General features: G+C 38.9%; 1 protein-coding gene across 1 annotated transcript; it reads right to left on the reverse strand.

Moving 5' to 3' along the window:
- Nucleotides 1-116532: 116532 nt before the first annotated feature.
- On the reverse strand, nt 116533-235760 carry LOC127646853 (chemokine-like protein TAFA-2). The gene is made up of 5 exons (XM_052130762.1): nt 235348-235760; nt 157843-157955; nt 123407-123556; nt 119820-119944; nt 116533-117426 (listed from the first exon to the last, which is right to left on the reverse strand). The coding sequence occupies exons 2-5, from the start codon at nt 157952-157954 to the stop codon at nt 117415-117417; spliced, it is 399 nt and encodes a 132-aa protein (XP_051986722.1). The 5' UTR covers nt 157955; nt 235348-235760; the 3' UTR covers nt 116533-117414.
- Nucleotides 235761-243793: the final 8033 nt, after the last annotated feature.

The raw sequence follows: 243793 nt of genomic DNA on the forward strand, positions 1-243793 counted from the left end.
GCTCATATGAGAGCAGCTCGACTGTATTTGACAATGCCAGAAGTGAGATGGAGTACCTGGGCTCAATGAGAAAGGGCACGAAGGAAGACATCCTAGGATTTTGGAAAACCAATGCTGGATCCCTCCCTCAACTGGCTAGGGTCACCCACAAATCTTCAGCATCAGCAGTGGTTCTTCCAGTGCTGAGCGTGTTCTCCGCTGCTGGATTACTGTCCCAGTCACACCGCATGAGCCTGAAGCCTGAGACTTTGCCCGAGATAATATTTCTAAAAGTAAATTCTAAAGTGCTGTAAAGATTGAGACATATTTCAATTGACCGCATTTCCCCACAGTTTTGGTCTATTTTAATTTTAGAAAGTGTGTTTCTTTTATTATCGCCAGTAAATAATCCAGGTCTGTTTTATTCCGAAAATTCAAAATATTGTTATACCACATTATTCTCATGGATTTTTAAATAATCCCATGCAAGGGGATCATCATATTTGGGGGTACTTTGTATTAAAGTAATCAACAAAATGCAACAAATGCTTTCCATTGAGATCAACTCATACTGAACCTTAAACATTCCTTTAATACATTTGAAAGTTATTAATTCCACATAGACAAACTGAAACTCAGTAGCATTCAAGTATATTCTGTGGCTCACTCATACTTACATCTTTGTCTTCTCATGACTTCTCCACACTTTTTGCCAACTTCAGTTGACTGATATGTACGGTAACCTGCCAAAGATCTTTATGGCTGTTTTCATCAGTGCTTACTATTGTTCGTACTGAAGGGAAGAGTCAACAGTTGACATTTAAGTGTTTGGCGCTTTACTGTTGCCCCAGGGAACATCTTCACACTAAACATTTCAGCCGGACTCAGCCCAGCTCAAGTTCTGACACATTGCCATCCCTCAAACACGGCTGGCAGCATCTTATTAGACAGAGTCTCACACTTCTCTGCCTGACAGGGTGGAAGGACAGAGCTCATCTCTCACCTTACTCGTAGTGATTCATCGTGTTGGCAGAAAATACAGACTGAATCACAGATGTGCATTCATTCATCCAGAGACAAACACACACAGGCATGCTCAACTCTACCTATGTACAGCTTTTCAAATATGTCACTTTTGAGGTCCCATCTTAGTTAAAGGAATATTCCAGGATCAATTCAAGTTAAGTTCAATCGACAGCATTTACAGCACAATGTTGATTACCACAAAAATGTATTCAAAAATGTAGATTTATCCCTCATTTTCTCTCTTAAAAAAAAAAAAAGTACAATGGAAGAGTATGAACCAAAAAATACTAAAATACTTAATGCTTCAAAAGTATATCCACAAGATATAAACAGTTTGTGTGTTAACATGATTTATGTGATAACATTTATTTTTTGTGGTAATCAAAATTATGCCACAAATGCTGTCGACTGAGCTTAACTTGTACTGAACCCAGAATATTCCTTTAAGATCCCACCTTCTGCCTATGTACAGAAGGCAGATAGGCAACTCACTAGGTTTTGGAACAGACTCATTGACAGCGATTACGTTGAACTCTAATCAACTTTGTTGTATTGCAAACATTAGAATTTGCAAATAGTAAATTCTAATTGAAAAGGAATGATTTCTGGTTACTGCAAACTGGTATCAGTGTGAACACCCCTTGAATATTATGAAGTGTACACTTTTATTGAGATTATATGACCTGCACATATAAATTGGATTTACACAGCAGGACTCTTAATGGCAGTCGCTTTTTGTGGGTATTACTGTAGCTTTCTCCAGGGATTATAAACCTCCTTGGTTTGACTAGCGCTGCGCAGACCACAAAACATGAGCGACTTAAGAAGTGTAGCATGTGAAGTACATTTATGGGTGTTTTTTTTTTTCATTTTTTTTCAAGTTTAGGCTATTTCATGTCCCAGGGTTTGATTTTCATCCAAACAAGCAGATTTAAAAAAAAATAATAATAATAATTTATTTTTTATTTATACTTTTTACTTTTTTATATGAGGTTCTCATTAAAACTGACTTTTCCCAATTTTTTCATCATTTTGTTTTTGGTACTTTTTAAATGCCTTATATTTATAGATTTTACTAAAATATGAATTACAATATATTCTAAACAAAAGGTGAAATAAAAATAAACCATTTCTATATTTATTGTGTGATATATATTTCAATCCATTGTTAAAAAAAAATCACAACTGTCCCACAAGTTGCATCATTCCCAGCACACAAAACAATTTAGCACCTAATAACTTATGAAATAAAGTATTTTATTAGACTTATTTTATAAGTGATGTTTAAAGAAAACAAAGAAAAATCAAGGTAAATGTCACTTGTGAGTGTTTTGGGTGACTTTTCCAAATAAGTTGTAATTTTACCAACTTGAACAAAAATACCATTAGCTTTGAAATTAGCATTAGCAAAAAAGGAGGTGAAAAAATTTAATTTCAATCGCCGTCATTTCCACAACAGAATTATTATTAAACACAGGCAAGAATTTGAGATGTGGTGGACATGACACTGGTGTGCATTTTCATGAATTTCAGAAAAAAAGAAAAGAAAAAAAAGACAAATGTCCTGTGATGCATGTACATACAATTTTAGCCACTGTTAGATGACAAATTAAAACAATTATTGAGAGGGTGACATTTTTTTAACAAGACTGTACCTTCAAAAAGTGCCCGACATTTTTCTACTTGTATGATATTTCTATATATTTGTATAATATTTGTATATATTCCTATAAATACATTTCAGAAACTAACAAGAATGTAATGTAATGCATGCGAAAACATGTAGTGCCCACCACTGGGTGGGCAAAGTGTCACCATGTCCCTTATGTGGCTTCACCCCTGATGCACATTGCACACACACCTAAATGCAAAACTGCGCCGAAAGGCAGAGGGAGTGAAGAATTACAAGGCCTCCTGAACACAATTCAAGAGATGACATCTTAAAAGAACATCTCTTACACATCCTCCTTCCCCTAAAACAGAACCTCCCATCACATTCATCTCCCCCATGCTGTCAGCATGGAGTTAGCCTATCCTTTCATGCGGCGCCCTTGGGATTATCATATCAGTGTACGTGACCTGATTAACTGACTGGTGCTTCACAGCTGAAGAGCTGGATCAAGCGATACCGATGCCCTTCTCCATTTCTCTTTTCTCATTAACCTCGCCGTCATGTTTCTCTTCCTCACACATTTCCACCCACGTCAAATCCATCGCAAAACTTATTTCAGATGTCTGCGCTCAACTTTGAAGAAGTCAGTAACTTTCTGCAGCATTATGCTATTGAAATTGCATCATGTCGTACTCCTTCATGTATTTGCTCATAATGTCCGCAGAACGGACAGGCCTATTAATGTACAAGTCCTGCATCCTGTCTTGTCAATTATGGTCATTTCCATAATCTGAATATTAAAATGATTTAAGAAAAGATGGATGCCTACTCGTATCCGAGACAAATCACAAACATAAAGATATCTGTATTATCTTGACAATGAGTTTAATTGGAGAGCAAATGGAGACCTTTAAGATGAAGGGCTCTATTTTCGTAAGTGTGCAATGCGCTACGACCGTGCACTACGCGTTTCAACCGTACTCTACAGCCGTGCACAGTGTCTTATCCCATTTTCATGAGAGTGCTAATTCTATCCGCAATATTCATGCCAGCACAAGGTGCAAGTGGGTGTCAGTGTTTGCACTACCATTGAAGTCAGAAGTTTATATATACCTAGGTTGAAGTCATTAAAACTAATTTTTTACCACTCCACAGATTTAATATTAGAAAACTATAGTATTAGTAAGTTGTTTAGGACATCTAATTTGCATGACACAAGTCATTTTTCCAAAAATTGTTTACAGACCGATTGTTTCACTTTTAATTGATTATATCACAATTCCAGTGGGTCAGAAGTTTACATAAATAAGTTAACTGTGCCTTTAAGCACCTTGGAAAATTCCAGAAAATTATATCAAGCCTACACACACAATTAGCCAATTATCTTCTGATAGGAGGTGTACTGAATTGGAAGTGTGCCTGTGGATGTATATTAAGGCCTACCTTCAAACTCAGTGCCTCTTTGCGTGACATCATGGGAAAATCAAAAGAAATCAGCCAAGACCTCAGAAAACAAATTGTGGACCTCCACATGTCTGGTTCATTCTTGGGAGCAATTCAAATGCATGAAGGTACCACGTTCATCTGTACAAATAAAAGTATGGAAGAATAAACACCATGGGACCACGCAGCCATCATACCACTCAGGAAGGAGATGCATTCTGTCTCCTAGAGATGAACGTGGTTTGGTGCGAAAAGTGCAAATCAATTAAAGGACAACAGCAAAAGTAGTTTGTCAACATAACCTGAAAGGTTACTCAGCAAGGAAGAAGCCTCTGCTCCAAAACCACCATAGTTTGCAAGTGCACATGTGGACAAAGATCTTAATATTTGGAGAAATTTTCTCTGGTCAGTTGAAACAAAAATTGAACTTTTTGGCCATAATGACTATCATTATGTTTGGAGGAAAAAGGGTGAGGCTTGCAAGCCAAACAACACCATCCTAACTGTGAAGCATGGGGTGGCAGCATCATGTTGTGGGGGTGTTTTGCTGCAGGAGGGACTGGTACACTTCACAAAATAGATGGCATCATGAGGAAAGGAAAATTATGTGGATATGTGACCGATCACGGAAAGTAGGGACACAAGTCGGTTTTGGGGCATTTTGAGTTATTCACAGATTCTGAAAGTGTAGTCTCCAAGCTTTCCAACGATTTGTAACACATGGAAATCTGACAATATTTGGAGAAGTTGTGGCCATTTGAAGGTAGGCACTCAAAAAAGCTAAAAGGGGAGAAAACGGCCTCAAAAGATTGTGCAGTTCTCACCTCTCTCTGCTGCTGGGAGTGACAATAGGGCTCATTTACATCTCATTTAGATAAGCCATACCCCCTGTAAAGCTCCCCCTGTAAACATGGACTAAACATGAGATAACGTGTATGCGTGTTCTTAGAATGAACAAAAAACGACAAACTTTGATGTTTATGGAAACTCACCCCATAAGAAACAGAAAAGTATTCTTGCAGATCTCGTTGCCTCCAATGAAATAAGTCGTTCGGGCACACTTTCTCTTTGTCGGGGTCTTCTTTGTGGATGTAACCATCTCCGAAGTTTGCACTGTGCGTCTGTTTGCCTCTAAATGTCCAATAATTCGCATGACGCCAGTCCGATACATTCTTCCTCGTCTTCATCTTCGCTCAGTTGTAGATTAGGGATATTATTCAGTCTTATCATGCCACTTTCATCGTCGCTCAGATCGTCTTCAGAATCAGTGAACGCTTGTTCATAAGCATCCGGCTTGTCGAAGAAGTACTTCAAAACATTTTCGTTGTAACGGCCACGGTTCAGCTCGTCTGCGACATTCTTTGCGGCGTCCATCTTCATTGAATTTTGATATCAGATAGAGCCGGCTAGAGCGCTGCATAATAAGTAGCCACGCTGTTAGGGGCGGGGGCAAAAGCGCCGGCGGCTATTCAGTACGGAAATACACACAGACAATGACACGCCCCTACTGCATGCTAGAATCTCCGAAAAACAAGCCGATTTCAACCTCAAAATGTACGCTTTTAAATATACCAATACTGTTATCTCAAACATGGAGAGGCTTCTTCATGATCTCAACTAACAGATTCTGCAAAAAAGCGGAAATCACCAATTTTGGAAAAAAACACTTGTTTCTCATTTTGCTCACAAGTTGTGCTGCCGACTTGTGTCACTGGTTTCCGTGACGGGTCACATATATTGAAGCAACATCTCAAGACATCAGCCATTAAGTTGAAGCTTGATGGGTTTTCCAAATGGACAATGACCCCAAGCATACCTCCAAAGTTGTAGCAAAAAGGACAACAAAGTCAAGGTATTGGAGTGGCCATCACAAAGCCCTGACCTCAATCAGTTCAACCGATTGTGGGCAGAACTGAAAAAGTGTATGGGAATGCGAGCAAGGAGGCCTACAGACATGACTCAGTTACACCAGTTCTGTCTGGAGGAATTGGCCATAATTCCAGCAACTTATTGTAAGAAGCTTGAGGAAGGCTACCCAAAACGTTTGACCCAAGTTAAACAATTTAAAGGCAATGCTACCAAATACTAACAAAGTGTATGTAAACTTCTTACCCACTGTTATATACACTATTATTCTGACATTTCTCATTCTTAAAATAAAGTAGTGATCCTAACTGACCTAAGACAAGGAATGTTTTCTACGATTAAATACCAGGAATTGTGAAAAACTGAGTTTAAATGTATTTGTCTAAGGTTTATGTAAACTTCTGACTTCAAATACATCTGTGGGTGTTTGTGTGCAAACTGTATTGTATGTTAATTAAGTGCCACAAAGCACAGATTGCTCTTTTCATGAGAAAAAGGACTTTGCGCTCAGATGTTTCATAAGGACGTTGGTTTTCAGCGCACATACTAAATTCAGTCCCTGCATTTGCAGTTTGGGGATCCCTCCAGCAGGTGGGAATAAAGTTCATGTCCAAACTCTGAAAACAAAGTTGAACATCATACTATGGCCATGACAATCAAGTTTTATGAAACAAATATTTATGAGATTTGTGTACTGAATTCTGTCATTCCCCGTCTGTCGCTCACTTCGACGTTGTGTCGAAGAAGCGACACTAGGGGTCTCTCTTGAGCGCCTTTTGCATCTCTGATCTATGAAAAAAGGCCAATGAGAAATTGGCAGACAGAATTTGCATGTCCCGCCTCCGGACAAAGGGAGGGAAATGCGACCGTTTCATTCAGAAATTTTCTTTGGAGCCGACTGGTTGTGTATGCAGCGAGCTGCGAGTCACACACTGTTCCTCCCATCTCTGAGTGCGATTGCTGTTGGATCTACGTCGCATATCAGCGGCTTTCTCCCTTCTCTGCAGGGCAGTGCAGCTTTGCCCCTAGGCACTTCGAGAGCTCAGTTAAAAGAGTTTATTTCTCTAAGGGGGCTTTCACACTTGGTTCGATTGCCTGTTCCGAAACCGAGTTCGATTGCTCCCCCCTCCCCCCTGCCCCCGATGGACTGTGTTCACATTATATATTTGTATCCGAACCGCGGTACGCTTGCATCATCAAGCTGCAGCTGGTGCGTAATCGTGTCGCTTGATAACCGCGAAATGAAAAGGCGTCAAAATTCAATGAATAGACTTGCTCGGTTCACATTTGTTCTTCTTTTTTTTAACCTTTGGTTTTGTTTTCAACATCAAGATACAGAAACACACTTGCGTCTGTCTGCCGCAAAAATACTGAAATCGTTCAAAAGACAGCGGGCTGTCCGCCGAAGACAATTTTTGCGAAGGCAAGCAGAAATCATCTCTCTGCTTGCAGTGCGTGTGCGTCAATCCCGCTTTTCGTCAAGGTAAGTGTATACACACACACACACGCACACACGCACGCACGCACGAAAGTAAACCCTTTCCGCTCATTTTGAAAGTGACGCGTGAGACTGACGACCACATTATACGTCATCAATAGCGGTTCACTTCCGCGGTTTGGTTCGATTGCATTCATATCAGCAGCGAACCGTACTGGAGTTCACATGAACTGTACCCCAGACCACCTTTTTAAGCAGACCCGAGTACGGTTCACGGGTGCGCACCCGAGTTCAGAAGACAGCGTTCACATCATCCAAACGAACTGAACTCTGACGTCATTTGAACCGGGGTGCGCACCAAAAGTGCTAGTGTGAAAGCCCCCTAAAAGAGTTATTTCCCCCGCGTCGCACCTTCTTCCCACGGGATTGAGGACGACGCAGCTGGCGATAGAGGCGATTTGGGGATGCAGCGGGCTCGGTTTTGCTGGGTATATCCCCGCGAACCACCCGCACCCCGGCATGCTCATGGACTTACGTCTGGGCTCGAGGCAACAGCGGCTCGCCTCACAGACAGCCTATCCTCTTGAGCCCCCCGAGCCAGATGAGCTCGCCGCTGCATCGGAGAGTGGTCCGGCATCTGACGCGGATGACTCAACTGGGCTGCCGCCTTCGGGCCAGCATGCCCAGTCTGACATGCTTGCCCGAGCCACTCAAGAGAGACCCCTTGTGTCGCTTCTTCGACACAACATTACATTCCCTCCATCAGGGAACGTAGGTTACATCCGTAACCTAGACGTTTGTCACTGGGAGTGCAGCAAATCTGGGGCATTGAACAGTACATTTTTAAACAGTTTAGATGATGATAATGATATATTATTTAGGGTATATCATTAACCACCCAATGTCTTATGATATAAATAATATTGGTATTTTTCCACCTGTTGTCCTGGAGTGATTTTTAAGTCAACGCAAAAGGGATCAGTGGAAGATGTTAGAGAGAGTAAAATGTTTGGATTTGGTATTTGAAGTGTAATTAGAATTTATTTTGGTAAAATTTTTTAGTGTTGCAATAAATGAATAACCTTTTTCAAAATCAAAATCAACCGCTAAATGAGAAGTGCGTTCCAGTACAATCGCTGTTAATAGTAGCCATTAATTGTGTGTCAGTAGATGAAAATGATTAATAATAATACTTACTGTAAAACAGTTAAAAGATGGGCAAGGAGGAGGCGAGAACCGGCTTGTCAACATAAATGAATAAATAAATTTAATTAAACTCAAACCAAAAGCATAAACAAACACACATGACGGACATGCCGTAATTCTCTCTCTCTCGAACCATCGTCACCTGCCGCCTTTATCCCTCGCGTGCCTCATCAGGCCGATTGGGGACCGGGCGCGCCTCATCAGGCCGATTGGGGACCGGGCGCGCGATATTCCGTCCCCATCCCTGGGGCGGGGTGTATCTTGCGTCCCGCGTGGTCATCCCCGCCTTCCTCGCCCTGGGAGGAGACAGGAGTGGAAGACAACAACAACAAAACAAAATAGGCGAGGGAAAAGGCCAACACGGTGTGACAGAGAGAGAGAGAGGAGAGAGAGAAAAAGCTCACTTTTCACCGGTTCTCTGATGTACCGTCGCATGGTCCTCGAACACTCCTCCACACTCAGGCGGACAACAGCCGCTCCAACCCCTGGCGAACCGGAGTGAAACATTCAACCCCCAGCGGGCAGAACGCGCCTCCGCTTTTCTGGCAGCAAATGGGGACACTCCTCGTCCCCTGGCAGCGGCTCTACCGTTCCGGGCGGTCGGAGAGTTTCTTCCCTCTTCCCCTCGCGGACGGCGGTCTCCCTCGACCCCTCCGTGTCTCTGGGGACGGCAGGGCACTCCTCCGCCCCCGGCAGCGGCTCCCTCGCTCCAGGCAGTCGGGTTATCCAGTCCCCACTTGCCCCGTGGACGACGGCCGTTCCCCGCATCCAGGCGGTCGGGCTACTCCGTCACCCGGAAGATGGCAGCGGCGCTCCCCAGGGTGGACAGCAGTGTCGAGGACTCTGCGTCGGACATCCCTCCTCCTTCCCGGGTTTCGGTACCAATGTAAAACAGTTAAAGGATGGGCAAGGAGGAGGCGAGAACCGGCTTGTCAACATAAATGATAATTTAATTAAACTCAAACCAAAAGCATAAACAAACACACATGACGGACATGCCCATAATTCTCTCTCTCTCTCGAACCATCGTCACCGGACGCCTTTATCCCTCGCGATATTCCGACCGGCCCCGCCCCCCTCCGCTCCACACTTACATTCTCTATAATTTAATGAAGATTAAATCCAAATCCTGATGAGAACCACATTTTCCATGTGTATAAAAGGAGTGTCATTCAAGGACACAGTTAATGCACAAAAGAACGTTAGTCCACATTTTCATCTTCTAATTAATTGCATACAGTTCATTTACACTACCAACTTCTTATGAATGTGCTGTGTTTGTCATACCATTGGTTAACATCAAGTCCTCTAAATTTTTAAAGAGCAATATCTGAACAACAAAATTTCCCTCAATGTAAGGCTTGTGTTTTTAACAAAGTTAAACAACAAAAAACAACCCTTTAAGTTCATTAGTTCCTCATTAAGTATTATGTTCCAGCATCTGAAAGTAAATGTGTACTAGCTTTGTCTGTAGGGACTGTTGTGATGTTCCACATGTCATGCACTCCGTGCGATATCTTAAACACAGATGGCTATCATCGTTAGGCATTAGTGTGCCCTGTCATTAAGAAGTGGGCAATTAATTCCCCTCCATAACGGCGGCTGATGCTAATGAAGGTTGACTCCATGTGGTGGCCTTCTCCATGGGATTTAAACGAGGACAGAAAGGCAGGCATGTCCTTGTCAGTGGTGTCTCTTTTTCAGAGAAGACCTTTCCTGTCTCTTCTCACCCTCTTAAAATTAGGAGGCATGCCATCAAAGGCCCTGTCAGCGTAAGATAAAGAAAAACATAATTCCCATAAAATGAACCATGTGCTGTTAAAGGCAGGGGTGGAAAGATTACTGAAAAATCATTCTCAATTAGAAGTACCGTTACTTCCCAAAAATATTGTGTGAGTAGAGTAAAAGTAGCTGTCCTAAAAACTACTCAAGTAAGAGTAAAAGAGTAGCTCATTTAAAAGTACTCATGAGTAGTGAGTATTGAGTACTGAGTTGAAAAACATATGCCCCATTATAATGAACACTGTATGCCAACTTTTAAAATACATCACTTATCAACACAACATGAATATGATTCCCAAAATAAAAAGGGAGACATGATAACAGAAATGAAAAGATTATACATTTATTTAAAAAAAAAACACTGAGCACCAAAATGCAGACAGAGCGTGATTGTTGTGCATAAAACCGGTTCAAACAATGCAAGGAATGCAAAACAAAATCCTAAATAAGCAGGATCATTGGCACATCATGTCCTACACAATAGAGGAGGTAGAGCAGGCATGGGAAAAGTGGTTTGGCTACACCACGCTTAAAAAGGAATAATTCACCCAAAAATGAAAACTCTCTCATCATTTACTCACCCTCATGCCATCCTGGATGTGTATGACTTTATTTCTTCTGCAGAACACAAATTAAGATTTTTAGAACAATATCTCAGCTCTTTTGGTCCATACAATGAAAGTGAATCGGTGCTAAAATATTGAATCTCCACAAATCACATAAATCAGCATAAAAGTAGTCTAATCCATGTGCCTCCAGTGGTTTAATCCATGTCTTCAGAAGCGATATGATAGATGTGGTGAGAAAGAGATCAACATTTAATTCCTATTTTACTATTAATTCTCCTCCCTCCTTAGTCAATCTCCACTTTAACTTTCACTTTCTTCTTGTATTTTTGGTGATTCACATTCTTCATGCATATCGCAACCTACTGGGCAGAGAGAAGAATAACTAGCAAAAATGTACTTAAATATTGATCTGTTTCTTGCCCACACCTGTCATATTTATTCTGAAGTCAAGGATTAAACCACTGGAATTGTATGTATTACTTTTATGCTGCTTTTATGTGCTTTTTGGAGTGCAAAATTTTGGCACCCCTTCACTTACATTGAATGGACCTACAGAGCTGAAATAGCCTTCTAAAAATCTAGAAAGTAATAGACAGATAGCATGCGGATGAGTAAATGATAAGATCATTTTAATTTTTGAGTGAATTATTTCTTTAAGTAGCACATGGGTGGTCACATTGTCCTCCTTTTTAGATACAATGTTCAACATTGATTTAGATCTTGTATTTTTTAAGCCAAGAAATAGTTGTGTTCTCATTCTCATGATGCACAATTTTCTGAGGTTTGTGACTGGTGGAAAATTCTGCTCAATTATTGCTCTGCAAATTTTTTTTTTTTTTTTGCATAATTATAAGTTATTTTATCATATCTACTTTCCTGGTAATGTATTATACCACTCTCTCTATATCAAGGATCAGTATTATTAAAAATTGAACAATATTTTCAAAAAATATTATTATTAAAAATGTCACTGTTTTATTCTATTACATTAATACTTTTAAAGCTATTTAGCCAAAAGTAGTGAGTGGCTTTCTCGTTTCCTTGGTATTGTTGTTTGATTAATAGCCTTTATATGACATAGTCTACTAGACAGTGCTCAATTCGGTTATATGTACACTTCATGTCCAATATTTTAATGCAAATATGCTTTTTGTCCCACTGTTTAAATTCACTTTAGACATAAACGACTGCATTTACATTACATACTCACCAAGACTGTCAATCAAACAGCGCACAGCTACAGACGTCAGGAAATAAAAAGTCGTCCTTTTATATTTCATCTAGATCAACCAACCTGTGGTGCGCTTGTTATCGCGATTGATGTAATGAATACCCCTGTTCTAGATGATAACATAGGCTAAATATTGAAAAATGCTTGATCGAGGACACTTTTTTCCAATAAATATCTAGATAATTTTATTGCCCAGCCCTATTGATAACATTGCATTAATCTCTCACAGCAGCCCAATAATCTCAGTGATAGAATAGTTCAATTACAGGCTACTTTATAGACACGCAGAATCTAGTAAGCAGAAATGTGAAATTTTCATCTACATGTTTCTTAAAATTAGAGGAAGTATTAATGCTGATATCTGGCTTGAGCAAGTTAAACTCACATGACATGATCAAAAAATTTGCCTTTTTCACTGAAAAAAGCCCTTCCAGGTGCGGCCGTGATGTTCAGCTGTAAACTATGCTTGAGGCTTCCTCCACAGTTGGCACCAGATCTACAGCTGCTGTTCAAGTTTTGTACGTGTGATTTCATTTGACGGGAGTCACAAGACTCTCTCAAGCCAATCATGTTGATAGATACAAATAAAATCCAGACGGGGAAGTGGTGGAAAAATAGCGCAGTAAAAGTACAGTTACAGCACTTAAAATATACTCAAGTAAAAGTAAAATTATAACATTTTTAAACTACTTAAAATTTTTACATTCTTGGGGAAAAGTAGTTAATTACAATAATGTGAGTATTTGTAATTTGTTACTTTACACCCCTGATTAAAGGTACATTCTAGGTTGCATAAAACTTCAGTGCTATGGACGACATCTGTGGACTACCAGAGAAAATCATTTAAGTTGTCCCTTAGTTCAAAACAAATACAAATATGACTTCATCTATGGAACACAAAAAGAGATGTTATAGACAAAATTAACTTTTTTTTTTCTGTTTTATCCTTCCCTCCAAAACAACTTGTCTTGCATTTATTGCAGCATATGTGACCTATTTGATTCATGGAGGATTGATCAATGATATTCATGGCAGCTTACCCTGTAATCTAAAAAATGTTTCCGTGTAAGAATGGAAGAATTAGCATTTTGATGCTGTCACGTTGCATCCGAGTAAATCTTGTTCCTGATAAGTGTTAATAACTAGTGCCAACACAGAATCTTGTTTTAAACAGAACTTACTGACATTTATATGTGACTTGTTTATGCGCTCCTCATGCTCACTGAAGGCCTCTGGGGGTCTCATTAGTTTATTATGCTCTCATTAGTTTTGAATGTCAAAACCTGTGCTGCAGTTCATTCTGGCTGTTATGGTTGTAGAAGATGTTGACATTGTTCAGCGGTTTTTCTTAAAGGTAAAGTGATTAGGCTAATTTCTGTGCAACTGGCATCACCAAACACAATTGCAAATGTATGCCTGTTTTCAAAATGAACAATCACCCCATCCTTCATTAGATGCCAAACTCACACCAACATTGGTTGAGCCAGTGTTTTTGCATCTGACATGATGGGATGCTCAAACAGACAAAGTAATTGTCTGAAAGTGCCACAGAGACACTTTATTTGCATTTTTGGCAGTCTCTGCATATTAAACTTCTATAGGATAAGTACTTAAGCAGACAATAATCACACACTGAAACAGGTGACATCATATTAACTTGCGTCATTTCCAACAATTGCAAAAACATATTTTTGACAAACATCAAAGCACAAATCTATCATTGAATAAAGAACTCATTACATCATCCATCAAATATAACACTGGATTCACAAGACATTGGGTGGTTAATGGTATACCCTTATAAAAACTGTTTAAAATTGTACTGTTCACTGCCCCAGATTCGCTGCACTCCCAGTGACAAATGACAGAATTCAGCAGCTTATTATGAAACTGTCAAATATAGGTCATCACGGCACAAACTCGAGTGTGCATGTGCTATCCCAAATAATTCTTTATTCATAAACATTTCACCTTTGCGGCAGCGAGGACAAATGGGGGTTTAAATGCCTGTTCACAATACAGTGAGGTATGGATTATGAATAGGGACAGCGATTGATTCGCTGGTGTCGAAGTGGCCAGCGAAGCATGACAAGTCTTGTCGGGCAGAGGGCCCAGGAGGGAACGATTCTGGTTGCTAAATTTGTCAAAGTCATTGTGAGTTTCTGTTTGGTGGAATGGGTGACAAAGAGGTTTGTTGTATATTAAATGGACAGGGGAGAGGAAAAGAGATTTAGGAGTGTAAAAATTATAATACATCATTAAAACAATCTGATGTCATTTTTAATTTAGGTAATTGATCATAGTGATATGAGGCAGGTTAATGCAGCATTGCTGTATAAGGTACAAAACAAGCATTTAACATAAGAATGTCATATCATGAGAAATCTACAAACTTTCACATCCTCCACTTGCAGCAATGATACCTTAGGCACTCTAGCAGTCAGTTTTCTAGATCTTTGGGTAAAGTTTTATCACATGCTTTTCTGTATTATTTCTAAAGATGTAATTGGCTTTTCACTGATGTTCCAACAAAAGCACATAACCCCAATTTTTTTATTCATCCATCCATAATACTAACCTTTAACACTTTATGATCTGAAGGTGTTTTTAAAGATTTTCAGTGGCCTTACGGACCAGGCTCAAGACAAGAATCTCCAGACACCAGTAGCACAGACAGACAGACCAAACACATACACAGGGATAATATCCACAACAAAATGTCACAGGATAGAAACACAGGGAGGTTAAATAGGGAAGGAAATGAGGAGGATAACGAGGGAAGGCAGATGAGGCAAATAGACTGGTAACAAGGGGGGCTGGGTATCCCTCACGAGTGAACATGACAATGAGAAAACACAAAGCCAAGTGCATTCACACAACACATGACAAGACTCAAGAACATATGGCAGTGAATACCAAACAAAGCCATGTGTTCACACAACATAACACAAAACACGAGTGTCAGAATTCAGCCACAAATAGATACAAACAAAACCAACAGAAGTGGCTGAATCCTGACAAGATAGCACATCTGTGCTGTGTGAACACTGTGCTTCTTGTGGATTATCTAATCATCTGTGCATCCGATTACATTCTGTGTGGGCAAATGTTTTATGGGAATCCCCTCCTCTAAATAATTGTATGCTATATTTTATGTTCTGTTTATTTTTCGTGAAGTTATAAGTGAAAATGTAGCTTATAAGCAACACCTGTTTACATGTAACATGTATGTCAAAGACATTGAGTAAAACAGACAGGCTGGTTGTATTCTACTTTTTGAGAGCTGTCCAACAACATATGACACATGGCTATTTGATCAGTTTGATGTTTTTACCGATTACACTAATATGTACAGTGCCACTTTTTTTATAAATTATCAAAACGGAACACTTCTGATTTGTATGCAAATTTCAAAGCACTTGATCAGTTTTGGTCATAATGCCTACATGCATTGTAAAGTACAGCTTCTAATCTTTGCAACGATAGCTATTTTGTGTTGGTCAAGACTGTAGTTATTCATATTTTGATAATTGTTTTTTTCTCAAAAGGCCCAAGCTTAAATGGTTATGCTATTTAGCTTATTCTACCCTTTTCTTCTTATTTGTCAGTTTCAGATGTGGCTTTTTCTTTGAATGCTTGCCATAAATGCCAATATCCCAGAGACTTCTCTTCACTGTTACAGATGAAAATGTGTGGCATGTACTGGCCATTGAAGCTGCCAGTTTAAAACCAGTGAGGGTCTGTTTCTTAAACTAGAGTACTATATTCGATTGTACTTGTCTTCTTGTTGTTGAGCATCTCAGTCATCCACTTTCCTCTCTGCCCTGCTTATATCCATTTTTATTTCTTCTTTCAAGAAAGAAGTGTTTGAAATAGCCTTCATTTCTCAAAAGAACAATAGACTAATTCATTCCTTGAGAGATTTGTTTCTTTTTGGCCATTTCTAAAACCAAAATTTGACTTGCAAGGGTAAAAGTGACAAGTTTACTCAATAGTTTTACAGTTGAAAAAGACACTGTATTGCAATGTTTACACTTCATTAAGTAGCACAACCATGGGTGGCCTGGGTAACTCAGCGAGTACTGACGCAGACTACCACCCATGGAGTCGCGAGTTCGAATCCAGAGTGTGCTGAGTGACTCCATCCAGGTCTCCTAAGCAACCAAATTGGCACGGTTGATAGGAGGGTAGAGTCACATGGGGAAGCCTCCTCGTGATTGCTCAATGGGGTACGTGGTAAGTTGTGCGTGGATCGTGGAGAGTAGTATGAGCCTCCACATGCAGAGTCTCTGCGGTTTCGTGCACAATGAGACACGTGATAAGATGCGCAGATCAGAAGCGGAGGCAACTGAGACTTGTCCTCCACCACCCGGATTGAGGTGAGTAACCGCACAACCACGAGGACCTAGTGGGAATTGGGCATTCCAAATTGGGAGAAAAGGTAACACAACCATTTGGCTGTTCTAACAAAATACATTTTTCTACCCAAACGAGTACCAAATGAGCACATTCAAATGATTTCTTAGTAGACTAGAGTAATGACTGCTGAAAATGGGGATTTGACATCACAGGTAATCATTTAATTGCAAAATAAAAATGTAAAATAGTTATTTTAAACAGTGACACAGCAACATCACTAATGCTTGGTAGTGATTTCAATCAATTGAATGTATCCTTGTTGAAGAGAATCATCAATCACTTTCAAGAACAAAAATTTCTTAGTGATTTCAAAATTTGAAATGGTAGTATATAATATGACCCCTTTAAGAAATGTGTTATAAGGACGACCGCACAAGATACTAACAAAATCCACAATAGAAACACAAACTACAGTACATAGTTATGTTTTTAGCTTAAGCCTGGATGATATAACAGATTCTGAATTTGGTGGACAGGAGGTGTCTAAATCTCAAATGACTAACACTTGCATCAGTCTCTGTGAGTGTACGGGTGGGGCTGTGCTGTAAGTAGCATGTAAGATTTTTGCATCAGACCTACACTGTGTAATGTGCAGCGTTTAATTGACACAGTTAAAGACATCCTCTCTCAAACGTGCAGTAAATATCTGAATTATTCATTGCTAATGGAGAACTGGCCTGATCTTCATGTAAGCCTAATTGATTTGTGGGGGGGTGGCATGGAATAATGAATCTGTGCGTGCTCTTTCTATATTTTCCCCCTCACAGCATCTCTCCAAATTAACCCCCCTCTCCTTCCTCTGTCTCTTTTGCTCTCTATTTTTTGCCTATCTTTCATTACCTATCTGTTCTCTAGATGACACAGTAGTAATAGCTTGGCACAGTACTGGTAAACAGTTTTGACAAATTAAAATCATCCAGCGCTCAAGTGAACAGCTCAGGCGTGTGTGTGTGGTGGGGGGGTAAAATAGAGCTTACAAGGCATATCCCTCAAACAATATGATTAGGTGTTTATTCTAAAGCTTGTTATTAAACTTCTGCAATTAATTCACCCCAAACAACATATAGACTTCATTCAAATTTTGTTTTGTAGATAATTTCAGCCTTAGGTTTGCCATCTATTTCGATTTGTGTAAACTTTATACTTTTTAAGAATGTAATGTATAATGTATAATGTAATGTGAATGCATGAATAATATTGGCATACTGACTTGTAATTTGTCTTGTCTTTTTTGCAGATGATTAAGAATTTATAGCCACTCTTAAAGCTTCAGTATATTTGAGTGCTCTAGCCTTTCAAAGTATACTCTTTTGATCGTAAGACTGTACGGATGTGTTCGCCACATGGGCAATATGACTGCTTTGTGATTCTCTTTATTACAGTCAATGGCATGTGCATGTGCAGATGAAGCGGACAGATGCGGACTGTCCACGTGGCTAGAAAAACTAGGCTACACATTGACAGACCAAGCTGATGAGAAAAACTGGACCAACTTTATATTAGGTGTCTTTAACTTCTATGTACTTAAGCATTTGATACAATGTACTTATTATGTGCATACGTGTTGTTGCATTGTACTTACATTTAAAGTACCTGCATTGAATTACATCTGTAGTTACACTGTTATTCTTACCCATAATCCTAAACCTAACCCTACCCCAACACTTACCCTAAACCTACCCCTACTCCTAAACCTACCTGTACCTTAAAACTACCCTTAATTCAACCTCAGCAGCAGCAAATGTGAATCCTGTGTGAATTTTACAGAACAAATTCACAAATCAAGTAAGAATCAAGCTCTATAAGCTAGATAGACTTGCAATCAAAGTTTAAATTATCCTCAGAAGTAAAAAATATGCATGTTGGCTGACACTGTATCAAGCTCTTTGTCACCCATTATGTCTGATTGGAACACACATTTGGCCTTGTCATCTTACCATTTCAGAAAACATGTTACATAATACAATTACAGTTCATTTAAAGGAGGCGACGTAGACTTCCTCTGCTTGAAGAACCTCTTTTGGACAGGTGTAATTACCCATCAGCCACTGGGGTCAGATTCTGTGCTGCTCGAACAGCAGATACCAAGGGCCTTCTTCCATCAGACCACATTACAAACACTATAACAACAGACTAATCTGACTATCTTAAATCAACACAACCACTATTCAAGCCAAGATGCTAGGCTCATGCAATACTATATTATGTATCTATTATGGAGCTTGGTGGGCTGCTTGGATGAATTATTGTTGATTGACATAAGATGTTTCACAAAAACATTTGTCTTAAGATGGTTATTTATATCTGCTACTTTAGTGAGTCATTACAAAATATAAATTGTATACTCTCAAACATTCCTTTTGCAAATAGAAAAGATTAGAAGAACAGGGAGCCCTGCAACAGATGTCATGACCTCCACATAGCCCCTACTAAACATTGAGTTAGTCTAGTCTAGGGTTACATGAAGAGACAGAAGCAATTGAGCCTCAATAAATAAAAAGAATTGTGGCGAATTCTCCAAGCTTGAAACATCCTATCTGCCAAAAACCAAGAAAAACTGTGTCCAGGTGTAAGTAGGAGAATTGGAGCTGTTTTGTGTACAAAAAAAACTATTTATGTTATAATTGTTTTAAGAAATATACTCAAAAGTGCCTAAAACTTTTGCACAGTACTGTAAGTTTGCGTCACGGCCGTTAAACATCAGGTTTTCATTAATCTCCATTACATTTATGTTCAAGTTAAATATTTTGTTTACTGCATAGAGAGTCTGAGGTTTTTGTCACTTAAACTCTCTTATTTTGTAAGTCTATGTTCCAAGTTTTTCTTGTGCCATGGATTCAGCATCTTGCTGAGATATTGTCGTGACTTTTTATTGCTAGAAAGATGTAACCATACTGCTGTTGCCAGATAGAAAGCTTTTTTACACGTAACTCCAATAATACAAAGTACTTCATACTAAAGGAGTAACATGCGTGTGTATGTGTGTGTGTGTGTGTGCGTGCGTGCGATTATCTGCATCAGTTCGGATCTCGGCAGTCTTTGAATATTTGTGCTATTTGCAGCGACATTTCTTCCGTGTATCTGCATTTCTCAATTACAGGGGAGTGTCGCTATTTTGTATTTTATTCAGTTATAAAACCACCAAACTTTGCAGTTGTGGGGGTGCTTTTAATTCAAAGCTCTGCGCTTAAGTGTTTAAGCGTGTGCTTATGTGTGTACATGGTAGAGAGGAGCCGAGCGTACTTTCTTAATATTGAGATTGAGTCCCTGTCTCTAAATCAGCTCCCTTTATCATTAATCAGTATATCGTGAACATGAATTTGGGCACTGGCATGGGTGTTCATCCACTGAATATTGGGACACTTGTGACTCAGTCACCCACGACACGATTATGAACTTGCACATTAAAACAGCTGGAATTTATCAACATCACTGTATGACACTGTGCATTTTCATTGTAGATATTCAAACTATTGTTATTATGTCATGTGTTATTAAGAAAGATAAATTAAGAAATACAATTATAAAGGTGTGTTCCATTAACAACTAATATTTAAAAGATCAACATCTGTGAAGACATTTTTAACAGATGTCTTGCAGTTGAGCAAACAACCTAAAAAATACGCACATCAAATAGATGTCTGGATGATGTACTGTATGTGTCCTATTAGGGAAACATTACGAAGAGTCAACATTAGAACAATTGCCAACAGAATGCTATCTGGAGCCTTCAACTACTGAAACATAAAAATTATAGATACGGTTTTATAGAAAAGGAACATTTGTAATCATACATTTATAAAGATGAGAAATTGCTGCTTTAATGGGTAATAATCTGTGGTTTTTTCTACTTCTAGTAATGCAGGTTCTATATTACCCCAAACCCATTGCAGAAATGTCACAAGTGGAAGACTGCTGGTTGGTTTTGTCATTCCACCATTTCCCAGAGACCTTCAGATCAGACTCGACAAAAAAGAAGCATGTCAGAAATCCTCCAAGGACAGAAACAACATCATTAGGGTTCTCCATGAAGCCATGATAGTACACACAATGGAAGTCAGTATTGTGCAGAATTGTAGAGCAATTTGTTCACCATTACTTCACCACAAAGCTTCATTGGCATTCATTAAAGATATTTATGGCACATGATCAATTTAACATCTTAGTTTATATATAAGGTCTAGTTGTTTTTTTTTCTGTACTATTGGTATTCATCCACTGCAAATTATGTTGTTAAGAATGTGTTAAAGCACTTATTGTGAAATACCCTTTCCTTAAGGGAATAAAGTGAATGGCTATGTAAGTTACAATGTTTAGTGGACTTTTTAGGTTAACCAAAATTTTACACTCAATATTTATTCTTCTTTATGGGAACCACAAAGGCATATACTTTTAAAAGTGTCACAATTGCTGATTACTGTACAGTAGCAGTACCTTACTTTAAAACTTAGCACTAAACAGGCAAAGTGTTTCATTGGACTTCTGCATCATATTCCAGGTCTACTGATGGCAAATAACCATTTTGTATGAGCAGATGGAAATGTAAGTAGTTTTTGCACATCTTGTGACCAAACATCACCAGTGAGGTTTATTGATTTGTTGGTATATTTGATTTATGGTTGAGGTTGAATGATTTAAATTTTTCAGTAAAAAATAACTTGTAAATTACAAGTGTGCTTATCATACAAAGTAAGTGTGCTTATACAAAGTAATCACATAGATTCTGATTCCACTGATTCTCACTGTAGAAGACTTGGAAAATGATGCACGAGTCACATGGAAGACAATTTGGTGCTTCAATCTGGTATTAATACTGTGTGTAGTGAATATTCGCAAACAAGTATTTAGGTTTAGGTGAATGATGTTAATGATTTTGGATATAAACCACTTATTAGCTACAGCAGAAACAGTTGATTTGTCAAAGTTTATTTCATATTTAAGTTTCCAGGGAGTTATTTTTGAGGAAAATGTAATTTGCTCTGTGCAATGGAAATGTCTAGGTTACTAGTGTAACCTCCATTACCTGTTGGAGGGAACGAGTCGTTGTATCGAAGAAGCGAAACTAGGGCTCTCAAGAGACAGTGTTTCACGTGTGCTGAAATTTTACGTTCTGCACGTGCCCCGCCTTACCTAGACAATCACCTCGTGAACTCAGTTAACATAGAAACAGCCTCACAGACCAGCCAGGCAGAGGGAAGGACACACACGTGGTGCAATTTGTTAGACCCACACCAAAAGACTCATTTTCAGTATTTAAAAAAAAAATAGACAACATGGTTGTTTTTTCCGTTTTTAGCCGTAGCTTCCACATTCTAACGGTTTAATAACCGTGACCATTTTAATCACGGTTAATTGTGAAATCGTGTAATCGCCACATCCCTACATAAGTCAAAGCTAAAGCACATCCATCTAGCTTTGTTAGTAAGTCAAGCATTTGTGAAACATTTGAGAAATCATCTTACAATGGAAATGGATGGAAATGATCTTAAAAAAACTGGAAAGTGAAGGGTTCACTGTAACTGTGGGTGGAACCGAGCAGACAATCCATGCAGCACTAGCAACATTTTCACCAGACAATCTTTTCACACATATAAGGTGGGTTCTCTTACGAGAGGTTCTCTCGTATTGCGTAAGCTAGCTTACGCTACGGGAAAGATTCATCTTTTCTGAGATATTGAAGCCAAAAAATTATCCTTAATTTTGTATCATTTGTCAACGCAGTGCAGCAACTGCAGACCTTGAGCGGGCTAGCTAGCGAGCTCATTGGTTGCTCTGCGGCAACTGCTGCAGCCTATAGATCTAACTTGGCTGAACTCGGCCCAATGAGAGGCATCCGCACGCTTACTGCATCAAAGCCCGCCAAAATGGGCGTGGCTAGAGTGCATATAAGCGTAGTTCGTAGGCTGGAACCCTGATTTTCATCTCTTCAGCGAAGCTCTTCGCATCTCTGAACTGGAAGCCGCGTCGCCGTTCGAGGGGCATCTAGCAAGCCGGCCGTCTCCGCCACCTTCAGCCATCCTGCGAGCTACGCCATCCGGCGACGTATCCTTTTTTAGAGCAAGCTAGTTCTTAACGAACTTCACAAAAGAGTAAGGAGCGTCTTTTTTAAGATGCCTCGCACCACTTGCGCTTCATGCCGCGCCCTCTCAGCCGGAGACCGCCACATCATCTGGCGCCTCTGCCTAGGACTGGGGCATGCAGAGCTCGCCCCGCTGAAGGCGGATGCGACCTCTGCGAGGAGCTTCGGCGTCGACCCCGCGGGCTCGACTCAAGCGCCAGAACCGGCCGCCAGCCGCCTTCCGCTCACAAGACAGGAAAAAGCGCCGCCCCAAAGGCTGCCAGAACCGGTGATAGAAGCGACTGCCTCTCCGAGCCTCTCCTCGAAAGCATCGCTTCACCCTCCCCGCCCCTGGGACGCCGCAGTTGCCGCCCAGCCGCCACACTCGCGCCATCTCGGAGGACGAGGCGGAGGATAAGGGCTGTTTCATCATGGCTTCGACAGCGAGGAGTGGTCAGGCTCCCACGCCTCCTCCTCGCCCAGGAATCCAGCAGGACCCGCGCCGGAGTCGAAGGGGAACTAACACGCCTCCTCACACAGGCCGCCAACCGCCTTGGGCTCGAGTGGTCACCGCCCCTGAGCAGGCTCCCAACAGACTCGACGGCTGCTTTCTTCAGAGCCGCCGCCGCGCAACACGCGGCCCGGCCGCTCCCTTCCTGCCGGAACTCCATACTGAGCTTGCAAAGTCGTGGAACACGCCTTTCTCGGCCAGGATCCGCTCCCACGCCTCCACCCCTCTCGCTCGGTGGACAGCGCCACCGAGAAGGGCTACTCCTCCATCCCCCGGTCGAGGATTCGGTAGCAGCACACCTTTGCCCGCCCTCCGCGAGATGGCGGTCTAAGCCAGTGCTCCCGCCTAAGGCCTGCAGAGTGACTTCCGCCTATGTTGGCCGCGCCTATTCCGCCGCCGCCAAGCCGCATCTGCTCTGCACTCCATGGCCGCCTTACAGATCCTCCAAGCGGACGTTCTTCAGGAGTGGGATGAGAAAGGCAGGCACCCAGAGGCTGTTACAGATCTAAGAAGCGCGACGGACCTCGCCCTTCAGGCCACCAAAGCTGCAGCCCAAGCTCTAGGGAAGTGCATGGCCTCGCTGACTGTGACCGAGAGACACCTGTGGCTAACGCTAGCCGACATGGGAGAAGCAGAGCGCCCACGCTCCTCAACGCACCGCTTCTCCGACCGGTCTCTTCGGCTCCGCGGTGAGTGGCATTGTTGACCGCTTTCAGAAGTCCAGAAAGCCACCCAAGCCATGAACCTCTTCCTGCCGCGTCGCGCTAGCTCCTCTGCAGGCCGCCCACGTGACCAGCCTCCTGCACGAGCCTCTTCACAGCTCCAGCTCAACAAAGTCAGACTTCTCAGCGTCGACAGGGCTGCCGCCTCGATCACGGCTCAGACAGCCGCCGCAGACCGCCGCCTCGCTGGCCTCGGTCTAAGGTTGCGCTGAAACCTGAGCAACCGAAGTCCTCTTAGCCTTGTTGAAAAAACGACGGCTCAGTCCCGCCGCGCCGGATCACCGCCAAAGCTTCACCCCTGTCAGTCCCCTCTCTCAGGCTACTACAGTGGTGGATTCAGCAGCCAACAAGCCGGTGATACTGCCCGCTTGCCTGCACTCAAACGCCGTTTTCACGGCGACCCAAAGAAATCTTGTAAAGAGCAAACATGCCTTATGTGTAGAAAATGTGCCCACAATCCAGTGTTCACAAGCATTAAACTTCCCGTGTTCCTATCAGAGCCCACTCACATAAAGCGGACACAGCCCGCTCAAGTGTTAGAGTCAATAAACGCGCTCACCTAATCCGCAAGTGCGCTCCTTCTCTGGCCGCTCTGTCACACGACCAGCCTTATGTGTAGAAAATGTGCCCACAATCCAGTGTTCACCTCTACACACAAGCATTACACTTCCCGTGTCCCGATCAGAGCCCACTCACATAAAGCGGACACAGCCCGCCGAGTGTTAGAGTCAATAAACGCGCCACGAATACGCGGCAAGCACCCATTCTCTGCCCGCTCTGTCACACGGCCATCAAACACTTCTCTGTATGTAAGTCCCATGCCCGTGACTATGCTCGCAAGCATCACTTAACAGATGTGACTCTTTCCCCATTCACCTCAATCGGAAGTCACTCACAGAACAGCCTGTCCCTGCTGTCTGCGAGCAGTCATGCATAAGCACAGTAAGCGCCACACATTCTGTTCAGCTGCTGTGCAGCAATCAGGGCGATTTGGCCATTCACCCTCTAGCTGCTACGCTCAAAGCGTGGGAAGCTATCCCAGGGATATCCAAATGGGTGTTAAGCACAATAAAACAGGGCTATTTGCTACAGTTCGATCGCCGCCCTCCCCGCTTCAGAGCTGCTCGAAACTATTGTGAACACGGAAGCAGCCTGCATGCTTCGCTCAGAAATAGCAAACCTTCTGTGCAAAAGGGCCATAGAGAAAGTGCCGCCGCTGAGCTGAAGTCGGGTTTTACAGCCGCTATTTTCTTGTTCCCAAGAAAGACGGCGGCCTCAGACCAATATTCGATCTCAAGGGTTTGAACAAGGTGCTTGCAAAAAGACCGCTCAAAATGCTTACAATCAGGAAACTCCTCACGCATACGCGCCAGGGGACTGGTTTATCTCTCTCGATCTGAAAGATGCCTACTTTCAGATTCAGATAAATCCCCGTCACAGGCCATTCTTGAGATTCGCCTCGACGGCCAGGTTTATCAATACACCGCCCTTCCATTCGCCTGTCTTTAGCACCTCGTACTTTCACGGCGCATGGATGCGGCGCCGCACTCCCTGCGGAGTCAGGGCTTGCGAATTCTGAACTATTTGGACGACTGGCTGATTATGGCACAGTCACATACGGAGCTTCTGTCTCACAGAACAGTTCTCCTCAGCCATCTGAACAGTTTGGGTCTTGCAGTCAATTGGACCAAGAGCTCACTACAGCCCAGTCAGGCAATTTCCTTCCTTGAATAGAACTAGACTCGCGGGCAATGACGGCTCGCTTATCTACACAGCGCCAGCCGTGTTCAGCTGACTAGCCGCGTCCTTTCAGATGAACAGCCTCACGCCTCTGAAAAAATTTCAGAGAGTGCTAGGTTACATGGCCTCAGCCGCAGCAGTACTTCAGCTGGGTTTACTGCGCATGTGCCCGCTTCAGCATTGGCTAAACACCCGCGTCTCGCCGGGCTTGGGCCACAGGCCGCCAGCCGATCAAGGTGACTCAGACCTGTATTTCAGCTCTGCAGCCCTGGACAGTGGCCGAATGGTATCAGCGGGAGTGACGATGGGAGCTGTATCTCGCCGAAAGTCATCTCGACAGACGCCAGCCCAACACGGGTTGGGGCCGGTCCGCGAGGGCTCTCCGGTTTTTGGCCTATGGTCAGTTCAGGAAAAGCTCCTTCACATAAATTGTCTGGAAATGATAGCGGTCGAGCACGCCGCAGCGCTTTCTCCCGGTCATTCAGGGTCACCACGTCCTGGTCCGCTCGACAACAGATCTGTGGTATCCTACCTAAACCGCCAGGGCGGTGTCAGATCCAGGAACCTCTTCCATCTGACCTAAACGCATACTGAGTAGGTCCCAGTGCCACCTGCGCCGCTGAGGGCGACGCGACGTGCCAGGCCACCTGAACGACGGCCCAGACAGACTGTCCAGAGACAATATTCCTCCAGGGGAATGGTCCCTGCACGCTCAAACAGTCCAGAAGTTATGGCGCATATTCGGCAGAGCAGAGATAGACCTCTTTAGCGCCAGAAGAGAACTCTCACTGCCCAATATTTTTCTCGAAGCGAGGACGCCGCTGGCCCAGGACTGGCCCAACCGCCGCTTTACGCCTTCCCTCCCGCCTCGCTATTGCCACAGGTAATGCAGAGGATCATGGAAACGGCCACCGGTGCTCCTCATAGCCCCGCTGGGAGAATCAGACATGGTTCCCGAGCTTACGCAGCTGTCACTGACAGTGCCGTGGCCCATCCCAGTGAGAGCAGATCTCCTCTCTCAAGCTCGCGGCACGATCTGGCATCCCCACCCAGAGCGCTGGGCGCTGCACGCTGGGTGATCAACGACTACCCGCCGCTCTGCTAGAAGGGGTAATAAACACCATCATACACGCTAGAGCCCCTTCCACGAGAAGACTCTATGCGTCAAAATGGTCTGTGTTTTCAAAATGGTGCACCGACAGAGACCTGGACCCACGGACATGTGGGGTGTCGTCGCTGCTCGTGTTTTTACAAGAGCTGCTGGATAAGGGCAGATCCCCATCCACGCCAAAGTGTATGTGGCGGCCGTCGCGGCGCTCGCTGAACCCCTGCACGGCCAGTCACTGGGAAAAAATGAGCTGGTCATCCGCTTCCTCAAGGGAGCTAGAAGGATGAACCCCCGCTCCATCGGTTCCTATCTGGGATCTTTCTATAGTTCTCGAAACTATGAAAGCCCCCTTTCGAACCGCTTCAATCCGTGGATTTGAAATACCTTTCACTCAAAACCGCTTTTCTGACTGCCCTGTCATCAGTCAAACGTGTGGGAGACCTTCACGAGCTGTCTGTCAGCGCTGCGTGTCTTGAGTTCGGACCAAGTGACTCCAAGGTCATTTTAAAGCCTAGACACGGCTATGTTCCCAAGGTGATCGGTACTCCTTTCAGAGCACAGGTCATTTCCTATCGGCGCTGCCAGCATCCGATAGCTGAACGCGACGCCAATCTCCTTTGCCCAGTCAGAGCATTGAGATTGTATACTGCGCGCTCCGCCTATTTCAGACGCTCTGAGCAGCTTTTCGCTTGCTCGAGGGCGCACCAAAGGTCTTGCCGCTCGAAACAGACACTGTCTAGATGGATAGTGGACGCTATTGCTGCCGCGATACGCGCACAAAGACCTGCCATGCCCATTGGGCATTAGGGCTCACTCCACTAGAGGCATGGCCTCATCGTGGGCATGGTCCAGCTGGATTTCCATTCACGACATATGTGTGGCAGCGGGCTGGGCTTCCCTCCACCTTTGTCAGATTTTACAATCTGGAAGTGCCCGCCCTGCAGGCAAAACTACTAGCGGTTTAATACGCTACAGCTCCCCTGGTGAGCTGCACTGATGGGACTCATTCCACACAGACCGCACCGCCGCTCTGTCGCTCCCTTCCCACTATGTGCTTATGTATTACACACACACTGGCCCGCACTCTTGCCGGCCAAATATTATTTCCCCACTCACAAGGGCTCCCCGGGTCCCCCCACCCCGGGCTCATGCAGTGGATGCTTGACGCGCACGGCATTGACAATGGGTTCCCGTGAGCGTAGCTAGCTTACGCAATACGAGAGAACCTCTCGTGAAGAGAACGAATCGGTTACCTAACGTAACCTCGTTCTCTCTAGATGAGGGAACGAGTATTGCGTAGCCGGCCGTGCTCGCGCCTACGCAGCTGACTTTCGCTTCATTCAATGAAAACCAGGGTTCCAGCCTACTGAACTACGCTTATATGCACTCTAGCCACGCCCATTTTGGTGGGCTTTGATGCAGTAGCGCATGGACGCCTCTCATTGGACGCGAGTTCGCTCAAGTTCGCTCTATAGGCTGCAGCAGTTGCCGCAGAGCAACCAATGAGCTCGCTAGCTAGCCCGCTCAAGGTCTGCAGTTGCTGCACTGCGTTGACAAATGATACAAAATTAAGGATAATTTTTTGGCTTCAATATCTCAGAAAAGATTAATCTTTCCCGTAGCGTAAGCTAGCTTACGCAATGCTCGTTCCCTCATCTAGAGAGAACCGAGGTTACGTTAGGTAACCGATTCGTTTTCAATGTCATTCAGCTCTGCTAGAGTTTGCCTCTATTTCATGGCAACATACACTGAAATGAAAAGAAAGTTCAGAGAGGATGAATTTGTTTTAAGAAGCCCAGATGTACATCAGTGTCATCTGACATGCATCAAAAACCCTGAGGATAAAATAATGAATAGTAATGAGTAAACAGTCCTTCACCATTAAATGAATTAAAGTATTTTGATATGACGAAGGCATTTCCGCCAGATGTAATGCACGATTTATTAGAGGGAGTTATTCCTCTTACAATTAAACTAGTTCTGATCTGGGCTAACAAAGAAAAACACATTACTATTCAAGAGATAAAAGAAGAACTTGAGAAATTTAAAATTGGTCAAAATGACAAGAGAAACAAACCAATACAGTTGTCAGAGCGACATTTCTGGGATTGCAGAATCAACTTCTAAAAAGTGCTGTCTTTTTAGGATTTTGCCATTTTTAATGGCACACAGAGTTCCACCAAATAGCAAATATTGGAATGTTTTCCTATTGTGCCGTGACATTGTTGACATTATCATTGCCCCTGAGGCAGACCCGGCGCCAGACACAAATTCACGGACGGGCATTACATTTTTTTCAGGGGGGCACAACTGAGATAAACCTAATTCCCTAATTGCATAATAACATTAAATGATATGACTGATTATGAATTGAATATGTATGATACAATGATAATGATTGATAGTAGCCTGTTACATAATGTACTGACGCTATTCAAATTCATAACTGACACTAAAGATTTGTGCTGTTTAGGCTCGCGCAGCCACTCGATGAAACAAATAACTGCAGCTCACACAAAGAAACTCAGTTAGCTTACTGCGGTAAAAAATTCAAAATGTGTAAGTTAGTTTTTATATTTATAACATGAAGCAACACCATACAACCAAGTGCTGAATACCATCACGATTGAAAATGGAACACTGATTTCGACAGTTCAATAAACAAGTAATTCATATTAAGTCACTTACATTTTAGATGCAATATTGACTTTTTGTTCTATTTTAAAACAAAGATCCCAGCAGAAACAGAACGCATCTCACAGTCAACCGTGTTTTCATTACTAAAGGATTCAGTATTTTAAACAAATCGGTTGAGTCAAAGATTCAATGACCCATTCATGAACGACTACTTTATTCTTGATGAATCAGCTGTAGGGCTGCACGATTAATCGAATTTTAATCACGATCACGATTTTGGCTTCCCACGATCAAATTCGCGTGATCGAGCGATATTTAAAATGCGTCACTGCGTTCCGTATCAAAGCTTTTTGTAAGCGAATCTAGGCTCTGTAAACCACTGTCTGATCACGTGATTCCATGCACCGCGCGCAGCTTAGCTGACAATCACAGAGAACAGAGTAACGTATAACAGATAGTCATAAGGCTATAAACAAAGAAAACAAAAAAATTTCTAACGTAGCAGAGGGCGAGGCTGAGGAGCTTGTACCGAGAATCGGATCGTCATCCATTGTGTGGAAGCATTTTGGGTTCAAGGCAAGTGACACAAAACAACAACAGGTTATATGCAAAGAGTGCCGTAAAGTTGTGTTGGCACCATAAAGCAACACAACGAACCTCTTTAACCACTTAAAAAAAACCCATAAAGTTCAATACGATGAATGTATAAGGAACAAGAAATGCATTGCAAAGACTAATCATCCCACGTCAACTCAGACATCCATTGAAGCAAGCCTTTTTAGCGCATCGCCATACCCATCCATCTCCCAAAGACACAGTGAAATAACGAATGCAGTCGCATTTTATTTGGCCAAAGACATGTGCCCAATAAACACGGTGACAAACGAAGGCTTCAAATTCTTGGTCAACACTCTGGATAAACGATACATGATCCCCTCGCGCAATTATTTTTCCAAGGTGGCACTACCTGTGATGTACAAAAAACGCAGAGGGGAAATAGAGAGTGATCTTGCCAATGTACAGTACTTTGCAACTACAACGGATCTTTGGTCAAGCAGGACAATGGAACCGTACATGAGTTTGACAGTTCATTACATCGATGAGGATTTTTCAATGCAGAGTCGATGCTTGCAAACGTCTTTTTTCCCACAAGATCACACAGGAGAGTCAATTGCCCAGGGTCTGAGGGAGGCGATGGCCTCTTGGAGCTTGCAGGAGGAGAGGCTTGTCTGCATTACAACAGACAACGGAGCTAATGTGGTGAAGGCAGCTTCTCTAAATAACTGGACTAGGCTACAGTACTTTGGCCACAGACTACATCTAGCAATAGGTGAGTAAAAGTTATATTAACCCTTAGGGGTCTACAAACGAGCCAGCGCGTTTTGCTGGTTTTTTTTCCCCCCAAATAAATATATTTTATTATTTATATTTATATAAATAAAAAGTAATATTTAAAATATAAATTTAATTTTAAATATAAATTTAAATATTTATTACATTAAATATATAAATTTAAAATATAAATTTATATTTTTTTCCAATATATTCTTAGCAAAATATACTTAAATTACTCCATAATTTATGGTCATACAGAATAAAATAAATATGAAAAAATAATCTGTAAGATGTCTACTTTTGTATGTATCTACTTACAATCAAAACAAAACATTGTGCTTTTGTAAAATTGCAAACATGCATGATCAATATATCGTTATAAACATGTAATTGTCTTCTTTTAAATTCTCTAATTAAAAGTGAAAACAAATATTCTCTGTTTATGTAATCTGTATGAAAAGAGAGATGTCAGTCTAATGTGAATCCCACGGAGAGCGCGCTATTCAAACGTAAATGATCTGAGGTGATCCATCAGATTCATGTACTTTATGCTTTGAGGAATAACAATAGCCTAATAGTAATAATAATCCTGGAGAAGTTTACCTCAGAAGTGTTGGTTTTGGTTTCATTTCGAGGAGCAAAATGAATTAAAATAATTTTATATTAATTAAAAATATATAATTAATTAACCATTTATGCTATATTTGTGATAATTAATTTTAGTTAATCAGTACCTATTATGTTAATGTGTGTGAATATGTTACTGATAATAACAATATAGCCTAATATAACAACTGTTATTTCTGCTAGTGTTGAGAAACCAAACAGTTTTACTCATGTTGTCTGACATAGGATTGAACTAACTTAAATCTTGAATAATATGATTGTGGTTGTTTACCAAATATTTGGTTTAATTTTGCATATTATTTGTTCATGTTCTTTCTTAGAGTATGCAATGAGAGATCCTCGGATTGACCAAGCAGTGGGTCTCTGCAAAAAGCTGGTAAGCAGTTTCTCTTACAGCTGGCGACGTAAAAAGCAGCTAACAAAGGCACAAATAGAACTGAAGCTTCCAGAGCATACACTGAAGACCGAGTGTCCCACAAGGTGGGGATCAAGGCAGGCTATGATTGCACGAGTCCTGGAGCAGTAGAGGGCAATATCTCAGGTCTTGTCCAATGACAGAAAAGCCCGACACCTCATCCCCACTTGGCAGGACATAGAAGTCCTTGAGGCCATCAATAAATCCCTCAGCCCTCTGTCAGAATTTACTGATGCGCTTTCCAGTGAGAATTATGTCAGCGTTTCCTTTGTGAAGCCAGTCCTCCACCTTTTCAGATCCTCCATCTTGAAAGTGAACGATGATGAGACAGACCTAACCTGCACCATCAAGACAAAAATCCTGAGCTATCTGGATGAAAAATACAATGACCCTCTGACACAAGAACTGCTTGATCTGGCTTCTGCGCTTGATCCACGGTTCAAGATGAGCTACGTCAGTGAGGACAATGTTGCACAAATTCATGCCAGACTGACTTCTGAAATGGCGAGGACTGCACCTGCAACCATGGCTGTAAGTAATAATATTGATTTTAGATACACAGAATGTATGATAAATTAATGATTTTTTTTAAGTGGATTAAAATGATATGAAATCCAGTGGTGTAATGTACTCTCTGGACATGAGTGTTGAATAGATTTAGATTATTAGGGCTATTCATTATTCATATCTTATTTACTACACTCTTCAAGGAGATGGGCCCAACTGATCCTCATGGTGAGACTGCTGAGGAGGATGCCAGTGCACCCACAACAAAAAAGAAAAAGACTTTGGGGAGTTTCTTTAAGACTGCTGCTGCTGAGGGAGCCAAACAAAGACTCAGTCCTCTCCAAGAACAACAAGCTATATCTTCTGAGCTTCAGTCGTACCTACAATCAGGTGACCTAGACAGTGAGGAGGACCCGCTTGACTGGTGGAGGGAACATCAGAGACTCTTCCCACGTCTCTCAAAACTGGCGAAGAAGTACTTGGGCATCCCGGCTACAAGCTCTCCCTCTGAGAGGGTGTTCAGCACAGGGGGGAATGTGGTGACCTGCCTTCGCTCATCCCTCAAGCCAGAAAATGTCGATAGGCTAGTGTTTCTTTCCAAAAACCTGTAAACTAGTCTTTTCTTCATAGTTGTGCCGTAAAATGTTCTCATTTGTTTACATTCTGTTATGTTATATTTGTTTTTTATTGACTGTATATTTTGTGTTTTATTCACATCCATTGCAGGTACAATATTATATTTTGCTTCCTTAAATACTGTATATTTACACAATGGAAAATAGTGCCCTGTTGAAGTTTTGTTTTTACATTTTCTTTATGGTTTTATTTTGTTTTTATTTATTCTTTAAGGAGATGCACTGAATTTTGGTAAATAAGAAGACCTATTTTATTTTGATGCACATATTTGTTCAGTAGCAGGAATGTAGCACAAAATGGATGTGAATGCAGTTATAATTAGACAATAAAATTTGTTTTGGTTAATCAACAAATAATCGTGATAATTAATCGTGATCTCAATTTTGATCAAAATAATCGTGATTATCATTTTGGCCATAATCGTGCAGCCCTAATCAGCTGTTTGAACGAATCGTTTGAACAAATGACTCAATGACTCGCTTAACACCACAGCCGCTTATCCCTTACCCACCTGTGGCCATGACGTCCCTTGCTTGAGGCTATGGCTTTTGCAAGTAACGTTAGACCAACTAGTATCGCTGGAATGGCTAGCCTCTGCAGTGTTGGGAGTTGGATCGACCTCTTGTGAACTGCTACACCCTGGGTCTTCTCCCCTTACCTCGCTGCTCTCTTCTGCCAAGTTTGGTGGTCTTTGATTAAAGAAACGTCGTATATCCATGGTAACTGTCACACGAAATAGCTCAGCATAGTTGTTTAAAAAAAAATAACAGCTATCGTTATTAAGTGCTACTATGCTTAGGACACAAACAAACATTCCCGCGCTCACTATCGACAAACCAATCAAATCCATTTAAAAACATTATTTTTTAAATCAGACCAAACACATTTTTATTTTTATTCAGGAGTTTATTCATCATGTATATACAAAACGACAACTTACCAACTTGTAACGAAAGTTACAGTAGCCTATTGATAAAAAAATATAAATAAAAGTGCAAACAAGCAAGGACTGGTGGTTGGTCGACTCCCGCGGGACTACTAACATTCACAACTAGATTTGATGGTCGAGTGCGGGCGCAGGCGGTAATGGGTTGCGGGAGAATAAAACGATTCGTGGGACTCCCTATCTAAATAAAACATCCAAAAACAAATACATTGTTATTCATCTATTGCACAAAAGCAATAAGAACATCTAAACAAAATAACGATTTACAGTCGCAAGCATAAGTAGATGTTCTCATTATAACGTGTTTTTGCAGCGTTGTGCAATGTAGCCAATCACAGACATATGTGTTTTTTCCTAAACGCAATGGCCAATCAGATGCATTTCAGATAAAATCCACTCACCGCTCAAAACGTTGGAGTTTTTGTTCAGTGCTGAATTCTGCATGCTGCACAATAAAAGAGCTTTGTGAGATCGCGATGAAATGAGATGTGAGACGTGACGTAGAGTTGATGAAGGGAGACAGGATCGTCCAGGGTGGGCACTAGTGACTCACAGGGCGGGCCAGGCCCCCCAATGCCCGCCCATGGCGCCGGGACTGCTCTGAGGTGAAAAGAGAGAACCGTAAGATGTTAAATTTGCTTTTTTGTGAGTTTCTTAGACAGCAAACCAATGTTTTTGGGGCTGTAGTCACACCTAAGTGTCATTATTCCATTCACTATTCAAGACTGATATTGATGTATGGACATTGCATTTGCTATGGTGTATGCATTTCGAAGCGAAACACCAGAATTTTAAGATCATTGCAAGTAGCTGCAGAAACTTCATTAATGTAGCCAAAAGTGAGTGCGTGAGTGAGAAGCACCAGATAAGACATTGCTGGGAGTTATCCCCATATAATTCTTGATGAATTTGAGATGGTAGTAGGTAGGACCAACAAAAATAGGATAGGTTTGAGACCATCTAGTGTACTGCAAGTGTACGAGTGTTTGAATTGACAAAATAAACTTTCCACCAATATAGACATCTTAAATTAAGTCTTTCTCTTCCGAAAAATGGACCAAAATTATTGTTGACACATCTTGTGCTAAGGGGTGTGTCCAAAGTTTTGTCCAATTAAATGTTCACTAAAATGAGAATGTCCCTCCCCCTACTACCACCTGCCTTGATTAGCAATAGCAAATTATGGTTCATGGCTGTGACAACAAAGCATATTGGTTATTTTTTTAAAAGGGACAATTTCATTTGTCCAGCCCCAACTTAATGTTTTAATAGGAAATATATAAACACTCGGATGAACAATTGTGATCGTCAATGCATTTCTTGGTGTCTTTAAGAAATACTCCCCTGTGTCGCTAATCCTGTGTCTCTTATTTTTCGCAATATAGTCTGAAGGAATTATGTTCTTCATAATCTCTTAAAGCAATAAACTCATACATAGACACAACATCATAAATAAGCTGACAACAGTGACGGTGCTTGATAGCTTTCTGTTAACTCAGGCTAAAAAGGAGTTTCAGGTCTATTCAGATGCACTGCAGGCTGTAATCACTCTCGCCTATTACTAAAGCAATGTCTTTTAATGTCCTGCACAACAAAATCACTTTCTATCCATCCTTCTATCCATCTTTATTTTCTAAGGTGACACACTGACAGGGGCTTCCATCATGTGTCATTATTGGTGCATGACTCTCCTCGCCGGAACCGTCCAGAATTTGCAGATGGGCATCAAACTGGAAATATCCTTCCCAAAACGACAGCTCTCAGCTCATGTCACAGGAACATTAGGATACGTGTAGAGGGAATCTTGTAGATGAGGAAGTAATTAAGAGTGAACAGCAAATGCATAATTCAGATACTGTAAGTGGATTGACTGCTGTCAGCGATAAGATGTGCCACAGGTGACGATATATCTTTAGCACAGAAATAGACAACGAGTTTCAGATATAGACAGAGAGATTCACATGGATGTAGTCACTGATACGATTTCTTGTTAAAGGGATAGTTCACCCAAAAATTATTTACTTACCCCCATTACGTTCAAAACCATATATTAAGTTTAGTAGTATGTTGACGCTGCTCTTTTAGTGTACTTAAAACACAATAAAAGTATGTTAAAACCAGTCCATACTTCTTGTGTGTGATATTTCAAGGCTTCTGAAGCCATATGACATTTATGGCATTACTCACTGAAAATCTTCCCCTCCACCAAAACTCTATAAAACTCGATAAAAGCGTCTACCAAAAGAATAAATCTAAATGTATAAATGTTTATGCATTTTCAAGCTTGTAACTTCATGTAGCATATTTAAATATACAAGAATGGGAATGGGATTTAAGGCCATATAACATATGACTCATAGGCATGTTAGCTATGTTGAAAATGAAATACACCTTTATCACAATTCCATCCTGGGAACTATCAACAGCATCAGGAAGGTGAACTTTGGTGCAGAGATTCAAGTGTTGCCATTGACATTGAGCAGCATCCCATGGCTATTGCTTATTTAAAGTTAAAATAGGTCTAAAAGCGTTGATCAGAAAGGGAGAGAATGGCGAAAAGACAATAGAGAGTGGCACCGGTCATCTGCCAGATCTGAGATGTGTGACTCACTTTGACTTCAATTAACTCCTGAGGGAGGTTTCCCTCTCAATGTGTGATCTTTATCACAAGGCTGCCTCTTAGATCGCTATCATGGGCCGAACCACAGGGAAATGGAGATGGCTGGCCTGACAAAGTACAGAAATCACTTCTATTTTTGGGGCCGTCCCACCCTCCCTTAACAATGGCGCCTCACAATTGACAGTCATGACCTTGAGCTAGAAGGGATAAGTTTGTGAAGGCTCAAGCTTTGCGCTGATGCAGTAAACGGGGAGTTGAACAACATTGGGACTGTTAAACGGAACGTAAAGGTAATTAAAATATTATAAAAAGACAGTTCACCCAAAAATGTATATTCTGTCACTATTTAACTTCAGTTCGGTTTAAACTCAAATGCTGTTTTTTATGTGGAACTTAAAAGGGGAATTTTTAAAGAATGTTGTTAGTCACAGTCTAAAAGTAAAGTCGTTATTCACTGAAAATATTGCACAATGCAGAAGATTTCAAATGACATTTCCCATTCTGCATAGTTTTCCTTTTTAAAGTTTGACAGACCTGGTCACTATGAACCGTCATACAGAAAAGAGCTGTGTAAAAAATTCTTTAAAAATTCAATTTTTTGTGTTTCTGAGCATATGCATGGCTGTAGGCTTATTTTTTTTTTTTTAGGTGTAAGCACTGGTGCTATTGAGCTAAAAAAAAACAACTCATAAGCACAAATTTATAAGCACAGACAATCGAGGTCAAAATTGTTTTATTGTAATTTTTTTAATAATTTGTAACTATTTTTATTATTTATTTTAACTAGCCCACTACAATTTTTATACAAACTCATATTTTTATTATTTTATATAATTATATATTTTTATTACTATAAATAATAATCACAATGACCTTTATCGCACATGCGAATGAGTTAAAATTTCATGTTCAATAGCATCATTTTGTATCGCAAATGCTAGCAAAACTATCACACTGTATACAGCCCTGATATGGGTTTGGAATTACACGCTGCAAGTAAATAATGACAGAATTATTTATACCATCTATAATTTTTATTTATAATAGTTCATATATTATTTGTTTAAATAAATAAATCAGAATCAGCTTTATTGCCAAGTATGCTTACACATAAAAGGAATTTGTATTGATGACAGGAGCTTCCAGTACACAACAATACAAAAAAACAATACAGAAACAGCAGCAAGACAAAGTATATATATATAATATAATTGTACATATATGTACATATACACAGACACACACCTTCATACATACACACACATACGTAGTGTTTTTTTTTCCTATGTTATGGCAGAAGAGGATATGTTAGATAATATAAATAGACTAAACTGTGTAATGCACATAATTATTGCTCAATGGGGCGGCTTTAACTGTTTATGAGATGGATAGCCTGAGGGAAAAAAGGAAAAGAGCTGCATTAGATTTTCTAAAATTCTCTTTTTCTGCTCAACAGAAAATAACAGCATATACTGGTTTGGAACAACATAAGGGTGAGTAAATAAAGACAGATTTAGTTTTTTTTGGGAAGTGAAGTATTCCTAAATACTGTATATTTAAAAAATACAACTAAAGTATCCTAGTGTTAAATTCTGAAATGTGTATTTTATGCAGCCATCGTTGTGTCAAATTATATTTATGATGTTGCATTGTTAATGGATGAGAGTCAGGCCTGGACTTGACTTGGTAAGAATCAAGTGTATTTTCACACCTGCATTCACACGCCACGATACGCTTGTCAAAAAATATATTTTCAGTATTCTGTTTTATTTAACTTGAGCAGCAGAAACATCCGGACAACCTGACTGCAGTGTACTGTGCTTATCTTGCAGAACATTGAGAGATATATTTCAGCTGTGTAGGACACGCATATCAAACTGACAAGGGGAAAGCACAATTGACAGAGTAAATATACCAATGCAAAATTCGAAGATATTGCAGCTCTATTAGAACAGAAAAGAAGGATAGAGACTAGGGCTATGTTCAGAATAGCATACGAACTTACACAGTATGTATACTGTGCGCAGTATGCAAATTTACTGTATGCATTAAAGAAAATTAAGGCAGTATACTGTACAGTGTGCAGTAAATAGTAAGCTTTTTCTTTCAGAAGAAAGGCAAGGAGATCAAGAGTATATGAAGAACCTGCTCTTTGGGAACTCTCTCTCTCTCTCTCTCTGTCCCACACCCTCCCGGTCGTTTCTCCTCCCATTCTGCCACGACTTCTCTGCCGTGTAATTCCAGGCTTTGATCACTGTTTGTACTGTGTGTATGATATTTAATGTAATTAAAGTGCAGATTTGCAGGCCATGTCCTCCCCTGTAGGTTTGTGATATTGATGTTACGCGGTGGGTGGCATGATTGAGGGTGGGAGGGTAATCGCAGTACGTGTTCCCGGGAAAACCTCCTCACACCTGTGAGCGCGACCTCATTCATTGTGTCTTAGATTCTGATAATGGCAGGCCACGAAGTTAAGGCCAATGCTTGAGCATAGCCCCCTTTAATTGCATATCCAAGAATACACTGTAAAAAAAATCTGGCAGCTGTGGTTGCCAGAATAATTATGTAAAAAATACAGTAAAAATGTAAACCACTTTACAGAACGACCTGTACATTTTACAGTTTAAAATGGTTGTAATTTACACGCTGGCACTTTAAATTTTTTTAATACAAATTCTGTTAAATTTACAGTAAAAAAAATCATAAACATGCCTTTTGAAACTGTAAAAACATGTTTACTTTACAAGGTATTTTGTTAATCACCGTAGTAACTACAGAAGGGCACATGATGACATGAAGTTCATCAATAGTAACTCCTCCACAAGCAATGACCAATAAACAATTTGAGACATTGCTCAATGTCACTCACACAAACACTAAACACCATCATGGTAACACATATGAGATTTAAATAATGCAGTAAACATTAATTAAATTACATCAAATATAACACAGAACACCCCAGTGTATGTAACTGATATTAAAAATATAATGAAACATAACTATTCCCATAAAATATAATGAAATGTAATGGGTCACGCAGGGAATTGTGGGAACGCCCAATTACCGTTTTTTACTGTAATTTTAACAATAATTTACTGTAAAAAAGTACATGTACTCTCTTGTTCTTTTTACGATTAATTATACAGGAAAATCTTACTTTTTTACATTGAAATAATAACATTTTTACATAATTTTAATGTAAAAACTACTGTATTGTCTTTTAAAATATATTAAAACATTTTACTGTACTCAATTAACATTTTATTTCTGTAGCATTTTTACAGTATTTTACTGTTAAATTACTGACATTTTTACAGTGTAGGGTAAAAGCACATTGCAATTGATGGACAAAGAGACATCGGCATCAGTTGGCTGTGAATTACATGAGCTTTGTTTGATAATTATTAAGCAATAAGGTATGAGTGGCTGTACTATAATTTGTAAATACTGTCACTGCTAAATGGTGTTGTAAGTCAAGACGTGCATTAGACCCATTTCACAGACTGCGATGACACGTTCCTTCCATGCGAATGGTACGATTGTGTGTCAAAGTTGCCGTACTGTGGATTACAACTAGAGCAGTACCTGTCTGGAAGGGCACGTACAGCGCTCTTATGTGCACGCCGTCAGCAGATGTTTGCGCCAAATTCCCGCTAAAATATAAACTTTGATAGTGAACACAAGCATTCGGACTTCGAACATGGCAAATGTTCCTGGTCGTAACGGGTTCATATATAAGCAGTATTAATGATTCACAGGGTCATAGAAAAGAGATGCATGCTTTATTTCTGTGGAGTGATAAAACGATTCCTAAGAGGTTTTACTAATCATGAGAAATAAAGGCTTGTAGGTTTAATCAAAGAGCATTAAAATAATGTGTGAAAGAAATAAATACAGAAATATTTTACTATTGCAAAATATAATGTAATATAAAAAGTATTTAGTTTTATTATGAAAAAATATAGCCTATATAGTTTAGTGTTTTGAAAAGATTAAAACAAAGGAATGTTATGATGTAAAATAAAAAAATATATATTTTAAATTCTGCTAGAGTCAATGATGAGATGTAAGCAAGTTTGTGACATACTAGGTTTACTCCTTTGTATGAAAGTTCACATTTCCTTGGTTCCATTGAAGCACACAAGATGCTCTTTGGATAAATTTTAAATCATGCTGGGATAACATGGATCAAGTTTTGCACAAACTTATGGAATCCATGCCAGCTTGAGTACATGCTATCATTGAAGCTAAAAGGAGACAGACTAATTGTAATGGTGTTGCTGAAACAGGCAGAGACGATGATGACAAAGTGAAGATGAACCCAAGTGCAGTTTATTCTTATAACGTGAAACCAGTATCCCTAACTATCAGTGCGAAAGGAAACAAAACAAGAAACCAAGGACCTAACTAATAATGACAAAACTAGGCCAAGGCCAAGGCCAAGGCCAAGGCCAAGGCCAAGGCCAAGGCCAAGGCCAAACAAAACTACAAGGTACATATATACTGACTGGACTAAACTATGGATGAACAACAAGGCTACATGTACAATACCTGACAAATGACAAAGGTAAACATGAGGGTTTAAATACACAAGACATGGGTAACAAAGGCCAATGAACAAACAAAACTCTAAAACAAGATAACAAGACAATGAACTAAAACCAATGACAAACTAGAACTGAATCAAAGTAATCAAACAATGAACCAATGAAAACCAGACACATGAACAAGAAGGGAAAACAGGAAATGACAAGACTAGGAAACAGGAACTTAACAGGAAATTTCAAAATAAAAGTACACAAAAGTCAACTGAGAACATATTACACTAATTATTAAGAAATTCTCAAATTCATGCAAACATTTCAGTTCAACTTCTGTCTTCAATTAAAGATTGTTAGCACTTAAAAATGTTTTGACCCCACTGTACCAAATAACAATCTAGCTATTGGAACTTTAATATTTAAAAAATATTAATCCGATGCGTTGCTTACATCATACATAAATCATTGAGAACAGAATGTTTTTGTGAAAACATCATGAATCACTGTGCTTTTATGGTCTGCCTAATCATGGCTGCAATTATGATGATGTCCCTATATACAAGTTACATTATTTCACTTTGGTGATTCTCTAATGCTTGCATTCATCAGCGTGTCATGCTTTAGACTACAATTTGGCAGAGACATGTGGCAATATCTAATTATTCAGTCTCGGAGTGTGTCAGATACCCTGGAATGCCAAATCAGTCATGCTGATGTCACTCCGGGGACATTTGCAATACTCTGTCTTTATTTTACTCCATTGAAGGTGGTGGATGATGGATTTATGAGCTGTTCTATCTCTCTCTCTTTCTCACTCTCTCACTCTCTTTCTCTCTCTCTCTCACTCTCTCGTTCTCTCTCTCTCTCTCGGCTGAGCAGATTGCCTGGCCGAATTCAAGGTCTCTGTCAGCACTGTTCTCCAAACCTCCTTGTGCAACCTTGATCAACGTTCACAGTCAATCTGTGCATTACTCGTGTAGTGTCTTTTCATAACCTTAGTTGGAATGGTGACCTTACAGACCAAAGATATTAGGGAAATTACATCGTTTATAATTCCTGTTAAGGTGGGAGAGTAAAGGGCTTGCATCTCTATTGTTCCCCTTCTGTCACTCACTCAACGTTGTGTCGAATGAAGTGACACAAGGGGTCTTCCTGGGATGCCAAACGTAACTCTGAACTTGAGAAAAGGCCAATGTCAAGTTGGCAGACAGAATTTGCATGCCCCGCCCAGACATACGGGTATAAAGGGAAGCGGGGCAGCGAGTGTCGGTCAGAATTTTTCTTCAGAGCCGAATGGTTGTGCAACAGCAAGCTGAGTTCACCACTGTTCCATTCACCTCTACTGGCGATAAGCACGGCTGTTGGATCTACGGTGTGTTTCCAGCTGGCGTTCTCTCTCTCTGAACACTGTGCAGTCCACGCCCCTGGGCGCTTCGACAGCGCTTTTATTGCCTGAAAAAAGTTTGTTTCCTCTAAAAGAGTTTGAGTTCCCACTCATAAAAGAGCAATACACAGCTGGCGTTGAAGCGAGGAAGGACCTTCTTTCTCAGGGACGGGGTACCCTCTGGCACCCGCGGCCAGACCTCTGGAACCTCCACGTCTGGCCCCTGGACGGGATGCAGAAGATTTAGTGTACCTACCACCTGCAGTCATAGACACGATCAACTAAGCCAGAGCTCCATCCACCAGGCAACTTTACGACTTAAATTGGCACTTGTTCGCGAATTGGTTTTGTTCCCGAGCTGAAAACCCGCATAGGAGCGCAGTTCGGTCAGTGCTTTCATTCCTGCAGGAGAATAACGATAAAATACGATTGTAATCATAATAAGGAATATTCCTACTGTCAGAGCAATTCAAGCTTAAAGTACCACATGAATTCAGCGGGGGGCAGTAAACGAACTCTAGCTGTATACAGTAGACCAAACCACACTCAGGCGTGCTTGACACGACAGCACAAGATAAGCACGTCTTTCAAACACATTTGGATGGAACGTCATTGCCTCTAAGTCCACTTTATTGTCTTAGCAATGTTTTTAGTCTGCCACAACAATGTAATGCATTTTAATGATCGGAATTATTATATTTATAATATATATGTATTATATTTATAATTATTTAAATAGACTTGTCATTATTTAATTATTTTGCACATTATCAACTAAAATGTTATTTTAGTTGATTAAATGAATGAATATGACTTGATGAAAATGTCCTTAATATTTAGTCAATATTTCATCATAAGACTAAAACTATGTAAAAATGAACACTGCACACAGAGCACACTTGGAACCACCTAGTAAAGCCCTAGCAACCACCTAGTAACATCATAGCATGGGCTAGAGTTTTGCATGGGCAATTAAAATACCACAAAAATCTAGTTCCTGCTATTCTTGGACAATTAATGTGAAGATGCACTTGTATGTAATTTTGGACTACAAAAAATCAAGCTACCTCTATTGTTGTTATGGTAAGCAAACCAAAAACCCATCCTCATCTATTAGCTCCCAGCTTGAACTATTTGTTATATTGCGTTCAGATGAATTTGATGAACACTGGCAGAGACGTAATCAAAGGTCCAAAATGCCTTTGCTTATATTATCTCTGTCTATGTCAGTGAAAAATTATGACAATTATCATGTTTCATCTAAGAGATAAACTGCTGCTTGATCTTGCACAGAGGGCCTTTTTTTCTTTGACAGATATAAGCTATGGTATCTCAAAGAAACAAATAAATAACTTTTGCTAGCACTCCATTTACCACTGTTTACATAAAGTAGTTATCTGTAATCAATCTTCATGATAGCAGGCGTGCACAAATGCTATAAACCTTCACTTGGCAACCACATAAACAAAGATATCTATTTGTTAAAGGTGCTGTAAGCGATTTTAGCTATTCTGGAACTTCCACCAAACTTAGTCCTTGATTAGCCATGCCCCAAAATTCTGCACTTCAAAGACATGTACACACCAACAGACACACTTGTAGATCGTTGTATTAGAGAAGATTATGGGGGGTCCCTCTGAGTGCTTCCCCTTCCAACTATAAGCATTACGCTGGACACTATATCAGCACTTATACTACGAGAATATATGGGTTAGGGCTGGGATAAACAATTATTTTTTAAACGATTAATCTAGCGATTTATTTTTCGATGCATCGATTAATCTAACGATTCATTTTTTCAGTCCGATTCGATTTCGATTCGATTAATCGACTTGTGACAACACCGGTAATACCGGTTTCATCGGCGGTGGGGGTGTATAAAATGTAAAAAAAAAAAACATTTGCCGGGAGTTTGATTGACTGGCGATCTGATCAATCAATCATATTACGCCATTTTTGTCCGACAAAGAAGTCAGGAGAGAGAAGATTAAAGTCGGTGGATTTGAATTTGAATAATGGATTGTAGGCTACTGTACTGACATCTTTCCGCGGTTAAAACAACAGTCCTTCTGATGTAGGCTACATTCATGTTTAGCCTATTTGATGCTATAAATTAACCAAGGAAAAGATGATCGGTTCACGAGCAGCTTTAACTGAGGCAATCTGTCACGACACATAAAAGAGCCACAAAATAGTAGGCCTATTTATGGTTTAATTTTCTTTGAATGACCAAATTTGAAAGTTGAGACTTTATTAAATGTTAGCAGGTAACATTTAATAAAGTCTCAACTTTCAAATTTGGACCTGTCTGTCAGCGCGTTGTCAGTGTCCTCAATGTATTAATAGCTATAAGCGAAAACTTAAGGTGTCGACAACGTATTATAGCCTACTCCAACATCGAGTGCAAAGTGGGGAGTTGAAAAAAAACTTACGGTGCTCTGTCATCTGCAGCTGCAACCGGGTGGCGCCTCTTCAGGTGCTCGTGCATTGCCGTGGTGCTAGAATGGAAGGCCATCTCCATTTTGCAAAGACGACATATCACGGAATTGTTTTCTTTTAAATTAAAGAATTCCCATACTTTAGAGGAACGAGTGCATGCCGCCTTGCACTTCTGATAGTCTGAGGAGCCACTCGTGTTACTACTACTCGCCGGCGCCGCCATCTTTGTTTTGGATCCGACGAATCGACGTGCATATTTTGCGTCGACGTATTTTTTGCGTCGACGTCGTCCCAGCCTTAATATGGGCTGTCCTATAAACATGTGTTGGCTCGCGACACCAGTTATGAAAACACTTGTCTACGTTGTGAAGCATCGTGGAGACAGACACGGGACAACAGGCGGCGGTTTCACTGCGTTTACTGATATACAAAACATACAAGAGCAGCGTCTGAGTAAATCGCCCTTATATTGCTCTCTTCAGTGCATTAACAATGCCAAGAGGAAGAAAATACAGAGAAAACATATCTGATATACAAAACATACAAGAGCAGCATCTGAGTAAATCGCCCTTATATTGCTCTATAAAACAAATGCGATGTACATATAATCAACATGTGTTTTCATCTCCACAAATATAGGCCAAAGTCAAAAATATAACTTAATTAGGGTAAAATGATCAAAATAACCACACAGATAAGTAAAATAGCATAATACACATAACTTGCAGTGAAGATATAGACACAAACGCAACAATTAAAATAAAGATTAATTAAGATTAACAGGAGCCACAAATAACTCACCTCTTCAGTGCATTAACAATGCCAAGAGGAAGAGGAGGAGACAAAACAGGAAATTGTGCAGGCTCATGATGACATCACAGCAATTAAAGGGGAAAAACGCTCATTCTTCAGGCAAGTATACCAGATATATATGAAAATAAACCATTTTGTGTGAATTATAATAAACAATACATATGTTTTAACAGTACACTTTCTGGCCCTGTTACACATGCACAATGACTGATAGACCGGAAATCTTCTGATTGGCTAAACAAACGATCTTTTTTGCCATGGTTTACCGAGCCTAGGGCTGTTACAGAAACTGGTGTGAAATTTCATGGCACCTATTTCAATGATAGTTGACAGGTAATAAGGTAATACGTTTTGCAGTGCAGTTTAGAAGAAGAATTTATGCTTCTCGTGATATTAAATACTTGTGCTTAAATGCTTGAAATTAGCATTTTCAATTGTGCCGACATATGCATTTCTTGACAAATGGATGATTCTGACCAGACAGCAAATGAAAATACTTATATTTATGCTATTTTTTTTACTTTTGGTTCCTTACTATCTTTCTAAAATGAGGAAAATAGTAATGATAAAAGAATAAGTAGGTGTGTCCAAACCTTTGTGTTGTAACATACTTTAGATAAATGTCCCTGATAGCACACGTACATCACCCAGACTTTTATTTGATATGTGTGTTTACGTACATCTGCAAGAGGTTGTTTGCTCATCTGCAATACATCAATGAGACTTTTCCTCTCAGATTTCAATAAGACATTCAGCATATGTCTTTGAGATGGTTATGATTTCCAGATGAAACGGAGATGTACGTTTGCTATCTCAGTTTTGCTAAAAAAGCTAAATTTTAAAAGACTAGATCTTGCATATTTATTGACTGTATTGTGATTTATTTAATTTAAAAAAAGACTCCACCATAAGTGGATGCAAACACACACACTGCAAAGTTACAAATTAAAGTTAGTGGTCATGAAACAACCTAATCTCAGGTTATGCCCTTAGTTTTGTCTTCCTGATTTTGTGGCAGAGCCCTGACACTCTTGTCTTGTTAGTCCCTATCTTGTTTCTGAATTCAGCCACTTCGGTTGGTTTGGTTTTATTTACTTGGTGGCTGAGTCCGGACACTTGTGTTCTGTCTCGTGTGATGTGATTTCATGTTTTTTCTGGTCTGTGTCTTGTGTGGAGAATACATGGCTTGCCTTTTCGTTTTGAATGTGTTCTCTTGTGTTGTTGTTGTTGTTGTTGTTGTTGTTGTTGTTGTTGTCTAGCAAGTGTGCATGTTGCCCTTGTGTCACTTTGGCAGCATGAACTCATGTCTATTGTTTGTGTGAGTGTTAGCATGAGTGCATGTTGCTCTTGTGTCATTCTGGTGGCATGCACTGATGTCTATTGTTTGTGTCTGTCATTTGTATGAGTTTGTGGTTTTGATTTGGGTTCTCATTGCCACGAACTCCTATGTCTTGAGTGATACCCCGCCCCCATGTTTGCCCTGCTATCTTGTTATTAGTTCCACCTGCCTCCATTGTTACCCTCCTTATTTGCTCACTTATTTATTCTACCTTTGTGCTCTGTCTTTTGCCAGTTTGTTGTGGGATGTTGCTTGTGTTTTTGTAAGGTCCCTGTCGGTCATGTTCCCTGTTTCGTGTGGATTCCTGTCGGTTTCTTGCTCCTGCCCAGCCCGTCATTGTTGTGTCGCCCTGGACTGTGTTCTTTTCGCTTTTGGAGGTAGTAATATATATATATTTATATATATATATATATATATATATATATATATTTGGCAGTAATAAAAGCCCATCATGCTACTCTGTGTTTGAGTCCTACCATTTCCTCTACCACTCTTGTCACCTAAAGTTAAAAGACACAGTCCTGTACAGATATATTAGCAGTTAGCATTAGCAGCATGCTAATCTCCTCATAACTCTTTAATAGTAATGCTTCAAATTGATAAAACAAGAGTCAATGGCTGTACATTGTCAGATTATTCAAATGAACAATGCATAATGCACCATAATCAAATAATAAAGTTATTGTCTTGCCATCAGATACAACCACAAACTCAATAAAAGTGAAACTAGCGACTAGCTTTAATATTCTGTGTGTTGCCAAAGGCTGAATTCCATGTAATCATTTCACAGTGCTATATTTAGACACATAAACAGAAAAGAACATTATGAAAAGCAGCAGCAGAAATCATGCTTGAGAGGAACGATCTGTTTCTAGTCCTTTAACTTAGATCTTCAGTTAAAGCTGATGTCGAGTTGCCTAGATGATTCTTGAATATGAATTTAATATCAAACTAATCAAGTTTGCATCCTGGCATGCTCTAAAACTCAGCCTGCAACTGTCCCCACAGATTACTGTGTCATACAACATAACTTAACCAAACATACATGTGGGCTATGTCCTTGATCATTTTAATGCTAACATACTAAATCTACATTGTTTTGGCATTGTTTTATTAAATTGTAGTAAGTGGTTAAAGTAAGGCGGGATCTATTTCTATCGTTTCGTGTGGTTGTTTTTAACATCTGTTAATTGACAGAGCATTATTATTTAAGGAATAGTTGAACCAAAACATTTTGTCAGTTACTTGCCATCATGCCATTCTGACCAGGTCTTAAGCTGGGTGCACACACCACTGCAAAAACACACATTAAATCGAAAATGAAATAGACCATTTTGACGCAACACAAGTAGACCTACATGGAATGCAGTAACTGACTCTTTTTGTCAAACTACTGTAGTCTCATAGAAGGAACATTACTATAAATCCATTCTTGCAAACTTTTACATGCGGCATTTCAACTACATCAGTTATGTTTTATTCAACGGCTGATTGTGACTTTATAAACACTTATTTTTCACACTATTACTCACATACTACTATGTTATGATATTGAAACACTTTTACTCTAAAGCATCATTTGAAAAACGATACATGTTAATGCTTGTATTACAGACCCATCTACATTTACACACTTAATCCAAAGTGATTAGCTTTCAAGATAGCTTACATCATAGAGTGTTGGACTTTGGACATGAAAGACAGCGGTTAGAGAACAGTCAAGCATGCAAGCTGACGCCTGTTTCATATACCAAGCTTAAACAAGACATGAGCATAGCGTTAGCTTAACTACAGCATAACGGCAGCAGCAGACTTAACAGAGCTTTCACTTTGAAAGTGTTTTTATAGTGTCACAGCAGCAGATCTATACAGAACAATACTGTGATTTCTATGTCATTATGTTCTATGTTATAGTGAGTATATATTTTAATAAGACCTTAACTGGTTATCAGGAATGGGTCATTGATAAGTATTACAAACTTGATCGTCGTGAAATCTTATTTACATGAGGAGGAGGACCACATTTGCATTTAAAAGGCAAACAATAGAGCATGTTGTGCTTCTCCACCTCCACAATCAGTCTTGTATCATCCGTTGTTTAACACGAATGAGGTAAGTTCTGAATTTACCAACGTCAGTGTACAGTACAGTATACTGTAGTTTTAAATTATAAACAGTACCGATCTATAATTAAAATATTTTAAATTGGTTTACATTTTTAAATCTGCTGGGCCTGGGTAGCTCAGTGGTAAAGACGCTGGCTACCACCACTGGAGTTTGCAATTTAGAATCCCTGGGCATGTTGGGTGACTCCAGCCAGGTCTCCTAAGCAACCAAATGCAGAGCATTTGGGATTCGTTCTCCACCACCCGGATTGAGGCGAGTCACTACGCAATCACAAGGACTTAAAAGCGCATTGGGAATTGGGCTTTCCAAATTGGTTGAAAAAATTTTAAAACAACATCTCCTGGAATTTCTTTTTTCTTTTAATTTGTTTTTCAGATGTGCTCTAATTCATACAGTTAAAAGACACACTAGAATACTAATATATACTTATTCTGTGCATTGTGTACTTTTTGTGTCAAATCACATTAATTTTATCCATCAATATTGCATGATCACTTTAACTGAAAAAAATACATTCTGCTCACACGCCGATCAAGCTTGCGATGTGAAACGGGCGTTAAATGAGAGTGTCAAAAAAGCAACACGAGGGTAAGGATGCCTGTTTTTATCTACATCTCATTTAATTTAAGATCACTATTGGTTAGGTTTAGGTAAAAATTTTAGGTAAGGGAGATACATTTTACTCATTAAAACCTCAAAAACCATCTAATATTAACCTTAAAAATCTTGTCTGATTATGACACCATTTCACTCGCTTGCGCGAGTTTTTGTTATTTTCGTGAGACCTGGCTGCTTTTCACGATTAGTCAACTGTGGCAGCTGTAATTATAATCTCGACTATTTATTTAATTAATTGTCCAGCCCTGCTTGGAGCTTGACCATATGCAGTACATCAGCATTCATACTACTGTACATTCTGTCCAAGATTTTCTCTTGAGCTTCATGGAAGAAAATAAAACTGAGTAGATTATGACAGAATTTTCAACTAATCATTTAACATAATTACATAGTTAATGGTAATAATTACAGTGCTCTGTAATTACATTGTCCTTTTGAAAAAAGATAAGGGTAGTGTAATGACATGACCTCAACTACACCAATGCAATTATTATTTTCCTATGCTGCAGAAATCCTCATTTATATTATTATGTAATAGAATTACTTTATTCAACAAGCACATTGTAGCACAGATTAATCATATTTTGAGTGTGGACACAACACAGTGCTTAATGCAATCCTAAAACAAATTTGTTGGAAAGACAAAACTTTGAATAGAAAGCCTTAGAGGCTCTTTTCTTTATCTCATTCAAATAAGGCCCAAACTTGTCTCGAGGGACACTGGCGGTCCTGAGGCTTAGAACACAACAACAGCGATATCACAACATCTGTGGAGAGGGGAGACAGGAGCCATGCCATTATCTGAAAGGACACTGTAACCTCTTTAGGGCTTGTTTTGCATTCGGCGCCGCAGTTTTCCTGTAAAATTGAATATGATAAATGTGACTTCTGATTGGACCATGCTGAAGATTTAATGATAAATTCTTGTCTCTGCTCTATAGATACTGTGTTTCATTAAAAGGGATCTTGTCTTTGACGTACTATCTCACATAGCTGATAATAACGCAAAATAACTCAGAGCTCCACAAGTTTGACAGCTGGGTTGCTAGTTTGACTTATGATTTGGAAGGGTTATTGATCTTGAATGAAGATTATACTTGGCTTTTACAGTCCATTATTTGTGTGCATGGGATGAGAAGATCATCATGGAATTAACTGGTGTAAAATGGCATCGATGCATCACAATTTGACAGTGAAAACTCAATGCATCAATTTTCAATCCTCTCATGCATGAATTATTAAAACTGTTTATTTAAAATATATATATGAGACAAATATATGATTTACATGCAAACTTTACAATTTATTTGACTATTTACTTTAACTATAAAATTCTTTTTTTTTAAGTATTGTCATTTTTAAGTATTGTCATGTTTAAAGTAATTAAATAGTAGTAAATATAAAACTCAGAGGCACTTTTCGTATCTTCTCTGTATCACCACTTTCGTCACGCAAGTTGAATTTATGTTGTCTTAAATAAAAAATACAATGGCAGTTTCACCCATGGCGGTTTCGATGTAACTTCGTATCCTGAATAGTTACGAAACAGAATTAAAAGAAACCAAATCAATAATTAAAAAAATTAGATTGAACCGAATCATGACCAAATCTTAAATGAATAAATTCAATGATTACGTTTTTAATAGATTATTGACTTTTATATGAACATAAGAATATGTCTCCTGGAAAAGCGGGAGGGAGACTGATCGCACATAACTTCATTATTTAACAGCTTTCATAATGTTTAAGCCTAAACTTATCAAATTAATTAGTCAAAAAAAAAAAAAACTCACATGAGCAGTTCTTGTCTTTCACAGTGGAGACGGAACGGGTAATCTGGCGCGCGCTACGCTTGTGATTTTGATTCAGACTCGTGATTCGCAAAACGAATCATTCAGACCACACAATGATGCATTCCTTAATTTGATTAAAGAACACAGTCAAATCAAATCATTGTCAGAGGAAATATTTTCAACTATTTATCTCTTCACATAGACAATGCTAGAGAAATCAAGGCATTATTAATTACTGATTATTGCAGTTTACGCGGATAGAATTGACTAAAAATGGAGTGCTTCAACCTAACCATTACTTGGTCTAAGTCATTTCAGTCTAAAAGGTCAATTTAGACTGAAATTAATATAGTTGTACGCTTGTATTTACTTTGTTTCTTGCATTACATAGATTCTATTTTAAATTAGCTTTTCTGTTCTGTGGTCTGGCATGGTTGTGCTATTTGCTCTTCACTGTGTTCTATTGTGATGTATTTTAATGTGTTACCTGTCTGGGGAATACACATTTAAATTAGCTATCAGCATAACTGTAGTGCAACTCCTGAATTGGTCATGGTCCTTATTAAATAAATTGATGTGCAAAAATAAAACATCTAAAGGACATGTATGGTAAACGAACTGTGCGTGGTTGTTTTACATGTCCGTCAGTCTTGTCTAATTGCAGCATGAACACACAGGAAATCGGCATGTTGCTTCCGAAAGTTCATGTAACCTCAAATCACCCGAATTCAGACGAATTACTGACAAGCGCCATCCCCCATCAGACATTTACATTCTTTCATCTGCAGAACACATACAAAGATTTTTAGAAGAATATTTCTGCTCAATAGGTCAATTCAATGCAAGTGAATGGTGGCCAGACATTTCAAGCTACAAAAAACACATTAAGAGAGCATAAAGTTATCCATACTACTACAGTGGTTAAATCCATGTCGTCTGAAGCGATTCAGTTGGTTTTGGGTGAGAACAAACCAAATAGTAACTCATTTTCACTGTATATCTAGGAATGATTATGATTTCAAGCTTGATTTCACTTTCTAGTGCTATGGCGCTTTAGGAAGTGTAATCGTTGCCAAAGAGTCTGCTAATGTCAAGATTTATAGTTGGAAAAGGAGTTATATTGTGGTCTATTCTCCACCAAACCAATTGGATCTGTTCAGAAGACATTGGTGAAACCACTGGGGTCTTATGGATTACACTTATGCTACATTTATGTGTTTGTGTTTGTGTTCTGCAGACATTTTTTTTAAGTCATCCATAAATGTCATCTTAGAGCAAATGAGTGTGAGAAAATTAAATGAACTATCCCTTTAATGGTGCATTCAAGTCATATCAGAATGATTATATTTATGGGTTGAGTGTAAATGAACACCAAAGTCCATAAAAATTGGAACATCGAAGGAGGGAGTTGAGTCATATTAGTCACCAGAACAGAGACTTGTGAGGGTGGGCTTTTTTCATTTGGGCCAATAAGCAACCACCCAGAACACCCTGCCAACTGCATAGCAATGGGCTGAAACACAGTTAAAACAACTTAACAGCACAGCAGCAACCAGACAACCACCGTCCGAGAACACCCTGCCAACTGCAGAGCAATGTGCAAAAAACCCAGAAAACAACTTAGCAACAGCATAGTAACAACCTGGTAACCACATACTGTAACAATGCGCCAAAATACACAGTAGAGATCACCTTGACAACTGCATAGCATGTCCTAGCAACCATCCAGAAAACCTTAGTCGCCACATGCTGTAGCATAAATGTGCTACAAAGCAAATATAACACTTTTGCAACCACCACAAAACTATTTACACCATTCACATCTTTCATGAGCGTTGGTAATTATTCATATACATCATACCTTGTTTAAATGTAAAATGTAAACGCATGTTATTGACTTTTATATGAACATATGAATATGTCTCCTGGAAAGGCGGGAGGGAGACTGATCGCACATAACTTCATTATTTAACAGCTTTCATAATGTTTGAGCCTAAACTTATCAAATTAATTAGTCAAAAAAAAAAAAAACTCACATGAGCAGTTTCTTGTCTTTCACAGTGGAGACGGAACAGGTAATCTGGCACGCTCTTCACTTGTGATTTTGATTCAGATTTGTGATTCGCAAAACGAATCATTCAGACCACTTTTTGAATCTTTTCATTCAGTTTAAAGGAATCGAACTTAAAACATTCGACTCAAATGATTCTTTTAACGAATCACACATCACTACATCTGCATGCATTTTTGCACATACAGCTGCTATTTTTTGCGGTGTTCAGTCGCAAAAGTAACGGAAAGGGTCTGGAGAAATGTAAAAGTATTTTCTCTTCAAAATGTAGTGAAGCAAAAGTAAAAGTCCATAGAAATATTTATATTATAAGTAAAATATAGTACTTCGTTACTATACACCTCTGGGTTCAGGTTCTGAGAGAACCAGGAAGTAATCACGATCACATAAACATTGACGAATGTGATTCGGAGGTTACATTTAGGCTCTAATATAACATTTGTAATTGACTAACAGTTAGGTTTAGGGTTGAGGTTTGGATTAGGAAGTAGAATTAGGAAGTAGAATAATGAAATATACAGTCCTGTTGACTGTATTCTAGCATTTACAGCTAAAAATGCATCTTGTTTTTGACGCTATGTAGACATTTCTCCCAGAAACTTAAGTTCACACATGGTCTTACTTTTAACAGCACTTACTTCTCCAGCCATTTGGGGCAGCGATTCCAATTTTGGTCATCTTCATGACCATTTTCATTTACAATAATAACTTTTGCATAAACCACTAAACCAAGCTAAACATATCAAATAATGTGCCTACGTTCCGTATTCTGTTAATTAGATCAGTAGTAAGTCATGGGGACACAAATGGCTGGGTTTGCTGACATAACCCATCCATAGGCCTACTCATAAGACAACAGTTGTGCAAAAACTGTCCTGGGATCAGATTTTTGACCCAAGTAATGTTAAGCCCACCACTCACTTTGAGACAAGAATTTAGGGAAGATATATTACCGAAATGACACCTGTCATTTATAGACACACTCTACTTCTCTGTCTGTCTTTCACAAACACACAAACACACTGACACTCACTCCCTCATAAAATGAATTATAGATAGGTCCAGAGACAGAGCAATAATGCTTTTGTCACATCTGTATAAAATCTACCACTCTAACGATTTATCTGCTTTTATATACAGCCCTGGCTCAAAGGTTCCTACTTGACATTTATGTAGAGTGTTATGTCTTCTCAGTGCGAAAGGACGTCTCAATAGCAGTGACACTGACTGGAGAGCCAAAGAACCTAGGGCCCCAGGCATGCACATTTGCATTGGACCTTTCCCTGTGTCACTGAGCGAAATCAGTGTGCCTGCAAACTGTGCCAACATCCTCTATGTGTTTGTATAAGTGAGATTTTGGATAAGTCACACTCAATCAGAGTCTGAAATTAAGAGGGGTTCGGAGCAGCAAACATTCCACCCAAAATGAAATTCAAAAAATGCCCTCGTAATTAATTCTTCTGTTTCTTATTTGTAACATCTGATATAGTTCTTTATATTCTAATGTAGTACTAATTATTCAGATTATGGCATAAATATGAGTTGATGTTGATTTAAATCTTAGGGTGAGAGGTAATACATTCTCATTCTTAAGAATTTGTATTAATGATTTGATTAAATTAACATATTTGACATAAACTGATGAGACAATTTATGTTTGAAATAGTTTTTAGGGAAAAATATTCCCTCATAAAAGTAAAAAATGCCCCTGAAAATAAAAAACAATGCTAATTAAATCATGCCTAGTTAAATTTTATTTCTGACACTGCACTTAATATTTATGAATTTCATTCACACTGAAAAAAAAAAAATTGTGGTGCAGTAAAAATAGCAGAACAGATTAAGTAATTTCTACACTGAAAAGTTTAGTTTAAGTGTGAACTTGAAAATATTAAGTAAATTCTACATTTGTACTCAATTCAAACATGTCAAAATGAATGCTCTAGCTTATAAGTAATGCATCATCATTGATCAATCCGTGAGTAGAAAACCTTGCCATATGTACTCGCTTTTTTGAGTAAATCTCACAGGAGAATAAGTACATTTTACTTACATTTTCTAAGCTGGGGTTTCCCATTATGCACCGAGTTTGAATAATTACTGAGCTTGCATGGTTTCACTGTTTGCAAGTTCATTTACACCAATATTATTGTTAATTTTGTTGTTATGTTTGGTAACTTCTTGTTTTATGAAATCTTTAGTGAATTTTCTACTCAATATTATTTGATGATTTAATTATTTACTATTTAATTATCTGTTGATTGTCATCGTCATTGTGCTTGTGCACAAAGTGTTGAGTTCTGCAGCTCTGCATTTTCCTGCCTTTGACAGTAATGCAAGGTGATGTTGTCAAATAGACTAAAGCATGCACTGAACTTCTCTGTGGCAGTTGTTCGTATGTCATGAGGTAAATGATTAAATGAGGAAAGTTCAAAATGTGAAATGTTCTAATAAAATTTTTATTTTAAATACAGGACGAGTTCATTTAAGGACAATATGCATCAGATTTGTATGTAAAATTAAATGTTATATTTAAATTTACTCACTCACTTTAATCAGTATTATTTCTGGTCGTTTTGCAGAAAAAAATTGTGCAAAAATAAAGTACATTTTATTTGATTTTATTTCAGTGCAATTACAAACAAAACTTCAAACCAAGGGGCTGACTTTTTCTCAGAACTACACATTTCTGAGCCATTTTTTGCAATTAAATTTAACCAACTGGTCCCAAGGAGATTTTTAGTGGATATATGAAGTCTAACAATGTTCAACTGTGTATTTACATCCACCGCATGTGATTCATATTTTTTGTCATGATAATTTCCACCACAGTGTCAATTTCACCAAATCTCAAATTCTGTGTCGTGTTTAATAGACTTCTTTGGTGGAAATTATATATAGAATTTTTTTTAAAATAAAATGGCCTTTGTCTTACTGAGTCACATTCAACATTTCCTATAATCCTAATAGCATCCTAATACATACAGTTAAATAATATTGTTTGCACGTGTTCTGTAATTTGGCAAATAAATATAAATAAATATATGACAACAAAATAGCAACAAAAGTGCTACTTACCTTGACTTTATTATTATTATATTATTTATTATTATATTTCACTCTGTGTTTACATTATCTTACTTTTAAACAAGTAATAATTTGTATTTTATAATGTATTTTCATATTGAAAGTCTGGGTCTGTATCTAAAACTGGAAAATCTGTACATAAAATATAAAAATTACTGATAATAAATGACGATAAAAAGGCCTGGTAAAAAGTTTTAATGAGACATTCATATTACAAAAAGGAAAAATTTTATAAATCTGTTTGGTTTGTTAAAAATTAACCCCTAGAACATGAAAGTGACAAAAAGTGAAGAAACACAGGGCTCGGGGCAAAAATGCCCTCAAAATATAAAGGGGCAAAAAAATTCCCTCATTATGAATTCTTTTTCAAATCTGATATTTTCTAAAATTAAATCACAAATTAAAAATCACAAAATATGATTCAATGCTGATATAAATTTACAGTAAACAACCTTAAAATGTATTTGGAAATTCTATTAATAATACGATTAAATGCAAGTACAGTATTTTACAAAAAAAAGGATGACACAGTGTTTTTTTCTCATAAAGGTAAAAAATCCTAAAAAAAGTTCTTTACCCTGATATGCTATCTTTTGAGCTATTTTTATTTAAAACAAATGCCACTTGGTTTGATATTTTGTCATTTAATGCAAAGATATTCATACATTTTAGATGTTAAGTATCCAAACACTTTTTGGGCCACTGTCTCTTTTTAAACCCTAAATTGATTAAGTCCAGTTATTTGGTCATTAAAACTAAGAGCACTTAACAGAATTATACATTTTATGCGCTACATTTGAATTTCGAGCTGGTTGGAATTCCACCAGCAAAATGAATAATTCATAGTATGCACCTGCCTTTTTGTCACTCTATGTCTCTCTTTCTGTCTTCATATCTTTCTCTCTGTGTCTGCATATTTGTTTCTATCATTTCCATGAAAATGTATTACAATGACTTTCAGTCCATAGTAATGGTATGTTTTATTTTGAAGTTGTTCTGTGTTTATGCCAGGTGTAACCACTTGTTGCTGGCTGTTTACATCCACACACACATACAGGTGTTTATTATCATGGTAATAAATGTTTTTGCTTAACATACATACAAATAATCTAGTTACAAAGGGAAACTTTACAATCAGAAAGAATTTGAATAGATAAAAGTGTTGTAAATATATAGTATAGTTCTAGTATACATATTGTTAACACAATTTAATGGTAATTTCACAGACAGAAAATGAAGTGGAATATACAATTCTCCTTGTGGACATAAAGTAATTGAGTTAATACAAGTTTGAGAAAAATAAATAAATACTGGATTGGCCAAAGTTTGCCACTTAACCACTGCTCATGGAGTTGTGTGTTGAATAGGTCTTCATTCAGAGTGAGGTTCTCTGGTTCTGTGTTTGTAGACAGACCCTGGATTCAGTACCCCCTGATTTGGATTCACCTTAGAAGAAGTGATAGTCTATCTCCTGCTGTAGGCTACTGCTCTGGGGTCAGAAAGATCACCTGGGGCCGGTTGCACCAGCTATACGTATGTTGCAACTTAGCCTAGTTGTGGCGTATATGGCACAAAGTCACAATTTACGCACTACTAAATATTTGAGCGTTGCAACATGAAATTTAGGTAGGACATAAACCAACATATAAACTAAATATTTACGGCAGCATCCGACCAGGAGTATCTGATGGAATAAAAAAGCAGACTCATTTAATGACATCAATGAGCTCATGTTTTGCGTGATAGTCATTAATCATTTCAACATATATTATGATGTTGGCATTTACACTTGTTTCCATTTACAAGAGAAAAAAACATACTTTTAAGCAGCTCTTCAGCATGAAACCGATCTAATGGTGCAGTTTTTAGGGTGCATTGCCCCGGTGTCAAGTGTCAACATATACAAAATATATAAGATATTAAGATGACTAAATGTCATGTAACACAAAAAGAAAATGTTAGATATAATATTATTCTCAGTCATCGTATTCTTTCATAGTAGCTTTTTTTCTATACACTGCAAGCGAAAGGTGACTGAGGCTAACCTAACATCTCTTTTTTGTATTCCACAATGGTGAGTAAATGATGACAAAAAAATGTGTGTGAACTATCACTTTAATTTGTTTCAATTTGATTTGTTTCATTCAATTTGAACTCTTATCTTATTCAAAAGTTCAGCTGTCATTTGAGAGTCATTAGATATGTTATACACTTCATTCTGATTGTCATTGGAGTACTTTCTGGCTTTAATAGGCATACCCTCAAGCCTTGACAGAGAGCTGTTTTTCAGTGTAGCTCTAATGAAGCCAGAGGTTCAACCCCTGTTTGGGTGGCAGTCACTTTGGGTATCTGGTCTTGAGATATCATTTTTTTAGTATTTTTGCATGTATGGGTAGCTAGTAAATAACATGACGTAATCTTTTGACAAGATTTAGATTAAAATGAATATAAATATAAGGAGAAAGTGTAGATTTCCACATTTTTCAACAGATTGAAACACAGTTTTAGTATTGCTTTTTACAATCATTTATCATTGAATCACTTTGCTCTATGTTCAATTTAGCTAAATAATTTTTACATGGCTCGTTGTACTTATCAAGGCACTTTCCAGGGGGAAATAAACAATAGAGCCGCTACAACAACAATTACTTTTATAGCCTTTTACACAAATCACAAGTAAAACGGCAGTTTATCAGCTCAAAAACACTAATATTTCACCCTGTTCCTCACGCTATTTTATATAAACAGTTTTACTATAGAGCATGACTTGTAAGAGGATAAATCTTAACATTTGCATTACATAACAAACTGCATTTACAAGCTTGTTTGAGTGTGATCAAATTGCATGTTGGTCATCTGACAGAGCATTGCACTTTCTATGCAAAGGAGAGAGGTATGTGTCCTGAAGAGCATGTGCGCACGCTGCTGAGGTCCCGAGACTCCGCCTTCAGAGCAGGCGATAAGGCAGCCCTAAGAACAGCTAGGGCCAAACTGTCACGGGCAATCAGAGAGGCAAAGCGCGCACAAGCCCAGAGAATCCACAGTCACTTCCAGGACAGCGGTGACACGCGACGCATGTGGCAGGGCATCCAGGCCATCACCAACTACAGGACAACATCAGTTGCCTGTGACAAAGATGCCTCCCTTCCAGATGCGCTGAACGACTTCTACGCTCGGTTTGAAGTGCAGAACGACGTGATGGCGAGGAAGTCCACCCCTCCTCCCAACGACCAGGTGCTCTGTCTTACCACGGCAGATGTGAGGAAAACTCTACGTAGAGTCAACCCACGGAAGGCTGCTGGACCAGACAACATTCCTGGCAGAGTGCTCAGAGGATGTGCAGACCAGCTAGCAGATGTTCTTACCGACATCTTCAACATCTCTCTGAGCAGCGCCGTTGTTCCAACGTGCTTCAAGGCCACCACCATCATCCCCATGCCAAAGAAGTCTTCAGTGTCCTGCCTCAACGACTACCGTCCCGTCGCACTTACACCCATCATCATGAAGTGCTTCGAGAGGCTCGTCATGAGGCAGATTAAGACCCAGCTGCCCCCTCACTAGACCCACTGCAGTTTGTGTATCGTTCAAACCGTTCAACGGACGATGCCATCACCACAACCCTCCATCTGGCCCTCACCCACCTAGACAATAAGGACTCATACGTTCGAATGCTGTTCATAGATTTCAGCTCAGCATTCAACACAATCATTCCCCAGCACCTGATTGGAAAGCTGAACCTGCTGGGCCTGGACACCTCCCTCTGCAACTGGATCCTGGACTTCCTGACTGGGAGACCTCAGTCAGTCCGGATCGGGAACAGCATCTCCACCACTACCACACTGAGCACTGGGGCCCCCCAGGGCTGTGTGCTCAGTCCACTGCTGTTCACTCTGTTGACTCACGACTGTGCAGCAATGCACAGCTCGAATCACATCATCAAGTTCGCAGATGACACGACTGTGGTGGGTCTCATCAGCAAGAACAACGAGTCAGCATACAGAGAGGAGGTGCAGCGGCTGACGAACTGGTGTAGAGCCAACAACCTGTCCCTGAATGTTGACAAAACAAAAGAGATGGTTGTTGACTTTAGGAGAGCACAAGGTGAACACACTCCGCTGAACATCGACGGCTCCTCTGTGGAGATCGTCAAGAGCACCAAATTCCTTGGTGTTCACCTGGCGGAGAACCTCACCTGGTCCCTCAACACCAGCTCTATCACCAAGAAAGCCCAGCAGCGTCTCTACTTTCTTCGAAGGCTGAGGAAAGCACATCTCCCAACCCCCATCCTCACTACATTCTATAGAGGGACTATTGAGAGCATCCTGAGCAGCTGCATCACTGCCTGGTTTGGGACTTGCACCGTTTCGGACCGCAAAGCCCTGCAGAGGATAGTGAGGACAGCTGAGAAGATCATTGGGGTCTCTCTTCCCTCCATCAAAGACATTTACAAAAAACACTGTATCCGCAAAGCAACCAGCATTGTGGACGACCCCACACACCCCTCACACAAACTCTTTACCCTCCTGCCGTCTGGCAAGAGGTACCGAAGCATTCAGGCCCTCACGGCCAGACTGTGTAATAGCTTCTTCCCCCAAGCCATCAGACTTCTCAATACTCAGAGACTGGTTTGACACACATGTGTCCTGAGTTGCACTTTAATTACTGTCACTTTATAACTGTCTGCTACCTCAATAACTGCTATGTGCATAGAACATTATCTTATAGTATGTTATGTTTACATTTTTAGAAACTGCCATCTTTTTGCACTACTGAGTACTGGTCGGCGCTGCACTGTCTATTGTCCTGTTCATTGTCAGTAATTTGTTGTACTGTCCTGTACTTTTTGCACATGTTTGCACGTGCACTTTATATAGGTATATATAGGTAGTTTATATAGGTATTTTATTTCGTTGTGTAGTCTCATGTGGTCCTATGTTGGTCCTTTGTTGTTTTTATGTAGCACCATGGTCCTGGAGGAACGTTGTCTCGTTTTGCTGTGTACTGTACTAACTGTATATGGTTGAAACGACAATAAAAACCACTTGACTTGACTTGACTTGATGTGAGTTGAGACGTGAGTCCAAAGTGTCATAGAAGAACCACAAAATGATGTTGTTGCTTCAGCAATTGCATTTTTCATCTCACATTAGCTTTTATGACACTTTTGTTTAGGTTTAGGGTGGGGAAGTAGGTTTTGTTGATTTGAAACTCGATAAAGCATTAATCTTAAAAACCTCATCTGTTTGGGAAGAAATGTAACTCTCTTTTAGTGCCACACAGTGGGCATTTCACCTTGGATCTGCAAAGTACAAAATTCCTTGTAATCTCTCACAGTAATTAAAATGAGGTAATTGAACTGCATGCATAGTAATTATAAAAGAATTAGCTAAATTGTAGAGTATAGCATGTCACTCTGGCAATGCCACATTAACGCCCTAATGTGGATGTGTACATTTACAATATGTGAGTGTTTCTCTGATTTTGTGTGTATATATATTTACATGTGCACATACCTGGGTCTGAGTGTGTGTGTGTGTGTGTGTGTGTGTGTGTGTGCGTGCGTGCGTGCGTGCGTGTGTGTGTGTGTGCACGCATTCAGGCTTTGAGAGATTTTGAGAGCAAAAACAGGAAAGACAGTTTATTAATGAATCGGAATCCATCGCTGCAGGGGCAAGCATATGTTATGAGAAATAAATTAAATGAAATGAGCTAAATAAATAATGATGATTGGGGAGATGTCCAGAGAGAGAGAGAGAGCTAGAAAGAAAGTTAGCCCATAGGCTGATGAGAGCTTTCTAGTAAGAGAAATCCTCATTTCCCTGAGGGTTGCAGTATTAGCCCCCCTGTGTACTGTCATTAGGAGTGATTAGCCCTCTGTGCAACCCTCCATCAGACAAACCGTGAAAAACAATTCCCAACAGTTTCATAATGTGAGATTTAATTGTGAAGGAAACTTCAAAGGGCTAATGTCTTTCTTTACAGTGAGTGAAACATAAAAGAAAGCTGCAATTTTCCTGTCTAAAAAACTTTCTTTACACCCACAAATAAGCTCTGTTCCAAACCCTATTGTACTGCTTTGCTGTCTGCATAGGCAACAACCTTCAAAGGTGCAGTTCGGACTGAACACATTCTTGTGCTCTTCAGAAGTTGAAGTTCTTTTTCATTTGGCACAGCATCTAAAAAAACATGGGGCTCCTATGTGAGATGCTGAAAAAACAGCAAGATGATACGCAAAAGTGAACAACGTCTGTCTAGCGCATATTTACATAGAAAAACAATTAAAAAAAACAGCGTAGATGGACACCAAAACATGTTCAGTTTGAATGGCTGATAAAACTGCATCCTAACCTAAATGGAACCTAATAAGTGACTGATTTGGAATGCTCTTTGTGGTAAAGACAATATAAGTAGGAAATGTGCTAAAGCTAGCGACAACACATTGCATGAGATTGAAAATTAGATAACAACGAATGCTTCTGTGTAGTAAAAAAAAACCTTCAATTTGAGATTATATTAGTCTTCGAAAATTCATACACTAGGTGTCCGAGTACATCATTTGAGACACAACTTTAGTTGTGGACCACCTCAAATTTAAACTGCTGAAGAGCCAGATACCAACAGTTGATCAGCGCATTAGTATCCTTCATGCGGTGGAGCAACTGCAGAGGAGCGTGATCGGAACAGAGGGTGAAGGCCCACCCCAGCAGGTAGTAATGAGTGTAAGAACAGACAACTTAATCACAAGACACTCCTTCTCGATGGTACTATACTTTGTCTCCCCGAAGGAGAGCTTGTGATTAATAAATAGCTCTGGCCATCCTCCCCTCCCACCTCCTGCGAGAGCACCGCGCACAGCACTCTTTCAGATGCATCAGTCTGCATAAAAGGGGAAGGGGAGAGAGAACTCAGGTGCATACAAACGCAGCCCCCCACACAGTGTGGATTTTACCTTAAGGAATGCCTGTTGGCACAACTCTGTCCAAAGGACTAGATTGTAAGGTCAGTCAGCGGGCTGGTGACATCAGAATAGCTAGGCACAAACCTCCTGTAGTAGTCAGCCAGCCCCAAAAACTGCTTTACCTCCTTTTTGGTCTTGGGCACCAGGCAGGCTGCGATCGCTATGGTTTTGTTAACCTGTGGACACACCTGCCTGTGACCTAAGTGGAACCCCAGACACCTAACTTCCACCCGCCAAATTGCGCACTTCTTCATGTTGGCCGTGAGTCCCGCCTGCCGAAGCACTCTCAGGAAAGCCCTCAGATGTTGCATATGCTGCCGCCAATCATTACTATAAATGATCCAGACATGCGGTGACATATGCCATGTGCGGTCTGAAAACGCACTGAAACGTGGCTGGGGCCATGAACAAACCGAATGGAAACATCACGTATTGGTGTAACCCGAACGGTGTGGAAATTTTTTTTTATTTCTCAGGATATTGGAGTTAAAGGGATCTGCCAATAACCCTTGGGTAAGTCTAGCATCAAGTAAACTTGAACCGTGGCCAACCAATTGAGTAACTCAATTTGCGGCATTGGATAAGCATCAAATTTGGACACTGCGTTCACTTTCCGGTAGTCAACACAGAACTAGACCGAGACGTCGATCTTAGGTACCAGAACTACTGGGCTGGCCCAATCACTGTGCCCAATTCAAACATTGCCTCTAATTCTTCCTGAACAATCTTTTTCTTGTGTTCAGGAAGGCGATAGGGGCGGCTACAAACCAACACTGCTGGGGTGGTCTCAATATGGTGCTCAATAAGATTTGTGTGACCGGGAATGGGTGAAAACACATCTACAAATTCCGCTTGCAACCGGGCATTGTCTGTAAGCTTCGACAGTGAGAGGTGATCTCTGCAAGGGACCGGGAGGAATGAATTTGGTTTGGGAGATATCTCTCGCCTTGCATAGTCCACCAGAACTAGTACAAAGCGATGCCCGTGTGCAGTCCTCTCTAATTGCCGACAAGGTCTATGCCAATTCTTTCGTAGGGGACCTCGATCAATGGCAGAGGGGACAATGGCACTTTTGGGGTGGCTGGCGGATTCACCAACTGGCATTCACGGCACGGGGCACACTATTTGCGTACATCGCCGTGAAAGCCCAGCCAAAACAAACAGGCCATTATGCGGTTCAAAGTTTTTGAGAGCCAACAATTGGGTTATAATAAGCTCTTAGGTACTAATAGCTGAGTTGTATTTTCATTGGTCTGAGTGTCCTGCGTCACTCTTTAATTATAGAGAAGTACGTGTATGATAGCATAACATTAGCCTGGAGCTGTTGACCATCAATTGCTTTCACATGGTCAAAGGCGTGCTTGAGGGATTCGACACGTGACTGCTCCAGATGGAAATCCCCCTCAGGGAAGCCCCTGAAAACAGGGATTCCCCCATCTGTATCATCATGACGCGGAGCAGATGTCGACACCATATTACTGTTTTGCAGGATCCATCCACACTCTACCCTTAATACTTTTTAAAACCAGGCCAATTTGGTTCCCAGAGTTAGAGGCGGGAATTATCTGCAGCCTTGACTCCATGCCTTTTCCCCCTGAATCGTATCTAGATGGTAACCACTGAATACTTGTGAATGTCACCATGCACACATGTCACCCTCTTATTCCTATCTAATGCCATGCCTTGCACCAAGCATTGGTGGATCAAGATTTGAGAACAACCCATATCCACCAAAGCTTAATATGTATCCCCTTTTACTCTTACCGGTCTCCGATACACTTCTGCCCGATCGGTCCCCACCTCCATCACCGGACACCGATCCTGACTGTGTCTGGCTTCCCCACAGCTCCAGCAGACCGGCCCAGGTCTTCCTTCCGCACTCGTGGGGGCAGTCTCACCAATCTGAGGGGGCTAGTTCAGGGAGACAGAGGGAGTAGGAGGGACATACAATGGGAGGGGATGGTGTTTTGGTGGGGCTGCTCCCCACCTCCGAGGAGCTGGAACTGGACAGGACTGTGTGTGGGGGGGGGGTAACATGAGAAACAGGGTTTGGAGAGAGAGCAGAGAGAGAAGAAGGAAAAGAAAAAACGTCTCCAGTACCACCAAGTCGACTACATCTACGACGCCGCTTATTCACTCTGCCAGCAACCATTTCTGACAGGCATACTGGAGCTTCTGAGCAAAAGCAAATGTCCGGCCGTGCTTCCCGAAACTCAGCGAACAAGCTGACGGCTTTGTTTAGGGCTACAACCAACTCGTTGCTGGATGGCCTTCTTTAGATGTTGATAATTGAGGAGGCTGGTAGCGGGAAGTTGTTGTGCCGCCAGCTACGCCTCCCCAGAGAGTAAGGTCCATAGCCAGACCTCCCACTGGTCAGGAGGTATCTTCCAGACATCCAACATCTTCTCAAAGAGGTCCAGAAAGGCCTCCAGGTCGTCGTCCAGCCCCATCTTCATTAGGGCTGTGGATGGGGTGGGTTCCAGGGAAGTTGCAGTGCCAGCCCCCTCTCTGGTGATCAGGCTCCAGTGCACCTGCCAGTCCTCTGCTTGTGCCTGGAGTAGGACTTGGAAATGTTGTTCCTGCTCCAGTTGTAAGTCCATGAGGGCCTGGTGTTGAGTCTGCTGGATGCTAGTGATAATTTTTAAGACTACGCCCAGCGGTGAGGACACCATAATGGCGTACTCCTCCAAAGACGGGTTTTTGTTACCACTGTAACAATATCTTTGGGTTCTAGGCAAAGGAGGAGTCAGGAGACAGCGAACAGTCATGATGTAACAGAACCACAGACTCGAAGATAGTGTTGAACCCGGAGGTATAGTTTATTGTAGGGAAGAGGGAAGTAGGAGAAACTGAGTGCACATTGACGTGCAACGGAGTGAGTATCAGGGGAGGTTGATGAAGGGGCGATGGAGTGATGAGCCTTGACACACCTGATGGTTGGAGAGGAGAACTTGGTAATAAGTCGCTGTGATGAAGGAGCGAGGAGCCTGGAATGGCGATAGCTGGAAGGTAATGTTGAGGTACTTTGAGGAAGGAGCATTGAACACGCCGGAGCGTTGGAGAGGAGATAATCGTCGTATGTTTACTGGAACGAAGGAGCGATGAGCATTAGATGGAAGCCAGGAAACGTCTTGGAGAAGGAGCAGGTAAGTGAGTCTATGTTCACGTGTGAGATCAGACAAAGAGTGAACGGAGAGTGGAGCTTTTATGTTGTGACGCAGATTGATGAGGGAACAGGTTTCAGGTGCGGGTGATTAGTACTCTGGAGAGAGGGAACGTGGAGTGAAAGTGCTGGGAGTGTCAGGATGAACTGTTACACATGATGAGTGTTTTAGTACTCTTACTCAGTCTTTACTTAAACTCAAAACAAAAGGGCTCTTGGTGGCCAAACAGACACACACAGTTTCATGTGGTGGCTCTGGTCTCTCTCTCCACTCTGACGTGCCTTTTCAGGTCTCCCTCCACCATCACTATAATGAGAGACAGGTGTTAGAGGTAATTACGACCCAGGTGACAAGCCTTACCGCTCTCCCTCTCTCGCAGACCAACACATGACCACAGCCCCCTGTCACAAGCTAATTTAAAAATTAAAGAATTCATGTAAGTGCTTTTATAAAATGATAAGTTTCACATTTTCTGCATTTAAACCTTGAAACAATTTTTCCTATTCACTTCCATTGTAAGTGCCTCAGTGTAATCTCGATATTTGCCTTTTTTAAGAAAACGAGGGAGACATTTTTTGTGGAAATGAACATTTTGCCACAAATGCTGTCCATCAAACTTAACTTGTATTGAACCTGGAATATTCCTTTAAGATGCTGTGTACGTAGTTAGGCAGCTCAATATAGGCATAACAAAGCCATAACTGCACACACAAACACTCATAGGGTGCACCTCAGTTGTTCTAAACAACTGTACTGCAAATGGAGTCCAAGTTGCAAAGCACATTTTATCAATATTAGCATATTTGCTGCTCTCTGCCTCCATTGAATAATTGATATCTCGTGCTCTCATTCAAAGGAATAAGACATAGCTGCATTCAAATAACATTTGAGATAAAAGAACAAATTGATTAAAAAAAGATAAGTAAAATTACAAAGGGGAGACAGAAGCCCTAGGGAACACACTTTTCAGATCAAAGTCTATTCATTACTCTTATCTATAATATACATACTGTGTCTCAAATTTTCCCCTTTCTGGTGTTTGGATAAGGTTCATTAAAGTTATGGTTAAAAGTACACACAGAGATGGATAGTTATGTTGGCAAATTAATGTCCGAGGTTCCTTTTTTTTTCGTCAGGAGAGGTGCTATTTTTTTTAATCATTTAGCTTAATTAAAATAGATCTTTTTACCTTAATATATTAGGCCAATCTCAAATGTATCTTCAGGTTTCACCATCAGGATGTCCTTAAAGTAATGTTCTATAAATATTCTGTTAAATGTCTGCTTTTATTTAAACACTCTCATGCCATTCCAAACCCATGTGCTGTAATATTTTACATGGAACACAACAACAGTTCATAGTGACTGTCAAACTCCAAAGAGGACAAATCAGAACCATAAGTATCAAAAAAGCAACCTACAATATAAAGATAAGAAAATAATGCCAGAATCTTCCATTTTAGGGAAACTGACGTTTTTCAAGTTAGCTAAAATACATACAGATGCTTCAAAAACAATACACAAATCACTCTCAATGCAGATTTTGTTTATTTCCTCATCAAGCATACTATTAATAATGTTCACCTTGTTCACACTGGCTATGCTAGTTTATTGTAAGAGCTGAATTGGCACGTCAAGTGATACCAAAAATACAATCCACTGCCAAGGACTTCTGCCAAGACCCCAGCTCTCATCAGCTCGGCTTCAAATTGCAGCACACAACGAAGTACCAAAATTGTATATCATACAAAATTGTTTAGTAAGCAAAATTGGTTTTAGAATCAAACTTTGAAATGTATGAATATATTTACTACTTAAGGGTAATTTACTATGATTATTTGAAAAACTCAGCAAGCTTGTCTTCATAGCTTCAGTGTTTAGTTTCTAAATGTCTCTTGAACCTTGATGGTTTCATGCTCTCAGCAACCAATTATTAATTGCACAAAACACATTGGGGTTGACACAAACCATGTTTATCGTAATTGTAAGTAATGTAGTATGGGTTTTCTTTTACCTTGTATAGTTTTGTTCATGGTTTTCTGAATGACGATATGCCATTATATTGTACACTCACTAAGCACTTTATTAGGAACACCTGTACACCTACTTATTCATGCCAATCATGTGGCAGCAGTGCAATGCATCAAATAATGCCTTTGTGTAACTGCTGATCTCCTGGGATTTTCACACACAACAGTCTCTAGAATGGTGCCACAAACAAAAAGCATCCAGTGAGCGGCAGTTCTTTGGATGGAAATGCCTTGTTGATGAGAGAGGTCAGCAGGGAATTGATCTGACAGAAAGGCTATGGTAACTCAGATAACCACTCTGTACAATTGTAGTGAGCAGAATAGCATCTCAGAATTCACGGCATGTTGAAACTTGTGGCGGATAGGCTACAAAAGTGGAGAGGTGCTCCCGGTCAGCAGTGGTGAGTACCTATCAACAGTGGTCCGAGGGACAAACCACAAATCGGCGACAGGGTGTTGGGTGCCCAAGGTTCATCGATGTGCAAGGGCAATGAAGGCTATCCCATCTGGTCTGAACCGACAGGTCTACTGTGGCACTAGTCACAGAAAATGTTAATGATGGTTATGGAAGGAATGTAAAACAACACACAGTGCATCACACCCTGCTTCGTATCGGGCTACGTAGCAGTCAAAGTGCCTATGATAACCCCTGTCCACCGTCAAAAGCACTTACAATGGGCATGCAAGCATTGGAACTGGACCTTGGATCAGTGGAAGAGGGTCGCCTGGTCTGATGAGTCACATTTTCTTTTGCATCATGTGGACAGCCTTGTACGTGTGTGCAATTTACCTGGGGAAGTGATGGCACCAGGATGCACTGTGGGAAGAGGACAAGCTGGTGGATGGAGTGTGATGCTCTGGGTAATGTTCTGCTGGGAAACCCTGTATCTGGCCATTCATATGGACATCAATTTGATACATGCCACCTACCTAAACATCAATGCAGACCAGGTACACCCCTTCATGGCAATGGCATTCCCTGATGGCACACTAAACACGTTATTAGGGAATGGTATGAGGAACATTATGAGGAGTTCAAGGTGTTGCCCTGGCCTCCAAATTCCCCAGATTTTAATCTGATTGAGCATTTGTGGGATGTGCTCGACCAGCAAGTCAGATCCAAGGTGGCTCCACCTCGCAATTTACAGGACTTTAAGGATCTGCTGCTAATGTCTTGGTGCCAGATACCACAGTAACTTTCAAGAGTCTTGTAGAGTCCATGCCTCGGCGGGTCGGCGCTGTTTTGTCGGCACATGGAGGACCAACAGAATATTAGGCAGGTGTGTCTTTAATATCACAGTCGTTTCTCCAAGATGGCAATACGATTAAATGGAAAGCAAATAGAGAATTCTCCTGCTTCTCAGATGTTTCTTCTGAGAAGAAAATATCCAGTAAACTCCCATGTGTCCACTCAAGAGTATCAGGAGAGATCTCAACAATCTTTCGGTGCTGTGCTCAGATTTGCCAAAATAAAAAAAAAGTCTCAAATCAATTCAGATATCTCTGATATTTCACATAAAATTTAGGTGAAACATCTGAGACAAAATTGTACTTGAATGAAACCTAATTAAGTCTCCTGAGCTATGAAAGAGCAACCTCTTAGCAAAAAAAAAGAAGAAAAAAAAATGTCACTCAAAAGAAAGCATGCTCAAGGGCTTGAGTTCTGGACATCATGCCAGATTTTTTCACACATCTGCTCCCTTTCCTGAACCTGCAGTTTCTTAAACTCTTGAAACTGTTTGTTGAAGAAAGCGAGAAACAAACAACAACAACCAGAGGCTGATGAATGGGTCTTGGCATAGGTGCTGGAATCGAAGCGATTGATCCGTACCCGGCTATCTCAGCGGCGATTTTACCCTCTGTCAAACCCCAGCTAGAGGGAGATGGATTTTGTCAGCCACAGCAGTGGATTAATAGTGGAGAGGTGACAGCTGGAGCCAGCGTTGTGGCCATCCCCTTGGGCAGGGTGTGCATGGGCATGTGTGTGTGATGGATCAGCAATTCTTCACAAGGTAGATTTGTTGACAGCTCAGAGACCTGTAGATTGTGTTGTCTCTTTCCAGGTATTGCAAGTGATGTCCCACGGTGGGACTGTTCTTGTATGGGCAGGTCAGGAGTCCAGTAGATGAATTCTAACTTTATCGGGTTGAGGATATAATTGTTTAAGCAAAAAAACGATCGACACAAGCAGATTTTTGCCCATTACCCGGAGTTTGATCTGCATGTAAGCATATTTACTGGCATTTTTAGCAGCTTATCTGATGTGCACAAGTGTTGTGTTTACTTTTTGATGTTATAAGCAGAGAATATCCCAATGATTTCAAATCTCATGTAAATGTGATTTTGTTGCATTGTCGGATTTTCAGCCTGACCTCATGAAAATGACGTGACTGTGGCAACATTTTTGCAAAATGAAATTATGTGGTTCATTACAAGTATCGCTGCAGATTAAAGGTTAAATATCCACTGATGAGCGCCAAAAGCAAGATAAATGTTCCCCCAAAAATATTGTTTTTATGGTTAATGCTCTATGGAGTTTTAAAAGAACAAAACCTACCTCTCTAACCTAAACCTTTACCGAAACCTAACCAATTCTGTCATCAAAAGCAAATGTGAGTGTGATGAGGAGGAGGGTGGGGCCGTGCCATGAGGACACAGGCCAGGCCCTGAATCGGGCTAATTAGCCAGGAGGGGGGATAAAGACCAGCCGGAGGCACCAGTTTGAGAGAGTGAGAGTTGCATGCGGCCGCAGTGTGTGTGTCTATATGTCTGTGTTTAAACTGATTTGAGTTCATTTATATTATTAAAACTTATGTTGACTGTTCAGCTGGTTCCCGCCTCTTCCTTGCCCACCTTACCCCATTACATTGGTGCCAAACCCGGAAAAGAAGAGGGATGCGCTGTCGTGAAGTCCTCACCGCTGCCATCCTGACAGAGGAGCAGCGCGGCCATCTGCCTGGGAATGGAGGTGTCGCTGCCAGCTGCCGAGAGTTGGATGAAACACTGTTGTCCACCGAGAAAGGAGCGGAGCCGCTCCCACCGCCAGGGGTCGGAGTACTAGCTGCCATCCACTAGGGGAGGAGCGAGCTGTCATCCGCCAGAGTGGCTGAGGAACAGGCAATGCCATGTCCGGGGAACGGCGAGCCAGTTTTCCCTCTTTCTCCTCTCTCTCACTCCGCCTCAATCTTTCCCTCTCCTCTTTCCCTCCTCTCGTCTCTCCCAGGGCTCCAGAAAGGCAGGCTCAGCCAGAAGGGCAACACCCCCCCTCCAGGAATGGAGGGGAGTCCATCATGCCGGGCCTGAGTCGGGCAATGGAGGTGTGTCACGAGGAGGAGGGTGGGGCCAACATCCCTACCCTAAATCCTACATCTAATCCTAAACGATAGTGTCATAAAAGCAAATGTGAGATAAAAACGCAATAGCTGAAGCAACCATTTAATTTCATGGCACTTCTATTACACTTTTGGCTCACATGTTGAGCTGGTGTCGAACCCAGGTCTTCCGCGCTCAAAGTCCAACACTATCAGTTCTGCCACCACACAACTTTGTCAACTTGAATAAGCTTGTAAATGTTGTTACTTACCTAATGCGTATTCAAATGTGTCATCTTAAAAGTCGTTCATTATAGTCAAAGTGTTTCGATATTATAAGATAGTGTTGTGTGAGGAACAGAGCGAAAAATACATGTTTATGAAGTGTTAATCTGCTATTTACTTGTGAAATGAGTGAAAGTGGATAAAACATGTTGTTGTTGTGCCTCTTTATTTTTACTAGAAAACTGCAGCGATACATAGAACGAGGCACATAAAACTCAAATTGCAAAAATTTAGTTATAGTACTGATTCTATAGTGATTCTAAGACCAGGTCACAGATTTTCTTAAGCTGATTTCTGGTAGTTATCAGCATAGTGGTGAGCATGTATCAAAATCAAATCAAATCACTTTATTGTCACACTACCATGTACACAAGTGCAACAGTAGGTGAAATTCTTGTGTGCAGTTCCGAGCAACATAGCAGTCATGACAGTGACGAGACATATACCAATTACAATAAACAACATACTTACACAAAACAATTTACAAATCAAATGTACACATACTTACACAACACAATAATTATATACAATACACACAATATACAATACAATAAGGAGTATATGAAATATATATATATATATATATATATATATATATATATATATATATATATATATATATATATGAAGTAGTATATTGAGGAGAATATGTTGACAGTCCAGTGTGAGATATAAGATGAATGAAGTGCAGTGCTAATTATTGATCGTGATAGATCAAGTGTTCAAAAGTCTGATTGCTTGGGGAAAGAAGCTGTCATGTAGTCGGCTGGTGCGGGTCCTGATGCTGCGATACCGCCTGCCTGATGGTAGCAGTGAGAGCAACCCATGACTCGGGTGGCTGGAGTCTAAACAAACTCAGTGATAGCGTAAGATGGTAATACCATGATACTAAAATTCATGTATCATGATATTTACACAGTAAATGTAGGTCATTTTTACAGTACTTTCAAGAATATCATGGTAATATCATAGAAGATGTCCAAAAAAAACATGGTATTATTATTATTTTGTTTTTGTAAAGTGCATTTACTCACTCTTATGTCTTTTCAAACCCATTCTTTTCTCCTTTTTTCTTTTTTACCCTACTATTGAACACAAAAGTATATATATTGAACTATGTTTACACTTGTTGTTTTCATACAATGACAGTTCATAGTGACATGTCTGTCAAGCTACAAAAAGCAATAAAACACATAAAAGTAATCCAAAGGACACTACATATTCCAAGTCTTCTGAAGTCATAGAAATGTTTTGTTTTTCATATTTAAGTCATTATGTGCTGATTCCCCACAACCAGAACTCACAAATCTCAATCAGCTTGTGTTTATAAAAAAAAAGTCGTATTGCACTGGGTTTGATGTCATTTATGGTTAACACCATACGTTCTTCTTCCATGTCATAGCTGAAGACCATGTGCTAATTAAAACATTTTGAATAGACAATGAGATTTGACAGCTTGACAGCATAATGGTCGTTGTATTGAAAAACGAGAGTGTAAATTCTTCAAATTTGATAATTTTGTGTTGATTGGAAAAATGACAGCATACAGGTTTGGCATGACATGATGGTAAGTACGTAAATAAAGACAGAGCTATTCCTTTCAATTATATGTCCATTTTACGGAGTATTCAATCAAGGTGGGTTCATCAGCCCTGTATTTATGTATACTGTACAGTGTGCATTTTAAAATCATTTTTTTTTAATCATACACTCTATCCATCTTTTTCCATCCTAACTTTTATTCAGACAGTGCAGTACTTTATTTTCATATGTTGGAATTCAAAAGCCCATCTCATGTGAAAAGAACATGACAGAACACTGAAGGTCACAATCTTTAGAGCTCTGGGGCAAACCATTCATTTAAACTCCTTTGCCAGGGTTCCAAAGTGCCGCACACTTCTTTTTTGTTTTGAAACATTTGGTGAGGCGAGCTGTCGTAAGCATTCCACCGCTGCAATTTCTGCAGTGCCACACAAACCATTGTGATCTCACCCGAAATATTCCCTGTCAGCTCATGAAGACAACAGAGTGTGTGCTCTCTCTCTCTCTCTCTCTCTCTCTCTCTCTCTATCTCTAACACACACAGAGTAATGAGGATAAAAATGTAAGCAGACAGCGATGGAATTAACAAAAAAAAACTTTTCTCCCAGTACACTTTCAAAACGCCACCCCCCAGCTTTCCTCCTCTTCCGTCTAGCATATTGTGCCTTCTTTAAACCTAATTAAAACACAAACACTGTACAGTGAGACTCTCACACTCTTTTTCTGTGTGTTCACACATAGCTGGTGATAAAACCAGAGCATTATGTCATACCAAGGCACTACATAAAGTATTGTGTGAGATTGAGTGCCTGTAATAAGAAAGTGGGATATCATTCTTTAGATTCTAAAATGAGTATACTATGCTTACACTTGCCTATTCAAACTAACTAGATTAATTTACCAAGTAGATGTGGGCTGCATCCCAGTTCACATACCATCTGTATGCATCCAAAATCATTGTGTGTTAAATATTGTATGCCAAAGTTTGCAGATGCTACAGTAATATCTGTGATTTTAGAAATATTTGTATTTTGAAAGTTTAAAAGTATAAAGCCTTTGTGCTATGGACCTACGCGTCAAGCAGCAGTTTTTTGAGGTGCTCCATTGGGCCCAGGAGGATGATCGGAGGGTGATGTAGAGCTCAGTACCCCAGGAGGGGGTGGCTGCCATGACCATGGTAGCAGCGAACCCTCATGTGTTGCTCACGAAAAGTTGATCCCAAGATGATCCGGATTCCTACCTTGAGCACTTTGAGCGCACGGCCAAAGCCCTGAGATGGCCACAGGAATAATGGGCAGTGCATCTTCTGCCGCTGCTTAACAGGGAAGCCCAGATCGCAATGCAAAAACTTCTGGTCACCCACCTCCTGAACTACAATATGTTGAATATAAATGTTTAGTTGTATAGAGTGACACAGGACACTCGAACAAAGGAAAATACAACCTAGTTGTTGGTACCAAAGAGCCGTTGGGAAATGTTATTACAGGCGGCTCACCATAATCCAATGGCAGGTCACTTGGGAAAGGGGAAAACACTAAGCCGTCTCATGGCCCATTTGTATTGGCCAGGCATTCACGGGGATGTTCGCCGTTGGTGTGTAACATTCTGTGAATGTCAGGTGGTGAATCCACTGGCTGCTCCAAAAGAGCCATTGCACCTCACCCATTGATTGAGGTCCCCTTCGAACAATTGTCATGGACCTCATTGGGCCATTAGAACGGAGAGCATGCAGGCATCGCTTTGCGTTAGTCCTGGTGGATTATGCAACGCGATATCCAGAAGCAGTGCCTCTGCGCATCATCTCAGCAGGTAGTGTTGTGGAGGCACTCTTCAGAATTATCTCCCGAGTGGGGATTCTGAAAGAAATCCTCACTGATCAGGTCACTGCTATTATGTCACGTACACTATACGAACTATATGTATTATTGGGGGTTCAATCAGTTTGGACAAGAAACCACCTACGATTCGAATGTTCATGCACGAAGATGCTCAGAATTGGGATAAGTGGCTCGAACATCTGTTATTTGCAGTGCGAGAGGTCCCGCTAGCCTCCACGGGTGTGTGTTCATGAAGAAAAATTGGGAGGAAAAATTGGGATTTTTGCTCTGTACCTTCACAGAGCAAAAATGAAATTAAATACATTCTTGACATGAGAGCAAAACTCCACACTATCAAAGGAGAATTTGCTTCAGGTGCAAGAATGTCAGTCCTCACTGTATAACAGGGAAGCTCAGCAACGGGAGTTTGCAGAGGGGGATAAAGTATTCCTATTGATGCCCACATCGAGTTTGAAATTATTTGCAAAGTGGCAAGGGCCCTTTGAGGTCATACTGAGAGTTGGGGAAGTCGACAATGTGGTAGTGTGTATGGATAGGGGCAGAGCACGTAAGATTTACCACCTTAACCTCCTAAAACCATGGAGAGAGGTGATCCTTGTATTCTTGGCGACGAAAGTTTCGGAGAGGGAGGAGCCCGGAACGGAGGTGAATTTAAAAGCCAATCAGTTCACCCCCATGCCTTGTGGAGACCACCTCTCGGACTGAGGTTGCCAGGATGCAAAAGCTTTCTTTCTGATGTGTTCTCACCTCTCCCCGGCCATACTAATCTCATAGAACACCATATCAAGTCAAACCCTTGGAGGTTACCAAAGTGCTTTACACTGTGTCCCAATCACCCATTCACACAGACATTCACACTCACACTCTTACAACAATGGCGTAGTGGTACGTCGTTGTCCCTGCTGCTTACCCGAACACAAGAAACAGGTAGTATGGGAAGAATTAAAGGCCATGATCGATATGAAGGTAATAGAAGAATTGGGTTAGCCTGGTGGTTCTGGTGCCTAAGAGCGATGGCTCAGTCTGGTTGTAAGTGGATAATAGTAAAGTCAAAGTGGTGTTGAAATAAAATGCTTATCCAATGCCTCATATTGAGGAACTGCTCGATCGGTTGGGCTCGGCTCTCTTTATTCAACACTGGATTTAACAAAGGGTTATTGGCAGATCTCCTTAACGCGATGTCCTGTGAAAAAACAGCCTTCTCCACACCTTTTGGTTTACAGCAATTTGTGACTTTTCCGTTCTGTTTGTTTGGGGTACCAACTACATTTCAACATCTTATGGAGAGAGTCCTCAGACCGCACACAGCGTATGCTGCTGCCTATTTGGATGACATCATTATTTACAGTAATGTTTGGCAGTGGCACATGCAGCATCTGGGGGCCGTTCTGATGTCTCTGCGATGAGCAGGGTTCACGGCAATCCCGAAGAAGGGCGCAATTTACCAAATTATTGATGTAACGTGGGTTGCAAATTTCCTGGTGGATATGTTTGGACATTTTTGCACAAGCTTGGATGAAAATGCTAAATTACGATTATAAATCCAAAATGACAATTGGATGACATTTATTGAATGTTGCCTTTCTCGTGTAACAATGCTGTTTCACTTACATTTTTTTTAAATAGTAGGAATTATATACTGTATGTATTCAGTAAGTAGAAAGCTAGTATTCCATTCAGGCCCTTTGACTTTTAAGTGTGTAGTAGTATGCAAATTTGGATGCTGCCATGCATATAAATCAAAGCTAATTTACTCTGATATAGAGCACATCACAATACAGCACCAAATAAAGTTTGCAAGTCTGCAAAGGACAAAAGGTTAAAGACATAAAAAGACAGAAAATGGGCAAATCAAGTTGTTGTCTGAGCAAAGGGGATGGAGGGAATGGGACCGGAGAAAGATTGTTTTCAGTTTTTGGGAGCAGCCTGAGAATTGAGGGAGATTTTTTACCCTGTCCTCAACCGGCCTATTCATCTGTGTCACAGGCCGACGCAGATGTGAGAGGGGAACGAGAAGAGTTAATTTTAAAGCGGATCTCAGCAAAGAAACACTGTGTCTCAGTGCTCATCAATCTAATCTATTATCCAGCTCACTCTGAGCGGGTTATCTGAGAAATACAAACTCCTGATGAAATAAAAAGGTATTTTTTGCACTCTCAACATTTTTCTTTCTGCTCATGTTGGCTGCACTACTGTATGTTCCTTTTATCGCATTCATGTTTTCTCTGTTTTGTTATTGTCTCTCATTGAAGATGTCAAATAATGTATTTATTTATTTTTTGCTTTTAATCATTACAGTCAACATGAGTCGTTGAACTTCTGTAATCCAACATATTTCTGTGTGAAAAAGGATGTAGTGGAGGACTTTTTCCATCAGGAATAGTTTTTTATGGTAGCACAGGGTGGTCATCGAGCCAACAACAACAAGAACAAAAATATGAAGAACAAAATCACAATGGCTTTTGTTGTTTCTGTAAGTACAGCTATGCTGTGAATGACACAAAATCTACACTGTTGCTTCAAATATACAAGGTGGAAACAGTTTATAGTATTTGCTAGTAATAAATTAAAAAACAAATACTGTATAATATATATATATATATATATATATATATATATATATATATATATATATATATATATATATATATATATACACCCTGTAAGGCTAGGCTGTTTAATGCAGGCTTTGATTTGAAGAGGTGTGTATACGTGCATATATAGCTTTAGTTAATGTTCATATTAACCATCAGAATGGGGAGAAAAATTGCGGGTTGGTTTAAGTATTTTTGTAACTGCTGATCTCCAGGTATTTTTATGCACAACAGTCTCTAGAGTTTACTCAGAATGGTGCCAAAAACCAAAAAACATCCACTGGCAGTTCTGTGGATGGAAAGGCCTTGTTGATGAGAGAGGTCAATGGAAAATGGCCAGACTGGTTCATGCTGACAGAAAGGCTACGGTAACTCAGATGTAAAGTTATAGTGAGCACAATAGCATCTCAGAATGCACAACAGCAGAGGCTGTCTGGTGTGAACGGCTCACTTGAGGTCATTCCACAGCATCTCTATTGGGTTATAGTCTGGGCTCTGACTGGGCCACTCCATAAGGGGGGTTTTCTTATTTTGAAGCCATTCTGTTGTGGATTTACTTTGATGTTTAGGGTCATTGTCCTGCTGAATCATCCAACTTCTACTGAGATTCAGCTGGCGCACAGCCACCCTGACATTATCCTGTAGGATATCTTGATCAAATTGGGAATACATTTTCCCTCGATGATGGAAGTGGTCCAGGCCCCAAAGCAGCAAAGTTGCCCCAAATCTTGATGCTTCCTCCACCTTACTTCACCACTGGGATGATGTTTTCATTTTGGTATGCTTGTATGCGGTGCCCTTTTTTATGCCATAAGTATTGCTGTGTGTACATCCCAAAAAGTTCAACCTTAGTTTCATAAGTCCAAATGACATTTTCCCAGTAGCGCTGTGGAGTGTCAAGGTGGTCTTTGGCAAACTTTAGGTGCACAGCAATGTTTTTGTTGGTGAGCAGCAGCTTCTTTCGTAGTGTCCTGCCATGGACATCATGCCTGTTTAATGTTTTCCATACAGCAGACTCACGAAAAGAGATGTTAACCAGTTTCAATTATTCCTTGATGTATTTAGCTGTCACTCTTGGGTTCTTTTCTTACCTCATTGAGCATTCTGTGGTGTGTCCTTTGAGTCATCTAGGTTACTTCTAGGGAGATTAGCCACACTACTAAATCGTATCCATTTATAGACAGTTTGTCTAACTGTGGACAGAATACCTAAGCTCTTCGAGATAACTTTGTAACCCTTTGCAGCTTTATGCAAAGCAAAAATTCTTGATCGTAGGAATGGTCTACGTCAGCAGATGCTTCTGGTGAATAGCAAACTCAAAATGTTTGAGTGATTTTTATAAGTCAAAGTTGCTCTAACCCACACCTCCAATCTCGTTTAATTATTTGGATGCCAGGTTTGCCAACTCCTGAATCAAAATTGTCCTACTTTTCTAACTCTTTGTAAGACATCATTAGCCTGGGGTTCACATACATTTTCCAACCTATACTGTGAATGTTTGATGTATTCAATATGTAAAAGAACAAAACAATAATTTCTGTGTTATCAGTTAAAGCAGATTTTTTTGTTCATTATTGTAACTAAAATCTAGAACAAACCAGATTTTAAGACAAATGTATACATAAATGCACATAGGCTAATTCCGCAGGGTTCACATACTTTTTTTTTTTGCCACCATATATATATATATATATAATTGCAAAAACAAAATCTAAATAATTCCAAAATATGAAAATATTTCGCCTATATACGTATATTATAATTAATAAATGTATTAATATAATTAATAAATTGTATAATTTATTACATAAAAACTAGTGCCTAGATTAAAAAAGTGACAAATTGCCCCAGCCTGAATTTCAAGAAGAAAATATTTGTCTTTAGAACACATTTAAGCTTTTTGGTTAAAAGCTCCCTTTATAATAAAGTTAATTCTTGTCTGAATAGGTCAGTGTGGGGTGATTATGTTAGAAATATGGGTCACACTTTATATTAGGTGTCTTTAACTAATATGTATTAACATTCAAATACTTAAATTACAATGTATTTACTGTGTAAAATTCTCACAAGATTTGCTGCTACTGAGGTTGAGGTACAGGTATGTTTAGGGGTAGGGTTTAAGTAGGCATTAGGGCTTAGAATTAGGTTTTAGTGTAAGGATTAGGTTAGGGTTAGGGTTATAGGTAAGGTTAAAAGTGCAACTACACATGTAATTAAATGCAGGTAATTTAAATGAAAGTGCAATGCAACACCATGCATGTACATAATAAGTACCTTGTATCAAATGCTTAAATACATAGTAGTTAAAGACACCTAATATAAAGTGTGACCGAAATATGATAATAGTGAAAATTTACTTTGGAGGGTAGAATTCACAAAAATTATTTCAATTAAAGTGCTAGAGAAAACACACTTTTTTTCTCCAATTGGTCACAGAACCTTCTATTTAACAGCCTTTTACAGGTTTTTCTGCTAATTTAAACAGTAAAACAATTATGAAGCGTATACAATTTAAATGGTAACATGCAAAAATAATCAATAAATTATACAAATTGTTGTTTTAGTCGATTCATAAATTGCATAACATTATAACATAAACATAACAAATTGTGACAACTTTCCCTGACATTAATAAATAATACCCCTGTCCTGGGAGCATCAACTTTACAGTTCAAATCTACCTTCATGATATGCAGTAGGTGACGTGTCCCAAAATGTATGCCAATGTGATTTAATTGTGTTCACTTGTTTAACCATCAGCTACCACAAAATATTATGATATTGGAATTGTATTTTGGAGTATAGATTCTTGAAAATATATTTTTTAAACCAATATACAAAACCACTGCTAGATAAAACACATTTCTGTAATTGGACTTTTGACAAAAACCTTGTAGTTACTGAGATATAGTCAACTTTCCCACATGACCGCAAGCCCTGGTCTCCCGATGTATGTTGTTAGTATGGGTTTCTAGACAAACTTCAACTACCTTCAAGCCTCTTCTGTGACAGCAACAAATAAAGTGGGATGCTGTCTTCATTTCTGTTATGGTGCAATGCCACACTGTCCATTCACTTTGATATGTGAATAGTCTTGTGTTTACGGATGTGCTTGAGAGAACGCACTTCTGCAAGTCAATCAGGAGAAGTAATTGTGTCTAATATGTGCATCTTGCCATTCAGCCCGAGAGATTTCTCAGCTCTGTGATCGCTGCCAAACCTCTGACGACCTGTCGTCTCTCATGAGTCCTCTGTCACCAAAAATAAATTGCCTGCTCACTGAATGGGTCACAACAACAGGCGATGTCATTACTTTCACAGCAATTGATCACACGTTTGGAGAGAAAAGTCAATAGTCAACATAATTGTTAGTGGTGTTGAGCCTCACTTTGAAGAGGTGTAGTTTGTAATGCATGCAGCTTATCTTGCGACCCTCTGTTCATGTCAAATTGTGTGTATCTTTTGTAGATCAAGGTAAAAAAAAAAATTTGTGGGAGGGATTCTATAGGCCTATATACTTTAAAGTCGGGTTTAAATGCAACATTGCGGCTTTGGCGCATAAGTAAAATGGAGTGGCCAGTTTGGCTGGATTATTTATTTATTTTGGAATCACAACATTATACATATTTTTTATTGTAAAATAACCCTGTGTCCAGGAACATTGCAACAAATGATAAATTCTAGTTGATAAAAAAAAAATAAAGACTTTCACATAAAACATTTATTTTCCTAAGAGCTTGAACTGTTTGCCACTTTGTTTCTATTTCTTTTGCATTGTTTTGTGTAAATCTCATTAGTCTAAAATCCCATAACTGTACAAAAATATCAATTTCTGATCCTTTCACTTTCACTGTTGACAGACAAAGTACATTTCTGGAAACTTGGCATGCCTGTCTCGGACATGGTTTAAGAATTAATCAAAATTTAGCCAAAACCTTGCTGCTGCTGTTGTTGTTTTTTAATTGCTTGAGAAAATTAAATAAAAGCCTAAATCTCAACGACTGAGTGGCTGTTCTGTTGTGCATCTTATAACAGCTTTTACCTCAGTGGAAAATGTAATGTAGAAGTTTAGGTTGTCACAGGTTTTTATTCTTCTCATAACTCAAAACTCTATATGGTGATACATTCTGGGCATCGAGCCAACAACAAAAATATGAAGAACAACATCACAATGGGTTTTGATGTTTTTGTGAGTATAGCTACAGTAACTGATGCTGTGAATGACACAAAGACCCACACTGTTGGTGAAATATACAATGGGGATTTGTTTAAAAGTGATTAATACTGTCATAAAGTAGAAAATATGTTTATTCAACTAATGAGTATTTCTTTTCTCTTCTCGTCTCTGGCTGTCCTCTGTTGGGACTAGCTTGGATTTCCTGTTCCGGTTGCTGCGGGCATGCTGCACGAGTCTGTGTTTGTACCTTCTTAGCATTAATTATTCTTGCTTATTCACATTAATAATTTTATCCTTTGCCATTCTACTGCGTGCTTCTGGTTTTTCCATTTTTTACTGTTTCAACTGTGTGTATTTTACCATGTGCACCCGTTTCTCTCGTTTTTTCTTTTCTTTTTTTATGCTTATCTTCATCTTGCGTCTCGGCTCATAGTATTCTCCACTTTTACACGGATTATTGCATCAATCTAAAACATCTGCTGATTAGGAACCACATTGAACCACATAGCTCTCAAACCCTTGCCTCTCAAGAACAACAACAACGAACAATTGGGATAAGTTATGGCATCCGCTCATGTTATCTCTTCCTGCATTGCATGCCACATGTTTACTATAGCTTCTTCTGTTAGCAGTGAGGGATTTACATGTGATAAATGTATGGAATTAGGCAGGCTGATGGAGAAGGTTAATGAGTTAGAGGCATGCATCCAATCGCTAGTGGAGGTCAGTGAGAAAGTGAAGCCAGTAGATACTGTTTCAGATGCGGGTAGAACAGCGAGCAACACACACACTATGGTTACGGCTGTAGAGCCCCCGCAGCAGTTTGGGGGATGTCTTAGCAGCACACTTGCTCAGCAAAGCTACACCACTCTCCAATTCTTGTTAGGGATTCCAATCAATTATCACGACTCAGTGATGCACCCATTGAGAATCTTGTTGAAAGAGCCTTAATTTGGTGATTCTATTGTAAGGAAAATGGGAACAGAGACTACAGCCACCATTGTTAAATGCATTTCTGGGGCTCGAGCATCTGATATCAGATCAAATTTACAAGTGCTGTCTAATGCTAAACATAGATTTTCTCAAATTATATTCATGTCGGCACTAACGATGTCTGGCTTTTCCAGTCGGAGATCACTAAATATATTGTTAAAGAGGTGTGTGAACTTGCAAAAACGTAATATGCTCTGGCCCCCCTCCCTGCTCATCGTGGTAATGAGGTTTATTGTAGATTACTGTCACTGAATGGCTGGATTCCTGAGTGGTGTTCGGAGAATAGCATAAGATTTATAGACAAATGCAAGCATTTTGGGGGTTGACATGACCTGCTAAAGAGAGACAGACTCCATCCCTCCAGGGAAGGTGCCACTCTCCAGTAATTTGGCTCATAGTTTTAATAGTGATAGTATTTGACTAACTGGGGGCCAGGAAAGGAAGCATGCAAACTGGTTATTCCGAACATCTGCTAGCTGCCTTGAGATGTATCACCTAGATGATATGAGAGACTGTGTCTTTCCCCCAAACTACTCAAACCGCTTATGAAGAAGCCACAGCTTGATCCTGGAGAATTGGCTAATTACAGACCAATTTCAAATCTACCATTTATGTTGAAAATACTAGAAAAGGTAGTATCCTCCCAACTATGTTCATTTCTACAGAAAAATTACACCACTGCCATCAGTCTTAACTGATGACACTAGGCAGGTTGGGTCCATAGATTCATGTTGTCGGCACCAAATTCTGAGACTACCATCTTTGTGCCTCAACAGAAATTGAGGTTAATCAGACCAGGCTATGTTTTTCCAATCTTCAACTGTCCAGTTTTGGTAAGCCTGTGGCCACTGCAGCCTAAGCTTTCTGTTCTTGGCTGACAAAAGTGGAATCCAATGTGGTCTTGTGCTGTTGTAGCCCATACGCCTTAAGGTTCGACTTGTTGTGCATTCTGAGGTGCTATTCTGCTCATTACAGTTGTAGAGTGGTTATTGAGTTACCGTAACCTTTTTGTCAGCTTGATCCAGTCTGGCCATTCTCCGTTGACCACTCTCAACAAGGCATTTCTGTCTGCAAATCTGCCGCTTACTGGATGTTTTTTGTTTTTAGCACCATTCTGAGTAAACTCTAGAGACTGTTGTGCATGAAAATCCAAGGAAATCAGCAGTTATCGAAATACTCATATCAGCCCGTCTGGCACAAACTTTCATGCCACGGTTTAAATTACTGAGATTAAATTTTTCCCCATTCTGATGTGAACATGAATCTCCTGACCCATATCTGCTTGATTTTATGCATTGCTACCACATGATTGGCTGATTAGATAATAGCATGAATAAGTAGGTGCACATGTGTTCCTAATAAAGTACTTAGTGAGTGTATATTATTCATGCTATTATCTAATATCATCAACCCCTGGGAAATTAAATGGCCTGAGTTTGAAGAAACTCCCATATAGCGCATGCATTTTTATAATTTATTATAAAAAGTGGACGCTCTATGTAGTGTTATAGGTACTGTGTTCATGTAACTCAGTGCATACTACTATAGCGATCCCAAGGAACACATATTGATGGATTTACTTTATTTATTGGATGACTGGATTTACTCTAAGACCCTTTGAATAAAAGTGCCTACATATCTGTAAATGTACTTTTCCTTTCCTGTATAGTTTCACAGTTTAACAAGGCATGTTTTAATACAGCATAACTTGATGGGAGGTGTTCCTTAGCATTCTGGTCACCATTGGAACACACACCCACACATACACTACATCTAATAAACAAAATAGGGTTTTCCATATGACCATCTGTTCTGCAGTGAATATTCATACAGTATATATTTCTGTAAACAAGCATTTGGCCTTTTCACACAGTCACAAATGCATCACAGCTAATTAATGAGTAATGTATAGAGCACAAATCGATCTCCACAAAGGGTCTAATGGGAAATAAAAAATGGCTACCGATACAGAATTGTGCCAAAGCAACTGAGTGAGAATGCTGCCATAGCCATTTTGAAGATATCTCAAAGACACACAAAAATACACCCTGCCTCCCCCACAAACACGCTAAAATATACCTCTCTCCTCTCTGTCTCTTTTTTACACTTACACACACAAACACACAAACACACACACACTTTTTTCCTCGGTCTATGTTGTCCCACAGGATGTGATTAGATACAGCAGCAGCCATTCAGCAGTGTGGGATTCCAGTCTGGTCACATAGATTTGAGAATTTGAAAGCACATATATAATATTTCCTCCAGGCCTTTGCAGCCCTGCCTGGCATTCACTCATTATAGAGCTGCTGTCATATGTTTTAGCCTGATAAACCAAATGTCATATGTGTACTGTGAAAATAAAAGTAATTTTAGAAATATAATAGTAATCATCATTTGGATCACGTCGATATTTGACATTATGATCAAATAGCAGATTTAATGAAGGATTGCCATGGGTAAGAGTTGTTCTTAGGTACAACACAAAGCTTTTATGAAATGGAGGGAACAGCAAAATGATTAAAGACACAAATGTTTGTTAGTAGTTACAGCAACTTTGAGTAGTTTCAAGGCTTACTTTGGCAGTACTCAGTGTCAAAAATGTTTTACAAAAGTATTGCAATCTATATATGAAAATGACTAAATTCTTTCTAGAAGATGAATTCTACAAGATGGCAGGCAGGTGTAGGTACTGTAGGTCCCACAGTGTGTTTACCAGCACTATATGACTTTCAGGACATTTAGTCTGCAGAGGAATTCACTAAAAACTGACAGTACAAGGACACTGTCAGAAATGGTAAAAATGAAGTAGCAATCCTCTTCCTCTTCCTCACAAACATAAATTGCACTTTCCACGATATGGATACAAATGGGTAAACTATTATTTAACATAATAACAAATGGCATGAAACTATCTTGTTTTAAACATATGTATCAAACATAAAATCTGTTGAAATGATGTCCTATTCAAATCTTTTGAATTATATTTGAATATTTTGTATTATTCATATTTATGCTTATATTATAACCAATTATTATTTATTTTAATTAAAATAATTTGATTATTGAAGATAAAGTATGTAATTGTTTAACGGAATACATGTAACAGGATTACACATATATTAAAAAAGAACTGTATTTTGATAACTGAAGAGATTATTTAGCATTTTATTGTTATTTGTTTCATTTAATATTTTGCCTATTCAGTTAGAAAACATTTATCCATATAAATGATGCTATCCAAAGAGCGTGTGAAAATTTTTCTTAAGATGTGTAATATTCATACAAGCAGACAGAGAAGTAAGTTTGGAGGAGCAGAAATAGAAATACACCTTGTGTAAATTATCATGTGAACATTTAGCTAAAATGCATTTAGCTTTTTTAACATTTAGCTTTTTTGTAGCTTTTTAACATTTAGCTTTTTTTTTTTGCCATTTTACATGCACCTGTTAACAGGCATGATAATATTTTTTATATAAGAAAATTCACATAAGATTTGATTAAGGTCAAACTTGAAAGAAAAAAGTTGAAGATAAACATCATATAAAGTTAGGGCTACTAAACATTAGATCTCTTTCTGTGGCTTAAACCACATTAATATATTAGCAGTACTGCCGCTTCCTATAAGCAGACTACGCAGTCTGCGTAGGGCACCAACTCCCTAGGGGGGCACCATCTTACCCTAGGAGGGCACCAGAAAGTCCACCAGCTGCCCTTACTCGCACGTTATATGTTATTCAAGGACCCGAAAGCAGTTGCGGAACTCGCAAATCACGCGAATGGTCATTCCCCCCACCCACCTTGAACAACAGAGAACCTAATGACAAAAAATAAATAAACCAGAAGACTCACCGAGGCCGTGACAACAGATTCCTCACATCTCATTTTTACATCCCTTAATGATCATCATGGAAAGTTAAGCCACGCCCTAGCAACTATTTAGATCAACCTAGCAACCAAACCCCATTGACTTCCATTAAACAAGGCTGAGCCTGATATCTTTGGATCAGAATGTCCTAGAGAAATGGCAGTTGGCTTGTTTTACCTGGGTGAGCAGTCAGACTTCAGGTATCATTATAGAAACAACTTAGCCACATCCTAGCAACCATTTAGAGTACTCTAGCAACCAAACACCATTGACTTCCATTAAAAAAATAGCTGAGAGTGATATCTTTGCATCAGAATGTCCTAGAGAAATGGCAGTTGGCTTGTTTTACTTTTGTGAGCAATCATTCTTCAAGTATCTCCATGAAAACTACTTACCCATGCCCTAGCAACCATTTAGAGCAGGGGTGGCAAACCCTGCTCCTGGAGGGCCACTGTCCTGCAGAGTTTAGCTCCAACCCTAATCAAACACACCTGCCCTTAAATTTTTCAAGTAATCAAGACCATGATTAGTTTCCTCAGGTTTGTCTGATTAGGGTTGGAGCTAAACTCTGCAGGACAGTGGCCCTCCAGGAGCAGGGTTCCCCACCCTTGATTTAGAGCATCCTAGCAACCAAACCCTGTTGACTTCCATTCAAAAAGGCGAAGAGAGTCATATCTTTTGATCAGAATGTCCTAGAGAAATTACTGTTGGCTTGTTTTACTAGGGTGAGCAATCATTCTATAAGTATCATCATGGAAACTACTTAGCCATGTCATAGCAACCATTTAGAGCACCCTAGCAACCAAACCCCATTGATTTCCATTCAAAATGCTTAGATGGGGATCTCAGGATCAGAATGTCATAGAGACATCTGGTTTCATTGATTGGACTCACTGTAGCAAGGAGCCTTTCTTTAACCAGATGGGGTTAACCTAGCATCCAAGAAACAAATCACATATCTCTGCACCAGAACATTGCAGAGACTTTTGGTTTCTTTAATTTTACTCAGGGTAGCAATTAGTATCACCCTGGTAACTGCTTAGCAACCAGATGGGGTTGCCTTAGCAACAAAGTAACAAAACATATATCTCTGCACCAGAACATCATAGACTTCCGTTTTTTTTCCATTTGATTTAAGGTAGCAAGGAGCCTTTTCATTATCACCTTGGTAACTGCCTAGCAACTAGGTGGGGTTACCTTAGCAACCATGTAACAAATCACATATCTCTTCACCAGAACACCACAGAGACATCCAGTTTCATTAATTTGATTCAAAGTAGTAAGGAGCCTTTTGAGTATCACCTTAGTAACTGCTTAGCAACCAAATGGGGTTACCCTAGAAACCATGTAACAAATCACATATCTGTGCACCAGAACAAGATAGACAAATCCAGTTTCTTTCATTTGACTCAGGGTAAGAAGGAGCCTTTAGAGTGGCACCTTGGTAACTGAATAGCAACCAGATGGGGTTACCCTAGCAACCAAGTAACAAATCACATATCTCTGCACCAGAACAATGTAGGCACTGCCGATTTCATTTATTTGACTCTGACAAAACAAACAAATCAAACAAAAAACAAATTTTGGGCCATAACTCTTGAATAAATTAGCTTCAAAATATATAGATTCAACCAATGGAGTCATATGGATGAATTTGATGCCTTTTTGTGCTTTTAACAGCTTAAAAATTTTGGTACCCAATTTTCAACAAATTTAGCTTAGGCACGATCTATTCTGTCAATTTGTATTATTTGGCAACCACTAGATCATTTCTGTCCATTCTGATTATTTTGGTTATTTCTTCACTTGTGCTTGGACCCCAATGATTGCCTCTTGTGGCTATATTATTGGCATTTATTCATGTTGTTTAGCCAGAGGGGAACTGGGAATCTTCAGATATAATAGCATGTGTTTAAACGCAATATGTTTTATTATACATACAGATATATTAGTGTAGTACTTATATATTAAAATTTTAAATGAATGGTGTATACAGAAATCTGTTTGAATTTTTTTTTTAGATTCCTTTGGCTGGTGCTATTGGTGAAACAAATTACACACTTCAGCTTTAACCAAAACCCCAGGTCAATCAAATAAAAAATAAGTAATTGAAAAGTAAACAATTTTATTCTAATTTTCCAAATTGTGTTGGCTGCAGTCATCAGGCCCAACTGCATGCAATCCTTTTACCATGTCAGAAAAACAATTGAATTGATTTGTATAATTTATTATTTATGTATTTATTTTTTTATTAATCTTTTTTTTATTTGGTATATTTATATATAATATTTGTTTATAATATATTTTATATTTATTTTATTGCAAAAAAATAAAGAGATCAGACAAATCAGGGTTTTAAACACAATTAAGTTCACCACAACTCCACTCAAAATATGCTAGGGGAAATTCTTCACCACCGGAAGTCAAAATTCACGATTATGTAGATTAGTGTTGAGATGACTGTATTTTCGCTGTCCAAAGGTATGTGTGATCGCGGCTTTAAAAGCTCTTTATTAAACCTAGTTTGAGGAAATGCACATATACTCAAACCTATTTTCCAGGAGTTAAACTACAGTGTAAAATAGCACACAGCTAGAGGCTCAAAATATTACAAAACAAAACATGTCTGCTGGCTTCCTCACGACCTCTGACCTTTATAATATTATCTCAGTCTGACAAGAAGAACATCTGTGTACACATATTAGTCTTCACCGACCGTCTGATGGACAAACACCCAAAATTGTTAAGCATTTTCTCATTATAAAAATATCTAATCTGATTGGCTGGCTTTACGCAAGTTCCAGGATTAAGGACACTATGGGATTTTTTTTTTTGGTGGTGTTGTTGTTATTTTTTATCAATCCAATCGTTTTTGAAGACTGGCATGCCTTTACATTTTTCAATGACTGTGTATTATTGTGGTTCAGTTAGTCAAATCTAAATGGCCAGTCTAATATGGACCAGACCCTTTAGCGCTTACTCAAATGGCTGTCTATGCAAGACCCCATATAACACACAATCTGATGCACACACAATCCAGTTTTTATATTGTTCTCCCCTCCCCCCTCCTTTTTGCTCATTATCTTTTTTTTTGTTAAACACACATTTAATCACTCACATCCTTAAATGAGCTAGTACAACCTTAGCAGAGAGAGAAGTGTTAAGAGTTATTTTGCAGACAGCTCCAAACCAGTTGTGCCTCGTCAGGGCTGTCTACGCCTGTTGTCGTGATGCTAGCTATATATACACCTTTTGCTTTTTTGTTAAATTGGAACTGTGTGCTTTAGCACTCTAGCACTTCCTCTCGCATACAAGATATCTTTGTCAAAACATGACACATTCTGTTGCAGGTTTTAATATTATGGCTGTGGTGGTTGAATACTCAACCAATACTCCATAAATCAAATAGAGCGCAACAGATCTTGCCCACTTTTTAAGCCGTCTAGGTTCTAGAAGTATTTTCCCTAGTCACTCCTTCCATAGACTTTTTATAAAATCTTTCATAAATGAGTTGTAAGCCATGAACCAAACAAACTTTTTTAGGAAAAAAAGTGCTTGAAAATCTGACATAAAAGCAAAGGTACAATGCTGTGTACTTACCGTCTTTCATGAGGGCACAAACTACAATCCCATGAAGCACAGAATCATTGAATTTAAAATTATAGTAATATATAAAACTATTGAACTTAGGTTGTTGTTATAAGTATAGAAAAATCTATATTTTACTTTTAATGTAAAATATTCCAATATGTGAAAAGTAGTTTAAGGGTGAAGGGAGACCGACTTGATTACGTTGTGTGTGCCATGGGAGTAGGCGGTGGCTCCGATGCAAGTTCCGCTAGTTTTGTTGGGTGCGGTTCTCTGATTGGTGGAGCTTTTTCTGCAGTACCATTGATAATGTAGTTGTTTACCATGAATTACACTGTCTATCAAACATGATTTTTAAACAGTGAAGTTGAGATAATTCAGATAGATGGCTTCAACAGAAGTGTGTACTATCAATGAACAAGCTCATAGCTCACAGTAGGTCTTTCTTTAATGGATTATAAGTTATTGTTGAAATCAATTAGTCTATGGGATAAATAAACCAAACTGTTGCGCTCTGTAAAGTGGCTACATCAATAACATCAAACTTCTTTGCATCTCATGACCAAACATCATGACATCATGTTACAATAACCAATCAGGTTTGACATTATTGATTATTTGAGAGTAAATAACGATAAAAATTATTGCTCATTAAGTCACAAAAAGTGGTCAAATAGCTTCAAACATCTTTGAATATAGTACTTGAGTCTTATTGATCACTTTTACTATGGTTTTATAGTGTTTTTTTTGTGTGTGTGTCCTTTTTCGAGCTTAGACCAGAGTCCCTGTTTACTTGCATTATATGGCAAAAAGACCATGTAAAGTAGCCTAATAAAAAATACATAAATAATTAATATGTTTCACAGAAGAAAGGGTTTGAATTGACATGTTCATTTGGGTTTGAAGTGACAATGATAGAATTTTCATTTTTGGGTGAACTACCTTTAACAGTGTGCTGATAACACAAAATGTGCCTAATAAGTTATGGGGTGCCAAATGTCAAATAAAGTGTGTTGCCATAATAGCCCAGTTTTGTAGGATTTAGCCAAACAAAACAAAACAAAAAACAGCCCAATATCTTTTTAGTCCAATATTTAGAAAATGTAAACATGGTATTATGACATAAAAGGGAAAAACAATATGAGCTTAAAGTGATATCATAAGGTATTTAGATTTACTGTATATTTAGCATTTAGATTTGATATATTTTTAATTATTCTTATTAAACAATACATTTATTAAAATGAGGCAAAATGTGGGTGTTTTTCCAGGTTCAATACAAGTTAAGCTACAATGACAGCTTTTGTGGCATAATGTTTATCACCACAAAACAATTATTTCATCTTGCCCCTCATTTATAAAAAAAATAAGTTAAATAATAATTGTGGTACAGAAAGGTACTTACAATGACAAAATAGTATAATATTTATGAAATGGTCTTTTCACTTCCATTGTAACTGCTTTAAATGTTCAAATGAGGGATTGGAAATAATGTGGTGGCATTCAGCATTATGACTCAACTGCTGTTCATTGAGCTTAACTTGTATTGAACCCAGGACATTCCCTTAAGTTGAAGTAAACCAGAAACCATCCTGTTTACTTCAGTCAATTGCAAAGCAATCAGTTGTTGTAAATGATGTTGACTGACTGATAATAATTGATTACAGATCAATTTTGATGACACTTTGTGTTTGTAATATCCTCGATCAATAGAAAATGGGTTTGGATCAATACAAGCCAAGGCAGTTGAAGTTTAAGTCAAGATAGCTGAATTTATACTACTGCAATTTACATTATTTATGGAACATACAGTGCATGCAAAATTCTGTAATGACACTATCCCAATGTCACAACAAGAAAACATGTTGTTAATGAGGAGGAGGAACCCTCAGTATGTTTGCTGCTCTAGGCATAGGAAATCTCATCTGCTAATTACCCATGAATGTTAACAGCCAGCCCATTCTCACCACCAAGGGCCCTGGGCTTAAAGGAGAAACCCAGGCTGCACTTGTTCGGGTAGGCTCGCTACCTCTGCTGGCACTTGTCTAGTCCCACACAGATGGAGGGGAGTGCCCTCCGGTAACCGGAGACAGCATACGAGACATGGATGACCAGGTCTCTCGCAAGAAGGCAGCGATGGGCATTTGGGTACTGCACTACAACACATAATTAGTGAAGAGCATCTGTTCTGGAAGGTTTCTTCAAGCTCAGAGGGCTTCGAGACTTTGAATAAGCCTCTGGCCTTCAGTGGGTGCCGTAGCCTTTATTGCTTCAGATGATGAATTGCGGTGCGTTGCCTTTTGGGGGACTTGACGGTGATTACGGTAACAAACACCGATCAAGCACATTCTGCAGTGTGTCACAACGCCTTGCTTTTGTGGAGTGTAAGTGGGGCAAGAATAGAAATTAATTAGATTTCTTAAGTAATTCTAAGCATAATCAACCAAAAGGTAAAATTCTATTATTATTTACTCAACCTAATTTTTTCTTTTTCACCCACAACTTTCCTCTGAGGGACACAAAATCAGATGTCAAGAACAGAAAAAAGGATGTTTTTTTGTAGTAAAAGACAGAATTATTATTTTTGGGTGAACTATTCCTTTAATACTGTATGTCTAAAGAACTTCTCATTATACAGAATAGAAGAACTTCAAATGTCATAATCAAATGAACCAACCTTGAGAAATTTGTGTGAAAAGGGGGGTTCTACCAAAGAGTAGGCACTTTATTTTTGGCCTATTGTCTCATTCTGTAACAAATATAGTGGAGAATGACAGAAAATAATTGGGAGACCCACATGAGCTAACCACTGCACCATCACTCTGACAGTAGCAAATTATGGCATAAAATATGGATTGTCATGTGGTTACATTTTTAGAAAATAACAACTTCAATTGTGGTCTGTTCCTTGCACAAAACATGCAATCACATGGACTATACATTAGCTTAGAATAAAGCACAAGTCATATGGACTACTTTTAGGTTACAATCATACATTCTCATGTTCCAGCTGAGCTATTTTTAATTGCCGGTCTATATCAGGGGGTTAGGAATTGGCCGGATAGTAGGTCCATGACCCTGATGGTAGATACTGGAACTAAAAACTATTATTTCAAAAAGCCTCTTTCTTCATTGACAGTCAATTAAATGTAGCCATGTTTTTCAGGGAACCTGTCGCTAGCCGAGCAGATGCTATTGAAATGAATGGGAATGATAAAAGATAGCCTACTCCATGTGTTTAAGAGCTCGTTGTCAGATGGACATCTTTGGATGTTGTGTAGCATCTTTGACTTTTTTAAGACAATATATCAGGTTAAAATTAGTTCAGTTTTGACAACACCATTGTATTTTGTTCCATTCTAGCTTTTTTTAAACACAAGAATGTATCCTCTGTATTTGCAATCCTATGGTACTATTGTAATTTTTAGAGTTTTACAGAATAAGTAACTATCCACTTTCACTGACATCTAAACACTTTTTCTATCTTCCATGACTTGTAAGGGGGTGCATGTTTGGATAACACAACCAAATACATTGACAAGCTTGTTCAACTATGATCAAATTGCGCAGTAGACCAACTGATGGATGATTGTACTTGTGATGCAAAGGAGTGTGAGTCCTGAAGAGTGTGAGTCCTGAAGATAATGAAAATTGACACGTGAGCTGAAAGTGTGATAACAGCGCCACAAAATTACATTTTTTCATTTCACATTTTCTTTTTATGGCACTATTAGTTAGGTTTAGGGTAAGGTAGGTTTGGTTGATTTAAAACTCACTTTTAGTTCCACATTCTGGACATTTCTCCTTGGAAATGCTGCAATACATGTAAGGAATAACTTAGTATCATCATGCAAAAGTGTCGTCATAATCACAATTTTGACGATATCAGGTTGAAATTGTGACTTGAATTTTGGTGAACTATCCCTTTAAATGCAAAAATGCAGCAGGATCTCTTCCAGTATTTGTGAGAGGGTCATTCCATTGCTATATCAATGACTAAGCAGTATGTCAAGATATACTATATATATATATATATATATATATATATATATATATATATATATATATATATATATAGTATATCTTGACCAGTAAGATGCAGATGTCATTAATGAGACTGTATACTTGGCATGTTTGACAGTCATCAAAGTCTCATTCGGTGTCCCTCCTTTCCTCGCATGGTACATCAACATCCTCTCTTGAGGGAGACTTATAATGAGCGGCTTGTCAAACGAGAGCACTCACCTTCCCTGCCAACTCATCAGCCTAGCTATCAGTGCTCTGACCCACCTTATGGAAACTTACCATTAGGCAAAACTGGCTCTCTCCCCAAGAAGCTATTTACCACATTAGCAAAAATAAATAAATAAATGTGAAGAAATGGGGCCAAGGAGAAAGAAGCTGTTAGGAAGCCATCAAATAGTAATTCCGTATGTCTCTCACCCTATCTCTCTCTCTCTCTCTCTCTCTCTCTCTCTCTCAGAGAGCAGATCGGTATCAACTCATTCGAGCAGTAGCTCCCATTAACCTGTTCATAGGTTATGAAGAAAGAAGTATTTTTGCTGTCCCTCTCTCCGGCATGCTATCTCCTTTCCTCATTTGCGTTCTCGCTTGCCATCTCTTTTGGTAAGAATCACAAAAAATAATTTCCTTTTCAAATGACTGCAGCCCCCTCACATAACCCCTGGGTATTGAGGCAATGCAGAGAGGGAGCAGAGAATGAGGTATGGAGAATAACTTCCTTAGGCACTGCTGCATGAAGAAAAATCACAAAACACTGCATTCATTACAGGCGGAAATAAGGCTGATAGGGAAGAAACTGAGCAAGAAAAGAATAGTTGTAGGCATGCAAGTGTTTTGTTCATAAACAGAATGTGACAGTTTGTGTGGTGGCCGCACAAATGGGGCATCAATGTACAGCAGATTACAGCCTGACTGCTATTACTTAATCTCAGCTTTATGAAACTACAGTGCAGTTCTGTTCTAATACCTAGAGAGAGCTGCTGTCTACATGTACATTTACACTTATTAAGCAAACGCTTTTATCTAAAGCGACTTACCAATGAGGAATACAGCAAAAGTGATTAATCAAATGTAGGCAGTAACATGAGAAGTGCTGCAATACAAAGTTTCAAATTGCTCAAAGCAGAACAAGTAGGAAGGAAGGTGAGAGACAGTAGTGAAAATAAATGGAGTGAGCATTTACTGTACATAAATCAATATAAAAAACATAGAATACACAAATATTGGGTAAATAGTCATTTTTAATTAGATTGATTTAGTAACTCAAACCCTTCCTCTAAGTAAGTTGATCCACAAGCTCTGTATGCATGAATTGTCCAACAATTCACATAATGTTTTATTTTTTTGGGGCAGTTGAAGTGCATCATCAGGGCATTGGTGCCTGCAGGATTTTATCTGAGGGTACACACAGAAATTTGCCTTTTACAGCCTTAAATCTATGGGGGTCCGGGGGCATGCTTCCTCCCATGGGAGATTTTTTTTTGTTGCATAAACAACACCAAAGCATTCAATTCTGGTGACTTCAAGAGAAGCATTTTTGTACTGAGTATAAGTAGCATTCATGTAACTATTGGCTAAAGCATTTTTTCCATTAACCGTTCAGAACAAACACGTTCTCAATCTAAAAAGCAAAATGCACCTTAATGAATAGAGCAGAACACAGGTGTCTCGAGACAAGTTTTTATTAGTTGTACAATTTATTTTTAAATTGACACGGAATCTAAAAATGCAGCGCTCATGTGAGAGATCCTAAAAACACAGTGAAATGTGATGCAGTTGTCAAAAGACATCCATCTTGCGAATATATGCATGGAAAACGATTGAAATCAGCAAGAGTGGATGCAAAAACACGTTCAATTTGAACAGCCCCTTTTTCACATGACACAGCACTAGCTGAAGTTACCTCTCAAAAAGACAGCCTTTTGTCTCAGTTGACTGAAGGTAAATTTCCACTGTATCCAGTGCTGTTTGTTCTCTGTATTCATAAATATCCCAATACTGTTTTACTGTTTGAGAAACCGCTCCAAATGATTCAATGAGAAATGCTCTGAACGAACTGTTAAAGAAAAGGACAAACAAGCCAAAATGTAGTTTTAGTGGTAAACAACATTATGCCACAAATGCTGTAGATTGAGCTTAACTTGTATTGAACCTGAAATATTCCTTTAAAATACTGCCTAATACTACTAGGTTTTAAAACAAACCTGAACTGCACACATGATGGAAACCAGTGAAACCTCACATATTTTTAAAAACACACCATGTCCCATAAAAAAAAAAAAAGAAAACTGCCTAAAATCTTATTTTGAATTTGATGGAAAAAGTAACTCATATGGGTTTGGAACAACAGAATTTGTATTTTGGTGTGAAATATCTTTTGAGAGAATTTTGGTTTTTATTACAGTCTAAAAAAAAGGATGCTTACAGAAGTAGAGATAAAATATTATACAACCAGGCCAGAAACACATTGACTATGGAAATCAGAGTGGTTAAAAGAAGCTATTCTGATTCAATGATCCTGCATCTGTGTGGAAAGGCCTGAAAAGCAACACCAATTACAAGACTCCCCATCTGTCGATGGATCACCAGCTTTCTGACAGATAGGCAGCAGCTAGTGAGATGTAAACTTACATCGAGGACCCTCATTGTTAGCACTGGTGCTCCTCAGGGATGCATTCTCTCTCCATTGCTCTTCTCCCTGCACATGAATGACTGCACTGCAAAGGATCCTACTGTCTAGCTCCTGAAGTTTGCAGACAACACCACAGTCATCTGCCTCATCTGCGATGGTGACAAGTTTGCATACAGATGGGAGGTTGAACAGCTGGCTGTCTGGTGTGGTCACAACAACCTTGAGCTGAACAAGCTCAAAACAGTGGAGATAATAGTGGACCCCACAGCACTGTGGCAGCAATGGAGTCATTCAGTCTCCTTGGCTCTACCATCTCTCAGGATCTGAAGTGGGACACCCACATAGACTCCATTGTGAAGAAGGTTCAGCAGATGTTGTACTTCCTTCACCAGGTGAGGAAGTTCAACCTGCCATAGGAGCTGCTGACACAGTTCACATATATTCTGTCTCACACTGTAATGTTCTGTGTGCACTTGTTTCTTATATCACCAAAAAACATTCCTTGTGTATGTGTGAGGACTTGTGTACACTTGGCAATAAAGCTCATTCTGATTCTCTGATTCTGAAAACAACCAATATTAGTCAGATCAGCTTTCAACTGCAGACTAAATCTTTAATAAGAAAGTTCTGGCTGAAATGTCTTACTTTTCAGAATCCTGTTTATCTTCAAGTCACAGTAAAGTAACCCTTAAAATAGCCCCCTACAAAATGAACAACACCTAGTCAGAGACATGCAACCAAGCAACACTTAGAAAAGAAATTTGCCCCAAACCAAGTTACAACACAAAATGTAAAGATGAAAACTATCTGGATATTAAAATGAATGTGCAGGGCAATTAAATCAACTTGATGCCAGTGTTCTTGGGCCCAATTTTTTACCCTGTTTGACTCAAGTGTTCTCCATTGCTTTTTTTTATTATTTTATTAAGCTCTGTCAGGTTTCATTAGTAACTGGAAAATCTCATTTTGTTCTGTGTAACTGGCAGTATTTCAAACTAATTCATCTAGTCAAGGTGCAGGCTTGACAAGCCCACCAGATGGTATTTGTGTAAGATTAAACTCTGGTGCTTGCCCACCAGTTTCTTAAAAGGCACCATTACCTACAAAAGCCAGTCCTTGAGACTGCTGTTGTTTCTTAGTATAGTCTTATCTCCATCTTAAATGCCAAAAGAATCACAAATATTAAGTTGTTGGAATGTTTGTGAAGTATCACAGCAAACACTACAGAATACTTTTCTTACTTTCAATTAAATAATTAAAGTTCATTCACTATCTACTCACCCTCATGTTGTTTCTACAACACAAAGAACACAAAAGGAGAAATTTTGAATAATCAGTTCTGTAGCTCTTTTACATTCAATTAAAAGTCATATTGACCATAGCTGTCTAGCTCCAAAAAGGACAAAACAGCACCATAAAAGTAAATGTACACTACATACGTGTTTTCTGAGGCCATGTGATAGCATGTTATAAGGAACAGCCCAAAATAAAGGGGCAGAGATAAGAATTTTTCTGTGTAGTTTGCTCATTTTTATTTCTATCTTAAAGCTACTGTTTCAAAAGAATAGCTTGACAGTAGTTTAGCTACTTTAAATTATGAGTAGCTTGCAATGTAGGGGAAGCTACAGAAGAGAAGATAACTACATAAGCTGCAATCAGATCAGTTCTAATTTCAGAACTTATAATATTGCCTGATACTGTAGATATTTAATTTGGGTGACCTTAAATTGAAATAATACATTTAAACTGAATATAAACTAATATTTTATATAATATATAATGTTTATATTATATTTACATTATATTTTCTAAACTAGAAAACATGATATTTAATATAGTGGAAAAACTGCCAGCATCAAGCACCACTTTGAACTCCACACAAAAAGCACTTGCCAGCAACGTCTCGTTCTGCATTTTTGTGATAGGTAAGACATGACGTGCTTCTGTGGTAATTAAGTTGTGCCTTAAAGAGGTTGAAATGTACTGATTTCTGTTACAAGTCCCACTTGGGCTTGTTTTGTACAACAAATAGCCTTAAGAGGTCCTTTCCCCATCATTTGATCACTGACTCACTGATATTGCAAAGGTTCCTCTCTACTCTGATCAGTGTACAGGTGCATCTCAAAAAATGTGAATATCGTAGAAAAGTAATTTTTTCCGTGATTTAATTCAAAAAGTGGAACTTTCATATATTCTAGATTCATTACACAAAGTGAAATATTTTAAGCCTTTTTTTGTTTTGTTTTAATCTTGATGATTACAGTTTACAGCTCATAGAATTCAAAAATTCAGTATCTCAAAATAAATAAATAATTTATAATACTGAATTTATAATCTATAATACTGAAATCTCGACCTTTTGAAAATTGTTAATTTATAAATAATTATTGCTCATTGGTCCAAAGTCCTCTTTTCAGATGAAAGTAAATTTTGCATTTACTTTGGAAATCAAGGTCCCAGAGTCTGGAGGAAGAGTGGAGAGGCACAGAATCCAAGTTGCTTGAAGTCCAGTGTGAATGATTTGGGGTGCCATGTCATCTGCTGGTGTTGGTCCACTGTTTTCTCAAGTCGAGAGTCAATGCAGCTGTCTACCAGGAGATTTTAGAGCACTTCAAGCTTCCATCTGTTGACAACCTTTATGGAGATGCTGATTTCCTTTTCCAGCAGGACTTGGTACCAGCTAACAGTGCCAAAACTACTAGTCACTGGTTTGCTGACCATGGTATTACTGTGCTTGATAACAGTGCCAGCTAACTCGCCGTCCTGAACCCCATGGAGAATCTATATGGTATTTTCAAGAGTAAAATGAGACACCAGACCCAACAATACAGACGGGCTGAAGGCCGCTATCAAAGCAACCTTTGCTTCCATAACACCTCAGCAGTGGCACAATACACATATTCTGTATTATAAATTCTTTATACTAATATTTTGAGATACTAGATTTTTGATTTCCATGAGCTGTAAACAGTAACTTCTCCACGATATTATTATTTTTTTAGATGCACCTGTATATGCTGGTTTATGCCATATTAACGGCACATGCAGTAATTGCGATTAAGAAAAAATCGTGCGCTAACGTAATCGCATGCGTTAACTAAAAAAAAAAAAAGACTGGCAAAGTCTCTTTAAGGTTGCATGGGGCAGAGCTAAATAAATCAGCGAATAAAGTTTGTGTACTAGTTTATTTAAACTACCCTAATGAACCGACTTTCTAAAATGAAGTTCCCAACACTAAATATAATCCAATTCACTAAAAATTATTTCAATTTCCCAGTGCTACAGATGAGAGAGTCAGAGGATGGTTTATTTGGGAGTATTTGATAACTCCCTCGAATTCATTGCTGCTTTTGCAATACAATGTGACAGATGTGCAGTGTTTTGTAACACTAAAGCACTACTTGTTGTAAAATGTAGATTGTTAAATGCTAGACTGTTGTGAAATCAGCTGAACTTCTGTCACACTACTGATAAATGAAAAAAAGTTTAGTACCTTCGACAGGGCAGTAGCAAGGTTCAAGACTGTATATTGCTCTGGGCCCCCGTCCTATAAAAAAATGCCCCTGTCCTATTAAAAAATGCAGTTTAGAATTTGTTGTGGGGCCCCTAGAATCATTACCAAATTTCAACCCATTAGCTACGGCCCTGACACCCCAGCACTGTTAGCTTGTTGCTTGGCAAGCTACGGTTTCAAAGTAGTTTTCCCAACATTGCTTTCTAGGAAGGCAGCTTGTGATAGCTTTTGGAACAAATGTATAATCGTAATTTCCTTCCAAATACTTTTGAATAGTTTAAAGAAAGTAAAAAAAAAACACACACTTTAAGAATATTAGTACAATATTATAGACATTAAGGTGAATCTCTGAAGGTTTATTTGATCATTAATGGGGTTACAGAGTGCAGAAAGGTTAATTCTGGTATCCAAGCCTAGATTTACATCATTATTTGTAGATTAAAGAGGGCTTTCCAGGGAATGGTCTTCTCATGTTTGCCCTCCGCACCAAGAACTGAATGTGTTGCTGTCTGATTAATCTTAATGAATTATGCAAATGTGCTTTATCTCAAGCGATTTCAGAATGTTTCTGTATTGTTTTATTAATGCACTTCTGGAATACTTCACACAATTATGAAGCTCCCTTCTCTCTGACTGATTTGGAATGTTTCTTATTCAAGCTCATTCCTTTATTAAAACTCACAGCAGTCTCTGGCGAGTTGCATGCACAAATAAGAAATTAGTCATTACTGTAATTTAATGACTTTAAACCAAACAAGACTGCTGTCTAGATTACTAAGCATAAGCCAAACCCTCCTCCCCTGCTTCCCAAGGGTCTGATCTTTGGGGGTATGTCTCCTTAATTTCTACTTAATTAATTATGTTCGTTATCGTGACTACCCTGTGGTGAGAGCACAGTTTCAATTACAACAGCAAAACTGACATAACAATCCCAAAAAGGCCTTGACGAATGGCTTTGTAGAGGCACTGAGCTTCTAGAAGTTTGCTATTGACTAACTACCTTGTTGAAAAGACCAGCATTTTCTGCTCATTAGCATGTTTTGAATCCCTGCAAGGCTTCTTAACTAGCTTAACCAGCGAGACTTGATTGGTCAACAAACTTCACCAGCTAGACCAATGTAAACAGCCTGGATCAGCATGGAAATTCATGCAGCAGGGTAAGCTAAAGCTGTGGTTCTCAATTGGTGTGTTACAACCCAAAAATGGGTCACAGGTCTGTTTTGATAGAGTTACGGACAGTAGGTCCGATTATATGGTACAATCAACCATATAATACTGTACAGAAGGCTTGCAATATAAAAAGGCTCATCAACTTTTAAAAGGGAGGAGAAAACACTTCTTTGGTTGTTGACATAAAAGGCTGTGCATCAGTTCAAACTCTAGGGTATTGGTGCAAATTTGGCTGTCACTTGATAAGAAGCTAGCTAAATTAAGCAGATCAAATTGGGCACTAAAAAAAATCACAAATTTGATATTTAAAGATTTTTAAAAGTTCTTCTCAGATTTTTCTCATGAGAAAAAGACCTCAGTAATCTCTAACATTTCAGAGGCGATCTTAGCAATGTCTCAAACTGTGCTCAGATTTGTTACCTGGTCTCATAGTATCACAATACTGTACCTACATTTTTGCTAAATGATGTATGCTGTACATATTGCTGCTATAACATTCACTTTTGTGCCCTTTCACAAGTTAAAAGACAGATTATCCATTCATAAACTCTTACTTTTCACCCTGTTCCTCACAATATCTTATGACATCTAAACACATTTACTTCAGTGCATGACTTGTAAAAGTGATGCATTTTAACATTTGCATCACTTGTTCAAGTGTGATCAAATTGTGCGGTAGCTCGACTGAGAGCATTGGACTTTCGATGCAAAGAACCAGGGTACAAATCCACAAAATGACATGGGTTCTTCATTAACTGTTCTTCATTTCACATTTGCTTTTCATGAGAATATCTTTTACATCTTGGTTTAATGTTTAAGGTTGGAGGCTTGTTTTGAGGATTTAAAACTCGATTTGCGTATACCAATACTAATGAATGGGGAGAGCCGTAAACTGACATCTACCTGTCACAACACTGCCCTTCTCTAATAAAACAGCAATTTTATCAGTTGTGGTCAGTTGTGCATTTTCTTAATTGAAGATGTAAGTTTTAATATTATATTTATTCTGTTGAGGGCTTGTATTATGATGTTTATAGGCTATATATGATACGTTTGAAAATGGGTAATTATGAAAGCGCTTTCATCTCTCTACACAATTTAGACTAAAAAAATCCCTACAATATGACTGGATCATTTCAATAAACAAGATTTTTCATCTTCTAAAACATTGGAAGCTGGAATATTTTTAGTCTTTGACGTATAAGCTACTACATTTTGCTGACGTATATAAGATTGGCTGTATAACAGACAGAAATGTAAAACCAAGGCAAAAAGTGTTGTATTTTTATATATATATATATGTTGTGATATTTTACAAAGAGCTTAATTTTTATTTTGTGTTCAATTCCGCACTTTTAAAATGTTGATGCGCAACACCAAGGTATATTGCACACACTCTCTCCCCTGCCCTTCAACCACTGTATAAGACCATTCATTGGCAGTGAAACACAAATTATTCCTTTAAGATATTAATACTTAAAAAAACTGGAGAAGTTTTTGAAATATTCAATTCGATATTCAAAAGACCTTTTTGTCGACTCGAGTCAAGTCTGAAGTTATTTTAGGTCAAGTCTGAAGTCTATTAAAATGCGACTTGAGTGCAACATGAGTCCGAGTCTCTAACTCGAGTCCCCATCTCTGATGTAAACATAGGACGTCTTTGACCATTTCGGTGTGTTACCGGTGATGTGCATGACTGTGAACTGTATGTGTATGCGTCATTTCATTGTACTTTGGACTATTATTTTAGGAATGTGACGATATTCATATGCAATGTGTTGGATGTACATGTGTAAATTCTGCAATTTTCTTTTATAATTTTGAGGGGCTTGCACATTCTCTTCCGATTGAGTTTGCTGAATTTGTGGGGCTGCATGATGTTAGACAATCATAACAAAGGGAGGTAACATTGAAGTTTAAAGCAGACGCTGAGGCCCAAACAGAGCATTTCATACAGAGGGCCAAAAACAGGTTAGAAAATGATCATATATTACTAAATTGTGACTGTTTTGGTGAAGAAAAAAAACATATATTTCATCTGTTTCCTTACAAAAGCAGTTTATTCAGCACACTAAAGCATCTCCTCTGTAGACAAAAGCCCTTTTGTGTAAGGAATGTGTCATTTGCAAAATGTCACCACAGTAACATCATTTTCATGAGATCAGGCTGCAGATTTGCCGGCATACAACATTTCCAGTCAAAAGTTATAGATTTTATTATGAACTAATTCCTCTAAAACATTATCAACATTAATTTTATAGCTCTACAATATTACTGTATGTTAACTATTTGTCTCAAGTCCTCTATTTATTTAAATCAAAATAAATTCTAGGAGGAAGTTTTGAGACAAAGTTTATTTAACTGAGCAACATAATGACTTGGTTACGACAGTAACCTCCGTTCCCTGATGGAGGGAAGCATTGTGTACAGCGTTGTGGCAAGACTGACACAATGTCTCATTCCCTCCATCAGGGAACGGAGTTTACGACAGTAACCAAGACGTTCCCCTTCTGTCACTCACTTGACATTGTGTCAATGTAGTGACACTAGGGTTCCTTAAGAAAAACGGCACAACAGCTGATCAGTGTTACGTGAACTGCTGATGCAAGGAAGCTGATGAGTGCGTTATAGCAGGTGCATCAGTCTGCACATAACCTCCCCCAACTGGACTCATTTCGGAACTGGATGGGAGCAAACGAGCGTGCTGGGGAATGGGATGTCCGCGCGGAATTACCCGGCGAAACCGCGCCCATTGAACTCCCCAAATCGCCTCCTTCGCCAGCCGGGCTGGCCTTATACCCGTGGGTAGACACAATGTTGAGTGAGTGACTGAAGGGTAACTGAGAACTCCATTATGTCTCCATAGCTATGAAAGAGCAGCATATAAGCAAGTTTTCCTTTGAGATGACAACATGAAAAGGTTGCTTGACATGTCACCATTATAAACCATAACATACATTTCAATGGCTGATTTAATGGCATTTTGATTACTTTTGTACAATAATCAATTTTGGTGCTACTGATGTTGGGTCGTCATGTCCAATGTAAAATCTGGTTCCGGAAGCAAAACCGGTGGAGAACCATTGAGCTAAAAAATGTATTACTTAGTGAGCTCTTCTGCAGATAAGACTGTTCCAACATGGGCTGTCATAAGAGCTTTGATTTACTGAGCATTACTGAGTCATTCCATTGATAAGAGAAACAATATTGAAGCTATTTCATATAATTGTGAACATTTCTCACTTCAAAGCACCCATTAAAACAAGTAGCTTTCAAGTGACAACATTGCTTATCTCCACAAACATGATATAATGTACAAATGTAAGGTTTATGGGGTGATGGATTTGGATATCAATTACCATGTGGGTAGAAATGCTATAGATGAGGATAGGTTAATTTGCACTGTAAAACTACACAGTGATGACAGCTCCAATAAATTATATTAGCTGCCGCTTCATGTATCCTTCAAATGACAGTTTGTGCATTTCAGTCAGGAAGTCCAAGGATTATGAAACATCCACCATGTAGCATTCATTCTAATGTGTGATTTCATATTCAAAGCATAATGTTGATATGCTTATCAATGCATTGCCAAACTCAAAAGGAAATGCCAACAGACGGCATGAATATTAAAGTCAGATTTCAATACACACATGGCACTGCTGTGTCTCCTTGATCAAATGGCTTTTTTGAGAGCCTCTCTTTGGCCTTTATGTGCCATATGTGTAAAACATTTAGGCAGAGATGACATGCACATTGTTTGCTTTTGATGTACATCTTTTAATCATTGACATCAATGACTTAAGTGACCTTAAAGGAAAAAATTTATAATTCACTGCATGTGCTTTCTGTATTGTTTTAGCACCTGATTTAGTAAAGGAATTATGTAAATCAGGTAAAATTTGCATATTGCAATAATTCATCTAGCAAGTCAGTTCTAAGTGCTAGGTCAAGTTGGACTGCAGGCGGTTAGTGAATAAGACACAGCATTGTGCACTGAATTACTATGCACTAAAGTGCTACAACTGTTCAGTTAATACACCCGTGTTTATAAGCTGGAGTTTGGATGAAAAAACAAAACAATGGTCACCGTATTCAATTTTGCAAAATGTAAAAAAACTTTTTTTAAAGAAACGCTTCCATGTAACATGGTATGGATACATGCTACCCAATCGATGCGCAGTTAGGGCCTAAACCCCATACTTATACCACACAATGCACATGAATGCAATCTCTTCTTGGAATCTCGGAATTGAAGGGAAGGTTTAGATGCTACTTTATAAACATGGAATATGATAATCTTCATTTACATAAATCTCTGTCTCTCCACTATCAAACTCATCCCTCTCATCTCGACTGAAACCATAGAGAGGTCATGAGGAATATACAGGAAGTGTTCTTGTGTCGGACTACATTACTGCCCTTTCCACACCATTCACTGATCATTATGCAAATTTTTGTCTCAATTAGTTGAAATCCTCAGAACTCAACGAGTTGGCAATAATTTAATACCAATCCAAATTATACCTGGAAAATGTGAAACTATCTCATGCAGACACTCTGGCTTTTATTCAATAGAGGTTATTATAGTATAATATGTTTCATGGTTTTTGTTTAAATCTTATTTTGTATTTGTTTTTCAATGTAGTTTTGTTTTAATCAGTTTTCACTCCTTGACTGTTAGTTTTAGCTTTTTTCATTGTTTTCTACAGCCGTGGCCAAAAGTACTGCCAGTGACATAAAATTTGTGTTTTGCAAAGTTTGCTGCTTTTTTATAGATAATTTTTTCACATGTTTCTATGGTATACTGGAAAACAATGATAAGCATTTCATGAGTTTTAAAGGCTTTTAGTGACAAAAACATTCAATATATGCAAAGAGTCAATATTTACAGTGTTGGCCCTTGTTCTTCATAACCTCTGCAATTAGCTCTGGCATACTGGATATCAGCTACTGGGCCAAATCCTGACTGATGGCGATCCATTCTTCCCTTATTAGTGCTCGGAGTTGATCACAATTTCTGGGCTTCTGCTTGCCACTCGCCTTTTGAGGATTGACCACAGGTTCTCTGTGGGATTAAGATCCGGGGAGTTGCCTGGCCATGGATCCAAAATTTCAATGTAATGATCTCCGAGCCACTTCATTATCACTCTTGCCTTGTGACATGGTGCTCCATCATGCTGGAAAATGCACATATTATCACCAAATAGCTCCTGGATCATTAGGAGAATTTGCTCTTGCAGGACGTTTTGATACCATTATTTGTGACCGAGTGACAGAAGACTAGTCCTCTGATTTCCGAACCCAAACTGATGAGGTCGTGGAGGGCACATTTCACTGCCAGAACCCTCTCCAAGCTCCAGTGGTCAATTCCCCGCTGCGGGCAACGACCACGGAGATCACTTCCCCATCACGGCCCATGCCTGCCACGGTTAACGAGCCAGTGCACAAGCCTGCCACGGTTAATGAGCCAGAGCCAACGCCTGAAGCTTCGACCGAGCCAGAGCCAATGCCTGTAGCTTCGATCATCTCAGAGCCAATGGCAGTAGCCTTGACCTTTCCAGTGCCAGCGTTCTCGACAATGAAGGCCGTTCCTGCAACAGCGCTCCCTGTTGTCCGGAAGAGCAGGAGAAGGAAAAGGACTCCTGCTACCAGGTCGATGCTAGCACTCACGACCATGGAGACCATTCCCTGGTTACTGCCTGTGCTCTTGGCCACAGAGGTCAGTTCCCAGTCACTGCAGGCAACGACCATGGAGATTACTTCCCCGTCACAGCCCATGCCTGCCAAGGTTAACGAGCCAGTGCCCATGCCTGACACGATTAATGAGCCAGAGCCAACGCATGTAGCCTCGACCGAGACAGAGCCAACGCCTGTAACTTCGACCGAGCCAGAGCCAATGTGTTAGGAATTCCTTGTCTTGTTTCACTGTTGCCCTCTTTCTGCCATTTTTGTCACCTTTGCATTCCATAGTTTTATGTTAGGAATTCCTTGTCTTGTTTCACTGTTGCCCTCTTCTCCTCCTCCGCCGGAGTGAGACAGTGGAGCTAAACAAGGGACAAAAGTGAAAACTATGGAATGCAAAGGTGACAAAAATGGCAGAAAGAGGGCAACAGTGAAACAAGACAAGGAATTCCTAACACAATGCCTGTAGCTTCGATCGTCTCAGAGACAACGGCAGATAGCCTTGACCGTCCAGTGCCAGCGTCCTCGACAATGAAGGATGTGCCTGCAACAGCGCTCCCTGCTGTCCGGAAGAGCAGGAGAAGGAAAAGGACTACTGCTACCGAGTCGATGCTAGCACTCACGACCATGGAGACCATTCCCTGGTTACTGCCTGTGCTCTTGGCCACAGAGGTCAGTTCCCAGTCGCTGCCAGCTCCCCTCAAGCCTCCCATAGCTCCGCTCCTCCAGCCTCCCACGACTCCACCCTCCATGGCTCCACCTGCTTCTCACAGCTCCGCCTCCCAAGGTTCCTCCCTCACCCCCAGAAGCTCCACCTCCAGCCGTTCTGTCCGCTTCGCCTCCGGGGATTCCATCCTCTCCTGAAACTACCTCCTACAGCTCAGCCAGCTCTGCCACTGTCTCCACCTCCTATATCTCAAATCCATACTCCTGCTGCTCTGCCTCTGGATCTGGATCTCCACCTCCTGCGACCAAATCGTATTTCCTTCCTGGAGCCACCTCCCAGGCCTCCTGACCCAGTCACTGCCCCGTGTTTGCCTCCTGATCGTCCACCAATTCCTCCTTTGCCTCATAATTGTCCCCTGGATCCTTCCTCATCATCTACTTCATCCTGCCCTCCTCATCCATCTTTGGGCACCAGGAGTCGCCCCTTAAGGGGAGGGGGGTTTCTGTCAAAGATTGTTAACTTGCTGTTCATAAGGACTTTTATGTTGACACTGTCTTCTGTTGTAGTTTGCCCCATACCACAATTCCCATGATTCCCTGCCCTCAGCACATCTCAGCACATCCATCTGTTCCCATCTTAGTTCCCAGATGTTCTCTGTTTAGTGCTCATCCCTGTATGTACTTAAGCCTTCATGTGCTGTCCTCCTTTGACTAGTCTTAGTCTGAAATAGCCAGTCACTTAACTTTCCGTGCCTGTGTTTAGATTACCGTCTTCATGTTCGTTGTTGACATTGTTACTTGTTGATCATTTTGTGTCATCTTTAAAATCTGCACTTGGGTTCTTAAACTGCATCTCTCTCTCTCTCTCTCTCTCTCTCTCTCTCTCTCTCTCTCTCTCTCGCTCTTTCTCTCTCTCTCTCGCTCTCTCTCTCTCTCTCTCTCTCTCTCTCTCTCTCTCTCTCTCTCTCTCACAACTTAGTGACCATGTGAGAAAACTCAAATTAATTTGTGGTGATTTTTATTTTACACTGTAGTTATTTTTTTCATGAATATTCATACTTTTTCATGTTTTTATAATTCAGTAAAATAATAATTAAACATTATTTTTTGTTTTTCATGTGTTTTCATTAACGATAATTATTCTTCTTATTAAATTATTATTATTGAATAATGTATTATATTAAATAAATAATTATGATCAATTATGAATAATCCTCAGAATTTAAGGGGTGACAAACATTTTAAATAAATTCTAATAAAATCTGTAAGTTTCCTGCTACCTCTTTCTTGCATTCACTTTGGCATTCCTACAATCCCATCTTTTGTCCCGTCACTGTATTCTTAATATCTCCATTACCATTCGAATATAGGTAGAGGCAATGAAAGCAGTGGTAGGTGATGCGACATGGCAAAAACAGATTCCCACCTGTGTCTTCCCTGCAACCCAAAGAGCATGGACGCCTGTAGACTCAATCCCCCTCACAGCTTCCTTTATAGTTGGCTGAGCGGGCTTCGCATGTAGATAAGGATGCTGTGGATGATAATTCAAGGGTTCACACAAGATCTTCAGGAAATCAGAATTTTGGGGCTGCTGTGTCTGCCCTTAGCCTGGATGGATTAATGGCTGAGAGGCCCAGCATGGGTAGGTCTGGTTAATCCTGGACGCTCTAAGAAGTATCATCTGTGAACCATGTCTGGCATTGTTCATAGGCTGAAACTACACAGCAGATTTCACAGTTGGGTTCATATCGGCGATATGCAAAACTAAATAACTTTATAAATACATAACTATCAGATCACAAAAGTTGTTTTTACAGTCAGCAGTATTTATCTCACACAAAAACAAAGAGAATGTCAACTAGGGTAAAAGCATTATTTTAACAGTGTTGGGGAAGCTACTTTGAAACTAGCTTTACATGCAACAAGCCAATCATAACTTAAAGTAGCAGTCAAGCTACTACATAAAAGTTATTAAAGAAAATATATTTTATACATTTTGAAAATATAAAATCTAGTATATTAATTCTGCTTTAAGAAAATCTCAGTACTGCTGGCATAAAAATAACTGAGTGTGGAAACACTAAATGAAAAATAAATAAAACTTAAATAAGAAAAACTTAACAAATACATTTATAAAGTATTATATAAATTATTTGCTTACAAAACGAACCTTGGCAAGTAAATCAGTGCATAATTTATTTGAACTGGTTCATTTACATGATTCTGATTCACAATTTTTTTTTAACTAAATCTTTTTCAGGACACTGTATTTTAAAGATCATTTTGTAAAAATCCTAATAACTTTACGGATCTTTATTGTAAAGGGTTTAAACTATGTTTTGCATGCTTGTTCAATGAACCAGAAACAATTACTGAACATGGACCTGTGGAACTGTCGTTAAGACACTAACAGCATACAGACGGTAGGCATTTAAGGTCACAGTTATAAAAACGTAGGACACTAAAGAGACCTTTCTACTGACTCTGAAAAACACCAAAAGAAAGATGCCCAGGTACCCTACTCATCTGTGTGAACGTGCCTTAGGCATGCTGCATGGAGGCATGAGGACTGCAGATGTGGCCAGGGCAATAATAGTCCTCGCAGTGGCAGACCACGTGTAACAACACCTGCAAAGGATCGGTACATCCGAATATCACACCTGCGGGACAGGTACAGGATGGCAAAAACAACTGCCCGAGTTACACCAGGAACGCGCAATCCCTCCATCAGTGCTCATACTGTCTGCAATAGGCTGAGAGAGGTTGAACTGAGGGCTTATAGGCCTGTTGTAAGGCAGGTCCTTACCAAACATCACCGGCAACAATGTCGCCTATGGGCACAAACACACCTTTGATGGACCAGACAGGAATGGAAAAAAGTGCTCTTCACTGACGAGTCGAGGTTTTGTCTCACCAGGGATGATGGTCGGAAACGCCTTTTCATCGAAGGAATGAGCGTTACACTGAGGCCTGTACTCTGGAGCGGGATCAATTTGGAGTTGGAGGGTCCGTCATGGTCTGGGGCGGTGTGTCACAGCATCATTGGACTGAGCTTGTTGTCATTGCAGGCAATCTCAATGCTGTGCATTACAGGGAAGACATCCTCCTCCCTCATGTGGTACACTTCCTGCAGACTCATCCTAACATGACCCTCCAGCATGACAATGCCACCAGCCATACTGCTCATTCTGTGCATGATTTCCTGCAAGAGAGGAATGTCAGTGTTCTGCCATGGCCAGCGAAGAGCCCAGATATCAATCCCATTGAGCATGTTTGGGACCATTTGGATCAGAGGGGCCATTCCCCCCAGAAATGTCTGGGAACTTGCAAGTGCCTTGGTGGAAGAGTGGGGTAACATCTCACAGTAAGAATGGGTAAATCTGGTGCAGTCCATGAGGAGGAGATGCACTGAAGTACTTTATGCAGCTGGTTGCCAAACAAGATACTGACTGTTACTTTTGATATTGAACCCCCCCTTTGTTCAGGGACACATTAATCCATTTCTGTTAGTCACATGTCTGTGAAACTTGTTCAGTTTATGTCTTAGTTGTTGAATAATTTTTGTTCATACAAATATTTACACGTTAAGTTTGCTGAAAATAAAAGCAGTTGAAAGTGAGAGGATGTTTCTAATGAATTGACTAAATGCAGCATTCTGTTGGGAAAATTAGCTTGTTACTAGAACAGTTATACTACTGTGAAAATAGCTAAACTACCGTAACACTAAAACGTTTAGTTAAAGTGATAGTTCACCCATTTACCATCCCTGATGTGTATGATTTTCTTTCTTTTCCAGGGCACAATTAAAGTTTCTTAGAAGAATATCTCAGCTCTGTAGGTACATACAATGCAAGTGAATGGTGACCAAAATTTGAAGATTCAGCAAGCACATAAAGGCAGCATAAACGTAATCCATACAACTCCAGTGGTTTAATCCATGTCTTTGGAAGAATTCTAATCAGTTGTGGGTGAGAAAAGACCAAAATGTAACTAATTTTCACTGTACATCTTGCTATTGAAGCCTTTAGGCACGATTATGATGTCAAGCTCGATTACACTTCCTAGTGCTTGACACATGCACAGAGCACCAGATGGAAGTGTAATCGAGCTTGAAATCATGATCGCCAAGGAGACAATAAGATGAAAACATGAACGGCAGAATTTTATAAAATATTTTGCTATGAAAATATAAATAAAATGTAAAATGACGCGCAAGAACTGAACCTGTCTGAATGAACTGATTCACTAAAATGAATCATAGAGAGAGAGAGAGAGAGAGAGAGAGAGAGAGAGAGAGAGAGAGAGAGAGAGAGAGAGAGAGGGACAGTTTAGGAAACCTCATTTAAATTTAGTGTGCAAAACAAAGTGACAAAAGACAGAAATATAGCGTTTTGTTGTGCTACACTGCTACTTGTTGGAAGAAGTAGCTTGTTAATGGAAAAGCTGCACTGTTTTGAAAACAGTTGGCTACTGTCACGCTATTCAAAAATGCAGTTACATTTGTAGCGTAGCTACTTTTATCTTCAGTAGTTACTCCTTAACATGGTTAAGCATAAATCAAGTTAGTGGATGCACCTACTTTGAACCAAGTACATTTTGGGGCTTTGAGCTAACTGAGTACTCTGTTTCTAAAGAGTAAGTAACGACTGACTTTTCGCAATAATGTTACGACCCTAAGCACACCATAAACACAGACAAACCTCTCGAAACCCCCATCTCTTTGCCTAAACACACACACACACACACACACATGCATACAAAACGCTAAATGCTTTTATCTCCCAGTTTTTGCTAATGAAGCATTCTTTTAGATGAAAGCTTGCTCACTGTCTGCAATTAACTAAACACATTACTGTGTCATTATGAACACTCTACTGTCTCAACATTATGTTTGTGACATGTTCGGAGCTAGTCTTTGTGACTTATCCAGTTGCCATCCTTGTTCTGCTGTTGATATTGCTATTGGCAAATTAGCCAGATAAAATCACAGAGAAATGTGTAATTGACGTTATGTCGAAGCAGTGACACTAGAGGTCACTCATTATAACCCCAAACACCTCTTAACTTTGAGAGAAGTCCAACGAGGACATACGGGTATAAAAGGAGCTGGAATGCGGCCACTCATTCATATTTTTTCTATTCACCTCAGGAAGCGTATGCTGTTGGATATATGGCGCATTCCAGCGGCAAATTACACCTCTGGGCACTTCTACAGCGCTACTAAGAGAGTATATATTTCTGCAAAGAGTATATTTTCCTCTATTAGAGCAGCACATTGACATCAACATAATTTTAAAGACGCATCTTTTTAAAGATGCCTTTCCATTTTTGTGTGATTCCTGGGCGCTGCCTCCAATGTCTGGGATCACACTGAGGCAACAATCGTTGATGGTTCGTGTTCTCATTGCAAGAACGTGAGCATGGCAATGTTGCGGTCACGACTTTCCTTCTTCAGGGGGAAAGCCTCTGCAGCCACCCCCCGCGCTGCACCTTCTACCTACGGGTACGAGGCGGGCCCGGCTGGCACTAGAGGCAATTTGGGGAGTTAAATGGGCGCGGTTTCGCCAGGTAATTCCCCATGGACCTCTCATTCCCCAGCACGCTCATCTGCCCCCGTCAAGCTCAGAGATGCTTAAAATCTCTTTAGGGGCTCGCGAGCAGGATGAGTCCTCGATCGTTGCATCGGAGAGCACACTGGCGATGTCAGACGCCAAGGACTTTACCGGGCTGCCACCATCGGGTCTTCCCGCCAAGGCTGATGCAGAGCTGACTGCCATGCTTCCCTGGGCCACTGCGAGTGTCAGGTTGGACTGGAACCCTTCACCCACCCCTTCACCCTTGCGGCTAGATGATTGGTTCCTGGGTTCAGGGCGCCACTCACGGCCAGACCCTGTGCAAGGTCAGGGAGTACGAGTCACCCTCGTGTCCCCATATTGGCCCACCCAGACTTGGTTCTCGGACTTCACCCTCCTCGTGACAGCGCCTCCCTGGAAAATTTCCCTGAGGAGGGACCTCCTCTCTCACCATCTGGCTCCCGTGCCCAGACCTCTGGAACCTACACGTCATGCCCTTGGATTGGACGTGGAAGACCTAAGTGGCCTACCACCGGCAGTGGTAGACATGATCACTCAGGCCAGAGCTCCATCTACGAGGCAGCTTTATGCCCTGAAGTGGGTTTTGTTTGCAAGGTGGTGTTCTTCCCAAGCCGACGGCCCCCAGAGATGAGCAGTCGGGTCAGTACTTTCCTTCCTACAGGAGATGCTGGAGGGGTGGTTGTCCCCCATCACCTTGAAGGTATATGTAAATTTTATCAGTTTATAAATGTATTGGGAAAGATGGATAATAAAAAATGTCTGACAATTATTTATTTTGTTTGTTTATATGGTTTTAAGATTAGCAGCACCTTATTAAAAAAAAGAAAACATTCTAGATCAAATAGTTTTCCTAAATATTGATGTGCTGCACATTGTGGACAGCGGGACTACGTTTTTATTAATGAGATCAGATTTTTTTATTATGTTTCCAGGATTGTTTGTTTATTCGTGTTTTTGAGACGTTACAGACATTACATCTGATTTTCAGTTAAGATGAATAAATAATTCTTCAATGTCCAGCATCATCCAATCACAGCCAACCATTTTAAAATAAAATGTAGCATTATAAAATTCTGAATCTATGTACTGATTACCATTGTCCCATGTCTGCCTATCATATTGAGTGGTCCAAACATCATCTGCAATCTGAAACTGAGCTTTTGGCTTTTTTAGGATTGAATGCACTTAGCTGCATAGAAAGATATAGGATGCTCCCTTGCTCCCTATTTAGTGAATAATTTAACCTCCAATGTGCTGTCTGTCACTGGTCTCAGAACAGTTTGAAATGCACCTTATTTTCACCCTAACTCCATATAAAGCCTCTTAAAGCAAAATTTTCAGCTTTTGGATGAACCCAGGGTTAGAATGGGAAGAGAAATCGGCCCAGGATTTTACATAGCAACTGGCCCAAAAAATGCCCGGTATGCCAAATTACCAGTCAAGCCCTGGATGAACCCATTTATTCTTAGTGTGAAAATGTACAGTAAATATATAGGAATGCATGAACTAATGTTAATGAATAGAATTGTATTGCATAGTGATAACAAAATTAAACATGTAGTACAAGTGTATATTAAAATGAAGCGAAATGACCCACACATGTTTTAGAGTTGAAAGTTATTCAAAAATAACTAACATGCTTTTTGTACTTTTGAGGAAATGCAATGCCAGTTTCACATATGTGTTTGTGGTTGTTGTGCATCTAGCCTTGAAAGTCATCAATAAATCATATTTGCAACCCATTTTACTTCCGTAATCTGATGTATTTCCAAGTGAAACAGGATATTCAACAAGAAAAATGGGCATTACTGTACATACCACAAAGGAGCAAGTTGATTGGAGGGTTGGTGTTGACAAAGTAAGAGGTATTTGTGATGTCACCAGAAAAGAAATGTAATTTCAAAGGTGCAGCTAGTTATTACATTTTGATGAAAAATTACAAAGACAATTTGTTTTTATTAATATTATTATCTGGAATAATGGGCCCCAATAAAATGTAAACAATAACACCATGTTCTAATCTCTTTTATGTAAAATTGAGTTTTTATCTTAACTGTCCACAAGTGATGAGTGACAGGGCATTTTCCATTTCAGTTGCTCACCATGAAACCTCATTGGTTTGAAATTTTGCTCCACATACTGTAACTGTACATTAAGCATCAAATATGTTTTGACTGGCTGTGATTCTGTCATTTTTCACAGCAGTTCTGCATTCAGTTTGGACAGACAAATTGCTTGTCTTTGGAAACTTTCCATTTCACGCCTGGTTAGGACACGGGGACCGTGCAAGACAAGAAAAGTGCATTTAGACAATAAATAGGGTCAATTTTCATTTCACATTGACTTTAAAAGCAGTTTCTCTTTTATGACTGAAAAAGAACCATTCTTCAAAGTTACGATTGGATGAGATTTCCCATAGAGATACTTTTATTGGAGTTAATACTGACACTTTTACTCAATAGCAGCCACCAAGGCTTTTAAAAACAGACAATAAATCTTTTTGCTATCTTAATTTTAACTGGTCCCATAGTAGACCACTTTAACATTTCATCCATTATTAATAACTGTAATTCTTATTTTCTACTTGCCTCTTGTTTGCACAAGTCCATTTTAAAATGGAGCTGAGTGCTCCAAAAGAATACCCAAAAATCATACATCTCACACTGAACAAAAAGTTTGGCCATAAATTACAGAAAAAATGATTGGCATCAAAGGAGAGGGGACAGAATATTAGTGCGTCCAGAACACGTACCATTTAAGTAGCAAGCGAACATTTCAAGACCACTTCTCTTCAAAAAGGAAATGTAATCCATAGTTCTGAAATTGTAGAATTCTCTAAGCGTATCCACAATCTTGATGATTTTATGGAATATTTATTTTACATGGTGCATGAGCTTGTCCAACAGTGTTGTTATGAAACAAAGATAGGAGTTTGGCAGGCCAAACATTCACGGGGGAAAGAAAAAATTATTTTCCATGTGCTCAACTGGTCCATTCCAAGTGATATTAGTATTAAAGGTCTAAAAACTTGATATCCATAGTTGTGAAGTAGTCTTTTTATCTTCATTTCCATTGCTTTGATAAAAAGAAAAAGAAAAAAATGTACAGCTAATCCCAAATGTAATAGATCCCAGACTATCGTGTGACCTGAAAAAGAGGAGTACAAGTTATTATTTCATAAATGTTTGCCTTTTTTTTTTTTTTTTTAAAGTAAGGCAAGCTGGTATGATGTCATACAACATGCAATAGTAGAAACGTATCAGCCAGATGAGATTTTGCTATTCCATTTAGAATAATAATATATTATAATAATTGTAATAAAAAAAATTACTTATTATCTGATCACTCGTAAAATTGTTTTGCGCCCTTTAAACATTTGACAGTATACTACCAGTGTTAGGTAATAGTAATCCACTGCAAATGACAAATTATTTCTCTAAATTGTAATCAGATTACTTTTCTAATTACTTAATTGAAAAGTGAGATTACTCATTTCTTTACTATTACATCACTTTCTAAAACACTTTTCCACTCAACAAATTCAAAATAATGTCCATATTTATTCTTTGTTCATTGTTACACACAAGTCATAAACTCTGTACAATTTGAATCATAGCACCTAGCACTTCTAGTTATCAGCATGTCTAAAATGTTAAATGCAGGGTGTCGACTTTGGACTAAATATTATAACACTTCAATATATTTCATCATAAGGCAACAACAGCAACCACAGAGTTCATGCTAATTATATTTTGAACTTCAAAACATCCTACAATCTAAAAATGAAAAAAAAAAACTAAATCGTCAAAGGCATAAGGTGTTAGTATGGAGATTGACACATGCTCACACAGGCACACTGTATCGTCACCTACATGTGTCATTAACCACACCACCAGTATGAGCTTAGCAGTTGTAGCTTGAAATAGTGAGGCAGCGCACTAAGGGACCAGAGCTGTGAGCTCCACTGAATCTGAGAGGGTTTAGTATGCAAGTCTGGTCCTGTTCCAGATCTGTAGCACAGAAGACGGGCTCAGGGGCCAGGAGTAGGGAAGGTCTCTATGGCTGTAGATGAGGCCAGACGGGCCGACTGCTATGGGAAACCCAGTGTAATCTACACCTTCAGGTCATTGCCAGCAGGCAGCCGGAGGACAAGCTGAGGAAGCGGAAAGGTGTTCTGGACACCTTCTCTTACACTTGACTGGAAATGCGACAGAAATTTTGGGTGGGCGAGTTCAGACCAAGCAAATGAGATTTGTTAAAATTTAGGCTAATATAGAGGAAAGAGGGCAGGAAGTGCCTGAAGATACAGTGAGGTCTAAAAGACCACATAGAAGGTTCAGCGGAGTCCATGCAAGCTGTTTTATTTGCTGTCATTAATAATAACAATATTTAAGGTCACTCCTCAAGTTGCTTTCCATAGGAAAAAACTATATAAATACAAAAGAAAAAGAAAAGAAAATAACAAAATGTACACAATATAAACATGTACGTTTATCAAAAGATTATTACAAAATAAAACAGAATAGAAAATATAAAAGCAATCAAAGCAAATGAGGGACATGAGCATAACAAATATATATATGAATGCTTCTCACTGAATTGAAATGCTATTGGTGATTACATATATTGTATTTTATAGAAACCTGAAAGTCAACCAAAAAATTATAATCTCGAATATATATTTAAGACAAGAAAAAGTATATGAATATGTGGCCTTACGGTGATTACATACTACATACAGATATACGTAACTATTGCATGGCAAAGTCATTTTAAATGTGTCAGTTGTCCATTTTATCTTATAAAACACGATTATCCAATCAAGAGCATTGCTACAAAGTTTAAACTAGCCCTTAATTAATGTTTTGTTTTCTTTAATCTAACCTCTGATGCCATAATCAGATAGATTACAACCATCACATCATGCCCTAGTCTTCTCTGGGATCTCCTTCCTGCAGTTGTCTGTATGTCTGTGTGCACGAACAGGGGCCTGAAGGCTCCCAAAATCAAGTGCAGATTAAGAGAAGCTCCCAAAACCTCAGAGGTCTGCCTGCTGTTGACGTGAGTGCAGTATCATGAATTATTAACCATGCTAAAGTAAAAAGAGGTCTGCCTCACACAGGCCACCTCTGCCCTATGAATAATGGAGGACTCGACTCAAGCGCAGGTATTTGGTGAGTCAAAGCCTCAGCCTGATGGATGGCTACAAGCCCAGTGTGTCAACGGTACATATGCGGGCTCTCACAAACACGCGGCGGCAAACATGAAAACAATAACTTGCATTAACCCGCGGAAGCGCATCACTGCCCCTACATTGACTTTCCAAAATGTAATACCACATTGTGTTGCTTTTGTCTGGGCTTTTTTTTGCACACAAAAAAGGTTGTACAGGGTCCCAGATTGTGTTTTATTTAAGAGGAATGTCAAACAACTGCACAACTAAAACCTGAAAGCTTGACAGTTTATGAAGGCAGAGAGCTGATGGTGTTGATATTATCATGGCTGATATAGAGATATACTGTAATTGGATTGTCTCTCACCTTGGTCGTCTTGACTTTGCTTCCTGTGCTGCAGCTCCAGCCTTTAAGATCAGGCAACACCTTACACTCCTCACCATCCATGCACGGCTGCATCTGACACCACCATTTCTGTGCTACTATAGAAGCTGGATCCAAGAGACAGGAAGAGTGAGAGGAAAAGGAAAAGAGAGAAATTAAGAGAAAGAAAGAAAGAAAGAAAGAAAGAAAGAAAGAAAGAAAGAAAAAGAGAGAATGGAAGAGAGAGAGAAGGAGAGTAGGGAAATGGGAAGAGAGAAGGAACAAAAAGACAGGAAGAGAGAGAGGAAGACAGGAAAAAAGAATGGAAGAGAAATAGAGAGAAAGGAAGAAAAGAGGAAGAGAAATGGAGAGAAAGGAAGTGAAAGAAAAAAATAGGAAGATAGATGAAGAGAGAAGGAATAGAAATACAGGAAGAGAGAAAGGACGAAAGCGAGGAAGAGAGAAATTAAGAGGAAGAGAAAGAGGAAGAGAGAAAGGTAGAGAGAATGGAAGAGAGAGAGAGGAGGAGAGTAAGGAAATAGGAAGAGAGAATCAATAAACGACAGGAAGATAGAGCGGAAGATGGGAAAAGAGAATGGAAGAGAAATAGAAAGAAAGGAAGAAAAGAGGAAGAGAAATGGAGAGAGAGAAAGGAAGAGAAAGAAAAAATTGGAAGAGAGAGGAAGAGAGAAGGAATAGAAAGACAAGAGAGAGAGAGGAAGATGGAAAGAGAGAAAGGGAGAAAGAGAGGAAGAGAGAAAGGTAGAGAGAATGAAAGAGAGAAAGAGGAGGAGAGTAAGGAAATAGAAAGAGAGAATCAATAAAAGACAGGAAGATAGAGTGGAAGATGGGAAAAGAGAATAGAAGGGAAATAGAGAGAAAGGGAGAAAAGAGGAAGAGAAATGGAGAGAGAGAAAGGAAGAGAAAGAAAAATAGGAAGAGAGAAGGAATAGAAAGACAAGAAGAGAGAAATTAAGAGAGAATGGAAGAGAGAGAGGAGGAGAGAGAGGTAACAGGAAGACAGAAGAGAGAAAGCGAAGAAAAGAGACCAGAAGAAGGACAGGAAGAAAGAGAGTGAGAGAGCAAGAAGAAAGAAACAGGGAGAAAAAGGGAAAACAGAAAGGAATAGAGAGAGAGAGGAAGAGTGGAAGAGAGAAAGGAAGAGGAAGAGAAAAGAAAGAGAGAGAGGGAAAGAAAAATAAAGAGGAAGATAAAAGGGAATTAATGAGATGAAGAGTGAAGAAAGAAAAGAAAGAAAAGAAAGAAAGAAAGAAAGAAAGAAAGAAAGAAAGAAAGAAAGAAAGAAAGGGAAAACAGTAGAGAGACCAGAAGAAATACAGGTAGAGAGAAAGGAAGAGGATGAGAGACAGGAAGAGAGGAAGAAATACATTAAGGGACAAAGAGAAAAAGGGAAAGGAAGAGGAAGAAGGGAAGAAAGAGAGGAAGAGAAACAGTAAGAAAGAAAAGGAAATTGAAAATTGAAAAGGAAGAAAGAAAGAAAGAAAGAATGAAAGAAAGAAAGAGGAAGACAGACAGGAAGAGAGAGAAAAAGGAAATTTCAACACTTCATTCACTCTGTGGGAACTGCCAACACGGGAAAGAAACATCCAAAATCACCACCTATCCAGTATTTTGAAGGATGAGGCAATGAAGATTGAGAGGAGCAGAAAACCTGAAAGCATCTCACTCTCATCCACCGTCAAAAGAAATGACCCCCCGCTCTCTCAAAAACATTGACACTGGTGAAGGAAGGAGTCTTTGATTCCAGGCTGACGGTTTGAATCCATCAATCCATTGTTGGCTCAGTGCCTGCTGTATGTCTTTGGGGATAAAGGTCTACCTTCGTGTCAAGATGACATGTCTTGCGGTCAGGAAGATTGGCAGAAAATTGAGGGTTAAGGAGAATAAAGTAGAAGAGGGTAGACACAGTTAGGCTTTAGCCCTCTATTTTTAATTTGGAGCAGAGAGTAAGTTTGAGAGGCTATAAACTTTTAAAGACCCCATGACATCCAAATTAAAGTTTTGTGGCTTTTAATTCATGTCTGTTAACTTTGTGTCCATCTACATCCTAAAAGTTGCACATATCCTACATGCATATACAGGCTAACTTTTAGCAGATATACACGTGTACAGTCATTCTCTTCCAGGCATATGGACAAAAAGTATCCCTACCCCTAATGCCACCTACAACTAGCAATAGCACAATAGGCTTTAAAGGACAAATGCTACATCTGACAGCTTTCAACAAGTGCTTCTTTGCCAATACATTGTGCATGTATAAAAAGCATTAAAATGACTTTCTGATTTAATTTTAGCAGGGTTTTGTCCTCATGTAGCAGATAGAATCATGCATTATTGTCTTGATGTTCAGTAGAGGGTGGCAGGGCCTGTCAGATACATTAGAGGGCAGAAAAGAGGATCAGAATCAATTGGCCTGTCTAGTGAGGGAGGCTGTTGACATGTTATTAGACAAGCAGCCCACACTTCAGTCCAGTTCACAGCAGGATGATGGTGTCACACTCAGACAGACCCTGACTTTGCAGTGACAGCACAGAGAGATGAGATGGAGATAAAGATGGGCGGACACACTTTAAAAATGAACAGGCCACTTTATAGAGATAATCTGATTTAGGCGCATTCATTTTTAGAATTATAAAATGGACCATTTAGGGACAAAAGCAAAGACAAAAACATGCAAAGACCAACCATTGAGAAACTACCATGTTTCTATAGACATATATAATGGCAATACAATTTGTTTACTTGTACCATGGTATTACCTTGTTTCTATAGACATACAGTATACCATGACAATACCATGTTTTTTTTTTGTTTGTTTCTTACCTTGGTATTCACTGAAGAATCTTGGAGTATTATGTAAATACCATGATACATAAATATGGTAATCATTAAGTAACATGGTATATCAAAGTGGAATAAAATGGTATTAACATTTTGTGCCATCACATCAATGTATCACCACAGAACATTTTGTAAAGGATCTCGTCAACAAAATGTATTGGATTCTTTTTAATTAAAAATGTCTTTGGTTGGTATAATAATGTTAATAACTGTTCTGAAAAATACAGGCAGCTCCAACAATAAAATAAAAAAGCGTCTTAAATAAATGTGCAATTGTTGAAGAAAATAATAGATTTAAGTATATATAAAGTATAAATAATTATACTTAAATTTTTAAGTATTAAAAAAAAACAATGTTTTTTAATAATTTACTATTACTATATATTTTATATAACAGTTATATTATAGGCTAATATATATTATTAAAATACTGTATATAGAATTATTATTATTTAATATTGCTACTGTCAAAAAATATTTAGAAGATTTACACATTCAATTTAAAAACACATTTTCATCAAACTTATTTGTTTGATTTTTAAAATAATATTTTAAGATTAATAATTTCATTTCATTTCATGGAAAGTTATGAAATTCAAATATAACATTTTTATTTTTGAGTCTATATATTTTTACACAACTACAATTACAGCATTATAATAGCAGATACACAATAAAACACAAACACACACACACACATAAAAACAAACAAACAAAAACAATCTTACCGTCCACGCAGGATGGAGCTGCTCTTGTTGTCCCAGCAACCTGCCCAGGAAAGCAAGAGCACTTGACAGTTTGGGAACGCTCCTCGATTTTGTTCTTGTTACAGCAGCGGTGGGCTGCAATGACCTCACAGGTCCCTGCTTTGACATGCACTGAGGAAAAACAACAAGGACACAAAGTCTATTAAAATCAACCATCTGTTTCAACTTCCTCTCGCCAACAGAGGAAACAATGAGACACTTACACATAATCAGTTGCTTGCAGTGCTTCCATGAGATAACTGCTTTTGTAAATTAAACAAATGCAAATGCAAGCCCTTTGATTTGAGTTGGGCCACAAATCACACGAAAATAAAATGTGATCACGCGGGATGCCCTTCAAGCATCTAGAAGGGTCCTTCAAGCAATGTTTTCATTCCTTTGTTTGTTTATTTGTTTATCTTTCACCTCTGACTGAACAACAGTGGACATTATTTAGCATATAAAAGTCTGTATTTACATATTGAATTTAGGTGGCACAAAAAAGTATCAAAACATTTTGAAAGTATAAGTGTACCTTTCAAATCATCCTTAATTGCATTGGTAAAGATTTTCAATTTAAGTCTTGGGTTAAAAATTGACTGAAATAGGGGGCCTCCATTTTCCCATTAGCTGGCTAATCTCAAAATCTCATCAACAACATTAAAAACATTTGCCTCCAATCAATAAAGAGCCTTTAACGTGCGCACAAAAGGGTCTGTCGAGCGGCGGGCCGATTGAGGGCTTGGAAAAGAAAACAGAGATTTAGCGATGCAAACGTAGCAGGTGAAGGGCTGAACCTCCTTTTTGTGATTATCTGTCAGCCCGAACACCGCAGGGCCAAAGTTAATTTCAGAAAGTTTAAGCGGATGCAAATTGAATATTCAGTGGTGGAGTTTGTTCCAACAGCTTATAGAAAATGATTGCTTTGACTCACTCAATATGCCTTAGCACATTTGTTTGTGTATCTTCTAACCAAATGACTGGTAAAAATCTATAAGAAAAACAAACTGGGGTGGGCAACTCATCAAGCCGGCATAGCAGAAAACAGGGTTTACTTACAGTTCCTAGAACTTGAATGGTAGAGCTACAGTAGCAACACCAAAGTCATGGGTTTGATATTTCATATATGAACAGATTTAATAAATGGACAGATTTCTTATATGTACAGTATATACATCGATCAGCCACAACATTAAAACATGCTGTGGCAGGGCGGAGGGTGGGGCCGGGTCGTGATCATACACACCCGGTCCCTTATCAGGCAAATTAAACCTCCGAGAGGGATAAAGGCCGATAACAGACGGTGGTGCAAAGAGAAAGAGATAGTTTACGGACATGTCCGTCATGTGTGTGTGTGTTTGTCTTCTGTTTAAGTCTTATATTAAACCATTATTTATATTGAAAAGCCGGTTCTCGCCTCCTCCTTTCCATTGATCCCTTTACACTCTTAATTTGCCTGATAAGGGACCAGGTGTGTATGATCACGACCCGGCCCCGCCCTCCGCCCTGCCACACATGCCTAATATTGTGTAGGTCCCCCTCATGCCGCCAAAACAGCACTGAGATGCTATTCTTTTAACCACAATTGTACAGAGGGATGATCTGAGTTACCTAGACTTTGTCAGTTTGAACCAGTCTGAATATTCTCTGTTGACCTCTCTCATCAACAAGGCATTATCATCTGCAGAACTGCCGCTCACTAGATGTTTTTTGTTTTTGGCACCATTCTGAGTAAATTCTAGAGACTGTTGTGTGTGAAAATCCCAGGAGATCAACAGTTACAGATATACTCAAACCAGAGCGTTTGGCACCAACAATCATTCATGTGATTATCTAATCAGCCAATCGTGTTGCTGCAGTGCAGTGCATAAAATCATTCAGATAGGGGTCAGGAGCTTCAGTTAATGTTCACATCAACCATCAGAAAGGGGAAAAATTTGATCTTAGAGATTTGGACCGTGGCATGCTTGTTGGTCTCAGATGTGCAGGTTTGAATATTTCTGTAACTGCTGATCTCCTGGGATTTTCACGCACAACAGTCTCTAGAATTTACTCTGAATGGTGCCATAAACAAAAAACATCCAGTGAGTGGCAGTTCTGTGGATGGAAATGCCTTTGTAATAGGTTAGAGGAATGAGGAAGTGGTTGAAGACGAATCCAACATGAAGGTAAATGTATTCTTCACACACAAAAATACATTCTCTTGCTGCGTAATGGTAAAGCTTCACAAATACCACGTAAACACTATATATAATGTGACTAGCAGCAGCCAACACACTCGAAGCTTCAGCTGGGCTCTCTCTCCCTCACCCTGAGGTCTGGCCCCTTTTATTTCCCCCATCTCTCTCTGTGAACAAAGAAACAGCAATTACCAGAAATTCATCTCAGGTGAAATCCCTTACCTCTTCCTCTCTCCCCTGACAGACTTTCGACCACACCCTCACCTCCACAGCCTTGTTGATGAGAGAGGTCAACAGAGAATGGCCAGACTGGTTCAAACTGACAAAGTCTACGGTAACTCAGATAACCGCTCTGTAAAATTGTGGTGAGAAGAATAACATCTCGGAATGCTATACTGAGATGCGGGTTGGCGCTGTTTTGACAGCACGAGGAGGTGTTTTAGTTCTTAAAACTTTACGTTCTTTTTAACTTGACACAGTGTCTAAAAACATGCCGCTTATGAGCAAGGCACATCGCAAGGGTCAAAAAATCTGTCTGGCACATGTTCACAATGAAATACAACAGAAGAACAGAGCAGATGGACGCAAAGAACGTGTTTGGTGTGAACGGCCCCTTAGCCTTTTTATGCTCATAATGGATTTGTATCAGAGGGATCTTGGAACGAAAAACCCAAAACCTGCTCCTCGCTCCAGGCAAAACCAACAAAATGCAGGTACAGAGCCCCTTAGAGGACAGGGCAAAAACAAAATCTGAAATTGTTTTGTGTGCCCCCGCAATATGTTTTGCATTTCCTAACAACAGTCTGCGTTCCTTCGCGATACGTTTTAAGCGCCAAATAGATTTTCATTCGCTCACAATAAATTTACCATGGTTTTACTATAGTAGCCATATTTTGTCCTTGATATCTGTAGTAAAGCCATATTAATAATACAGGAAAATGTCAACTATGGTCATGAAAATCATAATTTTGTGGTTATTACAGTTTTACTACAAATCCCATGTATCTGTAATAAAACTATAGTAACCAAAAGAATTATGTTTTTAAAGGTTGAAGTTCTTTTAAACTTAACACAGTATCTAAAAAGTGTGACACTGAAAAAGCGAGACTCAAGGTTAAAGAAGAGCAACGAGCGCATGTTGACATAGAAAAGCATGCTCATAACATAGTGGTATCGGAGCAATCGTGACGCAAAAATCATCAGACAAACATTTCCAAACAAAATAACCCAACTCCGCTTACCAGCTCCACTTCCACACTTCTCCACTTACTCTTGCCATGGGAAATCTTTTCTCTGGATATCTTCATTTATTAAACTGCAGGAACAGGTTGGCAAGGGCTGGAGTAACAGAACGAACTACTGATTAAACCATAACCCTTTCAACCAAGGTTATATACAAGCCAACCAAACCTATAGGCAACATGAGAGTGTAGTACATGAGCAATTGGCTTCTGTAAAGGTTAAATGGACAGTGTTAGCAAGGTGCCCCAGGACCAACAAAGGGAATCAAATAGCTACGTCTTGGCTCTATATACCCTACTGATGTGAAACCATTTCCAAGAAGGTGTTCTGGGCATCTGTGCATTTTCATGGACTTGCAATAGCTGAGATCGAAACGTTTCACTTTAAGTGCTCAGGCTTGTCGTCTTGCAGAATCAGGGAATGTCTACCTCAGCAGCAGGCAGGGGTGCGATACAGGAGCTAACAATAATGGATTCTGACATGTCTCTTAGTTACTGCTTTCAACGCCACAATCACTTGCATTGATCACGGATTGTCAAGTGCCTTCATGGAAGGATGGAATGACGATGAATTCATCTAATGCAGTTAATGTTATTTAAATCTATTTATATTTGATATTATTTGTGAACATGATAATAAATGACAGCCAAAACAACATACACTGCCCCAAAATGCATTCTAACTAGAGTTGTCAAAATTAACAAGTTAACGTTAGTGATTAATTAAAAAAGTGTAACGTGTTAATTTGTCTTAATTGCAATTTACGCATTTACCATTAATAAAGCATGAACTAGTATAAACACTGGTTGGAAGGGCAAAAACTTTGTGATGTGTCCGCCCAGAGTCATGACACTGATGCACATGCCACAAACACACACTGCAGTGATTCATTGTCAGTGATAAAGTGCTGGGGAAAAGAGCTCTTAATGCAATTTGTTGTACAAACAAGCCTAGATGGAACTTGTGGCAGAAGTATTTTTCAGTCTAAGTAAGATGTATTTGAATTAACAAGTCTTAACTATCACCAAAATGCAGAATGAGACATTTTTCATGTGGAGTTCAACGCGGCGCTTGACACTGACATCCTGACATGAATGCAGCTTCATGATTGCTGTAACAAAGCGTATAGCCACAGTCTGCCGGGTAATTAAAATAAGAGATGTAATGCCCATTACAATGAATATGCATCCTATGTGGGGACTAGTTCATTCAATTAGTCAAACTCCCACTTAGACTTTGGGAAACGTTTACTGTTACTTGAATTGGGGCTATTTTAGTGCATTTCTATCTTTATACTGTGGAAGGATTTGTTTGGAAAATGTAATATAGCATTATACTGTTACATGTTGTTATGATTTCTTTCCTTAGAAGGAAATAAGTGCATTTTTACAGGAAAATAAGTATATTTAGAGTCAAATTTCAGTACATTCAAAACCTGCGATTAACTATGTATTATGATGCGATTAACCGTTAATCGAATGACAGCACTAATTTGAACACTTTTGTACACTTACGTCACACTTAAAAGTGTATACAAGTTTAATTGCATTACATAACAAAATAGCAAACCAAATGGCATCTGAAACATAAGATGCTAGACCTTTTCTCAGAACTTCCTTAACTTTTCTGAGCCTTTTTTGCGATTACTTTTGATCAGCTGGTCCAAATGTAAATATTTGTGGATCTATATGAAGTTACTTCTGCTTATGTTTTCACAGATATCCTAGCAGAGAACTGTGGACATATTCTACAAATGTTTGACAACCAGAAAGTGCCCAAATACTTTTCGTCTTATTGTTGAACATTTGTTTTGCTTGAAAAGTATGATTGTGCTGTTTTTCTTCAAAATAAATGCTACTTGTTTAGCTGTTTTGTTATCTTATACAATGAGATGTATACATTTTTATTATAAATAGAGTTGCTTAAGTGTCCAAATATTTTGGGGGCTACCGGTGAGAAAATTATTACAAAAAAAAACAACAGCAAAAACCTTTCCAAACAAATTCAAGCCAAACATATGTATTTTCCAACTGCCCCAAAATTCTGTCAGGCAATGACAAACATATGGTTATTTCACAGGATTTGCAAATGTTGCTGGCACTTGTCAGATGTGGTTAGGATCTAAGAGTCTCCATGCAGTTTCTCATTAATGTGATTTAAAGGGTAAAATCATCCAACATTGCGATGTGTGACATTCTCCACAAGGGTAAAGGCCATTTTAAAAATAAAACAGAACAGATTGCTGCCTCAGATGCAAGTACAAACATTAAGCAGGCGTTGTTTTCCCCTTATGCCTTACATTTTTGCTTTTGCAGTCTGCCATCTTTTTGGAGCTGAGCACTTCTTTTTCTCCAAATAGTCAGCGAACATATTGATGAATAACCAAATATATAGAGAGAAAATATCTAAAATGATCCTGCTAAGCTCCTATTGAATTAGCATAACACAGCTACTCGCTGCTTAGCTGCAACAGAGAGGTGACAGATTTTGTGTTCACAAAATTGTTATTCATAGCTTCTTTTCCACCTTGTAACACAGTGATAGAGAGGTTGAATGAGAATTTAAGAGCATTGTACTTAACCGCTAAAGCAAATGCTGCCTAATATCGCTCAATAATTCAGATAAAATGAAGTAAACAAAATATTGAACCATCACTGGCTGAGGACACATCACAATAGCTATTGGGTTGCCATTCTAAACAAAAGCATAAAGGGATATTCTTAAAGGTATAATCTATATTTGTCAAAAATGGAGGGTCGTTATTTGTCAAGCAACAAATGTCCATAAGCAATAGCAATGCCTCTTCATATCTTATACTGTGTGTTTCAAAAACTAAGCTTATATCCTCAAAGCTAGTAGTGCCTGAAGTGATGGTTTCATTCTTTAATGGAATAATAAATCGATATTGAATGTTTAATTCATCGCGTTGGTAAATATGGTAATATTTACCAATAAAAGTCTCTGTTTTCTAGGTAGATATGTAGCAGCTGAAGTGCAAGTTACGTAAGCTGTGTCTCGTTTTGAAGGCTGCGTGCTAGGAAGGACGCGTCCTTTGAAGGCTGCAGTAAACCGAATGTCCTCCTTTAAACAAGCCTCATTTAAACGAGACAGCCTTCATAGGACAAATGGAAACGGAGTGTAACATGGTTGCTATGACAGCACGCCACTCTTTAACAAGTGTGAGCACTTTGAGTGAGAAGGGAACAAAGATCCTATAGAAGGGAATGTATTAGGTAAATTTTAGGAGCGTTATAATGATGTAGAGAGAAAAGAAAATAGGCTGCTCTCTCTGGCTGTGGCTCAGTTGGTAGAACGGGTTGGCCACTAATCGCAGGGTTGGTGGTTCGAATCCTGGCCACGACTCCACATGCCGAAGTGTCCTTGGGCAAGACACTGAACCACAAGTTGCTCCCAATGGCAGGCTAGCACCTTGCATAGCAGCTCTGCCGCCATTGGTGTATGAATGTGTGTGTGAATGGGTTTAGACGCAGTTTAAAGCGCTTTGAATAACGTTAAGGCTTAAAAAGGCGCTATATAAGTGCAGACCATTTACCATATATTATATACTCTACACCAATCTACTGAGGTACTTCAACTTGGGACTTACTTGCATTTGAACATCATATTTATGGGCAAATTGGCGTCATTTGTTTTAGACATTTCCGTTGAAGAGAAGAACTGTGGACTCTGAGTGCCCACGAAGGATACACCTCATGCATCCTCCGAATTCCCTTGAAAGAAGGTCGCATTCAAAGGCTGCATTCAATGTGTCCTACTCGCTTTTATGAAACGAGACAACCTCGATGACCTATGGGGCTGACAAATGCAACCTCCAGAGGACACAGCCTTCCAAACAAGAAACAGGCATATTTAGCTAATGTTTGCTAGCTAGCCTGATTTGGAACATTAAACAAACAGGCAATGCAACAACAACAAAAAAGCCATTTTGGAGTTAAATTTAAAGGAATGTTCCAGTTTCAGCAAGTTTGACAGTGGTTGTAGCATAATGTTGATTACCACAGAAAATATTAATAAAAAATATTAATGAAAAAAAGCCAAAATCACGGTTACAGTGATGCACTTACAATGGAAGTGAATGGGGCCAATCCATAAGTATTACATACACAATGTTTCAAAAGTACTGTATATCCACAAGACATAAACATTAGGTTAACATGATTTTAGTGAAATAAAATCTCTGTTCTACATGATTTTAGTATAATAAAACTGATTACAGTATTTACGATTACAGCGTTACATCGTCAAGGCAACAAAGTTGTAATATTGTAATATATCTTTACACAGATAAAGTTAGCAAGCGATTTTATCTCACTTAAATGATATTAACAAGAATTATTATTATGTCTTGTGGCTAAACTTTTGAAACAATGTGTATTTTAACATTTATGGACTGGCCCCATTCACTACCAGTGTAAGTGCCTTGATGTTATTGCAATTTTTCAAACATTTTAAATATATATATAACAGCAGTTAATCATTCCATAGATATGCATTATGTAGGAGCAGTGCTCTTCACGTTCAGCTGAGGTGCTTATGTGGGGTTCTCGGGTTCGATTCTGGCCTGTGACACATTCTGATCATGTTTCTCCCACTTTCTCTCCTTAACAATTACACACTCCACTGTGTATCTAATTAAACATGAACATAAATGAACATAAAAGGAGAACACAGTGGGCATATTTCAAATTCTCCAGTTCAAGCAGCAGAGTGAGTTGATTCATTCTGGATTCAGACACACATTCATCGTCAGAGAGTCTTGGTAGTCTGACTCTCCAACCCAGGGGGTTGACAGACAATATCAGCCTCAGCGGTTCAATGGAGCAGTAACGGTGTGTATGTGTGTGTGTGTGTGTGTGTGTGTGTGTGTGTGTGTGTGTGTGTGTGTGTGTGTGTTGCATGATGTACAGGTCTGATACATTCAAGATGGACTGACTCTTCACGGCAGTGGAGAACCATCTGTTCCTTTCATCAATGCTCTATGCTCGATGAAGAAGGAAGGGTAATATTGATTTAGTCATCCGAGAGTTAAATAACATCATGAAGTATTCATTAATGGTGCACTGACCAGAGCACACATGCACATCCTCAGAACACCTTACATAACAATCTAAAAGAAATCTGACAAGAAAACGGAAGTCACACCTTTACCAGGTATAGCTAGAAAGTCTACAGTACAGTCATGCACTAAAAATCAAAAGTACTAGTATATAAATACAGTTTATATAATCCAATCTCTTTATTGAGATCTATCATTTAATTTTCACTAGTTAAAAGGATATTTCTTGACATAAGTAATGGAATAACTACTAGTGAAAATGCTAATTTTGACATCAGTAAAGGTTTTCACTTATACAATTTTCTTATGTCATTTATATCTCTAACTGTATTTTCACTAGCAGAATTTCACGTTGAAGACACAATTACAGATATCTATAATTCATTTCTTAATAGTTCTAAACACACATATCAGCTATGTACTTCAAGTAAAAATGATCATTTGTTATATCAATATGTAATTACATTGTTACTAGTACAAACATCCATTCTTGATATAAACAATTGAAATACATACATTTCAAGACTTTCTAAAATAAGGACATGAAATATTAGCAGTTGCACCAGTTGTACATTGTTGATAACAGGAGTTGGCATTTGCACTAGTAACAATATAATTGTTATCAAAAATAGTAAGAATTGAATTATAGATATTTATAATTAATATCCAGCGCATGATTAAATGATGAAAGGGCTTGCAACAGAATACCACTAACAAAATAGCTACAAAATAACAACTTTTTATCCCAACTTGTCATGTTAAACAAAGAAAGACATATAAATATATATAATTTTATTATTTTAATCCACGTATACACTTTTTAAGCCCAAACTGCAACTGTATTTTAATCTGTGTCTAGATGCTTAAATGTGCATAACCAGAGTTTACAATATAAATTAAAGCTACAAATTTTCACAAGAGGCAAAATACCTGAAGCTACATTTTTAGATGGTGGCAAGATATGGGTGGTGAGTACTGCCAGTAAAGAAAGTGTGCTTTAGCTCACTTCAGTAAAACTATATTGAGCAGCACATTACTAGCACATTCTCCAAGTTGCGCCGCAGGAAATGAGTGCACTCTTTCTCCCCAACTCGATGATCAAGCACACTTTCACTCCGTCTGTCCTAACACTTATTACCCAGTGTGACTGCAGCATACAGAAAAAAGAAACACTTCTCGCTCTTATTTTCATTGACCAGAGAGAGCAAGTTAAGCAGAGTGGCAACCTAATTACCAGTCTTACCGTGGCAATTTACAGCAAGTCACTTATGAAATTGTTATGAGGTGATAGGAGAGCTAGCCACCTGCGGCCCGCCGAAATGGGAGATCAAACATTTTGACTCGACACTGCTTACCTGAATCAGAGGTGTTTGGGTTTGCAGGGAGAGGGACTTGGGTGAGACGGGCTCAAAAATTCTAAATGAATAGTTGTCACATCAAATGTTCTTTACCGGGTAAGCTCTATGACACAAATACAGTACTCTATGTTTTTCTCTGACACAAGTCGCACTCATATAACCAGCGAGGCATGGAAGCTCGAGCTATGACAGCAAATGTTCACCTGTAAGGTATGGTATGGTACAACATATGTGTGTGTGTGTGTGTGTGTGTGTGTGTGGTTTCAGGAAGGGGCGGTCTTGCACAGATGCCATATTCTCTGTCCGTCTGCTACAGCAGAGGTGTAAGGAATTCCAGCAAGACCTACATCTCTGCTTTATTGACCTGGTCAAGGCCTATGATACCATCAGTAGGCCTGGGCTCTGGGTTGTTCTTCGTGCTTTCGGAGTCCCAGACCCGCTGCTCGCAATCATTAAGGACCTTCATGATGGCGAGCGGGCCCGGGTAAAACTACGTGGTCGGGAGTCGGAGCCATTCCCTGTTCACCTTGGAGTGCGACAGGGATGTCCTCTGGCCCCCACATTATTTAATATCTATTTTGACCATGTGGTTCGTGAAGCCTTCGATGGCTGTACTGGAGGAATTTCCATCTGGTACAGATATAATGGGAGGTTGATCGATGCCCGGGTGCGGTCAAGGGATGGCTCCCTATTGGTCAACCGCATTATGTATGCTGATGATCTGGTGATTGCTGCTCACTCAGAGGAGGAGTTGGAGGCGCTGCTGATGAACCTGGAGCTTGCCACTAAGAGATGGGGCCTGACCATCAGCCCAGCCAAAACTAAGCACCTTCCTGGGTATTATGTACCAACGGACACTACACCCCCACAGCTCCCAATTGGTGATGGGGCAGTTGTGGAGAGAGTGGAGTGTTTTCCATACCTGGGAAGTGTGCTTATGACCAGCTCCGGTTTGACAGCAGAGGTCTCACTCCGAATCAGTCGAGCGGCATTATCTTTTCATCGGCTGCGTAATGCTGTGTGGAAGCTACCCGGTTTGTCGCTCCGCACAAAGCTTCAAGTATTCTCGGCCACAGTCATTCCCTACCTTCTCTATGCTTGCGAAACGTGGACCCCCCTAATGGAACATCATCGCCGGCTAGAAACATTTAGGCTGGCCTGCCTAAGATCCATCCTGGGTTTAACCAGGCTGGATTGTGTGAGGAGCTCACAAGTCTTTGAAAGATGTGGACAAAGTCCCATCGGTGAGCTCCTCCGGCAGGCAAGGTTGCGTTGGCTGGGTCATGTAGCCCGCATGCCCGGCCACCGCATGCCTAAACAGTTATTGTTTGGCCGGATAGAGGGGCTAAGCGGGCGTGCACGGGCTGGAGAAGAGATGGAGTGATGTGGTACAGGAGGATCTGGAGCTGAGTGGACTTGCCGACGACTGGTACCAGCAGTGTCAAGATCGGCCTCTTTGGAGGAGGCTTGTGAAGGATGCTGCTGGCCAGTTGGAGGCAGTCGCCCTCCAACAACAACGGAGGGCAGAGGAGCGACGCTCACAACAATGAGCAGAGCGCAGGGTGGCTAAAGCACAGCAATTTGGCACAGTAGGGGGCACAGGTGGTGCTTCAACCAGTCATCTCAGTCATTCGACCCATGTCACCGGTTGGATCTGTCCCGTGACCTCCTGCCAGCGGGCGTTCGACACTTCACGTGGCCTTAACGTGCACATAGCCTGGCACAAGCGTCGTGGTGACGTCACCGCCACTTAGTGGCGAATGGTGGTTGTTTTGTTTTGTTTGTTTGTTTGTGTGTGTGTGTGTGTGTGTGTGTGTGTGTGTGTGTGTGTGTGTGTGTGTGTGTGTGTGTGTGTGTGTGTGTGTGTGTGTATGTGTGAGCGTGTATTTATCACTTTGTGGGGACCAAATGTCCCCATAAGGATAGTAAAACCCGAAATATTTGACCTTGTGGGGACATTTTGTCGGTCCCCATGAGGAAAACAGCTTATAAATCATACTAAATTATGTTTTTTGAAAAGGTAAAAATGCAGAAAGTTTTCTGTGAGGGTTAGGTTTAGGGGTAGAGTTAGGTTTAGGGGATAGAATATAAAGTTTGTACAGTATAAAAACCATTATGTCTATGGAAAGTCCCCATAAAACATGGAAACACAACATGTGTGTGTGTGTGTGTGTGTGTGTGTGTGTGTGTGTGTGTGTGTGTGTGTGTGTGTGTGTGTGTGCGCATGTGCGTGTGCGTGTGCGTGTGTGTGTGTGAACAGTAAAAACCACATGAAATCTAACAGTTTCATTTCGGATCTGGGCAACATTCATATCTTATGAAAAAAATGTTTGATGATGTTTTCATGTTGGTATGCAGTGCCCTTTTTACGCCATGCATAGTGCTATTGTCTAACAGTGGACAGATAAATATATAAACTTTTTGAGATAACTTTGTGACCCTTTCGAGCTTTATGCAAAGCAACAATTCTTAGGTCTTCTTAGGCAACAATTCTGCGATCTCTCTTTTGCGAGACAAGGTCCACATCAGCAGATGCTTCTTGTGAATAGCAACCTCAATACATGTTTTAGTGCTTTTTATAAGTCCAAGTAGCTTTAACCCACACCTCCAAAATCATTTATTGATTTATTTTTATTTATTTATTTGTTTTTATTAAAGTGTGAACAGAAACCATTTTTATTTCAGAAATTTGTTAATATTATTATTTATTTATAGTGGCTCAGTGGTTAGCAATGTCGCCTCACAGCAAGAAGGTCCTGGGTTCAAGTCCCGGCTCAACTAGGACCTTTCTGTGTGGAGTTTGCATGTTCTCCCCATGTTTGCATGGGAGATTGTCCTCTGGGTGCACCAGTTTACCCCACAAGTTCAAAAACATGCAGGTTAAGTGAATTGGAGACTCTAAATTCCCCCGTATGTGTGTGAGTGAGAGTCCCCCTGCCACTGTGGTTTGTGTCAGGAAGGGCATCCGGCGTAAAACTTGTGCCAAATGAAATATATATGTGGACTATCACGAAGCAGACCCTGCATCTATGCAGGACAAATGCTAGGAAAGAGATATGAAATTCTATTATGAAATATGTTCACACTGAACATACTAGTGTATGTTGTTTTAAGCATGTGGGTTAGTTTTGGAGTGTCGCCCATTCAGATCAACTTAACAAAAAAAAAAGAAAAAAATTGATGAAGCAAAGCTTACATTTTTTTTTATTTCAATGGAAGTTGAGGATGAAGCATTGATTGAGCCTCCATTGTTCAAACACACATTCTCAAATATTTTCAGTAATAATGAATCCAAGGTCACAGCTATTTAATTTTTCCAGACAGCCTCCTGCAAATAAGCATTACAACCCTTGGAAAAATTATTAACAAGTGCCTTTTCTTTGCACAAACAATGCCTTTATTACCATTGGCATTACTATCATTAATCACTACTTTCATCTGGTTTCATCTGGCCTCAGTTGATTGTTTTTCAGGGTAAGTATTAGTATGTTTTCCTAATATGCAAGATAATCATTATGCAATAATCAACAAATCTGTATTTACATGAATGCTTAAACAGTTTGAGAAAAATTATATTTGGAATTTGGGTCAACACATTACTATAGTCATTAATGAGGCACGGAGAGTGATTCCTAAATACTCCACAGATCATTGCTTACCATTCTACATCTGTAAATACCATTCATCACATATTTGAAGTATCTCTCTGGTTCCTTTTCCTTCCCTTGCTGTATCCTCTCCCAGACACCAGGGTGCACATTTTGGTCAAGCCAAAGGTTTGGTGACAGATTGCTGGAGCTGACAGATTCAGAACACATGGGCTAAGGGCTCAAATGATCCTCTGTTCTACACCATCCATCTCTACATGTGCTGTTAATGGCTGGCTCTGATCAATGGGCCTCCCTTGAGGAATAACACACCCATCTCAGTCAATGGCCTCTGAATGTTATTACATTTCAGTTGTTGTGAAAAAGAGCAACACCCTGAAACTAATAGTCGCTGTCACAGTTTGGCATGCTCTTGGCAAATGGCGAATGAAAGTAAAGATGAAGAATATTGCTATAACATCATTGCAGAAATGGTATTAAGTTTGAAGAGAGGCAAACTTAGAATGTCTGGTGTGAACAGCCCTCTTGAAGTCATTCCATAGCATCTCTTTTGGGTTAAGGTCTGGGCTCAGACTGGGCCACTCCAAAAGTGGGATTTTCTTATTTTGAAGCCAATCTGTTGCGGATTTATTTCGATGTTTAGGGTTATTGCCCTGCTGCATTACGCAACTTTTACTGAGATTCAGCTGGCACACAGCCACCCTGACATTATCCTGTAGCATATTTCGATATACTTGGGAATACATTTTCCCCTTGATGTTGGCAAGTGGTCCAGACCTGAAGCAGCAAAGCATCCTCAAATCATGATTCTCCCTCCACTGTACCTCACCGTTGGGATGACGTTTCAACAGCCCCATTAGACAGACAGACAGACAGACAGACAGACAGACAGACAGACAGACAGACAGACAGACAGACAGACAGACAGACAGACAGACAGACAGACAGACAGATAGATAGATAGATAGATAGATAGATAGATAGATAGATAGATAGATAGATAGATAGATAGATAGATATTCTTCTCAAGGTTTCCCTTTTATAAACATTAGTGGTAAAATTAGAAACTTCTATTAAGTTGTGCCCTGGTCGTCTTGGAGTTTATATGAGGCTAAAGGGGAAATTCTACCTTCTAACATCTGAGGCTTTTATTACACTTGTCTGTCTGGATGCTTTTGTCTGGGTAAGTTCTTTGAATAGCTTTCAAGATGATAGCTTCAATATTTAGTTCCTTTCCCCATCCATTAGAGGCACATCTAAGGTCATAAGCCATCTTGCATGCCATTCACATCACAACACCTGACTTTCTTTGAAAATCAGGCAATATGGGTGGGGGTGGGGGGGGGGGGTGTATCACAATAAGATGGTCTTTTTCAAAGATCAGAAAGGCAAAAGGTTTTACTCTCATGTTCTACTGAAATTCAGTTTACATTCTTTATGTTTTTTATACCAGTGACTCAGATGAAGTGTACATTAAAAAAAATCCTCTGTCCTAATCAAAACCCAACAGGCACATACTATTGAAGTGACATCCCACTGTTTTACTATAACTGAAAGATACCAGGAAAATCACACAGACAATTGGCTGGATTATACTGCTCAGTCACAATTCAGTTTCTTTACATTTTGAAATGAAAGTGAATGGTGACTGAGGCTAACATTCTACATAACACCTTCTTTTGTGTTTTCAATGGAAATAAGAAAGTCATACAGCTTTGGAACAACATGAAGGTGAGTAAATATTACAGAATTTTCATTTTTGGGTGAACTATCCCTTCAAGTATGAGCTATTAAAAGGGCCTTAAAGGTGGTGTAAGCAATGTTTTCATGTTAAGGAACTCAAAATGTTCCTACTGCCTGAAAGATATTAATGAAATAAGTGTCATGAGATATCTCATCCGTCTCTGTAAACAGCACATAAAAATGTGTCCATGGTCCGCGGACAATGACGTTTTCGACCTGTCAATTATTTAGCGTATTTTCATTATATTTTAGTTGCAGCAAATTATTGAGGCTTACTGGCATTTTTAACCCATGCTGTTCATAATAGTTGTCTGTTGAGGGCGCTATTTTGCTGCTGTTGTTTTAAACAACCGTTTCTGCTCGTGTCTGTCTCAATAAAGGTAAGTTGTTGGGAGAATCTCAATGTGCGTTCTTTTGTGTTCATATGTTCTAGTGGACTCGTTCTACATCATCATCCACTGCCTAATGATTCCAATACTCAAGAAAGCAAGTACTGAGAATGCAGGAAATTACCCGGATGTGTCCTTGAAATCGAGGATGCATCGGATTGTGACTTGTGGGCAAGAACTCGGTACTACAGAGGAAACGAACATTTATTATTTTATTTTTCCTCAAGAGTTTCCCGCTGTAAGCTAGTTAAAGGCTGAAGGCTCGTGAGAGTCGTTATACTCAATCAACATTTATTGTGTTTTTTTGGGCATAATTTTAATACAGTAATAAAAATGGAGAGAACAAATGTTTACTGACTATTCTTTTAAAGTGTCACAAAATATCAGCAAAATCTCACTGGTGTGACGATATTAATGCTGTCACTGGTGTGATAATGGCCTCCTGTTCTTCCATGGATGCTTGGCAAGACCAATCTTAATAAGAACCCAAGTCAGTTCTCCGCGTTCTTTGAATTGAGATTCGCCTATCATCTTTTGTTTTGGAAAGAGGGGGTGTGGATAATTCAATCTCTCAATCTCGTGGAAGTAAAATGGCTGAAATCGCTTACAGCACCTTTAATAGAATATGAAAGTAAATGTTATGCCTTTAACTGTGCATTCTACAGTATGCATTCTGTAGCTATTAAAAGCTACATTATATTTAATTATGAATAAAATTATATTATGTTTTAATGAATATTAAAATCGCTCATACCAGGTGTGTAGCAACGATATTAACATAACAACTTGTCAAAGATTCATGCCTAATTTTTTACAATCAATCATATAAACTCATGTCTGCTACAACACACCAAATTGAGAAAACAGCCAAACGTCTGTGAGCAGTCAGCTGTGTTCATTTTCCCGCTCGTTCTTTCATTCCATATGCATCCTGGCTCTGACTCCTGTCATGTTTGCTCTAAATAGCAAGCTGTCCCCACCCTCAAAGTGTCAGTAGTATTTTATATCTCAAATATGCACACACAAACACACACTCCTCTGAGACAGCAAAATGTGACTGACAGCAGAGATGTCGTCCCACATGCTGTGGTGGTAACAAACAACACCAATCAGCTGCCTGTGCTGCGCTTCAGACTGAGGTGGAAAGGAAACAGCTCATGAAAAGAAATAAACACTAATCTCTCAGATCCAGAATCATAAAAAATATAGTGCATGATCCATGAATGCTAGAATGCTACCTCAGCCGTAGCCCAACCCTAGTCCTGTATTATAATATCATTGTTAAAGGGACCAGACATTTCAAGCTCCACAAATCACATAAAGGATACAAAATGAATCCATATGACACCAGTGGTTAAATCTATGTCTTCTGAAATTATATAATAGTTGTGGGTGGGAAACAGATAAATATTTAAGTATTTTTACTATAAATCTCCACTTTCACTTTCACAGGATTCAAATATTGATCCATTTCTCACACAAAGGGATTGTATCGCTTCAGAAGACATACATTTAACCGCTCGAGTCTTTTGGATTACTTTTATGTGGCCATTATGTGCTTTTTAGATCTTGAACGTTTTGGTTACCATTCAATGGCATTTTCTGAGCAAAAAAATATTCTTCTAAAAATCTTCATTTCACTGAGGTTTGGTAGTTTTCTCAATTTGGTGTGTTGAATCAGACACAAGTTTATAGAAATGATTTGAAAATAATTAGGCATGAATCTTTGACAAGTTATAATGGTAAAATTGTTACTACGCACATGGTATGATTGGTATGACATGATACTGCAATACAATATCAGGAAGATAAGAACTTTCCTCTCTTTCAGTCACTTGTCATAACTAGACTGGACTACTGTAACTCTCTCATTGCAGGCCTTCATGCATGTGCTATTAAACCTCTGCAAATGATCCAGAATGCAGCAGCACGTCTGGTCTTTAATGAACCTAAGAGAGCGCATGTTACACCACTCTTTGTCTCTCTCCACTGGCTGCCAGTTCATGCACGTATTAAATTCAAGGCCCTGATGCTGGCATACAAAACAGTCACTGGGTCTGCTCCAGCATACCTAAAATAATTTATGCAGATCTACACGCCTGCCAGAAGCCTGCGGTCAGCTAAGGAACGTCACCTTGTCGTACCAAAACAAAGAGGCACCAAAACACTTTACCGGACTTTCAGTTTCATCATACCACGTTGGTGGAATGAACTTCCCAACTCAATCTGTGAAGCTGACTCACTCTCTATCTTCAAAAAATGGCTAAAAACACATCTTTTCCAAAAGCACTTAACCAGTCACAAAAAAAAACAAATATATATATATATATATATATATATATATATATATATATATATATATATATATATATATATATTTACAATTCTTGTTGTACTTAAATCTGTTTTGTATACTATTCTGATGATAGTGAAACTTTGTAATATGGCACTTTTCGTACCACTGTCTCCTTAAGATGATTCGCTTATGTTTTCCTCTTTTGTAAGTCGCTTTGGATAAAAGCGTCTGCCAAATGAATAAATGTAAATGTATGATCAACTTTGATCAACATTATTTGGACCTACAGAGCTGAGATATTCTTCTTAAAATCTTTGTTTATGTTCTGCAGAAGAAAGTCATACACTGCTGGATGACATGAACGTGAGTAAATGATGAGTGAACTATCCCTTTAAGTGTTTTTATTCTGATAAATTGAACTGCTAAATTTAACATGTACAAAATTCTAAACTAAACTTTAAATCTCTGTGAGCTATACTTTATGTTAAAGGAAAAGTTCCAGAATCTGCCACTGGGGGAATTGGTTCATATTTCGGTAAGCACATACCGATTTAATCAGCAAAACATTCAACCTACTGTTGCCGAATTCACAGTGTAATCAATTTGAATATAGTCAAGTCAAGTGGTTTTTATTGTCGTTTCAACCATATACAGTTAGTACAGTACACAGCAAAACAAGACAACGTTCCTCCAGGACCATGGTGCTACATAAAAACAACAAAGGACCAACATAGGACCACATGAGACTACACAACGAAATAAAATACCTATATAAACTACCTATATAAAGTGCACGTGCAAACATGTGCAAAAAGTACGGGACAGTACAACAAATTACTGACAATGAACAGGACAATAGACAGTGCAGCGCCGACCAGTACTCAGTAGTGCAAAAAGATGACAGTTTCTAAAATGTAAACATAACATACTATGAGATAATGTTCTATGCACATAGCAGTTATTGAGGTAGCAGACAGTTATAAAGTGACAGTTATTAAAGTGCAACTCAGGACACGTGTGTGTCAAACCAGTCTCTGAGTATTGAGAAGTCTGATGGCTTGGGGAAGAAGCTGTTACACAGTCTGGCCGTGAGGGCCCGAATGCTTCGGTACCTCTTGCCAGACGGGAGGAGGGTAAAGAGTTTGTGTGAGGGGTGTGTGGGGTCGTCCACAATGCTGGTTGCTTTGCGGATACAGTGTTTTTTGTAAATGTCTTTGATGGAGGGAAGAGAGACCCCAGTGATCTTCTCAGCTGTCCTCACTATCCTCTGCAGGGCTTTGCGGTCCGAAACGGTGCAAGTCCCAAACCAGGCAGTGATGCAGCTGCTCAGGATGCTCTCAATAGTCCCTCTATAGAATGTAGTGAGGATGGGGGTTGGGAGATGTGCTTTCCTCAGCCTTCGAAGAAAGTAGAGACGCTGCTGGGCTTTCTTGGTGATAGAGCTGGTGTTGAGGGACCAGGTGAGGTTCTCCGCCAGGTGAACACCAAGAAATTTGGTGCTCTTGACGATCTCCACAGAGGAGCCGTCGATGTTCAGCGGAGTGTGTTCACCTTGTGCTCTCCTAAAGTCAACAACCATCTCTTTTGTTTTGTCGACATTCAGGGACAGGTTGTTGGCTCTACACCAGTTCGTCAGCCGCTGCACCCTGTATAGCACACTGTTATGAACAATTAACGAGGCAGACAAGGAGATGCGGATCCAAACGCAGTTTGAGTTTATTTGAGCAGAAAACAACAAATGAACAACCCACGATGGGGAAAAGAAACATAAACTAAGTAAGCTGACCAGGGTAGACACGAACAGGGCACAAGGAAGAGAAGCACACGCCAGGACAACATCAAACAACGATCGACGAAGACTGAACAAAAACACGGGTATAAATACACAAACATGGGAAAAGGGGCCAATGAAAGAACAGAACTCAAACAAGATAACAAGGTGATTAACAGAAACCAAAGGCAAATTAACAAGGGCAGGTGCAAACAATGAACAGTGAACACAAGACTATGGAGGTACAAGCGTGACAAAAGTGAAAACTAAGGAATACCAAAAGTGACAAAATCACAAACAAAGGGCAACAGAGGGACAAGACAGGGTAACCGTTACATAGCCCCCTTAAGGATCGGATACCAGACGATCCTTGATAACAAACAACAAAAGACAAAACTCCACAAGAACAACATGAGGGCACCAGGGGCAAACAGACAGTACAAGTGGGCACATGGGCAGACAGGCAGACCAGGGGGGTACACTGGGCAGGCAGGAAGTCCGGGGGCACAGAGGGCAAGACAGGCAGGTCCGGGAGGTGCCAGGGGCAGATAGGAAGTCCGGGGGGGGAAATGAGACAGTCCACGAGGGCACGAATCGAGATGAGAGTTAGGGGGCCAGGGAGGTATCGACCGGGCAGGGACAGGTTTGGGGAACCTGGGAGGAGGCCACTGGACGGGGACTGGGTCAGGAGGCCAGGAGAGAGGCCACGGGACAGGGGCTGGATCAGGGGGCCTGGGGAGAGGCCACGGGACTGGGGCTGGGCCAGGAGGTCTGGGGAGAAGCCACAGGACAGGGACTGGGTCAGGGGGCCTGGGAGGAGGCCACAGGACGGGAACAGGGTCAGAAGCCCCGGGAGGAGGCCACAAGACAGGGACCGGGTCAGGAAGCCTGGGAGGTGGTCGTGGGCCAAGGGCCGGTTCAGGGGACCTGGGAGATGACCACAGGACAGAGGCCGGTTTTGGTGGCCTAGGAGATGGAGTGGCCACAGGGGAGGCCGGCGGAGCCGCGTGAGGCGGAGCCAAGGAGGACCTCTGAGGCGGAGCCGAGGGAGGTGATGGCTCAGAAGGCCCAGAAGGCGGAGCTGAGGCAGGCTCAGGAGGTGGAACCGAAGGAGGCTCAGGAGGCGGAGCCGGGGTAGGCGGCGCCGTGGGAGACTCTAGGAGCGGAGACCAGGAAGACTCTGGAGTCTCTGGGGGCTGAGACGTAGGAGGCTCTGAGGGTGGAGCCGTCGAAGGCTTGAGTGGCTTGAGAGGCGGTGCCGGAGGAGGCTCGGGAGGCGGAGCCATAGGAGGCTCGGGAGGCTCTGAGGCCGGAGCCGTCGAAGGCTTGAGTGGCTCGAGCGGCGGAGCCGTAGGAGGCTCGGGAGGCTCGGAGGGCGGTGCCGTCGAAGGCTTGAGTGGCTCGAGAGGCGGAGCCGTGGGAGGCGGAGTCATAGGAGGCTCGGGAGGCTCTGAGGGCGGAGCCGTAGGAGGCTTGAGTGGCTCGAGAGGCGGAGCCGTAGGAGGCTCAAGAGGCTCTGGGGCGGAGCCGTCAAAGGCTTGAGTGGATCGAGAGGCGGAGCAATAGGAGGCTCTGGAGGCGGAGCCGTAGGAGGCTCTGGGGGCGGAGCCACCGGAGGCCCCGTAGGCGGAGCTGCAGGAGGCTCGAGAGGCTCTGGGGGCGGAGCCGTAGGAGGCTCAAGAGGCTCTGGGGCGGAGCCGTAGGAGGCTCTGGGGGCGGAGCCACAGGAGGCCCCGTAGGCGGAGCTGCAGGAGGCTCGAGAGGCTCTGGGGGCGGAGCCGTAGGAGGCTCAAGAGGCTCTGGGGGCGGAGCCGTAGGAGACTCGGGGGGCGGAGTCCTGGAAGGCTCGAGAGGCGGAGCCCTGGAAGGCTCGAGAGGTTCGAGAGGCGGAGCCCTGGCAGGCTCGAGAGGCTTGAGGGGCGGAGCCCTGGCAGGCTCGAGAGGCTTGAGGGGCGGAGCCCTGGCAGGCTCGAGAGGCTTGAGGGGCGGAGCCCTGGAAGGCTTGAGAGGCGAAGCTCTGGGAAGCTCAGAGGGCGGAGCTCTGGAAAGCTCGGGAAACTCGGATGGCGGAGCTCTGGAAAGCTCGGGAAACTCGGAGGGCGGAGCTCTGGAAAGCTCGGGAAACTCGGAGGGCGGAGCTCTGGAAAGCTCGGGAGGAGGAGCCCTGGAAGACTCGAGAGGTGCTGGCTCTTGGACGATCGAGGCTTCTGGTGCTGGCTCTTGGACGGTCATGGCTACTGGCACTGGTTCTTGGACGGTCTTGGCTACTGGCTCTGGCTCTTGGACGGTCATGGCTACTGGCACTGGCTCTTGGACGGTCTTGGCTACTGGCTCTGGCCCATGGATGGTCATGGCTTTAGGCACTGGCTCTTGGACGGTCATGGCAACTGGCTCAGGCTCTGGGATGGTCGAGGCTACAGGCGCTGGCTCTGGGACGGTCGAGGCTACAGGCGCTGGCTCAGGGACGGTCGAGGCTACAGGCGCTGGCTCAGGGACGGTCGAGGCTACAGGCGCTGGCTCAGGGACGGTCGAGGCTACAGGCGCTGGCTCAGGGACGGTCGAGGCTACAGGCGCTGGCTCAGGGACGGTCGAGGCTACAGGCTCTGGCTGGGTTACCGTGGTATGCGCCGGCTTGTGTTCGCCGGGCACTGAGGGCAGAGCCAAAGGGGGTTTAGGGCATGGGGCTGCGGCAGGCGGAGGCTGGAGTGCAGAGAACTCTCCTTTTCTCCTCTTCCTCCGGGCTGATGCGACTAGCGAAGCTGGGATGCTGTTCCTGGTCAGCGTGGCTTCATGCTCACTGGCCGTGGTTGACGAGGGCTCAGGCTCGCTGACCGTGGTTGACGAGGGCTCAGGCTCACTGACGGTAGAGGCCGTAGGCGCTGGTTCGCTCACTGTAACATGCGTGGCCGCTGGCTCGCTCACTGTGACATGCGTGGCCGCTGGCTCGCTCACTGTGACATGCGTGGCCGCTGGCTCGCTCACTGTGACATGCGTGGCCGCTGGCTCGCTCACTGTGACATGCGTGGCCGCTGGCTCGCCGACCGGGGCAGGCGTGGGCCGGGAGGCGGAAGCCTGTCTTCTCCTCCTCCTCCGGGCAGACGAAGAGGGCCGCGCTGGCTCGTTGACAGGCGTGAAAGGATGAACCACGGGCGAATGGAGGGTCAATACTGTGGGAGGCGCTACGGGGTTCTCCTCGATGATGTCCACTGTTAAAGGAGAACCGCAGGCCTGTAGGGTCTCCTCTACAAATGCGTGGAGCGTCAAGTCGCGCGTTGGCGGTGGCAACCGCTCCTTCAGCCCGTCACTCAGGTTGCCTCGGAAGAAGACCACAAGGGAGGAATTAGGGAAGTCTGAAACGTTTGCCAGAACAAGAAAGTCGTGGATGTGGTCTTCTATCGGTCGGTCCCCTTGCTTCAGGCAGAGCAGTTCGTAGTTCGCTCTTTGAACCGCTGGATCCATGTTTTTGGTCGATCGTTCTGTTATGAACAATTAACGAGGCAGACAAGGAGATGCGGATCCAAACGCAGTTTGAGTTTATTTGAGCAGAAAACAACAAATGAACAACCCACGATGGGGAAAAGAAACATAAACTAAGTAAGCTGACCAGGGTAGACACGAACAGGGCGCAAGGAAGAGAAGCACACGCCAGGACAACATCAAACAACGATCGACGAAGACTGAACAAAGACACGGGGTATAAATACACAAACATGGGAAAAGGGGCCAATGAAAGAACAGAACTCAAACAAGATAACAAGGTGATTAACAGAAACCAAAGGCAAATTAACAAGGGCAGGTGCAAACAATGAACAGTGAACACAAGACTATGGAGGTACAAGCGTGACAAAAGTGAAAACTAAGGAATACCAAAAGTGACAAAATCACAAACAAAGGGCAACAGAGGGACAAGACAGGGTAACCGTTACACACACAAGCTGTATGGACTTTTTTATGGTGTTTTTCATTCCCTTTGGAGTTTGAACTGTCATTGTATGGAGTAAATAATGACAGAATTTTCATTTTGGGCTGATTTATTAAGGTTATATATAGATCACAGTCCAGAATAGGTAGCCAACAAAAAACAGCAATGTCATGAATCCCTCCATTACGTGCTATGACTCATTCAACAATGCCATTTTGGGTTAAGATTAAATATATTGCAAGTATTAATTGTTACTCGGCCAAATTACAATGAGTGCTGAGTTAAGCTGCCACCAGACAAAAGTGAAATATTACAATTATGAATTCTTATTAGTCCAAATTATTTTAACTTCTGTCTGTTCAAGAGTCATTAACTTACTGTATGGTATTGTAGCTGCTGGTAATAATTAATTCACATTGGAGGAGAACACTGTGTTGCTCTCTGACACTCTGAACAGTTTGTTCATTGTAATTTTACCAACATTAATTTTCAAGTACTGTCACTGGCCATTCTGGGTCACCTAACAGATATTATACTGAGTATAAGATATGAAAGCTAACTTAGTCAACGCTAAACACTTTTCTTTCCTTTTTTGTTCCAAAGAGATGATGAAAATATATGAGTGCACAAAAATATGAAAGTGAATGGTGAAAATGAATGGTGACTGCCAAACTTCTTTTGCATTTCACAGAAGAAACAAAGTCCAATGGGTTTGAAGCAACACAAGGTTGAGAAATGGATTGGATTTTCATTTTTAGGTAAACCTTTCCTTTAACATTACGTTTCTAAAAAAGTAACCAACAACCATCAGAAAGGCCCAAAATCATTGCAGCATCTCTTTGCGCTCTTCTCTCATCTCGACTCCTATTGCAACCAATGCCTGCTCGTAAATGTCTTCCAGGATTGATATCGTATTATTACTTGCACTTATTGAATGGGATGTTTCAAAGGGACAGCTATTAAAGCAAATATCTTTAATTTACGATCTACGCCCGCCAATCTGTTCAAGTAATAACAGCAAGGAATTACTTATTAGAGTAGAGAGAGAGATATTGAGTTGCCTGACATATCCTCAGCCTGGTGAAAATATAACCGTGCTCAAACCATGAAATGCGACTCTACTGGAGCTGTGCAAACGAACCGTGTGGAAAAAATAGGCTTCATTATCAGAGTGCCACGGATAACAGAGTGAAATGTACAACTATGATTGAATTTTAGCACGCAGGTCCACCATTTTGTGATAGTCTGTGCATGCATGTGCATTTAAATGAGACAATATATGATCATTTAGAAAACTTAGCTTATTGTAAAATGCAGCTTTTATTAAAGGATCAACACTTAGGTCTTCCAGTAGCAATAAAAGACAGGTTACATATTGGATGGTAAATTTTGATTATGTATAATGGAATATATCTGTTATTATTTACTCAACCTAATGTTGTTCCAAATCATATGCTTTTAAGTTTTTTTTTCCATAAAACATACAGTAGATTGCAAAAAACTTTTAGGCATTATAAAAAACAATAATTTGTCAAATTGTAGAATTTTTTTAATTATTTTCCAATATACTGTCAAACTTGACCATGTTGTCACAGTCAAATCAGACTGTGGCACAAAGAAAAGAGTCATTATTTTGTTACCTGTCATTTATTTCAAACATCAAAATTATTGCATTAACTTTGTCACACAGTGGTGTGACTCAGATTTAGACTGTGTTTTATGTTTGGTTTTTTTGTGGCAGATTTGTCTACACTTGTGAGAGCCAAATGTCCTCATTAGTAAAAAAGGAAAAAAGGGTTCCTTAATGGGTCAGATGATGTTGATCTTTAAACCTAGTGATGTTCACATGTTTGAGTGATGTTAGGTTTATGTTTAGGGGTAGAGTTGGATATGAGAAAATATCATTAGTCTGATATTAAATTAATGGAAGCCTATGCCTTGTCACGCATCTCGACCATGTTCAGCCAGAGGTGACGCTCCTGGACCACAAGGGTGGCCATCGCACGCTGTGACCTTTGTGGCTCTGAGAGCGAGGTCGGTGGCAGAGCGCAGTTCCTGCAGCACGTCGGGGTCAGAACTACCCAGGTTCAGATCTTTGAGTGCCTTGGCTTGGTGAACTTGCAGGACAGCCTTGGTATGTAGGGCAGAGGCGGCTTGTCCAGTGGCACTGTAGACTTTCGAGGTCAGTGATGACTTCATTCTACCTCTCTGGAGGGGAGTACCGGGTGGTCCCGCCAGGTGGCGGCATTCTCGGGACACAAGTGGATCGCAACCGCTCTGTCCACCTGGAGGACCTCTGTGTACCCGTGGGCCACCCCGCCATCCAGGGTATTGAGAGCGGACGAGCGGAGGGGTCGGTTCCGGGCAGTAAAAGGTGCCCACCACGACCGTGTCAGCTCGTCATGCACATCCGGGAAGAAAGGAACCAGGGGGGTGTGGCTATGAGTGGCCACACCCCCCTGTGTAGTAAAGAGTAAATAATGACAGAATTTTCTTATTTTGGGTGAACAAACCCTTTCATGCAGGTATCTTTCATGCATTCTCCAATACAGCAATGAAAATAGATGTCATCCCACTTAAATACTTCAGATTTAGGCCAAAAAAAAACACAACCAAAGAATTTTATTCATTTGGAAGCCTCGGTACCATTTCAAAATGAATGCCAAAATCGCTGGCTCCTGGATCACATTAATGTAAGCCTTTTTAAAAAATGCACCAAGTAATAAAAAAAACTCCATTATGGCAATGTTAACACACTGTTCTCAGGGCTGACCACTGGACTGCTGTCGGCACTTCTCTGCTAATTGCCTCTATCAGTTAAAATCGTTATGATCCCCTTTATTTCACCCAAAACAGAAAAAGCCCATGTTGCTTGGAGTCACAGACAGACCGCCAGGAAGTCTCAATGGCTACTAATGAGATGCTTGTAATGACTAATGGCTTGGTGTATGAGCGGGGATCTATCTGAAAGTCAGATGGGTTTTAATGATAAGAAACAAGAGCTGGAGGATCACTATCCCACACACACAGTTCAAATTCACTTACAATGGCCATGACCTTAAACAACAAAAGAGAAAAATTGTCAAATTACTGCTAGATTTGTATTCAGTTCAAAACATACAAATGTGTCAAAATCAGTCACAGGACATGAGAGAACCAAAGTCATTTGACGTCACTGATGTAAAACATGGCACAATGTGTTTTGAAGCACAAACGCAAATGCAATTTGAGAGCTTACTCATTTTCCTCACAGAAAGATATCATATGATATCAAAGATATCATTCATAAGACTATGAATCTGGTGCAATCCTATTTATAAGTGAACTTTAGGGATAATAAATTAAAAGGTAACACTTTATAATAAGGTTGTATTTGTATTATTAGTTTACATGAAGTAACAACAACAATAATACATTTATAGCATTTATTAATCTTGATTGAACCCTTAAACTCTGGTTCATTTTTGGGCTTCTTACTGCAGTTTTTCACACTCATATTAAAAAGCTCAACATTCCTACATACTGTGGACTAACCGCAAAAAAATGGTCTAATTTTTCAGATAAAAATTATCAGATGACCCAAAGATTCAAACTATTCATAAATAATACAGTTAAATATATATAAATGATACAAATATGTGTACAATCTTATGGTAAACAGAATTTTTGTCCAAACTTTGGTCCTGTTCATTGATGGCAGCAGTTATTAGAACAAATATTTTTTCCTCTGTCACCTTCCATCACAATATGCAGATCTGAAATGTAGGTGGCGTTCTTACCCATTTCAGCCATCACAGATGTGCCCGTCCATAGACATTAGCCTAATTTTCAGTTCATTCACGACCCCCATTGTTTCATTGAATATCTCGGCCTCTGAGTGGACTATAAGCTTACTTTAGGTGTCATCAGAAATATGAGATCCTCCCCTTTACGATAATATATATACTTTTATCACCAATAGTCAATAACATATAAGGATTTGTTTAGCATGCTTGTCCTGCTGGACTGCATATTTAGTTCTGGACATCTTAGACATAGCACTATATAATTCACACAAGCAAGCTCACAGACAATTAAAATATGGAAACATTTTTAGAAAACTGCCTAAGGTAAGAGTATATACTTATACATTTTTTAAATTATTAAAACAAACTAACATTAACAAAGATTAATAAATGCAGTACAAATGTATTATTCATAGTTTATGATAACTAATGCCTTTACTAACGTTAACAAACATAACCTTATTGTAAAGTGTTACCAATACAAATTAAATAAAATGCTATAAAAGTGTAGGATGTGGCCTTTATTATACATTATTACTCATGTATCTGTCTATCTAATCTCTTTCCTCCATCTTGTATTCTACCTTCTCTTGAAATATTACACAATGTCTTTTTACCCTACTACGCTGTGAAATAATCTGCCCCTCGTCACAATATGCCCCAGAGGAAAAAGTGACCTGATCGGTCATGGTTCGAATGTTGAAATGTCTTGCTCTCTTATTCTGTAACTCTCTCTCCCTCTTTCTCTGTTACAAGCTACAGCTATGATGTTCTATACAAAGTGCACCAAAGCATACTCTATTTCCTTTTTAAACATATGAGCCCACTCTGGGTTGAAATTCAGAAATCAATGCTGCCAGCATGCAAGTGAATATAGAAATAATCTTAAAGCTGAAAATTGACAGCAAGGATCCTCATTCATAAATGCACAGTGGTCAAAAAAATACAGTATTTGGACATTAGAGCCACAATAAAACTGTATACATACAATTGCATTGCCTAGCAAAATATTAAATGAATGAACTAAATACAAATTATGCCAGACCTTTTCTCAAAACCTTTTAAACTTTTTTTTTCTCCACTTTTCTCCCCAATTTGGAATGCCCAATTCCCAATGTGCTCTAAGTCCTCGTGGTGGCGTAGTGACTCACCTCATTCCGGGTGGCGGAGGATGAATCTCAGTTGCCTCCACGTCTGAGACTGTCAATTCACGTAAAATAAATGTCACTTCATATTTTGCTATTTAATGCAATGCCTTTATACATTTTTAGTTTGGCTCAAGTGTCCAATCTTTTTGGGGTCACAGTAAATGTCATTGTACAATGAAGTTTAAATGTTAGAGTGCAAGTGTGTACTGTAATCTTGTGTATAATTATTTATGATTAACATCAGCAGAACTTTCTTCCATCGCCACACCAGTTACATCTGTAATTATTTGACCTGCGCAGAGTATCACTTCAAGCCTCGTTTCAGAAGAAAAGAGACCAGCTGTCAGATAAGATCTGATAATTAGCTTTTGCGATGTGTTTTTCACGCCTCCTTTATTCCAGCCTGCATTGCAGAATCTCTCCCTGGAGCAAGTGACTTACAAATCAGAAAATGCTTGATTGCTGTGTACTAATATGGATACGCATCTATTTAAGTGGAAGAGTAGAGAAATGTTTATTCTAATCAGAAAGAGATGACCTGTCACTCATATCGAGACATATCGAGAAATGTTAGCATTATATTAGTCGAGAGCAAATTTTCATATATTATTTTCTCTGATTTTCAGAGAAATAAATTCAAGTAATATCACCTGTCTTGACATTACAAACATTTTCCAAGAAACCAAAGCCTGAAATCAAAAGTCAGAGATTTATTCATGAACTCCAAAATTTCTAATTGAATTCTTCCAAATCACGCTATCTACATTAATTGTATTGCTCTATACTTTTACTGTATGTCAACTATTGTTTAAAAAAAAATAATTAAGCATCTGTGGTAAAGCTAATTGGTCACAATTTACCCCAAAATCACCAACCAAAAAAGAAGAACAGGAATAAAAAAAGAGATTACATTTTACATTCTGCATAAAGAAAATGAAACCTGTTTAAGGACCATTATGATGTTTTGCATTGTGACAATATTGATATGAAAATTATGCATATTGGTAATTAAGCATATTGTGCATTCTCTTTAACATTGTTATTACCATAAAGCATCTAAACGTTTTACTTTTATGTTTGTTTGTTTGTTTGTTTATAATTCCCATTACTCTCATTAAATTATCATTACTTCAATACAAGTATTTTTCACTCTATTACACAAATAAATACTATAGTACACTGTTTTATCACATTCAAATCAGCATAAAAGAAAGGCAGTACAACAAACACCATCATGTATAAATACTTCACAATTCAAGTTATACAAAATTATTTTAAGAAAATAATGTAAAAATCCAAAAACTATAATCGTAATTTTGTTACACAACATAAATTCCTTCTATAATATATTATTAATACATTTAAAATATATTTGAAATTCCTATCATTATAATTAAATTGTAATTACTGTAATACAAGTATTTTTACTATATTATGCTTAGAAATATTGTAGTACAATGTTTTATACAATTAAAGTCTGCATATGTTAAAGGCAGTGTAACAAATATCATGCTGTATAAATACTTTTCAATTCAAGTTATAAATCTTTATTTTTATGAAAATTTCACAATGCAAATTTCTTATAAATACAATATAAATTCCTTCTATAATATATTAATAATTTAAAAAATATTACAATTTTTATATTTATATGTATTTAAAAATCCCATTATTCTTATTAAATTCTCATTAATGCAATACACATATTTTTTACAGTATTACTGTAACACGCTGTTTTTAATTAAAATCATCCTATATTAAAGACAAACACACAATGATGTAAAAATACGATTAAAATTATTTAAAAAACATTTTGTGTCAAATGCAAAACAATCTTATTTTTGATATTACTTCTCTAATATATTAATAATGCAATTTCTTATATTTGTCTTTTGATTTTGAGGTTAAATATGATTCAGACATGTTATGGACAGGCTTTGTAAGATTCATTCTTCAAGGCATTTCTGCTCGATGTAGATATTTTTTTGTTGTTGTTGTTTAATGTTGTTCTCCTTGTCAACCTTTCCCTCTCCCTCTCTCTCTCTCTCTCTCTCTCTCTCTCTCTCTCTCCCACCTCTTTCTCTCTCTCATGACTTACTAATATGTGCTGGCAGTGCAGAGGTCCCTGTGGTGTTATTGGCTTGATCTGTGCTCTCTTAAGGGTATGCTGAGAGTTTACCTCTCCAAAGCAGCAAGAGACCCTCTCTTCTCTTAAACAGTGGGGCTAAAGAGGTTTGTTTACTGGGTAACACCTTGGCCTGACCTCCTAGAGCCGCTGGGAGTTACTTTGTGATTAGTTCTGTGCTAGCCGGGAGTTTTGCAACCTGCATCGGGCAGAAAGCCACTCTCTCTACCCCACCACATGGTGAGAGATTGGGGGCCTCTCATTGTAATCAATCACCCTTTCTTCAATGTACACATCCACCGGGAGAAGGATGGGCCCTCCTAACTTGTTGCTATCTTTGTCGCCGTGCCTGAAAAGCTACATGATTTTATTTAGAGCCGGCCTTTTGCTCGATAGCAGGAGATTAATTGTCGCTGTTGCTTTGCTTTGTCCCCATTGGGTCTTTGTGGCTTTCACAAAACAGGGGGAGGATACAAGCTCACTAGGATATATGCAGTTAAAGAAAAAATGACTTTGTGGTGAAGTAAATACAGCAGTGGAGATTTAGTATGTCCTACGTTGATGTTATTTCAGGCAGATTCTACATTTGTACACAATTCAAGTCAATGAATTGAAATACAAGCTGTACCTTAAAAGTCAGCCTGATCTAAAAAAATATATATATAATAATAATTATATATACTTGTTGCTCTCTTATCTGTCGTGGATGCTAATATTCTGATGCTTATAAAACTTTTCGTACCAATGTCTCCTAAAGATGAATCGCTTAAGTTTTCCTCTTTTGTAAGTCGCTTAGGATTGCAAAGCTTGCACTTCACTTTCACTGTTTGTCAGGTTTGTTTACATTGTTGTTTCTGTTGATTTGTTTTCACATTTAAAAACGTATTGTTTTATGACATCTGGAGTTCCTTTTCTACTTAAAATGACCCATTCATGCTCAAAAAACTATCTGAAGATTGTAACTGCTATTGTGTTTTCTGTACCACAACAATTGCTGGTTACACTTTATTTTACAATGTAATTAGACTGTCAATTTGCGCATCTTATCACGTAGCTTGTTGAGTATGTTACCGCGGAGACCTAGCGCGTGTGGAGGCTCCATACTATTCTCTGGGGCTTCCACGCACAACTCACCACATGCCCCACCGAGAGCGGACCACATTATAGCGACCATGAGGAGGTTAACCCATGTGACTCTACCCACCCTAGCAACCCGGCCAATTGGTTGCTTAGAAAGCCTGACTGGAGTCACTCAGCACGCTCTGGATTCAAACTTGCGACTCCAGGATTCAAACTGACAGCTAGAATGACAAGGATCTGCAAATCTGTCATTGCTGCAGGTGGAGGATTTTTGATGAGAACTCAATAAAGTAGATTAAGAAGTTCTGAACATTTTCTTCAAATTGTTATAGTAATTTTTCTCATTATTAATGTCCTGACTATACAATGGGATCAGTTGAATGCCACTTTGGTGAATAAAAGTGCCTATTTCTTTCCATAAGAGCAAAATCTGTACATTACTCCAAAATTTTGGCAGCCAGTGTATAACAAGGACACTGTAAAATTAAGTGTTAATTTTACATTAAGTGTAATTGCTTAATTTACAGTAAAAGGTTGTATGTTAGAATGATGGCTTATTTTACGTCATGGCAACTTAACATTTTAAGATAATTCAAGAGAATAATTAAAGGTGCACTCAGTAATGCGTTTATGTTCGCTGACACCTAGCGGTATAGATCTAGACCATCACACAAGAGCAAGTATTTTTGGTTACCAGTGAGAACAACAGAAAAATTGTTCAATTACAGGGCATTATTGCGATAAAGCGAGGAATATTCACCTGGTCATGTGATCTCAATATGGCAGCACTCGTGAATGTGCATCTGGCACCATATCTAGAATAAAGCAGTTTTTCTCTAAAGGTGTGTACACACTGCCAGCGACTTTGTCGCTGCAGGTCACCAGTGGCTGGCGGTGAAGTCGCTAGTGGGTGTTCCCACTACTGGTTGCCTAGTAACGTTTATAAATGACATTCATGGATGTCATTCCATTGCTGTTGACAGCGAATCTCTTTTCTTGCCACTAAAAACAAACATTTTGGAGGGAAAAGACTAAATATAAATGGAATCAGTACATAAAATGCTTTATATCAAAGATGAATGAGAAACCAGGCATGCTGTTTGCCAGAGCGGCTGTTTATCTGCGGCGAAAATGCAAATGCTGGTCTGTCTGTGTCCATAAAATCCCCGCGATCTCAGATACACCTTTCCACGCAGTATTTTTCTTAAAAATGTCCTTGTACGTGGGAAGAGACATCATAGAGCACTGGAAAATTTCTAACAGCAAGAATTAGCCTTTCATCCATCTTTCCGTTACTGCAGGAGCTGAGAGAGAGAGAGAAGGATCACGTGAGCTCTCCCGTCGTCTCTCCTATTGGCTGTCGCTTCCGTTAGTCGCTCCAAAGTTGAACTTTTCTCAACTTTGTCGAGTCGCTGGACACGGCCACATCTAGCGCCAACGGTCGCGACAGCTCGTGTCGCCGGAAGTCGCTGTGCTCGCATTGAAAATGAATGGTCTTGAGTCGGTATTGAGTCGCTGTCGCTCGCGATGTCGCTGGCAGTGTGTACGCACCTTAAGACTGCATCTTATATGAGTTGCCATCATTTTAAGCATATTTTTCAAAAATATTATACATTTTGTTTTATTTAAAAACTAAGCAATAAGTTAAAAATGGTGTGTGGTGGTGGTGATGTAGTGGTCTAAAGCACATAATTGGTAATCTGGTAATCAGACGGTCGCTGGTTCGACCCCCACCGCCAACACAATTGTGTCCTTGAGCAAGGCACTTAACTCCAGATTGCTCCAGGGGGATTGTCCCTATAATAAGGGCACTGTAAGTCGCTTTGGATAAAAGTGTCTTCCAAATGCATAAATGTAAATGTAAATTACCGTTTAGCAAATGTATTCAATAAACAAAAATAGCCATGCAGACTGTTGATTTCACTGTTTTAAAGTCAATGAACACATGACTTTTTACAGTGTATTTGTTGTTTGAAGTTGCCTTGGGTTCAGTTATTCAAACATTATTTATTTCTCGCTTCAGTTCCTGTTATGCTAAAGTTTGCCAGGCAGTCCCTGTGGACGGGTCTCATTACTGCAATGTGTATTCACATCTTCCGCCTCTCGCCCAGGGTTTATTTCTATTTTACTTTGATGCTTTCTCTTCTCAATGAGATTGCAGTGACAGGCTTGACACCTGCTCCTTTGGCATCCCTGTTGGTCTACAACTGGGGTCCACTGACCTAAACATGCCTTTGCATCAGGACAGAATATATCCTCATAAAACCCCAATGCTATACTCCTTTCATACAGTCTCTAGCTTGTGTAAATGATGCATTTTTATATGAATCTCCATTTTGTATTAATGCCATTTCACTATTACAATCTTACATGTTCTAAGTTCTCTGCCTTGTAAGAAAGTGAGCTTATATCTTCGTGCTTGTTTGGTTTCAAGGTAAAAGCTAATTGGAACGTTCATTCTTCACAAGGTCAGACAGGTCTCTTTGCAAATGAATGACACAAGGTTGTTCAAACCCAGGAACAATTTAAGACAATTGTTGTTCATGGATTCCAAGAAAGAAGGGCTTCAGAACAACAAGTCAGGCACACTTTAAGCTAAATACAGCACTCAATTGAGCAACCTTTCAGTTGATAGTCTGTTTCCTATATTTATGCCATTAAACACTACTGTGTATATGTTTGCATGTGACTCACCAATATGGCTGCGATGTGTTGAGGCCAAACTCAACTGGCCCCAAAGAGACAGCAGACAGATGCCCAACAGCAGCAATCTCCTGCCCACATGCTGCAGTTCCCTCTCCCGCATCCTGCAGACATACAAAAACATATACAGCTATGTTTAATCTGAACAATTAATATAAGACTTAATGACATCAGGTAAAATTTACAGTCAGTATACACCTAATTTATCTTAAATTTCCTGCAAATTTAGAAAATCAGTGTTGTGGCAGTGCCATGGTTTAACTCAAATGATCAGATGGTAATACTGTAGTATTTTGATACTATATTAAAATACTATTCTACTAACTAAGGAACTTCAAATAATACTGTGGCATTACTATAATAACCACACAAGAAAAGACATTACCATTATATTAACAGTATATTTTTGTGGTAATATCATGGAATTTTTAGGAAGGGAATATTCACATTGTATCTAATAATTTTTTTTGATAAATGTAATATTAACTGAAATACTTTTCTTTTAACAAATCGGTAATTATGTCAAATATAAAAAAAAAAACTTGAAATATACATACTATAGTACTGTTTCATTACAATATTTTTATACTATTTTACTTAAACAACACTAAGTATATCATTGCATTACCATAATGGTAGTGCCTAAAAACATGTTTTACATTATAGCACAATTTTCATGGTTTTTGCATGGTTCAGTAATGGTATGAAATGGTCACACCATGGTATTTTAGCATATTTGAATACTGCTGTAACTTACAACAATAATACCATAGTGTAGTGTCCAAAAAAACATGGTATTGCCATGGTTTTTCAATGGTCATTTTTTATGGTTGTCCCCCGATACATAATTTTAAAGTAATGTTCACATTTTATCCAATTGACCAAAAAAATACAAATAAATAGATCGTATCAGGAGGTAATGCCCCGTAATTGTTTGATTACCATATTCAAACTACTCTTCTGAATTCTCTTCCTGTAAATTACTACAAAGAATATAATGGTTTTACCATTGTGTCTGTATTATCATGGTTTTTCCATGGTTCAGTAATGGTATCAAATGGTCATACCATAGTTTTTTAGCTTGGCATACACTATAGTATTGTTTGATTACCATATTTAAATACTACTGTAATTTACAACAAAAATACCACAATGGCAGTGTTCAAAAATCATGGTATTGCCATGGTTTTTCTATGGTAATTTTTTATGGTTGTACCCTGATATATAATTGTAAGGTAATGTTCACATTTTACCCAATTTAACAAAATAGATGGTATCAGATGGTACTACCATGGTATTTTGACATATACTAAAGTATTGTTTGATTACCATATTCAAACTATTCCTCTGCATTCTCTTCCTGCAAAGTACTTCAAAGAATACCATGGTTTTACCATTATTGCAGTGTTTCCATTGGTTTTTCCATGGTATGTTTTTATGAAACAAAAACACTCAAAATCACCCTAATTACCTTAAAAACACCCAAAAATACACAATTTAGACAAATGTTCAATCAAATACCTCAATACAATGATACAGTCAGCTAAACAAATGACAACACGACCCATAAATCCTCAAAAATGTGTGATCGTTTAGAACGCAGCAGACAGGAGTCCAAGCAGCCATTCATTTTCTCAAATATCAGCCATCCTTCAAATGTGTTAGTGAGTGACACAATCTCGCTCTTTGGCGGTGGTCCGCTCTTGTCTGGAAAACACAGTAATCTTGATATACTATCAGAGGCTGCTGGCCAGCAATTCCCTCTCTGTCTTTGTGAGGGGTCCGGAGGGACCACAACACACAAAAGCAATCAGACACTCATCGTGCGCTGCCAAGCTTGTGTTCCACTCGTGGGTGGGTGTTGGGGGGGGGGGGTGCAACAGCAGCATCACAGCCATCATTTCAAGTCTTTTGCCAGCATCTCTACTCAAATTACAGCAAAGACAGGCTTCATATGAGGGCTGTGAGGTTGCTTGTTTGGCAAGGACTCTGAGGCTTTTCTGCATATGTTCAGCAGTTAAATACTGGGGAGACATTGCTGACCTTGATTACACTACACAAAAAGAACATTCTGTTGTGTTTTTGTCTGCAGCAACAGCATTTGAATAACCTAATTTGAGGTTTTGATAGAATCAGTACCTGTATTCAGTCAGTCTTTGTGAGGCAGAATGTGAAACATGTATATTATTGAGATTTTTAAAAAAAAACACACAGATATCATAGTTGAACTAGATTTAAAATTTGTCAAAAGGAAAATGTGAGAGGTGCTTGTCTTGTAATAGTCACTGTCATGATGCTCACTGGTCAACAACACTTCCAGTTTCAGTCACTAGGGGTAGAGGTTCGATTTCAGTAAGATATCACCAAATATTTCTAATTAAGCTCACCTCTAAAGTATTTCATACTTTAGAGGTTTCTGATATTCTGGATATTTTTAGCATTGCAATCATTTTAAAACATCCTTATCCAATAATCACGAAGGCTTAGAACTTTAAAAGCTGCACTATGAAACTTAAAATTGCAAACAATTTGCAGAAGAACACATTACGTCAGCTCTTCTGGCGCATGAATCTTATGATTTGAGCTTACTTGGACGTCGCCTGTGTTATCATGACTGGGAGATCTTCAGAGTCGTAGTCATAACGAGCTGTTTTCATGTCGATATTATGTTATACGATTAAACATTTAAAACTGAAATGTTCCTTGTCTTGATGAAGATAAAAAACACTCTTATTTATATATTTTGAATTAATTAATTTTACACTTATAGCGCTTTTCTGACACAACACTCAAGAGCTTTTACATAGAGAACATTCCTTAATCACTACCAGTATATTTTAATATAAATTTTCATGTGTTTTATCTACTATTAATGTTTGCATTGTCCTAAACTTATCAATTTAAGAGGTGAAACTTGTGATATGGCTGATACGAGTTCAAATTAAGACTTCACCATTTTTATATTATATTGTACAGCCTCAGTTGATAATGCAAGTGAACCATAATACTTCAATAGTATGTATATGCAATGCACACAATAACACCCTAAACTAAAAATATAAAATGAGGATTCAATAATGAAGGGGTTAAAATATACTTTATTAAACATGAAAATGATATGCTTAAATATGCAATATAACAATTACAAGTCAATTTCAGAAGTCATAAATATTAGTAAACATCACAGAAACTTCCCCCTACAATGTAGATACATCGCATCAGTAAACGCACGAGTAATGTTTGATTCATACAAGCGTGACAAGCAATATTAGCTTCAACAACCCTACTAGACAACATATCCAAGCATTAAAGCAGGTAAACAAATTTGCCAAACAGATAACAGATAAACATCTATACAGATTGCTGGATGAATGGTGTGAGCGTGACTGACTGAACTGAACGTAGTTTCCCCAGCCAGAACATGTGACAGCCAGTTCTTCTTTCCTGTTTACGGACATGATGTAATGACGCAAGGATGAATGTCACAAGCAAGCTAGATAGCATCAAATCTTATGTTAAAATATAAATCATTTTAATAATAATTTCTTGGTTGTTTAGACTTACTGAACAAGAATTAAACTAGTACAAGAATATAAACTCTTTTTCTTGCAGTAGTGTATCATTTAAAGGAACAGTTCACCCAAAAAAAGATGATTTTCTAATTATTTACTCACCCTGACGCCATCTAAAACTCATATCGTTTCATACTCCAAAATGGTCATAAAGGCAGCATAGAGGTAATGGCAAGATTTATAGTGAAAAGGGAGGTAAAATTTGGTCGAAACCAATCGTACCACTTTCGAGGACATTGATTAAACCACATGAGTTGTATGGATTACCTTTATTCTGCCTTTATGACCTTTTTGAAGATTGGAAGTGTTGGACCCCATTGAATTGCATTGTATGTATATATTTACATCATATCTCCATCAAAAACAAATGTTTTATGTTCCACAGAAGTATTAAAGATGTGGTCCACCAAGCAAAAACCTTAAGTGTTAGCAAGCACCACTAATAAATGGCAAAATATGCTCTTTATTATCCTCAATTAGAAAATTACACAATAATCCTTGCTCAAGTTCTCAACAAATGGCTGACACAGCTGAGCTTGTACTGTAGTTTCATTCCTTTTTTTCTTTTTATCTCTCTCTCCCTTTCTCGCCCCATAAGCACAATTAGCCTCTCTGGCCGCAATAACCACACAAAGCCAAAGGGGTTCACAAGCTTATGAGGTTGCTGACAAGTCACTGCCATTGAGGTATTGAAAACACACAGTGTAAACAGCTGATGTCGCCCTGCAAGCACCCAAAGGGCTTGCATGTATTGATTAAAAAGTGACATGGGTAAATAGGAGCCAAAGAGGTCAGGTGTTTTTTTTTTTTAACAAACCCAGGCATGTAACAGAGCTTACCTGAGCAGACATGTTTTGGTTTAAGGGCAGAACAAACCTTCAATGTTGTTGTTTTTAGAATGTTAAGAAAAAAAGCATAACCTTTGACAAGTCTTCACACCATCCAAGCAAATTCTCCACTGCAAGACACATGACCTTATCCAGAGTGTAAAATATGCAGCCTAATAAGTTTTTTTTAGAATGGGTGATGTTTACACACTGCACAGCTGGCTACCATTACAGTGAGACAAACCGAAATCTGCTTTTTTGCATTTTAAATCCAATTTTGAGGAAAAATGTGTACACAAAATGGAATTAAAAAGTGCTAAATAACTATTTTAATTTCCAACTGGTTGCCACTCGCATGTGATGAGGTCACAACAATGTATACTATTGTTTGAAACATATATTGTGGAATTATGCCTACTGTTTCTTGTACTGCTTTTAAGAAATAGTGGACAGTATACAGTGTATAAAGTACTGTGTAATATGTACATTTATGCATTTGACAGGCACTTTTATCGCAAGCGACTTACAGTGCACTTATTACAGGGACAATCCCCCTTGGAGTTACGTAAGTGCCTTGCTCAAGGTCACAATGGTGACGGCTGTGGGGATCTAACCGGCAGCCTACTGTTTACCAGTTCTGTGCTTTAGCCCACTACACCACAACTCTATTTGTACAAAGTACACTATTTAGTACAAAATAAACTAGTCTTCCATTCCAAACATGCCTGTGTTTTCCCCCAATAAGACTCGTAGCAACCTTAGAGACAGTATGACTCATTTTCAAATCACATAAACATACCAGAGGGAGGAAAGGACCAACAAGCTTTATTAAGCAGCTTCTCCCAAGACTGATAATCTCTCTGCATTATGTGTAAAACTCTATACACCTCAGGGACGCCGACAACAGCATCTGATTGACGGTGTTTAAGACAAAAGTGAAGGCGTTTCATGAAGCGTTCAAAGAAGAAGGCATTATAAGAGCAAAAGAGCACTTGGCAAACGCAATAAAGTGAGACAGAAAATTAGGAACTCTCTCCACCACCTGTTTTCCCCGAGAAGAGCGAATCACTTTCAAACGAGCAATCCAGCCCACCATGGCTGGCTAATTAGTCCCATTGGAATGCCCCTCGTACAGATGGCAACATGTCTGACATATTTATTTTGGTCCTCGTCAAATCTCTCCTTTCTCTGGGTTCTCACACACCCACTCATTAACGGAGACTGTGATTGGATTTTATCTCGCAGATGTAGAATCAAGCAGGCTCTTCGGGCTTGCTTGACCTTCTTGCGTGGATGTAAATGTGCACAAATGTCTGAGAACAAAACACAAAGGTTCCCAGGCAAAGTTCCTCGTGGGGTTTGAAGGAACCAGGCACACAAGACTCATGTCTGCTAGCGTGCCAACTGCACAAGTGCATCTTGAGATCTAGACATCTGTGGCGAAGTGGGGAATCAAAAAATGGAGAAGGGGAGAGGAGGTTTGAGAGATGGAACGATAAAAAGGGAGTGGTGTGCGGCCTCAGGTACAGTTATGGGACCACAGAGCCGTTGATGGGTCTTGACAAGCAACAGCCAGAAGGAGAAAACAGAAGTTTGTGCGCCAACCATTTTTCCACAGAGACTACAGAGGTTTTCAATAACAAATCATCTTCAAAAACTGGCCCTGAATCCAAATATGCATACTTGCATACGTGTTTTCTTCCCCACCAAATTCAATACATACTTTGTAAGTATGGTAAATCTGTTCGGCGTATGCCCTCCTAACTTTCTTAGGATTTTGGGTATGCCCACCAAAAATAAGTGATGATACATATGGCTGCAAGAACAATGAGTAGGCTTTTGACCCCGAACTTTCAATCTACTAGCGTGATGCTGCAGCACCATTGCGTGTACAGAGCTTGTCTCTAAACGCACACGGAGCTGCGGGAGGCAGAAGCACAAATGATGGCACTGGCAAGACAGACAGTCCAACTAAGCTGATCCATGATATTAGCTAACCAATTATATTTTCCATTTCAGTTAGGGCTGGGACTTTCCAGCATTTACATTTACATTTATTCATTTGGCAGACGCTTTTATCCAAAGCAACTTACAGAGCCCTTATTACAGGGACAATCCCCAGGAGCAACCTGGAGTTAAGTGCCTTGCTCAAGGACAAAATAGTGGTGGCTGTGGGGCTTGAACCAGCATCCTTCTGATTACCAGATTGCCAGTTATGTGCTTAGACCACATAACTTTTGCGCTGTATATTTATTTCCTTGCTAAACATAAACATATACATTTAAATGTAACATATGCTATTAGACTTTGTGAAAATACTGCATGTTTGTGCACAAGTGCTAGTTTTTGATGCTCTTCACAGATGCTGGACAACTGTGTCCCTCAATTATATAAAATTTCTTTTATTTTTTTGCCTTTTACTGCTGTTGGTGGTGCCTTTTTCTCGTGATATCAGATCATTTCATCCTTCATAAATTCACAGTATGCCCACCTCTACAGACTCTACTACACCACTGAGGCAAACAGAAGGCTTTGTTTGTGTGACAGTGTCAAACACATCAAAAACTTCATTGGTTCAATCGCTCTGATAACTTCTGATATCAGCCAATATGGCACTTTAAAAACTCTGAATAATTTCAACAGTTTGATGGTAGTCAGTTGGCGAAATCAATGGCAATATGTTGTAATAGTAGAGTTTTTAAAGCAGATTCTCTCATATTCAAGTTCAGGCTAGTGAGTGAGTACAATGACTTTCAGGGACGATGACTAAAAAGCAGTTCAAAAGAAATTAAAGAATTAAAAGCAATTTCTGTAAGTTATAGTCAATGCACAATCTGTTGTGGTTCATTTTATGGAACCAAAATTGTCTTTGAGTCCCTAGCATTGTTAGTCAAACATCAAAATTACGAAAGTCCTTCAATAGTTTTTAAACAAAATACTCACTTTTTGTGATGTACTTTTCATTACACAGTAAGTACATTTACAATAAAGTGATAAATGATGACAGTCTTTAAATATGTTTTAAACAAAATACTAATGTTTTTGTGAAATACTTTTCATTATAGGTAATACATTGATAAATTATGAGTCTTTAACTAATTTCTGAACAAAATATTATTTTTGTATTAACATATTAACATTTTTGCTATATCATTCTTGCTATAAGTAAATCTACATTAAATTGATTCATTATGACAGTCCTTAAGTTTCAGTGTTGGATGTCATACTGATTTTAACGGAAATTTGCTATCATAACTTTTGTTTGCGAGCATCTATTTAATGCAAACTTTGAATTCATGTATACTTGAAAGTTACATGATATTTCTTGTATGAAATTTTTATCCCATTCGCCAAACCAAAATTCTAAATGCTATATAGCTTATCGACACAATTTGCTGTAAGTTTGGAGAAAAGCTGTGCAAAAGATAAGTGAACACCATATAGACACAAGAAAGTGAATTCTGCATGATTACACCTCTGTATGAGTTGAAGAGTTGCACATCATTTTCTTTCAAGCTTCAAGACAGGTACAAGAAGAAGTTGTTACAATACTGGGGAAGCTAGCCAGGGAAGTCTTGCATATTCTTGTCTGTTGAATAAGTCAAATGCTGCATTGATTCCATGCATCTCACTGAGTCTAGGATACACAGGCTTTTCTTCTCTGTTTTGCTAAGTGATCTTTCCACTTTGTGGCACAGCAGAAACCCTTCACATATACTCCTGTACTCTTCATTTCCAACTGAATGATTCTGCAACAACACTTGCTAAGCCATTGGCAACCCTTTTCTTTTTTAGTCTTTGTGTAAATGTCTGTTGCAACAGCGAATGGAATGAGAGAGTATGTGAGGTGTGAGAGTGATTTTACTGTTGTTGCCATACAGAGGTGAAATTAAAGATATGTTTGCATCTAAAGTAGTTGAGTGTCACTTCATCTACATGAGCCAATATGACTTAGTTTCACCTGTCCAAGAATATTTCATCTGATTACAGAGTATTAAATGCACACACTTACAGTAAGATTCAGAGACATGTGTACATGAATCTGACTCATTCTGTGAGTGTCTGGCTAAATTCGGAATCGCATACTACCATACTACTCTTACTATTTCTATCTGTGTCATTCAAAATTTCACTTGTGTCACTCTGCAGGTCTTTCCTCCTAAGTCTCACTGAGAAACAGAGGTCATAGGTCACCAGTTTGATCAGAGTGCCTTTTATGCTTTGGGTGAAAATACAGTGTGGAAAAAACGTATAATATATATAAAATATAATTATACAATGCATCATATTGTTACAAAATATGTGTTCCTATTGTCCATCTGACCAATGTCTTTGCAAACAGATTTGTCGCTGATCCCCACTATTGCAACTACAGATCCTTACAATGGTAACCATATATTTTAGGATGATTCTGTGAATTTAATTCTTTAAAAATGGATGGATGGATGGATGGATGGATGGATGGATGGATGGATGGATAGATAGATAGATAGATAGATAGATAGATAGATAGATAGATAGATAGATAGATAGATAGATAGATAGATAGATAGATAGATAGATAGATAGATAGATAGATAGAAGCTACCATCTAGTTCATAGGTTCTAGGATACAAGCAAAGCTGATTTTTAAATTGTATTTAAATTGGTAATGCCATCAGTATGAGACCCTGACCCTGACCTGAATCTAAAACTTTGGCAGTGGATTTTTTTTTTAAAGTTTCCCAGTTTTCCTGTTTGCAAACAAGCAGCATTTTTTTCCATCAAAGCTCGACTTCTCTTCTCCAAAGCCCAAGATTTCACTCAAGCAGATGATTGCTAGACGCTAATGCTAAAGCACAAGGGGGAATTCTGACACAAATTGTAAGCATTGCCGGCCAGAGCAGCCCTTAATGCGATCAGAAGCATGCTGAGTGGATCTGCGGGCTTCCCCCTGTGCTTTCAAGCTGACATTGTGTCTTTCTGAGCAGAAAATTATGCATCTGTTTTTGTCAGTTATAAAAAATACTCCTCCTTCTAGCTGTGAGTCCTGGAGTCTGAAAGCTCTAATTCTGATGACATAACCCTCAGATTGGCATAAACTGGAGTTAAGAGTTGAAATAAATACCAGCTTAGAGGCAAATGAACTCTAGATTCAAGGATGGGTTTGTTTATGAAAATTTAAAGCCTTGGTGTATACTGTTTTTGTGTTTGCAGACTAGATGGTTTGATGAACTGCATTCAATAGTTTGCTAGTGTTCAAAGAATAATGCAAGGTTAAATTTAGTTAAAAATCTTGCTTCTTTAATTGATAATTGAAAACCTATATCCTACAAACATATTTGATTTGTTATTAAACATATATGTATTATCACAGTAGATACAGTTAACTTAGTCTTTCTTAACCTATTAAAGATGCTGTATATAATGTTTGGTTGAAATGGCACACTGAAATGTACCTATTACCTGACATATATCACAAAATGAGGTTTTCTGAAATATTACTCTTGTCTCTGTGACTGAAAATGGCAAACAAAAATGAGACCACAGATTCTTTGTTTAGCCAATCAGGTATCAGGGTTTTACTGGCCTAAATTTTACTGAAGGCCACCTCAACACTAATATGCTTTCATTTGAAAATGCATCCTTTTCTCAACGTTTTGGCCTTCCGTTCACATTGAGACAGCATTTTTGACAGCAAAAACGCTCTCCCAAGTGGATCAATATTAAAACGCAATCTTGGCGTTGTAGCATGGACAGGTAAAATGAAGATATCTGAAAACTAGGACGTATTTGTTGTAATCCAATTAACCCAAAACAATCAAGATGGTGACCCTTGTTGTAGTGCCATTGCTTTGCCAGCTATCCACTTTGATATCATTGTTAAAGATAAATGTTACTTTGTACAACCTTCACATTGCATTCCTTCAAAGGCGACGGTAAGTTTACCCAGAATTTCTGTCTGACGACGGAACATGAGAACAATTGCATTACAGAAAGTACATGGAACAGCGATTTTTATGCATGCGGAGTAAGGGGATTTAAGAGTTTTCATACGTTTTAGTGTGGACAAGAAACTTTTGGCAAATGCTTGAAAACAGCTATATGCCTAGAAAGCGGTTTGAAAACAAAAACGCCATTTTCAAATGTATCTGGATTAATGTGGACTTAGACTAATGCAGAGTTTCTTCTGATCCATTTGTTGAAAAGTTAAGCTCAATCGACAGCATTTGTTGCATGATTTCGAAAAAGGCAAACAAAAACTCTAGATAGAGGGGCGCACATAGACCTCTGCTTGTGACTGCTATGACGGTACTAATAGGTCTCTTCACAATACCTACAGAGGAAGAATTCTGATCTAGGAACAGAAATCTTGCTCTCTCAATTAGTCTTAGTCAGCAAGCTGAGCGAAGACGGTATGCCCCTAGAACAGCACTGCCTGGTGAACAGGACCGAAGCTGCCTTGCATTATTCACAGTACCGGCTGACAGGTTTGGCTGCTCCATTTGCTGCCCTGCTGTCAAGACGCAGCGAGCATGCAGACTTACATTATTGACCAATGCAGCTTGCAAAGGGGAAACAGGCGAGGGGAGGCAGAGAAAGAGAGAGCCCATAACAGCATTAGCAGGATAATCAGAGTTTAAAGCAGTGCTTTTTTTGCACCATTCTACCATGGAATAAAAGCACCACATAATGAGCAAGCACAAGGAATAGGAATAAAGTAGCTAAGAAATAAAGAAAAAGAAGAATTACCACGGTGCTGCCTCCACACTGAGATTATTCGATTGCTGGGATCAGCAAGTTATTACACACAATTTAACTTGGAAAGGATTTTCTCTTTGGGTTTTTTTACCCTGAGATGGTTTATGGACTTGTAACAAGGCCATTTTCTCCAAGGAAAAAAGGGAGGCCAGGCCTCCTAAAAAATTGGGATTACAATAGTATAACAATAAAACAAAAGGAATAGTACAAAATATAAGATCTAACAGTATGCAAATAGATAAGTGACAGTGTGCAGAAACAAATAAAAGCTACACAAAATATGCCTTTCATTATTTTCATCTGTTTTATTGTAGTTTTTATTTTTGAAATAATATTAAAAAAAAGTTTAAAAACACATAGGGCCCTATTTTAAGAGTGCTAGTGCTAAACGCAGCACTATGTCACAAGTCATAGGCGCAAAGTCAATGGACATGACAATGACGTTTTTGTATATTCATGCAAGCATACGCTAAGTCTAGGCGCTAGTGGGATTGCCGAAAACTGCGCAATTATATGTGTCTGTTATATAGTCTATTCGCTCAAGTACCAGCGATATAAATAAAGACAGCGCATACATAAGAAGTTGGTAGATTAAATGGACTGTATGCAATGAATAAGAATTATGGAAATATTAACTTGTGTTATTTTGTGCATTCATTTATTGAAACACGAAAAAATCATACCAAGTCCAAACAATTTATTCTCCAATTTGTTCCACCAACCCCTTTTGCAGTGACTTAAAAATCACTAAGACAACAGGTGGAAAAATATTAATACAAATTCGATCATAAATACAATTGTAAATATAAACATAATAAGAAAAATTAAAAAATAAACCATGACCTAAAGATAGTTCAACACAAATTCTATAAATATTTGTTTCATAACACAGCTTTGAGTGTAGGTCAGGGACATTATTTGATGTCCACTATATTTCCTGAGTTTGGACATTTACCTTTATTACCACCTCCTGGTGGAATCTCCAAAATGCAAATGCAGGACCTGAGTTTGGACTTTGCGCTGAGATAAGACGTGCTTTTGAATTTTCTTAGCCCAATGACCTATTTCTCAGGAAAATAGCAAGTTGCGCTTTGAATCACTTCATTTACATGCAATACACCCCCAGTTTACGTGCATACAGCCACAGATAGCGCAAACACTCCCACCAATGCCCACTTGTACGGGCTCGAAAACTGCACTTAGAATTAACGCTCTTACGAAACCTGAATAAGATGTAGCGCTGAGCTTTGCAAAATCACAAAAATAGAGCCCATAAACTTTTACAAATACAAAACGCTGAAGATTTTGATTTTACTTACCGTAATTTCCGGACTATTGAGCGCACCTGAATATAAGCCGCACCCACTAAATTAAAAAAAATATATTATTTTAAACATAAATAAGCCGCACCTGTCTATAAGCCGCGGGTGCCTACCGGTACATTGAAACAAATGAACTTTACACAGGCTTTAACAAAACACGGCTTGTAACAAAAATAAATAGGCTTTAACGAAACATGGTGTGGCAGCGGGGGCGTGGTCAAGCGCCCGTCCGGGAGAGAAAAGCGGTAAGGGCGCTTACGTCAAGTGCTGAAAACTGTCACACTGGTGCCAGTGTGACAGTTTTCCCAAGAAGGACACGTGAAGCAGAGCACTTGACGTTCCAGGTAAGGCTTTTAATGGCCACAGCAAAGTTTAAAATCAATTTTATAAAGTTTCTCAATTCTTGGTCTTCTATGCGCCAACACTAGACTGACGTGTGTCTGTCTGTCACTCACTCACTCTCTCTCTGCTGCCTTATTATGCCGCTCTCCCCACGCTTACTGAAATTAGACACAGGTGCTAGACATTAGCTCAGGTGTAAGCGCCCTTACTGCTTTTCTCTCCCGGACGGGCGCTTGACCACGCCCCCGCTGCCACACACGGTTTGTAACAAAAAATAAAAAATTAGCAGTAAACTGTTGCCTAGCAAGAAAGTCATTGGTCACTATCTTCCTCCTCTTGTGCACATGAAACCACTGAAGTCATCTCCTTCGGTGTCGGAGTTGAATAGCCTCAGAATAGCCTCAGCTTTAGTTGTCTTTTTGCACTGAGTCAATTCCTCACGCTGCTGTTTCCAACGTCTCCCGTGCAGCAGCTCTATTTCCTTTTCCAACAGCCAGATCAATCGCCTTCAACTTGAAAGCTGCATCATATGCATTTCTCTGTGTCTTGAGGGTGACAAAATGACTACCGTAATCAGAATGATGGGAAGTTTGAGCGCGCTCGATTTAATCTAAACAGTAAACAAAAAAGTTGTTTGACCTTACCCGTTCGGCAATTTCATTGGTCTAATGAAAGCTTCATGCCGCAAAAAACTGAGCACGTCACAGAATGTTTTTTTTTTTTTTAAATAAAATTTGAAAGCGGGAAAAATCCATATATTAGCCGCGTCATTGTTTAAGCCGCGAGGTTCAAAGCGTGGGAAAAAAGTTGCGGCTTATAGTCCGGAAATTACGGTAATATTCAAATCAATGTATTGTTTTTTATACTGTTAGCAGTAACAAATAAAAGCTGCACAAATAATGTTTATTATTAATAGGCTAACTGGATTTTTTTATACACATAAAAATGCACAAGATTAAGATATTTTAAAAGGGATAGTTCACCCAAAAAGGAAAATTCTGTCATCATTTACTAACCCTTATGTTGTTATAAATCCATATAACTTCTTTCTTCCATGAAACACAAATATGTTTGGCAGACTGTTAGCCTTGACATTTTAATTGTATGAATTGAATGGTGACTGATACTATCATTCTGTCTAAAATGTACTGTTGTGTTGCACAGAAGAAAGACAGTCAAATGGGTTTGGAACAACATAAATTTGCACTCATTTTCACTATTTTTTTAATAGATTAAGGGAATTAATTTCAAGACAAAAAAGTCACTCTGTGCCATTTGCCAAACCTTTCAGATGACATTCACTTGTTCTGAATTGACACATACATATTTGCTTGTTTGCAAAGCGTGCAATATCTTTGGAGGGCAGCTAATACAAATTGCTGTATTAGCAACAGCTCTTCCTCGTGTGAGACGCCTCTGACATTAATTAGATATGTAATTGAGTTCTCTGGCATGTTTGGACAAGCTAATTCTCAAAACAATTTTCAGCCTTTATTCCTTTATTTCAGTTGTTAGCATTCCGCAATCAGAAGGAGTTTTTAAGGGACACTTCTGATGAATATAGATCAGCTCAAAATCACAGCGTTTATCTAGGCCTCATACAGAAATGAGCCAAGGAAATAGACTTGTGATGTCCCATAGCACAAAAATTGTTTGCAATTTGTCTAGACAGAGAGGCAGGTTTTCCTTTATTTCCCTATTTTTAAAGAATATTTAATCTAAAAGTTATAAAAAATTATACCATAATTTACTTACCCTCATATTGTTCCAACCCCAATGCATTTCTTTCTTCCATGGAACACAAAAGATGTTTTGCAGAATCTCTTGGTTTGGAAGTGCTATTTTTTTTTTTTACATATAACAAAAACATAGTGACCAGGGGGTGAAAAGATCCAAAAAAGCTACATAAAAGTAGTTCATATGGTCAGTGTGCCAGTTCCAAGTCTCCTAAAGCCATACGATAGCTTTTTGTGAGGAACAGACCAAAATGTAAGTCATTATTTGCTGAAAATCTTACCTTCTGCCATAGATCTTAAATCTCATTTGTGCATACACATTCAAACTTGCCACTCAAAAGATTCTAAATGTCATTGGTTGTCTTGTAACCAATCGTGACATTCCAAATTTAAATATACAAAAGTGCAAATGAGGTTTGAGAGCTTAAGAAGATTATCAATGAATAAAGACTTAAACTTCCTTTAAAAATATATATATTTGCACTCCACAGAGGAAGGAATGGCATCAGGATGAATAAATGATAACAGAATTTTCATTTTGGGTGAACTATCCCTTTAAAATCCTTCAAAAGATTTTGACTCCTTTGCATTTCACACTGGTTCTCTTGTTGTTTGCGCTCAAGGTTTCGCCTTAGCACATTTCCACCTTCTTTCATTTGATCTGTAAACGTATGCACACATTCCCCCTTCTTTTTTGTGTGCTCAAATATGATGTTATGTGTAGAGTTTACCATTGTTTTATATATTTATCCTATAGCTTTGTTACTGCAAATTCTGACTCCCCTGTAGCATCACTGATATCATCATAACGCTCATTGCACAACCAGCATACATAAAGCTGTGATTGCCAATGCTTCATTTAACTGCCATTTGTTTTTTTATGAAACACAGAATGTTTAGCTGTTATCACTATATATACATGATTCCAAAACACAATGAACATTCTTTCCACATGTTATTCATGATTTAACTAGGACAACCATTGGGCTACACTGCAGCAGTGTAGTAATAATGGATAAACTGATACAGTGTAGGAGAGAGTGGGGCTAGTTGCCACACAGGGATTTTGTCACAATGGCTGTATTTTATATATATGTAGTTTTATAATTATATATATTATACAATGTATACTTGTCAATATAAAATAAAAATAGATAGATAGAATTTTACTGGGCAATGACAGTTACAATTTATTAATTGCATTTTTTGTAGCCAAGACCTTACCTTAAACTCTGGTGCATTTTTGGGCTGCCACCCACAATTTTTCACACTCAAATGTAAATGCTCACCATTCACACATGCTGTGGACTAACTGCAAAAAATGTGTCTAATTTTTCAGAGAACTGCCCAGATACAAATAAAAAAAGACTCAAATTATTAATAAATAATATTGTATGCGCTTATAATCTCATGATCTTAGTAAATATGTAATTCTGGTTTTGTTCTCTCTACCTCACTTTATCTCATTTTATTCCATTAGGTGGTAGAAAACACTAGAAAAATAATTTTGTCTCTATCACATTCAATCACAACAAACAGAACTGAAATATAGATGGCGCTCTAACGCATTTTACCGCTTACAGATGTGCTCGTCCATAGACAGTCATTCTAATTTTCAGTTGAAGCACCACCCTTGATGTTTCATTTAATATTTTCGACTCTGAGTGGACTAGAAGCTCAATCTAAGTGTCATTCAAAAGCTGTGATCCTCACGCTTTACTCTGATATCTAAGATTTTATCATCAATAGTCCAAATCATATTTTCTGATAAGTTGTTTTGCATGCTTTTCCTTCTGGATGGCATATTTTGTTCTCGACATCTAAGATATAACATTGGACTATTCAGCAGTGATGGTTATCTTAGATTCTAAGCTTTCAAATGATACCAAACTTACAGTATGTACAGATATATGGAGGCTTTAACGTTTTAAGCGTAAACTTTATTCATGATATAGCGCCCCCCTCTGGACCCACAGTCTGGTCCTTAGAGTTTATTAAGTTTACCCAAAAATTCTAAATAATTTCATCATTTATTTATAATTTACTCAACCTCATATTGATCCATGGTGACGTTCTATCTTCCATGGAACACAAGGAGATGATAGGCAGACTGTTTGCCACAGTCACCATTTACTTTCACTGTATGGAAAAAAAGATTCAAAGGAAGTGAATGGTGACTCTGCCTAATATCTCCTTTTGTGTTCCACAGAAGTAAATCAAAAGTCAATTTTCATTTTTGGGTGAACTGTCAAAACAAATGCCCTAAAAAGTGTGACACCTAGCCCCGGTCTCCCCTACAGCAAAAAAACAAATTGCTGTTTATATTATTTGGACAACAATTTAGATAATATGTATAAAACTGAAAGAATCCTCAGCCATTTACTTTGTTTTTCCCTCATATCAGTCAAATGTTTAAAAGATTGATCACAGTGTAGTCCCTTTTTACAGTTGAAAAGAATCCTTTTTTGTACATAAAATGCCTTTTCTTTTTGGACAAATGCATTCCTTTCAAATATACGAGAACAACTGAGGGATTCTGGGAAAGATTGTGCTGTCGGCGAGCCATCTGCATGAGTCTGTGCTTGCTTATGTGTTAAAACGAACTGAGAGAAGAGCTGGGAGGGGAACGATGTTATCATTGCCTGTGAATAGATGCTCTTGACATTATATTAAACAGACATAATTGCCATTTAACCCCTTGCAGGTAGCCTGGGGCAGGGTGCTACCTCCACAACTGCACTTCCAAAGCAGGGAGTTCAGGGGCGTAGCCCAGGGGCTGCCCTGCTGAGGATGAGATGTCTATTTATTTCTGTTTATGTTGACTCTTTTTTTTTTTTTTTTTTTTTCCTTTTCAATTATTTTTCTGCTTGTCAGTCCCCTCCCTTTCATAAATGTCAAACTGTATCTCTCTTTCCCACAACATTTTACCTTTTCAACTTTTTACTTAGAATATGCACAAAGAATGAGCTGGTTTATCCACACTTTTACTCCATATGGCTTTCTTCTGTGGAACACAAAAGTAGACGTTAGGCAGAATTTAAGTCTCAGTCACTTTCATTGCATCTTTTTTCCATACAGTGAAAGTGAATGGTGGCATGTCAGTCCCTAACATTCTGCCAAACATCTCCTTTTGTGTTTCAAAGAGGGAAAAAATATTATTTAAACATAAAATATAACAATTAATAATATATTTATGCTAACACTACTTCACACATTTGTCAGTGCATAAATTATTTATTCGAGGCAAGACTGTGGTTGAAATTCTTTCAGCACTCCAAATGCCAAAACAGGATTTTGACAGGTCATGATTCCGCACATCCGGCCCCTAATCAGGCTAATCAAGCCTCAGAGAGGGATAAAGGCCGACTGGATACTGCAGTGCGAGAGAGAGAGAGATTTACGGATAGATGTCCGACACATTTGTGTGTTTGTCTTTTTGTTTAAGTTTCTTATTAAAATATAATTTATATTGTCAAGCCGGTTCTCGCCTCTTCCTTTCCATTAATCCCTTTACACTGGTGCCTAAATCCGGGAAGGAGGAGAGATGCGCCGTAGTAGAGTAAATGGTAAAATGGTAAATGGTCTGCACTTATATAGCCCTTTTTTCTAACCTCAGAGGTTACCAAAGCGCTTTACACTGTGTCCCAATCACCCATTCACACACACATTCATACACCAATGGCGGCAGAGCTGCCATGCAAGGCGCTAACCTACCATTGGGAGCAACTCGGGGTTCAGTGTCTTGCCCAAGGACACTTCGGCATGTGGAGTCGTGTGGGCCAGGATTCGAACCACCAACCCTGCGATTAGCAGCCGACCCGCTCTACCACCTGAGCCAGAGTCCTCGCCACTACCATCCAACCCAACGGAGCAGCCACAGCCATCCACCGGAGGACCTCTCCCTCTTTTTTTTTATGTTTTTGTTCATTTTTGCATGATTGACATTAAGGCGTGTAGGTGCCACACTTTTTTTTTGTTTCCCTCCCCTTGTCCCTCCCTCATCCAGATAGATGGGGATGACCTTCCGGCAGATGAAGGGGGGGTGGGGTGGGGGTGTTTGTCATGCAGGGGCTCCCCGGCCTGAGAGAACGAGGGAGGAATGTGAAACCCAGCCCCTAATCAGGCTAATTAAGCCTCAGAGAGGGATAAAGGCCGACTGGATACTGCAGTGCGAGAGAGAGAGAGAGTTACGGATAGATGTCCGACACAATTGTGTGTTTGTCTTTTTGTTTAAGTTTCTTATTAAAATATAATTTATATTGTCAAGCCGGTTCTCGCCTCTTCCTTTCCATTAATCCCTTTACACTGGTGCCGAAATCCGGGAAGGAGGAGAGATGCGCCATAGTAGAGTCCTCGCCACTACCATCCAACCCAACGGAGCAGCCACAGCCATCCACCGGAGGACCTCTCCCTCTTTTTTTTAATGTTTTTGTTCATTTTTGCATGATTGACATTAAGGCGTGTAGGTGCCACACTTTTTTTTTGTTTCCCTCCCCTTGTCCCTCCCTCATCCATGTAGATGGGGATGACCTTCCGGCAGATGATACGGAAGGCACGCCCCTCCCCAATGAAAGAGGCAGGGGGGGTGGGGGTGTTTGTCATGCAGGGGCTCCCCGGCCTGAGAGAACGAGGGAGGAATGTGACACCCAGCCCCTAATCAGGCTAATTAAGCCTCAAAGAGGGATAAAGATAGACTGGAAGCTGTGGTGCGAAATAAGTTACTTGAAATAAGTCTGATTACGGAAGTAAAATGTGTCACAAACACCATTTCATTATGACTTTCTTGATAATCTGTAAGCACGCAAGCACTGCTGACCTCTGCATGTTAATATGTAGTCTACATAAAATGGGTTGAGATGGTGGCAGTATGTCACACATCTGTGTACAGTACCACAGCACCATTTAATGAGATGACCTGGTCATATCTATTCCACGCTCTATTAGCTTAACTACATGACCTCATCATCTGAGCCCCATTACATACTAAACATAAGTGAAGTGCCAGAAGTGCCACATAAGAACCCTAGGTTTAAAAAAATAAACCATTTGCACCTAATTATATAATTCTGGGGAACTAGTACAGTCTAGACCAGTGAAAAGAAGATAATAACTATGCTAAATACAAATAATAAAATACAACTAACAAAATAATCATATAATCAAACCTATATAGTTAGGATAGCAAAATATTGGGGCTGCCAAAGTTAATGTGTTAATGCATGTAATTAAGTTAAAACGTTTAACAAGTAACGTTTTTTAATTGCAATTAACACGCTTACCATTAATAAAGCATAAACCAGCATAAACACTGGTCGGAGCAGGGCAGAACCTTTCCGATGTGTCCGCAAGGAGTCATTACACACACAAACCCTAAACCCACACAACAGCCGTATTTGCTGTACTAAACAAGCCCAGATGGGACTTGTGACAAAAATAAAGTACTTTACAACCTCTGTAATGCACAATTTAACTACCACAGAAACACGTCGAATCTTAACTATCATGAAATTGCCGAACGAGATGTAATTTGCAAGCGCTTTTCATGTGGAGTTCAAAGCGGCGCTTGATGCCGGCGTTGACGTCCTGATGTGAATTGGGAATATGGCTGCATGATTGCTGTAACAAAGAGGATAGCCACATTCTGCCAGCTGATTAATATTGCGGAGAATGACAGTTTAAGAGATTTAATGCCCATTGCAATGAATATGCAACCTATGGGGAGAATAGTTTTTTCAATAAGTCAAACTTCCACTTAGACTTCGTGAAACAGTGCATTTCTATCTTTATACTGTGGAAGGCTTTATTTGGAAAATGATAATAAAGCATTACTGTTACATATTGTTTTGTTTTTTTTCCTAAGAAGGAAATAAATGCATTTTGTTAGGAAAATAAATATATAGAGAGCAAAATGTCTTCATTTAAAAAAAGTGTGTTCTGATACAATCTCCATTAATACTAGCCATGATTTGTGTGTCAGTGGATGAAAAAGATTAATAATACTTACATTCTCTATAATTTAAAGGAGCATACATCCAAATTCTGAGGAGAATCACATTTGTATATAAAAGGAGCATGTGTCACTGTAGTAGAAATATGCCTGGCATTCATCAAGAATGCAGTTAATGCACAAAAGTACATAAAAAGTCCATATTTCCATTGTTTTAATTCATTGCATACAGTCCATTTACACTACCAACTTCTTATGAATGTGCTGTCTTTGTTTAAATCATCGGTGCTTGAGGGAATGGAATATATAATAGGACGCAAACGCTGGAATAACCGGAGAAGAACCTCAGAATTAAATTGCACTTGTGACTTGGTCCAGCCTTTTGCGCTTTGCACGCATGATTTCGCCAAACCCACTTGCGCCTAACTTAGTGCATTCTTGCATGAAAATAGCAAAACTTCATGGCCATGCCCATCGACTTTGCACTTATGACAGAATTGCACGTAACGCTTGCACTCTTAAAATTGGGCCCTAAATGTGGTTTGTGTCCACAATGCATTTTGTGGTGAATTATTGGCTGCTGAGAGGACAGAACCATCAAAATTCCAGACATTTAGAAACAAAAATTGTTAATTTTCCTTTTGAGCTTATGTCATGTTAGTAATCTTGTATATTATTGGGCCTATGCAATTCATGGTAATATTAATAATTCCAATGCTTTATTTTAAGCACATTTATGTTTACTTTTGTACTATTTGATATCGCCAATTGATGTCCAGTGTAAAATCTGCGCCTTAAAGCAAAACTAATACTGATAGAAGCACTGGCCTAAAATATTAAGCACTGGCTTTTAATATATTACTTATTTGAGTTAAGTGTTGTGCGCTGTCCATGGTTCTGAAACACTTTCCTAAAGTCCTCTTTTCCATTTTCCTCCAAGGCATCTTTGACATCATTTTCAATATCATAAAGACTTAAACATAGTGCAGTTAAAATTTCACCTTTGCAGTTTAATGCTCATAGGGGTTTAACATGTGTCAGGCTTCTTAGATTTGGGGCTTAGATGACTTGCATTGCCATTAAAGACTCCATGGAAAATCTATTAGCTTAAAAGCTAACCATAAGCTTGTAAACTCATAAAAGCTGACAGAATTAACCTTTAGCAGCTATACACATTTAAAATGTAGTCTTACGGGAAAACAGATGAAAATTATTGTCTTGCGCTACACAGACTTTTGTTCAATCAAACGCTTTCTCGAATGAGAATGTACCTCATACTGATAGCACTTGCAACCACTAAGAAAGTAGCAAATCATGGTTAATGGCTGAGATGTATCTAAATACTATTGGGTATTTAAAAATGGGATGAGCCCTTCCAAAAATCCTGCCCAATAGAAATGTGTCCATACAGGAAAAAAACTTTGTTTATTAGGTGAATTCATGTGGTTTTTATGCTAGCCAATTTATGCTTATGTCAGCTATATTGCCCTTTGTGTCAATGTTGAAAATGCAATTGTGTTGCAGTATGAATGGGATTCTGAGAATGCAACAACATGTGAAACCAAGCTTTCGTACCTGTGTACGTATCTAAGTGTTTGCGCTCATCATTGATCCCACACAATTCATAAAATCATCCAGATGCGGGTCAGGAGCTTCAGTTAATGTTCACATCAGCCATCAGAAGGGGGAAAAATGTGTTCTCAGTGATTTCGACCACTGCATGATTGTTTGTTCCAGACGGGTTGGTATGAGTATTTCTGTAACAGCTGATCTCCTGGGATTTTTACACACAACAGTCTCTAGAGTTTACTCAGAATGGTGCCAAAAACTAAAAATATCCAGTGAGCAGCAGTTATGCGGATGGAAGCATGCTATTGATGAGTGAGATCAACACCTTTATTGGGACCATAGTGTTGCTAATAAAGTGCTAAGTGAGTGTACATGCATTGAGTATGTTTCTGGCCTGAACATACATGTAAATGCAAACACAAATGGAAAATCGTTTGATTTCCATCATATCTCATATTTTTATGAAACAGCATAACCGAATATTTAGAATAAACATTGAATTTCCTCTTGATACTTGGTCATTTTTGAAAATCCAGAACTATAAATGTGCTCTCTACAGATTTATTTCCACAGGGTTTATCTGATGTCACATTTAGTGTGAAGACAATACGACCTTCAATACAAAAGATAAAGTAAATTAATTTCATTGAATTCTCAAATCAATTGTCAAGCAATGGCTCAAAATAGCACAATATTATTCTTATTGACAGACTAAAAACCTAGTTAGATCCATAATCCTTGATAGGATATTCTTAAAAACAATTCAAACAAAATAGATAGATAAAACGAAATAATAAGCATGCACTTTATTTCATTTCTTCTCTCTTATTTCACATGTAAGAATAGGATACTACTGTGCAATAAAGGAATGTTCCAGTTTCAGTTAAGCTCAATCTAGAGCATTTGTAGCTTAATTTTGATTGCCACAGAAAATGTTTTGGATTTAAGAAAAAATTACATTTACAGTATGGCACTAACAATGGAAGTGAATGGTGCATAAACATTAAAATGGACATCCTTTCGAAAATACAGCCACAAGACATAAACATTATATGTAGATGTTGACATCTAAACCTATAAGAGGATGTCTATACCAAAAATATGAATTGTAAGTATTAATTCATACTTACAATGAATGAAATTAAAAAAGTGAATTGTAATTATTACAGTTTAAACAAATAATTAATAATTAAATTATAAATATATCTTTAATATAGCCTAGTGTTGTGTGTATGTGTGCGTATGCGTGTGTCAGTGTTATTATGACAAGACTTGTTGGACATCTTCCTCCATTAGCCTTTAACATTGCATTCACATCTTTCTCAGCACCCTAAGAAAGCTTTGAAATGAACAGCCTGCAGATTTCATTACTGTATTGTGGCCAGGGTTTAAAGATAAGGTGAGGCAAACAGTTTGATGTGTGACCAGCTGTTTTTCATTGCCTGACAGCAAAATACCTAAAGTATATTAGCATACTAGTACTAGAATGTATCAGGCATTACATCTAGTTCTTTAGAATTGGAGGCAGAGCATAATGTTGCTGGCACAGCAGCAAAATACCCAACCTTTTTTGGAAGCTTTTTTTTTTCATCCAGAACTGCATCTGCAAACAAGAGGGGAAACTGACAGATCAAATAAACAAAAGACTGCAGCAAATTTAGCATGCTCCCGCCGTGAACACTTTGTGCTCCATGGGATCATTTTTAGCATAATTAGTATCTTTTGTATTTTGCTGTGCTGCAGTTCTGATAGAAATCTGCAAAGATTTAAAGCCAACAAATCATCAGGAGCTGTCAAATATTACAAAAGTAAGCTTGATATGAACTTGTAACAAAATATATAATGTTGTACACTGCAATTTGCATCTAAATTATTTAGGAATAATGTTGTTTTCCACATTGGACAGATATTCTACATGCACTCACTGAGCACATTATTAGGAACACTATGAAAATCCCAAGAGATCAGCAGTTATAGAAATACTAAAACCAGCCCATCTGGCACCAACAATCATGCCCGATGGCTAATATGAACATTATAGCTCCTGACCTATATCTGCATGATTTTATGCATTGCACTGCTGCCACATAATTGGCTGATTAGATAATTGCATGAATGATCCAGTGATCCAACATCATGATCCAATAGAACTTTGAATCTTTAAAGGAATAGTTCATCATTTACTCACCCTGATTTAATTCCAATTTATTTTTCAAATTCTGTCACCTATGAAACATAATGTGTTTGTTAGCCTGAATGTCCAACTTGCTCTTTTTCATACAATTAAAGTGGATTGTGATGTATGCTCCCAATCTCCAAAAAGGACAAAACAACACCATTAAAGTATCATAAAAGTAGTCCATACTACTTTTGCGATATATTCCAAGTCTTCTGATGCCATGCGATACCTTTGTGTGTGGAACAGACTGAAATTTAAATTGTTGTTTACTAATAATTCCCTCTGTGCTTTAGCTCTCAAATCACATCTGTTCACCATAGAAGTCTGCACGGCATTTTTACCTATAATAAAAATGTATTATAATAATAAGCATTATTAATAATTTTTTACATTATGACAATATCGAAACAAACCCAAAATTACTCTTGAAGAAATAACCCTGGTCCCATCAGGCTCAGGTCATGTAGCAGACTTCTAGTTCACCAAGCAATACTGTTCAGCGTCAATGATGTCAAACTATAGGTGCCATTTTTTAACTACTAAAAACAATCATGAATGAGATTTAAGAGGAAGATTATCAGTGAATAATAGTTAGAATTTTCAAACTTCAGAAGCTTCAGAAGACTTAGAATAGTGCACAAGTTTGATGGACTATTTTTATGGAACTTTTATGGTGCATTTTCACATTTTCAGTTTAATTATTCCTTTATATATTGAAAGTACTACTGGATCATGATCCTGGATCCATAAACACATCTGAACTAGACTTGAAACCTTGAAGTCTTGAACCCAACAAATGCTTACACTGAAGGTATCTTCAGGAAAGCCCTCTAGAATGAGTGTGATGAGAACGTTTCTACAGGACGGGAATGCCCAGAGCCCCTCTCATTAGCCTTTAAAGGAGATCCACCAGGCTGATTTTAGGTTCAGTCTGACAGTGAGCTGAATGTTAACCAGAAATGTGGAGAAGGTGAGATGATGCTGGTGGTTTGAGGAGGTTTGGAGGTGAGCTCAGAGCCTGAAACTTCTTTCAGTTAGAAAAGGATCAGTTAACTTTAACGATGAGATTCTTCATTCAAGACGCTGCGTAGCAGTTCTAATTTAAGCCCTGAAACAAGATCAATGAATTTTGAGATTTGATGGTGCAAGGCTGGAATAGGTAACTCTCATAGCAAGCGGGCAAAATCAGTCATCATTCACAGTTCTACATGTTCCTGTCATGTCATCCTTCCTTTTTGTTTTACATCAGAGGGTGTGAAAACAATGAATCTGCCAAACGAAGCTGTTAATCGGTTGGCAATGTTCCTCGCGGTCTTCCGCCAACCACAGGAAAAAACGTGCGACACAAGCAGCTCTAGCATCTGTTCCCTAATCCAGAAGACCTCAAGCTTTTGCTGTTTCTCTGTGCTGTCATTTTAGGTGTGAGAAGAACGTGAAATTTCTTATTACAAAAAGGCAATTAATTAGCGTCATGACAGATGCCTGTACAAGAGGTCACAGAATGGAGAATGCCACTGTGCCACAAAGACAAGACCCTCTTATTTTTTTACAGCATCATCGTGGCATTGTCAAGTCTTTTTTAAGTTAGAGCTGAGAAACAGACCAAGCCTGGTAGGGAGACAAATTGGGGAGATAGCATGATCTGCGTGTGTCTCAGCTTTCTGCAACTAAGCAGTTTCAATTCAACAGAGGCGAACGTGCACGAGACAGGTTCTCAAATAGGTCAAACCTACAGGGAGGCAAGCGCCACCTCACCAAAAGCAGACTCTGTCATCCTACAGCTCCATTTTTACATCACAGGAAATGCTTTAGCCAGTCTACCGTGAGAATTGTGGAAAGACTTTACTTGAAAGGGCCTTAAAAGCTTGAGTCAAAAGCTATAAAGTTAACAAAGTAAAGCAACAAACTTAGACGTAGTACTTGCTTATGAATTAGAATGCTAATGCCACTATCAAGGGTAATAGAGCTCATTTGTGGAGTGCTAACATAGATTTTTCAGCTTTTTGTCGGGCGTATTGTTTTCTAGCACATATATATTGACAGATCAGTATTGGGAAGAAACGGTTGCTACTAACTTTATTTCATTATATGGTAGTGTGACAGTAGTTAAACTATTCCCAACAGTACTGTAGCCTTTCCATTAACAAGCTACTTTTTGTAACAAGTCATGGTGTAACATGATAAAATACTAAACTGACATTGTTTTGCACACAGAGCTGCTGATAAAACCGAGACTGTTATAAAACGCACTCTCTCTGTCTCATGGGAAGTCCAGAACACCGAGCGTGTTCACATTCACGTTCTTACACTGATTATGATTAACAAGTCGACAACGTGTGTGGTCATGTAAACGCATTAAACGGCTTTTCTTTATAAGTGTAAGGTCACAAACCGCTTAAAAATAAACCAATCGACGCGGTTACATTTTTATCCATTCACCCACTTTTGTGTTGCATGTAAAGACCTTTACTGGCATTCTTGACACGAATGCTTAGCGTCTGAGTACAGTTGAATAAAAGCCTGTCAAAGTGTACTCTGTATGACTGTGCACCCATACACAGGCGGTTGACACATACAGTACGCGCTTCGACTGCAATGAGATACTGGACTATTTCTCCTCAGGAGTTATAAAGACACATAAAGATGTCTTTATATTCCTCAGACTCGGGTCATACAAATGCAGGTATCTCCTTACCTCCTCACACAGGCATTCTTTATGTACACCTCTACTGTTGTTGTTTTTATATTCGTCTCCTGTTGTTTAGCGGCGATTATATCTTCTAGCACATTTTCATGACAGCAACAGCTCATATCTAAGTGTTTCCACCTTGTGGACCCACTGATTAGCGCAAATATTTCCATGTGCATTCTGTGCATTCAAAAATGTGTTGTTCGAAAAATCAGGCTTCTTGCATTAAGTGCTCGAGCACTCTGTTGATGATGAGATTTGTTTTGCAGAGAGTAACTCAGTTATTTCAAATCTAATTTCAATGGGATTTTCTTGCTTTGTTGGATTTTATTTTTAGAATAGACAGATTTTTGGGAGTTATCAGTGTATTGGTGGGCTCATTGAAGTGAATAGTTTTCAGGTTAAAATAAACGATTCACCACTCCACTTGTATGAAGCGCTAAATTAATTCTAGTGAATCGGTTCATTCGAACGGTTGTAATGAACCAGTTCAGATGATTCACCAGACATTTATCTGAACTGTAAATGCAGCTGTTTATATCTATGCCTCTATATAATATAAAGTTAATATAAAGTTTTAATTAATTTTGTTTTGTGTAAAATATATATTGCTCATTGTTTGTTCATGATTCCTAATTCATAATGCGTTCACTCATTTTAATACAAACCTTATTAAAAGAGTGACCAAATCATTTATGTTCAATTTATGTTTTATTTAGTTTGAATGTATTTGTTCAATTAAATGTAATTTAGTACGTTTTATTTAATATTACCATATTCATTTATTTCTGAATATGTTCTGTTTTTAAACAATTAAGTTGTGTAGAATTTAAAGTAGATTTAAATAATAGCATTTGAAATTTACGTTATTACTAAAATGTTTTCTTCCTTAAATATCTTTACACTTTAGGTATGCTAGAAGCCAGTTCTACAGGCCAAGTTAGTCAAATATCAAATTAAAATGTGACCTGTTTTGATTAAATAAATGTTATATTATAGTAAACATGTGTACATATGTCAAATTAATTTATTTATGTGAGTCAGGACCGACGCAGCTCATAATTTTACTGTAAACACTTAAATAAACACTTTGGAAATGGTTTGTAATTATTTAGTTTTAATTGACTCAAGATATTTTCCTCATATGTCACATATACACGCACCGCTGTGCACATATGCACCCACACACTTGTACCGTGTATAGATACATAGAGAGAGAGAGAGAGAGAGAGAGAGAGAGAGAGAGAGAGAGGAACCATATACTCATGTACAGGTGGACTTTCAAGTCTGTTTTTAGCTAAATAAACAAAAGCTATTGAATGCGCATTTGCATGGTTCTGACCAGAGTAAAAGGTCAAATTTAAGACAAAACTGGTGCTGTGTGCATTTAGAGAGTAATTCTTGTGGGAAAGAAGACAGAGCTGGACGAATCAAACCTTGCTTAGGAATCTTTTGTTGTTGATGCTGTTGTTGTTGTTGTCTTGTTTACCAGCTGGCTTCTCCAATGCTCATCTTCTCAGGAAGTACAGGAAGACAAATAGAGGAATGGATGTATGATTATATAATCTAACACCATGTTATTAAGATCAAATCAAGTCCCAGAATAATGCTACAATGTAAGACAATACAACAACTGTAATACATTAAACAACTGAAGAAATGAAACAAAATCAAATAAACAAATATTACTGTGAGATTCAACACTACAGAGATGACTTCTTGATAGGTAACTGTATTTTTAGATCAGGTGATTAACAGTAGAAGACGGATTATCTCGTTTCAGAACACAATTCTTTCATTTACTTCATATTGGTTCATTCTGACAACGACTGCTGAGAATCTCCAAATATACAGTTTTGATCACTAGTGTTAATTAAACAGAAGTTAACTTAAAACTAAATAATTGTTAGAGATGTAAAATTTTTCACCGGCACCAGATTTGAGCATCTGAAGTATCTGCAAACACAGAACATCAATAATGAGACTTCTTCAAGATGTATATGTTTTTCATCAGAGTGCTGTTTATGGGTGGTCAACATTTAAGTATGAAAATTGTGGAAAATTGACTGTTAACTGAGAATCAAGTAAAACACTACACTCTTTTAATAAGCAAAAGGATTTTAATAAGCTCTTTTTTATATTTTTTATGTGTTTCTTCTTGTTGGCAATCCAGCTTTTGGTGCATTAGCGCCACCTACTGAGCTGGAGTGTGGAGCATCACAAAGTCTTTCAGTGGAGTCAAACGTCAGCTGAAGATTATGAAATGGGCAAAATTTCATCGAAGAGAGGTCACACACTTTATGCAGGATTTAATGCTAAACTGAATATACTTTAAATGTAGCTTACCCTCTGGAGTTTACTTGTAAACAAACAAGTTTACATTCATTCTTGAGGTCTAACAAACATGTGGAATGCAGTTAAGATTACTCTTTATTGTCATTGTGCAGAGTACAGGTACAGAGCCAATAAAATGCAGTTGTTTTCACATATACCAACTAAGCTGGGGTCAGAGCGCAGGGTCAGCCATGAAAGGGTCAAGTGCCTTGCTCAAGGGCCCAACAGTGGAATCTTGGCAGTGCTGGGGCTTGAACCCCCGAACTTTCGGTCAGTAACCCAGAGTATATTGTGATAAATATCAATATCAAACGATATGAAAAAATATTGTGATAAAATGTTTTCCCATGTCGCCCAGCCCTACGTAATGCACACCAGACTATGCATTTTAAAACATAATGATAAAGTCTACATAAAGAAAGGACATGTATCATACAATAATAAAGCCTCTTTGTCTCGTAAACATGTACACACAGGGATGCCACAAAGAAGTTTAATTAAGTTAAATAAAATATAGAGCAACAAAACGTGCAACAAAACATTTATCTCACACCAAAGAATGTTTTTTAGTTGCTACAACAAAGAGCAAACAGTGCTTACACACCTATGTGCATTTGTTAAATAAATAAATAAATGAGTCACTCAAAAATTGGCACAAAATGTACCGACTTTGCCTCTCTTTCTGTCACCTTCATTATCTCAGCGTCAGCTGTCACGAGAACGCACACGCCCCTATTGCAGCTCTCTCAGTGCTGTCATACCCCCAAATATGAATATTTCAAAGCTCAGTGGCATACTGACTATTAAATCAATTAGCAACCTTCCCAAACACACACCAAATAATTTTAGCTTGAACAGATTTCACTCAAAATCATATCTGAGCACAGCGCAAGATTGCAAAAACAACATTATCTGCACAAATACTTTAATATGTAAGCAATCTTAAAGATAAATTAAATTGTTTTCAGAAAATAAAAATGTTCTTACCACATTGGCAAAACAAATAACAACAAAATGTATAATGCTAGGTTTATGCTTAAATCTAGAAAACACCATTTGCCCATGGGGTAAGAATAATAAACGTAATTCAAAATTGTAAAGCAGCCAATGGAAAGGAGGAGGCGAGAACCGGCTTGACGATACAAATAATAGTTTTAATGATAAACTTAAAAAGACACAAACACACATGACGGACATGTCCGTAAACTATCTCTCTCTCCCACACAATCCTCCGCAGTCGGCCTTTAACCCTCTTGGAGGCTTGATTAGCCTGATATGGGACCGGGTGTGTATGATCACGACTCGGCCCCGCCCTCCGCCCTGCCACAAAAATATATTCTCAAAAAAAAATACAAAATCTAAATATCTACTCAAGTAAATTCATTTTTTCCAAGTACATTTTTTTGTTTTGTTTTAGAAACATTTTGATGTTTCTTTTACTAGAAAACAAGACAAAAATTCTGATAAGAAATGTTTTTTTAGTTTTTTTGCTTCAGTGAATACCAGAGCAGTTAGCATAGTGAATAATGCCAGAAACATACTTTATGTAAGTAATGTATGCAAATGGGAGTGCTTGAACAACCCTTTGCCAACACGCGTCCGGGTTGAACAAGCTTAACATGCTTTCTTGCGTTACTGTGGTGGTAACAGACCTCAGTGCTCAAGGGGGTGATAGTTACCTCATAAATTCTCTATAATTAATCTGAATGTTATTATTCAGGTAAATTGCAATACATATATAGACTTTACCTTAATTGCTCAGCATTCTCTTTAAACTTCACCATGATAGTAGTTGAGCTGAAAGACAAAACTCATTGTAGAAGCGGACAGTTCACAGTAATGTCTGCTATAGCGCTCCTTGCGGCAATCTTGAGACTACTTGCATTGTGTTATGAATAGCGTTCTGACACATTTGTAATGCAACAATGCACAAAATTGAGCTTGCGTAGGTTCACATCGGTTCACATACTTAGAGTAGAGTATGTTTCCGCCATAAGATGCAAGTTTTACAACAGTGGAATACACAGTTTGGTGTATTCGCCTATTTCTCTCTGATTGGCTGAATGGCTTGTCAGTCATGTTCTATAACCAGGTCACTGAAAGGCTAGAAAATCCTCCATACCTGCTAAAAGTGAGGCTCTACTCACTGGAGGATACAAACTAAAATAAGCAGACATTTAACATTACAGTCAAGCCCTTGAGAAATGCAGTCCTGCTTCCCCGGTCTAATCAGATCACCTGAAACAGCGATCTTCCCACTTGATGTCTTCCTGTCCTTGCAATGTCCCATTCGTTTTTTGACAAATTCATCCCTCCATCTGCTCATTTCTTTCCTCTATTTGCACGATTCTGTCACACAGTTACATCAGCTAGATGGACAGACAGAAAGAGAAACTTTGTGGTCTCACATTTACATTTAAGATGATGCTTTTATCCAAAGTGACATACAGTGATTTAAAGATGTATGTTTTATCAGTATGTATTTATCAGCTTGTATCCTGGGAATCAACTCCATCACCTTGTCATTTGAGTGCCATCCTCTACCAGTTCAGCTACAGGAACACCTTGAGATTAGCAATGTCCCTTTAAGTCAAGTTAGTTCATAAGTACCCCTATCTACTTGAATAGGAAAATTATTTGTTCAGTACCTATCATACACTGAATAAATATGTCAAAATAAAATACTGTGGAATTCTACAAAATGAGTGCTTTTTGTGTCTCATGTACATATGTTCAAAATTATTATAATAAATATGATTAAATGAATGAATAATAATTATTATAATAATAATTATAATAGTATATTTATATACTATTCCAAAAACATGCGAACAACTGAATTGGAATCTATTAATTGCCTGTAGGTGAGGGTGAGAGTAAGAGTGTGAATGTGTATGTTTGTGTGTGTTAGCCCTGTGATGGTCTGGTCACCTGTCCAGGGTGTTTCCCTGCCTTTGGCACAAGACAGCTGGGATAGGCTCCAGCGCTACCTGCAACCCTACTTAGGACAAGCGGCTACAGAAGATGGATGGATGGATGGATGAATGGATAATTTACAAAGACATTTTTCTAAACATATCCAACAAAAATCCATCAATTTTTTGTTAGATTCTACCATATTTGCATAGTTTAATAAAAAAAGTTTGATACTAGAGTTCACACTTGGGAGCCCAGATATCTCTGATCTTTGAGAAAAGGACAATGAGAATTGGCGTGTGGGATTTGCATGCCACTCCCCCGGACATATGGGTATAAAAGGAGTGTCGCTTGCAAACACACACTCAGGATTCGCACTGAGCCAGCGCAGCAAGCCGTCGCTTAACTACCGCCAACACATTGGCAGGCAGAGGTCCCCTACACCTCGGGGAGCTGCTAACTGCTCAGAAGTTTAAGGACTGGCTGGCCCAGCCATAGCCCTCTCTCTATTGTTCTCCCCAAAAAAGGAACAAATCGTTCAGTTGGGTGCCGATGGAGACCACACCCGGCCCCGAGGGGGGGGGGGCATCTAAGTGGAATACAACTCACGGTCTTACCGGGTCAGAGCGGAAGCACATCGTGCAGAGCAGCACCAGGGTAGGTCCTGCCCAAGGAGGGGAGGAGTTACTACAAACATGGTGACCAAGGACAGAGGGCCCTCTGCAAAAAGGAAGGCGCAGTTTACAAGCGGGGAAACCATTTTGCAGAATATACATCTCAAAGGGATACCTAAGGAGACAACCAGCACATGTGGAGCACTTACCTCAGTACGGGGGCATAAGTGATGCATGTACTGGGACGGCGGCGAGCCTCTCCGAAGACTCGTCGGCCGCTGGGATAAGGAGGAAGAACGTCCAGGGTTCATACTTTTTTGCAAACGCAGCTGGGAAAAGAGCGCACGTTTCCCCTCACCTCAAGGGAGGGGAAAGGCGCTATGCGCAAGAGGTACACCTGGCCAGATGACCCGAACTTACCTGTTTGTGTCACCTGATAACACGGGATGATACTGGCTCAACCCTGAGGTTATAGAACCTCATAAAGGTGTTAGGTGTTGTCCAGCCCACAGCTCTACAGATGTCTGCTAGAGGGGCAGAATAGGACAAAGCCCAAGAAGCCACAACGTCCCTGGTAGAGAGGGCTTGCAGGCGGCACATGCTGGGCATGGTATGCCATAGTAATGGCATTCATGACCCAGTGAGCGATCCTCTGTTTGGAGACAGCACCTCCTTTCCGCTGTCCAGCCAAGCAGACAAGAGCTGCTTGGAGCTTCTGAAGCTCTGCGTGCGATCCAAGTAGACGCAAAGAGCAAGCACCGGACACAGCAATGCCAAGGCTGGGTTTGCCTCCTCCTGGGGCAGCACTTGCAGTTTCACCACCTGATCCCTGAAAGGGGTTGTGGGAACCTTGGGCATGTAGCCCGGTCGGGTCTCAGGATGAAGTGAGAGTAAACCAGACCGGACTCCAGGCACGGTTCCCTGACAGAGAACACCTGCAGGTCCCCTACTCTCTTGATGGAGGTGAGTGCTGTCAGGAGGGTGGTCTTTAAGGAGAGCGCCTTTAACTCAGCAGACTCAAGGGGCTAGAAGGGAGATCACCGAAGGTCCCGAAGGACCACGGAGAGGTCCTACGAGGGAACGAGGCATGACCTGGGGGGGTTTAACCCCCTTGCGCCTCTCAGGAACCCGAGGATCAAGTCATGCTTCCCCAAATACTTACCTTCTACTGCATTGTGATGTGCTGATGTAGCGGCTACACACATTCAAGGTGGAGGGGGACAGCCGTCCTTCCAACTTCTCTTGCAGAAAAGAAAGCACTGATCTGACTGCATATCTCTGGGAGTCATCGCATTGGGAAGAACACCACTTAGCGAAGAGAAGCCACTTCAGGTCAACAGGCATCTCGTTAAGTGGGCCCTGGCCTGAGTGACCGTGTAAAACACTGTGGGTGGTAGGCCACTTAAGCCTTCCGTGTCCCATCCAAGGGCCAGACATTGAGATTCCAGAGGTCCGGTAGCGGGTGCCGGATGGCGCCCTGTCCCTGAGAAATAAGGCCCTTCCTCAGGGGAATTCGCTGGGGGGGATGTTGCGAGGAGCATGAAGTCTGAGAACCAAGTCCGGGGTGGCCATAGAGGGGCCACTAGAAGGATCTGCTCCTTGTCCTCCCTGATATTGCACAACATCTGTGCATGTAGGCTCACTGGGGGAAAACGCCCTCTAGCGTAGCCTCAGGGGCCAGCTGTGCGCCAGGGCATCTGTGCCGAGGGGAGCCTCGCAGACAGAGCGGACAGTGGGAGGATTCTGGGGATGCAAACAGGTCTACCTGTGCTTGGCTGAACTGACTCCAGATAGCTGGACATCCTGAGGGTGGCGTCTCCACTCTCCCCTGAGCATGACCTGCCACGACAGCGTATCTGCTGTGCTGTTGAGGTGGCCCGGGATGTGAGTGGCTCGCAGCGACTTGAGCCGCAGCTGACTCCAGAGGAGGAGATGACAGACGAGTTGTTACAATCCATGAGTGTTGTCTGTCCGGACCAACACATGCTTGCCCCGGATCAACAGCAATAGCCTCCTTGGGGCAAGTAGTACCGCCAACAACTCGAGGCAGTTGATGTACCAACGCAGTCGCGAGCCAGTCCAAGGGCTAGCAACTGTGTGCCCATTGCACACGGTGCCCTAGCCACAATGGGAGACATCTGTCGTAACCACGATGTGCCTGGAGACCTGGCCTTGGGGAACTCCTGCCCGTAGGGACACTAGGTCTGGCCAGGGGCTGAACAGATGGCAACAAGCCTGCGTGACGAGAACACGGTGCGTGCCGTGGTGATATGTTTGTCTCTCGACTCGGGTCTGAGGCCAGTGCTGAGGAAGTGAATAATGCATCAACCCGAGCAGTGTAACCATCGCTGAGGATGCCATATGCCCCAGGATCCTCTGAACGGATTTCAGTGGGACCGTTGCATTCTATCTGAGTGTACGCAGACAGTTCAGCACTGGCTGCGTGCAATCGTTGGTGAGTCTAACTCCATACTGAGAAAGAGATGCTCTGAGCCGGGGAGAGCTTGCTCTTTTCCCAGTTGACCCAAAGCCCCAGCCCAGGTGATAGGGTATACATGTTTACATGATATTGTTTACATATTTGTATGGATCATTACGATTTACATTGAGATTTAGTGAATTTTTAGTAAAATCTTATAAAGAAGTGGCCATTTAAGCATCCAATTTTGGTTCATTGCAATTTTATACAGTACTGTGCAAAGGTCTGTGCAGAAGGCACATAAGATGTTTTTACATAAACATTTGTCTTATTTTAGTATGTAAAACAGTTAAAGGATGGGCAAGGAGGAGGCGAGAACCGGCTTGTCAACATAAATAATAATTTAATGAAAACTCAAACCAAAACCATATAAACAAACACACATGACGGACATGCCCGTAATTCTCTCTCTCGAACAATCGTCACCGGCCGCTTTTATCCTCAGCTACTCATCAGGCCGATTGGGGACCGGGCGCGCAATATTCCGACCCGGCCCCGCCCCCCTCCGCTCCACATAGTATTATTTGTCTTATGTTATTTTATGCCTTCTGCTTTCATGTAAATAGGAAATATCAGTTTTAGATTTCCAAACATTCCTTTTGCAAACAGAATAAAAGTACAGTTTATATACTGTACATGAATGTACAGGGGTTAAATTGGGGCGTAATGGCCCTGAACATTATTCAGGCACTTCTGATTCAAATAAGAAAAAAAAAATACTGGCAGTTTGTGTGTCACTTCATTCTACTGCATTTTCTGCAGCCACGCTCCAGTTCAGTTATTTGTATGCATTCCATCTCCATTTAGCCAGTGTGCTTGCTCAAAAACACCTTTAAAGTTATTTAAAGTGAATTACATTTGCGTTATGTATCCGTCTAGCCCACAAGAACTTGGTCCACTATATTAGCCTAGAGTGGCACTCTTTTACAGGGTGCGTTGCATGCACACACCACCTCGTTCCACTGCCCACGTATGTTCCCAATAGATTGCAAATTAATATGCATATACTCTCTCTCTCTCTCTCTCTCTCTCTCTCTCTCTCTCTCTCTCTCTCTCTCTCTCTCAATTCAATTCAATTCAATTCAATTCAAATGAGCTTTATTGGCATGACTTGTGCAGTATTGCCAAATCATTGGCCATTGATGGCCAACAAAATAATGATTATATAGTACATAAAGAAAATAATAATCAATCAATAAATACATGAATACTTTTTTTAAACAAGAAAATGATTGAGAAAAAAAAACTGTACATACATTCAGAAACCTTTAAAATTATTATTATTTACTCTCTCTCTCTCTCTCTCTCTCTCTCTCATATATATATATATATATATATATATATATATATATATATATATATACTGAATATATACATATACTCCTTGAGTTCTGCAACAGAAGGAATGGCCCCCATAGAGCCCGGTACTCAACCTCAAGCGTATTAGTAAAAAAGGAATTAAATATTGATCTGTTTCTCACCACATGCATCATACAGCTTCTGAAGACATGGATTAAACCACCGGAGGCACATGGATTAGACTACTTTTATGCTGATTTATGTGATTTGTGGAGCTTGTGGATTGTGGATATTTTAGCACCGATTTACTTTCATTGTATGACGATAAAAAAAAGAGATACTCTTCTAAAAATCTTAACTTTGTTCTGCAGAAGAAAATAAGTCATACACATCAAGGATGGCATGAGGGTGAGTAAACGATGAGAGAATTTTCATTTTTGAGTGAATTATTCCTTTTTATGTGTGACGTAAGCCCTGTACCAAACAACTTTTCCCATGCCTGCCCTACCACTACCTTGTGCAGGACATGACGTGCCAAGTGATCCTGCTTGTTTAGCATTTTTATGCATTCCTTGCATTGTTTGAACATGTTTTATGCACAACAATCAAATGCTCTGTTGGCATTAAGAAAAATGAAGACTATGAATAAACTGAATGTAATGTAATTGTTTCATACATTAAATGGTGATCTGTGTATTAAAAATAACGTTTTAATCTTTTAATTTCTGTTATCATATCGCCCTTTTACTTTTTGGAATCAGATTCATGTAGTGTTTATCATAGAGATGTGATGTATTTTAAAAGTTGGCATACAGTGTTCATTATAATGGGGCATATGTTTTGCAACGCAGTACTCAATACACACTACTCATGAGTACTTTTAAATGAGCTACTCTTTTACTCTTACTTGAGTAGTTTTTAGGAAGCTACTTTTACTCTACTCACACTACATTCTTTGGGAAGTAACAGTACTTCTACTTGAGTATGATTTTTTAGTAATCTTTCCACCCCTGGTCATAACCTGGAAAACCATCATTAGACACTGCTTATTCAAACACACTGGCAAAGCGGCACCACACTGAAGGCACCAGACAGCCCATCTTCCATGATCAACCCCTTAAAATATAATTTACACAGCAAAGTCCTACAGCCTCCAATGTTTCTTTTAAACACAGACATTTTCTGCCAAATATTCCACACTCCAGAAATCGACTCATCCCAGAAAGCATCTGTGCCCATGCCACATGCTTTGTTGACAATCACCAGGAGAGACATTGTGGGTAGTGTACACCTACATAATCTATGAGAACAAAATGACAAGGTCTTAACTGTGTGTGTGGTAAGCTTTAGTACACAACTGTGTGAATATAAACTCTTTCAACTGCTTTTATTTTCAGCAAACTTAACGTGTAAATATTTGAACGAACATAAAAAGTTTCAACAACTAAGACAAAAACTGTACAAAAGTACAGTTTTGTACTGTGTACAAAAGTAACAGTCAGTATCTTGTGTGGCCACCAGCTACATTAAGCATTGCAGTGCATCCTGCCTTACAACAGGCCTACAAGCCCTCAATCCAGCCCCTCTCAGACTATTGCGGACAGTCTGAGCACTGATGGAGGGATTGTGCGTTTCTGGTGTAACTCTTGTTGGTCTGTCACTGCGAGGATGATCAGCTGTCCTTCCTGTTTCCCTGTAGTGCTGTCTTAGGCGTCTAACAGAACGGACATTGCAATTTATTGCCCTGGCTACATCTGCAGTCCTCATGCCTCCATGCAGCATGCATAAGGCACATTCACGCAGATGAACAGGGACCCTGGGCATCTTTCTTTTGGTGTTTTTCAGAGTCAGTAGAAAGGTCTCTTTAGTGTCCTAAGTTTTTATAACTGTGACCTTAATTGCCTACCGCCTGTCAGCTGTTAGTTTCTTAACGACTGTTTCACAGGTGCATGTTCATTCATTGTTAATGGTTCATCTAACAAGCAAATAATTTTTTTTTTTAACTCTTTACAATAAAGATCTGTAAAGTTATTTAGATTTTTACAAAATTATCTATACAATACAGTGTCTAACGACATGATCACAAGGAAAATCAACATGTTACTTCTGTACCTTGAAATCAACCCCATTCTCGAAATCGACAATCACTTCAACGGTTGTCACATTCCCAAGTGCTACTGATAGCACGGTGCGATAGCAACCTTCGAGACATAAACATTGGTGAACGCAATTCAGAGGCTGTAGTTTTGTTTTAAAATTACAATTTTAATCCACTGACGGTTAGTTTAGGATCTGGGTTGGGGCTAGGGGGTAGAGTAAATATGCACTCCTGTTAAAATTATTACATCATTTACAACTAAAAAGGCAACTCTTATTTGGCACCACACTGTGGACATTTCACCCTGAAACTGAAGCGTACAAGTGCCCATACAACACTTCCAGCTTTTGCCAATTGGGGGCAGTGATTTGAATTTTCGGTAAGCACAGTTTGCTTAATATGGAGAGAAGAAAATACACAAATGTAACTAAAGCATAACATTTTTTATAAAGTAACAATGTAATGTAATTGGTTATTGTTAAAAGTAGCATTTCCCAACAATGGTCACATATGTCTATAAATGTGTAATAGTGATTGTTTAGGTGTGTGTGGGTGAGGATGACTGCAGGATTCTTAATCTGTCTGCTGTCGTCGAATCTCCGTACTTCTCTCTCTTTCATTATTTATTTCTCCTCCTAGCTTCACTTGGCACTTATTTGTCAGGCTGTGTGGGAGACAAAATAATTGCCTCTATATTTTCAGAATTGATTTTCTTGTGCAAGTTTAATACAGTTCTCTATGCAGAGTCTGCTATCATCCATTGTGCAGTAGACCTCAGTTTTATTCCATTTACATACTTACATGCGTTTGCAAAGGCTTGTGTAAGTTTGAGCCTCATTACAGAGGCCTGATTGGAAGAGAATTGTATTAATGTCAGATGGCAAAATTGATCATTTTGGCCTTGTGTTTATTTACTGTCATTTAACCAATAATTACGGTGAGAACAGCTGTGTTGTAGTGTTTGTTACATGATATTGTTTCTCAGACAACTCATAATACAAAATCTTAAATTATGTTGATTACATCACAAATATTACAGTATTTATTCATCTTATGCTGCAGAGAAACACACAGTTATCTTGAAAATGTTGTCTTTGATCTTACGGTCTAGTGCATACTATATAGATTTCTATGGTGTTCATGTCTAATTAGCTAGCAAAGTAGATGTATGGGTTGTATAGTTGCCAAAAGTTATCATAAGTATTTTAAAGTGTTCATGGGATATCATAACAACTGGAAGCAAACAATTAAATGCTTGTATCATGCAGTGTGTCATAGCTGTCTGAATGTGATCTGACAGGTCCAATTTACCCTTGTGTGTTTCAGAAAACAAACATGTACAGTGACAGAAAAACACCTCACGAGCATTTTTATGAAAGAGAGGGGTCATGTAGACTCACACCATCCATTTAGATCGACTTTTCTCAGTAGATTCAATACAATTAGAAGTTAGATGACAAAATTCGGAAGAGCGGAGAACTGAAAAGGGGTGGGGCTGAACAAGGTGATTAGCTGGTTAAATATATGCAAAGAAGTATATATTCATAGAAGACCAATCATAATTCAGAAGGAAAGAAGACTGATCTCACTTACGTATGAAATATTACAATAACGTTATCATTGGTAACATTTTGAATGTTAAACATTCCATGTAAATCAATGAAGACTTTCAAAGCTGAATATTATATTTCTTAAAATTGATAAAAGAAAAAACCTTTCCAATTTAGTGGTTTCAATTTCTGCCCCAATCTGATTTTCACCATCTTGAATTTGATGAAAAACATTGTCCTGCAGCTTTTTTCCAATCTTTATCAAATTTGGGTCAAATCATTTTGAGACCATGGCATTAAAATAACATCAAAATTAATCTTATATTTCTATAACAAAAGTATAAAGTTTACAAAAACCAAAAAGTTTCCACTTACTTTCTGGTTGGATTTCTGTCAGTCTTTATTTTTGTAGAAAGCATATTTTTCAAACTCTTCATAAACCTTTTGCCAATTTTCATGAAACTTTGGGGTAAAATCATCTCGAGACCATGCCTTTAAAATTATATCAATATGCGTTTAGTTTCATCACTTTTTGTACGTCTAATTTGTTCTATTAATGAAAATCAATGAGAAATGTTCAAAGTTTAATCTTATATTTCTTAAAAAGTATAAAGTATACAAAAACTGAACATTTCCAAAGGATCTACAAAACAAACTTGGAATGGAGCTTGCACTAGGTATGGGCATATTAAGTAATTTTGTAGTCAAGTACTCTAACACATTTAAAAAAATCGAAATAATCGATTTCGAGTAATCGAAATGTTTAATTTAAGTTCAACCTTCAACTTATGTTCTTCAACTGTTTTTCTTGTGACAAAAAGACAAAAAAAAAAAAAAAAAAGCTAAAGCTAAAGAAAAAACTAACAAAAGCAAATAAGATTTGCACTCATACAAAGAACAACAAGATTTAGGTGGGATAAAATGAAAAAGAAATTGCAATATTTATATAAATTATATATAATAACAATATTATAAGTAAAATATTTAAAGCTGAAAGTGTACTCAATTAACTGATTACTTGTGCACATCCCTAGTTTGCACCTGTCCAAATTAGGACAAAGTAATTTAGTCCTTTGACCAAATTAGGGGTCAGTGTCTCAAACTTAAGCAACTCTTGAGTTTGAAGTTTCATGTATGTTGTGGCTTAAAATTTCAAAAGCAAATTGCTTAGAAATAAAACTCCTTCATACATGTCGAGTTCAGTGACACCAGATGTTTACATTTCCACCCCAATTGTTTTTTTCACCATCTTGAATACATTTTTAAAAACATGTTTTTTTGAACTCATCATACATCTAATGTCCAATCTTCATAAAATGTGGGTGAAATAATCTTTAGATAAAATAATGATAAATCAAATAAAATGTATAACAAAAAAAATAATAATAATAATAGTAAACATTTTGGTCACTAGCCATTAGCGTTGCTCCGATACCAAAATTTTGGCTTCAGTAAGATACCAGCCTGGTACCTCGGTATCGATACTATAATCAACAAATACATTTCATTTTTATATGAAATACACAGAAAATGACTTGATTAAAAGAAATGCATAAAGTCACAAAAGACAGAAATGATGCATTTTCCTTTTAAATTTTTCTCGATTCCATGTTAGATGTTTCAATTAAATGTTATGAACAAATGGTGATTAATCAAATTGATATATAAAGTTTTAATCAAATAAAAATATAGTTATATATATATATTTTTTTTCTTTTTACCAAAAAATGATCAAATAAAAACAGAGCTTCAAAGAATTAATGAAAACATTAATAAATAAAAAAAATCTGATTACCTGTGGCACAAGGCTACTATGTCTGAATCACAACATGCTGATAAAACACTTGTATTTGTGATATTATTTACAGATGATGATAATAATAATAATAACAATAATACAACCATTTAATATGATCTAATTGTTATTATGAGTATTATTGCTACATTTTGAATATTACATTTGTAGACAGTAGTTATATTTTTCTGTCTTCAATTTGAATAGTTGAATTATACCAGGACTTTTATTTTGACAGCCCTTTGAGTACTTCCTTAGATTGAGTTTAATCAAGCTTCCCATTAATGCTGGGATACTCCCATCGCGACAGAGCATGTGACAGAGCAGAGCACCTCTTGTTCATTCTGTAGCGTGCACCACATGTGACTTTATGTTATTTAATTAAATTCCATCCTTCTGCTGTGTAATAATCACACTTGGCAATATTCAGAGTTTTTTTTTTTTTATTGTCTTTGATTTCATCTCAAAACTGTCGCATCTCATATCATTTTGCTAACAACAGCATACTAATATGTTACCGACATTAGAAACAAAATGATATTGTACCGTTTAAATTTTTTTGGTATCGTGATACCTCGTTAGTACATGTAAACTGTGCAACCCTAATAGCCATTCTGCTCTTTCGATATCAGTCGTTCAATACAGACAGACACTAAAGCAGAATTTCAAAGGTTTCCGCTTTGAATCTCTTTCTGCCCCATTTGTCTGAATCTTTCTGTTTTACCAGTCTGCTGAATGTTGATTAAGAATCTCAAAGAAACTTCAGCCCCCCCACATTGACGGCGGCCGAATATAGGCCCTGACTCTGGAGAGCTAAAAACCAGGACAGCCAGTGAAGAAACTGGCAAGAAGACGAGGGGAAAAAAACACAAATGAAAAAGAATAGCAGCCTTTTTATCCACTCGCCTTTCTGCACTTCCCACTTCATCCCTCCATCTCACAGGGGTGGTGCTCACTGGGACCAGAGAGAATAAAGCAGGAAAAAGAAGGTTGAATTAAAAAAAAACACACCTGTGTCGAAAATCGGTTCTGTCCTGTCAGAGGAAGGCAAAGGGTGTTTTCGGCAGACAAAAAACAAGGTAAGAAAGTGCATTAGACAGGACTCATGCTTGCTCGCTCGCTCACTGCCATTAAAGAGAGGCCAAGACGGCGTGTCCATCCACACTCTTCAACACACACACACACACACACACACACAATTGTCCACTCTTCTATTGTCTGGACTGTATACCTGAAATAAAGGGGCAAAAATAATGAAGAATGGTACTTTCAAAGTTTTAAATTAATGCTATAAGTTATAGGTAATAACTATTATCGATTCTTGCTTTTTAAATGTTGTAAAATGCCTAAAAAAGTTCCCGGACAATCTGTGCAGTTTATGATTATCCTAATAATCAAGCGAAACCACTCGCAAAGCATAGCACTCCAGTCCCAGATGCTGCTTCTTCCATCGGCTACCTACAGAAGGATTGACTTAGGAACATCTGTTTGAAAAAGCTTTGGAATTATTTGTTTGTGTGAACTTTTCACTTTATTGGCAAGAAGTCAACAGAGGGGATTGTCAACACTAAAACATGTAATGTAGGTTATAGCATTTAGATACGGATATTGTATGTAACTAACAATTAAAAACCTAGATTGAGCTTACTACACATTCATCTCCCACCAAATAATTGTATTTTTTCCAAAAACGGCAGCATGACAGTCTCATCGCCTGAGTCCTGTAATACACGAGCATCCTGATGTCTGGACCTCCCCTGTATCTGCAGTAAGTACATAATCTCAGTACAACAAACTCTTCAGTTTCTAGACTCCATATATGCTTTAAAATAAACAATTTTCAACAGTTCTCAAAACATGTCCAATAGGCAAATAGGCAACATAGCTTTTCAAGTTAGTCTGCTCAGGTTCTTCCATCGATGGATAAAGATTCATGTTAATAACTAAAATGCTTCTATTTGCGATATTTGTCCATCATCCTGAAATCCATAATCATTAACAGATAGGTGAGGAAGAACAATATCGCCTCGCTATAATTCTGTGATCATTTGTTCCCAAGTTTCTGTCATTTTTAATGCTGTGTTAGTACACAACATACCGATTGTTTACGCTTAACCGGAAGTCCCGCAAAGCATCATGGGACTCTTGTGTCATGGGACTCCTACCTAGGAATATTGTGGATAGTAAAACCATAGTTTCTGCAAAAAAAAACACACACACACACACACACACACACACTACAATTAGGGTTACTACAGTATTACTATAGTAATACAATGGTTTCTACCAAAAACTATGATTACTACATAAAAAAAACATGGAACTGTCATGGTTACATATAGTAAAGTCATGATTTTACTACAGTAACCATAATTAAACTATGGTATTTGCATAATAAAACCATAATAACCACACAATTATTATTTTTATTACCATAGTTTTTGTTTTCCTGTATCACTATGGTTTCACAACAAATATCTTGGTTAAAATATGGTTACTTTAGTAAGACCATGATAAATTGTTTGCGAGGGAATGCAAACTGTTGCGAGGAAAGGCAAAACTTCTTGCGAGGGACTGCCAGTGCTCTAAGGGGCTTGTGAATAGCTGTCAATGGAGAAAAATTAATTTTGCCCTTATAATGGTGTAGTTACGCATCTACCAGCAGGGACTAACTAGCTAATGCTAACCAGCCAAACATTGACTCCTTGGTTTGGACACACAGAAAGAAATGGAGCACCCTTTCAAAATTGTTGTTGGGATGTTAATGGTTATGGTTATGGAGACGTGAATCATAGGTGTGCACCCCATTGACAAGCTAATTTAGCACAAGTCTTTATTCACTAAAACATGCTAAGTGCCCATTTATTCAGATAGAACAACTTTATGGGCAGATTTTTGTCAGAAACATTAATCACTGTGGTCGATAAAGATGAGATGTCCTTTATGTTCTTGTAAAGTAATATTTATTTTCAATGAAATTAGATCAAACTTTTTAGCGGCAATGAAAGTAATTTTCATAGTGATGTATGGGTACTTATGATTGTATGGCATTTATTTGTATCCCTTTTGAAAGGAAATCACCAAGAAAGTTTTGCTTAATGGATTTTATGTAAGTTCACAAGAACAAGATGAGATGAGAGTACAAATCAAAATCAACAACATCTATCTGTTGTCAAAAATCAGAGCAATTGCATACTTGTAAATTGACTTCTACTGCAATAGCTGCATGGGTTCTGTGGCGTGTAGTTTTGTGGGTGTGTGCCAGCTTTTCCTGAGCCACTGCTGAATCTAGAGCAACACGGAAAAATAAATGATTTTATATGACTTGTGAGATTGCAACTGAACAGAATGTGGTGAAATAAAATACTGGCTACCGAAGTTTTACAACATCCAATTTATGAACAAAAGTTATTTTTTTGAGTTGATTCTTTTAATGAATCAGTCAAAATGACACACAAGTTAGAATTACTGTAAAATATCTAATTAAGTAGTTAAGGTGTGTAATTTCTGTGTGACTAGTGTCACATGGAATGGACTCAAGAACAGTTTCTTTCCCTCAGCTGTCAGCCTACTGAACTCTAAACTCAGTCGCTGAACACTACATCCCACTCGGACTACATATTTTGTATTTTTTTTGCACATTCCATTGTACATTTCTTTGCACATAAATTCTACCTCCTGATGCCACTTGCACTGTTATGGTCATCAGCCATATAAATATATTTACATATTTATACTTCATTCTGTGTAATGCACCTTCAGTTTTATTCTTCTTCATTGGTCCCTTGTACTGTATTCATGGACAATTGCATTGAGCTGGTCTCTTCTTCTCTACCTCATAACTTTGCACTCTAAAAATAAAAAACATAGTATATACTCTCTATATATATATATATTTGCAGATTTTGCACTTCTGGTTATATGCTAACTGCATTTCATTGGCTCTGTACTTGTATTTTGCACAATGACAATAAAGTTGAATCTAATCTAAAAAATGGAATTGCAAAAATATTTCATAGTTCAGGACCAGATACAGGGCTGGTTGCAGGGGTTGCTGCAAAAAAAGGTATTCTGTAGGAAACACTGGTGTGTGTGTGCATACGTAAGTGTGTGTGTGCATGTATAACGATTGACAGGTCTTTTCCACTAGGCTGACATGTACTTCAAATGTGGAAATATGGGAGAGAGAGAGACAGAATATTATGGGATAAATATAAACTCAGCAAAAAAAGAACGCCCTCTCACTTTCAACTGTTTTTATTTTCAGCAAACTTAACATGTGTAAATATTTGTATGAACATAAAAAGATTCAACAACTAAGACATAAACTGAACAAGTTTCACAGACATGTGACTAACAGAAATGGATTAATGTGTCCCTGAACAAAGGGGGGTTCAATATCAAAAGTAACAGTCAGTATCTGTTGTGGCCACCAGCTGCATTAAGTACTTCAGTGCATCTCCTCCTCATGGACTGCACCAGATTTACCCGTTCTTACTGTGAGATGTTACCCCATTCTTCCACCAAGGCACTTACATTTCTGGGGGAAATGGCCCTAGCCCTCCAACAGGTCCCAAACGTGCTCAATGGGATTGAGATCTGGGCTCTTCGCTGGCCATGGCAGAACATTCCTGTCTTGCAGGAAATCATGCACAGAATGAGCAGTATGGCTGGTGGCATTGTCATACTGGAGGGTCATGTTAGGATGAGTCTGCAGGAAGTGTACCACATGAGTGAGGAGGATGTCTTCCTTGTAGAGCACAGCGTTGATATTGCCAACAATGAGAACAAGCTCAGTCCAATGATGCTATGACACACCGCCCCAGACCATGACAGACCCTCCACCTTCTGCGCTAAAGTACAGGCCTCGGTGTAACGCTCATTCCTTCAACAATAAACGCAAGTCCGACCATCACCCCTGGTAAAACAAAACCATATATATATTTAAAGACACAACCACAACTCGTCAATGAAGAGCACTTTTTGCCAGTCCAGTCGGGTCCAGTGAAGGTGGGTTTGTGGGTTGAAGGTTTTCCCAATGAAACACAAAATGTGTTTGTGAAGTATCGATTGTGCATTTGTGGATCAAGTGACACATGTGCATTCATTAGAATTCATATAGAATTTTGTTCATATCGCCCACCCCTACCCAAACATCTGGCACAACTGTTACTTCTTGGGCTCATAGAACACAATAAGAGTATCCAAATCTTACTGCATTGTTTTGACATTTTTATTGAGAAAAATTAAAAGCATTAATGAAGAAGAAAAGCAGCACAGCTAGAAGTGCCTTTACAAAAAATGCATCATGACAACATACATATCATAAATACCTTTATATTAAGCTTTGTACAAGATCTGATGTTGTGGGAATTTGACTTTTTTTGCATGTTATGTATAGTATCACAGTGGCAGCCTGTGCATTTTAAGTCTACGGCTTCAGTGTTATTCATGCCATAAAGAAAACACCATTTCAAGATAAGACACCCTATTCCTATGGACATCAAACATTATGTCTAGTGTACATGCTTAAATTTATCCTGTATGCCTGTCTTATAATATAAAGAGAAGATCGTTGAAATTATTTGAAAGTTACGAAGCAAGCTAGGTTGCAATTTGTCAGCGTTAGCAGGCAAGATCAAGTTAAATAAAATTACACAGAGCAATCTTATGGCACTATATTTCACATGTTTTGCAGTTATGTAAGCTTACCTATCCAATAAGAAGAATGCCAATTCAGGGTCAGTTTTGATCCCCAAATCCGGTTTTGATCCCCAAAACCAAACAAAATTCCCTCAAATGCCCTGCCGATGTTCACTCTAGATTTCGCTCGACACCAATCACGTTCCCACTTAGTCAGACAGGATTCAGTAGATAATTTTTTTTTTTGTTTTGTTTTTTTGATAACTCAGAGATTGTGTAGGAGTCAGTGTTGTGCTGGGAGCCGGACGTGCTGGATTCCATCTCTAAGATAATGTCACCTAGTGTTGCAGACTGTCTGTTGTCGTTGTTGAGTAGCAGAAGAGAAGCTATTACTGAGGCAAGGCTCCCGGGAGCGCGCATAGATGTGGATTTTCCCGGCAAAACCGCCCCTTTCGCATCAACATCAGTCTACAGGCTTTAATAGGCAACCTAGGACATCCAGGTAGAGCTAATTTTTTAAGTTGCATTACATGTTGAACATGTTCTTCTTTGTTGGGTGAGTAGATCAGTATATCATCTATGTAGACAATCACAAAACAACCCTGGAAATCTCTCAGAACCTCACTGATGATGGACTGGAATATGGATGGTGAGTTGGCCAGGCAATACGGCATGACAAGATATTCAAAGTGACTAGCGTTGGTAACAAAAGCTGTTTTCCATTCATCCCCCTCCCTGATGCGAATTAGGTTGTATGCACTTCTTAAATCAAGTTTGGTGAAAATATGAGCTTCACATAATTTCTCCAATGCTGCGGGGACTAGAGGTAACGGATAACAGTACTTTACAGTGACTACATTTAAGCCTCGATAGTTTTCTTCTTAAACCTCCATTCTTTTCTTTTCTACAGAGAAGATTCCTGCGGCTAAGAGAGAGGTGGAGTGTTGAATATAGCCTAATGATATTGCCTCTTGGATGTAGTCCTCCCTGGTTTGATTTTCAGGGATGGAGAGAGGGTAAAATTTTCTCTTAGGAGGTGAAGTACCTGGAAGTAAATCAATTACACAATCCCATGAACGTGGGTAGGTAGTTGTGCTGCTTTAGCCTTACTGAACACTTCCAAAAAATCATTATACTGTACTGGAATTTTAACTTCCTTGACATTACTGGCACTCTCTATGAGCGTGTTTCTACAATCATTAAAAGGGATTTGCAAGAGAGTGCTGAAAACAGAGCGCAGACCATTGACAGAGCTCACCTTTCCAAGAGATGTGGGGGTTATGCAGTTCTAACCAGAGGTAGCCGAGTACTAGAGGAGTCTTGGGAGTGGATATAATAAGAAATGTTATCTCCTCTGAGTGGAGTACCCCGATCTGAAGCCTGAGTTGGACAGTATCATGTGTAATGACACCCTTACCAATGGGGTTGTTGTCGATAGCGGTGGCATGTATTGGTGGGTTGCACTTAGTTCTTGGTAATTGTAACTGATCTGCCAATTTGGAGTCAATTAAATTTGTGGCCGCTCCAGAATCCACTAGCGCTGTGGTGGAGAAATTAAGAGAGATATGGATAATAGTAGCAGGTATAACCAGATGTTTATCTCTGATGGTATTTGTAGCCTCTGTACTCACCCGTTGAGGGCGGTCAGTAGATGAACTGGCCTTATTGGGACAGGTTGAACAGAAGTGTCCCTTCTCACCACAGTAAAAACAAAGTTTCTCTTTTAGCCTTCGTAAACGTTCTTCGGGGGTTAATTTCAGGGTTCCCACTTGCAAAGGTTCATCAGTAGATCTTGATGGGGATGGAATACCAGATAATTTCTCTAAGGGGAGTTTCCCCTGCGATAATTATGCAACAAGTTATCAATCTGAATGGAAAGGGTGAAGAATTGTGTCAGGCTAGTAGAATTATCTTTGTAGGCAAGTTCCGCTTGAAGCTCAGAGTTTAATCCTTCTCGATAAACAGTCTTTAGAGCTACTTCATTCCAACCACTTTGAGTGGCAAGCGTGCGAAATTCAAGTGCAAAGTCAGAGGCTGAGTGCTTGCCTTGCCATAGATGCAACTATTGTACACCTATGTCTCTTCCTCCTGTTGGGTATTCAAAGACCTCCCGAAATTGTTGTATAAAGTGAGGGTAGTCCATGCGTATCCCCATATCGCTCTCCCAAACAGCCGCCACCAAATCCAAGCATTGCCTTTCCAGAAAGAAGTGACATAACAAATGCAACTTTGGCTTCATCATTCTGAAAATGACCTGGTTGTTGGGAAATGTATACAGAACATTGGTGCAGAAGTCTTTTACAGTGGTCAAGATTGCCATCATACTTATTTGGGAGAGACAAGGGTACACAAGGAGTACTCACCGGAGGAGGAGAGTTGGTTAAGTTTGGAAGTGCTTGTAATAACTGTATAACTGTAACTGTGTGCCTCCAGCCATTGTTCATTGAGCCTCTCTGTTTGATAGGTAACAGTAGATCTGAGTTGTTCTATCTCCAGTCTTGGGATTAGCTAACTACATGCTTACTACTCCCAAGTAGTAGTAACTAATAACTTAACTACATGTTTCAGTAGCTTGACAGTTGCTCAGCTGCTTTTAAAACAGAGTAGTTTTTCCAGAAGTGAACTACATTTTCCAGCACGTAGCAGTGTAGCGTGACAAACGCTACATCATTTTGGTCAGATTGTACTGTAACTAATAGCATTTTTTCGAAAGAGCCATAACACAAACGAATAATTTACTATTTTCAAAAACAACGTTTTACAATAAAATAAAATGTTATATTGCCCATAGACTACTCAAAAACAAACAAGTATGCAAAAATTAATAGGTAACATATTGCAGTGTGGAATTGAGTACACGCGTTTGTGCAGGTCTCCATAAAATTACTTCATTTTGCAATTGTTCATGAAAAAGTTTACATGCACCTGTTTACTACTTTCATCTGTTCTTCAAAATATAATCATGTTTCATCAAATGCATGTCTTTGTGTCTAATTTCTTGTAATATATTACTATATAATTCTTACTGGTCGCTTTCCACAGTGGCTGGTACACCAGCAAAATACTCTGCATGAAAAATCTGTATTTAGCGGGTGTTCATTTCAAATCTTGTTCACCATAAGTAGGCTTTATGACAAATTTGGGAGAAAGGAAATCAAAACAGTGTCATTGACTTCAAGCTTTGCAATCGTACCCAAAATCGTTGGAAAATGATCACTAGAAAGTTTTAAATGATCATGTGTTGGTGAATGGTGAGAAACCTGGCGAGCCATTTGATTTTTAACAAAGAGCCACTTGTGACTCGTGAACCATAGGTTCCCGACCCCAGATCTAGGATGACCATCCGTCCACTTTTTTTGGACCTGAACAAAGTGAACAAATATTTGTAGAGCAACCTCTGTATGTGACCTATAAAGCTGGCACTTGCATGTCCACACAGGTGAGGGGAGAAACGAGGCCTGAGTCTGTATTCACATATTATCCACACTAAATATTATGTGACAAGGACAACAAATGCCAGCCCAAGGTGAGTTTGTCATAAAAATTGGATCTTTAGGGAAGTATGCCACAGCAGGACTGAAAAGTGTGAAGTATAGTTTAAAAATGATTTTTTTTAATGATGTCTGATCTTTTTTGTTTTTATTTTTATACTGTTGTATAAATGTTAGTATTCATTAAATGTATTAAATAAATGTAATCTATTTAATTAAACACATTACATATATTTAATTAATACACTGACATTAATAAATGTCATTAGTATACATTTTGTGATTAATATTATTGGTTAGATAGTAACATAAAAAAAAATATTGCCTCATTAAGTAGCTTCATTGTAGCTAGCTACTTTTTGATAGTAACTTGTAGTGTAGCTAACTACTTTTTCAAAAGAGTAGCTTGACTGTAGTGTAACACCTTAAAATTGTGAGTAGATTGAAGCTTGTCAAACTACAGTTTCAAAGTAGGTTCCCCAACACTGGCTATCTCTGCTGGATCCAGTGCAGGCGAAGTATTCTGTAACGAATCAGACTGAGAACTAAATTGAGGATCCATGTGCAAAGTTTTAATGAAACAAGCAGTCCAATACACCATCCAAAGAGAGAAGTCAGAGTAGAGAGCTTGGGACAAAATCCAACACAGCAGGCAAAAATACAATGTCGAAATCCATGGCAAAAGACAAGAAAACCGTGAACCATAACAAGGTTAAGAAAGAGCTCAGTACAGTAGTAATACACTAACAATAATTCGCAAACTATCTCAAGCACCATGTGCTCTATGTAATGGGCAAACAGAAAGTGATGTCAAACATCACAGTTCTAAAATTCAGGTGAGGATGACCTCTGGTAGTTTGAAGCAATTATATATCAAGGTAACAATTTATATCGCAATATAATATTTTTTCTTGGAAAAAAAAGGTTAAATAACCATGTGATGGGGTGGGTGATATAAGCAACAAAGTTTATGGTAATATTATTAAAATCTTTGGTCAATGATGATATGGAACATGGCCTACACATTTTGACGGAAGTGATTCAAAATCTTGTGAAAAAATTATAAGTTCCTTTTTTATTTAAAATTATGCCCAATGTAGCCTAATGGAAGACCTGTCATGTCCATTACAATTAAAAACTTTAAACAAAATTTAAAAAAAATAAAAAAAATTGTGATCGATTTTCTCTCTGAGCTTGCGGGAGTACAGTCGGTAGGAAAGCTTGAATGTGTCAATGGTAATTAATTAACAGCAGCTGAGGGGTGCATCATAAACAGGAATCTCGTCCAATAATGTGAGACCGCACCTTTTAATGCAAAACTACAGCTTAAGTCAGAAGTTTACATACACCTTAGCCAAATAAACTCAGTTTGTCACAATTCCTGGCATGTAATTGTAGAAAACATTCCTTGTCTTAGGTCAGTTAGGATCACTTCTTTATTTTAAGAATGCGAAATATCAGAATAATAGTAGAGAGAATGATTTATTTCAACTTTTATTTCTTTCAGGGTCAGAAGTTTACATACACTTTGTTAGTATTTGGTAGGATTGCCTTTAAATTGTTTAACTTGGGTCAAATGTTTTGGGTAGCCTTCCAAAAGCTTCTCACAATAAGTTGCTGGCATTTTGACCCATTCCTCCAGACAGAACTGGTGTAACTGAGTCAGGTTTGTAGGCCTCCTTGCTCACACATGCTTTTTCGGATTGAGGTCAGGGCTTTGTGATGGCCACTCCAGTACCTTGACTTTGCTGTCCTTAAGCCATTTTGCCACAACTTTGGAGGTATGCTTGTGGTCATTGTTTATTTTGAAGACCGGGTGATGTCTTGAGATGTTACTTCAATGTATTTTCCTTTCTCATGATTCCATCTATTTTGTGAAGTGCACCAGTCCCTCCTGCAGCAAAGCACCTCCACAACATGATGCTGCCACCCCCATGCTTCACAGTTGGGATGGTGTTCTTTGGCTTGCAAGCCTCACCCTTTTTCCTCCAAACATAATGATGGTCATTATGGGCAAACAATTACATTTTTGTTTCATCAGACCAGAGGACATTTCTCCAAAAAGTAAGATCTTTGTCCCATGTGCACTTGCAAACTGGAGTCTGTCTTTTTTATGGGGGTTTTGGACCATTAGCTTCTTCCTTGCTGAGCAGCCTTTCAGGTTATGTCAATATAGGACTTGTTTTACTGTGGATATTGATACTTGTCTTCCTGTTTCCTCCAGCATCTTCACAAGGTCCTTTGCTGTTGTTCTGGGATTGATTTGCACAATCTAGTAGACAGAATGCATCTACTTCCTGAGCTATATAATGGCTGCGTGGTCCCATGATGTTTATATTTGCGTACAGATTTGTACAGATGAACGTGGTACCTTCAGGCATTTGAAAATTGCTCCCAATTATGTACCAGATATGTGGAGGTCCACAATTGGTTTTCTGAGGTCTTGGCTGATTTCTTTTGATTTTCCCATGATGTCAAGCAAAGAGTCACTGAGTGTGAATGTTGGCCTTAAATACATCCACAGATACACCTTTAATTCACTACACATCCTATCAGAAGGTAACTGACTAATTGTCTGAAGGCTTGACATCATTTTATGGAATTTTCCAAGCTGCTTAAAGGCACAGTTATTGTAGTGTATGTAAACTTCTGACCCACTGGAATTGTGATTTAGTCAATTAAAAGTGAAATAATCTGTCAGAAAACAATTGATGGAAAAATGATTTGTGTCATGCACAAAGTAGGTGTCGAAAACAACTTGCCAAAACTTTAGTTTGCAAATAATAATCTGTAGAGAGTGGTTAAAAAAATAGATTTAATGACTTCAACTAAAGTGTATGTAAACTTCTGACTTCAACTGTATATTCCTCCACCTGTGTTTGACTTGTTTCAGAGTTGTCCTGCATTCTGTTTGTTCATCTATCTCTGTGTATGTTTGTTCATCTCTCTCACTATCAGTCTCACATTCAGCCTCATATAGCATTGCATGCACAGATATTTGCGTACCACAATATAGAAACATTTCTACTGATTAACGCTTTATTCCAGGGTTGGGAAGTAACGAAATACATGTAACGGGATTACATATTTAACTTTATGTACTGGCAGAGTTTTTATAGTCAAAACAAGTGAAAAAAATCGACCACTACTGAAGAAGTAATCCAAAGTATATAGAATACGTTACTGACCTCGAGTAATCTAATGGAATACATTACAAATTACATTTTACAGCATGTATTCTGTAATCTGCAGTGGATTACATTTCAAAAGTAACCATCCTAACCCTGTCCATTGCCAAGATATATAGCCATTTCCCTGCCATATTGGATCCTACAACATTAAGAATTGGACTCATGCTTTGACTACACAAACGGATATTTCCCAATGTGTAGACAGGAATTTCAGTATAGAAACTTAGCTAAGATTGAAGTAGCAGACTCTAACGCTGACCTGGAACAAAGACCCGGTGAGCCAGGTGTTATTCTCTGCTTTTGATATAAAAACGTAAACATGCATGTGCACAACTTTTGCACACACTGGAACAGCACCCTTCCCCTTCACTGAGGCGATCACGTGCACTGTTTCTCCCAGGAGAGTCCACTAAACACGCGCTCCCTGGATGTCTTTTCCTCCCTAGCCCTCTGATCTGCAAATTCAGCAGAGCAATTCCCGACCAGACTCACTACGGGTACTAATTACTCTTTACTGGAATAGGTGGTCCACAGGGTTCGCCTTCTTGGATTAATCCCCCTGTGTGTATTTTCAAAACAATATGATGTCTTAGTGGGGCATCGGGGAGAGGTACTTGTAGTCTGATGCTCATGCGCCTTTGGCACGCTACACCAGCATCAGCAGATCACGTAACACGGTCAGTGTAGGTGGCGCTATTGAATAGGGACCCCTACAGTCGAGTGAGTGACAGAAGGGGAAGGTCTAGATTACTAGTGTAACCCCCGTTCCCTGATGGAGGGAATGAAACGTTGTGTCCCCCTTGCCACAACACTGTACCAAGCCGCTGTAATGGCCAAACCTTGTTCTCGGCTCCTCAGTTCAGAACCTGACTGAACAGAGGCACATTCCGCCTTTTATACCCATATGTCCGAGGGCGGGACATGCATATTCTGTTCACCAATTTGGCATTGGCCTTTTTCATATTCAGAGGTTTCCAATGCTCCCGAAAGAAGCCCCTTGTGTCACTACAATCGACACAACGTCTCGTTCCCTCCATCAGGGAAAGGGGGTTACACTTGTAACTAGCCATTTTCTGTTTTTCAAGTAAAATCAGTGTTTTTGTTTAGTGTTTGTTTTTATTAATGTTGTGTGAAATAATTTATTTTAACAAATTTGGTGTACTCCTCATTTTCTATCATTAACGTTAATTAAACCCAATCTATGGATATAACAGAGGAATATACAATTTCAATCTTTTAAAAAGTCATCTGCCATTTGAAATCCCATATCTTTCGCCACTGCCCAAAATCACATTAATTTCAGTGTGCATTGTACAAGCATAAACTACAAACTAGTCTCATTGTTTGACAGCCATGATGGCCATAAGAAAACTGAAAATGTCAGGTTCAAGTGATGTGGGCAGCTGTTCCTTACTGTGAAAATTGGAGCGGATCTCCTCCAATCTTCTCAAGTCTGTTTTCATTTTTTTCCACCGAAATCCAACTGATGGCTCCCTAGCTTACAGAAATTAGTCACCTTCAGAGATGCAGAGGCACTGCAGACTGTGCATTGTCTTCTCCCTCCTTACATAATAATTCTTGACAGGGTCTCAAAATGCATGTTGCTTCAAAATCCAACCCACCACAGTGTCTTATTAAAAAAAAAAATAGAATTATGAGTTTTGCACAGTGTGACAGTGACATTTAGGCTATTTTCAAGATGTCCAACTATATGGCCTAATTAGTAATAAGCTGCATATTTTTGTATTCCTGTAAATGTCAATCAGTGTACAAAATTACATAAAAGACACAAATAAATTAGTACATACGTTTAGAAAGGAATTTATGAAGAACTTGTGTTAAACTAGGGTATTATTAACAACTAGATATTAGGGCTGCACAATATATCAAATTTATGGAAATATTGCAAATGTACACCTTGCGATATGCACATCGAAAGGGCTAGCAATAACAGAATGATTATAATACTTTAAAAAGTAACATTTATGGTGACTGAGATAGCAGAGAATAGTTTGGGTGTGATTGTCTCTTGGCAAATCAGTGTCTTCCTCTGGTTTTCACCCGTTCTGTTGAGATGAGCTCGCTGAAACAACAAACAGCACATGGCATGATTTCAGAATCGCATGAAGACACATATTCACAACTAAGTTTTCTTTGCCAGAGAAAGGGGGAAAAGTCTTTTAATGTTAATAATAATACTGGATTACCAGGACACCGGACATTTAGGCATGCTATCGCAGATGATCTTCTGTTAATCGAATACTGCTCATTTTGTTATATAAAAATGTTCACATTGTGTTTACAGTGTGATATACAGTATCCACCTTATTTTTCAGCTAAACTAGGGCGCTGCCATTATCAACCTTGAATGTGGGCCACTTCAGGTATAAGCCACTTCCAGCTATTGTAGCTATACAAAAATACTACATTATGCTGCTTTATATTACAGGCTGGCAATAAATGTTGACATATTATTATCATTAATTATGTTTTTCATAAACTAATTGGTTTTAAGCGCATAAAGTTTTACCGTTTATCGCATTTTGCCATCGTTTTATCACACACTGTTGCACAGGCAGAATGAATGAAATCAGGCACTGACAGGACAGTCCTCTGCGCTGTCTGGCATGCCTCCACAACCTTTACACAACCAGCAGAGAGGAGAAAGCTGCCGGGAAAATGCTGCTTCCACTTTCTTTGCACCAAAACTGCATCTTGTTTCATCTTGACAAAATAATGAATGCATTATTCTCTCCGTTCTTGTCAGAGAACATTCTTTCTTAGCGGTGTATAGTAAACAGACACGCAGATCAACATTCAGCATGGCTTATGAAACATCACCTTTGGAAATAAACAAATAAAGGCATCATCTGAGTTTATGCAGGTACATATGAACGGAGGTTTACATGGAGACAAAAAAGACTGTAGTGTCACAATCTCGGTAAAGAAAGAAGCAGATTTTTACTGTCTCTTCAACACAACACACAGTAACAAGTGAATGATTAACAAACTCTTTTACTATAAATACTGACGTTAGAAAATTATCCGACATTGGCACACAATTCTGCTGTACATCATTTGGTTGTGTGATAGTTTATATGCCCATATCACTAGATTCTGTTATTATAACCTACTATTTATTTACACTGCAGTCAATGCCAGCGGAAGTTTGTCACATTCGCCAGAAATGCAGCCGCTGCTTACTTCCACATCGCAAAATAATGTGGATATTGTAAATGATTGTGAGAGTACACATTTTGTTTCCCTTATCTCTTTGTGAGAGCACCTGGTAGTGCAGACATTTCAGAATAAGAGTCCCCTGTGTGTTTCGTTCTTGTTTAAAGTTACACTCAGTAACTTTTTTCTTTGTGTTATCTTGGACTTGAACACTTATCTTGGACACTGACACCTAGCGACTTGGATGCAGCATAATTTAAAATCAATAGTGTCCAGTTTCAGATACCATTGTAGAAATGTAGTATTCACAGTCAGCCATGATTACTTTAATCAGGGAGTGAAAGTGACAAATAGCAGGATGGTTATTGAGAATAAGCAAGAATTAATCGACTGGACATTTGATTCCTAAATGGCAGCCCCCATGTGCGGACCCTCTCCGTGTAGAATAAAACAGCTTATAAGGTAACTGATATGACTTTAGTCTTCATTTTAATGTGAGTGGTCATGATTTCCTACATATATTGCAAAATTATAATTAATGGCTTTAGGAGTTAGGAGACTTTAATGAGGAAAAATTACTGAGTGCACCTTTAAGATTATAAGTCTGGCATAACCAGAGTAAGTTATGCACCAAATCTCTCTTTTTTTCTGGTTATTATTGGGGTTTTGGTTGTAGAGTAAACTGCATCTGTGATTTCATTCAATTTGGACTCTTGTAGCCTCAGTGTCTGGGCTACACCATTACAGTAGGGAAAATCAAAGAACATATTTTAAATCATTTATATATATACTGTATATTTATTTTAAAAACAAATCCTCAGATTAATTCTTTATCAGCTTTCTCTTTTTTCGGCTTTCTATCTTACTTTTAAATAACCATCTGTAATTTGGCAACTAAAGATTTTTAATCATAATTTTAGGTTTTAATGTTTTGATGTTCCAGTAGGATTTGCATTACCCACCAATGTATCGCATACCACACTTTTCCTCAATATCATGCAGCCCTACTAGATATTTAAAAATTTCTTATGAAAATGTGGTGCTTGCCCATGCAAAACTTACCGCAATGATGCTAGGATGTTGTGGTGGCCAGTGCGTTGCTATTCGGTTGCTAAATTGTTCTGAATTGATGCTTAATGGTTCAAGTTATAAGAGCTCACAATCAAGCCTCAATGATATTCTGGTCCCCAGATACGACTCGGATCTCTTCATAAATGTACTTATAAATCTATGGGATTTTTTTGCCCATTTTATCATCTGCCAGGCTATTGTTTGGGGAAGTAATAGCAAACCTCTGCTCAATAAGCCAGGCAATTTGAGGTACCATTCATGTCTAGATCAAAAATGAGTTAAGTGTTGAAGTTTACATTTTTGGTTTAGGGGTTCGTACTAAGTATGAACAATAACAAGCACTAATAACAAAGAAGATTGTTCATTATATTTTTTTCATCCAGACTAAATTATACAACTACAGTATTATACAGACCCACTGCATTGTAGGTGAATTCCTATTTCTTTGAAAATCTAGCACAAAGAGCCTGAATGAATTAATTAATACCATGCGTTATTAAAAACTGGTAAAATACCTGTGAGGCCATTCAAAGAAAAAGAAAAATCTTACCTCTAAATGTATCTGCCTCAGACATTTATATGAGATAAGCAAAGGGTACAAAATGTCTTTCAATTTTCAATTTACATTATTTTACCGTGATATTACAGATATAAAGATACTGCCAGTATCGTCTTTGTGTTTTAAAAGTCATATGCTAAAATAGACAAATAGTATACCCTGCTTTGCATACAGCCTCACTTCAAGATAGAAAAACGTCGTTTTTGGTTTTTGTGCCAATTTCAATGAAGATTGGAAAAACACTGTAATAGTGGATGCAAAAAAATGGTAAGCAATCATAGTATCCGTGTGTCATTCTAGAATCTACTGACAGCCTTTCTGATTTAGATAGTGATATGAGTACATTTTGACTTGCCGTTTAAAAACACATATAGTTCAACTACTACCCCAAATTATTGTAACTCCAATGGGCAAGCCAAAACCACACAGCAAATGAAAGACCAGCAAATCTTGCCAGAGTGTTTGACTGCCATAATGGTCGGAGCAACATTCAAAACAAGAACATATTGTGTTGATTCAACTGTGACGGATTTGACTTTCCTCCCCCGCAAAATGTGCAAACGATACGGAAACGTTTTGTTATCGTTTGTTAGGTTTTCAAACAGCTCCATTTCAACAGAAGAACTGCTTCGATCTTCACATCTTGTTTTATCTCTGCATGTATCCGCCATATTTACATATACATATGAGAGAAAATGGCTTGATCAAAAGACTAGGTGCCCAAATCTGCCCTTGAGCCAACTCTAACACATGGGTGGGGTGGGGGGATAACAAAACTGAATATTCCGATATCTGTTTCATATTCTTTGTCATAGATCAAGGCCAAGACAAGGCTCTATGGAATGAATTTATGATGAGGGACCTCCTTTGAAGTTCTTTCAAAGAATTGTGTGACGATGAGTAACTTGAAGACTTTCTATGTTAGTTCAGAAAAAAACAGCCTAGCAGGTGGTGGAAAAAAGAGAAAGAGCTTTCCTCTGTCGATCTTTCGATCTCTCCTCTGCCAGCTTATTTATTAGACATGAGAAGGGTCAAAAACTGCCAGGGGCGCCCATTTCAATCTGTCAACTCTTCACTGTTGCAGTTTCCACGCAGGGAGGCCCGCCCCCATCCCTGCCTGACAAGCGCAAACGAGGAGCCCTTTCACGTAATTGTGTGCTTAATTGTGCTCTCGTATTCCCCTAATTACAATCAGAGAGGGGTCGGTTCTGCACCGACAAAGAAATAACTACCGATTGCCACAGCCTATAATTGCGATTTTCAGCCCCAAATTGTGGCCTAATGATACAGGCGTGGGGCGGACCTGGCACAGACTGCTGGGATGCATGAACACTGCTTGATCAAGAGAGAGAGAGAGAGGGATAGAGAGAGAGAGAGAGAGAGAGAGAGTTGAGCTTAGGTGCAGACAGATAAATCGCAGTTGGCTGTTTCTTCAACTTGGGGCACTTTTAATGTTGCCGGGGTTGACTAACTTTTTTCTTTTTAACTTTTTTAAGACACAATTTTCTTTAACATTAAATTTTTCTTGGAAACATTTTAAATTGTCTTTATATATTCTTGCCTGCCAAATGCATTTTGTATCGGTCCGGATCCGGATGGGAGTCCACCAATTGAGTACCCCAGCTGTAGACCTTTCAACTTAACAACACTTCCAGCTTTGGCCACCGGGGACAGTAGCTCGAATTGCAGTAAGCACAGACCAATTTGACCTGAAGAACTTTCGACCTACTGTTGTCAAATTTATGGTGAGATCAATCTGGTCACACCAACCAAACGAACTAAACTCTGTCATCAAATTTGCTCCACACCTAAAGCTCTAGTGTCAAAGCATTCTAAAATTCCACAGCGCCAAAAGTGCCCATAGTTGAAGAAACACCAAATTACAACCGTCTCTGTTCCTTTGTAGAGCGCAAGAGCAACACGAACTATATCTGACAACGCAAGCACAACTGAGTTGTTTTGAGTGCTGACAGAAACGGCCTCCGGATGTTCTGCGGCATTGAAGATAATGGAGATTCAGGAATACAGAAAGGAGAAAGAATAAGGGCTAAAAAACGCTGTCACGCTACAACAAGCATGGCATGGGCATGCAGCAAGAGCAAGAACCTACAGAAAGGGAGGGCAAGTTGGATGACTCCAGCTTATAGACTGAAGCCTCTGAGGCAGAATACAGCACTGCTACGATTATACTGTCAGGAAACGTAGGCATCCATGACTTGTAATGGTACTCTAGAACTCTACTACAGCTTGTGGTCCACATTTGAGTCACTTAATTACAGTATATGTTGAGTTTATTGTAAACTAATTTATTAGTTTACAATAAACGTGTAACGTGTAACTATGTAATAAGCATTAAATTAATGGTTTGAGTTGTGTGCAAATTATACAATGGAAAATCGCAACCTGGTCCCATTGAATCATGTTACTATACCTAAATTTTTGCTAAATGATTTTTATATGGTTCGTTGTACATATCACAGCAATTTCCTAGACAAATGAACATTAGAGGCGTTACAACAACGACTTTTTTTTACTTTTACACAAATCACATGTAAAACAGCAGACTATGAGTTCATAAAACACTTTTCCACCTGTTCCTCAAACAATGCTTAAAATACTTTTACAATTATGCATGACTAGTAAGGCAATAGACTTAACTCGCTTTTAGCACCACACCGTGGACATTTCACCTCCAAACTGCGCATACATGTAATGAACAAATTAAGTATGCAAAAATGATGCAACAGACACAAAATTTCCATTCAATCAGGCTAGAAAATCTATAGGTTACTTTCAGGGTACTTTCAGCTAAATTGTCATTTGGGGGCCCTTAGTCAAACTATTTTACCCTTACATAAAAAAAGAAAAAAGAGAGACACAAGAACTATAAAGGTACTACAGATAATTAATTTATTCCCATTTTCCACCACATTAGTGTCCATTAGCAGCTTTACAATTTGTATCTCTCAAGTATCTCTCATGAAAACGTAAAAGAAAACACGATAACTTCTCCTTGTGTGTTCCAAAGAAGAAAGAATGTCATACAGGTCTGGAACAACATGAAGGTGAGTAAATGACAGAATTTTCGTTTTTAGGTAAACTATCCTTTTTTACATCCCAGTAATCGAAACAGAAATATTTTCGACATCAATATGCCAACTGCATTTCAATGTGCCCGTCTGTGCTTTCTGAATACGTAAGCAAAACGTAAACTAATGAACGCTCAAACTGAATTCAGGTAGGCACTGAGAAAATTGAAAAAGTCACACTAAGCTGATCATGAAAATTCTAGCCTGGGATGATATTTTTCTGCACACCACTGCTATATTGAGAGAGCTTATGGTAATATGGTTTGCTTTGAGAGTGGCATATTGAAAATATGTCCGGTGGGATTGAAAAGAGAGTGTAGAGAGTGCAAACCGGCCCCGAGCAATTTCACTGTTTACACGGCACCTCACAAAAGGACTGCCACATAAACTCAGCCAGGATGGACCCCCGGGCAACCAGTATGCCCAATATACCGGCCAGTTAGCAGACAGTAGGAATTATCCTCAAGACTGTGTAACAAACAGCGGTTTGTACAGCAAAAACAACCACAATCGGACATGCACATTTTGTGTATATAAGTGTAAAATTTGAATTAAAGTGGCAGAGACAGAAATATGTAGGACCCATAGGAAACGGAAATCACAAAAGAGATCTCCTTAAAGAGATAGTTCACCCAAAAATGAAAATTCTCTCATTATTTACTCACCATCATGCCATCCCTGTTGTATATAAATATATTTCTTCTGCAGAACACAAACAAAGATTTTTAGCAGAAGATTTCAGCTCTGTAGGTCCTCACAATGTAAGTGAATGGTGGCCAGAACTTTGAAGATCCAAAAAACACATAAAAGCATCATAAAAGTAACCCATACGACGCCAGTGGTTAAATCCATATGTTCAGAAGCGATATGACAGGTGTGGGTGAGAAACAGATCAATACTTAAGTCCTTTTTTACTATAAATCTCCACTTTCACACTCGATTCGCATTCTTCATGCATATCACCACCTACTGGGCAGGGAGGAGAATTTATGGTAAAAAAGGATTTAAATATTGATCTGTTTCTCACCCACACCTATCATATCGCTTTTGAAGATATGTATTTAACCACTGGAGTCATATGGATTACTTTTATGCTGCCTTTATGTGCTTTTTGGACCTTCAAAGTTCTGGGTACCATTCACTTGCATTGTGAATGGTGGCCATAGCTCCAGTAATCTCACATCTTTCTCCACTTAAATGTCAGAAGAGATCTCAGTTGTGTCTAAAACTGTGCTCAGATTTACCAAGATACCAAAGAATTCAATATTAACTCAAACATCCTATTTTTTAAGACCCAATTATCTGATGCTACACACATTCATTTTGTACCTTGACTTGTGTTCAGGGAACCTATTTGAAAGCAGTCTTCATTCCGTTTGGCGGTACTAGTGCCGCAGAAATTACACACTTCACATTTAAATGAAACATAAATCTCCATTAAGTCTGCTGAGCTATGAAAGAGTAACTTCTGAGCAATGAAATGTTACGGAGAAAGAGAGAACAAAAAACAAGAGAAAAAAAGCAAGAGCGCAATCGAGACCCGGGTGCTCATGATGAAAGAATGAGTGTGAGAGAGATGTATTTCCGCTTTACCGTGCAGTGTTGGGACGTCTCACGCTCCTGTGGGAGGCAGGGAGGGCACACTGACGACTCCCAGGCAACCAATTTGTTTGTTTATTGTCTTGATGTTTTGTCGCAGTTACAGTTCATTGCAGCCTGCCTCTACTCCAGCACGCTCTTTTAAATGGCATCTATAAAACATGCACCTTTTTTTCTGTCTTCCTCATCTTTCTCTCTCATGCTTCGTTTTTCTGTATCCTCCCTCTCTCGCTCCTCATATCAGTCAAGCATTATTTCATAGCACATAAGGCTTCAGGATGCCCACTCACACTCTATGCGTTCACAAAGCCACCCTGCTCTCTGCTAAATCCAATCACATATTGAGCAGCATGCAACAAAGAGCACATTGGCACAAAAATAATCACTTGCAAAATATGTGCAAGGTTACAGTGTTACATAATCAAGGGAGTTTAATGTAATGATTACCAACTAACTAGTTATAAAGGGTCTTTGTGATACAATACAGTACAACAATAGTCAGAAACATTCATAAAGAGTTACTGCAGGCAGGGGTTTTCCTTTAGTAAAACACAACATTTTGGGCCTTTTTGCTAGTTTTATTCATATATTGGATTAGGATGTGCCATGAGCCCAATATAAACTCAGCAGCTTAATGTGTTGGAGCATGTGTTTTAAATGAATAATGAAAATGAAAAATCTGTCATCATTTAATAACCCTCATGTCGTTTCAAACCAATTTGATTTCTTATGTGTTATACAAGTGAAGAATATTAATAATGTCTTAGCTGCTCTGTTCCAATTCAAATAAATATGACCAGGGGCTGTCAAGCTCCAAAACTGACAAGAAAAATCCATATGACTCCAGTGCTTTATTACCAGCCTTCTAAAGTTATACAAAAGCTGTATTGAAGAACACACCAAAATGTAAACGTTATTCCCTAAAAATTAGCATTTGTGCTGAATTCAAATCTATCCAACAGAGTCTTATGAAAACTTGTAATAGTTTGTACAACATGGTGGAGTTGTAAGGTATCATACGACTTGGCTCGTACGAAAAGGTACGGCTTTTATTCCAATTGAGACCCACCAATCAACAATCAGAATTTCAAACTGCTACAATACAGGCATTCAATTTTAGCTAGCCACATATCCAAAACTTTATTTTAAGAAAGTAAACGTCTAAACAAATTTAGTTCCTCATTCCGTATTTATTCATGCAATACAAATGACTGCAATACACTGCCCTGTCTCATTCCAAACCCCCATATTTTTCTTTTTTCCATGGTATGCAAAAGCTATTTTCTTATTAAAGTCATGCTTTGGGTTTGGGTTGGGTTAGTTAAACTCGTAATAACATTGCTCGCTGGTTTATCTATTTTTCTCTATGCAAGGAAAAGTTGTATGTTTTTGTACGAGTCAACTCATGCAATATCTTACAATTCTGCCATGTCTTACAATTATTTGACTTTTCTTGAGACCAGGTTTAAGCTATCATTTGGCTTCAGAAGACTTGGATTATAGTTCAGAAGTTGTATGGACTGCTTTTATTGTTCTTTTTGTTTTTTGGACCTTGACATTATGTTTGGGTACCGAGAATTGTTTCCATTAAAAAAAAATCGTTTTCATTATTTACGGTTACGTTAACAGTTCCTGTACGTGCAATTTTGCTCTGATGTGGACCAAACACTGTACTAAAATAATCTGACTGGCAGTGTTTCCTTCAGCGCAATTCATCAGTACCAGTGTATTTTGATTCCCGAACTAATGACTCTTATGAGCTGGCTCTTTTAAACCTATAGATCACGGAACATACAGCGCCTCCGGTATAGTTTGATTCCCGAAAGAAAGTCTCTAATGAACCGGTTCTTTTTAATTAATCAAAAACACATATACATCAGTCGGAGCTGTTACAGAATTGCACAAGTTATGAATGTCCAACTCGAAATGAAATAAGAACTGTTAAATTCTCACAAGCCTGAAGAACAACATTAGACTTCATAGCACAACTGTCTCTGTTACTGTTAAGTCATCCCAGCTCAATATGCAGAGACAGCTATAAGTAAGCCATTCATAGGTCATTTTTCTCAAAAACTGTAAACACTGTGTCTCTGTGGCACTATAAAAACTCTGTGTTTGGTTTGAGCAACCCACTTAGACCCACCCCAACAATGTAACTCTATCAATAGCGCGAGTTGGGGGCAGGACAATGACTGTTTTATCAACTGCAGGTGAGGGGTGTATTCAGAACGCTGTTTTGAAAACATTGTTTATTTTTGCAAATTAATTCGGTGGCTCTAGTGTCACAGAATTTACATACTTAAGCTTTAGTATACAAATGTCACGGTGTATGAAAAGCTACACCAAAGCTAAGGAATATCACATTGCGATAAGTCATTTGATTTAAATACTTTTCCGATTTGGACATTATAAGGCGGTATCATAATAAAGCTAATTTTGCTGTCAAACTCTAACTATTTACATTAGAACCAGCATCTACATTTTGTTCTGTGCTCTTTAGCTGATTATTGTTATTTTGTTGAGGCTTTGTCATTGTTCTTGTGCACACAGACAGTTAGATAAGCTGCAGCTCCTATGAGCCATCACAGCTTTCTCGATTGGCTACGCATCTGAGCTTTGGAGACGTTACGTAGAGTGTGACATCCATCTCAATGTGTGGTGTAGCTACTATATTTGCACATTTAAGTCTCTGTAGTGGCTTTTAATTACAAACCCAGAGATTAGGATTTGATTTGGACCGGTATGCAACCACCTAGCAACCACCAGAATATCCTAGCACCGTTGCGATGAGTTTTGCACAAACAAGCATCACTCAAATGTTCTTCAGAAAATGTGAACATTTTGTTTTTCACGTCAGCTCTGTAAGAATGTAAAAAATCTGCTGTACTCTCTAAAATGAATGAAGACTCTGAGAGCTACGCTGCTTGACTCGTTTGGTTTCTCACTTTAACAGACCACACTGGCTGCATGATTTCAATTTGACACAGAAATGGTGTGATTGCGTGAAGCAGAGATTCATTTCTGAAACAGGAAGACAATGGCAAATCCATCTCGCATTGGTTGCACTTCCCTCTCACACGGATACAAAGCAATATCTCCAAATTATAGCCTCTAGAATTTATTGGGCTTAAGGATGATAAAACGACGTCAGCGTTCTGTTGTCATCACAGTGTTAACAAAATAATTTTCGTTAACTTGGTTAAGACTAAAATGAATTTTCATGATTCCCAAACAAGCTAAAATAATATAAAAATGACTATGAATTAATTTTAGTTTTTGATACACTGATTATTATTGCATTTTAAAATCTTTACACTCGCCTTCATTAAACTTGAAAATAATAGGGATAACACTAGACAGCCCTGAGAAATGCAATGCCGTTAAACATACAGTATTTAAATGATATCAGTTAACATTCATTTTGCCAGGTCGAAAAATACTAGAACTAAAATAAAAACTAAATATACAAAAAAAACTCAAACTAAACAGAAAAAGAGTCATGAGTGAAAACTAACAAAACATAAGTGCCTGATCAATCAGTACATGACTGTGGTCACATTTTTGCAAAATAATATTAAAGGGATATTCAGGGTTCAATAAAAGTTAAGATCAGTTGACAGTATTAGTGGCATCATTTTGATTACTACAAAAATGTATTTCAATTCGTTCCTGCTTTTCTTAAAAAAAAAAAGAAAAAGAAAATCGAGGTTCCAGTGAGGCACTTACAATGAAAGTGAATGGGGGCCAATCAGTAAACATTAAATTCTGTTTTAAAGTATATCCACAAGACATAAAAATTATGTTAGTTAACATAATTTTAGTGTGATATAATCGCATACTAACCTTTTCTGTTTAACGTTATATCCAATTTTACAACTTCATTGCCATGCCGACTTAACACCGTAAACCTTAAAACACTAAAACGGCCGGAAAAAACTATGATTTAAACTTAAAATACATGATTTTTAACAGATTAATTAATGTAAGAGCTTATAAACTTGCCATAAAACCCTCCAAAAATTGGTCCCATTCACCTCCATTGTTAGTGACTCAATGTAACTACGATTTTTGCTCTTTTTAAAGAAAAGGAGGGACAAGTCGAAATTATATTTAGTGGTAATCAACATTATGCTGTCGATTGAGCTTAACTTGTATTGAACCCTGAATATTCCTTTAAGTTGCTTCTCACAAGTATTGCAGCAGTTCCAAGGTCAAATGTCTACTGTGGCGCTACAAGGGAGTTAAATTACCTCCCTACCCTGAACCTTAAATCTAAAGATAATTCGTAGTGTCATTAAAAGCCAATGTGAGTGAGATGAAAACAGAAGTTTTTTTAAGGTTCATGTTTTTTCGAGATTTTATTCAACAAAACCGACCTCCCTACACTATACCTTAAACCTAAACTTCACCAATAGTGTCATAAAAGCAACTGTGACATGAAAAATGCAATTGCAGAAGCCATCATGTCATTTTGTGGACTTGCATGCTTTTCAGCACTCATACCTCGTTCTTTTGCATCATAAGTACAACACTCATTCAGTTGAGCTACTGCGTAATTTAACCACACTGTAAAAAAAAATCCTGTTGCTTTTACAAAAAGAAATCTGGCAGCTAAAATGTAAACCACTTTACAGAACATCCTTTACATTTTACAGTTTAAAATGGTTGTAATTTACATGACCACAATGGCACTTTAAAAAAAAAAAGAAATTGTTAGTTACAGTCAAAATAATTTCAGAAACTTGATATTAGCCTTCTGAAACTGTAACAACCTGTTGTTTACTTTATAAGGTATTTGTTAATCACCATAGTAACTACAGAATTGCACATGGTGACATGAAGTTCACCAATAGTCCAGGAGCAATAATCAATAAATAAATTAACAATAAAATAATGTAGTAAACATGAACTAAACTACATAAAATATAAAGCAGAACACCCCAGTGTATGTAACTGTAAATATTCCTGTAAATGTACATGTAAATGTAACTATTCCCATAAAATATAATTAAATGTAATGGGTCCCATATGGAATTCTGGGAATGCCCAATTACTGTTTTTTACTGTAATTTTAACAATAATTTACTGTAAAAAGTACATGTACTCTCTTTTTAAACATAATGTAAATTTGTACCATTACTTATACAGGAAAATCTTACATTTTACATTTAAAATGTGTTTATTTTTACATCATTTTATTGTAAAAAAAGAAAACTACTGTATTGTCTTTTAAAATATATTAAAACATTTTACTGTATATTTTACAGTAAATATTTGTAAATCAATTAACACTTTATTTCTGTAGGAGTTTTACAGTATTTTACTGTTAAAATTACAGACATTTTTTACAGTGCACACTTGAACAAGCTTCTATATGTAGTTGGTTACGTAATGCAAATTTTAAAATGTATTCAGCTTACAAGTAACGTACTATAGATCTAAATTAAAAATTCATAACTAGAATAACCCTTCACCAGGAAACAACACAGGCTGGACTGGCCTCTTACACTTTTACTGCACTCCTGCAATGAATCATATCTCATCCACATACAGTAATCTTAAATTGCCCCTAGTGATGATCTATGATTAGGATGACGTACAAAACAAAAACGCATCTAGGCACTAATACCAACAGCACCTGCTTACCGCAAGATTCTATTCCTGTTAATGATCCCAGACGAGACTGTTTCTCACACATACGTATACGTGCATAGAGAAACTCTAGGGTGTAGATTAGATTTGGCTTGAACATTGGGGAGGTTGCAGCATAACGCATTTACCTGTTTCTATTGATCATTGTATAAATAATGGAGGGAGTTGGGGGGTTTGGAAATGATAGAAGTTGTTTTGCTTTTTTAATCTGATTTTGTGTAAAAATTTGAAAATGTGTTCAACACAGAAAGAGTCAAGTTGAGCGCATTGCATTGTTGGATGCAGTAAAACATCCAAACAACATTAATACAACTTTAAGCGAATATATCTTGAATATTGGCTTATAGTTTCTTTTTCTGATTTTAATAATAAACCTGATCTATAAAAATGTATATCTAAAAATAAATAAATTGCTACTTGGTTAAGAAATTTTTACTTAATTCACCTAGACAGAAATTTCTGTCATCATTAACTCACTCTCATGTTGTTCCAACCCTGTATTTAATTTTCCATGGAAGATGTTAGACAGAACTTTAGCCTCAGTCACCATTCACTTTAATTTTATGGAAAATAGATGCAATGAAAGTGGAAGGTGACTGAGACTGTGAGACTGTCAGTCCCTAACATCTCATTTTGTGTTCCACAGAAGAAACAATTAATGGGTTTGGAACAACGTGAGGGTGAGTAAATGGTGTCAGAATTTGTGTGTGTGTGTGTGTGTGTGTGTGTGTGTGTGTGTGTGTGTGTGTGTGTATGTGTGAGCGTGTATTTATCACTTTGTGGGGACCAAATGTCCCCATAAGGATAGTAAAACCCGAAATTTTTGACCTTGTGGGGACATTTTGTCTGTCCCCATGAGGAAAACAGCTTATAAATCATACTAAATTATGTTTTTTGAAAATGTAAAAATGCAGAAAGTTTTCTGTGAGGGTTAGGTTTAGGGGTAGGGTTAGGTTTAGGGGATAGAATATAAAGTTTGTACAGTATAAAAACCATTATGTCTATGGAAAGTCCCCAAAAACATGGAAACACAACGTGTGTGTGTGTGTGTGTGTGTGTGTGTGTGTGTGTGTGTGTGTGTGTGTGTGTAGTGTGTGCGTGTATTTATCACTTTGTGGGGACCAAATGTCCCCATAAGGATAGTAAAACCCCAAATTTTTGACCTTGTGGGGACATTTTGTCGGTCCCCATGAGGAAAACAGCTTATAAATCATACTAAATTATGTTTTTTGAAAATGTAAAAATGCAGAAAGTTTTCTGTGAGGGTTAGGTTTAGGGGTAGGGTTAGGTTTAGGGTATAGAATATAAAGTTTGTACAGAATAAAAACCATTATGTCTATGGAAAGTCCCCATAAAACATGGAAACACAACGTGTGTGTGTGTGTGTGTATGTGTGTGTGTGTGTGTGTGTGTGTGTGTGTGTGTGTGTGTGTGTGTGTGTGTGTGTGTGTGTGTGTGTGTGAGCGTGTATTTATCACTTTGTGGGGACCAAATGTCCCCATAAGGATAGTAAAACCCGAAATTTTTGACCTTGTGGGGACATTTTGTCGGTCCCCATGAGGAAAACAGCTTATAAATCATACTAAATTATGTTTTTTGAAAATGTAAAAATGCAGAAAGTTTTCTGTGAGGGTTAGGTTTAGGGGTAGGGTTAGGTTTAGGGTATAGAATATAAAGTTTGTACAGAATAAAAACCATTATGTCTATGGAAAGTCCCCATAAAACATGGAAACACAACGTGTGTGTGTGTGTGTGTGTGTGTGTGTGTGTGTGTGTGTGTGTGTGTGTGTGTGTGTGTGTGTGTGTGTGTGTGTGTGTGTGTGTAAACTATCCCTTTAATTCAATAAATATTCTCTGAAAACAAGTCTTATCTTTAAAGATGGTTAGATACGTTTACTTGAAAACAACCTAAAAACATTATTGAGAAAATGTATTTTGTTGTGTATATGCAGTGTGCTCTGTATAATATGCATTTCGGCTTATGTAGAAGGTTATCTATGTATTCCATGCATATATAAATCTACTTATTGTGCACAGTATACATACTACATACTGCTGAGATAGTAAGATTAGTATTATGTGTTAGTGTGTTATTCCGAACACAGCCAATGTAATAAAGATGTGCTTCCCCTGTAGTTTCCTGTTACATTAGTCTTGTTCTAATGCACCTGACCTTAAAAGCAAATGTTAAGTCCCGTTTAATTGCCACTGAAAATGTCTGCAAAAAGATTCTTGTCGTCCTATTACAGCTGGTGATTGCTGCATTGACCTGCCTTAAAGACGAAGTGGGAGAGCTCCTCCTACATGCTAAACTGCTATCTATCTATATCTCACAGATCATAAGGTCACACAGTCTCAAATGGATAGTACCTGAGCTTGACCAGAGCAACAAATGTGAAACATCTGTTCAGATCTAACTGGCTTTGGCAGTCTTGTCAGATGAAAGCTTAGAAAAGCAATTTTCATTACAATGGTGTCATTTTTGAAAACAGGAGCTGCAGTTTATTTAGAAAAATGTAGTTCTCCTAAAGGGGAAATTCATCATTGCTAAACCTCATTTTGTTCGTATAAAACCTCAACTGCAACCTGTAATTAAAGGATTGGTTCACCCGAAAATGTACAATTGTCATAATTTCCTCACCCTCAAGTTGTTCTAAACCCATGTGACTTTCTTTGTTCAGTGAAACTCAAAACAAGATGTTGGGCAGAATGTTAACCTCAGTCACCATTCACTTTGATTGCATCTTTTTTCCAAACAATGAAATTGATTGTTGACTGAAAAATTTGAATGATTTCATGGTCAGACCTGATATGACACATCTTAACATGCCATATTTGAATATATGCAAGTGTGAAAGACATTTTTAGAGCTACGACGGAGGGGAAGATTTTCAGTGAATAACAATTAAAATTTTGGTCTTTTCTAGGACTGGATAAAAAATAATGATTTGCCAATGCATCGCAAACCAAAACAATCCCAAAATCGATATTTTACTCTATGCGGCAACCCACTACAAAGAGAGTAAATCACTTGTGACCAAATTTCGTAGTAAAAATGTCTGTGATTAGCCACTGGTTGGTAAAGGCTTAGATTTTAACTCATCAGTGTTTGAGTAATTCACTGTATACTGGTGAATAAGTTTAGCAGCGAGATCCTTTCACTTAATGTTCAGAGGAAAAGTTTGTAATGTTCTTCGCTTCAGAAGGCCTTTATGAACCACCTGGAGCTGTATGGATTACTTTTTTGATGGATGGATGCGCTTTTTTTGGGCTTCAAAATCTAAGGTACCATTCACTCCCATTATAAAGCTTGGAGGAGCCAGGATATTTTTTATATAACTTTGTTTGTGTTTGGCTGAAAGAAGAAAGTCATATACACCTAGGATAGCTTGAGGATGAGTAAATTATGGGATAATTTTCATTTTTGGGTGACCTAACCCTTTAATGGGCAACTGAAAATTATCTAAAATGCCAACATCTGGATGAAACTGATTTTCCTATCCTGTAATGCAATGTGATTTGTCATCAAACTGTCAAATGATGCCTCAAGATATAAAACAGATTGCTATGCTGTGACCTTTGTTTGCATGACCCTGGGAGCATAACCAATTTACGCTGCCCAACAGACACATTCAGTTCAACTAACAGCAGTGATGTGTTTCACATTGAAACAAACCACAAGAAATCTGCAGCTGCCCTTTGGTCTGACTGTCAGCAATTCCCACAAATAACATGGCACAATAAAATCATCACCCAACAGGCCCATGGGCATTTTCAAAGGCTGCTGACGGCGATCTATAAAGCAAAGTAATGGGTAACTTGTCACAGGGCGTGAAAGGGAAGATCTACGTCGGCTCTCCGTTCGCTCTACTGGGAGCGCAATTAATCAAGGGCGAATAGTATCAGCATGCAACAAAAGCCGTAAGGTTATTACCGCCGCTGTTCCGCTGGATGAAATGTGATAATAGAGCTAATTGCGAAAAACAGTTCACCACACACGAGATGCCAAAAAGGAAGACAAAGAGCAGATGAAAAGGATGGAGACAAAAGAGGAGGGAGTGTTAGAAGCAGAGAAGTTGGTGAAGTCATGCCCGACCCTGCTTACAAGATAAACCGAGATGTTTGCTTACATTTCAGCTTCTCTGCGCTGCTCATTTTCATTTGTACCCATAAGATTTTATTATTGAGTATGCCTGAAACCGAAGGCAAATCCTTTACTAACTCCCAACTCAGTCAGTCAATGTGTTTTAGTATGAAGGTGCCTCATAAAGAAACTGGTTTAAGACTATGTCAACATCATAAGAATATGTCTAATGTTTTAGAACAAACTTAACCCTCCTGCTAAGTTTGGGTCATTTTATTTATTAATTTTGGGGGGTGTTCTCCCCTTTTTCTTCCCAATTTGGAATGCCCAATTCCCAATGTGCTCTAAGTCCTCATGGTGGCGTAGTGAATCGCCTCATTCTGGGTGAAGAAGTACGTATCTCAGTTGCCTCCACGTCTGAGAAGTCAACCCAAGCATCTTATCATGTGGCTTGTTGAGCACGTTACTGTGGAGACATAGCGTGTGTGGAGGCTTCACGCCATCCACTGCGGCATCCACGCACAACTCACCACGTGCCCCACCGAGAGTGAACCACATTATAGTGAGGAGGTTACCTCATGTGACTCTACCCTCCCTAGCAACTGGGCCAATTTGGTTGCTTAGGACACCTGGCTGGTTTCACTCAGCAAGCCCTGAGATTTGAACTCCAGGGGTGGTAGTCAGAGTCTTTAATAGCTGAGCTACCCAGGCCCGCCATGGTTGGGTTACTTTTGATAATTATCAAGATCATTATCTTTAAAAAGAAATGTAAATGTAGAAAAGCACTGTAGTAAAAAAAAAAATACCAATTTATAAACTAATTTGCTTCTTTCTACCACTCTGAACATGGCATTTTAATTGTTTCAACCAACCACCAATTTGTAGAATGGAACCCTTGTTGTGTGAAACTCAAGATTCACATATCTTGTTAGATTCACATTTGCTGTCACCAAAGATAGGGTTAAAGGTTAGGGGTCAGTGTTAGGGTTTAGGTTAAGCTTAGGGCGTTTTCCGAACTGTAGCTCATTTGATTTAACAATTGTAACAACAATTGTTGTCACGGTTATGCAAAAGTTGGACACATGATACAGAATGTGCGTTCCAGTCAGAGGCAGCGCACCTCAGTCACCATCACTCGGAACTATATGTGTTTAAAAATTTACATCATGGTTATTTTTATCCGTTATTAGTTGCTTTTGCAGTATTTCCACATTAAAAAGAGCCTGTCCTCAAGGTCAGAGAGCTCTCTCTCTCTAACACACACACACAAACAGCAGAAAGAGTAAAGCCACATGAAGATGACTTTTATATGTAAAAATGTTGCTAATCCCATCCTACCTGTCTCAGTTCTGCCACTATCCAAAAAAGAGAAGTGATCATACAAAAATGACCTCAGGAATTATTAAACAACTTCTATTTTAAACATGAAAGTATATTTAATATAGCTGCCAAAAGCTATATCCAAAATTCGATTATGATTGTGATGTGCAGTGACGTGCTGATCTACAGATTTTTTCTCCATAGAAAGGTATGCTCATGGTTTGTTGGTCTCTTGGGTCAGATTGCATTCGCACTACAAGCGAACCGCTCCAAAGTTTGTTTGCAATAAGACCAAGACTACTTCTTCCAAGGGGGTTTTCACACTAGCACTTTTGGTGCATTTCTGGGTTCGTTTGACGTCAAAGTTCGGTTTGTTTGTATGATGTGAATGCTGTTTACCGAAGTCAGGTGCGCACCAGTGAACCGCACCCGAGTCCGAGTGAAAAGGTGGTCTTGGGTATGTGGTTCATGTGAACTCCACTACAGTTCACTGCTGATATGACACAATTGTCCAAAGGTGGTTTTTATACTGGGTACGTTTGCTGTGGTCTGAATCCTAGTGCGGTTGTTCCCTAGCCCTCTGCAGTTGGTCTGATTTCAGACTCTGTTAGATTCTGTTGAACCCTGTTGCTTTTCCGTCATCAACTTGTGTCATCACAAATGTGCACATGATGGAGAACACAACACCATATTTGTGTTCTTTATTTATTTGGTGACATTTGCATCTCTGTGCGTCACATGCCATAATTTAGCAGATATGTATGTTCGGGAGAAGGCGACTACATCTGGTGCTCGTAAACTGTTGTTTTTGTTTTTTTTAGGGGACAGCTGGTTACGAGCAATGTATTTGCAGCGCTGCTTATGCTTCCCTGCCAATCGTGGTGCACGTGTGTGTGTGTTTTTGTGCAACTGATGATGTCATCGTGCTTAAATTGGCAAAACGCTTTCTGAACAAGTGTGGACCCAAGCACAGGCTGCTTTCTCTCTCAACCATGCAACCGAGCTCAGACCACCACCTACAGGTAGTCTCAGATTTGGAACTACTGTCCGCAAAACAGCTTTAATATTACCAAATTTTCATTCGAACCGTGCTCTGTTTTGGACTAAACTGCCAGAGTGAAACCACTGTTGAATCCGTATAATTTTTGCCTTTGCATAGTCCTGATCGCAAATTCTTATTGTATAATGCATTTATCATACCTGCTTGTCTGTCAAATAAATCACCTTTAAAGAACAGCTCACTTACTTCACATCTTTGCAAATTCTGTTCATGGAAAGTTTTGGTGGTAAAACCAAAGAGACAAAACGTTATACTTAACACAGTGAAGCTGACATCTTCTCAAGCTGTTATCTATTGGTAAACAGCTGCTGCTTGTACTCATGTTGATGATGCAAATGAACCGCAGTTGGAAACGAACCCGGGTTAGAACCAAGCAATCAAACCAAGTTTGAAAGCACCCCAAGAGTCTCAGACCAATTATTTTGCTGCGGATCCGAGTGTGATTGCCATGTTCATTAACTAACTGCCTAAATGAACTAAGGGAGAAATGGCACCAGGTTCCGAAACAAATGCTCCAAAAGAGCCAGCTGTGAAAACGCCCTTAGAGGTGGAGTTGACTTGGGGCTCCAAATAAACACAGTATATGAATATCACATGTGAAGCCTGAAGAACATGGGTTACCATCTGACACAACCCACCCAACTGCCAGGGCAAGTCCAGGGTTATGGTATAGCATAGGCTTCTTACTAGATGGTACGCAAAAATTATATTCAAACTTGCCTTGGTGCCTTCTTTCATCCGGATGTTGCTTGATAAAGATGTCTGACACAGCCATTAGTTTGCACGCCCCCACCCACCCATTTTGAATATTTGGCCATATCCATTCCTTGGTGACTACAATAATATATGTTCAGTAATTGTTGGTACTGTGAAATTGATCTCTACCCGCCCAATAATAAGCAATGATTCAGATACAATGCCGATTAGCCTTTCAAATCAACCAATCACTGAGGATTTGGCATTTTATGTCTGGGTGTCCCTCTTAGGCAATGTCCAACTCTTGTGGTCAACATCGTCTTTCTAATAACTACCCAATTCTAATCAACAATATCAACAGCATCTCTTTCTCAAAGGCACTGATATCATCACCACCATCATCATTATCATCATCATCATCATCATCATCATCATACTGACCCTTCGTCAACATTCCCACAACTATAAAATACCTAGTAAAATGAAAACAAAGGATCTAAATTCATTTACTCCATTGGAACAGCATCAATATAATTTTAATCAGGGATGTTCACATCCTATGTGTTCTGGTTCAAGAATCTGGTAAGAATGCATTCGTTAAACAGCTGTCGATTATGTTGCAAGAGATATTCGCTATAATTAAGCTAGTCCAGACATTTAAACCAGTTTAAGAATAGATACTGTTATTTAAAAGGGTTTGTCTACGCATGTAGTGCCTTGAGGCTAGCTAAATTCCTTCATTTAAAATGTATATAATAGTGAAGAGTCTATTTCAAACACATGCAGTATCGGTCTTGAGTTTATTTTCTGCGGTTACTAAGAATACTTCATAATATAAAAGAATCCAGGACTTACCTGTCGTTGTGCTGTCAACAAAAGTGATGCGATAAGCGTCTCATTTGCTTTTCATTGTCAGGAATAAAGCCCCGGCAGCGTCAAAGACAGATAATTTCCCTTTGCGCACAAACGATCCCCAAAAAAGCATCACCTACAGAGCGCACAAGAATGCTAATCGAATTTTAAAAGTTTCCAGTTCAGAGAGTCTAAAATGAGTCCTCCAAACTCCCACTCTCCAAAGTTCCTTCAGATGCGGATGAACTTTGCGCTGTGGGTGACACTTGGATAACCAAGTATGATGAGATCTTCAGTTGCTAATATTCTCACTCGGGACTCAAATCTGCAAAATCCCTTTATTCATTTTTGTCATCTCATCTGGATACGGAATGGGAGGATTTAAAATGCTGCCGTCATGTGTTAAAGATGTGGCTGCCCGCTGTGCTGTGTTGAGAGCGGAAGGCGAGGTGCTCGACTCGGCGTCTCTCAAGTGTTCAAGCACTTCCAGCATCTGCTCAGAACCCATGGGAGATATATCTGAGCGCTCTGTCCTCTGTGGTGAAATGGCGACCCCTGGTGGCAGTATTTATGCATTCAAGACATACACATCTTTGGACACTTTAGCACATCTAAGATGTATGAACGCCATTGCATTATACAGCAAAATATCAAACCAACAAGTCATTCCTTTTAAAGAGAAATAGCACAAGCACAATATTTGCTTTTCAAGCAAAATATTTCACATTAACATGCCTGTAGTTGATACCTTGGAGGGGGACTGACTTGATACATCCACTAAAAGGTACCAATAAAGTTGTATGTGTCATACTTTAACAGCCCTTATTAATGTTAGTAAATGTTAATTTCAACATATAGTAATACATTTTTTAAATTAAGAGCATTATGTTAAAATTATGTAAAGAATTATGAACTAACATGAATTAAAATAAATTGCATGTTCATACAATAACATTAACTAAGGTTAATACATTCTGTAAATATTTGTTCATTGTTAGTTCATGACACATAAAGCATTCACTAATGTTAAAGGAACAGTCACCCAAAAATTTAAATTCTCTCATCATTTACTCACCCTCATGCTATCCCAGATTTCTTTCTATTTCAGAACACAAACGAAGATTTTTAGAAGAATATTTCATCTCTGTAGGTCCATACAATGCAAGTGAATGTTGAACAGCCCTTTAAAGCTCCAAACTTCACATAAAGACAGCATAAAAGTAATCAATAAGTCTCCAGTGGTTAAATCTATGTCTTCAGAAACAATATAATAGGTGAGGGTATGAAACAGGTCAATATTTAAATCCTATTTTACTATACATCTCCACTTTCACATTGTGAAAAGAAAAAAAAAAGAAAAAGAAATATTGAAATATTTATCTGTTTCTCACACAAAGTGATTGAATCGCTTCAGAAGATATATTTCAAAGCACTGGAGTCATATGGATTATTTTTAAGATGCATTTATGTGCGTTTTGGAGCTTCAAATGCAGATGACACTTAGTTTGAAAGTTTCTCAGTGAATGCAATGACATTTATACATTTTTGAGTGTCAAGTGTCCAAATACTTTTAGGGGCCTCTGTAGTTAAGTGGAGAGTAAATAATTTAAAATGCATTTGCATATGTTTAATTAAAGAATCTTGGATTGCATGATAATTTGACTGCTAATCCTTTCTTATTCAATTTGTTAAATCAATTGCAAAAAGATTCGCACTGAAAGGCATTCACAGTATGAGATTGGGTTTGATATAGTATGGTTGCAATTTTCGGGCCCCTACCGTCAATCTTGTATCGAACTCTATTAGGTCTTAATCATAAAAGGGTTCCATATGGTAATTGCAGTAATATTATTACTTCATCAGAGTGGCTCTGGCTTCCCACTTCCATAAGAAGCAGATGGCAAGTCTAATCAATGAGGTCAGTGATTGCTTCAGCTCAGGGATAATGCACAGTACATTAGTGCTCACCTTTAATGTTCATAGACACTCTACTAGCACCATAAACAAAACCCTTCCCTGATGGTTCATGGCCTGCACAAACTGATCAATGCTCTTTGTCGTCTTTTGTACATTTGGTCCAATTTACTATAAAAACTTGATGGCTTTTAAATTATAATTGTTGTTAGTTGTCAGCTTTTAGAACAGTTTCACCGACATAGCAAGAAAATGTACAATTTCTTGTCATCTATCCAATGTCTTAAGTATTCCAATGCAATTTAAATTTCCCACCAGGTAAGCATCCATATACTGTATCCTGATATAGAAATTGATTTTCAAAGATCATTGTGTAACCCGAATTCAGTCCAATCCATGGTCATCTTGAATCTCACGAAAGGTAATGAAAACTTCTGGGAAAATGGGCTTAAATGTTCTAAAAATGAATGTTACAGTGCAAAGACATTTTTTAAAACCTTATTTTGCAAAATTTTATAAGTTAAATAATATGTCCTAATTTTTTTCACATTACAGTAATAAGAATATGTTTTACATTAAGGTAATGAAAATTGGAGGGGAAATTTGCTTAAATGTCCTAAAAAATAATCTTGCAATGCAAAGAAAAAAAATTGAAATGATTGTGCTAATGTTTACAAGTTAAATAGTTAAATAATATGTGATAATTGTTTTCACATTACAGTAATGAGAATATTTTTTGCATTACTTTATTGAGAATTTGAGGGGAATGTGCTTAATTGTCATAAAAATATTCTTGCAAAGCAACTCTATTTTGCTAAATTTTACAGGTTATACAATAATTATATTATTTTTGCATTACAGTAATAAAAAATACATTACGGTAATGAGAATTTGGAAGACAATTTGCTTAATTTTCATAAAATAATTTTGCATTGCAAAGAAAAAACTATTTTGCAAAATTTTACAAATTAAATATGTATTTATATTGTAATATTAATTGCATTTCAGAGATGAGAATATGGGGGAAATGTGCTTAGTTTTCATAAAAATAATCTCGCAATGCAAAGAAATAACATTGAAACTATTTAGCTAAATATTACAAGTTAAATTGTCATTATTGTTTGCACATTACAGTAATTAGAATAAAATGTGACATAATGGTAATGAGAATTTGAGGGGAAACGTGCTTAGTTGTCATAAAAATAATCTTGCAATTAAAAAAAAATGTCTGAATAGTCCTACAATAGGCTCCAATTCTTATAAGAAAAATATGTTTTTCTTTCTTTCTTTTGGTTTGAAATTTCAGATGTTCATGATAGATTTTGTGAGATTCACCCAAATAGATCAACATATGTATTATATTTTAAATAATAATGTGATTTGGGAAATCACCAATATTAGCATATTATATGCTCATATCAACAGTCCTTCATACACCTAAACTACTGAAATGATCATGCAGAACTTCAAAAATCAAACATAAACCTTTAAATAATATACAGTAACCTTTCTCAGCTGTGCTTTTGTGCCACAAGGAAGATGAACAGTGTGGAGGAGCTGAATTCTGGGGTAATCTGTCCTTGTTATCAGTGATGGATGTGTGTCTGAGGAACTGCGTTATATAAGCTTTGTACCGAAGGTGCAGTCACGTAATATTCCAAAAGAATTGATGGTGTTGCCTCAAAACACAATTGAAGGAATACACAGCTATTTGGTTTAGGGCAATGCATGACATGATTGTGAAATAACAGTTGCATGAGTGTATGGAGGGCACGTATGATGTAGCAGCGTGCACTTGGGTCATTTGCACAAATACACCAATATCAAATGGCTTCAAACACTTTGGCTTCATTATTGCAAAATACACAGACAGGGTGATCAGGACCCCAACGATGGGGTTACTTCCGAAATAAATAAATGGAAATGATTAGATTAAAAATTATTTCATTATGTGAGGAAAAAGAGACTGTGGAGTGATTTGAGGCATCGGATTCCCAAACTTCAAATAATATAGTTTAATGGTCATCATATGATAATATTTGACTGCAGCACACCACATTTTATAAATCAGAGTTTGTATTCCATAGAGCTGTGTAATAAGTTGCACACATTGGTTCTTAACAATTTGAGACAAAACATTTGGTACATATCTCATCTAAGCCATTCGCCTAAGGGTAAAAGTCAAGCCTCTGAGATTAAATGTGTTATTTTATAAGATATTTCCTGAAATCCATTCATTTCAGGGCCACGCATTCGATCACTGTACTGAAGTTTGTTGCTTTCTTAAAGGTTAAGGCACAATGGATATAGACACATGGTTTCAAAAAGAAGCAAGAAGCAATTCCACAGCTGTGCTTATGGCTGATGGAATAGGGCTTTCAAGTCTGTGGAATAGGGCTTAATCACAAGCAAGGTATACTTTTATATAGAAACTCTAGACTTTGAATTAACTCTGAAGAAATGGAAACCAAAAATGTTGTAATATGTTAGAACAGTTAGATGAACTATTATCTAACTTAAAGTTAACATTGCATTTAAAAATTGCTAGTTTTAACACATACAGTTTATTTTAAAATGGTAATTTTGGCCTGTCCTACCTCAGAGGTCTTGACCTATAATAATACATCAGGATCATTGTTTTGATATAATGTGTTGGATTAATATTGAATTAAATAAAAAATTAAAAAAACAATGTTTCATTTAAAAACAATGTTTCATTCATAATTTGAATTATTTTAATTATCATATATTTTAATAATTTTATTTACTAAAAACATAATATTTAGCCTTGTCCCATACTCTACAAGCCATATACAGTTGAAGTCAGAAGTTTACATACACCTTAGCCAAAAACATTTAAACTCAGTTTTTCACAATTCCTGATATTTCCTGGTAGAAAACATTCCCTGTCTTAGGTCGGTTAGGATTACTACTTTATTTTAAACTTGTGAAATTTTGAATTGTTGTAGAGAGAATTATTTATTTCACCTTTTATTTCTTTCATCACATTCCCAGTGGGTCAGAATTTTACATACAATTTGTTAATAACTTGGGTCAAACTTTTTGGGTAGCCTTCCACAAGCTTCTTACAATAAGTTGCTGGAATTTTGGCCTATTCCTCCAGACAGAACTGGTGTAACTGAGTCAGGTTTGCAGGTCTCCTTGCTAGCATTCCATACACTTTTTCAGTTCTGCCCACAAATTGTCTATCAGATTGAGTTCAGGGCTTTGTGATGGCCACTCCAATACCTTGACTTTGTTGTCCTTAAGCCATTTTGCCACATGGAGGTATGCTTGGGGTCATTGTCCATTTGGAAGACCCATATACGACGAGCTTTAACTTTCTGGCTGATGTTTTGAGATGTTGCTTCAATATATCAACATAATTGTCCTTCCTCATGATGCCATCTATTTTGTGAAGTGCACCAGTCACACAAAGCACCCCACAACATGATGCTGCTACCCCCATTCTTCACGGTTAAGATGGTGTTCTTTGGCTTGCAAGCCTCACCCTTTTTCTCCAAAAAGTAAGATCTTTGTCCCCATGTGCCCATGCAAACTGTAGTCTGGCTTTTTGTGGCAGATTTGGAGCATTGGCTTCTTCAGTGCTGAGCAGCCTTTCAGGTTATGTCTATCGTTTTACTGTGGATATAGATACTTGTATACCTGTTTCCTCCAGCGTCTTCACAAGGTCCTTTGCTGTTGTTCTGGGATTGATTTGCACTTTTCGCACAAAACTATGTTCATCTCTAGGAGACAGAATGCATCTCCTTTCTGAACGGTATAATGGCTGCATGGTCCCATGATGTTTATACTTGCGTACTATTGTTTGTACAGATAAATGTGGTACCTACAGGTGTTTGGAAATTGCTCCCAAGTATGAAGCAGACTTGTGGAGGTCCACAATTTGTTTTCTGAGGTCTTGTCTGATTTAATTTGATTTTCCCATGATGTCACACAAAGAGGCACTGAGTTTGAAAGTAGGCCTTAAAATACATCCACATATACACCTTTAATTCACTACACATCCTATCAGAAGCTAATTGTCTAAAGGCTTGACATAATTTTCCGGAATTTTCCAAGCTGCTTAAAGGCACAGTTAGCTTAGTGTATGTAATGTAGTGTACTGGAATAGTGCTATAGTCAGTTAAATGAAAAACAATCTGTCTGTAAACAATTATTGGAAAAATGACTTGTGTAATGCACAAAGTAGATGTCCTAAATGACTGAAACTATAGTTTGCTAATATTAAATCTGTGGAGTGGATGTAAACTTCTGACTTCAACTGTACTGTATATATATATATATATATATATATATATATATATATATATATATATATATATATATATATATATATATATCAAAGGTGTTACTAGAAAAAATAAATTATGATTATGATATCCAACGTGAATATATATATATGTATGTATATATACAGTCCTTTCCATAACCCTTTGTTGAAAAACAAATAAAAAAAACTATATTTTTAAGAATTTCAACCCCTATTTTGTACACTTTTTGTGTGAAGTGCCTTAAAGAGCAGATCATTTTTATTTTTGAAATATTTGGAAGAAATACCTCCAGAGTAACTGTACAGAGAAGAATCTGAAGTGTTCTCCAACAGAACAGGGTAAAGCTATATTTGGTGAGTCTAAAATAAGACAGCTTGAACACAACCACAGTGTCCCTCATTTGAACTTAAGCTTGTCTCCTCCATGAATGTGATGAGTACAGCTTGACATGTGCTTAAGAAAGAGGAAATGTAATATGGAGAGTGAGAAAGAGAGAAAGAAAGAATAAGTAATGGCTCTGGTGAAAGCAGCAGAACATAAATAATTCAATATCAGTTGCTTTTATTGCCAACATAATGCAACAGGTTCGCAAACACACATGAGCAACAAGGCACATGTACTCATTATGATGGGCTTGTTTACTCTATAATCAATATACTTTCCCTATAAAACCGGACGTTGTTGGTCAAAACATTTCAGAGAATGGTAAAGATAACTCAGTCGGTAATTGCTTTCCTGAGGAAGCTGCAAAATACTTTTTTTAAAGTTTTGCTTGACAAAATTGGCATTTACACATCCTCGTGTTGTTCCGAACCCATTTGACTTTTTTCCACGGAACACAAAAGATGTTCACCATAAGTCGCCATTCACTTTAATGGCATCTTTTTCAATACAGAGTAAGTGATTGTGGCTGTCATGCTGTCTACCATCTCCTTTTGTGATCCACAGAAGACAGATGCCATATGATGGGTTTAGAACAACATAAGGGAGAGTAAATGATAACAGAATTTTCATTTTGGGCAAACTATCCTTTTAAGCATTCAAATATATTTGGGTTCACTGTAGATGCTTCATATTTATGGTTAAAAATAGAATGGGGTTTTACAATAATTAAAAAAAAAAGGTGTAATGTGTTATTATCAGTACACAATGTGACATGGCAACAATGAGACTAAAAATACAAAAAAATGAATTTGGTTGGTTGGTTGGTTGGTTGGTCAATCCTTTGAAACTTCGGTCAATAGATGGCAGTCTTTATCTTAGAATGAGAGAGTCCAAGAACACTTCAGTGACCTATAAAATGTCTCACTAAAGGTTTCTCTTGTCCCTAGTGATGGGTTTCCTCTTCCCAAAAAAATTTTTTTCAATACCTTCACAGAAGTTGAAGCTCAAAGTACAAAAAGTCAAGAGTCAAATGAAATTAGGAGTAGTGATAAGCAAAAATGTATGTAATACAATGCAAAAATGTATTAAAATGCAACATAATGCAACAACTGAGCAGCATACGCATGGTGTATTTTCAGGCACTTTTTAGCAATGATTTCATGACGTGTGTTTAGTGACGTGTCCATCCAAATGATGCATCAAATATGTTAGATTTGCCTATGAAGTGATGTGGTTATGGTGAGTCCAACAGAATTCTGATCCTTGTACAAAAACCCTAAGTCATTAAACAAAAAAATCTACATAAAAAATGGTGCAAGATCAAAGATGAAAATGATTACAACCCATTAGTGAAGAAGTAAAAGGATTTTCAATTAAAGCTGAACATACTGAATGGTGAGCATATTCATATACCATGGTATGTGCAAGATACTTCAGTGCCAGGGTACTCTTAGTATTTTGATACTTTCTTTAGTGTTTAGTTTTTTCTGTCTTTACCTGCAGTAAAAAGCCATTTACAAGCTACACACACATGTGTTGAACTTAAGGTATGGTTTACCCAAAAATGTAAATGCTCACATCATTTACTCAACCTCTTTCTTCTGCTAAACGCAAACAAAGATTTTTAGTAAGCATCATGTTATTGTTTTACTGAGTGAGTTGTTAAAATCCCTGTGAAGTGCCATGATGTGGGGGCGGGACATGTCACACGACCGGTCCCATTTTTAAAAATAGCCAATATACTTTAGTTTACTGCCACAAACACACATCCCTTTCTACCATGCTGCTCAAGTGAGAGCCTATTACCAGGGAAACTTGTGAAGCGATCTCACTACCGGCCAGCTTTTTCAAAGACT

This window comes from Xyrauchen texanus, chromosome 7 (assembly GCF_025860055.1).
Source record: "Xyrauchen texanus isolate HMW12.3.18 chromosome 7, RBS_HiC_50CHRs, whole genome shotgun sequence".
Classification (NCBI taxonomy): Eukaryota; Metazoa; Chordata; class Actinopteri; order Cypriniformes; family Catostomidae; genus Xyrauchen; species Xyrauchen texanus.

Coding starts and splice junctions, on each gene's coding strand:
- LOC127646853 (XM_052130762.1), bottom strand. CDS start 157,954: ATGCGGGAGAGGGAACTGCAGCATGTGGGCAGGAGATTGCTGCTGTTG. Junction 123,557..157,842: donor AACACATCGCAGCCATATTG/GTGAGTCACATG, acceptor GTTTTTCCTCAG/TGCATGTCAAAGCAGGGACC. Junction 119,945..123,406: donor AGCTCCATCCTGCGTGGACG/GTAAGATTGTTT, acceptor TCTTGGATCCAG/CTTCTATAGTAGCACAGAAA.